This window comes from Pelecanus crispus, chromosome 1 (genome assembly GCF_030463565.1).
Source record: "Pelecanus crispus isolate bPelCri1 chromosome 1, bPelCri1.pri, whole genome shotgun sequence".
NCBI lineage: Eukaryota > Metazoa > Chordata > Aves > Pelecaniformes > Pelecanidae > Pelecanus > Pelecanus crispus.
The window spans coordinates 34,948,125-35,174,502 of record NC_134643.1 but is presented as its reverse complement, the minus strand read 5'-3'; the positions used below and the strand labels follow the sequence as shown (position 1 = coordinate 35,174,502).

The 226,378-nt window shown below is 40.9% G+C and overlaps 2 protein-coding genes across 2 annotated transcripts; both read left to right on the top strand.

The window, feature by feature from the left end:
- The first annotated feature begins 44,911 nt into the window (after window positions 1-44,911).
- On the top strand, window positions 44,912-199,091 carry NELL2 (neural EGFL like 2). The gene is made up of 20 exons (XM_075717588.1): window positions 44,912-44,966; window positions 45,116-45,244; window positions 67,763-67,913; window positions 80,623-80,796; window positions 80,905-81,001; window positions 86,322-86,394; window positions 86,572-86,654; window positions 87,719-87,847; window positions 89,129-89,231; window positions 109,994-110,085; window positions 112,850-112,952; window positions 116,050-116,178; window positions 131,479-131,604; window positions 157,475-157,597; window positions 160,177-160,272; window positions 182,551-182,691; window positions 192,723-192,916; window positions 193,870-194,046; window positions 196,162-196,386; window positions 199,041-199,091. Exons 1-20 carry the CDS (start codon window positions 44,912-44,914, stop codon window positions 199,089-199,091), a joined length of 2,451 nt encoding a protein of 816 aa, XP_075573703.1.
- Window positions 199,092-218,952: 19,861 nt separating this feature from the next.
- On the top strand, window positions 218,953-224,618 carry ARRDC5 (arrestin domain containing 5). Its single transcript, XM_075727889.1, has 3 exons — window positions 218,953-219,304; window positions 223,481-223,689; window positions 224,376-224,618. The coding sequence occupies exons 1-3, from the start codon at window positions 218,953-218,955 to the stop codon at window positions 224,616-224,618; spliced, it is 804 nt and encodes a 267-aa protein (XP_075584004.1).
- The last annotated feature ends 1,760 nt before the right edge of the window (window positions 224,619-226,378 follow it).

Here is a 226,378-nt window from a genome sequence, read left to right as displayed (position 1 = left end):
TCACTCACTGAAAAGTTGTTTTCATTCATCAAACAGATTTCTCTCCCTTTTATTCTCCTTTCAGTCATGTTCCTCTGTTTTGATCACCACTGAATCTGCTTTTGTTTATATCTATAATCACTTTTTATAATCAAAGCTCTCAATTGTCATCTCCTATAAAGCTTCCTGCACTCCTTGTCCTCTCTTGGCTTCTACAGCTATACCCTTTACTGTTTTTCCTACTGCTTCTGTAATTTCTTACCCAGAGAACCCTCCCCATCTCTTCTTCAGTTTTATGTGAAGGCTTTACAGGGTTCTTGCTCACCTTTTACAATCTCATCAGCAAAAGCAATTCAGCTACTGCTTCTTACTGCCACTTGGAGGCCTGCCTTCCTGCTCCATATTGGTCTCCTTATGTCCAAACAGAAATCTCAGCTTGCCTCTTCAACATGTGCTTTTGGGTGCTTGGCTTTTGGCTCAAACGTAAAAGAGCTAAAGGAAACCACAGCTCCTCTTTTTTTTTTTTTTTTCTTCTCTATAAAGCATTTTATTATGATTCTCTGTGCACCTCAGAGAGCCTGAACTGGAGATGTGCGTGTGTTTGGTATGTATGCTGAGCTGATGCTTCAGATCCAGGGCATTCCAGAAAAGGAGGTTGGTTGAAGACAGGCCTAGGCTGCTGGAGCCGCTTTATGCATTTGCCATGTTAATTTGAAGAAGATGGTTCAACGGAATTAAGTGTAGTGCTGTCAGATCACCTTCCGCAGTCCCACCTTGTTCTCTCTTGCCTTCTCTTGCTTATGCCCTTATTCTGACCCAAGGAATAACATCCATAAAAGCTCTGATCCTCTTTTCAGCACTCCGGAAAACTAGGTATTGAAATAAGGATTTTCCCTGGGGAGGGCCAGGCCTTTATGTTACAAACTTCTAGAGGGAAGGATCTTGTCATCCTTCATTTGCAAAATACTGGAGAGAAATGTGTGTTCAGAGCATGCAATGCAATTCTCTTCCAGTCATTCAGGATAGGATTCCTCTCCTTCAATTTAGGCATCTAGAGTTTAGAAACGGGCACTTTCTGAGGTTCATGCAGAGATAGGTGCCCATCACTGATCTCTGGTGGTGCCTGGTTTTGTCTGTTGATTGCCAGAAGAGGTTAGGGTGATATTAAAGATTTGGAGGGACTAATCCAATCACAGGGAAAGGTAGGTTCTATGAAAACTCTTATCTTCACTGAAACTTGAAAGGGTAATATGCCCTATGAGTTCTTGACTTTGAATTTGAATTTTGGATCCTATTCTACACTTTTTGGGGGGTGAAATTTAATTAATTCAATTTTAAGTTATATATTTTGCATTATATGTTGTAAATTTTAATTTTACAACACTTGAATGTGGCCTGGAGAAACAGACTACTGAATTTGAACACAAAAGGTAGAACCTATAACTAAAATATTTAACATTATTTAGACAATGAAATGTTAGGAGAAAATAAGCTCTGCACTCTAGGATGTACAATTCCATTGAAGAATGCACTTACTTATAAAAGAGAAATATTTCTAAAATATAAAATTACAAGAATATAAAAATAGATTTAAAAAAGAGAAAGGCATGATTGAATCCTACCCTTGAATATCTACAAATGGTCTTATTGCCTAAAAAAGACAGAGAGAGATGAGATGTCATATTTTACCAGCTATGGATTTTGCAAAATGTTTCAATGGTACTTCATTTTCCTGTAAACCGCTATAAAAGAAGCCAGTCTTCTCAAAACAAGCCACAGCCTAACTATAAAGGTGCATCACCATCCTTTCTACTCCTTACAGTGTCCATATAGGATAGTCTGTATAGTACCTCTGATGTGCTGTAACAATACTAAATATTTCAAGCTTAGCCATGTTTCTCCTGATATGACAAGTGTCACTGCTGTGTCAGTAGGATCAGTAGTAGCATAATAAAGAGGTGCACTAAGTTTTAAAGGAGATGGACTTGTATTTGGAGTAACCTTTTTTGAACATAAAGGTAAAATTATGCATTTAATGTTTGTAAGTGCATCAAGTAAAAATGCATTCTTTAGCTCATGATCAGAAATCATTTGGAGATAAATTTCAGGCAAGGCCATTACCCCAGATCTGAGATTTTTAAGGAAATAAAGATACCTCCATCATACACTGGAGGCAATCTCAAAGCAATACCCTAGTGCCCACTGAAATCTCTAGTGGGCTTTGGCAGACTGTAGTAAACGCTGGGTTAGACCATCGTGCTGGTATAGCTCAACTAACTTTGATGAATTTACTTTTGGTTCACACTGGTGTTACAGAGATGTGGTTCAGGTCCTGCGTCTGTATTATTGATAAGCATGCACAGTTGAAAATGAACTGTAACCCCCGGGTCAGTTCTGTAATACCCGTCTGGAGAAAATACGTGCTATGTCCTCTCTTTAGGAAATCAAATTATTTAAAGCATTTAGTTAAGTAGGAAAGAAGACACTAGCATTACCCTGTGCACATTTTGTTTTTTCAGGACTGCCCAGAGATTTGAAATGATGCTTTGAAATTTAAATTATGACTTCCCATCTGCCACCATATTGAAATCATCATTGTAGAAGAAAAGCATGTCAGAGGTACCAAAGGTCCAAGTTTTTTATGAGTGTAGTATGGACATAAGTTAACTGCAGTTCATTTAACATCTGGCTAATGTCAGGTGTTGCCAAGCTGTGTCTTCCCCACTGGCATAATAATATTTTACAGCACAGAGTAGTTGGCAAGTTCTCAAGCTTTTCTTTTTTATGGCAGGACTCATGGGCAAAATGACATAAATATGAGTCCTCCATTTTGTCAAATACTTTGTAATTTCTGCTACGTTTTTTTATATTCTCAAATATTATAAAGAAATTTATCATTATAAAATGCTCCTTATAGCAGTTAAAAATAGTAAGTGGGCTATGGAATCCTCCTTTGCACTCCTCATGCATACAAGTGTAATAGCCTTTAATGACATGAGTGAATGGTATTTTTTTCACAAAGTTTCTCCTTGGTTTAGTATACTGTATTCAGCTGAATACGCAACTATTCGGTTTTGTTTTTCTCTTGTTCACTGTGTGCTCCCATGCCTTATTTGCTGCACACCGTTCAAACCCATGCTGAATACATAATCATTTTCCTCCTGTATTCTCTCTATTGCTCTTGAATATCTGGCTGTTCACAAGCATTAATTTATTATCACAGCATATTCCTGAGGTGAGGGGATTCTATCATACCCATTTTACAGATAAGTGAAGAGGCACAGTGAAATGATGTACTTGTTTGGATAGTCAATTTGTGATGCGAAGGACGTGATTAGTACTTGAGAAATGGCCTCACATCAGATTATGAAAAACTTCATATAGAAGTACTACCTTTACCGAATTCAGATATAAAAATCTTTTGTTTAGGTCCTAGCTCTGCTGTTCTCAAGATACTTTCTTTTCCCACCTCCCACAGGGGAAAAAATATGTAGCTTCACCCAGCTCTGCTTTGAACCCTGAGGTCTGTTTTCAGACTTTTTTCTTTTAAGGTAAAAAATTGATAGCAGTGGTAAGTTGTCATCCATTTGTGGGGAAACGGTAAAGATATTTGCTGATGTTAAGAGCTTAGAGACACCTGGGAACATTTTGTTCCATCTAAAGTTGTAAAGGGGCTGTGTTATATTCAGGTACAACTGATCTCCATTTCAGTCTTGTCTCTTTGGTACTGAGACACAGACACAATATGACCAACTATGCCTAGTATCTGGATATTTTCCCCAGTTCTCCTCTGCCTTCTTGTTTTGAGATACCTCTTTGACCTGTTGCATCCTTTCTTCCTACCTCTTCTAGCAGTCATCTCCTCAAACTTAGCTTCTAGTTACCTTGTCTGCCCCATAGCTTGTCTTCATTAACCCCTAATCTTCACTCCCTTCCTTGCACCAGACTTTTTGCCCCATTCTATTTGCCTTCTCCCTAGTCAGGCCTGAAGCTTGATAAGACATACCTGAAGCTTGGTAGGACAAATTCAGGTCCTGCTTTCCTCCACCTGTGCTTCACAAATGGCTCTACACGAGACTGGTCCATATCCTCTCTGTGTTTGAATCAGGCAAATTCCTCTTCAGGGTTTCACAGCACAGCATGGAAGCAGAGGCAATGCAGATGAGATGTTGCATACTCTGAATTCAAGTGTCATGGCCAAGGTCTTTAATCCTGCAGTAGCTTAGGAGCTGCATCATCTCTGTGATGGAGAGTGCTGAGTGGAGGTGGGATTGCTTGGAAAGTTTGCAGACAACGCCACAAAGGTTATATCGCCTGTATAAAAAGTGTTTGCCTTTTCCAGAGGGTTACATTTTGGCCATGTGAGGATGGATTTGAACAAGAATAAAAAATACCTACCCCAGATATGACATCAACTCCTGATACCATGTGTCCAATCTCTGCTTTGAAAGAGGAGTGTGAAAGGAGGGTACTCGAATTTCATAAAGCAAATGTTGCCCAATTTCATTGGAACATAAACAAAATAACCCTTTTCCACCCCATCTCTTTAGTTGGAAACAGGCCCAATGATTCAGGCTAAAGTCTTTCAGAAAATCAATAAACCTTCACTAGATCCTGAATTTCGATCATTTCAATCTAAAAAAACAAGGCTTGGGAAATTATAAGGAATCAGGAACCAGGAAAGTATGTAGCCTTCTTTGTGATAGACACTGTTACCTGCCTAGATTACAATTAAAAAATTACAGAAAAAGGTGAGAAGTAATTTTTAATATGCAGTTCCCTGATCACCTTTGAAGGCTGTGTATCCAAGATTCTCTTCAGTCATGACACTTTCCCCGCCTTTCCTTTGTTTAAGGGGGGGTGGTTGAGCATTTTCTGAGCTGCTTCCATGAACAGTATTTTCTTATTTAGCCCCACTACGATGCCAGTGTGTGAGCCAGTGAGCATGGGTGGAGTGACAACAAGGTGCAGAAAAAATTTCCTCTTTTATGTTCTCCAGTTCTTTCATTCCAAGAAGGAATGCAATGGAGGTACCAGGCAGCTGGCCCCTTTATACCTGCAGAATGAAAACCAAGAAGAAAATTGGCTTTTTTTTTTTAATTATTATTTTCCCCAGCATAGGTAGACTAGCCAGGAGTTCATACCTGCATATGTGACAGGAACAGTTCTTTCCTATTTTCCTCCATAAATCTTTTTCCTCGATTTGCATTACTGCTGAGATTCCCTGTCCTGAAGCTTGCAGGACACTTGTGCAGGACAGCTTATAGCTTATAGCTGTCCTGTATGTGATTTCTCCTGAACAAATTCTGTTCCCTTAGCTCAAAGGCTTTTCTAGTCCCTGCTCACCACACCAGCAGTACTCAGGGGCTGGGGGAGACAGAGAACCAGATCTCTTTCTCATAGGAAGTACTAACAGTATCCACTATCGCACTTAGGGGTTAGGAGGTGTTTTTTGATTATTTACAGATGAAAGAAACAGAGTGGAAAAGTGGCTTATCCAAGGTGGTGCAAGTTTTCCTGGCTAGGAATAAAATCCCTGCCTTTCAGTTCCTGTGCTCTAACCTCAGGAATCCTTCCCTGAAGACACTGGGTGCTCCCTGCTAAGGCAGGACTGGTGCACATGCTTCTGACATTTATGTTCTGGGATCTGTAGGAAGTTCCAAATTATACTCTTGTAGCTTTTTAATACATACTGTGTAAAGTGACAAATTATTCAGAATCAGGAAAGAAAAATTGCTCCCTCTTGTTCGCTTAATGTTGTTTTTCTAGAGGTTTTTTTGTGTGTTTCCAAATCACTGACTTGTACTTCCATTTATATTCACATGTTTATGGGCTTTATTCTTCTGTCATTCCCTGACTGCAGCCACGTGACGGCATAACGATAGTGAGAAAGCCTGCAGGTTTTCTTACCAAACTGCTGCAAACCATTTAATAGATTGGAATAAGTGGCTAACCTTCCACTTTCTTATGTAAGATGATGAACATAGATTATTTATAGAGGCTGCTGTCTCTAAATTTGTTTACTGTCACATGGAATGTGTGTCTCTTTTTCACGTGTCTCTGTCAAAACTCCTTGGAAAAATTCAACCTACCACCAAATGTTAAGAACCCACTGGTCCTGTTGTGTGTTGCAGTTGACAAGGATGAAAAATGACATACTTATAATAAAACAAATTGGAATGAGCAATTGTGTGTATATATATAATTATCATGCTCATATGTTTACATCTAACTCATGCCAAAGGAAATCATTAAATACCAAATTACTGTAATGTAAGTTAAGGCTTCATTTCAGTGTTTCCTAATAATCCTTTGCATTGTCAGGACAGGAGATATTTAAAATGGGTGGTCAGAATATCCTTCCAAAAAGGAAAAGCAGTCATACAAGGTAGAATTTGCTTTCCCCTGTGTATCTGCTGTGACTGACCTTTGTGTTGAAGAAGTGCAGAGAAGTAAAAATCCTCCTACCCTGAACCAAGGGTAACCAGGCAGGAGTACAAGATTCCTCCAGTCTGCTCTCCTCATCTTCTTGTATTTCTGAGAGAAGGAGTAAGCATCTTTACTTACACTCCCTACTGGAACCATAGGATCTGTGAAACTGCAGGGTTCTTCTGGATGGCGCTGTGGGGACCAGTGTGCCACTTGTCAAGACCTCCACAGTTTTTGGGAGCAGCCCTTCTTGCTCAAGCCAAGCCCAGGAAGCAGGAGGCCAAGCACTGCTCTTTCTTGTGCACTGGTTGTCATCTGGTGCTCCTCATGTTCCATCAACACTATGGCCTTGTGCACATCGGTGTGCCTGGTCCTGTCAGGAGCCAGTGCTATTTGAATGACAGAGTTTAAATCACAAGTGATGGCAAGAGTTCTTATCCTGAAAATGTTTCTGAAAAAGCCTGCTGACGTCCCTGATTTATATACTGGACACCCTATCACCTCTTAGTCCATATCTGGCACCAGGGATGAGTTGTTCTAGCTGCAAGTAGGCAGGGTAGAGACTGTTAGAAGAAAGGGGAATTGCAGTTTCAAGCAGTCCACAGCCAAGTGCAACACCGGCATGGAGAAGACTTCCTCCTCCTGACTCCTCTCTTATCTCCCTGACCACAAGATGGAGTAGAAGGAAGAACGACGTGAGCAAAGTGACCAAGGAAAGACCTGCTATGGAATGTAATGGTTTATGTTGCTGATTAACTCCATGATGTTATAAGAGTCCAAGCCTAACCAGTCTTGTGGTGTTGTGTGGCATGTGGTCTACCACATCATTCAGCTGCATCCCTTTCTGAGGGGTTCATAAGTCTGTCTATGGTGTAGGTGACTGGCTGTTCAGTAGCCTTAAGGCATATCCGAGTAACACCCAACTCTTTTCTTATTGGGTGTCCAACAAGTATATGGTGTTGAAAAGAAGGAAAAAAAGTGGAAAAAAATGTCTGGAAAAAATTGGCTTGGGCTAGGAGAAAATCTGAGAAGGAAAATGTAAACAGTGTTAGAAAAAACATAAGCCCAGCTGGAAGGAACTAATGGACTTTCCTGCAAAAATGGCTCTAATTGCTTTTCCCTGCAATGACAAAGAAAAATGTGAAGCCTGGAAGGAATGGGAGAAATAGGAAGGGAAGGAATTCCGAGGGCTAGCTACCCTGGTGAAAGGAGGAAGATCCCGGGGCGGGGGGGGAGGGGGCGGGCAAAATATTCGGCATTTCAAGCTCACTGCACAGACTGATCTGTTAGCAAGTGAGGAGAGTGAGCAAAGTTTTCCTCAGCTCTGAGATAGGCCAGAGAAAGCTTTATGTTCCCATCCCTTCTGATTTATGTTTCCCATTTCCTTGACAAGTAAACTGTTAATAGTGTTGATTTTTTTTTTTTTAAATCTCAGCTGAAAAGAATTTTATAGGAAGAAAAAAGAGAAGACAAACCCAAGACTACGTTTTTCTCAGCATTGTCCAATGGATGTGTCATGGGACTTTTCTGTTGTTTTTAGGTATGCAGGTATTTTAGTTCATGTTTGTACAAAAATGAATGAACCATCCCATGATTACGTAGAAAACTGTATGTGGCATTAAGAAACAAGTTATAGTTGTGTGTCACCAGTTATCAATGGTCTTTAAGAACTGACAATTCCTATCAGTGAAAAACTGTCCTAGACTTTGTAGTGGAACATGTGAACCCTGAAGGAACCATTACAGGCAGACTCATTAGCAAATGCTCATTTCTTTAAACTACAGACAGAATATGTTGACAGTGAAACTTAATTGCCAAGAATGTATTTGGTTTAGAATTACTGAACCAAATACTAGGAGACTGTTCCAGGGAAGTACGTTGTCACTCCATCTTTCTTATTTAAATGGGGCCATTAATCATCATACTACAAATCCAAAGCTTAGCAAGAACAGTTCTGATTTTTTCAGATGCATATAGATTTTGAACTATAGCTATTTCATCATTCTTCTCTCCTAATGTGGCATTAATATTTTCCTCTCTGTCTGCCACTGTCATGTCTATCATGTAAGTGTATGTAAGTGTACAAGGCGCTAAGTGTGAGATTAAGTAGCCATACTGAGTTATAGTAACTATTTGCTTGAATAGCAGTATAGGTAAGCCTGAAATAGTGTCATTAAAATGGTGTGGTTGTCTGTTTCTTTGTCAGTGGCAGAGTATGTCTTTAGAAGGGAAAAACTGCGAAAGAAAATGAATATAGACATCAGGTCTGCAGAATATGAAAATATATGTGTGACTATGAATGTATGCTAGTTGGGCTGATCAGTCTGACAGTTGCAGGATTAGTCAAAGTTACACCTGAATACATTTTGGAATTGAAACCTGAAATCTTAAGGGGTAGATCCAGATAAGACCTGCAGCTGTGGAGAATCCAGGCCCAATACAGTGGTGTGAAGGACTGACAGCAACAAGGAAGCTCTGCAGAACCACCTCTGATATTTTAGGAAATGGCAGCTGAAATTACATACTCACAGATGAGATTTTCCTTTTCCTTGGGATTCTCATCCACATCCAGAGCTAATATAAAACTAACTCCACGTGAGATTTTAAAGGAGTTCTTCATTTGAAGTAATGACTATTTATAATATTGGTGATGTGACAAATAATATTAACTAGAATGGGGATTATTTAAGTGTACAGTGCTAGTGAATAGGTTGATTTGCTATTTTCTCTGTAGTGTGCATTGCACATCCTTTAATGGGAGAGATCTGTGTTTTGGAGTCACATTGTTGCCTAAGTAGCTGACATTTATAGGGTGATTTTTCAAAGGGACAGGAAAACAGAACTGCAAAGAGATGGGAAAGTCAATGGCAGCTGGAGTCAGGGTCTTTGAAAATGTTCTCTTTAAGTTTTTTTTAGGTAATGTGTGAATATTGTCCGCAAAGTTCAGTCTATTGTTTAACAAGTTAATATTTTGTCTTTGCCCATTAGCAAATATTTGACTCATACAATTCAAATAATTAAAAGCGTGCTTCAAGCATGAACACGTGTGGAACTAATTTTTGACTGGTGTCCTTATCATGTGGTAGATTTTCAATGATTAGGAGGCATCAAATGAGTCACTTCAGAATGCAAGGTTAAATAAGGATGACCTTTAGTAGGGTTTATTCTGTCTTGAAGGGAAGGAGGTCACAACACAGATTTTTCTCCATTGCTCTGTAAATTCACCTTAATTTTGACCTGCAGCACTAGCCTCTAGTTAGGCAATAGGCAATTTTAGTTTTATACTTAATTAATTTTTAGTCATCCTTTGACGTTGGATGCTGGCCTTGCTGCTTTTGTCGTAATTTGTGGTATTTGTCAGTTACATGACAAAGTGAAGTTGATTTGAATTAAAGGCTACCAAAGGCCACCAAACTCCAGTCAATTGCAAGCAATAAATCCAAAGGCGGTATAGTATTTGTGGTTTATCTTGTTATAACTAGATTTTTTTTTCCAAAAGCAAACATGCTTCATATCTATTGCACATGGTATGTGTTGCCTTTACTGTTAGTTCAGTTTTTTATCATAGTTATTTGACACAGCATCACTGACCTCTGTGGGGCTGTGTTTGCTTATGGCAGTGGATCTTCCAACTCGAACAGGAAAGTTTAATACTTTTGTCTTGCAGATTAGAGTTTCTTTTTCTTCTGCAGATAAATACTCCATAACACCTCTGAAAAGAGAAAATCAAAGAGGAGATCAGTGAACTGATCAGAGGTGGGTGGGCGTTGGACAGCAGAAGCAGTACTTCCACAGAGCTATGGCTAGGTATTAGATAGCAGCTAAATACCAGCCTCCTGTTATCCACACCCCAGTCAGCCCTTGCCTCTGGAGGCGTGTTCTGGTTTTGGCTGGGATAGAGTTAATTTTCTTCCTAGTAGCAGGCATAGTGCTGTCTTTTGGATTTAGTATGAGAATAATGCTGATGTTGCTAAGTACTGCTTATGCTAGTCAAGGACTTTTCAGCTTCCCATGCTCTGCCAGGTGCACAAGAAACTGGGAGGGGGCACAGCCAGAATAGTTGATCCAAACTGACCAAAGGGCTATTCCATACCATATGACATCATGCTCAGTATAGAAACTGGGGGGGGGTTGGCCGGGGAGCAGCGATCGCTGCTCAGGAACTGTCTGGGTATCAGTTGGCGGGTGGTGAGCAATTGCATTGTGCATCACTTGCTTTGTATATTATTACTACTATTATTATAATATTGTTATTATTACTACTATTATTGCACTTTATTTTGTTTCAATTATTAAACTGTTCTTATCTTAACCCAGGAGTGTTTCTCACTCTTACTCCTCCGATTCTCTCCCCCATCCCACTGGGGCAGGGGGAGTGAGCGAGCGGCTGCATGGTGCTTAGTTGCTGGCTGGGGCTAAACCACGACAGGGCAAAAAGTGGTGGCATAGCATTTTACACTCAATTTGAAGAGCTTAAGGAGGATCAAGGACCAGGATGGCAAGGATGAAGGTGATGACAAAGTGTCACTGATGAATCTGGCATTAGTACTGAGCAACTTAATGGATACAGTGACACTGAAGCTCATGAAAGGCAGCATCAGGAAAATCAATAACAAAGAGATGCAGAAAACTATGGTGGGAATGGGGAAGGGAGGATGACAAAGTGTCACCAGCCCTGGGGAACAGTGTGACTGACTGCCCTGTGGCACTGTTTAGCAATCAGGATGCCCTGACGTAGGACATGAGTACAGGCAGGTCTCCTCAGCATGGTAAGCGGATGGAGGGGACATAATTCAATGGAAACCCAAGGAGGGAAGATGGGGCCATTCAGTCAATTTGTGAGGATATTTGTGGACCAGGTTGAAGGGAAGAGCACTATTAAGAGAAAGCAAATGGAGAAGAAAAGTGCAGGGCTGGCTCACTTATGAGTAGAGTGGGTCACTGAGAGTGGCAGAATTACTAGAGATGGACAGATAATGTTTGTTTTGGCTTGCTGAAGTCAGTAGGCCATCTGCTTTGATGGAAGTTGCATGACATATTAATACAAGTGTAAAGCTAACTGAAATTACATGGAATTCAACAGCTGAAAGCAAAATGGTTTCTCAGTCCTTCTGGGAGGAATAAATCAAACCCAAATAAATGTGGCAGTTTCCTGATACAAAGGAAAGAAGAGGTCAGTATGATTTCTAAACATCCAAAGATTCACCTGGCAAAAGCCAAAAGCCGTACAAACGGTGGGCCCTCAATTGAATGTAAACATGCCAAGCCTCCATGATATTTGGAGATATTTTAGTTTAATGTGCATATATATTCCCTTTTTTTCCATAGAAATGTAAAAGGTACAGAGGTGAAGAATTACTTCAAAATAAACACTCTTACTGTTAGAAGAGTTTAACATTTTTTCGATTAGGAAAAATATTTAAAATTATGTTAACAGTCATAAGGCAGTTACTGAAGAAAATATTTTTCAGCTTCCTAAAAACTTCACAAAACTCCACGCTTTCTTCCCTTATCAATACTATAATCTGTCATTCACTGGAAAATGTCTAGGTTTCGGAGGGGCAGCTTTTCTAGCAGTGTGTGTAATAGGGCAAATGACCTGAAATAGTTTAAAATACTTTCTGACGGTATTATTACAAGCTGTAAATCATGTAAAATGTTTCTAGAGGAAAAAATTCTTAGATAGTTCAGTGCTCATGTTTCAGTTCAGCTGAATGGCAAAAGAAACAGTGTTTTGATACCTAACTCTGCATTGTGGTCACAGGTAACACTTGTGTTTGCAATCAAGGAGCTAAATGTCAGCAGTCTGCTTTTTATTCAGATATGAATGCAGAGGTCCTGGTGAGGGCTCTTTGGAGATGTGACCTACATGTCTAGCATGTTACTGATAATACATTTTTAAAGACAGAAAGGTAAAGGGGAAATTGAGATTCAAACCTAGCTATAGCAGTTAAAGCAAGAGGGCTGCTGGGAAAAGGGTCATGGCTTCAGGAGCTGCTTCACTGCAAATTTATGCCTCCTGCCCGTAAAGACATATATAGATAGTTAACAGAGGATTGGTAAAAGTAGAATATATCCCAGAGTAAAGGAAAAAAACCATCCTCCCGAACAAGCAAACCCTTCTTTCTTTAATGTTGAGGCTTTTTTCTTTGCTGAGGTGAACACTGAAGAGCATTGCATTTAATTCGTCTTTTCTCTCCTTCTTCCTCTAAAAAGAAATTGAGAAGAAAAGGAGACAGGTTATTTTTTGATTTGGAAAAAAACTCCAGAAAATTTAGAGCAGCACTTTTTCCCCCAAAAGCTGTATTTCCATTAAGACATTCAGGTTTATTTACTTTGGTCTGATAGTTGTCTCCTTGAATTATGCAAAGTGTTAGGGATATACAAAAATATTTGAAGGGCTGGAGTTTTACTCATTGTCTTTGATTTCTGTTGGACTAACTGGATATCAGAGCATGAGTCTTTAGACCACTGTTGGTTATGAGAAAATTTATACTGAAAGAAAGCTTCCCAGTAGAGCCTCTCAGCTTTGTTATTACCTTGTTTATCCACCTGTTGTTCCCCAGATTTCAGTTTTACTCTGTTTTTTTTCTAGACCTGTTTTGTCATTAACAAGCTTTCTGGATTGCTGATCTTTTAATTCTGACCTACTCAAGGCTTTCATTAATCCAAATGTACTTCTATTCCATGACCAGATGATATACCCTACATCTCCCAAATCAATGGTTATAACTGTTGTAAAGTATCAGCGATTTTATCCTCTTGCCCAATCTGTGTTGGTCTAGTCCTGCAATGTTGCACTTAATTTTCACATTTTGCACATTTCCTACCTCTGTTTTGTTTCTTTTCTTCTTCCTTTTTTCCTTTTCATTATCAGGTACTGCAAATATCTCTGTGTCTAGCACATGTTTAGCCAGCATCATCACATATGCTGTCCTTGTTCATTAAATACCTGTAAGAGGAACCAAGACTGATCTAAACAACTAACATATTGTATAATGCTTTTTATCTGGTTGTGAGCATGCTGGAATTAGATTTGACAGCAATTAAATGTTCTCAAGGTTATCACACATGTGAGTTGAACCTGATCTGCTGTGCATACTTTGTCTCTGCCTTTGAAAATTGATTGTTACTGACTGTAATGGGCTGGGCAGCTCTGGCTGGTTGGAACACTCAAAAAAAAGCACTATGTCTCCAGCTACCAGAATGACAGCCATTGAATATGTAAAGAAAAGTTAAGATCCTTTGAAACAAAGGTTTCAACAACTTGCTTTAATAATTTTTCCACTTTATGCATCAGAATAGTCTGTGCAAACAAGTGACTTGTTTTCTTTCTCTCTCGTTGGAACTGACTCTTACTGAGAATATTTGCAGAAAGATGATGACTTTGTTGAAGCACTGATATGACATACCAGTATATATGAGATTTTTCTAGCCCATTATGATCAGGTATAGGAACACAGGATAGGGAAGCTCAGCAGGGATTTCCAGAGCCTGAATGTATACCTGAGAGGGATGGGAGGGCCTCTAAACTAAAGGTTCACAGGGCAAGATTTCCAGATTTCTTCCTGGTGCCAAGGTAGGTTCAAGTGATACCTCTTGTAGTAGTATTTCTGAAACAGATAAATGCTTATTCAGCAAAACTAAACATTCTTACTAGCAGGAAATGCAACTACAATATAACAGTCAATTTTTCGTGGTTCTTTGCATAACGTTCTGTACAAGCAACTCTGAGATGTACATTATGGAAATATCATGGAACTTAAGCATATTATCAACATAAACTTCCTAAACCAATGCATATATCTGCATCTGTGTGAGGGAAAAAAGGTGTGGCAATGCTGAGGCTAAGGCATGAAGACAGGCTGGTGTCAGGATCATCACACAGAAAAAGATGTTGAGGAGTTTCTGAGCTGGTGTCAGGGACAGATATTAGGTGCTGGGCACATATGGGGTTGCTTACGGGGCTCTGAAAGCAGCCAGGTTTTCTGAGGGTGCTGTGAATGCCAAAAGCACCCTGAAGATGTGAAGTTGGGACTGTTGGTTTAGGGGTTGGTACCTTAAGCTACCTCTATTGTCAAGAAGTTTGTGTGTTTCCACTGCTTAAAGTACTGAAGATCTTTTATTGGTAGGTTTGACATCACAACTCAATGGAAGAAGCTCTTGCCAAGAAGAGACCACCTCTAAGCACTTGGAAAACCCTTAGTGGAAATGTGGTGAAGTGTGGAGAGAATTACTACCTTCTACCCCTTTTTAGAAAACCTCCAGCACAGCATAGTCATTCCTTAAATCAGCTCCTCTGTTTAATTTTTTAAGGCTTTTCATTTCATTTCCCTCTTAGCCACAAACGGTAGCCTATTGGCAATTTTAAATGGATTTTTCTGCCACACGATGGCACTGCAATCCTTTAGATAACGAGGGACGGTGGCAAACTATTTTCTCTTTCTAGGCACAAACTTTCAGAACATCCGCACAAAACAACGCTTTGAAGAGACTGTTTCCAACAGCTTTTAGAGTTTAAGGAAAACGGGCATGATAGTTGTTTTAACTGTTGTTATTATTCACAATTATGGCCAAAATAATTCCCCCTGTGCCTGAACGCACGCAACTGCTGCGTTGTAGAAGTCACTTCCTAGCTCAAACAAAAACCAATACGTAGCATTAGTAGCAAGGCTTGCTAAAGCCTTAGGCCACAACCTGTGTACTTTCACCTAGATATGCTGACCATATACGGAACTTTTACTTAGCTACATGAAGGAAGGCCCCCAAAACTGGTGCAAACCAGAAAGATAAGGTAGCCACAACTGTCAGCAGAAGTTGCATCCACTAAGATAAGGAATGTCCTGCCTGGAGACAGAGAAAAGATCCAGTGAGGAACAAGAAGACCCCAGACCCAAATATTGCTATTGGACCAAACCTTTGCATGAGGAGGGGAACTGAAATTGTAAGGGTATAATTTATGCCCAGGGTTTCTTTGTTCAGGGTCCCTCTCCGGAGGCACCCAGCTCGAGCTGTCATTTACTGCTGTAGCACTCAACAAATTCATCTGACATACATTGTGTCAGAGACTCTGCTTCTGGGAAACCTACGGTTGAGCCTGAGGGGAGAGAACACGCCTGAGGATGAGTGAGTGTGTGCAGGGAGTCGAAAAGGGGCACCTGTCAGCCCAGTGGAGCTGCCCGCTGTGAAGGGACTCCAGTCCTGGCAGTTAAAGTCTCGGGTGGAGTGTGTGCGACTCCCTGAATGGTGTGTGAATGTTCGGGCAGCAGCTGCTCCTTTAACGGCTGTTTAATTATTGGGCACATAAAACTAGTTCCATTAAATAGATTTGTACAGCAAATGGGGGATTTTGTGGTGATACACTTTATATGCATCCCAGATGGCTGCAATATATGGATTGCTTATTATAGTACATTTCTTTTGCGTGTACCTAAATGCAATCTCCTGCTGCCTGGAAGAAAGTTGGATCTCAGAGAGTGCCTAAGTGCTCTGCGGAAACAAGATCCTAGACCACTTTCTAGCTTGACGTCTGGCACTTCCTTAGCTTCCCCAACCTCCCTGCTGCAGTGTAAAATTAACTGCAAGAGCATTGTTGGGTTTTATTTTTCTTTTGTCAGTGGCCCAGAAGTTTCCATCTAGGTACCAGCTGGGATAAATTCTGTGAAAAAATGAAGAATCCCAGCTCAGAGAATGAATCAAAGATGGCAAAGTAAGAAAATAAGATGAGCCAAGGGCCACAGTTCACTCCTCCAACTGCTTCCTTCATAGAGCTGTGGCAAGCTGTATGATTTGAAAAGTTCTTTGAAGGAGTTTTCCATTCTTTTTACATACAGCCAAAGGCACTCAAAATAGTTTGAAAAGGTTAACTTAAAAACCTGCTTTGTTGTTAAGGCTTTAAAACACAATGCCTGCCATCAGTATATAATTAGCATATAATAAAGGCAATTAAGGAGAGACAAATTTTGCTAATTAAACATAATAAGATATGCCAAAATGTCTCATTTTTGTTGCTGCATTGACTTGCAAAAGCTGCTTGAGGTAGGACATGGTTAAAGTCTGGGCTTGGCATTCAAAAGCAGCTGAGTGCAATTCTGCTCACTGCCATGCTTCTGTGTGACCTTGGAGTCAAGGAGATGCAGAGGAGAACAGGGAGAGTAGTTTTTCTCTCGGTGTCTCAGGCCTCATGTCTGAAAGCAGAATTACAATTCATCCCTGCTTTCTCATCTGGATATCCCACTTATTTTGAACATAAGCGCTTTAAATGCTTCTGTTTCTCTACATTTGCAAAATTTACTTGACTAAATTGTATCCCCCAGCTACTACTGTGATACAGCTAACACTGTAATTAAATGCACTATCATTGTAAGAATTAAACTTGGGTATGACTTGGCAATCTTGTGTTAGATAAGACATTCTCTCATGGATTTATTATACCAGTTCTGTGTTATAGTGTCCTTACTAAGGTGCTTGCTAATATGGAGATCCCCCCCCCCGCCCCAGCATACTTCAACTCACCATTTTTCTCTGACAGCACCACATTTCTCTGGCAGTATAAAGTGTTACAAACAGGCTTTTTATTTAGCTGAATTACTACCAACAGTCAGGACAGGTGTAAGTGAGGTTAACAGGAGCTACAGTGACATGTGCATGGAGGATTGCAGTCTACTACATGCTCTATAATTGATAAAACAGTTCAGCTTTTGGGGAATTGCTTTCATAACTTGTATCTTTGTTCATAAAAATAATGCACTGTTGATGCATGAGAGCCACAATTTGTTTCTAGTTTAAACCTTTCCAGGCAAGCAGGACACAAAGGTGCCTTTAGTGGCTGGAAAGGGCCAGACATTGCAGTCCCTGCCCCGTGGTCTGCCTCCATCTCCTCGACATATGCTCTACAGCCGCCTGGTGCAACATTCACTGCTTCTGGATCCACTGTGGCTATGTGCAGGTAGACCCTACGTGCTGCCATGAGACTGACCCTGGCAAGGGAGGCAGACAGCAGCAACCTGTTAGTGGCAGAATTGGGTGCCTTCCCAGCTTTCCCCAGTCCATGGGTTTGGGCAGGTCAGAGGCTGTGGGCTGGACGAGTTGGTTCGGCTGTGCCTTCCTGGGGACCCCATGCCACAACAGGAGATGGATGGGACACGGGGCAGACAAGCCTCAGGAGCGGCAGTGACCCAGTGCCACCTCCAGAACAAGGTGTCCGCTCTGGGACAGCTACTGGGGAGCATCCAGGGAGAGCCTGGAAGGAGCAGGGATGTGGTTGCTGGACATGCTGGGTTGGTTGGTTGCAGGCTGACCATCTCTGCCTTGAGGAAATTGCCAAGTTGGGAATGGTGTATTTGTAAATAGAAACTAAAAATTGTCAGGCTTACAAGTAAGAAATGATGCCCCTTTTTTCTTGACGGTCACCTTGTCTCCCCCCTGTTTTGCACTGTGTGAGGAAGAGCATGAATGCATGAGACCTAGTTGGAAAGAGCTGAGTTAGTGTCAAGAACACCTACACTTGTTAATGAAGCATGAAATAAAACTGTGTGTTGTAGCAAAAGAAAATTAATATTGACCATGAAACTTTCCGTTTTATAAATTGGAATAAGTGTATCCAGTGCAGTATATCACTTTTAATAGATTACATTGCTTCAGTAATTTTAGAGAACTGACTCTTCAGGATATCCGGGGGCCTGTAGCACTACATACCACTAAACCTGCCTGATTATAAAGGACCATTTTAACCAATTTTTATGATCAAGCTAAAGTCTGTTTTGTTTGAAATTCTCCATAATGAGATTATAGCCTCTCAGCAAAATTATTTTAACAGTTTTGGCTAAAGCAGCCCAGCCATTCATTGAGAAAGAGATTGTTTTGCCCAGAAGCCTAGGGAAGGAGGCCAGAGACTGGGGAGGAAGCGGGAAGTCACTGGGCAATGACATGAGGAAAAGTCTGGATGACTCTAATGTGAAGACTGAGACTGCATATTACTTGACAGGAAAAGACAGACTGGAGAGAAATTGAAGGATCAGACTCTTCTGGAATGAGAATTAACACTGAGATAAGAAACTTGAGATGTGGAAATACAGATTTTCTATAAAAGAAAATATGATTGTACTGAATGGAGAGGAAAGAGACTGACAAAGAATCTTGAGAACAAATTAGAAAGAGCTACAGAAACAGCAAAATCATTTGCACTTGTTAGTGAAGAGCTGGAGGAGAAATAATCTGAAGACAAGGGTAGGAAAGCAGCTGTTCAGAAGCAAGCTTGGAGGAAATGGTCAATGAAGGTCACATATCCCTCTATGCTGGAAAGCGAACCTTAAGATTAACAGCAAACCTCTTTAGACTACATGTATATGTCACCTGAAACTTGTTACTAATTTTCTAATGTACAGATGTTTGTTGCACAATATTAATTTCCTTGTTTTTCTTTTTTAAAAAACAAGAACATAAATACAATAATCCAAAGGAGAGGTTTCTCAGGTTAGGGAAGGAATTCTTAATCAGGGAGGGAGAAATACATACAAACAGAGGAGGTCTAACACCTGATTTCCTGCACACTCTGAACCTTTCTTGAACAACAGTTATTCATTTCCATCTTGCCTTTTATTATCACATCAGAATGTCCCATACATGCAAAGCGATCTTCAGAGAAGTTCTGTGAGATGTGTGTGTGTGGAGCAATCAGGATCCTCTTCCTCAGGTGAAGACTTTAAGCATAAAAGCTTAAAGACAAAAATACCCAGAGGTTCTGAGATGCTTAGGACCTGGGTTTCAGAGCACAAGCTCTTTTCCATCTGGCACAGTTTCCACTCAAGAATCTGCCTTATGTTTTGGCTGGGGCATCAAGAAGTTGGGAACGTGGTCCTGATTTTTATCCAGCTTACTTCACAAAACACAGTCCTATACCTACCAGAACTGGAAACCTTTTTCTTTGGTGAGCCCACATGTCCTCACACCTGACAGAAAAGAGAAAGTTTGTATCCAAGCTCCAGGAGTCTGACCCAAATGTTGCTCATGGTGTTTCCTCCCCTCATCTTCATAGCTCTCTCTGTGGCTTCCTCACTCTACAGGTACTCTGACTTTTCTGTTCCTGAAGTATTAGTTGCTACAAAGCACTTTAAGATGGTGTTACCTGTGTTTTCTGAGAATTGTCCCCTTTTTCTGACATTTCCTTCTACAGGATTTGTAGGATTCGCAGAGCAGTGCGTGCTGCGTATGAACTGCACATGAATGCTTGGCAGCACCTCACGCACCCTCAACCAACCCGAAGTTCCTTGTCAGGCACTTGAAGCAACATCCAGGCATCCCAAATACACTTGTCCTCAGATTGTTCTGTGATTTTCTCAAAAATCCCCTGTGTATATACATTATATGCAGAGGATTGAGTCTAAGGAGGTGTAAGGAACTGTCATATTCAGAAACTTACTGAGCTTTGAAAATATCTGTTTACTCTGCATGAAAACACCCTCAGAGAAAAGCATTTTATTTAAATAATGTGCATTTGTTTTCACTAATGGCTTTCATTCCCTTAAGCTTCTACTAAATATTTACCAAGCAATAATGGTAAGTTCACCAGGGCCTAGACCACCACCATGCACGTGATATGATGGTCCTTACTAGTTACTGGGCTTTTGCCTTCTCCTCTTTTACTGGCCAGCCCGGGCTGTAAGCTGTGATGCCACCCATCAAACCTTGTCCTCTTTCAACACAGCTCTGTGTCACCGCAGCCACGCAGATTAAGAAGCACCTGAAAAGCTCTTGTTCCATTTTGTTTCTTGTCAACCTCTGCTTAAAAACCTATAGTTCCTATAGCCCTAAACCTACTTTAAACAAGGTTATTATGACTGGAGGCTTAAATTCACACTCAGTGACCTGAGTCAGGTTGTTATTGCTTCTCTCACCTGTGAGCGCCCTGTGAACTTTTTACCAGGAGCTTCTGGTACTATGATATAAACATGCAGAGACAGTGAGTAAATTTTTCTAAAATTACAAGAGTGTTTTATTGTGCATCCAGTCATAAAATGGCTTCAGCAATTAATGATCGTGTTTGCATCATTTGGACAGATTTTGCAGGAAATGGATAATTCTTGCTTTAATTTTTGTTTACATTGTTTCTGATTAGGTCCAGGAATGTCATTAATTCAGCTTAGGCAATTAAATTCCAAGGAATTGTATCTTTCCTCCCTGAACCAGAGTAATTACACTTCTGCAGCACTGGCTGTGGTCGCCCCTGCTAATAAAAGCCTGTAAAATGCAGTCACAAAATCCTTGTTGATTATACAATACTTGGGAATCCAGCAATTAATACATACAGCTTTTTTTGAATAGGAGGGAGTTGTAAAGAAGACCGTATTCACCAGCATAGTGGAAAAACACACTGACTTCTGCTTTGCTTTTGCTGAAGTTAGTTCAAAAAAAAAAGCAAAATCCAAATCTACAAGCCCTCCCCTTGTGTCAGGATAGCAGAACAAAACTTGACTCATGGTTAACCATCAGAATGATTTAAGGCAAAAGCCAAAAGCTGGAGAAAACACATCTGACCACTTCACTTTTCCTTTTCTGCACCACTTCACAGTTTCTTTCTTCAACTACACTCTTTCCCCGTCTCCATTTGGGATACATTGGGAAACGAATAAAAACCAAAATGACTGAAATGAGCACAAGTATAGAAAGAAAAGGCAGCTGCAAGAGTACAAATCAGTCAAAGTAAATACACCAGAAGGCAAAGAATTCAAAGAGCATATTAGAAATTATGACATGAATTCAGCTGACAATGTGATTTATCATTTGGGGCCTTTCACCATCGCAGCTGAGAGTCCTTCACTGAATGAATTATAAGTCTTTGGGTACAGTATCTGTTACCATTTCTATGGGAAAGGAGATCTTCTGAAAATGGGCCTAGTTAGTTCACAGCTGATATTTTCAGTGGAATAAAAATAGCCAGTGTGGGGGAAGGGATCATGAAGAGTGGCAAAAAGCAGGGACTCGTGGGTGTAAGCCTGAAGGGTTGGTGGAGAAGCTGCTCTCTCTGCTGCAGCAACCTCCTTCCAAGGTGAACATATGCTGTGCAGCCCCCAGAAACGCAAACAGTTTGTGGGAGGTGGTTTTTAAGTCAGAGTAAAAGAAGCTTTAGCAAACCTTCCCCATCAGCAGTATGGTGCACAACCTCCCCATTGGTCGATGACCCAAAAGGATCCTCAGTGAATCACCACCCAGGGCTAAGAGAAGCTGCAGGCTCTGGCTGAGGCTTTAGTAATTTGGGTTAGAAGAAGCTGAGGTCTCCAGACGACCTGTCTTTAAAGTGCAGTGTGTATGTGCTCAAGTTTACTCAGGATTTGAATTTCTCACCTTTGCTGAACCTTGCTTCTACCAGTTGCTCTGTGTAGCCAGGTTAATGTTGCCTTTCGTTCAACTAAATGTCCTGCCATTTCATCTCTGACACACTACGGACATACCCTTTGCAAGCTATGATTTCTTATTTATTTCTAAGAGGACTTCTTTGGGAAAGTAGAGCTTTTGGAGATTCATCAGTGTCTAGTGAGAGAAATCTAGTCTCACTTTACCTTCTCTAGGGCTTCAGGACTTTAATCCTTCAGTTTGCCTGGAAATCTTTGGAGATTTCATGTTAAGAAAGACAGAGAGAATGGTTTCACAAAGGTAACTGGGCTGCAGAAGTGACCGTCCAGATCATGGGGCAAAACTGAACAGAATAAGCTCTCATACAGAATCTTTTTGAACTATCACTTGTTACCCAAACTCCAGAGAGAGAACAGAAGTTGATGCTTGGAGATGAAACTTAGTACTATACTGCTCATTGACCTCCGTTTAAGGAAATACTGTTTCTTAAGACAATTCAGTGTGCTTGATAAAGATTCCATTTAAGCCCTTTAAAATTACTCTTTCAGAACAGACCCATACATCTCTGGCAAGTATAGATCTCTCACTGCATAAGGCAAAGCAGTTGGTAGAACCTGGATGAATTTTCTAACTTGCTTTATGCTGTGAAAAACTTGCTCTGCCTGATGATGAATTAGTACTCATCTAGGCCTGAGCTGGTCATCTAGATGTCCTTTATAGAGAGAAATGGGGTCTTTCACGATATTATTAATCTCACCCTGAAGCCAACATCTAAAATGGGTCAGATGAATCAACACCTAGAATTGTGTCCTTCAGATTAAGGGAATTTAGCGTGATAAGCTCAGAGGGAAGCATCTGTATTGCAAACATCTCAAGTGAGGTGAAATGAATCTACCTATCCACCTTTCTTTCCTGGACTGTGAAGCTTTCTCAAGAAGAATTCAATCCCTACCTTACTTCTAATTTCTTTAGTTCTGTTGGTCAATGTTTCCTGGACTATCTGTCCAGGTTGTCAAAGCAATAAGATCTTAATTCTCTAGAGTGTTCAAATCTCAGATATCTTAAATTATTTTATGCAAGAAGCATGATACAGTTTATCCTGAAAAATACCTTGCTGAATTGTTAATGGTGGTCCATATTAACAAAAATCTAGTCACATTATCAGCTCTTCTGTGACACGTGAAGAACTGAAGAAAATTAGATACTTTCCTCCAAAGCAAGATAAAGCCACAATCCAATCAAGTACAGGCAGGGAGGTTGTGTTATGTCACAACATCTTATGCCCTGGGATGAGGGACATATGTGCTCTAGTAGGTCATGCTCATAGCGAAGTGGGGTGGTTACAGCCCAGCTAAGTTTTCTCTTCTCTCCATCCAATAAATCCATACCTACCTTACTCTCATCAATGGGAAGTCAATTTGCATGAGAGCTGATATCAAAATACAGTGTGTTATTCATTGATTGCAATGGGGGAAATATTCCTGCCTTCCAGGAATGAATAACATCTGTCACCCACCTGTCTTTATACGTAACCTATTCACCCCATACTCATACCAATGAAGTGCCAGTCTACCTGTTTCAACTTCCAAGGAGTGCTGCTGTGGCACTCTGGTACCTATCACCCCATTGCATGCAGTGATTATAATCCAATATGAAACATTATAATCATACACAAGAATACTAACTTTCCCCCCAGGTTTTTAATCAGCTGTCTGTCATTTTCCAAGGCACATACTTATCCTCTTCTCTCACATGCAGCATTTGTATGACTCAGAAGTCTAAGCAACTAGAAAGCTGGCACAAACAATGGATAATTGTATAGACACTTAGCTGTCAGACAGAAGAGTTAAGATGCAAAACTCTGGACATTCAGGAGATACTGTGATGTGGTTTTCTTAATATTTTTAGAAACAAGTGTACAGCGTGTAGAATATATACTAGAAGATGAAAAAAAGCTCTGCCTTCCTGAAGAAAATACAAGTCATGTGGAATGTTAACTAAATTGTTCTTGCTTTCTTTTTTTCTCTTCTGCAAATGAAAAAAGAGCCTTTTTTCCCTGCTCTCCTAAAAATAAAAGATTGATGAAAATGATGCATGACATGCACATCAGGAAAATGCACCCTGACATTTTTGCACAGAATATGCGTTGCATGTTGACAGATTTTTGCTATAAAACTGACAGTTTTGGTGCAAGCTGTTCCTGCCATGACTATAGGGAATAGATAGCAAAAGGGAAAAGTATAATTTACACTATGCACACTTGAAATGAACCTGACAGGCTACAAGGTGGCTCAGTTGTTCCATGTAAAGGTACCATAAGGTATCTAAAACTAGTTCCTTTGCCCTTTATAGAACAACATTCCTAAACATTATACTTGTAATGTGGTGAACTGATTATAGGAAAATCACAGGTCTATTTACAGAGTTTCATACGTATTTTAGAAGTATTGGTGTGGTGTGGACCAATGAGCTGAAGTCTTTGTGAGATTCCATCTCTTCCCCCAAACATTTATAGTGCAAGACCAAATTTCCTTTAAAAATTTACATGAAACAAGACTGCTTATTTATGAAAAGATTAACAAAGGTGACCATACTGTGTCTGCATATTTCTAAAGACTTTTTACAAGAAATAAAATGGTAGCAGTCCTTGTAGCAAATTAAACATTTGGCAGCACAGAATGTATATCTATTAATTTTAAATGAGAGTACATCCAAAAAAAATCTTTCTTGTTGTATAAAGGTTATCATCAAAGCCATAATATATTCAAATTCAATACAAAATGTCATTTTACTAATAAAATCTTATGCTTTGAAATTTCAAAGTGGAAAGATCTTTAAAAAGCAATGATTAAATATGCAAATGCAATTCTTGCAGCCTTTTTTTCAGAGAAATGTACCTTTTAGAAATCTATCTGCAGAGAAATTTTACTTTTTTCTCATCTTACTTTTCTTCTCCACCTCTTCTATTTTTAATGATGGATTGTTGTACAGTAGGCTGAACACCACACAGCATCAGTCTTCCCTATTTAGATTAATCTAGGGAGAACATTAGATTTCTAATCTTGGGCAGTCTCACTTCCAATCTCCCATTGCTTGAGGGCTTACCTCCTGTCACCTCGAGCTAAATCCTTCTTGTTTATTCACATGAGCCATCAACTTTCATAAGACTGCCAAAATAAGTAAGACCAGCAGAATATGGCCCCATATTTATTTCAGTACCAGCTTTCTTCAGTATAACTGCTAAACAGAATAACACTAGGGCTCTGCTCTTCACACCCACTAGTTTCTAGGAGAACAACTTGATTTTTGTTTTCTTACAGCGTGAGCTATTTAGTAAAGTTGTAAGAAATGGGTATGTTAGGCATATCCTCCAAATCCAACTCAATTTCGAGGTATTTTTGTTTTCCTTGGCATTATGGTCTGCTGCTATTCTGCTCAGTACCTCTTGAGGCTCTCTTTTTTTGACTTTCATATGCCTGTTCTAGGTTTGCCTCCTTTCTAGAGCCATCTCTGTTTGGAAAGACACACGATAGAGCTAGTCTGATGAAATATTGGGGGATCAAGGCTGAAATTTTAAAGCTCACTCATGCAAATTAATATGATCCTTCATATGAAGAAGAAGAAGAAGAAGAAGAAGAAGAAGAAGAAGAAGAAGAAGAAGAAGAAGAAGAAGAAGAAGAATCCTTCATATTCAGAGAAGCTGCTGCACACCAGCTAGTGTCAGAGACCCATAGAACAGCTGGAGCTCAGCTGCATCCTTTGGTGTTCATCCTACCTGAGTGCAGGAAATGAATCCTGGAGTTACATAGGAGAAAGCTGAGCTCAGAGCCATAAAATAATTTAAATGCCCCTGTAACAGCATGTGATCCTCAAAACCTCACCTTTTGGGGTCTTTTTATTGGAAATTAACATTTCTCTGGACCCTAAACTGTATGTGTACTCTACTAATCCAGAGATCCTCCTGCACCTAGGTGGCCCAGAAGGCTACTGTGGTCAAGACATGCAATTGTGACCAGCAGCATTGAAAGAAGTGATGTGGCTGGCATTACAACTGGCCACCTTTCACTTTCCACCTTTAAAGACCCTAAGTCTAAATAGTAAAGGCAGCTACTGCGCAGGGCATGAAGGAAGGCTGAAATGGGGCAAAAAGGTATTCTGGGTCAAGCAATGGCAGAGAGCCCTGGCATCCCATCTGGTTGCTTTGTTTAATCCTAGAGCAGTGGTTCTCCAATTTTTTTAAACAGCCCATATGGGGTCTGCCTTCCCCTTGCTGAAAGAGACACAGGGTGTAGCTGGTCTCCCCATGCTCTCTCTCTCCTCCCTTTCACACTTTACTGGAGCTGCTGTGCTAAGTCTCCCAGCATCAGTGCTGCCTCTCTGTACCTCCCTTGCAATCAGCAGTGGAGCAACTGGAGCCAGGCTGCGAGGCAGTGACACAGCAGAGGAGGGAGGAGGTAGGGGAGATGGCGCAGCTGGTCCAGATCGTGTGAGGAGACACTTACAGTGAGCAAAATGCATCCCTGACTTTTGCCTTTTCCTTATGCGTCTGGTCACTGTGTAGTGCTGCATCTTGTTAAAAAGGCAGAAGTAGGGCTAGAAAAGCTGCTGCTGCTGCCTACCCCCATTCCTACATTCAGTGTCAGGGTGTCTCACTGCTAGGGGAGACCCTCTGCCAAGGAAGCTGCTGCTAGCTTTGTACAAGCAACAGCAGTGGGAATGCAGATTCTCTCCCAGTCTATCCCTCTCCCACAGGAGATGATATAATTTGGGGGCAGCTGAAACTTTAGATCTGCCATCTGCTTCCACAGAGCTGTAAGAAAGAGACTACTGCTGGTCAAAACCACAGAGGACAGATCAGTACAAGACAGAAATGTGCTGAGCAATCCAAAAGAAGACAGGTTTCTCTCCTAAAACCAGAATGTAATAATGATTCTGGAGAAAGCAAGGCTGTATAGTAAGCTGTTAAAAAATGATATACTGAATGATATTGAACTATGGGATAATTCTGAGTCAGAGAGCCCCACTTTTCTGAGTTCAGCCATTACAGTAGTTTCACCTTGGCTACCTTCTCCAAGAGGACTAGAGATCCTCTAGTTGGTTGCCTACTTCCCCCACAGCATGTCAGCCAGAGAGTAGAGTTATCGTGTCTCATAGGCTAGTATCCAAAAGCATCTTCAGTGTGCTACTGATTTGTTGCAGAGAAATCTATCATGAATGCAAGTCAGGAGGAGGTAGGAAGAGGTAGGAGTGGAGGGGAGAGGAAGGAGTGATGCTTATTGTCATGGAAACATTTCCCCACTGTATTGTTGGCCAGCACTTACAGATGTGACTTACCAAGCAGCAGGCAGACCTACAGAATCCATCAGCAATGGTACATGTGACCCGGTGTGTGGTGGACAGGGTATTTGCAGTTCTGCTACGACTGCATAGCTACTTGTACATCACAATCAATAAACTACTTGAGCCTGGTACTCCAAGACACTTGCAGTAACCTGGATACTACGCTGCTGATGAAGACAAATGTAAGATATCTGCATACAGCAAAACCTGCTGTGGGGCTCTTCTGCATTCTAATGGTTGATTCTAAGTAATGTATTTTCTGACCTTGAGCTCTGCATTTATTTTTGAAGAAGCTTGAGAATCAGTTTCAAATTATTGGAGGGATAGTTGTAATCTCCATTTTCTTGCAAGTGCATTGCTTTCAATTCCCATCTGTCTTTTCAGGCAACTCCTCTATTAAATGGTCACAGAAGATGAATAACACTGGTGTGAATTCTTCAAAATTGCATTACATGTTATTCTGCTCCTTATTAATGTTCTATGTTGTTTTATTTACGATAACCTTGTGAACAGTGTCATGGTTTAACCCCAGACTGCAACTAAGCACCACACAGCTGCTTGCTTACTCCCCCCCCATGGGATGGAGGAGAGAATCAGAAGGGTAAAAGTGAGAAAACTTGTGGGTTGAGATAAAGACAGTTTAATAGGAAAAGCTGCACACACAAGCAAAGCAAAACAAAGAATTGACTCACTACTTCCCATCAGCAGGCAGGTGTTCAGCCATCTCCAGGAAAGCAGGGCTCCATCAAGCGTAACAGTTACTTGGGAAGACAAAAATGCTGTCACTCCGAATGTCCTCCCTTGCTTCTTCTTCCCCGAGCTTTATATGCTGAGCATGACATCATATGGTGTGGAATATCCCTTTGGGGTCAGCTGTCCCAGCTGTGTCCCCTCCCAGCTTCTTGTGCACCCCCAGCCTACTCGCTGGTGCAGTGGTGTGAGAAGCATACCCCATACCACCAGCTACTATGAAGAAAATTAACTCTGTCTTAGCCAAAACCAGCACATTCTCCATGCCTTATTCCATACCATTTATGTCACGCTCAGGTCCCACACTATCCAATATATCCACATTAACCACCACCCCCTTCCCATCCTTTGATATAATACAAAGATATCATTCCTGTAGTCTGTGGACCACCTCTGTGAAATGTCTGTAAAATGTCCATAAATGTCCACAGATGTCCACTGAGTTAATTTAGTGCATGACTTTGGGCTCCATCTGTTATGGTGGTCACTCAGGACAGGAGGGGTGGTGTCTTGCATGGAGTTACTGGGCACCAAAGCCAGCTCAGGTTGGGTCACTTCTGCACTTGCGCTGCTTCTCATAAGGCTTGTCCTCCATTCATTCAGGTAGTTCCTGCTATAGTAACTCCTATAACATGCAACTCAAATCCCGGGTTACAACAATTTAAAGGTATTTCCATTACAATCTCCACCCCTGGTCTCTTTGGACCAGACCATAGGGTTTAACACTGCAATGAACTCCTCCCCTTGCCCCTGCTCCGGCTTGGACTTATCCACAGACTGCAGTCCCTTAGGGGTGTACCTGCTCCACGTGGAGCCTTATCTATGAGCCACAGTCTCTCCAGGGGTATACCTGCTGCAGCATAGACCTGTCCACAGCCACAGTCACTTTGAGGTGCACCTGTTCCATGTGGCCTTTTTCCATGGGCCACAATGCCTTCAGAGGTAGACCTGCTTCAGCGTGGCCTTACCCACCGCAACAGTCCCTTCAAAAGTAAACCAGCTTTACTCATGGCTGCAGTCCCTCCAGGGGTGTACCTGCTCTGTTGTGGGCTTATCCATGGCCACGTGCTTTGAGGTGCTCCAGAATGACCTCATGCACAACCACTGATGCTTCAAGGTGTACCTGCTGCAGCGTGGACTTATCCACAGCCACAGATGCTTTAAGGTGTACCTTCTCCAGTGTAGACTTATCCTTGGGCCACAATCCCTTCAGAGGGGTATACCTGCTGCGGTACAGACACAACAGTAAGATGAGATGGCATCCACATGGTCTCTACATCCAGCAGAAAAATGACACAAGTGTATTATTAATATCCAAGGATGGGAAAAACAATAAAGAGCAGGAACAAAGGAGAGAAAGTAAGTCTTCAAAATTAGGTCAGAAATTAAAGGAAGACTGTCACTGCTATGTGTTTGGATGAGCTCTTTCTTAGTTGCTAAGGTTTTAAAGATCTATTTGTGTAATTCATTTAATTGTCAGAAGTTCACATGCTTCTTTTGTAACACCTACTGTATGCTAATGAGTCTTTTTCTAACAGATCTTATTAGGGTTATCTAATACACGCAGAAATGAACACTGCAAATTTTGTATTGCCTTTACTGGCTCCAAATACAGTGTATCACAGGGAGCTTTGAGATCAAGGGAAGAAAGGTTTTCCTTCTACTATATATTTGCTTCATAGATTGAACTATTCCAGCATTTTCACTATTAGGATGACATGGTCCATGTTGCTTATTTGAAGTATCTTAACAGTATGGTAAATATTCCTAGATAAGGAGCATGTAGTAGTTGATTAAACCATTTTCTACATCACTACATCTGTAATAACATATTTTTAAGTCTATTACATGTGAAACTGTTCTGTACCACCTTCCTGGCTGCTTGAGAAGACTTTCGGGTTATAAAATCTGCTTCACCTCATGGCTCCTGATGGCATTGATAGAAGGATATGTGCAATTTTAATACAAGAGTTGTGAGTCTGCAGGTCCATTCTCTGTGCAGGTTCCCCTTTCTTTCCCACAGCGCATGCAGGCATCGAGCCGGCTCCAGTTCTCTCTCCCTCCATTTAGCATGGTATTGCTACCAAGCTCAACTTGCAAAAACCATGGCTTAGACTCCAAAATTCTTGACGCTGCTTACATTGGGATTTTTTAAAAATTCATTTCAGGCATCTTCTCATTTCCTTTGTAGTTTCAGAGTATTTAGGTGCATCTGAGTCATAATTTCAAGCTTTTATCTATGAACATGAGTGCTGAACACTTTTCTTTTTTCTTTTTTTTTCTTTAATGAAAGCCGATAGTCTCATGCAATTGCTTGCTGCTAGCTGTGGCCTTCAGAAAAACAGCAAACATCCCAAGAGTCAAAGTAAAATATGAGTGTTGCTGAGATAACCATGAAATCTTCTCTGCTTTTTAGGCTTTTTATGGGGAAACTGCATAATCATGAAGGGCAAGAAAAGGTGTTAGTAAGTCGTGCAGGGCTTTATGGTGGGAATAAGAGGTACAGGAACAGAAGCTATTTGATGAACAGAAGGCACAGAGTAGAAAATATGTTTCTGTCAGAGCCATCTGTTGTGGATCTCCCCAGGCTCAGCTGTGGTGGAGATCTCTGATAGATGATGGAAGAATTATCTGTTGGTAGGAGTTTTTAACGTGTATATATAGATTGGAAAGTTATGGTAGCAGTAATTGTAAAGTCCTGGTATTCTTGGATGAGGAGCTCTGCATGCTCTGCTATAGGTTCACTATATCAACCAGAGATTATCGTGCTTTAAACTCAGGTCCTTACAGAGTTACAAAGGTTCTGGCTGTCAAAAATCATCTTTGATCAGGAGATTATGAATCAGTTAAAACAGGTCTGTAACTAAGGTTTTGGATTCAGAAAGGCAATTTTTTTCTGTGTATGAAATAAAGCTCAGTGAAGTAAGGAGCTCAAGAATTTTAATGTGAAGGAGGCTTGGAGTTAATTTAAGTCAGAAGTGTGTATTATTTAAGAGTTTCCTTGTGTATTGCAAGCACAAGGGGAAAATGGTAGGAAAGGAAACTTGACCCACCTGGCAAAAAGCACCCACAGAAAATGTTTACGAATGAGAAGAAACCTGCCTGTAATGGAAAAGGAACTGACAGTTAAGAGAGCTAGGTCTCAATGGTCAGAAAATGCAGAGATAAACTGAAAATGTTCAAAAGCATCGCTGAGCTGCACCTCATTAAAAAAATTAAAACAAATAGCAGGAGATACTATATCTTCTGAAATAAAAAGAGAACAAGAAGGCAAGAAGTGTGGGAACTGCTGACTGACAGATAGTAATGAAAGGTTAATCCAGGTATGGCCAAACAGTGAATGAATCCCATTCCCAGGATCTGAGAAGGGGATAGTGCTGGGATGTGAATGAGGATGGCAGGGTGATGGAAGTCATCCTTTCCCGAGGCAAAAGCAAAATGGAGGGCACATTCGCACAGCATGTTGCAGTCAGGCGTGAAGCAGCTCCACCGCTGCTGTGACCTGGCCAGGTGGGAGCCAGCTCCGGAGCAGGCACTGCCGAGCTGCATCGGTGCAGTGCTGGCAGCGAGCTAACACAGCCCGCTGCCAAGGCGTATGACTGTGGAAAAGCAAACATAGCTCGTGTGCAGCCCTTCCACCCAGCACTGATTGGCAGCTCGAAAGGCCTCATCCAGTTTCGAGCTGTCTTCAGTAAAAACCTGAAGTAAGGCTGGCTTCATCACCCACTCAGAAATGTGGAAAACTCAGTTCCAAGTCTGGGCAACCAGCGAGTGACACTTCCCCGCTCCCAAACTGCTAGTTAGGCAGATGGCCTTAAGCAAACAGAAATTTTATTGTAGGGTTTAAACATATTGAGAAGGGAAACCTGAGCAATCTGCCACGAGCATGGCAAACACTTCAAATAATTTACTGACAGTAATCCTGACCACATCTTCTCCTCCACTGCCGAGTGTTGGGTTGGGTGAGAAGTGCTTGCTGGCTGCCAGGCTGGTACATAAAATGGAGTAGTGAGGGGCCTGGAGAGCTGATGCTTCCCTGCTCTGTAGAAGTGAAGGCAGCTGCATATATATTAAAAAACTCCACAAATCCTGAGCCCTGCACATGTATCTGAAAGGCAACCCAGGCAACTCCCTTGTCCGGCTGAGAAGCCGACAGATGTGGGAGCTGGTCCCTTTGAGCTGCTCCTGCTCATTTTTTGGTGGATGAGCATATCTGTTGTCATTGCTTAGCAGTCCTGCCCTCTCTGCTCTTAACTGCATCCTCAGGCTGCAGTTTTACCCCACTTCTGGCGTAGCCTGGCCTTCAGCCCTGCCTTTCCTGAGAACCCTCCCCTCCGTGCCCCAGCATTCACTTGTTTTGGAAAAGCTGCAAGGACAGGCAGGATCTATATGGAGTCCTTGCCACTACAGGGAGATTTTTCTGAACACTCTTGCCCTTCATTAAGGGTCTCGGAGGGTCTTTGAAAGAAATGCCCCCAATACTATTGAACACGCATGTTTGTTAAACCTATTAAAGATTTAGTGAAAAAAAAAAAAAAACCAAAACCAAAAGTAGGACTGGGTGATGTCCCAAATATTACTTCTGTCTATCCTGACACTTCACCTGCTCCCCAGGAGATGCTGGCAGAGTGCTTGTCTTCTGCTGGCACCTCTCCTTCTCCCACCTCCAGGGAGAAACATGCTGCTTCATGGCATGAGCAAAAGAAAAAAAAAAGGAGTGGAGGAGGGAGATATAGATAATCACAGCTCAGTTGGATTTTGTCCTATATGAACCCCAGAAAAGATTTTAGGGAATAAATAAGGATGAAAAAGCAAATAAAAAGTGGACTGAATCTATCTAGATTTAAGGAAAGTGCTGAGACAGGGTGTGCCTCACAGGAACTAATATTTGAGTAAGAGATGACAGAGGATTAATTCTGACATTGTAGAACAGAGGAGGTTGCTGGATTACAGGAGCAGAGAGCAATAGTTTCTTTCCTTGTGAGGGCAGCCTTGGGCCCAGTCTGGACTAATTTTTTCCTTCGTGACCTTGGTGAAAGAACTAGACATGTGCTTACAAAATCTGCAGATGACACAAAGCTGGTACGTACAGCTAATACAGACCAGAGGAAGACTTGATTATTATGCAGGAAAAATTAGATGACCTTGTGGAACAGCAGAATAGAAACAGCATGAAATTTAATAATCCAAAGTGCAAAATCATGCCCTTGAAGACTAATCACCAGAACTTTTGCTGTAGGAGAGAGGTTCATGAACCAGAGGAAGGAGAGATGAACAAACTAACTGACCACAGGATGGCCATGAGCTCCTCTGTGCTATATGGCTGTGAAAACAGCTAATGATGCTCCAAAATGTACCTGGCGAGAATTTGCAGCACACTTGGGAAGGAATTAGTAGCAGTGTAAAAGGTTTTGGGTTCAGAAGATCATACGCATTTCTGCTCACCTACGGTCAAAAGATACTTTAAACTGTAACAAATGCAGAGACAAGCAAGTATGTACAAGTAGGAAAAGTCAGACAGGGTAGCAGTGATTACCATTTCTGTGTCGTGTGCCCTTTATTCTCCTCCCTCCCCCCAAGCTTTCACGCAAGATTTGCTTCTCTGTGTTTATGTTGTCCTTACTGAGTTATTCCCATCCCCTAAGGGATATTCCAGTCACCTAAACAGGTGAAGTGCATTCCCCTTTCTGCCGGTGTGTAACTTCATTATGAGGGAAGGGGAAATGTTTGGCTTCCTTTCATCCATTAGAGGTTGGCTACGGTAGGTTATTAAGGCAAGCATGTAGAGTCTTCTCGTAGTTCTGGGAAATCAGCCCATGCCTGTTCCTCCTCCGCCTGCTCAGGGCTGAACGGACCCACAGGGCTGAGCAGGAGTGATGGAGATGCCAGCAGCGTCCGCATTGTGGGGCTGGGTACCGCCAACGACAGCTTGGTACCTACGTGCTCGCCCATCCCCATGCTGCTCTCTCTCACAGCCTTACTGCTGTGCTGAGCTACCCCACATTTACACGCAAGGAGAAAAAGAGGCTCGAGTTCAGCGTAAGGTTTTCAGTGCACCTCTGGCATTTTCCTCCTCTTCCTTCTGCCTTTCATGTTTTCTGGACCCATTTGGGGTGAGAAGGAGGAAAGGAAATGCTTCAGTGGATTGGCCAACAGGAGCTTTCAGCAAACCCCCTCCCATCAGCACTGAAATCTGTAAAAAATATCTTGCAATAAGGACAGGCTGTTCATTTTCTTCTGTGCACAGTCTGGCTCGCCCCGTGTAAGCAGAGGCTATCTTTAGCCTGTCGTCGGTCTTTTTTATGAAGAGATATAAAAGCTCCCACAGCAGGAGTCCTCTGGCTCTGAGACTGGGTGAAGGAATGAGGCTATGACAGACTGCTTAGCTGGCCCTACCGTTCAAAGCCATCCGCTTGCCAAGATTTCTCAGCTATGAAGAGAGAGGCAGACACTGCCCTGCTCAGCGGTGGTATGTCACCGTACGTATTGAGCACTACTCAGAGATTAGGAAGGGTTCAGATAAAATGAAACCCAAACAATTTAAATAGATGAACAGAAGATACTTTGTACTATCCGCTATTCTAAAATAATCCCTCTAGTTGCAAATAAGCAACAAAATATTCTCCTCTCCCCAGTGCAAATCAGCAAGGCTCTCCCATAATTCGTTCGGACCCCATTAATGAGTATAAGCAGTTTAAGCAGTTTGTTTTATGGCCAGATCTCTGCAGTTGCTTATGCTGAACATCATTTCCTTTCCTGTTGCTAGCTTTGCAACAAGTCCCAAGAGTTATTTACAGACACCTTAGTTTTATCTAATTTAACAGCTTTGTGTTGTCAGCAGTTTTGCCATCTCATTGTATTCCCTCTCTTCCTGGTCATTAATAAACAGATGGGTCTGGAGAAAGAGTGGAATTAATCCTAACAGTGATCCTCTAGTAAGGTCCCTGTGGCATCACACTCTTACCACCTTTTTATCCCAATCATCTGCCATTCATCCCCATCCTTTTCTCTCTCTTTAACCCGTAACAAAAACCTTATCTCCTACCCCAGGATTACTGACTTTCCTTAAAAGCCTCATGTGAATGATGTTATCAAATGTCTCTGTAAATGCATATCCCATGATTCTCTTTTAGTCAATATTTTGCTAACTCTTTATAACATTTGAACAGGATAGGAAAGCACAATTTATCCTCACTGATAAGCATATCAATTTATCTCTGCTGATCTGTGCTGACTTGCAATTTGTTCATCCTGATTTTTTCTCTCTCTCCTACACATCACCTGTAGGTGTTTTATAACTATTTTAAACGATTTTCTCAACTATTTTACCCGTTAATGAATTAAGATTCTCTAGATTTCAGTTCTGAGGGTCAGTCTTAAGAGCTATTTTAAAGATTGCTACAGCGTTGGCCATTTTCCAGTTATCCAGCAGAGTGGCTGTTTTAATGATGAATTACATATCTTTAATGATAAATTATGGTAGGCTGGAATTGTGCTTCATTCTTAGGATTTCCTCAGAATCTCCAATGAATTCCATTTGGTACCATGAATTACTGGAACATACATTTCTGGAGTTGTTACACCACTGATATTTTTAATATCTTTTATGCAACAGGGCTTTCACATCATTACATGTAACTTCAGAGTAAAGATTCACCCTCAGCCCTTCTTTTCTGACACCCAGATAAATAAGTTACCTTCATTGCAATCTTTTCTCACCCTGTGCTTTCTTCCTTGACATTTAGCAGTCTAGTAAGCCTACGTATAATAGTCAGCTTTCCGTATGTGATTTACTTGCGTCACTTACTGTTTGTCATCATGTGTTTGACTGTGTTTGTGTACTTTCTGAGGTTCATCTTCCTGTATGAATTGTATCTTGCCTGCCAAATCTTCTATTTTATTTGCACTCCTTTAACTGGGTATCCATTCCTGAAAGACACTTTGGAGATCAAAATTAATCCTTGAATTTTACCATTTAATTATCCTGTGCCTTCCCTTGTTTCTTTGTTCTGAACTGTGGAGATCTGGTAAAGCACAGGTTATAAATAGCTTCCATTCTACAGTTATGAATCACATTTTTTTAAATAATTATTTCTCTGGAAGGAAAAGTCCTGTTTTAAATACTGATATTTTATTTTAAAAGATCCTGATATTTTGCATATAGCTTCAATTATTTAGCCTGAATGTGATTCCATTCACCCATGCTTGTAATTCTATCAGCTTCAAGGGAAATATTCACATAAACAGGGATATCGTAATTATTCTCATCTTAACTATTGTACTTGGGACCATATTCTCTGAACCAAACCCTGTTGTTACTAACCTGCTAAACTCCAGTACACATAGTATTTCTTCATGCTTACTCATTGTGAACCATAGGTATGTGGTGTGTTTACAGCCCTGGATTTGTTTTTCTAGGATCTAGAATTTGTGTGGTAACAGTCAGTTTCTCCTACACAACCCGAGTCCCCCTCAATGGTTTAGGTGGCACACCTCTCTCCTCCTCTAAAAAAACAGTCATCACTGGACGTCTTTTTATATTCCCTTCTAATAAAAGTTACTTATGCACAGTTGCTTTGTTTCCTCCCAGCTCAGTACTGGTTTCTCAACCATCAGTAACCCTCCCCTCCTGTATCTCTGTTCTTTCTGTTAATTACACACCTATGATTTACCATGCCTGGCTCCGAATCCGCCTCCCCATCTGAGAAGAAACCATTGCTGTTATTTTAGATGTTTAATTTATTTCTCAAGGTTACACTGTTGTTAGAGTTCAAAACCAAGAATGTAAGGAATGCCCAGCTTCTAAAATTGTTTTTCCATCACTGGTTAGTTACTGAAGCTATTGACTGCCACCTGTCCCCATTAACAGTCTAACTCCCATAGCCAAGCAGGTACGTTAAATACAGGATCTCTAGCTTTACATGTGCTTGAACACATAAGGAGTAAAACTGCAAGTGATGTTCATAAGAAATATCTAGTGCGTAGACTTTTGAAAAACAGACCACTTAGACTAGTACTAATCAAGCATTTTATGGTGAAATAATTTTCTGCTAGAAAGAACTCAAGAGTTGGGTGCTCACTAGCAACAGAGATAAGCCAGGATGAAGCATATGTTGTAATCAGACAAAGCAGGTACTTGAACCTGGTCCTCCTAGCCTTACGTGCGTTTTTGCTGTCAGGGGGACAGGGAGTGGGATCTAAAATATGTGTTAGAATTTGTCTATAGATGCTAATTTTTAAGAAAATATGGGCCCAAATATTTTCCTTTTGTTTGTTCAGAAAAAGGAATAATGGAATTTATTTAGTATCATGTTCAGTAATGACTTAGCTATATTCATTAATGGAGGATTTTAATTTTGTGGCTTAAAAAGCAATGCTAAAATGATACAAATTTTAAAATGCATGATGTACATGTACACTCTGGAATTGCCGATCAAATTTATTACCAAACTGTTGGTTCTGGCTCCTTGGAATTGGAGTTTCTTTTATTACATTTGTAGGACTAACCCATTGAAGTGTGGTCCAAGGCGCAGCGTGCGTTTCTTCTTCCTGATGATACAAGTCTGGAGGTCTCCCTTCAGCTGCAGGAAGATTCGGTGAGACTGGCACTGGGCATGTTTAGTCTGTGCAGTGAAGCAGGGTTCAGAAATCACCGGACGTTGCCATGCCAGAGCACAGCGCTCTTTAAATTTGCCTCCTCGGGTCCAGAAGTCGCCCACCGTGTCCCAGCACCACAGCATCTAAGCTAACAAGTCTTTACAGATCTCCCAGCAGACGAGGCTGATATGGCTTAGGTGTCTTCACCAAAGTGTAGACAGGCCCCTCACCACCCAGATTGTTGCCTTTCTTCTACATTTTTCTCTCTAGGCAGTAGAAATCCAAGGCCCTTTAAGAACTGGAGTTTGATGATGTGTAATGCTACTACACAATGCTACACTACTTAAAGGCCTTAATTATCTGATAGACTGATAGAATCATTGAAGCTATTCTAGTTTGCCCAATAAATACACCTTTGGGTATGAAAACCGTACAGATCAAGCTTGAAAAGCCTATTATTTGTCAGGCAGTGGAAGAGATCCTGTGATACTTTCTGTCCAGATATTGAAGAATTAATTAGACTATACTAGGAACTGTTAAATTTGTACCTTTGAGGTCACAAGATTGTTTTAAACTTCTTTTTTCCCCTCTTTCTACAACAAGAGCCAAAATCTGGCTTTGCTCAACTGAAAACTAAATGGGTGTATGACAGGTATTAATATTCTGTTGCACTGTAGTCCCACTCATGACAAACTAGGCAGACTGGATTTCTTTGAAATTATCTGTGCTGGATTTGGGGAAATTGCTGATATGGCAGCTTGGGCACACGAGAAGGAAAGCAGAGCCCAGTACCACAAATGTCTGCCATGCTTTCCTGGTGAGCGGGGTCTGAAGATGTAGTCTGGATCTGATCCCTGATCCAAAGCTGCTTGGAATCTCTTCACTGAGTCCGACCACCACAGCAAACTGTAAATGTCATCCCCTAATGTCTGTGTCAAACCTGTAAGAACAGCATGTTCTCTAAAATGGCATCTGCTTTTAATGAAAATAAAGCCTGGAGAATTCATTGAGCCCCTTGCGGTCATTAACAAATTCTGCTGTCAAGTATGAATTTGTTCTGATCTGATTCTCAGCTACTGGATTTTGTTTTCCCTTTGTTTTCTACAGTAGAGAGTCTTCTACTGTCAGAAATCCTCTCTCCACTTTGGTACTTGCAGACAGAATTATCATATTACGTTAGGTGGTAGAAGAAGAAAAAAACTGCACCCACCCTCTTTCAGGGACTTGTACTTGAGCCAGTGTCTGGGTCCAGTGTGGGCTGCATAGATTTTTTTTTCTTTATTACAAGAGTAAAACATACCAGATTAAAGTCTTTCCATGCCAGCTTTGTTATCATAAATATTTGTGATGGATATGCTGATCCATTTTTTAATAGGGGATAATACTTCAGATGGCAAAATGATCAAAACACACAGCACACTTAGGTCAAGGTAATTTAACTCTAATCTTGCCTAATTGTTATTGCTGTCTGGACTGACAGAACTGAGATAATTAAATCCTGATCATGAACTATCCTCTTCTTACTTCATATGGTTCCACGCGCCAGATACAACGCCAGCACTCCTAGCTGACATTTTCTGTGAAAAGACATTTTTAGGTATCATAATGTGTGAAGGCTGCCAGCAGGGCAGTCTATCACTTCCACCTTACATCAAAGGGATGTGCACCCTTTTGGAGGAGAAAATAAAGCTAGTAGAAAAAACAAGACTCTAGCGAGGCAGGTTAACGTAGGCACGTTGCAACTTCGAAGATGCAAGGTTCACATTTGGGAAAGAGAGAGCACAGCCTGCACTTCCAGCCTTTCTTCCTTGCCCTTGAACCAAAGAGTCTTTGGGAAACCTTCTAAAAAATACCTTCATCTCTACCTCTCATTAATGTGATTGCCTCCATTTCTCTTTCTGCGCCCAGAAGAATGCAGCCGTAAAAACCACCTTGTAATTTCCACCACTCCTGGTGATGTTTCTCCACTGCTGACTGCACCAGCCCACTTGCCAAAGCTGCAACCTCAGGTGCAAGACGTGAAGTATCCTCAAGAGAAGATGGTATAAAAAACCAGGAAGACATGAAACTTTAAGAGATGTAAAGTGTGTTCCTTAAATAGCTATAGCCTTTGTTTCACAGCTCTATTTTCTGATGGTAAGTAATTTTTGCAATTACAAGTGGGGCAATATCAAATCTGTATGAAAAATTCATAACTGTAACTAAAATGGGTGATGTGTCTTCAACTGATGTGCGCTTGAGAGGAGCGCCTTTGATGCCAAGGCATTTTAACTGGGCTGGTGCTGTCATGGTCGGGTGTGTAGCATAGTCATTTTGACAGTCTCCGCTGGGTCTTAGCCAAGTACTGTATTTAAATCCTAAGTACTTAGAGGTTTTCCCGGTCGGAAAGGCAGGGTGCATTTCTGAGACGGGAAACCTGCAGCGTGCAGGACGCTAATACGGATACCAGCTCTCACCCTAGGGGAGGCTGCAAGACTGACAAATTGCAAAGAGACGATGAACAAAGGAGTGGGTGTGCATGCACGTTTGTGTGTGAGAAAGGCGGGGAGAGAGAGCACCTGAGTGAGGGAAAGCTGCTAAAGGGCAGAAAGCATTTGGGGAATCAGGAGGAGAAGCCTATGCAAGGGGGGGAGCTGTGAGGAGGCTAATGAAGCAGCAAAAGCAAATCGCCCACTTTATAGAAACAAATAGACGTGTGTACGTGTTGGAGGGAGAGGGTGCCACAGGAGAAGTTCCCAGATCTGGTGAGGAAGCTGGCAAGAAAAAACTATCTAATAAACACCTGAGGTTTATTCAAGAACAACATCTGAGCTTTGCTCCTAGCCGTAGAAGCCATCATTTAGAAAACAAGTGAAAATGAGTTTGGTGTTCTCACCTTAGTCCCACATGGCATTTTACATATCACACAACAACTGTACGGTCTTTACACACGCCTGTTTTCCTAGAAGGAAAATCTGGATCATAATGACATAATGGTGCAGACGGAAGTCCACACCGAAGGGTATTAACAGAAACTGCCGCAGCATAATTTGTCTGCATCTTCCCTGACTGTAACTAATAAAAGCCCTCATCCCCAGCAGTATCAAATTTACCCAAATTAAAAAGCTGCTTCTCTATGACAACAGACTATTCTCCTTGTTCCACTTCAAAAAGTATTAATTATGGAACATCATGTTTTACAAATACTTTTCTGTATAAATTCTGCATTAAAGCACTGTAATGTTGAGTAAACAACTATGTGTGTTTTGCAATATAAGGAAGACTGTTTTCTATACTCTCAGAAAAGAAGTTGCATCAGTGTTTTATAAGTAGGTCAGTGACAATTTCTTATGTATTTCTTAAATTCACGTGGACTCTCCAGGTTCCGGCATAGGAATACAGGGGTAAAACTACTGTGAATACAATATTCATGTTTTTCTTTAAAAATAAATAGACCCAGATAAGCTGCAGTAAGAGAGGTAATGCTTTCCCAGTGCAGGATTGTCATCTGCATGCTTTGAGAGCTTTACTTGGTTCAGTTTATTAGCATATAATTAATATGAGTGTAATTAATATGAGAGTTCCTTTGCAATGAACTCATTCATGAATTTGGGGCTTGTAACGCAGCCCTTAACTCTTCATTTGGTATGAAAATTGTTGCAAATATTAGTCATTATTCAGAAGACCGACTTATTATTATTTAGACTGGATATAAGGAAGAAATGTTTTACGATGAGGGTGGTGAAGCACTGGAACAGGTTGCCCAGAGATGCAGTGGAGGCCCCATCCCTGGAACCATTCAAGGTCAGGTTGGATGGGGCTCTGAGCAACCTGATCTGGTTAAAGCTGTCCCTGCTCACTGCAAGGGGTGTTGGGCTAGGTGACCTCTAAAGGTCCCTTCCAACCCAAAGCATTCTATGATTCTATGATTCTTCAGGATCTAGTAGGGGTTTTGGTGAGGGCATGTGTGTCAATATCATGATATCTATTTAATCCAAAATTCTCATTGAAATTGAAACACTGATGGCCAGAAGACTGCTTATAAGTCAGTTGTATTACAGCGCATCAAAGCTGTGTTACACAGCGTGCTCCTGCTAGCGTGACTAAAGCATGGTGGGCTCGCCTGCCTGTCAGGCAGGGACATCACCACCAGAGCCATTTCCCCTTCCAGGAGATTTGGTGGCTGAGTCCAAGGTCAGCTTCTCAGAAAGCCTTTTCACTTGGACAAACTGTACATGCGGTGCTGTTGACATAGAGCCATTGCTGTGGAATTACTTGATGTCATTTCATCCTAGAGGTTTCGTAAAGAGAAGGCTGTTTCACCGTAGATATAGTAATACCTATGGCCAGGTGGTATTCTGAAGAAAGTCATGGGAGAAGTCCCGCAGTCAGCGCAAAAGATGAGCCTTGTCTCCTACAGATGTTGCCTTGAGCAATCCTACCTCTAATGTTTGTGGAGATCAGAACTATCTTAGTAGGGATCAGAACTATCTTAGCTCACAAAAAAAAAAAAAAAAAAAGATACCCCTGAGACAACTAGGCTCTGGAAGGTCTTGAAACTTGCTGAGAGCCTTAAAGGTTAACATCTGGAATGGGCTCCTTTAAAGAGAGATCTTGCTTAACATAGAAAGCACTAGAATATTGTGCTTCACCAATACGCGGTTCTTACACGCTGTACCACTTTCTTAGGTCTGTCACCCTTTGCCGTGTGTGGAGCAGATTATGGTGAGCCTCAGTGTGATGTGTATGTAGATCTCCTGGCTAAAAGACATGGTTTCCATCAAAAGAAAGAGCATTCCAGCCAACTGAAGGCATAAAACCCATTTTCTTTTAGGTATTTGCATATGTCCAGATTTGAGTAAGGACATGCCCAGAAAGACTGCAAAACTGTATGTTTATAGAGTGAACAGAAAGCGATTCCATGGGTAGAAATAGATATTAGGTTTAGCCAACTATTTGAATGATCTAATCATCGGTATCGTATTCCTTGTATTGGTAGAAATTCTCATTTTGCTCTTCACTTACTTCTTGGTTAGCTGAAATATGTCACTATTGACATCTCACATAGCAGAAACACAGCTCTGTGTAATGTGTATAATGTCTGCCTTGGGCTCCACGTGGATAAGAGAGAATAGATAAAACAGGTTGGACGGCGTTTTGAGTGATTTTTCATGTATGTGACATGAAGATGGGTGCCCACTCCCCGGAGATCTATTGAGAGAGAAATGGATTATCAAAGGGGCGGACTCCACCTGATTTACACGTTTACCCCACTCTGGCAGCCCCAGCTAATGGTAATTGTCAGTGGCTGCTGGCAGATGCAAAGAATTCAAGGCAGATGTTTGCCTCTTTTGGTTTGTTCACCAGTGAGCCTGACTCAACTGGCAGTGGGGCTCATTATGCATGATTATTGCTCTAGATTTTGAACCCATTTCTTCTCAAATTAATTGCTTCTGGTTCAGTTATCTGTAACCAATGTGATTGAAATAGCGTGAAAACAACCACCGATGTGTGGCTGTTGTCCATTAACTCTCCCAAGGAAACACATCGTTCGTTAGACTGCTCTGGCAGCCAGCGGATTTCATGAGTTTGGAAGCACAGTTCCATGTCACTGACAGGCTTTGGTGCAGAAGAGGGGCTCGCCTGATTAGGATGGCAGTGAGATGTCACTGTCTCCTCTGCCTGTGCAAGATATAACACCAGGGACACTGTGGGACCAGTTACACAGCTGGTTTTTTGGTGTTCAGATGAGTTGCAGTGGGAAGCAGCTCTGAAAGCACCTCTCACGGGGCTGTACTTGCTCCACTATCTGGAGGAGAAGCCTGTAGCTCTTCCAAGGGTGACACGGATGGTGAGGCACACTGGAGCTGTGTTCTAACACCCATGTTGTGGATTTCGGTTGAGGGATGGATTGCATTTTCCCGCTTTCATCTTTAGACACTCCTCTCTCCCTTTTTTTCTTATAGGAAAGAAGGTGTTTGCTTTGTATGTTGCTTAGGATCTCAGTTGGTTAATCTGGCCTGGAAAGGACATTTAACATTGACTACCATGGTCGTCTTTAAAAAAAAAGGGAAAAAAGTCCCTCTTCCTTTTAGCCTTTGGAATTATTATTGGGAAAGATTTGCAAAGGTTACTTGTAAAGATTTTATTATTTGTAAAGATCATAGAGGATGAATTTGGGAGAGGTCAATAAACAATACTGGAATCACCAGCTGACATCAGGGTCTTACTGACATGCATGTGAAACTAGGAAAAAAAAAAAAAATTAAAAACCCAATCCTTTATTCTGTAGAATTTGACAAACTGGCAGCAAGACATTTCTGCCTTGCACATTGGGAGTCTATGAAAGGGAAGGGAAGAATAGGGCTATTCTTAGCCCCCTTTGTAGGCACACAAAGTAAGGCACAGAAATGTCACTTGCTGGGCGGGGAGGAGGGTTTGTTCAGGAACCGAGGATGGGACCGCTGCGTTACTGTAAAATCGTCCTTCAAGACAGGGCAAACGGGAACCTGCGGCTGTGTCCCCGCACACTCCTAACTCCTGGAAACGTCCTGGTTTCTTTTCACACCCCCCCCCCCCCCCCCAATTATTTTTATTCGTGCTCAGAGATGGGGCGGAGGTTTCGCCAGAGCCTGGACGGCATTACCTCGGCATGGGAGTTCGAGCGGTGCCTTCGACGCGGGCGGAGGACAGCAAAGCGCAGAGGCCGCTCGGCCGGCCCGCAGCGGAGCGCCCCGGGGATCGCCCCCCTCCCGCGGGCGGCCCGGCCCGGCCCTGCCCGCCGCCCCCGGCCCACCCCGCCGCCCCCGGCCCTACCCGCCGCCGCCCCCGGCCCTGCCCGCCGCCCCCCCCGCAGCTCCCCGGCGGCTCCCCTCAAACTTCCCAGCGCGGAGCCCCCCGACGGCGGCTCCCTCTCCCCTCCGCGCCCGGCGATTCCCCCGACGGACGGGGCGGTGCCTTCGCCCGGCCCGGCCCTGCCCGGCCCGGCGGAGGCGGTGGGCGGCTCCTGCGGCCGCGGCATAAACCGGCGGCCCCTCCCGCCAGCCCCGCTCGGACGGCGGGGAGGAGACCGGTGCTCCCGGGGGAGCCGGGCGGAGGCTGCGGCGGCGGCTTCTCCTCCTCCTCCGGCCGAGGGGCTGCGCCCGGTGGCAGCGGCGGGGCGGGGAGCTGCGGGGCAGGGGCGCGCCGCCTCCCGCGGCCTCGCTCGCTCGGTAGCGGCGGCGGCGGCGGCTCCGGCGGGCTGCCCCCATTGTCTGCCCGCCGGCGGGGGCTGCGCTGCCCGCCCGCCCCCCGCCCTCGCCTTTGTGTGCTCCGGCCGGCGGCGGGGCGGCGCGGCGGCCGCCGTGATGCGCGCCGCGGGGCGGCGAGGGGTGCGCTCCTCCCGGTGAGAGGCGGGGAGGGAGGGAGCCAGCCCCTGCCCCCGGAGGTTTTTCACCCGCAGCAGCCGGAGGAGGGGGGGCTATGGACTGAGCGCATCGGGGGTACCATGGAGTCGGGCAGCCGCTTGAGCACGCTCTGCCTTCTCCTCTGCCTGGGGCCAGGTAGGCGGATGCCGGGCGGGCACCGGGGAGCGGGGCCGGGGGGAGCTTGGCGGCGGCGATGCCCCGGTCGCGGGGGTGGGGCGGGCGGGGAGGGGATGCTCGGAAAGTTGCCGTGCCGGCGGGTGGGGTGACGGCACTTTCTGGGTCAGTTGCAGGCTTTGGCGTGGACCCCTCGCTGCAGATCGACGTGCTGTCCGAGCTCCGGCTGGGAGGCTCCGCGCAGGGCGTGCGCCAGGTGCCGGGGCTGCACAACGGGAGCAAAGCCTTCCTCTTCCCAGGTACGGCCGCCCCCAGCCCGCCCGGCCCCGCTCAACTTCGGCCGCCGCGGCCGGGCCCCTGCGCCGCGCACCGGGGGGCTCGCCCGACCCCGCAGCCAGGGCTTTGCCGGCTCCTGAAGCACCCGGGCACCTTTCCCATCCGCCCTGCTGCTTTGCTTCCACTCCCCCCCCCCCCCCCCCGGCTTTTTTTTTTTTTCCTCTCTCACCCCCTTTTTTTTTTTTTTCTTTGACTGGTAGACGCTTAATTAAAGTACAGCAGGAACGGGGATGGCAGGTGGCTTATTTTGCGAGTCGTGGGGTGCAGCGATGAATAATAGCACCACCCACTCTTCTGCTTTACCGGGGAAACGCTAAACCTACCCCAGTTCCCGCTAAGGAAATGCTCACTGAAAGTTTCATGTGAATCGAGCAAAATGCTGAAATGAAGTGCCCCGGAGGAGTGAGGCAGATGGCTGAAAATAAGACGACCCTTTTTTACCGAGGGAGAGTGGCCCTTGTGAGCATCTATGTCATACCCCTTGTGAGAAACAAAGAATGAGTTTTCGTCTCTTTTAGTCCTTGCGATTGATTTTTTTTTTGTTCATATTTGGAATAGAAATAAAATAGTTGGCTTGTTCCATCTTTCAAAAACACATTTAGGAGGTTTATTAAAAATTAATTAAACTTCCTTATATTGTAATTCATAAAGGACTGTAAAATAACTCTCAATGGGCAGTTGAATTTGTTGGCATAGGTTACATTGCCTACACTTGCTCGTTATCAGTGTATTTTTGAATTACACCTTAATATCGTACTGATACCTTAAATGAAGCTGGAGTCAAGAATGCTTTCAGGAAAAAAACTCTAGATAAATTAAAAACAAAAGCCCAAAAATGGCCTTTAAAAGCAAGTCACTTCTCTGAAAGATGATTAAATGCTCCTTAGAAACATGACTAAACAAGAGCGAGGAATATGGCTCAACATCTGGTGGAGGAAGAGCAAATCTCCGCATCAGCCTGTAGTTTTAAAACAGGGGGACTTGATTGCCAGCTTCTTGTGGCATGCCAGGAGTTTCAGCTTGGATCTGAAGGCGTTGCTAGTGCAACAGGCAAGAGGCTGTGTTTCCCATACAGAGGAGTTATAATTCAAGGGAGATAAGATCTGGAAAGGGAATTTCTTCTTCGTGTTTGCATTAATGAGATAATTTATCAGAAGCTAATAGTTGCCAAAGGCTTTTTTTTTTTTAAGGTGATCTCTCTAGCGGTGTTCTTCCCCGGTACAGCCAGTGTGTGTCACTATGGACATTAATGTGGAGACGCATGGGCATACGCGTTCGGAATCACCGACACATGCTAGTTTTAAACATCCGTGGTGGGCTTGTGGCTGCAGAACAGGGTCCTCCATGAAGGGGTGACTGCCTAGAACGGCAACACATTTGTGTGGCTGTGGGGTTTGTGTCCTAAAATAGCTGTAATTTTTAAGGTATGGTTCTGCATTGAGGCCCCATTGTGCTATAATGGGTTGGGGTGAGGGGGAAGGCAAAACTCCCTTTGACTTCAGTGGTAACAGGATTAGAGGTTTCTAAGAATACGTGTTTTTATTGTATATTTTCCCAGTGTTGGGACAAAAAAATTACTGGGTTACTAAAGAATTTTTTCAAGTTATTCCTTCCTTCTTTGTAATTATGAGTGTACATAGTTCCCTAATGGGTTACCAGTTTAGTCGTAACAAAAGGAGATAGGAGTTTAAATTTTCACACCGACCTCTTTATTTTGTTGAGAGGAATTGGGGGAGTAACAAGGATGAAAACACTTTGGTCTAAATGGTGGCTGAAGTTGCTCAGTATCCCTTGGGAAGTCTTCAGGACCCTGCAGGACTGGAGATGTTTCCTGCTACTGCTGATTTTATTATAGTAAATGGGGTCCTTACTGAGCAGACAGTTTTTCATTTTCAAACTTGTGTTTAGAATTAGAGGAATTTCCTTCCTTGATCAGACCACTGGGTCCAGTTAGTCATTTTTGTTCTGCTCTTAGAGCTCATACTGTAGGAACATTGCTGCAATGTATGCCTCTTAACGGATGTATTTGCAGTCTGTGGATTTCAAATACATCTACATGCTGACTTTAAGTTTGGTTTTTGCCTATGTGGTTTTTTCTTATTCCAGCTAAAGCCTTAGTTCTAGACACAAATGATTTTGTGAAAAGGACACAAATGACTAAATTATCTGTGAACTCACTCTGGAAGCTTTAACTCGTGATCCTTTGCCTCTTGGTTTCTTCAGATATTGAATATTTTCTTGTACCATATACATATTTATGACATTTTAGTATGTTGCCTTTTTTCATAGACCACATTCTGAACTGGTGTAAAGCCTTACTTTACATATGCTTAACACATACAGAAAGCCTAAATGCTGTTCTTTATTTTAGAAAGAAATTATGGAAGTGGCAGGTTGAACTGCCAACAGGTAACAGATAATTAAAGATATATGGTAGGAAAATTGTACATAGAGCTAAAGCAGAATACTCTTTCCTTCTGTTTCTAGGCAAAAAGTCAGTTTTGAAAGCTTAATTAGATGTAGCATCAATTTTCAATACAAGGGGTTTAGCATCTAATTGGCTGTTCTGACATTCTTCTTTGTGTAATTGATTTTCAAAGGTACTCATATTTCTAGGCCATAGAACATAGTAAGCAGTTACTCTCTGAACGTAGTTTTAGTCTGTTAGAGACTATTCAAGAGCATTTACATTGTTCCTTATGTAGTTCCTGATTTAGAAATAACTCTAGCCATTTGAAATTTGCGGTCAATTGGACTTTCTTTTTGTGTATCAATCTGTTCTGCCACTGTGCAAATCTTATAGGAAGTATTAGGCTTGGCAGGTGGAATTCTTCCCACTGACTTGGGCCAAGGCCAATTGTATGAGGTTCAACAAGGCCAAGTGCTGGCTCCTGCCCTCTGGTCACAACAACCCCATGCAATGCTACAGGCTCGGGAAGGAGTGACTGGAAAGCTGCCTGGCCAAAAAGGACCTGGGGGTGTTGGTTGACAGCCGGCTGAACACGAGCCAGCAGTGTGCCCAGGTGGCCAAGAAGGCCAACAGCATCCTGGCTTGTATCAGGAATAGTGTGGCCAGCAGGAGCAGGGAGGTGATTGTGCCCCTGTACTCGGCGCTGGTGAGGCCGCACCTGGAATACTGTGTCCAGTTTTGGGCCCCTCACTACAAGAAAGACATTGAGGTGCTGGAGCGTGTTCAGAGAAGGGCAACAAGGCTGGTGAAGGGTCTGGAGCGCAGGTCTTGTGAGGAGCGGCTGAGGGAACTGGGGTTGTTTAGCCTGGAGAAGAGGAGGCTGAGGGGAGACCTTATCGCTCTCTACAACTCCCTGAAAGGAGGTTGTAGTGAGGTGGGTGTTGGTCTCTTCTCCCATGTAGTTAGTGATAGGACAAGAGGAAATGGCCTCAAGCTGTGTCAGGGGAGGTTTATATTGGATATTAGGAAAAATTTCTTTACGGAAAGGGTGGTCAAGCATTGGAACAGGCTGCCCAGGCGAGTGGTTGGGTCCCCATCTGTGGAGGTATTTAAAAGACGCATAAATGTGGCACTTAGGGATACGGTTTAGTGGTGGACTTGGCAGTGCTAGGTTTGTGGTTGGACTTGATGATCTTAAAGGTCTTTTCCAACCTAAGCAATTCTATGACTTCAGCAGGATTAGATAGTGTGGTCTTGAATTTTAAAGCTTTTTAGGTGCCTGATGCTCCTCGGTTGTAGTGGATGGTAGCACCTGAATGCCACTGTAATCTGGCTCCAGTTAGCTGCAGGGACTTTTCTTTCTGGAAAAATGTGATTTGCAAAGTAATTGTAAAATGTTCCAGTGTAGCTTGTGGGAAGATACAATTATGAATAGAAAACAGGAGGAAGTCTTCCAAAATGTTAGTGTTGCTATATGTGAACATCTGCCAGCACTTCCTAGCCAACAGCAGATATTATTATGTCAAAATATGTTGAGAGGAAAATTACTCCTCTTCTGGTCAGAGCAGCAGAACAGAAGTCAGAATATCTACATCACAAACTTCTCTCTGTTGGTGACTGTTTGCTTAAGTCAGTGAAATTTTCAGTACCTTAGTTTTCCCTTTGCAGAACAGGGATGACACTAAAGGTAGAGCCCAAATCAGGTGGGTGGATTGAAGTATAATTAACATATTTGAAGAAGACTTTTGGAGAAATACCAGTTGTCATTCTTATAATTCTTTCTTTGTAAATATACTGCATTAATATAATTTGAGGAGATCAGTAGAGATGGAAGTCAATGTGGAGATTTTCCTATGCAAACGAACATTGTATTGCTGCAAGAGCACTTGTTTCATATGTAACTCTATGGAAGTTTGAAAAGGCAGATAAGACCACCAACAACAGAGGCTGCAGGGTGTTAAGGGTTTTGAATGGGTCAGACATACCTGATTTAAATCTATGCTCAGGAGACTTAACGTTAAGCATGTGCAAGGTCCCAATGAAGCCAGGTATTTCAACTTGCAATAGGAAATGGTGTTCTGAGGTGTGACAATCTAAATAAAGGCTGAATGTATATGAATATATATACACATATATAAATATGCCCATCAAAAGGTGTATATATGCCTCAAAGAGGAGGCTAAAGGATGGGCAGAAAAGTGCAGTCAGATGGTTACAAGCACAGGAATATGTATTTAAGGAAAAGATAAAAAGGGCATGGCAGTCGTGAAAACGTGGGAGCTTGTGTATCTGGATGCAGAACCTGGAACTCATTCAGAGGAGAAGCTTTTTCTCTGCCAGTTGGGATATGTAACTCTTAATATGGTTATAAACAATATTTGGATATTTCTGATAAGGAGGGACAGTGCTAGAGGCAAGATATGGTATATTGTAATGGGGAACAAGTGTGCTGTAAAACACCAAAGAAAGGATTTAGTCTGTCAGTGTGATGTGTGAAAGGACTCAGCAATACTGTTCTTTGAAGTGGGGCTTGCTGGCACAAACTGCTGGCAGAGCCCCCCCACCCCCCAAAATAGGCCTCTTGGTGTAAATGGTTTGTTACATATTGCTGCATGACTGGATCATTAGCCCACTATTTCAAAATGCTAGCAAGACAATATTACTATATATATAATATATATCTTGTATCCCTTTGGAAGGATCACTGGTTTTGGCCCGTGACATAATCTCTGGACATTACTAAATTAAGGAGCTAAAAATAAAGCTTTAAAACTGGGTGGGAGTAAACTTTCTTTCATTATAGGAATAGGATTTATGTTGCCTATGCACTTCACATACACTTTTTTCCTTGCCACCTGTCATTGAAACTATGGACAGATGCTTTCTCCAGGTTCCAGCTGGGCCTGCTGAAAATATTACTGTTCCCAGCTGCTTGTCACTGCCCGGGAGCTAGAGGTTACTGTCCCCACAACTTTTCCAAAGCAAGAGATCATATGAGCATCCCCCTGTCTGCTGATGGCAAAGTCGGCCAGCCTCGGGAGCAAACCTGGTTGACTGCAGTGATGTGGATTAGAGAGTCCTGTAAAATCCCCTTTCTCCAGCTGTACTCGAGACCCGAATCATCTCCCAGAGGAGCCGTAACAGCTGGGGGAGAGGATGCTAATGTTGCCAACTGGCATGCCTGACTGCAGAGTGAATACCTATCTGCAGCTTTTTTTGTCTTGGAAGCAAGCTGGTTTCTGTCTCAGAATCACTGAATCCTCAAAATGTGGGACTTCCAGCATAGAGCTCATCTGTAGATAATAAAAACTCCCAGATTTTTTTGGTGAGACAAAGAAATCCCCTCACATTTTAGTTTTGGGGCAGGCTGAAGTAATTGAGTTTAATTTCAGTAAGCACTGGAGTGTTTTTCAGTGTTAGAAATGCGTAGTATAAGCAATTACTCTCTGACGATGCGGTAGCCAGAGAGATACAGATTTTGGCGTACCTGGAACAAGAGCATATGGCTTTCCCGCCCTGCTGTCCCCTTCCACCTCTGGCATGTTGTAAAGTCACCTCTGCACCTGTGCAAACAGTAACCGTTGTGGTACGGCACTGCCAGGGTTGTCATTGCTGCTGCTGGGGAGCCAGGCTGGGTGTTGAAGGAGAGCCCTGAAGAGCTGGGCTGCTTCTGCTGGGGCCTGCAGAGCAGGGACTGCAGAGCAGGGACTGCTGCTGCGAGGCATCCTCTTGCTCCAGGCGAGCTGAGTATTCAGCATCCCCCTCCTCCTGTCGGCAGCATTAGCAAGAGGGGGTATTTGGGAAGCATCTGCTGCTTGAAGAGCCTGCCCCCCAAAACGTAAGAGGTAGTACGTAAGACTCCTGCATCCAGTTCCCATCCTGAACCATGCTGAGTTACCATGCATGGAGAACTAGGATGCACTTATCCACTGCATAACCATACACTGCTGAATAATCATGAATATACCTCTTATTGGAGATTGTGCTGCTTGCTAACTACTGCCGTGCTGGCTTACTGTAAAATAGAAGGGGAAAAAAAGTTATGGGAAGAAAAAACCCTCAGATATTATGGACTTGTGATTGATGCTTGTAATGGCACAGCAGAGGGTAGAATTAGGAAATGGAAAGTGAATGGGGACCTAATATACTGGAGATACCAGGGAAACAGGTTTCTAGAGAAGAAAAGCTCGTAGTCCCTGTATGTAGTCATTAGTGCATAGTGGATAAAAACTAATGTTAAGGAATGACAGAAAACTTGGCCTGTAGCATTTGGGGATTGTAACTGTCTTAATGCTGAAAGTTTCAAATAAATAATATTGCTGAGAGTGTGTATTAGGCATATAAAGCATCACAAAGGCATAAGTGTGGAGCAATAAAGTTGTTTTAATTATGTCTCTAAAACGATATCATTGTTCATTGCAAGAAAAGGTATTTTACATTAAATTTTCTTTTTTTGTCTTGTATCTTTTTTTGTTTTTCTACAATGGGCTTTTTGTGGGGAGGGAAAGGAAATAAGCAGAAATTAAATATTCCTTCTGTAGCCTTTGTGGGTTTTTTTTTGTACTCTCATGTCTTGCCGTGTGTCTCGATATGGGTTCTTGTCACCTTTCAGTCTATTAAATTCTTAAAAGCATGGATTCTGGAAGAAGCTACAGCATGGGGAGAGAAATGATGCCTGCTTGCCGGTGTAGGCACCGTACCTTACCTGCCCAGATCCCCTCGGGAGACGGTGCCAAGCAGCATGGCTTCTGTGCCTTTGCCTGGGCTTAGTAGGACAGCCAACACCACCAGCCTCTGCTACTTCAACCTTTGCAGTGAATTAGTACCTGCATTTATTAATCAGCGAGGGTTTGACTCCATTTAGAGGAATGTCATATTTTATTGTGTTCTCCTGGTCTTGACCTGATGCTTTTCACAGACAGGTTGCATCTACTATCTGCAATAAATTGAAGTCCCTGGGGATCTGTTTTCTATTGGAACAGTGCTGAGTGTCTAAGACTTTTTTTTTTTTTTTTAATGAGAGTTTGGTTGTTCAGATTAATTCAAATAACCATGCTTCATTTCTACAGTTGGTATTGTCCAAAACAATTCATACTGATCAATAACAGACAGAATTGCATTTGCTTGTTCCTACCTTTACAAACAGGCCTCCTCTAAAATATTGCAAGTACAAAACCCTTGTTGAGCCTAGTATCATCTCAGGGCTCAACCTGGCATATTTGTTGGAAAGCTGAAAATGAGTATGATGTGCAGCTCTGGGGCATGCATGGAAGGAAAATACATGAAGGTGGTGTCGGTATGGTGATGTGGGGCAGAGCCCTCGTTGGTGCCATGAGAAGGGTGAGGATGGTCAGAGGAGTGGAGGCCAAGGAGGCCTTTTCTCCATGTCGACATCCCCATCAGGAGCAGCCAAGCACAGGTGGCTGCTCACTAGACAGCCTCTCCTGGCAGCGTAACAGGGTGCAGTGGTCTCCGTTGAAGTAAAAAATGTGATGCTGACAGCAGGGCAGCGTCTGTCCTGCATGCTGGAGAGAACCCAGCACCTGCAGCACGTGTGCCCTGAGAAGGGGGGACAGTGACTCTGCTGGGGCTAGCTGTCATCCCATCTTTCCATATTGCTGGGGGAGGATTGCATTAGCAAGGGGTAGTGACGTGGGAAAACAAGGTCTTGCTACCCTTATGTAATTGCTTTTGCTGTGACATAGTTCTGTAGTCACGAAGCGTGGCTGACTAGTTAGGTTAATGGTTTTTTTATGGTTCTTCCCCTCACTGCAGCACGGTTCATTCTCCAGTGAGGTTTCAGAGAGGACAGCAGCGTTTCCTACACATCCCTTCATCTAGATTGGTCTTAATATCTGTTCCTGGCCCCCCCCGCCCCCCTCCTATTTTCACCCTACTGTTTGCTTATACAATCTGGGAAATAGGTTTCCTACTCTCACCCCCTTGCTTCCATTCTCCCAGTCTGTATCCTCCAGGGCATGTAGGTGCCGGCTTGGAAAAAATAACTCCAAGAATGGTTAACTTCACTGCTTCCACTGAGTCTTAAGGGAGGTACAGAACTGAGCTCGTAAGTTATTTAAAACCAGTGGATAAGAGCTGGAGATTATATACAGCTGTCACGGGAAACTGTGCTTCCATGTAGTTCCTCTTCAGTTCCCTGTATTTTGTCCCATTTTGTTGAGTGCCAAGGCGCAGATCCACCGAGCAGCTGTATTCTCCTATGTGCACTGCTAAGGCAGAGCTGAATAAGGGGTGAAAAATTATTTTTCACTGATTTTTTTTTCTGTCCCTCTGTTTTGGCTACATTCCTCTCATTTTGTCTCAATGTTTAAGGAATACTACTTTTTCCGTCTCAGTGTTGTCCCAAAGATTTCTTCTCAGGAAAATCTGAGAAGAAATACGATAAGAAAGGGTACTTCAGTTTTTCATTTTTTTGCCTGGTCATGTGTTCCATGATAAATACCCATTGTGAATGTTCACTCAGATATTTAGGTAGCTGTTAACTGAACTTTAAAAACTTAAACCAAACTTGTAGCAAATATGTTATTTGAGTTATGGTCCCATTTAGGGAGTAAATTCCCCCCCCGCCCTTTTCTTTAAACCATGTTTGGGTGGAAAAAAATGCTGTAGCCATTTTCAACATAGAAGAATTTTACAACAAATATGTCTCATTATTTGTTCTGTTAAACAACATTTTGTTTGCTTCCCTTTTTTTGGTGCATACTTTTTTGGGGGTGTGTGATCCTGATGACTTCAGAGAGAAATAAGAGCTTAGAAAACTGACTTGTGTTGAGCCCTCTTGGGAGATGTTACTCAACTCTGTGCTGTTGCAAGGTGCTAAAGCAATGGGCATGGTATAAAAGGACAAGCAGACTAAAAGAGGCTTCTGAAGACAGTGTTCAAAAGAGTTTTAGCAGATTAACATATTTGCAGCAGCAACAACATTGCTACGATAGACTGTAATGTTTCCAAAGGAGCCATTACAATCAATACTGCTAGCGATCCATAACTGAGAACTCTTTTAGTGGAATTTGAGTGGCAATTTTCCTCTCTAAAAACGTAGAGGGAGTATAGTAAGAAAAAGACCTGCAGTTGTAGAGTTGTTCTCACTCTTACAGCAATGTTTATAAGGTTTCCTCAGCATAAATGCTTATTTAAGTATAATTAGATGGTGGTAACATCCATACTGTTTTTCCTATCAAAAGAACATACGTGCCAGCCTTAACTCCATGGCTGGAAGTCTACCAGTCTCTAAATACAGCTGCATAATGCTCCAGAAGGGTTCCAAAGGAACTTTCGTGGTTTTGAGGTCAATAATCTGGGTTTTAATAACTCCCCAAACATGCATTTGCATATTGGGCCATGGCTGTTCCAAAGGCACTCTTAAGATTTCCTGTAACATTGGCTGATGTCCCTTGAACTTGGAACAGTCCCAGCTTTGCTCAGCACCCGTTCAAGGAGTGGGGTAGACCTGAGGAAAACCTTGTGTACCCTGGTCAGTGATGCTCTTTTGAAGAATCCCTGCATACACTGTTAGCATTTGAAACATAAGCAAAGTAGACTGTGGTAAGAGATCTGGGAGCTTGAATTTTTTTTGAACTGGGATTGTGTCTGGGTTATTGCATTCACTCTGGGTTTCTCCATTTCATAAAAATATCAATGAATTGCAGGGAGAGAAGAGAACAACAGGAAACCTGATTATACAGTAAAAAGGACTGGCTTACTAAGAAAGCTTTTAAAGAACTTGAGTACGTATAGCTTGTCCAAGCAATGACAAAAGTGTTGTATGGTAAGTGTCTAGTATTAGAAGATTGTTAGAAGTTTAAAATGAAGGAATTATTTAGCATTCAAAGAGCTAGAGGTAAGAGGAATGTAATGATATTATAAATGGAGAGGATTTAAGATAAAAGGAGACTTTCACAGTGAACTAGTTCAGATTGTGGAATAGCTACTGAAAGCAAGTGGTGGAAATCTCCAGGCTTTTGATACTGTAGAAGATAGCATGAAATAAAAATCTAGGAAACATTAGCTATGTTGTACTCATTGTGTGACATTCAGTTAATATGCTAAGGATGGGGTGGATGACCCTGTAAGTCTTTCTCTACTCTGCAAATCTGGAGTGTTGGTGGAATTGTTCTAGTATAGGGAGGGATTTTCAAAGCCACAAAGGGGCATTGAACACCTAATACTCAGTAAAATCTAACTGGTGCCTTTGCATTCTCCCTAAAACTGTTCTTTGGTGCATTTAAGTATATTTTAATGGTACTCGGTTAAAACAAGCCTGCAAGAGACAGGAAATAAGGGTTTGGAAGCATTTCTAATTTTAACTCATCCAAGCTTATAAATTGGGCATGTGTTTAAAACCTGTAACTGATTCACTGAGGCTAACAGACACATTCATAGAAGCATGGACTCCCTTAATACCTGATTTAAAAGAAATTTTCTTGCAGGAGAATCTGAACTCTGGTCCTCCTCAGCATCCTTGGCACCTCTGGCAACGGTAGCCTGAGTCCCCCATGTACTTTCTGTGTCTGCCCTGCTCATAGCTGAGCTGTGCATGTGGTATTCCTTGGTATCCCTTCTCTTTGATGTTCCTGATTCAAAATTCTTCTAGCCTTTTCTTTTCCTGGCATTAAAACAGGTATCAAGTGAGTAGAGATTGTTCTGGGAACATCAGTATGGCTGGTGACTTGGGTGCCCCTCCTGTCCCCTCAGGTGTGGTCCCTCTGGCACTCCCACCTCGCTTCTGCTGGTACCCGAATTCACTTTACAGTTCAGTCTCCTGCCTTCTCCTCCCATCTGCTGCTGTTTGCTCAGCCCACTGCCGGAGACCTGTGGCTAGCAACAGAGTTGTTGGATGTGTCTGGCATGCTTCAGATGTAATTTTTTTTCCAGTGGTGGCTTTCCTCCCCCTGCCTTGCTGTGCTGTTTTTGCTGTTGGGATGAAGGTTTGGGTTTCCTGGAGCTCTCTAAGCTGGCGACTGTTGACCATTCTTTTGTGTCAGAAGTTAATCTTTCATGCAGACCACGTCATTGTGGTCATCTGGGAAATTAAGACGGATCTCATATTAATGCTTTCTTAAGCTCACCATTGTGTTGTATGAAAATAAATCAGCCTTAACACTTAGAAGTTTGGTGAGCTGAAGGCAATTAACCCTAATGCGGGTACAAAAACAATTATACCCCAGAAATCCAGGGGTGAAGAAAAGCTAGGATGAGAGATGCAAACCATTGCAGAGAGGGAGAAACAGGTTCTTAATGGGGAAAAAAGCTAAACCCGCCAGGACATCCACAAATGATTGGGGTTGGGCTAGATGATCTCAAGAGGTCCCTTCCAGCCTAAATTATTCTGCAAAACAGAGGCTGCAGGTGGTAGGTCCTCAGGAGCAGCATATGGGTCACAGGGAAAGGAGCTTTTGAGAGAAAATGACCAAGAATAGGTCTTACTGACACTTGCGCAGTGAGAAACAAGTGAGGGAGAGATGTGGTCTGTTGCTCAGAGGATATAGGAGTACTTACACCCAGCATGATCCTAATCCAGAGGTGCCATGGTGGGTGCTGGTCTTCTACAGCCTGTCATCATATGACCCACTTCACCGCTGGAATATGATATGTTTGAGAAGCTTGAATTGTGTTACATCTTCTGAGAGAAGGGTAGTTCATGTGATCCAGCTTGATCTACACCTAGCATAATCTGCTTGCGTGGTTTATTATGGCTGTTAAGTTTGTACTTTATTGCTTTTAATTGATTGGACTTCGTTTACTTTTGGTAGCCTGCTTTTTCATTTGGAAAAGGCTGACAACACTGCTTCCTCCTCTTGTCCTCCTCCTTGGTGTGACTTGCATAACTTTTAAAATCCTGACTGTGCTATACAACTAGGGACTGGAAATAAATTCAGTCTTTTAGTAGTTCTCATGTGTGTCATGCCCTTATTACAGTACGTAGGGCTGGAAGGCGATGCATTATTTTTCTTGTGCTCTTCAGTCTGTGTTCCAGTGTTAACAGCATTTCTTGGTGCGATATTTTTCTTTGTTGTTAGGTCAGTTTGACACAAAGTGCTCATATGACAGTATGCAGCCAAGCATAACTCGGTGCATATGCTACAGATGGCAGCAGCGAGGAAAACAAGACAGGCTTGATTTTCTCACAAGTTTCAAGGTGTTCTCAAAGTAGCTTCTAGAAAATTGCTTTGTGCCTAAAAGGGGTGTGAGTGTGTGCATGTATATATACACATATATATTTATAAAGCTACAGTAGCTGCAATCTTTTGAACGTAGCTGGAACCTGTCCTGAAATGAAGCAGCAGCCAGAAATGCCACTCTACGCTACCTCTGTGTCCTTGTTCAAACATAATAGGTTTTATAGTGGTATTGGCCATGAAGAACCTAAACATCATTGTAAGTAGCAGCACTTGATACTACCTATGAGGGAGTGAATATAAAGAGTCTTCATAATTTAAAGAGGAATTCAGAATAGTGTTGGAATATAGACTAGGGAAAACTAGTAATCAAAAAAAGCTGTTGCATCCTATAATTGATAACCCGGAACATATCGATCACCAGAAAGCATGACAATAATAAATACCTGGGGCAGAGCATACCACACAGCACACATTTTAATTTCCTAGGAGTGGATTTGCTACATCACAAGAACAGAAATTGTCTTTTATCTTTGTCGTTTTGTTGCCATGTAACAGGTCCCCACTGAGTAGCACCCTCTCGCCTGGTGATATAGTATAGTATCTTGCATGACGACATAGTTACAGTGAAAAGGGTAGTATTTCTTGTGGGCAAGGAACAGCGGTTTTCTGTGTCATGTATGCATTTAAAAATTCCTGATTGTACTTTTGTGTGGCGCTTCCCCCTGCATTGATGCACACATTCCTTACGTTCCTTTCAGAAATGTTCAGGAGCGCACGTTCACATTTCTTTGGCAGTTTGGTGGGAGTTGGTTTAGTAACAATCTAGCATGGTAGGATCTGTATTGTTTATTAAGCAAATCAGCTGTTTCAGCCTCCTGTGCTAAGAATACAGATTTATAATCTGGAGTCCTACACATTTAAAGTTCAGGTTTTCCTACAATTAGGTTTCTTAGCCTTTCATTTGCAAAAGGTTTGAAAAATGGTCAGAAATATGCGATTGCAGATACAGTCACTAGAACCTTTACTGTATTTATTAACCTCTGTACTTACTTACTTCTTGCCTACTGAGTCCAAAAGTCATGAAACCCTCAGTCATGGACCTTATATATTTTTGTAAGAGCGCACCTGACTTGTTGCGGTGCAGCTGGGCTGCTTTACCTTACAGTAAATGGCTCCCACTTGTAATCCTCGTGTAAATTCCTTCTTTGCTGAAGGGACCACAGCCAAAGGGAGGATGAGAGATATCAGCATTGTGGTCTGGCAAATTAAGCTGAGATTGAGAGCGCTGTGATACCTAGTCCTGATGCTCAAATGGGTGTTTATAGTGGTGTAAATCCGCTGCTTGTTCTCTCTGCATCTATTTTCTCTGTGTTGTACGGATCTACTAACCAAGCAAAGGTGCTATCCGTGGCTGTTTATATTGTGCTGCTGACACACTGAGACACATCACCATTGAAAGGACATTTCCCTGATCTGTAATCCAGGTGGGGAATCATGCCGAGCAGCTGCACCATTCATTTGACAGCTTCACCAAAGCGGTTGGATTCTGGTTGTGTAGTAGGTGGCTGGGCTGGGCGGAAAGATCCACCTTTGCCATTCCACACAATGTAATCTAGTTAAGTTAGGTGTGTGCCACAAAGAATTGTTTCACAGCTGAAATCCCAAGATCATCTCAGGGGTTTAGCCATGTTTTGGAAGAGTGTGATTGTATTTCAGTGGCTAGCACCTGAACAATTGTTGTATAGAATCACAGGGATGCAAAGGAGGCTGTTTCAGCAGGTGAAGTCAGTAGTCAGACTGTGGGAAGGTAAACTTAGCATTATAGAAAGATTCAGCTTGACCAGCCGGGTTAGCTCAGTTGGTTAGAGCATGGTGCTAATAATGCCAAGTTCACAGGTTCAATCCCTGCTTACTGCAGGGGGGTTGGGCTCGATGATCTCTCAAGGTCCCTTCCAACCCAAAAAGCATTCTATGATTCTATGTGACTTTCCTTGGTTTCTAGAAGCAGCCAGTACATAAGCTCAGAGGCTTAACCCAGCCACTAGTATAACCACTCTCAAACTAGCATTGTATTATCTCTTTTGCAGAATGCTCCTAGACAGAAACAGATTTCTGGTGGTATAATTGTCAATTTACAATGAATGCACAACGCATTACAGCTGTAGTTTGCCCCAGAGAGTCTCGGAATTGCAAACTCTTTCCTAAAGTCATCCACATCAGTGCCAGGAGCTGGCAGAAATGGTTGAGGGCTTGCTGCCACTCAATTATCCCATTCTGCCATATTGGGTAGAGGGTTTTCCCCCTACTAAATATGTTCTATTTTAATTTCATTTGCATAGTTGACAATTTTTACTGTTCCTTTAGTTTAAAAAAAAAAAAAGTTAAAAAAGCAAACAAGCTTAACAAACCAAGCAAAAATTCCCTCGGGACTTTGACCATGGAGAATAAAACATTACAAACAAAGTACTTGGAAATGACGATTACTTATACAGATGCACAAACTACTCCCAATTACACAAGCAAGTTAGGTCCTTAATAATGGTTTGGTTATTTCAGATCAGAAACATTGCCGCTGTATTCAAGCATACGTGTCCAGGCTCTCAGTAGCTTTTCCCCCTGTTGTCCCACAGTGGATTTGTGTTCTCAGCTATGCCAAAATGACTTTAAACACACAAGTATGTAGCTTGTAGGTGAGCCAGAGTTTTGGACAGACGTGATATTATTAACATTTTTTTAGGATATAAGTATGAACAGTCAATATAATTGGGGGACGAATGTGTGTGTTCAGAGACAGGTCCTTCTTCTAGTTTCCTGTGTCAGTCTGTTGTGACTCCTGGGACTTTGCATAGGGTTTGAGCTGGAGGAAAGCCCTTGCTGGATGACAGACCAAAGCTGTAGCTGACATTCAGAATAGAGAAAGCTACAAAGTAAAGGCAATTGGAACCTCCCCAAATGCTGCAAGAACAAACTGTGACATTTTCCCCCTTGTTTTTATTTGATTTAATGATTTGGCTTCAAGTCAGTTTTTGCTTCGATTGTTTAGCTTCAGCTGAAGTGCATTTTGCCCTCCTCCTTTTCTCCTTCCCATCCATTGCAGTTCCTTCTGCATGCATCCTTGTTGAGCTGGTTCTTTAATGGAAATAAGAAGGGACCACACAGAGAATTGGTGGTCACTGTGGTGCTGTCTAAACTACAAGGGCAGTTTGTGGGGTATTCCCCCAAACTCTTTAGAGTCTGTAGGCTATCCCAAGATCCTGATCATTCAACTTGGGAGATTTACTAGAGTCCCTGCTCTCAGCATTCGTGAGTTTTTGTTCTGGTGAGACCAGGTTGTCCCCAGTTTATAAGGAGCACTTGGGTGCATAAAGGCCTAGAGGTAACCTGGTTGGATCCTGATGTATCATTAGATTTTAGTCCCAGTGTTAGATTGTAGTCCCCGGAACTGGGCAGTGCTCCTGGGTCCTGCAGGTCATGTGCACCCTTTGGGAATTGCTCCAGTGGGAGTCTTACAGGGTCAGTGTTTACCCTGTATATTGTAGTCTTTTAAACTTGAGGTGGAGCTGCAACACCTTCCCCCAGACTCCTGCAGAGCTCCTTCCTGCAGCCTTGGAGAAACCAAGTTAGGTTCACGTGTGTTTGGAAAACTGTAGCTGCTCCTGTTTTGCTATTCTCTCTGAAATGATTGGGCATCTATGAGAAGGGAATGAACAAATGTATAGGAAAAGTAGCTCAAAGTGTACTATCAACCACTGTCTTATGTATCAGTTCAAGTAGAGTAAAGTGTATTTAAAAAAAAAAAAAAGGCAAACCAATCAACCTTCCCACCTGAAGTATCTAAAGCATAACACGGCTAGCAGGGTTTTGGTCTAATAAAGGTTGTTTTACTTCTTTCTGTCTTCAGTTTTCATTACAGGAATGCAACTCCTCAATTTGAATGCACTGTGCTCCACTTAAAAACCCAGTGTACCCTTTCAACCTTGTAAAGATTCTGCTTTTGAATCGGCTTTGCATGCTGCCCCATTTCCTGGGAACAGCTTAGCCCATGTTGGTTACTTAAATAAAAGACCGATATAAAGCAAACAGTCTCAGATATTGTTGCCCTTTGTAGGCTGTGTGAAATCCTTAGTTAAGAGAAGGATTAGCCAAAAATTTTAATATGGGGAAGTGGCACGATGTGAATATATGCTTGTGACACTGATCCCAACTAGTGTAGGAAAATGAAACAAAATTGAGCTAGCCTTATTATGTTTTTCAGACTCTTTTTAGCCTTCAGTCCTTCTCCTTTTTCTCACAAACCACTAGAATTTAATTTGGGTAGTTCAGCAAACCTGCAGTCAGATGCAGAATTGATTTATAGATGCTGCTATTAAAAACTGATTATGTGCACACGAAACAAACTGTGTTAAGCTCAATTAATTAGAATGCCTCCTTCAAAGACTCTTCGGTAGGAGTTTGTTTTATAATTCAGTTCATACTGTATGTTTAGCTTTAGATGCACTTCAGAAAGTCAAGAGCACACCCTTTGCTAAGACAGTTATCCATTCCATTTAATAACTGTTTGTTTTTATTGTGGACTGGAAAACATCTGTAATGAATGGCTTGTCCTAAACCATATTTGCATGTAGTCTTTTCACTGTGCAATTTAGTATGCTGCTGGTGCTGTGTATGGAAGTTTTCCTGATTACAACCAGTAAGTTGTTCATGGCTGCTTCCAACACTATTTTTTTGCGGGGTGTGTGGCGGGGAAGCTTGGCTAGTAATAGCTGGATCAGTTGCCTGATACAGTTCCTTGTATATTTGCATGAATGCAGTTGTCACCATAGAGATGAGGAGAAGGAATTAAAGGCTGGTGGCAGAGCAAAGGGTAGAACGGCCTCTTTCTGCAGCACCAGTTTAGACTGGTGGAAGTGCCTTTGGACCTGTGGAGTGAGTACTGTTGAAAGTTAGACTTACTGTCTTGGTTATAGTGTTGTAATTATCTCATGAGCATGACTTAACACCTCCAGGAGACACTTGTGTGGCTTTGGTGTTTGCTGCAAAGCTCTGGCTGCAGCTTGTCTCTGAGAGGAAAAATGTGTCCCAGTTTTGACAGCTGTTGCAAGCACAGGGTAGAGGCAGCCACTAAGTTTGCCCTCTGAAGGGCTGAGTTCCTGCAGGCCTTATGGTCAGTGGTTTTCTTCACTGGGTTTTCAAATTGCTTTGCACTGTTAGATCTTAAAAGACTTGGTTTTCTGCACCTGTGGCCAGCTGATCACCTCGTAACAAGACGTTGCAGCTGAAGGTTGCCCACCACCTACTGTTTGTCTGTGTCCTTTTAAATTGTTATAATTGCTAACCACGGTATGAGTTAATTCTTCCTTCCCCCAGTCTGCTATGTTGTTTTCAGTACTTTTGCTAACTTGCATGTCTCAAGCCAGCTGCGTGTCTACCACGTGAGCATTATTATTCCTTCTAAAGGCATTTCCATGCTATAACCTTTGACTTGAACAAGGAGTGCAACGTGCTTTGAGTTTGAATTTTTGGTTTTTTTGTTGTCACTTTGCACTTCATTCTTCTATAAATTAAAGATGGAGTGTTGACACTATGGGTTTGTGAGTTGGCATGGTGTGGTCAAACCAAACGCAAGCAATATTCTAGGAAAGTAAACCCAATATATAGGTATCATGGCTAGAGACAAATTTCTCATTCAAACTAATAGTTCTCTCCTTATTTTTGCAGTCTAATAGCAAAAGATTTATGCCTTTGGTTTTGTGTATTAGAAATGTTTGTAGTATGAGGTTTTTATGTAACTGTTGGAAACCACAAATTATTAGCTGAGATATACCAGCTTGATTTTCCAAGCTATTATGGAAGAAGTCCAGTTCCAGTAAAGTATTTTCCTTGTGTCTTAAAATGATTACTAGAAGCCAAATGTCAAGAACAAGCCTGAGTCAGTATTTATTGAGCACAGCTGGTGATCTATCAAGTGCCTACCACTAGTCTTCAAAGCCAATTGGAAAGAGGGATTTGCACTGTTGTATTAGTGTAGAAAGACTGGATCTAATGGATCAAGGTCTTTAAGAAATCCACTTGGTGCCTGCCCTGAGCAAAAGGTGCTGTGCTTCATCAGGGTAGTAATAATTCAAAAGGCTGTGTACCTCTTTCATACAGCAAGTGTGAAATGACCTATTTGCAGTACCAAAAGTGAGTGGCCAAGTGTTTTGGCAATTTAATATGCTAGCAGTTAATGTGACGATAATCTTAATATATAGGCTTCCAGAATGATCTAATCAGGTCTTGATACTTTTGTCTGTATACGAGAAGGTAGTGTAAGGCCACGATGAATGATTATAGGGTACCGAGATAAGGTTTTATAGATAAAAGGATGGAAAACTCTCGTCCAAGCTAGTGATTGGGTAATGATTCACAGGGGTAACATGAGTAGATGTGAAAAAAGATTTCTCTCTTGCAGGTGTAGAGGCAGCTCTGTGTTTCCCCCGCCTCTCTCAGCGCAGCAATGAGGACTGGGAGGACTCTGGAGAGCTCCACTTGATGGCAAGGGTTTGTTTCCTTGCTAAAGCACAGGCCATCTGTAGCACAGCGTTTGCATCCCAATAGCTCCAATTAGAATAAAAGTGCATGTAGGAGGGGGAGATAATTATTTATGTGTGATTGGAACTGGCCTTGTATAATGGTAGGGGTGTTACGCATATACTTTCTTTCATCAGTTGCTAATGAGAATATCAGGAATTTCGTAGAAATTAATATTTCTTTCTAACTGAAAAGTTGTGGATTTTATTTTTGTTAAGTAAGCACAATCTCCGTGGACTATTTTCCACTTCCAGCATAAAGCATTTTTGATTTCCACTGGTAAGGTGTGATAGTAGTTAAAACTAGGAACGATGTAGAGGGATAAACCAGAGGGTAACTGGGACAGAGAGGCTCCCTAGCATCTTTCAGGGTGCAGAGCTGCACAGGGAAAATCTGGATTCTTGGAAAAAGGTAGTTCTGCATTTCTCATCTTCCTTCTTACTACCATTTCATTGTCTTGAGGGAAAGCTGAAAGAAATTCATTGGAGACAATGGGAACAGAACAAGTATAGCCAGGGAATTTTTGGCAATTCTGCTATTTCCCACAATTCTGACATGACTTTCTCTTTTTGTCTTGCTTGACTTTTTTTCCCTCCAGCCCTCTTCCTTTCTCCTGTCTTCCCACTGAATTCACATTTGATATACTGTATACTTCCTATCTTTTCCTGCTGCCACATTAAACCATAAATGCTGTGTGTCCAACTCCAATATACATCTATGGAAATTGATAGTATTTATTGAGTACCTTAATGCCTCTATAGACTCCTGTGTGCTCACTCTCTAAACCCGAGTGAGTCTGAAGTGACCAGACACAGAAGATGTTGGATGAAGGACCTATGCAGCTTCTTCAGTATCACGTTCACATGGATGCGTGCTTTATCAGCCCTGTATAAATGGCAGGGAGGTGAGAGTTGATGCAGTGGCAATCATCTTCATAGCCCTTTTTCTCCACCCTTCCCCATTTCTCCTAGTAACTCCTTCAATGTTTCAGGTGAGGGGGAATCAGCCTGAATTAACATGGCTGAAAAAGCGTGGGGTGTTTATGGTGTGTACTCTATAGGCTTGGTTTCTGTGATCTCATAGTCTACAGAAGTCAAAGTGAAATATCTCTACCAAGAAAGTTTAAAAGAAGTATAAAAGGTTGTTGGAGGGACAGGAGCGTTGTTACAAAGTAGTAACAATTACTAATATGTAAGCAAGATGACTTCCCACATTCCAGTGGTCTCAGCTTGCTCTGGGTTTTGTTCTCCCATCTTTATTTAGTTTAAGTTGCACTGCTCATCCTGAATGAGGCTTCTGAGGCTGCAAGCCCTTCAGGCAGGGGAGCTCTGCCCCTCAGGGCAGACACTCTTTTGACTACACACACAAGCGTGCAAAGAGACTTTGATTATACTTCGTCGGATCATCTGCCATTAATCAAAATGAGATTGTTCTTGTTTCAGTGTAAACATGTAATATGTTTGTGGCCCAAAAGCAGACTCTGTAGATGCTCTAATGATAATGAACCTGCAATAGAAGAGGGTGTTGGCTGGGCTTTCTAAGCTGAGAAACCCAGCTCTCCCCCATGGCAAACAGGGTTGGAGGATGTGCTTTGCCTCTAGGAATTGGACTCTATAGGCTTTTAAGTGAGTTCCACATCTGTATTTTCCCATGTTCTTCTGTATCTTGGTAGGAAAGCTGCTGCTGAGAGCTGCGGTGCGTGAGGTTCCTGTGGTCATGGTCAGAGAATATGTTCTTTGTGTGTCCTTCATCTGCTCTGTCTCTTGGGAGTAGATTGTTTATATTGCTAGAAATTGTTAATGCAGTTAAACTATCTTCCAGCATGCAAACCTATGTCATCCAACTCTGTTAGTGTCCCTTGGCTAAAAATGAACGCTTTGATGTAATTGTATTTGAGTTGCCTTATGATTTATTAACAATTCCATTAAAATACCATGGATGTCTGCTACAGTGAGGGAGTTACGCAATCCACAGTAGAAAAGCCGTGAAGTTTCACAAAAAGCTTTACATGATCTTTTCTTCCTGCCCCCTCCCCCCCCTTTTTTTTTTTTTTTGTCTTTTGGATTCCCCTTTGTAAAAAATGAATCAAATTCAGCCTGGTGTGACACTGTGCAGGAGCTTGGTTAGGACTTCATGGTTGTACAGGTTGTTGCATTTCTTAAACACATATTAAAAAATATTCCTGGTCCATAAACCACAATAAACTGTTTGCTGTTAATACAGAGTAGCATCTTCATAGGTACAGCTTAAAGAATAAACCTGTTTTGAAGAACAGCAGTGTAAGCTTACTTGAGAGTTCAGCTCCAGCACTGCCAAAAGAAATCACAGTTGCTATTGCAGATAGCTCGCTGCTGCTGTTGCTGTCCTTGAATTAGTGCTCCTGAGTTAGAGCAGGATGGTCAAATTGTGATGACAAGAAGCTTGTGAATTGATTTAGTTCTTACACAGTTGATTACACACACTAATGAATTGATTTTGTGCATTAAAAATATATATTAATTTTTTTTTCTAGTATAATGTGTTATGGAAAACCTTGGGAATTGTTTTTCTAGCATTTGACATCTTATTTTGTAAAATATCTTTCTAGAGGGCTTAAGATTGGGCCTTTTTATTTTCTGTGCATGTTCTATGCAAATTCAGCAGAAACATTGCTTCAGTCTTGGTTGTGTGTGGGTTTTTAAAAGCAAAATCTTTAGTGTGTGTGTGCAATTACTCTAACAAATGTTCATGACATCCTGTGCAAGAAGCAGCAGCAACATACTGCACAACTGGAGTATATAGTGATTAATTAGTGAAAACATCTTGAAAAATGGTGAGTTTTTAAGTTAATTTATAACTATTACTTAAAGCTAAGTAAATCGTCCCTAAAGAGATTCTGCTGTCTCTTTTTTTTTTTTTTCCCTAAAATTAATTAATTAATTGTGCATAGCTATTAAGCATAACATTTTTGTAGAAGTCATTAAAAAGTTGCTCAGGTCACGCTTCACAGCTTAGGCTCATATCCAGTGTTGTCACTCTGTGCTTCACTGCTAGTGAGTCCATATTTTGGACGAGTTATTAAAGGTACCACCTGGCCATCCATGGAGAAAGTAAAAGAGTTATGACACTGTCTTACAAACAAAACACCCCCCCCCCCCCCCCCCCCATTAAAATGGGTGTCCTAGAAAATGTGTTCTCTTTCATTGAAATGGCTCCCATTGCATGTAAAAGCTGGTGTTTAAAATACTTTGGCCCCTGCTTTTGCCTGTCTGTTGAATTGTGCTCCTCAGAAGTAGCTTGTGATTTTCTAAACTCACTGCATTGAGGATGTAAAGTAAAATAAGATTTTATACTGAGTGTTTTTCTTTTTTTTTTTTTAGATACTTCAAGAAGTGTAAAGGCATCTCCAGAAACAGCTGAAATCTTTTTTCAGAAATTAAGAAATAAATCTGAATTCACAATCCTGGTGACCTTAAAACAAGCCCATTTGAATTCGGGGGTTATTCTCTCTATTCATCATTTAGATCACAGGTAAGTACTGCTACCTGTATGCTAGTTAATGAAAGTAGATGTATTTATGCAGTTGAAATTTGAACATAAATTAGGGCAAAATTGTTGTGTCGCAGGTAATTTGCAAATATTTATAGTGTTTGGATAGGCATATTGTGCAGATTCAGGAAAAAAATCACAAGTCCAAATCGGCCAAGGGGAAGTGTAACAGCTGTTACTCTTTAAATATCTCTTGCCACAAAGGGCATGAAAAGCCAGTTCTCTCTTGTTCACAACCATAAGGACCAGATGCTCAGTTGGTGTAAAACTGTCATGTCAGTATAGCCACACTGATTCACAAAGCCTGGCCGTTATGTCTACCTCTTCATTAGCTGGTTTTTAACACTGCAAGCAGTTTAGAAAAAGAAAAAAAATCATCCAGTTACGGGCTTACACCTCCCATGAATGGCACAGCACTTTACTCAAAATGTTGTCAGCCTTAAAAAGCTAAAGTGAATGACGCGGAACATTTAAGGATTATTCCTTTGATAAGATAACGAATGCTAGAGAAGTAAGATATTCTTATATCTGTCTGAGTAATGGCTATTAAAGATAACTGCCCTATGATTCTGTGACAGAATAAAAAGTTTGAAAATGTGCACTTCCTAAGCAGTCATTAGCACGAGCAACAGATGATCTCTGCTTTAGGTTCGTAGTCCTTTTTATTTTCCTGTGTACAATCCCATAATTCTTTCTTGATAGTCTTACTACAAAATAGGAAAAAAAAAAAGTAAAGGTAGAGAGATGTTCAGGCAAAGCAAAATATCTGTTTTTTTTCATGAGTGTACAAGTTTTCACTAGCAGGCATGGCGTCAATTATTTTGTGCTGGAAGATGGTCCAATTCTACTTTTATTCTATTTCCCAGAGACCGCCGTCTTCTGCAATTCACCTATTTAAAAAAAAAAAAACAAACAACCAAACAAACCAAAACAACCCCAAGAAGAAGAAGGAAAAAAGGGAAACCATTCCCAAGGATCGTTATACCAAGCTTATAAAAGCACCTTTAAATATTGCAAGGGGGTTTTTTAATGCCTCCTGGATGATATTTACTGATGCTATATCATAGAAGAGCCACGGGGCTTCTATCTTAACTGTTACCTACTTCTCATCTGCAGGAGTGAGCACTGTGCAAGGGGCAGAACTGGGCAGCTGTGATTATTGAGTTTTGAACTCGGACTGTACCACCATATGTGCAAATCATCCCAGATGGAAAAGTTTATTCTGTCTCAAGTGAGAGAGTAGGTCTGCAGGGCCAGCTGTGCCCTGACAAAGCTTGTCTCTACATTTGTAAGAAGAACATGGATTGGTTGGACTACACTGATAGGGCTAACGCAACTATATTTGAAATTTCAAAATGAGAGATGAAACCTTCATGTGCCAAAATAGTTGCAGAGGTGGGCAAAGAGGTCACCAGTGTGAAACTCTCAGACTCTGGGAAAGAGAATAACATAGCCTTTCTGAACAGAGGCGATGTTTGCTAGAAAGCCTTTCCTGGCCTCAGGAATGGCATGAAGAAAGAGACACGCCATAGAAGATCGAAAAAATGCGTAGTGTATAACTGAGCAGAAGTCGACAAACATTAACTTGGAGAGCAGTCAACTGGGAGAAAGCACTGCCGCTTAGTGAACATAAAAAGCAATAAAAGTACAAAAAATAATGTGTAATGAACATTCATTGAAGGGTTGCAGAAGAATTTGAGGTATTGTTTGGGAAAATAATTAATTCTTGAAGTGAGTAAGGCTGGGCAAGTAGACCCACCATTGGTCTTATGGGAACAAGAATTGATTCCGTCCAGCCATAGCAAAGAAAAGGAAACGTTAGAGCAGTGCTGGTGTCCAGGTTGCACGGCCGTACAAAAATAATGCTGCTTATCTCATTTGAATCTCATTCATCCATGTCATCTGCCTATGCCCATATAAAATATGGTTGTCAAAGCGTGACAAACAGGACTCTGAAAATCCTATTATTTTTATATTGGTATATTTTTAGGGATGGGTGATTAGATTTTTAACGATATATTGATAACATTTATAATTTTTCAAGAAATTTGTCAGGGAAAGTCTTCATTACCTTCAGCAGGTATAAAATCAGTCTCAACAAAAGTATAGGCGGAAAGAGCTTGTGGCTCTTAAATTAGATGTGCCTGTAAGTTTTTAGTATACACATTCTGGTCTATTCTCTGCTAGGATGTACAGAAAGATGTCTGTGTGCCATAGTAGTGTTTGTTCAATTTAATTGTGCTAAAATGAGGGCTGACTTAGGTGTGGATAATACTAGAATTAGGCTAGCATCTCTGAGTCTCCTATAGTATCTCTTACGGTTTTAACTTTCTTTTATGATGAATGACAATAAAGACAAGAGAATGTAGAAGTTAAAACGAAGCATTTGGATGGGTTACATTAAATAACTGCTTCTTCAGTGCTGGATTTCCATGTCTCTGACCTTGCCTGCTTCTGACCAGGGACTTGTCTGTAACAGTCCTTTAGTTCTTAACTTCTTGTGAGCTCTCTGTCACAGCAGTCATCACAGTTGGTAGGAGAAGTAGCAACGCCAGACCTGATTCCGCTCCTTTGCGCCAGCTTTAGCCTTGTGTAGCTCCACTGATGTCAAAAAAAGTTGTGCTAGTATTGAACTCCTGCCTTGTGGGATAGAATCACACCTGGCTATATCTTAATTTACAGAAGTCAGCACTAGCTCTTACTTTTCTGCAGTGAGGAGTGGCATGGTGGTGAGGAAGGCTGGAGGTGGCAGTAACTGAAGGATATAATCAGTCATCACACAAGTAACTTTTCATATGTTTTATTTTACATAGGTTTCATAACAACTAATGGTTCTAAGGCAAAAGAATTTCTAGGGTACAAGAAAATAAAAATGTTTAAAAAGTGGAAAAAGGTATGCTCATTTGTTCAGTGGCTTGGGAAATATTTTATGTGTTTTTGAAAATAAATAAGAGTAAAACCTCATCCTCTCTTTGCATAGGTCTAGGAACTTCAGTGCAAATATGCTGATTTACAACAATTGAGGACATTTCCTAAACTGCAGTTACTTTTTAAATTTTATAATTTTCTTTAAAACTATATACTTAAAATAGTTTACATGATTCAGAGTTTGCAGATTCAGTTTGTGTTGTCTAGTTCTCTGGGTTTTTTGGTTTTTTTTGTTCTTTTTTGCTGGTTCCCTTTTGAGGACCATCAAAAATTAATCCTTCCACTGAGATATGGTCATGCAACTACTTAAGGCTTTGAGTCTTAAGAAGTTGACAGGACTGCTCTGCCAAAGTTTCTCTTCTAATGTAATGTGTTGAATGCTGTCCCTGGGCTATCAGATAGGTGCAGAAGTTCTCCATGTAAACCTGAGGCTTGGGCATTTGCTGAGGCTGGGTGGTTGCTGTCACCACAAAAAGTAGCTCTTGAAAGGATTTTCTGCAGATATACTCATCTTTTTCTACTCTATTAAATGCTTTTATTTTTCTTTTCCTAGTTGAGTATCAAAGCTGTCTTCCCCTTTTATAATGATTATGCTTTTCTCTAGAATTTCCTATATTCAAATCTTTTAAAACTGATTCTTAAAGTGAAAGAATCTGAAATGATACTTGTAACTATTCCATTCTAATTTGCTCGTATTCTTCCACAGAGATTGTTTTTTTCCCCACTGACTAGAGCAGCCGAGCAGTTCAGGCAGTGGTAGTTTTGGGTACAGCTTGGAAGTGATACTTTCAAGAAAACTCTTTTGGTGTCAGGGAATCCAAATTGCACATCAGTAATCGTTCGCATGAGTTTCAGGCAGCTAAATACAGATTTGTGTATGGCATATATCTGAAAGGTAGAAGTTACAAATGGTTTCTTAACTTAAGAGGATCACCTTGACGACATAGTGCCCTGCATAAAAAGCATTGTACTTTCCAATAACAAGGTAACTATTCTGAATGATGTTAATGAAGTGATGCCTTAAGTCTGAGAGGAAGCACTGTTAAACACTGATTGCTGTGTGCTTGCTCTCAGCCTTCAGTTTAAGCTGTATTATCCTCCTCATTTCACTTCTGAATTTATCTCAGCTTGTACTTGATGGAAGAATCAGCAGAGAGATGATTTTAATCTGTGACGGGGTTGTAATATATGTTAGGTTTCACTATTTCATCATGTATTTTCATTTAATTGGCAACAGCGGAGTGATGTAATAAAGCTTTTTCCTCCCTTCATGGTTAGATGGCTTTATGCAACTAATGGTATATTCATATCTCTTGAGATACTGTGTATTAGGGCCCTTAAGGAATGAAATCACTGGATTGTAGTTTAACCATTCTTTCCTTCTGTTAATGCTTTTTATATCCTGAAACGGAGCACTGAAATCAATAGAATATTGTGGACAGGCATTCCCTACACTTAATTGTATATCTCTACTAATTTATTCAATTTCTGCTTTACTTAGTATTTCTTTTCACAGCTGTTGGTGTCTTGTGATTATCTGCTGTCAAATGGGCTGTACTGTACAGCAGTTTGAGATCTCTTTCGGTGTCCAGGAGGAAATTATCTGCGACAATTTCTCTCTTACAGATTTAGCTGTGCAAGGAGATAAGTTGCCAGAGGTGAACTCCTGATGCATGAATTTTGTCCTATCATTTGACCATTGTATTAAAATAGAGGTGGAACTGTACGTTCCCTGCTTTTGATGTATGAGTATCTGTGTTTCTGGACTACAGTATGAAGTCTCCTCTCCAACACCACAAAATCTGCTGCAAACACATTACATTGAGAAAAACTTTCAATATTTACCACTTAAGCTAATACTGTAGACTTATGTTGGTTTTGTTTGAGGGGTGCTCTCGCCCTCCCCATAAATAACTTGCAGAGTAGATGTTAGGCAAGAATAACATGGGATTCATTTTCAAGCATTAAAGCTGTATGTGGCTGTTTCTTGTGCCAAAAGAAGTAGTAGCTTATTTCTGTGTTTCAAACCACTTTGTGCTCTTCTTTGCTGGAAGAGTGGAGGGTTGTAAAGTTCTGTATTTTATTTTTTTTTTGGTAGTAAATCTTAGTTGCTGTTTCTTACTATTCTGAGAATAATTATGAACCCTCTTAAATTTGTTCATAACAATAAATTGCTTTTGAATTGACTTCCTCTAGCGATTTAAATCTCCTCTGGTGTCAGGCACCCTTTCTTTTGATGCAGTTTACACATTTCATTAAAGGTGTCAAAAAAAAAAGTATTTTCTTACATTCATTCACTGCTTTTCTAGTGCATGAGAAGATTCTGTGGGACAAAGGACTCTCTATATACCCACTGACCTTTTGGCTGGGCTCTTGCATCTACCCCAAAAGAGAAGGGTTCCTTGTTTCTGTTGGTTTGGGAGATTAACTTCTATCCCCAAGTGTGTGGTTGGAGGGAAAGATTTGTAAAGCAGCAATTTTGTGTTATACTCAGTTTAATGTCTTCATAACATTGGGACTGACTTGTTTCTTTAAGTATTGATTATAAGGTATGTTGTTAAATTGATTGATGTCTTGTCACTATTGCCTGGATTTTTTTGCTTTGGTTTAGTTTACACTTTGTGACCCAAAAAAAAAAAAAAATTGCCAATAGGATGTAAATTCTTCTAATGCACCCACCTTAAAAACACCTTCCTGTAACTTCTGTTAAATCAAGTCAGGTTAGCCTGTCTGTTGATGTAAATCATCGCAGTACCAACTAATCCATGGTGATTTGGTTGAGAACTTGTTACAAAATGCTCATATGAGCCCGGAGTTTGAGTTGCAGCTAGTGACAGACCTACTTGAATAAGAGACAAAAGATTTGTCCCTGCCTGTGTCACTGAAAACCACCGCTGAAATAGTTGAAATGTGAGCTTTGATAGATATCGTTATTCTTCTGTTACTGTTTGAAAGGGTTTCTATGATCAAATAAATAACAAAGAAATCTGTATTCTGTCAGGGTGGGAAACGGCAAGAGTTAGGTGGAAACTGGCTTTTGCTTTTGATAATAAATACATCGGAAAGTTGTTTATTGTATTTGCAATCATCTTGCTCTCCATGGAGAAAGCTTGTCAAGAAAGGGAGTGAGAGGGATGGTTTATGCCATTTGCTTTTACAGTGTTTGATCTGGGAAAGTTTCTTCCCTCCTTGATTTTTAGCAGAATAGGAAGCTTCAGATAGACAAGATTGATATTAGTGGGACTGTGTGATAGTGAGAACAAAATAGGAGTAAATATATTGATAAATGGGGTTAGTGAGAGAGATGGGAGGCATGAGAGCAATTGCTCAGAGGCAGGAATTGCGTTTCAGAAAGTGTTTCCTGGTTTGGGAGTTTGATTTCACACTCACAGCTTTTACAGGGACGGCATGGACAATGTGCCGTAACACCAGGTCTGAATTTTTGCAAGGCCAAGCCAGCACCTTTGGGGAGAATAGCTCTTCTTGGAGTGCTTCAGGGAGCTTGGTGGGAGCTCAGCTCTTGCTTCTAGCTCCTGCTGAGCTGTGGGAAGGCTGCGTGGGAGCCTCACCTTGTCATCAGCAGTAACATTAGAGGGTCTGGGGTATCTTGCTCCTGTGATGACCAGGGACTCTTGGATCATAGTGCTAAAAGCTCAGCAGAAGTTTTGCTACCCTGATTTAGGGGGATTAGCTGAGCTCGAAGTCTGGAAGGTGAGCAGAGAGATCTCTTAGGTGAGAGGCCAGTTCTTGCCTTCAAAGCCAGTAAAGTCTTCCAGATCACAGCAGCCCCACTGAAGTTAGATGAGGGGCTGCAAGATGTTGATAGAAACAAGATCTTATTGACATATATTTTTCTCCCACATGCCTTATTAGTTTGAGTCGGGTACAGACATGGTGTCTCTCTGCCCTTCCAGTCATGTGTTGCCTGGCTGTTCTCTCCCATGAACATCCCGATGCGGAGGGTCTTCCTCGCTGCATGTCCCAGCATGGGGCTCCATCTGCCGCGCACGTCAGGAATGCACCTTCCTCCTCTCCAGATGTCCTCCATAGCTATCCAGTGCGATGAGCAGCCATCATGCTGGAACAAAGCTGAAATGGTTGACCTTTTTTGTGGTAGAAGAAAATACAGCAGAAGAGATGTAAATGCCAGAATGATCAGTAGCTTGCTGGCTGGGGTACTTGAGGCATTTTCCTCGCACCGTTAATCTCTGCTCGGCCCAATTTGGAGCAGGGACTTGAACTTGGTTCTTTTCCATCTGAGACAAGTGTCCTGAGGAGTGTCATTCTCTCTTTTTTTTTTTTTTTTTTTTTTTTTTTTTACCCATTTGATGCAGTAAAAATCTTTGTTGGCAGTGCCTGGCTAGGTCTATGCTAGTAAACCAAAGAACACCCAGGCCCAGACCAGAACATTGGCCTGCTGTTGTCCATTCTGCATAACTGTTAGCATCTTCCTTGGCATGCTTCTGTATCCTGGAATTAGCAGCCTTGCAGATGATGTCAGGGCAGGGTTTGTGGAGTAGCATTGGCCAGAGACTGTTCCAAACAGGCAGTATGGAAAAAACCACCCAATTCAGGAAAAAAGTGGGAGAGAGCACCCATACAGGTGTGAGTTGTAGTGGAGCACCACTGTTAATATTTGTCTTCAGGGCCAGGGAATGGGCCTTCCTGGCTTTATTTATTAGTATAGGTGTAGGACTTGAGATCAACTTATTGAATTTAGGTTGCTCTTGTACCTGACTTACTCTTTTGGATTGACAAATTCTACGTAATGGAAGAGCCTCATCAGGTTGACTTGAGAGACTGGTTTTACTGTCCTGTTGTTTGTGCACTCTGTTTTGATATGGGAAATAGCTGCTTCTGATTTCAACTTCTCTTCACTTGGGATCTCTGCTTTCAAATAGCTAATAACTGTGGCATTAAAGAGTATTTGAGAAAGTCTTTCAGAGAGTCTTAGATTTGCTCTCTCTGTCTCATTTTAACAAGCATTTCATCCTGGACCCCACAAGCCTTGCTGCAAGAATGTTTGTTTCTATCAAAAGATTTGGTTTGAATGAAAGGATCAGCATTTTTGAACAAGAATTATTCTATGTCAGAAAATTCTTGTCTGGCTCTAAAACTGTATTCAGCAAAAGAAAGGGACAGAAACTGAATCAGTGGCTTTCTTGCCCACTGTGCACTTGCACTAAGTGCTACCAACTTATCCAGAAAAGACCATTTTTTCATTTATCACTCCCTGGCAAAAACCACCAGTCATCTCTTGCCTAGACAGAGCTCTAGGCAGGGAAAAAGGCAAAGCCAGTAAGGCCAAGCAGTAGTGTAAGTGAGAGGCGGGGACTAGGTTTTTACAAGTATAGTGCAGTTGCCACTTGGCATTTAGAATCCATCTGGGGATATTTTAATGCCATATTGTTCTAGGGGATGCACCAAGCAGTAAAAAATCCTAGTTAATGTTTCGGAACACTTTAAGTGTTACTTCCAAGCAGAAAAATAAGGCTCATACTCCTGGCTGCCCAGTCATTATACCATGGAAAATAGCAAATAACGCATTGCTGAATGTAGTGGCTGTGCGGCATGAATTGCTTTTACATCTTCATAATCTACACCCAGCAGAATTGCTTACTGCTATTGTAGCCATAGTGTGCAATGAATAGGGTCTACTGAGTAGAATCTCTTTTTTTATGTTTTATGTAATTATACCTAACAAAAAAGCCAGGACTTTTGTATCAAAAACCTTCAGATAAAGATTTTTATAAGTAATGGAGATAAGGATTCTAATTTTTTTTCTTAAGTACATACTCCTCTTTAATTTTATTGGGTTTTCTTTTCTTAGTGTAGATCAAAGACCCACAAAGAACTCTTTCAACACTATGACTATAAACATGAGCAGTAAAAGTTAAAAAAAAAAAAACAAAACACCAAACCCACCCTGTAATAAATTCATAAACAGCAGACATGATATCTTGCCTTTAGCTTCTAAAATATTTGTCTACATACTGTAAATTGAAGTTGATTTTTATTAGTTGCCTGGAGTAAGAGTGGGCAGCTACAGTGTGTGTTTGCTGTCTGAGCAGGGATGCCAAATGTGCAAGTGAGCCATCAAAGACTTGACGTCACCAACGCTGGCCATTAGTTGGAAGGGCCATACCTCCTTCTTCTGAAAGACTGCTACTGCGTACACCAAGACTAGCTGGTGTTTCACCTCCTAAATCTCCAGCTTTTTGCTGTATATCCTGAATTATACTTCCACAGTCTCCCCCGTGCTGGTCTTTTGCAGCCTGAAGAGCAGGTCCTGGTGCAGGCTTGTGCAGACCACGTGCCCTTCGCCAGGATGGGCAGTAGCAGCTCCACAGCTGAGCAGATCTTCTGACTCTCAACTCTTATCCAGCAGTTATGATGGATCAGTGCTGGGCAGCAGAGAAAACATTGCTGTTTTCCGTCTCAAATTCCTCTGGGGCATTTGACACAAATTTCTTCCTCTTAAGAAATAGGCTCAGCCTTAGTCAGTACATAAGGGATCGCTGTCTGGCTGGTTTCCAAGCAGAGTGACTGATCTTTCGGTGGCCTTGGCTGTTGCCTTTGCAGTGATTGTGTATGCACAGAGTGATCTGCGGAGATGTAACAACCTTTTTTCAGGTTGGTATTTTCTTCTCCATATGGCAAACATAGTAAACCTAAGCACGTATCATCTCCCTACTAAGTTAAATCCATTTGACCCAAAGCCTGTAGGCTGGTATTGATTAAACAACCACAGAAACCATGGACATTAGCAAAGAGGGAAGCAGGTTCTCCTGTTGTACTGTGTTTCTCATTGTGGTTTATTTTTTACTTAGAGCTGTTTGCCTTTCACAGCATAGACGAGCACCTTGGAGCTGTTGGGAGAAGCAGCAGTGACATGTGTAATGGGAATTCTTTGGCTGACGCTCTCCCTGCAGTGGGTGGGCTGGGCTGCGATGGTGTGGACAAGAAACCAGTGATTCAGCTGATGAGGTTCCCCTGAAACTGTCCAATAATGAGTTTCTTGGTTAGGAGAAGACTGCAGTACAATGCAGTTATTCTTTCCTTTGAGAGTAAGTCCTTTAAGAAACAAGATCACCCTCTTTTGTCTCTCAAAAGACTAGTAATCCTGAGCGTACAGAGAAGTTTACAGTATTTTTGTCACTAGAAATGAGTTTTTAAAATCCAGGTGTATTTGTTAATGTTTAGCTTGCTTTCTCAAAGACTCTTCCAAACCTTTGGAAAGTGCATACCCAAGTGTGTGCTTTGTTACAGCCTCAGAGACAGCATGAGAAGCCTCACTGTGGAGAGACTCTGCATTTCCACCCATACCTGTTTGTCAGTGCTGAGACTTATCCCATCTTCTGAAGCTTGCGAGACTGAGCCAGAGCTGTCTAAGTCCAAGCGGTTAAGCAAATATAAAAAAGTGGAATAGCAAGCACAGTATTTTGTAAAAAATGAAGTGAAAGAGATTAACTTTCACTTCCCTGTGTTTCAGTGTCATGGTGTTAGTTCAAGCTGAAGGGAATATTGCTCCGACTGTCATTCTACTTGCTTTTCTAATTGTGTTTTCCTGCTGCCTTTAGTAGTAAACCATAAATTATTCTCATAATAATTCTCCTAATGGCTATTATTTTCTTTTTTGTTTTGATGCACGTTTTCTCTTAACAATCATCAAGCCTTTAGAAGGTAGATGTATTTGTTAGTTTACCAAATGGAAGAACAAAAGAGATTGCCTGTGGATGTCAAAACAGTTAATCACAGTTAAAACCCCAAGTGTCCAGAGTTTTTGCACAGCTTTGTGTAGGAAGATCTCCTTGCTTATTGCAGTGTCATCGCATGTCAGCATCCTCTCTCAGCAGCTGTTAATTCCTGAAATTTTTACAGTGATGTCTTCTTTTTATTGGGAAATCCATGTTTCATTCTCAGAGATTTCATTATCTCACCTGCGTAAGAGGCAACATGAGTGTTCATTTTATACCTTCTGTACTCACTGGATGTCTGCTGTTGTAGTTTGTTCCCTGCCTGCCTGCATCTCTGTGTGCTGGCATCAGTTCTGCCATTGACTTTGAAGAGAGTAGGAGCTAGCTGTTGGTTCTACCAGGACGTAATGTTTCAAGATATCCATCCCTTTGTCCTTCCAGATTGTATCTGCAAGTGGGTGGAGACACTTGAAAGTTGCTGGAGGGGTCCAGTTCTGCAATGTTCCCCTTCGCTGTTAGGTTGAGGGTGACCTTGTTTTTATCCTTGAAGCTTGAGTTATGAAAGAGGTTATTAAGTTGACTGATGTCCTGCCACTATTGCCCAATTTTTTTTCCAGCCAGGCCTTCAATTAGTTTACACTTCTTGCCAATGCAAAAATTTATTTTTGGGCCATGAGGAGGTAAATTATCTCGGATTATAAAATTTACTGCTGACTCTAGTTAAGTGCTTTGTTAATACTGAGGGGGCAAGAGAAGAAATTGCCCTTTGTCAGTTTTGCAAAAGGATAATTGTTTTTGTGCTGTTGCTAGGCATGTTCCACCGTGAAACACCCTAAGGGAAGGAGAGATGTGCAGTGAGCCCAACCTCTTCCTAGGCATAATGACTGTACAAGATGGTTTTGATTTGGTCTCATCTTCACTCTTGAAAACTGCTAGCATTGTCTTGTCTGTTCTTTAATATAGTATAGCCTGTTAAAATAGATGACATCACCCTAAAACACATGGGCACTCAGATTGCAGATGTAGCAGCGAAAATAGATGAAAATGAATTGTCCATTCTCCCAGCTGTTGTGCATCTCACCACATAGCATGTTATTTTCCTTGCTTTTTAGCTGCAGATTGTATATGATTATTAAAGAATCTCCATATCTGTTTTTCTTTCCTTTTTAAAAAGCATTTTAGGGGGGGACTTTAAAATGAGAAACTTAGGAGACAAATGGTTTGTCAAGCTTGTTCCCAGAAGAGGTCTGATATGCAAGAAATAGGCCTGTCTGACTATGTACCAAGTTCAGTTAAGGGGTGATTTTTAAATTGATCTGCTGGAATTTCACCAGCAAAGCTTGTGTTTCCAATCTACAAATCTGGTGTATGGTGCACTTATCTTGGTACAGCTGCAATGCTGGTTTTTTACTGTACATATATATATATGTGCATACATATACATACATGTGCATACATATACACACACCACAAATACATATAATCATTTAACAATGCAAATATGTACACATATATAAATTGTTCTGAAGAGTTAGGCCTTCTTGATTTTGTATTTCTTTGGAGACATTTCATTATGAAAAATGAAAGGAGATGTTAACAGTACATTTGAAAGCAAAGAAAGCAGTGTCCAGTCTCAGTTCTTTCTTCCCTGGTTGATAATGGCTAATGATGTCCCTATCACAAAATTTGGTGTTGTCTTTTGTGCATTCATGCCTTCAGAGTATCCTTAGTGTGCTTTCAGGATATGAGGCAATTATTCATAATAGGGTAATCATATTTCCAATCAGATCATGTTATGGAAAATAGTGTTGCTAGAGTTAAAAAATATTTGGCTTGGGATCTTGTGTATGAAAAGTTGGAACATGAAAGTTGGAACCTTCTATTGTGTGTTATTGAGAAGGATGCAGTGCAAATCTGGAAAGTCTCTACTTTAATCTTTGTATCTCCTTGATTGTCTTTCCCCCTCTTTTAAATAGTTCCTGCATGATAATGAGAAGTTGTGTTATGTAAAATGTTGCTGTGCTGATAAGAACGGTTCATGACATGATGGTGCATTTATGGTACAGGTACCTGGAGCTCGAAAGCAGTGGTCATCGAAATGAAATCAGGTTGCATTATCGTTCAGGCAGTCATCGCTCCCACACAGAAGTATTCCCATACATTTTGGCAGATGATAAATGGCACAGGCTTTCCTTAGCAATCAGTGCCTATCACTTGATTTTACATGTGGACTGCAATAAGTAAGTAAAGAGTGTTGTTTTATAAGAAGTTGTCATATTTGGAACATTCCATCTTTGAGCAAATGAAATGATAACAACTTGGGACTTTATTTTTCCCTTCCTTTTCAGAATTTATGAAAGAGTGGTGGAGAAGCCCTTCATGGACTTACCTTTGGGTACAACCTTTTGGCTGGGACAGAGGAATAATGCACATGGGTATTTTAAGGTATGCATTCCCTGAAAGGAAAAGAGTGAACTTAAAAATGATTAAGGGATTGGAGCATCTTTCACATGAGGAGAGGCTGAGAGAGCTGGGACTGTTCAGCCTAGAGGAGAGAAGGGGGGATCTCGTCAATGTGTATAAATACCTGAATGGGGGGGGGGGAGTGAAGATGGGCGATCCAGACTTTTCTCAGTAGTGCCCACTGACAGGCCAAGAAGCAGTGGGCAAAAACTGCATCACCTGAAATTCCATCTGAACGTAAGAAAACAGTTCTACTGTGAGGTAGGTCAGAGTAAGACTACTATGGAGATTTTTGAAAGCTGTTTGGACACAGTCCTGGGCAACCTGTTGTGGCTGACCCTGCTTCAGCAGGGGAGTTGGAGTAGATGATCTCAGGAGGTGCCTCCCAACCAGTCTGTGCTTCTGTAATCCAAAACACAGTTCTTAGGGCTGTGGTGTGTTGTGTATCAGCATATCCGATGCAGTGAGCTGTGTTTCCATCAAACTGGACTTCACTAAATAAAGTTGCAGAGTCAGATGAACAGGGCACAGTGTCACCAAATGACACAGCCACCAGCAGCCTAAGACAGGGAAAGGTAAATGGCCAAGTACAACAGAATTCCAGGAAATAAATGGTCAGATTATTGCCTGTTTCATAGCTAGATGCATTTTTTTGTGTGTCACAGAACACTACAGTTGAGGGAACTCCAATTTCATTGCCTCTGTAGGATTTAGATTTCATCACAATATCTCCTCGGCTCAAAAATGAATGAGGTGACTAGCATCAATGAAGAGAATGCTTTTTCCCCTAGAGGAAGAATATTTGTACATGCTTTTTGCTTACTGCTTATGCTTTAACATGTATATATAGCAAGCACCTGGTGTATAGCAAGGTTGAAAAACTGAATGCTATGTTGAACTGGAGTGTAAATTTTCATTCCTCTGAGTCCGTTAGGTAGCACTCATTGGTCACAGCTGCTGTCCGTGGTTTGGCCTCAGTCTTCTCTGGAGCTGCTTTAACAAATGATGGCATCTCTGTGGATGCCTTCCACATTGCAGTCCCATTTTCCTCCCAGTAGGCATCTTTTTACTTGAGCTGCAAAACAGAATTGATGGTGTTGATCACAGAGCCAATCACTTTTTTTAAAATATGGCCTGCTAAATCTTTTTTTCAGCATAAAACACCTTGACTATGGTTTTCACAGCAAGTTCTGTGCTTTTGTGCTAAAATCAGGTTTTGGGTGTTGAAATACTGTTTGCTGTACTTAAATGCCAATTTATATCCTTGTTATGTGAAGTATAGAGGTCCAGTGAGGTAGTCAGATTCGAAAACTGAAGCATGACTTTGTTTTTATTTTTCAATTCGATATGTGTTTCCTTTTCCTCCAGAAGACTAAGAGGATGTCTGCTAAACAAGCTACAAAATTATATTTCTGTTTAAATAAACAGTTGACTCCAAGAATAAAATCAGAAAATATTAACACATTGCTTAAACTGATCTCAGATATGCTTCATCTATTCTACGTACTTATGATTAATACCTTTTTAATATTCTTTTTATTTTTTTATGCCTTCTCAGTTTTTGACTTGATTATAGTCTTCTTTTTGCCAAATCGTAGTCACTGTGAAGAAGCTCATTAGGTGTAGAAAAATAAGTACTCCAGTAGTGGACTGGTTTTTTGTTTGTTTGTTTGTTTCTTTTCAAGAAAGATAAAATTAAACAAAATACATGGAACATTTTGCCTCAGTTACAAACATAGAATCATAGAATCATAGAATTGTCTAGGTTGGAAAAGACCTTTAAGATCATCCAGTCCAACCAGTAACCTACACTACCAAGTCCACACTAAACCAATCAAGGGTAGACTAGACTAAACCATGTCCCCAAGTGCCACATCTACCAGTTTTTTGAACACTTCCAGGGATGGTGACTCCACCACCTCTCTGGGAAGCCTGTTCCAATGCTTGACCACCCTTTCCGTAAAGAAATTTTTCCTAATTTCCAGTCTAAACCTCCCCTGGTGCAGCTTGAGCCCTTTTCCTCTCGTCCTATCGCTAGCTACTTGGGAGAAGAGACCAACACCCACCTCACTACAACCTCCTTTCAGGTAGCTGTAGAGAGCGATAAGGTCTCCCCTCAGCCTCCTCTTCTCCAGACTAAACAACCCCAGTTCCCTCAGCCGCTCCTCATAAGACTTGTTCTCCAGACCCTTCACCAGCCTTGTTGCCCTTTTCTGAACACGCTCCAGCACCTCAATGTCTTTCTTCTATTGAGGGGCCCAAAACTGGACACAGTATTCCAGGTGCGGCCTCACCAGCGCCGAATACAGGGGGACAATCACCTCCCTTGTTCTGCTGGCCACACTATTCCTGATACAAGCCAGGATGCTGTTGGCCTTCTTGGCCACCTGGGCACACTGCTGGCTCATGTTCAGCCGGCTATCTACTAACACCCCCAGGTCCTTTTCAGCCAGGCAGCTTTCCAGCCACTCCTCCCCAAGCCTGTAGCGTTGCATGGGGTTGTTGTGACCGAAGTGCAGGACCCGGCACTTGGCCTTGTTGAACCTCACACAGTTGGCCATGGCCCATCGATCCAGCCTGTCCAGGCCCCTCTGCAGGGCCATCCTACCCTCGAGCAGATCAACACTCCCACCCAATTTGGTGTCATCTGCAAACTTACTGAGGGCACACTCGATCCCCTCATCCAGATCATTGATAAAGATATTGAACAAGACTGGCCCCAAAACAGAGCCCTGAGGAACACCGCTCGTGACCGGCCGCCAACTGGACTTAACACCATTTACCACTACTCTCTGGGCTCGGCCACCCAACCAGTTCTTAACCCAGCAAAGAGTATGCCTGTCCAAGCCGTGAGCTGCCAGCTTCCCGAGGAGGATATTATGCGAGACGGTGTCAAAAGCTTTGCTAAAGTCCAGGTAGATGACATCCACAGCCTTTCCATCATCTACCAGGCGGGTCACCAGGTCATAGAAGGAGATCAGGTTGGTCAAGCAGGACCTGCCTTTCGTGAACCCATGCTGGCTGGGTCTGATCCCCTGGTTGACCTGTACTTGCCTGTGGAGTTTGCTCAATATGAACCTCTCTATAATCTTCCCCGGCACCGAGGTCAGGCTGACAGGCCTGTAGTTCCCCGGGTCCTCCTTCCGGCCCTTCTTGTAGATGGGCGTCACATTGGCAAGCCTCCAGTCATCAGGGACCTCCCCTGTTAACCAGGACTGCTGATAGATGACGGAAAGTGGCTTGGCGAGCTCCTCCGCCAGCTCCCTCAGTACTCTCGGGTGGATCCCATCCGGCCCCATAGACTTGTGAGCGTCCAGGTGGCGTAGCAGGTCATTAACTGCTTCCTCCTGGACTATGAGGGCTCCATTCTGGTCCCCATCCCTATCCTCTAGCTCAGGGGCCTGAGTACCCTGGGGATGACCGGTCTGGCTGTTGAACACAGAGGCAAAGAAGGCGTTAAGTACCTCAGCCTTTTCCTTGTCCTCGGTGACAATGTTCCCCCCAACATCCAGCAAAGAATGGAGATCCTCCTTGGCTCTCCTTTTATTGCTGATGTACTTATAAAAGCATTTTTTATTGTCTTTTACAGCAGTGGCCAGATTGAGTTCTAGCTGGGCTTTTGCTTTCCTAATTTCCTCCCTGCAGGACCTAACAAGATCCCTGTACTCCTCCTGAGCTGCCCGCCCCTTCTGCCAAAGGCGGTAGACTCTCCTTTTTTCCCTGAGTCCCCGCAAAAGCTCCCTATTCAGCCAGGCCGGTCGATTTCCCCGCCGGTTGGTCTGACGACACACGGGGACAGCCCGCTCCTGCGCCCTTAAGACTTCCTTCTTGAAGAGGGCCCAGCCTTCTTGGACCCCTTTGCCCTAAACCAGTTTGACAGAAATACAGAAATGGATAGCTGCTAAAAGAGCATTGGTATAGCCAAAATATACTGTGCTAAGTGATTTCTCCAGCATAATATAGTACCAATGGTCAAACTGCATCTGAAAATGAAAATGGCACTGTTGTACGGGAGATTCATTAGTTTAGATGATGAGGACTTTCGACACTTCTTACTGTTTTGGAGAGCCTATATTTTTAGACACTCGCTATGGGACAGCTCCTACTGATCTGATTTTGAGAGGTCCAGGTGGGCAGCTATTTCTGGAAATCAGGCTGCTTTGAGTGGATTAAATGGATTGTCCAGAGGGGTCAAGGTACTCAGAATCATTAGTCACTCTGAAAAAGATTTTATTTGGCTGTATTTGATTTTGAACCTAATATTGCTGCACTAAAAACAATGTGCCAGTAGGCATATTCACACTGGGATATATTTGTACCTGTTTCACTTCAAGGTCTGAAGTCTGAGAGCACAATTCTGGCTTCCTGATTTCTGGTACCGTGTAACTTCTCTCGGTACCTAGCATCTGACAGTGTGTTAATTTGAACCACTAGGTTCTTTTAGGAGCCTGCGCAAAGCCTCTCATACACTGTCAGGAGGTCCTGATTTGGGAGCCCAGGTGGACTAGATGTCACAGCTCCCTGTTGTTACTTTGGGAGAATGAGAAGGAACCTGAATCCTTGGCGAGTGGCAGAGGTGATGTATGATGAATAAAGCTCTTCAAATAGTTGGAGGAGCTTTACTGTTGGTTAATAGCTAAATGGGTGAAACTGGTCTTTTCCAGATGGCATAGTTGAATTTCATGCTAAACTTCCCCTTCCCCTTAAGTTCTTGCAACGTGCGACTGTGTAACAGACATGTAGTTTCTCGACATTCTGCATGCTTTATGAAAAGGTCCCCATTGAAATCATAAAGGGTTTGCATGAATGTGTTTTTCCTGACTCAAGTTTCTTTAATCTTTACTTCTATTTGACAGTTATAGCTTAGTGAAAAATTTGCATTTTATTTAAAAGAGTGTTTCAAAGTAACTTAAACTGCAACTGTTTTTCAAATTACTTTTAAAGGTCATTTTCAAGCTTTTCTGCAATGGCTAACTAAAAATAACAATGAATTCAAAACAACCAAACTCTTGCCACATAATTACATCTTGACATTTAATCTTATGTCTTTAAAAATGATTTGGTTCTTATGTCTTTAAAAATGATACAGTATGTCTGTATTTGTACATCTATCTATTTTACTTTCTTTTTATTCTTCTATCACTACATTGGGTCCAGGCAAGAAGCTGTGTATTCATAAGTATTATTTTTATCAGGCAGTTTTTCTGTGTGGGCTTTAGTGTTTTATGTGGTGAATAGAAAACATAATTTTGACAGGTAAAAATAATGTATCCTTTTTCTTTTTCTCTCCACTTACACATAGGGCATAATGCAAGATGTACAATTACTTGTCATGCCTCAAGGATTTATTTCTCAATGCCCAGATCTTAATCGCAGTAAGTCCATTAATTCTTATACCATAAAATGAAAGGTGTGCTTTGTAGCTACTTTCTGTCCTACAAGCTTTCTTAAAACCTTGAGTTTCAGTGTATTGGTTGTCAACTTTTACATGATTGAACCTATTGTGAATACATGGGGTTTTTTTAATTAATATACATATTTTGTTGTTCTAGCATGCCCAACTTGTAATGACTTCCATGGACTTGTGCAGAAAATTATGGAACTGCAAGACATTTTAGCCAAAACGTCAGCTAAGGTAATGTTTGCTAGGAGTTATGGCATGGGAGAAACGAGGAGTCTAAGGCTTTAATTGCTGTCTTTTTAGATTATTTGTGCATATGTGGGGATGTGCGCATGGGTGTGTGTGGAACATCCCTGCATGATATGTTTATATGTTTGTATGTATATATCTGTGCCTAGTGTCTATATATACAAATTCCTAGTTCAGAGAGTTTTCTTGTTTTTTAATATTTTTACAGAATCATATCTTTTAACAGTAAATGGAATCCAAATCCCTGAGCAAGGAAAGGGCTCATAGATATTCAAGGTCTATCTATTAGGCTAACGAGTCAATAAACCTAGAATGAAATAGGTTACTGTGCTTATAGTGCTTATTGCAGCAAGACTGGTAAGTCCGAGACTTTTCTATACCTGAGCTGCCAAGGGCGTGTTCAGACAAAATATATGCAAGACAAGGAATTAAGAATCCAAAGCAGCTTTTTCCTTTCTTTTTCCCTAGAATATCACACCAAAAGCATTCATGTCTGCTGGTGAACATAGATTAGTCTTCTGGTTTTAAATGTCAGTTCTTTAGATGTCTGCCAGAGTGCTGTTACCTGGCTGATTTGATACAAAAATGTTAAAAATGCCTTTGTTGAAGTGCAGAAACAATTGCTAACATGTTGGTTTTGAGCTTTACCACCAATTTTGCCCCTCCACTCAGATTCAGATCTTTTGTGCATAACCTAATATCTGCAAGTAGTTTATGTAGAGCAAGATTCTTGGTCAGTTCCCACATACAAAAATGAGAAATCAGGGGCCATACCCATCTTGACCTACTCACTTTGTTTCATGACGTCCCTGATGTTAGAGAAAGCTGAAATGCATTGTGTCTTGCTTCTTAATTTCCATGTCCAAATGACTGACTGATGGTTTAATCATATTATATTTGGCAATAATTGTTTTATTATTTTGACTACATTTTCCTACATGTATTCTCTCATCTGCATGCTTGATGATCGGGGGACAGTTTCAATCATGTCTATACTAATGTGGAAACCACTTACAAATTCAAAACTCTTTTGTGAACTGTAAATACAGTTGTCCCAAGCTGAGCAGAGGATGAACAAGTTGGATCAGTGCTACTGTGAAAGGACCTGCACAATGAAAGGCATGACTTACAGAGAGTTTGAATCCTGGACAGATGGCTGTAAGAACTGCACCTGCATGGTATGGCTACAGTTTGAGTGGAGACTCAGAACTCTAGTGCTTCCTCTGATTACAGTTTTATTGAGGCAAATAAGGAGAAAACTTCCAGGTGTATGCTAGGTAGTAACAAAAAAGTGCTAGAAAACCTGCTATAAATCTAAGGAACAGTATTAATAAACACATTTTCCTATTGTTTCAGCAGTGCCAGAATGTGTAGCGCTCCTATATTTCATGTCACCAAAGGCAGATGCTACGCAATATACTTAGCTGTCACGTTATTCCCGTGCACTGAGTTGCAAATGGTTTCTCTGGATAATTAATTCCCTGCTTTTTATCACTATAAACACAGCCTTTTTCTTAGCAAATGATTTAATAGATCCCTTGTGCCTGATTCCCTTTAGTTGCCTTTGGTTACATCTCAATAAGTAATAAAGAGTAAAATGTCAGGGTCATATGCATGCTCTGTTATATCACAAATGAAAAAGATTTGTTAGGTGGATGGAAGATTCCCAAAGGTATCATAACTCCAGAAGCAATTGCAAGTATCCTTTCAGGTACCAACCCATGCCATCTTTGTTATTGTCCGTTCATTTAAAACTCATTAATTCCATTTGAACTCATTAAATGCCTAATCCAAATGCCATTAGAAATTGGTGAAAAGGCTGTTGTTATCTGTACTGCACCTTAGATTGATTTGCTGCTATCTATAATTTGCTAAATGGTTCTCCTTAAGCTTGGTATGATTTTGATCTTTATATTTCTGGAGGGATGTCAGTTTTGCTTTTAGTGTTTTGTGGTTGACAAGAAGACGACTTAGTCCATGGTATTAAATTGGGCTGATAGTGATTTAAAATGCTTTGAATTTAGTGTTAAATGCATTACGTATTTTTGTCTCAGGTTTTTCTTGCAGCTATGATATTATTACCTTTTAGAAATGTATTGTCTCTTATGTAAAAATCAGAAGGTAGAGTATTATTCTGTGAGGTTGTTATTTCACACTAATCTGTCAGTTTGCTGCTGATTGGCAGAATGTTTTACCTCCAAATAGATTTGCCTCGAAAAAAACCTTAGATCATTATCATCTCAAAGAACGCATCATACATGTCTGAGAGGTTGCATGGATGATATTCTAAAGGTATAGTTTCTGTTCTTGTAGTTATTAAAAGAACCATGTTAAAATGTCTTTTTGGGTATTGTTAGAGAGTTCATTGCATTTAAAAATAGATTTTAAGTTCCTGTGTTTGAGAACATCTCTGCTCTTGCTAAATATAACTACCAGTTAAGCACCTTTTATTCTTCTAGAACGGTACTGTGCAGTGCGAGGCTTTGATTTGCCCCTTCCCTGACTGCCCGCTTAACTCTGCCCTGGCGTATGTGGATGGCAAGTGCTGCAAAGAATGTCAATGTAAGTTTTACTGCAGTGCTTCTTTCTAACGAATATTTTGAAATCTGTAAAGAAAATGAACATTTCTGTAAACATGTCAGTGAAAGAACTGGTCAGGGAATGAAATGTTTGGGTTAAGGAATGAGGGAATTTAGACTTCCCTGAAATATTTTGGGAAATAGATAACCAGAAAGTTTTCATTTTTCAGTTGCAGGTATTGTTTTTTTTTTTTTATTTTAGTTGTGGTGGTGTTTTGTTTTTTTTTTTTAAACATAGATATTTCTTATCAATGTTTAAAAAGAAAAAGTTATTTTAAAAACTTTCTGCAGACTTCCATAGTCTATCTTTTAGACCAAACTGCTAGAAATTCAAGAATGATTGCCTGATGTTTGTTTTGACCAGTGTTTCTAACACCTCTATCGCAAGAAGAATGTACTTTCAACCTTATGTTGTAGTGCTAGAAATGGAGGTTCAGATTTATGATTCTTCTTCTGTAATTAAGGGAAGAGAAAACTCATACTAGACCCAAGAGACCAGCAAAAATCAGACACCTAGAAATGTTCTTTCACAAAAGGTCAGGCAGAATTATACAGGAAACTGGATAGAGGTAATTTAATATTGTCATTTAAGATAGGTGATTACCTTTTGGTTTTATAGCATTTTGGGTTTGTTGCAAATAGGGCCAGAGAAGGGGAATTTTATGTTAATCACTATCTAGATAGACTATATATAATATTTCAGGTTGATTATGGACATGTATCACATATGTGATGGTTATTTATTTTAGGCTACGGAGGAATCCATTCTTGAAATTGAGCATGAGATGCACACATTTCTTTATTCTGTAAATGTTGAGATTTTTCTGTGTGGTTTCATCACTATTCTACTGCTGTATAAAACTTCTTAACAGAGTATAGAGAAATATATAACTGGTTAAAATGACATGTTGTAAGATAAAATTCAGGAAGACATTTTGTACTCCATTGATCTTGCTCCCACAGGAGTTTATTAATATTTAATTGTGTTAGAAGTTACACAAACCGTCTCATTTTATGAAACCTTATTAACTTACTCAAGTAAATTAATTCTAAATGAGAGGAAATGAGAATTCAAATAATTTTTTTTTTTAAGCAGCTACACAGAATTTCCATGCATATTAGGTGGCTCAGGGAATTGGTAAGCCAGGGATGTGAGATGTGTGGAGTTCAAGCCTCTATTTGAATCTTTGACCATGTTGGCAGAGTTTGAAAACGTGATCCTCTGACATAAGTTTTTGTAATGTGCTGCCTGTGAATTGAGTTGGGAATTCTCCATCCAGATGTTAATGGGGAAGCGCTCGCATCATAAGACTTCTTATGAAGTTGTTTTTCTTGGGAATCTTGACAAAGGTCAAGAAATGTGAATGAGCATATGGACACTGACCTTGTCATACAGCATTACTGGTTCTCCTTCCAATTAAGATACAGTTCTGGTACAGTATAATGTGAAGTTTACTCTGATATTGCTTTTTTGATATTCCTAATATTATCAAAAGCCTTAGCTTCCAGTGTTGTTAATTTGATGCCAGTACATAATTCAGCTTGTAACTAACATGCACACATATAACTCTCTTGAAAAACTACCAGAAAAATTATTAGATCAAAAAATAAAAATAAAAATTTCTTTTGAAAAATTATTCCTAATTTCATCTAGGTTATTTAAAGTGCCATTTAAAAAAAATCAAACAACTTCTGAAGCGGCCAACTCCCTGGAACCAGAGGACGGAGAGTGTAAATTGGAGTCCCATTGACAAGGTAGTTAAATTCTAGTGAAAGAGTGTAAAATGTGGAAGTTAGAGGCAATGGAGACTGCAGGACTTTCACTTATTCTCCAGGGCAGTTTGGTGGAAATGCTGAGTTGTCACTGAGTTCATATATATGTACCAGCTGTACCCTGTCTTCTTGGTGTCTTCGGCTCAAGGTCTGAGCTGATTGAGGTCAGTGTGCTCATTGACCACAGTTCTTGCTCAAGGGGGAAAAGCTGAGTTCCTCCATTTGGATAGGTTCTGAGAATAACTTTTTTGTTCTCAGTTCTTAGAACAGTATCAGGGGATGTGGCATCTGACTAGATTATGTAGAGCAAACACAGATGGTTTATAAATGGGAAAACAGCTAATAAGGGTGTGTTGCTCAAGGAGCCACTATCCTTAGTATTGAACAGTCAGTCATAAATGCTGAGAAAAAGTGATGCCTAATACACTGTTCTTTAGCTGAGTTCGCTACTTGTTTCAAGACAGAACGTAGAATCATAGAAGCATAGAATGGTTTGGATTGGAAGGGACCTTTAAAGGTCATCTAGTCCAACCCCCCTGCAATGAGCAGGGACATCTTCAACTAGATCGGGTTGCAGAGCCCCATCCAACCTGACCCTGAATGTTTCCAGAGATGGGGCATCTACAGCCTCCCTGGACAACTTGTTCCAGTGTTTCACCACCCTCATCATAAAAAATATCTTCCTTATATCTAGGAAATGAACTTCAGCCCAGCCCAGCATTCAAGTATTGGATTATGCAGCTTTGTTGTATCTTGCCTACGGGCATTTTCAACACTTGAGAAATTTCAGCACAACTGACTTCTCATGTTTTTTCTTAAATATTTAGTTCAGGGAAGAACACTTAGTAAGGAATGTTCAGAATGTTCAGAGAAGAACACTTAGCAAGGAATGATGTGGTGTGGGGTTTTTTTTTTTTTTTTTTTTTACCAATATTGCTTTGACTTTGGTTCTTCCTGTGAGCCAAAAGAAAACCATAGTAACAAACCCTGACCTCCTCCCCTAACTCCGTACCTTTGTTTGAGGACATTCAGACAACTTGTTCTGTTTTGTCTTGTGTGAAGGTCAATGCTGCTAGCATAAGGAATGACAATGCATGCAAATTATCACTGTGTTTTCTATTAGCTGTAATGGGCTAAAAGAAGCAATGATCTTCCAAAGCACATAAATTGGCCAATGTGTTGGATATATGTGTCAGCTACAGACAAGCTATTCAACACAAAATTCATTCAAGCTACCAGAGCATACATCTTAGATCAATGGGAGCTTCCTGTGTAGAATTGTTTGGAGCTGGAAAGCAGAGACCACTTTCTTTTCTATTCCCAATGCAATTTTAAACCAATCTGAGAAGGTATGTGCAAGAGATCATTAAATTCCTTTCTCCTCTGCAGAGACAAATGCATTGTGTGGTGATAGGCACTGATATGAATCGGGGAGAGATTAAGCTCCCCTACTGACCCTATAAAGTATTGCTTTAGACCATGGACTTGGCTTAAGAAGTACAAGGATGAGTTCATTTATTTTTAGTGAATTGTGGAAGTGCTGCCAATGTCTTAGTAGCTGAGACAATTGCTACTTGGTCAGCAAATCTTTTTATGGTAACTTTTTTATTAGTCAGTGTATTAACACTAAGGCATTATTTCCTATAGCTACATGATATATGTGCTTTTTTAAATGGAGCCAGTGTATTTTTAACAGACTAGCTGATTTTCATTTTTTTAAGGCCCAAAGTGGTATTTGTACCAGTATCTGGCACAGTAATAATTCCCATCATCAAAGACTGATCTCCAGGAAGAAATTGCTCTCTTCTCATCACTGTCCTGCTCCCAGTGACATTGCAGATACTTACAGACCTAATCCCAAACTATTTAAATCTATCCCAACAGATTTCAGTGGAGGTTAAAGCCTGGGTAGCTATGTTTAAATCTGCAGGCTGTGATTTTTTCCATGCACTTGTTTTTTTCTGAAACAGGACATTTGTTGGTCTTCTGGTGTATTGTAGCCGAATCCACACTCTAACACAAGTATTTTAAGCAACTGTGAGAAGCATAGGGCTGTATTGTATCAGCTCACACTTCTGTTGCTAGCAGGCGTGGAGAGAGAGCATGTAGAGGTGTATTATAACTCAGGAAGGATTTTTGAACAAAATAAAACACAAATATGGACATGGTAGCTCTTATAACATGCATGGGTTTCTGATACAGTGATCTGTCTTGCTAGTTTACAGAAACTTGTAATTTTATAATTAAAATTAAGAAGATTCTCCCTTTTGCTCTTCATGATGTGTTGATTTTTCCCCGAAGCTACACTATTCTGCAAGCCCCAGCACTTGTAGCCCTACTGATAGAGAGAGAAGGAGCTGTGAAAGCCCATCTGCTTCTCATTTGCCCAGCAGTTGACCATCAGCAAGAGTGCAAAATTTTTATCTAGAAACATAAGGAATATTGATTAATCTTCTTCTGAAATTCATCATTTATCCAGGTGCATTGAAGCATTATGGACTTAAGCCTGTGCTGCTCACGAAGTTTCATCTTTTCACAAAATTGCCACCTTTATTCTGGGCTGAAGGAGTGGCACCATCTTGCCTTAGGTGGTGTGCCTTAGGGTGGCACGCCAGCCCCCCCCCGTTCACTCAAGTGCCAGGGGAGCTTCTCCTGCATTCAGTGTATCACGGAGAAGAGGCTGCAGCTCAGAGGAATGATTGACGACAGGATTAGTGAGTGCTGACTGAACAGGCCGTCTTACCCTTGCAGTAAATCAGAAGAATGGGCAGTCTGGAAACTGAAGAGCAGCTCCAGCAGGCTGGCTGGGACACAGCATGGCTCCGAGGGCTGCGGGCCAGCCAACAGGCTTAGGGTGGCAGAGCAGGCATCGGTACTGGGGGGGAGAAGAGGCAGTTTTAGCAGTGAAGCAATGATTAGTCATTTCTCATAGCTTCTTTAAAAAATGCACGCTTTAGAATACAAAGGAGAAGCAACATTCTGGCTAGCACAAAAGATGAGGTGCTTTTTGATTATAAATATTTTTATGTGGCTTTTTAAAGATACAAGTGCAAATAGAGCATAAATTCTGGTATTTTGAGATTTTTTTTTTTAATATGAAAAATCAGATAAATTAGCCTACTTTAGAATAGTACTAAAAGATATCTGGAATATAGCCGGCACTGGGTTATTTCCTAGAGCCGTGTTATTTAGTATAACCTCCTGTAGTCAGCATGCAGAACTTCTGAATTTTATTTAACATTTAGCAGAATAGTGTCTGTTCAGCCTCTGCTGTCTGGATTTTCTATGCTGAAATGATTCACATCAACCTTATTTCTGAGGCTTTTGAATCGCATACAATGATAGTAGCACATTATAATGATAGAGAAAAAGCATTATATACACACTTGTACTACAGAGATGAATTACACTGTACTTTACTGCCTGTTTACACCTTTTTATTACTTTGGCAACTCTGTGTCTTCAAAAGAAAGGTAGTATTTTTATTTGTTTAGAAATACAACACAAATAATTTTTCTAAAGAACTATTTTTGAAGGGAAAAAAACGTATCCTTGAACTCACGTAGGTCAATAAAATCAGTGGAGCTATTTTAGATTTACAAGGCTATAGTGGAAAAGCATAATTGATGCCTGTATCATTTGTGAATCCAGCATAGCTCCTACAATCTCAGAGTCTCACAGAATGGTGAGGTTGGAAGGGACCTCTGGAGGTCATCTGGTCTGCCCCCCAGCTTAAGCAGAGCCACCTAGAGCAGGTTGCCCAGGACCGTGTCCAGACGGCTTTTGAGTATCTACACAGATGGAGACTCCACAACCTCTCTGGGCAACCTGTGCCAGTGCTCGGTCACCCTCACAGTAAACAAGTGCTTTCTTGTGTCCAAATGGAATTTCATGTGTTTTAATTCATGCCCATTGCCTCTTGTCCTGTCACTGGGCAGCACCACTGAGGGCAGTCTTCTGGCTCCCTCATCTTCACTCCCTTCCATCAGGCATTTGCATACATTGGGAAGATCTCCTCAGAGCTTTCTCTTCTCCGGAAGCGTAACATCTCAGGAAGCTGAGCACTGGGACACTCTCAGAATGTTTTGGGACCTTTCCTGTGCTGAACTCAAAGGCAGCTGAAGACAGTGGAAAGACTCCCCTTAGCTTCGGTAGGCAGGGCCAATCTCACCCTTGACCAGATTCCGCTATATTTTCCATGGTAAAGCTATAAAAATTTTCAAACTACTCTTATACCATAGCAACGTATTTGGTTTATATCTGTTAGATATCCAATGGCAGAATTATCAGAGGCTTTTCAGTGCAGAGCTTGTAGTCTCTAGTGACCTTTGTTCTTTGCTAGCTGGGCAGTACATCTCCATCAGAAGGGAAACACTGAGTCTTTTCACTTGCAGTTCCTTCTGAGCAGGAAACTCACTCCTCATATGTCTGTTGTTCTGCGTAAATTAAAATACAGCTTACAGTGAATTGAAATATAGCTTACAGTAATTGGACTTCTGTGTTTCCCTTTCCTTCTTCCCCACATCCTTTGAATTTCATTGTTCTGGGTTAGCAGAGGACTGGGGGAGTCGGTGCACTGTGCCTCAGTCAGACTTTTCATGCATTAAAGTATGGCTTCCTGCTTGGTGAGTGGCTTTTTGGCTATTCTGGACCCCATGCATTACGGAACTCCACTGGAAGACTCTAGATCTGGAGGCAATGTATCAGTAGATGAGGAGAATTCCAGTTAATGGTAAAGTCATCTACTTTTAGTCTTACTGTGTGCCTGAGAATGAATTATAAAATAAAGTATGCTTAAGAAAATCCTTATTCATTAAAATACATTATACTGAATGTATAGCAGTCTGCACTAAAGAAGAAATTGGAAACATAATATTGGTAATCTTATTGGTAGAGAATTAAAAATATTTTTTTACATGGGAAATTTTGCTGTAGGCATGCTCTGCTCTCCCCCTGCTCTTCTTATAACCTATTTTGTCGAGGCTGACTGGGAAAAGAACTTACTCTTTTCCATTCCTTTTTTCATTATGTTCTTACTAGGGAGTTCGCAAAATATAAAATACCTGCAGCGTATTATTATTTTAGTTTATTTCCAGTGCAAATAAAAGCATTAACATATGTTTAGATGTAAGTATTTTGGCTTTCAGACAGCTGGGAGTGGACAGACTGGCAATGTTCCAGTCTCTAATAAGTTACTACCCTGACTTTAGTAACGCTGATTTCAGCAGAATTTGCTTAGTCAGGTCGCTATGAAATAATAATTAAAAAAAATTCTGGTTGCATTTATATTTACAAAAATCACCTAGGATATATGGGTGTTCACATGGCTATGTGTTGATTTCAATATGTTTGTTCTCACCAGTGATGTGTTAATGTCACTCTGCACCTGCAACATTGGAGTGTGGGGTTTTTTTTTGGTTGGTAGGTTGGGTTTTTTGTTTTGGGGTGGGGTTTTTGGTTTTTTTTTTGGTCCCATAACCAGGAGTACATTGCCAAATCAGTAGCTTGTAGCTGATGTTCTTGTTTCTGCCTGGAGCTTTTCCTCTGTAGATCTTGCAAATATCTGTAGTACCAGTAACAATGATCTTTAATGGGCATGTTTTCTGAAAAGGGTGGAACTTGGCTTTTAGCTGAAAACCCCAAAACTGCAGTTTTTGGACAAGGTCACAGAATAGTAACAAGTTGGAGACAGAGAGCACTAAATGGAGCTGGATAGAGCAAAATACCAAAAACCAACCAACCAAATGAGATTCGTGGCTTGTTGAGACCTGTGCAGTTTTCAAAGACCAGTTTGCACCCAACATACTCTTATTCATAACAGGATTGCCGCATTGACAAGGGTCATCTGGGTGGAAGGTTGGCCTAGGGCAGACAGTGGTGGGAACCATGGGAGTGTAAAAGAAGGCACTTGTACAATTTTCTGACAGTGCTTATGTCAAGTGAAAAAATTGGAAGGTTGTGAAGACTGGAACTCAATAAATAAAATATTGAAAAAAACCCACCACGAAACCATCAATAATGTGGTCTTATTTCCCTGGCAGTCTAAGGAAGGGATGGTAAAATATGAGTGAAGTTGATTCGGTGAGATTAATATAAAATGATGTATCCTGCTATCCTTTATTTGTCTTTTTGTAAAGATAATGATTTAAACCAGTGGCTTTCAGTCTTTTGGACTGCAGAAGTTTGAATTGTTTTCAGTGGAAACATGTAGTGAATAAAGCCTTATACCGCTTGGTTAATTCTCTTACCCATCACTTGCAGATATCTGAAGTGTGATGTATAGACCTCCAGGCTGTTATTGATCACTGTTTCTACATCTGTCAGCTTATGAAATATACTTGGCTTCAACTAATGGCCACTTTGTCCCATGTGAGACACAACTTTGAACTTGAAATCTCAGCAGATTTGGTGTAACAGTCCTTTCTCATACTTTCCTCATCTGTTCCTTTCAAAACAATCATTGCAGTCCTCTTTATTTGAAAGGCTTCTGCTACTTGCTTTCTTCCCTGCACTGGGCACAGTGCTGCATCTACAGTGATTCTCATGGTTTTGTATCACTGTTCTGAATCTTTGCCAATATAGAGAGCGTTTTTACTAATTTTTTACTTTTTTTTTTTGGGTAGGGGGAGTGGGGAGGGGTTATTTGGTACCAGTTTGCACTAAGAAGAAAGTTCTGTCCATTTGGTTGGGAGGGTAGCTGACCATCCTAAGCCTTCCTATACGGAGTAGCTGCCTAGCATTTTTTCCTACTACTTGTTGAAATTATTTCTGTAACTTTCTGCTTGGAAATGAAAATTCTGATACTCCCCTGGTTGCTCTTGGAAAAGTTTTATGTAAACTTTTTTCAAGTATAATTTTGACTGGTTTCCCAGATTTCATTTTATTTATAATTGATGACATTTTAAAAATCCCTTAAAATTATTTAACATCTAGATTTTTTTTCCCAAACAGGTGAATAAAATTTGAAGATATTGTTACGTTTGTTGTCTGGCATTGTCATAAACTATTATGGTGAAGAAGAGCTTTTTTATCTTGCTTATTTTTGATGGCCAGTATATACTTATTTATAGTAGTGTTACAATGGTATTACAGTGACATCATTGTTTGATGTAATAAATTGGGGCAGAAAATGCCTGGTTTCAATTATCAGTTTTTTGTGGGGTTTTTTTGTGGTTTTTTTTTGCTATCCTGAAAGCAAAGCAAGAGAATATGCTTAACTCATCTGGAAAATAGGCACATACCTGTTATTTCCAGTGAGGGAGTACTTCAAATACTTGGAAGGTAGGAAGATGAACTGGCATGATTCTCCCTTTATCATTATTACTTTGACAAAGAGATGTAAATTCAGGGATTATTTTCTTAAGATGTTTCTTCAGGTTATATTCATATTCACTAAAGTGCAGCATCCTCTCTAGGCACATTTTACAGGCTTGTGAAGTGAGAGTTTGTTTTGTAGATATTTGCATCATGTCATATCCAGAAGCTTTTTGTTAGATCCTCAAAGCACCTAAATGAGAAATCAAATTGGAGTATAGCATAGAAGAGATAACAATCTTGCATATGGTTGTTGTGAAGTTCTCAGACAGGCTTCTTAATAGTAGTAGAATATGACTTCAGAATGCTTAAATCTTGTCCATGGTCTTCTGTGGCTCTGTATGTATAGAGTTGGTAGTACGGTTTAAGCACCTGACTACAAACTTTTCATTTTACTAATTTTGCAGTATTTTATTACAGAGTTGCAATGAAGAATGTAGCAATAAGTGAATGCATTTAAAAAAATAGAAAATTAGAATAGACATAAATAAATAAAGGAATCACATCCTCATTTTCATGCATCAGTTCAACCATCTTGATTCACACATTTGCACCTTTGCTCCTGTTTCCAGTGTGACATCTTGACTCCCATGAAAACTCAGTGGAAGTAACAGATCGATTCTTACAGTGTGGTCAAACAGATTAAAAATCCTCACCTTTACTTCTGCTGTACTCTGAAACTGCTCTGTGTGTATCTTGCATCTTTCATCATCTCAGAAGCTGTTTACCAGTACTGTTTAAAGCAATTGATCATGGACAGCAAGAGCCCTGTCCTTCTTTCTTTCCAAAAAAATTCCATGTTTTGAAGTCTAACCTCTTCTAAACATATGTAGACATATGTAGACATGAAGTCTGTTAAATAAAATCCTAAGGTGGTTGCTGAAATAAAATATTTTGTGGAACGAAAGAAACTCCCTCCCTTGGAGAATGACAGCCCTTTGCATTTCCCCTCTCCAAAAGCTTGAAGGTCATATTGCAAAACAAACTGGATGCTGCCGTTCAGAGTGCAGTTCTTAGCAGACCATGGTTGACTTGGAAGTAGGTAGATGCAGTGAGCAAATGTATTTAAGTAGCTCTACTTGCTGTCACTATTAATTATTTGTAGTAAGGTACCTTTAAAACCCTGCTGTTATGAAAAGCCTTCTGTCTAGTTGCTATACACACAAAAGACAGTCCTCTGTTCCATAGGATCTGACAATTTAAGTATAAGAGATAAGACACCGGATATAGAGCCAGAGATGTGGGGAGAGTAAGGGAAAACTAAAATAAATGAGCCATTGTCCTGTCAGGCTTCTCTCTCAGGTGTCTCTGCACTTCTGGCTAGAAGTTCATGAGCTCCGACCTGGAGCTGCTGGCACTGTGGGCTATGCCTTGTTTTCATAGTCAGGATTGTGTCCTGCAGGAAAAGTACATGCTGATAGTTACTAACATTTATTCAAGATTTGAGGGCAAAATTTTTCTTTTTTCTTTCTCTCAAGATATTTGCTCCCATTGGTTTAGCTCTTAGAACAACAGAATTTAGAGGGAGGGGGAAGGAGAAACTAATTTGACTTTTCAATATAATTCAGTGTTACAATAACGTTACCTTATGTCTTCAAAGCACATTTCTAGCATTATGAGTATTTGCTCCTCACATTTCTCTTGGAAATACTGAAGTATTCCCCATGTATTGAGGTGATCACAGACAATGTGACCACAGGTGGATTCATTTTCTCAATCCCAATAAAGTTCCCTCTAACAAAACTAGGTTGTTCCACAGGAAAGACAGCACTTGTTCTTGCCAGGGCAACACCCCAAATTTCTTATCTGTCAAGTTTGGTCATCATAAGTCCACTGTTCCTTTATAATTCTACTACATACCCATACTAGATCTCTGCAGCTAACAAAACCAAGGTTTTTGCTAATAATATATTGAAAATAAATTCAAGAACATGACTATGCAAACTGATATTTTTCTCTCAGACTTTCAAGAGCTTGAAAAAAATGAAAAACACTGAGAATAGGTTTCATAAAATTCATTAAGCATTTTGTCTTAATGTTATTTAACCCATTCCAGTAATTTCTGAGATTCTTGGTAATGGAATTAATTACATTTGAAGATGTACCTATTTCTTTTCTGTGCCATTGAAATTGCAGAATGTACTTTGCCTTATGCAGGTTTGATGCTAATGGGCGATAATTAAAAATGAAATTTTTTTTTTAACTGTACTTTCTGATTCTTGGTTTCCATACAAAGGTAGTAGTAGGCAAAGGCAAAGGCAAAAAAGTAAGTTGGCTGATATATCAGTAAGATGAAAGTATTGTAGCTCTCCTAGAGACTGGCATACACTACAGCCCCATATAGACAAACACACCTGGTTGCACAAGCATGCAAAATCTGAGTCTAATGTCTGGAAAGGTCCCCCTGACAACAATAGGAGTGTTAACATAGATATAATATATAATTTTATTTTGTCTTATCAGTGACTTTAAGGCTTTGCCTCACTGATGTAGTTCCCAAACAGAAAAGGAATAGTCCCATTAACAGTTGCTATGAACTCTGGCTTACTGTTTTTCTGTGACTGGGTTGGAGCATCAACATCTGCACTCTGCAGAAATTAGCTATGACAGAGCAGAACCTGTGAACATCTGCTCCAGCTACTTTTACATTTTTAATTATTTCAAATTCTGAAGTGACTTTAGACATGAAGTAGTGTATTGTTTGGGGATGCACAATGGGTAACAGTAACTTCTGGCAGCCCTGAGAAACAGGGGCATGCTGTTAGGTGTACATAGGTTTCTATTTAAAGTTGTCTTTCGAAAATTTCCAACTCTATTGGTAGCACCTGTTTTTTTTTTTTTTAGATTAGTTTTTGATTAAATGCTATTTGGTAATGAATGTTGAGAGCGAGTATATAACAAATTTGGAAAGTTGATTTGCATAACTGACTTTAATCAAGATTTCAAAAAATGTGTTTACCTTGCTGTCTGTGCTAAAAACCTTTTGCTGAACTAATGCTAAGGTCTTAGCCTAAGAACATTTAAGTAGAGTTCTCTGGAGTGTTTGTGATTATGCCAACTAATCCTGTCATTCTGGCTGAAGTGAGGGAGGAAGATGATGGGTCTCAGAAGAGGGATGGGATGATGGGCAGATTCCTTATGTGGGAACGAAAATGGGTGGAGGAAGAGTTGGGAGCGTGAAAGCCGGTTCAGTTCCTGTATGGACCTAGGTGCAGGTGCTTTGAAAGAACCGAGATCTAACAACAGCTATAGATGTGGTGCTCCATCTGTGTGCTAATCCATTCCTGGAAACGTCTAAACACATTAGACTGGCCTGTGCCATTATGCAAATAAGGCATACGTGATTATTACCGTAATAGCTGAGGTAACAAGGGGCTGCCATGTGTAGGGGAAGTGAAGGCACTTGGATTTGGGAGGAAGGTAAATGCAGTGAATATGGAGCTACATGATGCCAGGTCACACTTCGCCAGGGAGGCACGAGCAGCAAAGTCACGGTGCAGAATTTCTAGCTAAAGTGTCTGTGGAAATTGTTCTGAGACAAGGAGAGACTGGTTGAGAATGGAGCATCAGCAGGGTCCCTGATAGTCACTCAGGTATGGGCGTATTCTGTGGGAGCTTAAATAATGTGGCAAATTTTTGGAGCAGAAGCTGTTTGGGACCTCTATGGCTTGGGAGCACGGAAATGTCACTTTCAAGTTATTTTCACCCAAATAAATACCAGATTTACTGTTTTGTGGTGAACTGAGTCGTTTTGCTGTTTGCATAGGGTGTTTTTTAATGCTGTCAAATGAAACACTGTCAAAATCTCTGAGGGGGCTGCCATTCAGAGGTACTTGCCTTTTACTGAATGTGCTCACATGATCTGTGTCCACAAGGCTGCAGAAAGCAACCATTTCACGAGTCATGTGCAAAAATGTGTCTTTGAAAGTTATGTGTAATTGGTGCATGCTATTTTTTCATGGCAAATCTGGGCAAAAATGGGGGTACTATCCTAAAATGCTTTTTTTTTCTCCCCCCCAGCTCTGTTTGAAGGCTCTATGGAGCCGAGTAACAGTTATCCTATGTAAGGGCTGTTGCAGGAGTAGGTATCCTCCCTTGTCACATCCATGGGTGATCTTAACTTACAACATGGCAATGGAGAATACAACCTGCTTTTTATATAGTAAATTAATGCTGATGGGTGATAACTGTTTACCTCTCATAGATTTAAAATAGTGACTCAGAAGTGTGCACGTCTTAAGCAGTTCTTCCTTACTTCCAGAAATTCCCAACACTCAGTCCTAATCAATTAATTGGATTTAATCTTGCATACAGATTCCTGTGACTTGAGGCTTTCTGATGGGTGTATGTGAAAGTTTAAGCATGTCATGAAGTATAAGGTGTTTTAGGGAGTTGTCTATTTATTTTTCTACACTGCACCATTTTTCTCTTAACAAAGTTTTCAGAAAAGCATCTTTTACAGTTAGCCCAGCAGTCCAGCTGAGAGAACGTGGAACTGAAGCAGAAACTTCCCTGTCATTAGTAGCTGTCAGCATTTGATAAAATACCTATTTGCACCTTTACTAAGATACAACTATGTCACTACTGTTGCAAATAGCTTACACAAGGAGTCCATCAGATAATGTCTAATCCCACTTCTGTGAGGATTAAGTGGGTATGTAATGTTTGCATTGGAGTTCTTGCAGACTGTTGTGCTATTTATAAACCTTTAATATAATTGTAATGCAGTGGCCATATAATTAATATTAACTGAATTGCCTTTTTTTCTCTTGACACTATGTAACGCTTTTGTCTTGGCATTTGATTTTATTGTTTGACATTTTGCTGTGGAAGTTGTTTTGAGTATTGGATGGCCAACATAGTTAATTCGGCATAAAATGGATGGGCATTTTGATTGCATTAGTCAAGCCTAAGTTTTCAAAATCCTATGTTTAGAGTACAAAATATTCCAGTTCTGTTTGACGAGTAGAATATGGTCCGTTGCTCTAAAGTCAAAGTTGTGCATGTCTGTCAATAGAAATATTTTGGCTGCCATATTTAACCAAGATAAAGTAGCAGTGTGGGCAGCAATAATGCCATTTTTTTAGAGAAGCTGACATCAAACACATTGTTCAGATTGGATCTTTGCTTAACTGGAGACAGCCACATGCTCACTTTGTACATTGTGACGTCCATTGTCTTTGATCAGTTGCAAACTCTTTCCCAGACTCCCTGTCCTGCAGCCTACTTTAAAAGTTTTACTTCATCTGTCAGGTCTATTTGCCTCAGCTAAACTGCTGTCAACAGAGTTTTTAGTCACATTTTGATGATGTGCTTTTTCAGTGTTCAGATTGCTTTTTTAGTCTTTAAGGATGCCTCAAATAGCCTTCATTCTAGGGCTCGGATGAATTCTGCAGAATACTTCCCAGAAAGAACACATGGGGTAGATGAATTATGTCATTTCCCCATAGTAGCTGATGGAAATACAGGAAACATTAGAAGTAGGTGAAAGAATTTATAATTTTAGATTGACTCCTTGCCAACGTGACTAAACAGCCCGTTAGCGTTGTTGGAGGTGGCTCACACCACAGATGCTCTTAAATGATTGTAAAAGTACTGTAGAACAACGACTTTGTGTTTTCAGTGTAATAGAGACATTTAGCTTTTCCAACTAACAAGAGGTAAGACACAAATAGTAATTGATTCCTTATCATTAGGACATTTCAAATCACATTTTCTTTTTTCAGCTGAGGAAGCTGAAGCATACATGCAGCTTTTCAACAGTGATTGAATGGAAAAAATAGAAATATATTTTCCAGCTTGAAATCTGGAATCATTTGAATTTTTGAGGGAGACAGCATGAAATGAAGCAAGTCTCCAGTCTCACTGACTACAGTGACAGGGGAACTTGTGCTCTCCACAAAATGAGCAAAGAAGAAATAACACCCGATTCCCTGCAAAGATAAATGAGAAAGGGGTGAGAGCAGTGCCTAATGGTGTGGCAGTCGAGGGAGAGAAATTCATGAAATGTGACTGTTATCTCTGTATGTATTTCTAAGGATAAAGCCACCCAGAGGTTTTGCACTATGTAAGCTTCCAAAGTAGGATTAATGGGACTTACACAATGCCTAAGCCTTGATCTCTGAACAGTGGAAAATGTAATCAAGGAGATTCCAAGGAGGAGGTTGGAAAATTAAATGAACAAGATGGGGGGTATTTTTGTACGCTAATTTTGGGTGTTTTCCCCACCCCACAAACCAGCATATGTGAACAAAGAATGCAGCAACATAGAATTAATTACCAGATTTAAATTTACATTCATAATTACTGACAAATTTCACAAAACTTCGAGTCACATCTGCCACTCATTGGGCAATTATGAATTGTCCTGGTTTCGGCTGGGATAGAGTCAATTTTCTTCTTAGTAGCAGGCATAGTGCTGTGTTTTGGATTTAGTAGGAGAAGAATGTTGATAACACGCTGATGTTTTTAGTTGTTGCTGAGTACTGCTTATGCTAGTCAAGGACTTTTCAGCTTCCCATGCTCTGCCAGGTGCACAAGAAACTGGGAGGGGGTACAGCCAGAATAGTTGATCCAAACTGACCAAAGGGCTATTCCATACCATATGACATCATGCTCAGTATATAAACTGGGGGGGGGGGGGGTTGGCCGAGGAGCAGCGATCGCTGCTTGGGAACTGTCTGGGTATCGGTCATCGGGTGGTGAGCAATTGCATTGTGCATCACTTGCTTTGTATATTATTATTGTTATTATCATTATTATATTATTATCATTAGTATTTTACTTCAATTATTAAACTGTTCTTATCTCAACCCAGGAGTGTTTCTCACTCTTACTCCTCCGATTCTCTCCCCCATCCCATCGGGGTAGGGGGAGTGAGCGAGCAGCTGTGTGGTGCTTAGTTGCTGGCTGGGGCTAAACCACGACATGAATACAAGAAAATAAAGTGGTTTGAGGAGTTCACCAATGTCCTAAACTTTCTGAAGTTCACTTTGTGATAAGTCTGAATCAAAATCAGCTTAGATCCCATGGGGACGTGTACATGCATTCCTCAGAGGAAGGCATACGCAATCTGGATAGCAAAGGTGATAAAGAAAGAAGTGAGAAAATGTACTAAATGACGTCCTGTGAATTCAGTGAACAGAAGGCAGGAGTTAGCTGGGTCATGGATTTTGCATGGACATTTTAAGAAATGCAGCAGGAAATCATCATGGGTTTTGCATGGACATTTTAAGAAATGCAGCAGGAAAGTGTCATTTGGAGGCAAGTGGGAAGAAAAAAAAGAGTTGTGAAAGAGAAGCGATGGTTTGACAAACTTATCACAGAATCATAGAATCGTTTAGGTTGGAAAAGACATTTAAGATCGTCCAGTCCAACCATTAACCTACCATTACCAAGTCCATCACTAAACCAATTAAGGGTATAGTAGCAATTTCATGTTTCCTGGTTTGGTTTTTTTTTTAATTTATTTATAATCCAGCCACTTAATAATTGACCAATCGAACACAACAGCCAGCAGGCTTCTGAAAGATTCCTTTTGCTGGATGAATACTGAGAAGATGCCATGTTATCACAGTGTGCTAAATGGTACTACAGGGAATAGTTGTATTATCACTATACCTGTGTAAATTAGTGGTGGGGATATAAGCAGACCTTGCTAATAATTTTTTAGACCCTGTACTGATGCCTATCAATGTAATACTTGATCACCTTCTGTATGCAAATATATCGGGAGTAGTCAAACTTCCTAGTAGGTTTTGTAGACTTCCTGTTTCATCTTCTCAGAAAACCATGCTTTGAATAATATACGTTGGTTTAGGTACCGGAGAGCATATGAAAGTTTGATGGCAAGAGGAAATGGTTGATGTAATTCAGCTGTAGATTAAATCCTACACGGGCAATAACTATCAAGTTCTGAAACAACTAATCATCAGGTAATTTCTTAACTGTGACTCAGTCTGTTGAATGAAAGGACTTAGGGAGATGAAAGATGATATGTTTCCCCAGAGAGATACCAATCACAAACTAATCACAGTATCCTGGGAAGCATCTAGCCAAGCAGAAATTAAATCTTTGCTGGACTTTCCAATTACACAGTTCTAGTCCAGATGTTAACGTTGTTGAAATATCTTTATTTCTGAAGGAAAATAAAGACATGAAACATCGCCATCATGGGATGTGTACTGGCTGTGACAGTTGCTGGCAGGAGAAGTGTTCTGTTCCACACTGCCTCGGACGTGGGTCCCGCTGTCTTAGGAGGAAAGTGGGGCAGAAGAAAGACAGCTTTGTCTTACTAGAAATCTTTCCAAGTGTGCTCAATGCTCACCTAACCAGGCAACCTTAGAGTAAAGTTTTTAGAAGCCTTCAGTTAGCTTGATGAAAATCTACCCTTTGCTGTCTGGCAGGATGCCTCCTCTGTGGGTAGCGGAAGAAGAGCGGGCTGATGAGAACAGGAAGAGGCAGAAGCATTTATGGGAGGATTGGAGAAGAAAAGACAGTGTGCACTGGAAAACTCAGACCATCACTAAACCCATTGGTATCTGTCTTGTTAAACAAACATGGAGCCAGTTGTACAGGTGTAGATGAAGTGCCCATGTATTTTTTGTGAGCTAATTTGGCTAGTTTAGCATAGGTGAGAAGAGAAAAACTAAGTGATAGTGCTCTGAATTGGAGCTTCAGAGTGTACCTTAGTTCTTGCTGCTTTATAATGGAAGGAACTGTCCAGTTATGGTGCAGTCCTTCAGGTTTTAGAGATCACTAGTAGGATAGAAATAATCCAGGTGAAGTTGATTTTGATGATTTCAAGAAGAAATGTCCCTTTTGAACGTGGTCAGTGAGAGCAGCAGTCCATAAGAAGACATGCTTGGGCTTGTGTTCAGATTATTCAGGTTAGCGGGTTTTCAATTTAGTTTCAATTTAGTTTTTCAGTTGGAATTTACTGTTTGTTGTTTTTCCCCTTTTCTTAAACAGAGTTTGGTCACTCTGTATAGGCAGGTCCCTGATACCTGGGGGCTTTATAACCTTGCTGACAAAGCCACAGCAAAATCCAATAGTTGGAAATGTTTATTTAGGGGAATTCAATGAATGAGATGTAATTTTCTTAGCTGCGTGATAGCCCTGTGTTCTTTGACATATGAAGGTGTGGAGGTGGGGAAGTCAGCACTGGTTGAAATTTCTGGGACCCACACAAGCGTCTTGAAACATGCTCTCTGCTGCCACTTCCTAGCCTTTGAGAAACAATCTTCAAGTGTATGAAGGGGCAAGGGCTGTCTGGGCAGAGTGATCTCTCACAGCCCCAGAATTTTTAAGTTTTCTTTTTTTCGAGGCTTTATGGAGAAGAGTTGATTTTCTTGTGGAAAGCATTTGTGAGAGTGCATTACAATAATTTCATATGCCAAGACTTCAGAGGGCTGTTGGTAGAATCATGAAAAAACATCCTGATTTCACACTAGGCTGGATGAGTTCTTTTGATGCTTTTGTTATCTACATTATTTTCTAAGTTTTTTTGAAGAATGAGGGGTTTGTTATCATTGATAAGGAGACTGGATTCAGTGGGCTATGATCCATGATAGTATTCATACTATGAAAGTATCGATACTTTTTTTTAGATGCTTGGGTGGTCTTATTCATATGTTAAGAGTCTTGTGGCTTCAGGAGAGTGTTTTCTTTCAAGAGAGAATGACAACTATCTTGATGTCTTTTGCCTTTCCTGTGAACAGGCATAGCCTGCGTGTTGGAAACATGAGGAAGTGTTAAGCTATCAGTCCATTGCCATTGTGTGGTCCTCAGGCATTGCTGTACTTCATCTTTTCCTGTCACATGTAGTTCTTTGAAGCTTGAAATGTGTGGGGCAAGGGAAAGAAAGGGATTAATATATGAGTATTTCAGTTTAATGTCATGGTCTGTAATATATAGGAGGTGATATATATGACTGGACGATTGCCTTGTCCTGTCTGGATTCAAGATCTGCTAGTCCCCAGTAAAGATTAATATAGGGTTTTTTTTTTCACATACTTCCTTCTAGAAGAGCTTGTTTTCTGGGAGACAAGAGAGGCATGTATTGAGCTTTTTTGACTTTTTGTGACCTTTCATTGCAGATGTTGTACAAACTTTCTCCTTCTGCTAGCCCCAGGACTCTCCCCTGGACACTCTCCTGTGGCTCTTTTCTGTACTTTTATTAAGTCTGACTGCAAACTCAGCCATTCATGGGATTTGGGGTGTTGCAACGTGCTGTGATATTACTTCTTGAAAGTGCTGTGCAGGCTTATATCACACAAGATACTTTATATTTTATAAGATATTATAACTCGTATTTTGGAATTTGAAAAAAGCCTTTTTTGTCACTATGCCCATCACTTCTTTTTCAACATCAGTTCCAAGAGTTGACTTTTTAATGCTGACAAAGTAATAAGAAGTTTGTAAAATCAAGGAGCTGCAAGTAAAACAAAATGTAAAGGAGAATTGAAAATAACAGCAGCAATGGTAATTAATATAGGTTACACAATAAAAATGCTTGTACTTTTACGTATTTTTAAATTGTTTACAAACTGTAGTCTACAGAATACATAAATCTCTCTGTGACTGAATTGTAGTATAATTGATTTACAGCTCCAAATAATGGTTAGCAAATTAGGCCTCTAACATGTAATCTGGAATTTGAAAGTGGTAACCTACTCCTGTTATTTCATGATTATGCTTACTCGATGAGCCTTGACTGTGTCCTAAGCAAGAGAGACAGACATCCGATTTTCTATACCTAGCATTTACGTTATGTAGCCTTTATACTTTGCATAATGTAATTGCAATAATGGACACATTTAAAAAAAAAAAAGACAGTTTGCTGTGAAGGTATTTTATGTAACCCTTAAATACCGTATAAGAACTTCAGTGAGCAATCCAGTATGAGCTGTGTCAGCAGAGTGCTATAAAACCAGGTACTGCCAGGGTGCAGGAGTGGCACTGGGCCAGGTCGTGGTATAGCAAACACCGAGCCTGGGGGGGATCATTCTGTCATTTGATCGTCAGAGACTTGATCCTACTTCTGTTGGGGGGAAAAAAACCCAGACAGTCACTGAAGGTCAGTTTCTGTACAAAAAAATTCATATACTCTTAATATACTTCAGCAGTAATGGTAAATAACTGGATAATCAAAATAATACAAGACCTGTGTGGGGTGATGAAACATCAAAGGGCTCTGATAACGAATAAATATGTGGCTTCAGTAATCACCCTCCGTCATACAACATTCCTCTTCAAGAAACTGGTTATCTATTAATGCCACTGGCACTGCTCTCACAGCTCCATTTTTGCCCCTGAGCTGTGTTGCAGGCAGTCACAGCTTCCTTGGCGTGACCCGAGACACATCCCTTCTGCCCTCTCAGTAGCCATCAGTACTCCATATTGCTTCAACATCCTTCACCTTCTACTTATGTGTGCTTTTCTGGTTCTTTTGTGGGTTTTTTTCTCCTCTGATTATTTTTGTTTTGTGATATCCAGACTCGTACAGGTGGGTTTAGAATATTCTTGCAGTTGATTCAATCTTTTAATTTTGAAATGCACTTACCTTTAAGAAAATGTATCGGTTCTATAAGCAGAGTACTAATACTTTTTTACAAAATCATTGTTTGGTTTTTTTTTTTTTTTTATTTTCTCCTGAAGTGGTGTGCGTATTTGAAGGCAGAACCTACTTTGAAGGACAAAGAGAAACTGTGTATTCAAGCTCAGGGGACTGTGTTCTCTTTGAATGCAAGGTAAGAATACCGGTGACGGGGGGAAAATAAATTCTTGCATGTTAGAAATATCAAAGTCCCACTGAAAGAAACTGTTGAAATATGGACAGGTCTGCCTTAGGAAGTGGCAATAGAAAAGGCATCTAAGGGGTCCTGTGTTTATATTGTCTTACTGAGTTCCACATCAAATTTTGCAAATGAATTTACTTTACATAGCTGCAAGCTTTGATTACGCAGCTTGACAATCAAGCTGCATTCTTTCCTCCTTAGGTATCGTCTCCATCATCAGTAATAAAAAACCAGCAGACTACTTCATGTTTCCATTGACACATGTGCAGTGTTATTGTTCAAAATTATGTGCTCAGGTACAAAAGGTCCACAAATGTGATGGAGGCATAATTTGGAATTTAGGGTAATTCTTAGAGGAAAAGATAGATGAAAATGAAGGAAAAGAGCTGGCACACCAGGTGTGTCTGGTATTTCTAGTGATGGAAATGGGGTAGGGGTATTGTTTTATTTGTAAACAGAACATGGCTGATGCTGAGTCAGTCTTGTCCTGCTGCATGAAGAGAGTTGCTCTTCAGGGCACAAATGCATTTTAAGGGCAAAATATACCCCAGGGACAGCTGTGGGTTGAGAATTGCGCAAACTGCTGCAGTGGGTCCCGCGTTGCCTCTCCAGGGGAGGGATGGGAGGGATTGCCTCTGGTTAGAGAGCTGCATGCTCTTGCATGGGGTTGAAAACCTGGGCGCACATTTCTAGGGTGGAGAAAGAGAGGGGAGCAACTCCTCTGGCCACACTGCAGCTATCTATTGGACCAGTTTCTGGAAATCTGAAAACATTTTCATACAGTTGTGAAAAAGTGTGTTTTACAAAGTAGAACTGGGGACCATTGTCTTACTGCTGTTGATTTTAATCTTTGTGAGCTTATTACTGGAGTAGGTGCTTTGAAACCCTTTTGAGAAAGGAAAGGAGAAGCTGACCAGAAATAATTTTGGATTCAGTTGTACGCTTTTCCGGACTGTTAGCTTGTATTTTCAACATGACCCCTGGGACGTGAATTCTGTGATTAGTCAATGCATATAATTAACAACCATCAAAAGTTATGTGATGTTGCCTCATATTTCTTGCAGCTGGCAAGTGCGATACTGCATGAACAAAATGCCTCTGTTGGCTGTGCTAGTCTATATTTTGTTGATTATACTTGTTTGCTGGTGGGCTGCCTGACTGTCCTGGTAGAAATCTTAAGCAGCAACTTTGGCTGATTCAAATGCTGCTTTTTCAAGGACCAAAGTACATACAGTTTCTGCTGAACAGCCTTGTGAATGATTATTCAGAGCAGAAAATCCACAACTGTGTTGGTCAGTTAGGAAGTCATAGGTGGTCACTATTTTATTACTACCAGAGTTCTCATAAAAGGATATAATTGATGACTCCAGCTCAAGAGAGACTTAACAGGAATGGCACAAGTACTGATTTCATGCTTGAAGGCTCATAATGATGTTACGAAGGCAATGTAGGGAATTTCTTCTTTTTGTCTGCATGTAATTCTAAACACCATTTTTTTTGTTTGGCTGCTAAGAGTTGTGCCTGCCATAGGCATGGACTTTTCTGTTTGAATATTATAAAACAAGCAAATGAAAAACTCTCATCCACATTTGAATTTGTAAAAAAACTAAATGCAATCCAGACTACTCTGATATTATTTCTGTCAAAAGTGTTTTTTTCTTTATTTTGTGGGATTGTTGCATTTTGCTTGTCCTCGCGTATAACACATCTGTGGCTGGTTTGCTTTACTGTATTATCAGGTTAGGGTTGTTTTCTCTGTCAAGATTGTTTAAGGTAAAGTTTGAGCAGTAATTTTGATATTGACCATTGTGTTCAGGTTTCATCTTTATATTTAATGCTTAAAGAGGATTTAAAATTAAATGCTAGACCCATAATAATAATACATGCAAGGGCATATGCGTAATTTTAGGTACTTTTCTTCTATGCAGAAATACAGGGTCCTGAGTTCAGTGAGTTCATATTTTAACCAGATTGCTGATTTTAAGGCAGATGCCTCTGAAGAACATGTTGTTGTTTGCCTTGTTTTCTGTTTTTGCCATATCATGACTAGAGCACTGCAAGACGCATTAATGAGGGCCAGAGGGAGCCTAAAGGTGGTTACATCTGCGGTAGCCGGATTGATAAGGCAGGCGTTTCATGTGGTCATACTGCAGTGACTGTGTGTGATCTGCACTAAGTGCCTGAAGATATTCAGATACCACCTTGGGCACTGGACATTTCCAGATGCCTGATCCAAATTTAGCTGAGAAACCCTCTCTTTCCTAATAGGGAATCGGTGCCAGTTTCCTTCAGTGTTACTTCCACAGTGTTGAGATCAGAGATGTTCAAGTCTGATTTTACTTGCTGTATAAATAACAAGCTGCTTTAGAGTATTCCTTATGAGGACCCATGATTCTGGAATCCGCTGCCTCAGTTTCTGAGAAGTAGTTGTTACTCTTTCAGGCATAATTTCAAGAGCAACTTCTGAGGCAAGTTGCTTGACAGCTAAGACAAGAAGAATGAGAGCTGTTGCCACACTTGCTTGCTTGAAAATGTTTGAGTATAGGGGAGTTACTGATGCCTTTATTGTGCTATGTTGTCCTTTCAAATGGTGTTTGAAGGTACCTGGAGTTTGGCATAGACAGTTTTTTGTTTGTATATTATAACGCTAAAACTCCACTAAAGTTGTAATTTATTTCTTCTCTCACAAAATTAATCAATTACCTCAATTTAACAGGACCACAAAATGCAACGTATTCCAAAAGACAGTTGTACAGCTTTGAACTGCCCAGAATCTCAACAGATCCCCTTATCTCACAGTTGCTGCAAAATCTGTAAAGGTAAGGTGGATATATATAAGCTCGGTGTAATTTTCCATTCTTATAGATTATATAGACTTTTTTCTTATAATTTTGAATAAGGCACTTCTACACGTGATAATCACTATACATCTTGGGAAGCTAAATATTTAACATCTGCATCATCACATCTGAAAATTGTTTGTAAAATGTCTGATACTGTAAATTCTGTGAAGAGTTTACTGGCACTTGTGTTTTTCATTCTAGCCAAAAAGTGGATGAAAAGTCAAAGGAATCATATACATAATTAGTGATTTTCTACCTTTCACCCAGTCATGTGTCCAAACAAAATGAAATTGGAGAAATGTCCGTGTTCCCCAGCATCTTTCTGAGATGCTTTGAGATGTCTCTTCTGGGGAACTGTTCATGTTATGCAGTTGTTCAAAGACTGGAGTAACTTGTTTACCTGTTTGGGGTTGTAGTGGCATCTAGAAGCAGGAGCTTTGGGCAATATTTTTGTGTGCTAAGCACCTTTGCGTGTTACACCCAGACTGATCCTTACATAAGGGGAGAGGTGCATGAAGTGCTCTGTGTCTTGAGCCCACTCTTTTGATCTGGACTAATACCGGTATCTTCAAAGCTATGAGCAATTGCATCTTCAAGTGGCTACATCTGTTTCTTCTATAGCTAAATGATGATAAATTGATACTGGGCATGAAAGAAGGTGTTAGACTCTTGGGCTGATTTTAGGTATACTTCAGTGAAAAGAAGAGTGCAGCTATTCTTGTTTCTGTGCTACTTGGTGCAAACATGAAGGATATGATTAATGACATCAAGCAGAGAGATAAGAAAGTAGAAGAAAAAAACTTAAGAAAAGTTGATAGGTCTTGAAGTCTATCACAGTCAAAAAGGATTTTTTTAATGATAATTTTCTATAAAATCTTCAGTGGCTTAGAGAAAAGAATTCTGTGTTTCTTATGCCTGGTATAGCTAGAAAATTTTAATATATGTCAGATGAGTGCTTTCTGAACGTATTCAATCCTACCTGAACCATCCTAGCTTGGCCTCTCATGAGCTATGGAGCTTATTCTTTAAACAAGCAACTGCTGTATGCTATTATTCAGCAGCATGTATTTTGTTTATTAATACAGCTGTTAGGTAAGCGTTAAGAATCTTCAGAAAAACAAAAAATCAGTATAAAAGCCGTTACCCATTCTGGATAACATGTACATTCTTAGTTATTTAATGCCAATCCAGGCCAGGAAATCTAAAAGTAAGACTATTGCTTTGCCATTAACTCAGGCTTCAATGAAGAAGACAACAAAAAGACAAAGAGTTGATATTGCCATGGCCAGAGGTTGCTCTTGACACACACACACTTCCGCTGTCATCAATGAGTACTGAAGACCTTCTAATGCTAGTAAAAGTGTAGAGCTTTTTGCTTCTTAATGTCCTGTGTTAGATAACCATAGAATGATAAAATCGTTTAGGTTGGAAAAGACCTTTAAGATCATCCAGTCCAACCATTAACCTAATAGCACTGTGGTAGCTACGGTGAGTGATAATGTTTAAGTAACATTACCTAAATGTATCTCTAGGTTACAGAGAGACAATCCACAGCAGGAAAGAAAGAGAGAAAGACAACATCTAGCTGTCATATCATAGTAGGACTGTGATGTTTGCATCATGACCATGTCACTGGGTCTCAGTACTAAAACATTCTGCCTTTACAGGCTCTTCTGTTTCTCTTGTCTTGTTTTACTTGGTTTGTGTTGCTCACTGTTCATGAGCTGCCCAGGTGCAAAACACCTCTCTGACCTAACCTCCAAGCAGACTCTGCCATTGTCCTGCTTGAAGTGCTCATTTAACTTAGCTTCTGTGAAGTTAGGGGTAGAAGCTCTTCCATAGCAAAAGATGAAGCAGAAGCCAGGTGGAGTGATAAAAATAATATTCTTTACTGCCAACAAATACTTGTTTGTTATTTTGTAAGAGGCCTATGTTGCAGCCTGATTCCAGCTTGCATTCTGGAGCTGTTGCTGTTACACCAGTCCTGGTCCCCTGAGCCTGACCCACACTCCCCAGTTCTCTTGTGCGAGATTTTGAAACAAGAAAGTAGTTATTGGAAAACAACAGTGGAGTACTGCTGCTTGATCAATTCTAATGCTTCAGTTAAAGAAGAAAACTTTAAACAAGAGAAATTATTGAGAAAGCAATGAAGGACACAAGCTCCACACCTTTATAAACAGATGTGAAAATTGTGGGAGCTTCAAGTCAGTTACTAGAACCAGCTTGAATTCAGCATAATAAAGGGTGATTTAATGGCGTTCAGCAACATAACAGCACTAGATTTCATTAGAGCAAACAGAAGGAATTTAAAAAAAACCACTGAGTTGAAAGGTTCAATCTAAATTTTCCAGCCTGGAAAATAACTTCAGAACCTTAAAAATTTGTAACTAAGGTGCAATGGAAAACAGTCACACTCAGGAAAAATGGAAGGGAAACTGTAGGAAAATAGGTAATAGGGATGGCTAAAAGGTGAGATTTTAAAAATAAATTTCTCTGAAATGGAAAGGATGATGCAATCAGGGAAGAGTATTCAGTCAATGGAGCTTGAAAGGAAACAATAAGGGGAAGAGAAAAGCAAAACAAGTCAATGTTAATCAAAGACTTTCGGTTAAATGTTGAAGGATTTTATAAATACACCTGGGAACAAAAAGTGCTAGGAAAGAAAGTAGTACCACTAGCAAATGAGCTACTGAATGTCTAAGCTATTGAGCTCTTTTATAAATGTCCAAAAAAAAAAAAAAAAGAAAAAAAATATAATTAAGAAGTGTCCTGTAAAAGTATGTATCAATGACAAGGAGACAGTAAGGGGATTTAAGCAAGCCTCATATCCAGCTGCCTTAGATCAATGCCATAACCTGAAATTGAATCGAAGACCTAGAGACCGTCTGTTCTTGTGGCCTTTACTACTCCTTTCATCCGTTTCATTCTTGGTACAATTCATTTCTCTGTATCTCATGGACAATAGAAAGGTATTCTTTGACCTAACTGAAAAAAAGATAGGACTGTCTTTGACAGGGATGTTTTATAATCCCTGGATTCTTTTTAACCCTCAATCATATTTGTTTCTGTACAGGCCATGACTTTTGCACTGAAGGGCATAACTGTATGGAGCATTCTGTCTGCCGAAACCTAGATGACAGAGCTGTCTGTAGCTGCCGAGATGGCTTCCGAGCCCTTCGGGAGGACAATGCCTACTGTGAAGGTAATACCTTGTAAAGATGTGTAGCTATGCTGTATAAATTACTGTGGTAAGAATGTATTGATTCATGAGTCGTCAAAGGGATAGGCCTATTAAATGCAATGAATTAGATATGCAGCGTATTAATCAACTAAAATAATTCTCTCTTCAATTAAGTTATTTAAAAAAAAAAAAAGAATTCTGATCAGTGTCAACGTTGCAAGTTAGTATGGCTGAAGTCTTGAATTACAAGCATGATTCCATAGGAAAGTTTTCTTTTTTTTTCATGGTATTCAGATATTCAGGCAACCTAAAAGTCAGCCATTTGAGTAGTGTATTAGTATAACATTTAGTTTCCCTTTTCACTGCTGCCTGTTCTCATTCTCTCTCCCTAGGAAGTAACTAAATGCTATAGACTAGATACTAGTATTAATCATACTGAGTAATGATTTATTATTTGAGCTGCTCTTTTAGTATCAGGGAGCAAGAAACTACTTAATCAGAAGAGAAGCCACTATAATTTGTGTCTTTACAGCCTAGTGTAATCCTGTGAAGAAAACGATCCCCACTCCAGCAGTGAGAGCCAAAGTCCTCTGCACAATCTCTTAGTTTTTGGGCTAACTGTTGCTCTTCCTCATGAAAACCCTGATTCTGCAAACACATAATACTAGCGTACTAGCAGGCCATTCTTACCATAAAGCTTAAGTGTTGGCAGCAGGATGGCCTTTGACTAATAAGCAGTTCAGTTAAAATTTAGCCTGCTAAACTGGAAGTTAAGCACCTGGGAGTAGAGTCTGAGGTACTCTGCAGTCCCACCTAATAACTGGATGGTTCTCTGGTGATGCACAATTAAATGGGATGAATCAAGGCCTTTTAAGACTGTTCCTTTGGCTGAACTCTGCAAAAGTTAATGTCTGCAGCTTACCTGAGTTAGTAGCTGCATTAATGTCAGCAGGAGTGCTCATCTGTAGATTTAGATTTGAGAATTTCATGATTCTTTTCAGGAAAGGAGCATATAATTAATTCAGCTTTGCATACCTCTCCGCTTAATGTTTACGGTAAGCTTTCTGATGGAAGCCTGTTTTGAAAAGTAGAAAGAAAAATCATGCAGAAACAAATCCCTTGCCCCTCATCATGTCCCACCAGGCATCTGACATCAGGACCTGCTGTAGAGCTTGTTCTGCGTTGCAGCATCAGCCACTTTTTACCCCATAGTCCCTGGAGACTATGCTGAGGCTTAGGCTGCGGATCTGCATTTCTGGGAACTCATCAGCCGTTTCCTTTTCAAGGGGGTCACAGCAGCAATGGAGTTATCATGAAATCAGGTGCTTTAAGAAGGTTTTTTCTGCGGCTCTATTGTTACTCTGCTGAATGAAAGCAGAAAAACAAGTTATGCTCTCTTAGTGATCTCCACATCACTCTAATTAGAGTCTGTTGCTATGTGTGGGACTTGCCAGGCATGTCATAAGCAAAAAACAAAAGAAGCTTTTTGATCAGCATTAGTGGTGAAATGTTTAGGTGAGGACACAGTAGATTATCACATGGGAGACTGATGCATTCTTATTATAAGTGGATTTACCAGTTTGTGCAGTACCTGAATTCAGTATGATGATTTTTTGAGAAGATTTCTTGTCCTGATTGCTTCTGTATGGGCAAATGACATTGTTTCTGGGTGGTAATTATCAATCTACTTAAGTGCTTTCAAAAATCTTGCATAAGTGAATAAAAGGTTGGGACACATTATTTATATAAAAATAATAATTACGTTACTATGTTTGGATGCATTAAATTCTCTCTTAAAAATGGGTATGATTCAAGGCCTGATCCAGGAGCTCTTGCTCACGTTGAAGATAGCAGGAGTAAGTCCCATTAGGAAGATGTGCCCACGCGAGCGAAGCTCATGAGGTTGCACCTCTGCCAGATGAGGTTCTCCCAGCCAAGGGTGAAGATAACTCAGCAGGCAAAACAGCCTAGCTTTGCTGCTTGTTATGTACCGTAGCGGCAGTGTAGGCACCCACGCTTGAACTCTGCACATTTGGTACACAAGTCCAGAACTAGCCTTGGCTGGCCATCCCTGACTGAGTGTGCCGGTCATATGCTGGAAGGAGGGGAAATAAGGTTCCAGGTTGAAACTTTAGGATTGTTTTTTGTGGAAGAGGAGGGGCAGGAGCCTGAAATACCCATGTTTCTTCAGAGTTGTGCTTTAAGTATTGTATCCCTTTTTCCAGCCCAAATGTCTCTTTGAGCACCAAGTTTTTTTATTTCTGGAAGGAAACTCTTACCTTAATATTAAACAATTTAATAGCGAAGGCCACAATAGCAATAGTGTAACACCAAGTCTTTTCAGAGTCCTGTCCCTCATCTTGAAAGGCTGAAATGGTCCCAACCTCCCTTTCCCAGCACATACCCTTTCTTCACTGTGCGATTATTGTGACTTTAATTATGAGCAATGCCAAGTGTAGAAATGTCGAGTCAACACAAAGCCTTTCAGAGAAGGCTTTTTGTAATGGCTGGAGCCCATGGGTATGATAGCTGTTTTTATGTTTGCACTTGACAAATTTCAGATATACTGCAAAATTGGATGTCATTGATTCTGTGTTAAAGCCAAACGTCACTAAATAAAATTCTGATTTGTGCCTCAGCACTGTGAAAATTTGAAGAATAAATGGAAATAATGATGCTTCCATTGGCAGAACTTCTTCTTAAGGTAGAAGAACAAAAATAATATTCAAAGCAGTTTTCAGTTGTGGGTCTGGAAAAGCTGCATAAATTTCATCTGAATGATGGAAGAGTTTGGCTTCTGTCCTAGAAAGAACTGGTGCTTTTCCAAAGCTGTGTGATGTCTCTAGATACTGTTATGGTGGATACCTTTCTGGTTTATAATAATAATAATATTTGTTAATATTTATGCCACATTTAGCTTTCCCTTGGAGGACTGTTTAAAGCAATACTTAAAGAGTTGGGATTTCTTAATTTACGTTCTGTAAGCCTTATTCCAAGTACTCTGAAATTTATTTTCTGCCTCAAGTTATGCAGTTTGAGATACCTTGTGGGCAGGTTGGGTATGGATTATGCTGTGCTGCCTAGGTGTAGATGCTTTGGAATATAGCATCCTTGGTGTATAGCCTACCTAACATCAACATTTTACAAAAAGAGATATTCTGATGAAGTGTAATTAGTTTTTCCCAAAGCAGCACCTGCAGTGCTCTCAAACTGACGATCACCCTCAGGGGTATATTTCAAATAGTGTTCAATGCCCGGTACATTTGTGGTGTTGGAGTTATGCTGAAAAAGTTTTTAAGGATAAAGTTTGTGATTCTTGGCTATCAAGATATTCTGATGCATCTAGAAGAGTAAAATGTACCCATATTTCAAATAAGATGGTTTTGCAAATAGTCTGCTGGTGGCAGCTTTAGGTGTTCTTCTCAGATCCTTGAACCTAATCAGTTTTCATGTACCGTCATGCACTTTTGGCACTCCTCAAAAGATGTGTTTGGGGAGGAAGTGTTACTTGTACCCTTTGGAGACTGCACATGGAAGGATTGCTTGAAGTCTGATTTTCTGATTTAATAACACCACTCAGCTATCTCTGTGCAAAATCTGATTTCACTTCAGAAGTGTTGCCAAGGATTGCTGATTAAATAGAGAGGAGAGCAGACTCAAGAAAGAAGACAGGAGAATGCAGTAATCTTTTGTAAGCACCAAGACTGAACATGATCTGAGAAAAACAGGTTATTTGCTTCTTTATCAAGAGGATTTTGCCTGGTGCAGAGCCTGTTTTACATCATGTACTGATTTTGGCCGGGATTAAGTTAATTTTCTTCATAGCAGCCTGTGTGGTGCTGTGTTTTAGATTTGTGACTAGAATAGTGTTGATAACACAGGGATGTTTCAGCTATTACTGAGCAGTGCTTGCACAGTGTCAAGGCCATCTCTGTTTCTCACTTCCCCCACAGCTGGTAGGCTGGGGGTGGGCGAGAGACTGGGAGGGGACACAGCCAGGACAGCTGAGCCCAACTGTGACCAAAGGGATATCCCAGACCATGTGATGTTGTGCTCAGCAGTAAAATGGGGTTACTCTTTCTAAGGTGGCTGTTGCTCGAAGACTGGCTGGGCATCGGTCTGCTGGTGGGAGCTGGAGAGTGATTGACTTTGAATCACCTTTTTTCCCTGTTTTCCCCTTCACTTATTAAATGGTCTTTATCTCAACCCATGAGTTTTTTCTCACTTTTGCTCTTTTGATTCTCTCCCCCATCCTACTGGAGGAGAGGAATGAGAGAGCAGCTGGTGGATGCTGAATTGCTGCCCAGGGTCAACCGTCCACACATCACAAATTTACCTTATGGATGTGTGGACCATAATGTTTATTTTCTGATATTTGGGAATTTAGTTGTACTAGTTGCACAGTGAACAACCTAGCTAACTTATCTTAACAGTTGGGGATCATTTAATATTATTAAACAAATTTTAGTGAAACCACTCTCCTAGTTTCTCTGCTGTTGCCATGTTTATCCCAGTTTCAAGTGCAGCAGCTGAAATGAGACCAAAACCTGAGTGACTTTGTCCACATTTGAGAATTGCATCAGCTTCACTGATGATTGTCCCTTGAGGGGAGAAGGTCTTCAGTTTAGAAATCTGCTTTTGAATAAGCTAGCTGGATTTGAGTCGTCCTCAGTGGAGGGAAGTAAGCAGTCTTAGAGGATGAATTGTTTCTTTCCAGAGTAGATGTCTGAAACATGTTGGAAGCACCATTTGGTTGGACCTGATCAGGTCTCCCTTAGCTCACAGTTGTATGTTCTCATTCTGCTTGGAAAGATTTACTAATTTATCCCTGTGTTTGGGTAAAAATATTAATACATTATTCAACTCTCTTCCCCCAACAACAAAAACATCACACTTCTTCACTCATCTAATTAGTACAATCTGTTAATCTTACTGCTAATCTTGTTGATTTTTAACTACTGGATTACAAAAATAAAGTATATTTTCAGAATAAGCCTGATTTCTACAGATTGCAGTGAAGAGAAGAAATCTTAAAAAAGATAAAAATAATCAAATTGCAGTATGATACGTGTTGCTTTATATTGGCCAACTGCAGTAATCAACAACACATTTTTTTCTTTTGGAAAGTGTAATATTGAGAAGAGTGTAAGTGAGATAGAGCCTTCTGTAATGGAGATAAACCCCAGCATATTAAAATATATTCTGTTTAGTCCTCTGGGTCTTTCATAACCAATATTGGGCTATTTGCTAGCTTTGCTGTCTTCATGGTATGCACCGTATTCTTTGGGTGAGAGTCATACTTAGGAGCTCTGCAGTACTGTCAGTTTTGTGGAACTGGGAAGGTTACCCAAACTTCTCTCTTCATACATAATTCTTTTTTTTTGTAACTGAGATGTGGCAGTAGTATCACATAGAGCTAAGAAATAAAGATTTCCATCTCCATCAACTGGCAGTGTTTGAGTCATTACCTTGTCATTTTGGGTTGGGTTGGAAAACTAATCAAGCAGAAAGAAAAACTTTCACTCTAGGAGGGCAGAATGTTGTTTCCAAATCTCTATTAAAAAGTAATTAAACATTATTAATATTAAAATTAAACATTAATATTAAACTATTAATATATTATGAATTATTAATACTTTTTCTCAGCAAGAGCACTAAGTGTCATCTTATTTCCATCATTATGTTACTGAGAAATCTAAATATGAAGAATTATCAGGCCAGTTCTAATGTGTCACTGTGTCAGAGTAGGCCAAATCCTTCTTGTCTGCCATGGCTCTTACTCAGGAAGATAATAGAGCAAATTCCTCGCTTAAAGTGTACTACTAGTATCCCTGACACAAGTTCATAAAGTGTGGTGCATGCTGGGGTACATACAGTCCCTCTGCCTGTGGCAGTGGAATGGTTTGTACATGTACAAATTGCAGGATGTGATTCAGTATTACTTGATTTTAATTACTTCTACAGGAAGGATGTTCAGACTGAGTCTATCATCCACCCATAGCCAGGACTGACAGTGACGCTATTATGATTAAAAAAAAGCTGAAACTAATCATATAAAGGGAGACTCTTGGAAACTCTTTTAAAGTCTTCTGTGTTACCAGTGCCTGGTAAGGTGATGCTTTATTGTACTGAGAGCAGCCCTTTTCCACCAGCAATAAAAGCATATGTTGCATTTTGTTTTTAAATGAGAAATTAAGGTGTAAGTTTAAATTGCTTAAATCTGCAACCTCAAAGCAAAAAAGAGAAGAAACTAAAGCCTTCATTTTGTTCTTGCTTTTCTTTCTCTCCAGTTTTCGCTAGTAGCTGGGAGGTGACTACTGAAAATACTAGATGCTGTCACTGTGCTGAAAAGTATCCACAGCCAGCTGGTTGGTTTTCTTACATAACTTTTAAAACCTCAGTGTGACACATCTTAATGATACGTAGAGGCTGAATCCCCAAGTGCTGTAACAAAGACACAGAAATGCCTGGCATTGAATCAAACTGAATTTAAAATAAGTATTCTTTTATGAGGAGTGCAGAGCACCAGCAGCCACAGTGATTGTATCCATTATGGTGCTCTAACTAGTGTGGCATTGTTTGAGAGACAGCTGAGTTGTGGTATCGCCACTTGTTTCTGTAGAACAGGCAGTTATCTACTGGATAGCTTGCAGGAATGTGCTGCATGCTTTAGACCCTACCCAAACCCCAAATGGAATCATAGAGTCATAGAATAGTTTGGGTTGAAAGGGACCTTTAGAGGTCATCTAGTCCAGCTCCCCTGCAGTGAGCAGGGACATCTTCAACCAGATCAGGTTGCTCAGAGCCCCGTCCAACTTGACCTTGAATGTTTCCAGGGATGGGGCGTCTACAGCCTATCTGGGCAACCTGTTCCAGTGTTTCACCACCCTCATTGTGAAAAATTTCTTCCTTATATCTAGTCTGAATCTACCCTCCTGTAGTTTAAAACCGTTAGCTCTTGTCCTGTCACAACAGGCCCTGCTAAATAGTTTGTCTCCATCTTTCTTATAAGCCCCCTTTAAGTACTGAAAGGCCACAGTAAGGTCTTCCTGCAGCCTTCTCTTCTCCAGGCTGAACAGCCCCAGATCTCTCAGCCTGTCCTCATAGGAGAAGTGTTCCATCCCTCTGATCATTTTTGTGGCCCTCCTCTGGACCCGCGCAAACAGGTCCATGTCTTTCCTGTACTGAGGGCTCCAGAGCTGGACGCAGCGCTCCAGGTGGGGCCTCATGAGGGTAGAGTAGAGGGGCAGAATTGCCTCCCTCAGCCTGCTGGCCACGCTTCTTTTGATGCAGCCCAGGATATGGGTGGCTTTCTGCGCTGCGAGTGCACATTGCTGGCTCATATCCAGCTGTCATGGTTTAACCCCAGCCAGCAGCTAAGCACCACACAGCTGCTTGCTCACTCCTCCTGCCCCAGTGGGATGGGGGAGAGAATTGGAGGAGTAAGAGTGAGAAACACTCCTGGGTTGAGATAAGAACAGTTTAATAATTGAAATAAAGTAAAACAGTAGTAGTAATAATAACAATATAATATTAACAGTAATAATAATATACAAAGCAAGTGATGCACAATGCAATTGCTCAACACCTGCCGACCGATACCCAGACAATTCCCGAGCAGCGATCACTGCTCCCCGGCCAACCCCCCCAGTTTCTATACTGAGCATGATGTCATATGGTATGGAATAGCCCTTTGGGCAGTTTGGGTCAACTCTTCTGGCTGTGCCCCCTCCCAGTTTCTTGTGCACCTGGCAGAGCATGGGAGCTGAAAAGTCCTTGCCTAGCATAAGCAAGTACTTAGCAACAACTAAAAACATCAGCGTGTTATCAACATTCTTCTCCTACTAAATCCAAAACAGAGCACTATGCCTGCTACTAAGAAGAAAATTAACTCTATCCCAGCCGAAACCAGGACACCATAACCCATCTTTTCTTCCTTGTGGAGGTGGTCATGATACAGGGGGTAGGCCTTTCTGACCTTGTCAACACCTCTGGTGTAGATGGGCCATCATTCACATCATCCATTGACTGGCCTTCCACCTCCAGAGCCTCATACCTGTTGTACAGAGGCACCTGGGAAGGCGAGGTGGGCAAGGAGGGGGTTTGCCTGCCACCCCAAGCATGGACTTGCTTCTGTTCACTCCTTTCCTTTAAGCTACTGCCTTCAGCCTGGTGGGAGGAGAATACAGGTTCCCCTTGATCTTGTTTTTTTTCTGGTGGCTGTTCCTGTTTCTGTCTCAGGGAGGTCAGAGCATGGTTCCACCAGTCTATCTCTTCCTCAGACTCCCAAATACAGTCTAACCCACCCACAGGGACCTTACCACAGCTTACAGGTACTCTCCTATTATGTGTGCATCTGCCTTCTGATGAATTTTAAAATACACATGTGCAGTACAATTTGTGCTGCGTCTTCCTGAGAAGAATCTGATATATATTTGTAGTTTCTGTATAAAAATATTAACACTCCTTATTCCTCTTTTAAAATAGGGAAAACCAAAAACACTGACAGTGGCAAGTATTTCTAAATTCTTGACATTCATAGTTCAAAATGATGAGAAGCTGTCATACTTCAAAAAAAAAAAGAAAAAGATTATTTTGCAATTCAAATTTAAAGACCTATTTCTAACCGAGTGCAGTGATAAAGGGGGATGGATCATGAACTGGAGTCTCAGTAAGTTGTTCTGATACTTGAAATTCACTAATTAATCATATACAACATCCTTTTTATTCTCAGTATGTAGCTACTTCAGACCAGTTATTTGGTGCCTAAGAAAAGGCCCCCTGGGGTGCTTTCATGTCTGACTATATGTAATTACTTGTTTTATCGTGTATACACTACCATATGAATTAATTATAAGATATTAAATAGTAAGAAGATGCAGTTTGCCAAGTAAAACATTACATGATGGCAGACAATATTTGTTTTCAAAAATTGCCTGTGTGATATATATTTTTTAGACTATATAATACATGTGGAGTCCAGTGATGTTTTCATGAGACTGAGATGAAGATTTCATTTTCTTCCAAGAGTCTCACTTGCATGGGTAGCTGTTGAACAGTATCTCCTACTGCATGTTTAACAAGGACAGTTTTATCTCATCAGTCTGTCTTCCTTTACAAAAACTGGGGCAAGCTGAAATAAAAACAACTCTTTGTACTGTTAAAAATGATATTTCTGAAACGCTATAGTGTTGTATTGTGTCCTTTCAAAGCTGTATAGAGCTCCTGTCAAGGGACGTAGACCTTGAGTGACTTTGCCTTTATTTTAAGAGTATTTTCTGTCCTAATAGTCCCCTCTCAGGCTGCAGGAGATGGACAGAGAAATCATGAACTTAAGCAAAGATCAGAAATTTAAAATAACATGAAGGGAAAAGCACCAAGACGTGTACAATGTGTGTATGCATTATCTGTGTAGTTTAATTATGGGAGAGGAAAGAACACACCTTGTGTGAGGATGCAATAATTAGTTTATTTTTAGTCTAACTGATGCTTTAGCAGGCTAGTCAAGATATAACAACCTCTTATTAGTTCAATTACAACAGTGCTAGCACTTATAATGCAACTCATCCAGTTTCTCTTCAGGTCCATTAATAATTCAATAAAAATCAGTAGACACAAGTAGCTGCCCATTTCCTCTTACCCGCCCTATGCATTGGTACAGTGAGTTGTCAGTGGCCCAGGTTCTTTGCTGGGGGCAGCATGCTGAGAATGGTGGAAGGTTATTTTTTTTTTATCCTTGGTCTTTGTGTATGCTTGAGGTTATTTTTTATGTTTTAACTCAGTAGATGGGGTATGTTCTTGTAGTCAGTTCACGAGGTTGGTTATATTGTGATTCCTTAGGTTTTAGTGCTTTTCTGTTTTGGGGAAGGAGAGACGCACAACTGCAGAAAGGTAGGCAAAATAAAAATAATAAAAAAACCCAGCAACAAAAAAAACCCAGTTTCAGAGGTAGATCATATATATGTAACCACTTGGTCATTTTGCTGTTGGAGCTAGGCTTTTTACTGCCTGTTGGTAACACCAAAGGCACAGGGCTATATGTATGTAAGGAGAAGAAAAAGTCAAAGATTATCTATAGAGGGTAAGAGTGTTGACAACTATGGTGGTGCAGTCAGCTGGGATAAATAACGTGGGACATTGTGAGAAAATAGACAGTTTTGACTGAAGTTGATGTTAACATCCTTTGTGGATTATGTCAGTTGGAAAAACTGCTGTGCTGGTTTTGGTAGAGCAAAGCAAAACAAAAGTGCAGTGATTGGTTTGTGACTGACTGGAGTAACAGTAGTAGTTAAACCATTGGCCTGCCTGGTGATGAAGAGCCTAGAAAGAGTAGTGGGAGGAGAGGGAGCAAGGGCTGTGCCAGAGCCCTGAGATATTTGTCCTTTTAACAGGTGAGAAAGGGTACATGCAAGAAGAGACACATAGGAGTATAATGTGAAAACCAAAGCATGCGAGATACTGAAACCAGGTTGTAGCTGAAAGCGAAGAGAGCCTGGAGAGAATAGGAGCTTGGAAATATGGTCGGGGGAAGTGGGAGATACCCTACTAAGAGCATTTTTATTGGAGCAACGGACTGGGAAGTTTTAATGTACTAAACACGCAAGCAAGTTAGAAGGAAGAGTTTGAGGATGAGTTAGTGTGTTTGGTGGTGAAAGGAAAAAACCCCAATACTTTCACAGATGGGTAAGCTGGTGGGAGCTTACTTCAAAGTTAAGGAAGTTATGGTCTATCCTTCTTCTTTTAAGGAGGAGGAGCTGGTGAGGGGATGGGTTGAAGACAGGAGATGAGACAAGGTGAGCAAGATCTGGAGACAGGACCAAACTTACTCAGGTAGAAAGTAGGTGAGGGAGGAAAACAGCGGAGAAGCTTGATGTCAGAGGAGGAAGGTGAGAAAAGAAGGGCTGTTGTCGGTGGAGGGAAGACAAAGAGAAAGCAAAACGACAGAACTTTTTTTCCTTTGTGACCCTGTCCAGAATGCAGGACGGGTTGTGTTGGTTTTAAATCCACGTTTACCTTTCTCAATGGTATTGGTTGCTGTGATCGGTCACTCTTCATTCTCCTCTTTTGTAGTCCCTTAACTGGTGACTAACATCTGCTGATCTTGTGATGCCCTTTTTCTAGGTCAGGGACCAGATGAGACAGTCTCAACCTTTCCCAGCTTGTGTATTTCTGTATGAGTCAGGTCAGTAGTGATAAAAATAGGGGCCTGAAGGCCCTTTATGGTGACCATCGTTACTGGCTTCCATCCTTGGGATTCTTAGCAGAGAGGCCCATGATTTGCAGGAATGGTGGGTAAATAATGCCCTTCCTCTTAGCTGTGGAGCCTTCAGGTCAGGATTAAGGTTTGCTGATGAAGTTGTGTGAGAGAGGTGAAAAAGCATTACCCTCTTCGGCAGGCAAATGTGAGGGCTGTGAAGACAGAACCTTTCATTAACAAAAAAAATGTGGGGTTTTTTGTTTGTTTTGTTTTTAAATTGTAGGTCTAATCTACTCTGCTCTTGTGTTCAGGGTAATTTTTGATGCACTTATAAATTTTTATAAATAAAGCTTTTTATGCTCCTGTTTGCTCTCTTCCTGGGTACTCAATATTATTTGCAGCAAAAATCCTGCAAGAGCATCTCCCTGCCCACCATATGCCTCTGCAAGTGTGACCAGGGAGATCACTGATGCTAGATGCCATTGAGTTTTAAAGGAAATGGCTGGAGGCAGGACACTATCCATAAAGGATCCTCAGTTCTGGAAATAGCCTCCTCTCTTTACAGCCCAGATTTACTGACTTAGTACCAGATTCATTTGTTCTGGCAGGCTTTTGTGGTGGATAAAGGCAATGATGGATAGTGAGGCCTAAAGAGAGGCTTTGTTTGTTAGCATGAGGCTTTGGTCAACAATGATTTATAGATTGCAGGTCAAGTTCTCTTCTTATTGATGGGTTTGTAAAACATAACTGGGAATTTCACTCTGGGGAAGCAAACTCACTAGGGTGCAGGAGGAAGGGATACAGGGAAGCTTTTCCTGGTTTATATATTTTGCATAAATTTTGTTTGAGCGCTGAGGGGGGGGATAAAGAAAGGCTTCTTTTTCGTTTTGTTTTGATGTTTTTGCAAGTGTAAATAAATCATTGAAGTGCAGATTCCAAACACTTTTGCACTAACCAATTTTCCCAGAGATGCCTCTTTAATCTGTTCCACTGGGAACAGAGCAGGTTGGTGATCTCCTTGACTACATTGTTGTCAGTACATCACAGCTGGTGGCTCAATATCACATCACCGACTTCAAGCACACAAGTCTTTATTGTTGAGTGTGTAGAGCCATTGGAGTGGTGCATTCACCCTATTGAACTGACTGACTTCAGCATCTTACTGGCTAAACAGTAAGACATTAATGTGCATTAATATGCTAACTAGGCTTCTTGGCAGGGGAAAATTAAGATAAATGTAGGCTTTCTTAGATATTGAAATGCATCAGGTTTTCTGTTGTACTTAGTGCATTTGTGTCTAAAGGTGAATAAAAAGCTACACCAGTGTTTCAACCAGTAAGCAGGATGAAAAGGCTTTTATTTTGGTAGCTTTGAAAGAGAACAGATGTTGGGCTCTTTCCCTGCCCCGGTTTGGTCTTCCTTGATCTGTAATACCTTAACTTATGTATACAAAGCTTGCATATGCAGTGCTAAATGAGGAATGGAATAGCATGTTTTTAGTGTGGTCTGTCTGTGTGACTGGTGGTCATTCGACTGTTACTTTATCCTATTTGTATTAATTATCTTTTCTGTCCAGTGGTGATGTAATTTAGTGCTAAAGTTGCAAACTGTTTGTAAAAGCAGCTTCTTATCAACTGTGTGTCCGTGGTGTAGAGCAATGGAGTTTTGACACTTGATTAGGGTCTTCAGGTGCCAATGTAATATAATAATGTGATAGCAGCAATAATAATGACTTTATTTCCTTTGCATTTTGTATAGGCTCTCTAGTGAGCTGGGTAGGAAAGAGTTTTGTTTTCCAGTGAGCGTTTGAAAAATGTGGACAGTATCTTTGCAAATCAGTTTGAAAAAAAAATCAGATTTGTTCTAATGAAACACTTCAAAGTTAACTTGATCAATTGTGGTTTGGGTTTGGTTTTTTTTTTTTCAACAACTGAACAAGCAAGGTTTTGAAATAAAGGCAATTATAAATAAAACACTTTGCAAAACCTCAGTATGTGGTATGTTGGCAAAATGAAAGCTTTTTTTAGAACACTTCTAAATTAGGAGGTTTGAATCAAAGTAGCTCTGGCTTTAAGTTTTTCACTGCAAAATGAAAACCATTAGTGTTTTGGGTCTCCTGTGGCTATTTACCTGCCAAAGCAATCATTAATATAGTTTTCAGAAAGTTCTATTTAATATTTTTGAGGCTTTGGATCTTTAAGTAGCGTTTTCTGAGGGTGCCAAAACCAGCTCCTAGGCAGTCTGTTGATGCCAAGAGCATAAGGCCTCTAATTACTTGAAGACTGATGTTGTTACTTAAATACAAATCAACACCATTAATTTAATAAGGAGTTGTGGACTGGAACTATGAAAGACACAAGTTGCATCGTTTGTGATAGTAGCTGAGGCATATGTTGTAACTGCTGGCTGGTTTTGTGAACTGCAGATTTATGTTTCTGCAGAACATCTGTGTGTCAGGAGATCTGTGCCATTTTCCACTTTCTGTGCAAAACCAGCTGCTTCTGGGGTAGTCTTGCGAGAGCTTCCCTTTTTTTTTTTTGGTTTCTTAGGTGTCTTTCACAAACTGTGTTTTGAGCCTTAGTATGCTCACTGTGCTCACTATAAATACACATTTATTTGTGTATGCATGTATGTCCATGAAAATTACAAGATTAGCTTTTCCAAACCAACACCCTAATAGAGGTATGATTCTTCAATGCCTGCAGATCTTACAGGGAAAGGAAGGGAAGGAAACCAGGTGAAGTATATTGGCCATGAAACTATTAGGAACTGAATTTGTGCAAAGCCGGCTGGGCTCTCCACCCTGAGCACTGGCAGTCAACACCTTCATGGTTTGTAGCCAACTGCCCCCAGCTTCTCCAACAGAGTCCAGCAAAACAGTTGCACTGGGTGGAGAAACTGGGGAAAATAGAAGTTTTTTTCAAACTGAATGAAACTAGGAAATGACTACAGAATTGCTAATATTCAGTATGTTGCACTGTTTTGTACTGAAGGCAAATTTATTTCTCAGAACATAAAGGGGAAAAAAAAGCATACAATGAGTGCAGTTGGTAAGTAGCTATTGATTTAAAGATGCTGGGAAGAGGAGGAAGAATTGGGAGATAAGCATACAACCTAAACAGGAGTAAAGTGCAGGAGTTAACACTGTTGACATTTAGCATCACAGCATTAAGAAGTCAATCCTGATTTGAGTTTATATATCCAGTCTACTGTTTTGAACTATCATCAGACTCTGGAACACAACACTGTTTTCCAGCCAGAGATTTTATTTTCATCTCTGAAAGCTGTAAACATCATTGAAAACAGGGAAGAAATCAAAACTGATGAGCAGGAAAAAAACAACCCAACAATCCAGCCCTTTGATTTTTAACATACTTTCGTAGCAAGGTTCAGTGGCACATTGCATGTGTAACTAGATGTACAGAGCGTCTCAGTAATGCTGTCTTTATCGTTAGTATTACAGGAACAGCATGCTACTAATCACTTCCAAATTAATGTAGCTTTTCTTCTTTGCAGCATAATAATAGTGTGCAGAAGTTTTTTTTTTGTTATTTGTGATGCTTTCTCTGTCTCACCATTGTAGTATAACCTGCTACAAGAAATACATCTAATTTTGCAGCCCAAGGGAGTACCAAAACCCATCAGGTTTTGAAGTCCATGCCTACAGTGATTTGTGTCTGGAATTTGCTCTAGGACTTAATACTGCAGCAGGTATTCCACCCCAACAAGTATTTTATCAAGTTGCAATTTTTTCTATCAGAGAAGGTCTTTATGTAAATCAGATTTTTTCAGGTCTGCTGTATGGGACCCCAGTTATTTTTTTTGCTATTACTTAAATCATAGGAATAACATCATAGGCACTTCAAAAGGAAAGATGTAAGCCAATGTAATCTTCTTGGTAACTCCACTAACAGCTGTTCACAGAAAGCTCATGCTGCTTCTTTTGTTTGAACACTTCAAGAAGTTGTTTTAAAGGAGAAAGCCAAAAATCTTTCCAAAATGCATTGCTGCTGAAGTAACTTTTTAGTCTCACCCACTACTGATGGGGGTGAATAGCGGTGTATCCAGAGATTGTAAAGAATGGCGCTGAATTTCACTCGTGTTCCTCTTTGCCTTATTCACAGATATTGATGAGTGTGCTGAAGGACGGCACTACTGTCGTGAGAATACCATGTGCGTAAATACACCAGGATCCTTTATGTGCATCTGCAAAACAGGATATATACGCATTGATGATTATTCATGTACAGGTAAGAGCTGTATATTCATGAAAGGAAATAACAGGATGATGGTATTTAGGAGCACTGATATGATTCTTCTAACGTTAATCTTTGTTAGAGTCACAAAATGTCTACATGAAATGTTGAACAGAATAAACACCAAAATAATTACAAGTATACAGTGCAGAAAAGCTAATGCATTTTACATCTTATGTGTATGTTGTATTGTTTGCCTGAAATTATAAGGCAGTCTGTATTGTCTTACAGGTCTATATGGCTTTGGGTGCTGATAGAAAAGGCAAAGGGAGGAGGCTGAAGGGAAAAATCAGAGAGCGAAAAAATAGTGCTATAGGTTACTCAGTGTCCATGTGGCATACCAGTACAACTTCACTTGGAGTATAATGACTCTTCTGCAAACTTTTGATGGAGTTAAATTTGCTGCATATTAGAAGTGGCTGTTTCCTCATTTTGAATTCTCCTGCATCAGGCAGGTTCCCCAGCTGAATCCTGAGTTCAGAGGGCAGGAGCTTTGCCTGCCATGAGCCACTGGACAACATGGTCAATCTTACCTCTGTATCTTCCCTCTTTGCTCTACTGCCAGTGGATGCTCTAGAGGAGGTGTTGGGTTCATACTGACTTTCTGTCTTCTAGTCGTCTTTTATTGCAAGGTATTTTAGGGTTGTGGAATGAACACTGAACATTTAAAACAGCCTTCCGTATCAGAACCAGGCTGACTGTAAGTGTTCCTGGGAGGAATGTATTTTCCTCTACTAGACAGATAAAGAAAACATGATTCAAAGATGTGGCACATTCACGCAGTGAAGAAAAATGTGTGTGAACAAAATAGTTCTACTACTTTTTTGTGGGCACAGGGGAAGACATTAGCTCTTTCTAGAAGAGAATATATTTGTTCAGTAAAGCTTTCTTGGGGTTCATATTATCTAACAGTAAAGCTGGCTATAAATGGATGAGAGTATTCAGAATGTGGAGATGATAGCACTGTGAAGTTCATTTCTAAAATTATTTAATTCTGTCCATTACATCTTGGAATTTTTGAGCATCAATGATATGTCTTGGTACAGAAACAGCTTCTTCATAACTGGCATAATGTGCTTGCCCAAACACGCACAGCACTCAGGAACATAGATTTGAAACCACATACATGTGATTTTTGTGTGTACTGTCTTACCTGTACTTGACATTCCTCTCGCATACACTGGCAAGCACTATTTTACGGCTGTAAGCACAGTTCTTGAAGGACCAAGTTATAGGCTGCTTGCAGCAGGTCCTTTCTAAAGCAACCAGTATGTTTCTGATCACTCTCTCATGTCTCCACACTCTCAGCTGAGTAAAGCAATTGTTTCACTACCTACCAAGTGTGAATGTTGGGATTATTTTAGGGCTCGCTTTATCTAAATCACTGTGATACTTTTTCGCTTTGCTTCCCTTGCTGTTCTGATTGAACTCTGCAAATAGTAAACTGTTGCAAACAACTTCACAGGGGCATTCGCTGCCTATAAATATAATAAAGGTATTTCTCAGTACTCTGCACATTGCATTCCTCATATTTGCTGAAACACACCGTTGTGAAATTCAGTGTAGTTCAAGAGCTCTGGACAGTCAAACTGGTGTAAAACTCACTGGAAATCCATTACAGATCTCACATTCCAAATTGAGTTTGGCTCCACATTTGTAAATAATAATTTCCTGTGAAATCATCCTGATGGGTGGCAAAATGAATGCTTTCTTTTCCACCTTTCCCTTGATCAGGCTGGGAAAAGTTAATGCAGAAGGAAGCAAAGTAGATGAAATAGTTTTGTAAGATTTCAAATCTGAAGACTCGCTAGGCCAGATGAACTGTAAGTCACACAGTGACTTTCTGTATGTCTGAGCAATGCCACTCACTGTCATTTGGGACCTGGAATTTTTCTGGAATTAAATGATAGCGAATTTTGGATACTGAGAGACAACCACAAGGATGCAGTGCTTGTTGGGTGGTAGAATTTGCATGAATGGCAACCTAACTTCATTAAGTGTATGTGTCGCAAAATAACTGCATTTTTTTTGGGTTCTGCAGCTAGTGTAAGCACCTCCAGTGGAAGCACTGGTCAGTTACTGAAGTATGTAGACTTACGAGGCTCTTGCATGACATTTCCACCAAAAAACTAGTGAGTGAAAGGTTAATTATGTTTTAGAAATTGAAGGAAACACAGGATACATTTCAAGTCATGTGCTTTGATCAGTAAATGGCATTTTGTGCTTGTTTTAGTCTATATGAGTGACACTGAGAGCATTTACGTTATAGCACTGTATTAAAGCAGGTGGCAAGTGTATATATTTGTACATGAGACTACTATAGGTTTTTCACCCCTCAGCATATTCTTTGCTCTTTGCTGGTTTTGCCATCATTAAAGCTCCTGATTTCGGAGACGTTCATGTGCACCCATTTGCCCAGATATAAATCTAAGAGGTAAAGTGAACGCAAGTAGGGAGGGTATGTTGCTGTGGCTTTAACATGGAATCTGTAGGAGTTTTAAACAACTAGATTGCTTAGCATTGTCTCTCGTGTAGAAACTTGCTGTGTTCTGAGAACCAACAAAAGCTCGGTGTAGTAGAAACACTGACCATGTTTACTGGACATTGCTGAAAGGTGTATAAGTTAATAAATCAGTGCAAAATAATGGTGGGAAGGAGTTTATGATGCCAATGACAGTACTTCGCTGTCCTGCAGACAGACCAACAGTTTTAGTGTAGGCTGTTACACTTGGGTATAGCTGACTTTTCATACTCATGATTTTCTCTTACTGCAGTATTTTAAAGCAATTAGTTTACAAGAAAAACTCATTATACTTCCCTTTGTTGTCTTTTTTTGATTTGTTTGTTTGTTTTTAATTTAAGTGGAGCCTAATGACATTATGACATTCAGATAAACAAATGACATCTAGGACTTGAGAAGGAAAAGTATTTTCCAAATATGTTTTGTTAGAGAGTCAAGGCAGTAAAGTGTGTTAGGGATCTCAACCTGTCTCAGCCACCCTTGCATTTGCTCTATTTAAGGCCATCAATTTAATCTGCCTTTCATGATTGTAGAAAGCAGCAAGTGGAAATCTTTGCACTTCGAGAATCCAGATACCAACTTGTCTGTGCCCAGCACACCTCACTGTGCATCATGAGCTCACGGCCCATTCACTGCAGCTGGGAAGTATTTTGGTTAAGCTCAAATTTATTGTCATGACAGTGGTAGTTCTTGAAGTTAAGGGCATAAACCAAGCCTTTTCATTTGGCAGAAAAGCAGGACAGGAAGGAGAAAAGCAATCATGATAGACCAAAGAGACAGAGCGCTGCAAATTAAGGAGATATTTTTGAAAGGTTTTGTGAAGAGTACCCTGTTTAATTTGGCGTATCTGTGAAAGTAAGGCTGTGCACCATCCTTAAGGGATTTTTCTGGGTTTTCTGTATTTCTTTTTTGTTCTATTAATCAGATTTATTGTAGAAGCTGCACAGAATAGTTCATGTATTCCGTAGTCTGTACAAAAACCTGGTGTTTGCATCTGGCGAAAATGAAAAGTGGGAAAGAGGTCTGTAAAACAAATGGTATTTTAAAACCAATTCAAACACTGGTATGCAAAATAGCTTTACATTCATACCATTAGATAGACTCTGTTTTGTGTAATTCATGCAAAAAGTGGGCATATTACAACATAATTTCTGCATTGCTCCTTTCTTTTTTCCTTGAGGTAGCTGGAAGCATCAACTTTGATAGCACCAGTTCTCAGCTACTGCAGAAGGGTATATAAAGATGCCTGTTGCCAACTACTCATGAGAGTAGAAGGCAGAAGCCTCACACAGACATCTCTTGTGCACAAGAGCAATCCTGAGTATCTTAGGGGCACCTTGCTACTGCAAGCGTACTACAAAAACTACCAAAGGCCCAGGATCCAGGACTTAGGTTGGTGTGGTATGCAATTCTGCTCAAATCTCTCAGTACTTGTGTACAGAGAGTCCATCACACTTTGGTTTTTGCCAATGTTTGCAACTAAATTTATTCATTCAACCCTGTTTTGTCTTCTGCAGAATTTAAAGGTTTTGGCAAGTCTTTATTTGCCTCATTGGGTTTAACTTGCCAGCTGAAATATCAATGAAAGTGAAGAGAAGGCAGATTTTTAATCCAGTTCAGGAATAACAAGAACAGGGCAAACAAGTGACAACTGACCCTGTGTGTTACTAAATGTTAAATTTTTAAGATATATTTCAGGTCACACTGTTCCTTGTAATGCTGTGTAATCAAATCCAGTTGTGGAACTGTAGCTGTGCCTAAAATAGCCGACTTAATGTAAGCTGGACCAGAAGCTCTTGTAGCATATCCTTGGGAATGTTACTAAGCAGAAAGAAAATGTTCTGTAGCTTGGCATTAGTATGTCATTGTTTGCACAGGATAGCTGAAGCACAGGAAGGAGATGTTGAACAATTATACCTGAACCTTGATTAGGCAGGTTATGATGTGAGGATGTCCACGCAGCTTGCTGGCAGGCTAACGTAAAATGCCTTATTGTTCCATTTTATGCACACATATATAATTTAGCAATCATTGATCAAAATAGAAGAGAGACATAAAATCAGTGACATTGAAGGGTTTTTCTCCTGTATGAGACATTTGAAAAGAAATCTGTGCTATTTATCTCTGTCAGAGTCCTGGGCACAAAAGACTGATCTAGACAGCATATAGCTGCTTCCAAAACAGCTCCAGTTTCTTTCTTCCTGGCATGTTTATTGCAAGTTTTACAATAGATCTGAATTACATTTTGATTTTCACAACAAAGGATGTAATGAAGACGTCAATTTCAGATTTTGTTTTTTGTATTCATCTTGGAAGCAAGATTTGCAGGGTTAGATTGAGTTAGTCACAACCATATTTACACAGAAATCTGTTGTTCATGACTGATTTTATGTTCAGAAATCAGTCATAGCTATGAGAAGGGGAGATGAGTGCTAAGATGCACCCATATGCCAAATGGGTGCATGAACTGCAAATTAAAGGCATAAAAAATATGCCCTAGGCTGCCATGCTTTCCCTACTTTGGTATCATCTCATTCCCTTTCCACTTTGCTTCACAGAACGTGAAATGTAATGGTGGTGTGCTGGGGGAAGGAAGGCAGAAAATGGCATGAGTCTGCTGGGTTGATTTCATATGTGTAGCGGTATGGTCCACCCTCGCTGTTAGATATGATTAAATCTGAACACTTTAGTATTTTTCTGAACACATGCTTGCTCTGCCTGGGATTAGAAAAATGCACGGGCTGTTTTCTTGACTGCAAAAAAGAAAGTTTTCCTTCTAGAAACAAGGATGCAGGCAGTGTCACCTCTAGTCTTTCAGGCTGCTGTGTCATCCGCAGCTGGTGGCAGTGCTCTGAACAGCACAATACATATCCTTTCCTGCACCGTTGGTTTTTTTTTTAATGGAAAAGGGAGAAGTTAGGAAATGAGAGATGAGAGCTTTCTCTGTTTCACACTTGGTTCTAACAGTGAGGAGTTCTGACTAGCCACAGTAGATGGTTAATCACGTTTAGCCCAAACAGATGTCTTTAGTTTCCTGCCTTGGGACCACTCACCTATCTAAGTAACCCGTCAAAAATGGAACAGAAGAAAGAAGACCCTGTGAGATTTAGCACATCCTCCCTAGATCGTATTAAGGCAGAGGAAAATGCATGCTGTGGCCTGGAGAAGCCATGGATTTTCTGAGCACCAGATGATGTTTAAGGCTCTGTTTCTGTGCAATCTCATGGGCCACCTTCTCTTTTTTTGCTTTCCAGTCAGCATAAAAGGGGGAAGTGACTCTGATGGAAGTACAGCCTCTCCTGTGGGTGTGAGTCCCTGAGGCGATGTGGGGAGGGTAGCACAGCTGATGTTACCCTCCCAGAGAATTCCTCCCTGGGTTCACACTTAGTGGTACTGGAGGGGGATGTGTTGGGGCTCTCCATGGGTGCCCTAGGACGGTATCTTTAGTTGACTCTCCCTGTATGTGTGGTCGGGGCAAGATGATAAATGACCAAATGTAAGGCGGACATACGAAGTATGTACTGTGTTCAAACTAGACTCTTTGAATTAATGTTTGTACATGCTGTCATCTACGGGGTTTAGTAAATTATCTATTACATGTTTGTTTGGTGCGGTTTTTTTTGAGAGAGAGAAGGGAGTGAGTGATCTACAACTTTGTACCCTGACACCACTGAGGTTTTACAATTGCGCTGTACTTTGGCATGAAACACATGTGAATTCTTGACTGATTAATTATTAAAAACATATCAGGCATGTTGCAAATCGTGGCCTACTTCTTCCAAGCATGGTCCGGCCATGTGAGCAGCCATGTCCATTCCTGCAGCAGTGCTGAGCTGTGTGGGACCGCTGGCACATGCGGAGCTAGGTGCTCACATCCATGTTTTAAATGCATGCAGACCTTGTAAATTTTTTTCACAACCATTTTGCTAAATCCATTCCAGACAATTTTGTCTTTCCTTTTCATTTTCTCTTAAGCCAAGTCATGCTCATTTTTTGCTACTGCTTGCTTTCAGGAAGAAATAGTTTACAAGCCAAAAGAGATGGCAAAGTAAGTGGAGATTCTAAGCCTGTGAGGCTGTTATTGTGCATTACAGCCTGGTACCATCATGTTTGTCTTCCTGGCTGGTTTTCTGACTTCTAAAGAAAATTATGAAGGATTTTTATATAACATACCGTGACTGTGGTGGGAACATTTGCAGGGTTTATTGTTCTTCAGTGGGGAATGGTTGCAGGATCTAAATAGGTGGAAGGAATGAAGTACTTCTTCAGAAGTAAAAGGAATGGATGGGATAGATGGATGGCTTTCGTCTTTGGACATTTTGACTTGGCCATACGGAAGGCCTACTCAAAGCAATGACAGATGTGTTGGACTCACTGGGCTTTAACTGGGTCTGTCCAGCTGGACCTTGCTAGGCCTCCTCCCCTCCACCACAGCATTTCTAAGCCTTTATGAGTCTCAGAGATTTTTCTAACAACATTTTTCCCAAAATGCTGTCAATGCATTCAGCAGCATTTAATTTTTTTTTTTTCAATAGCCTCTCACATATGAAGTCTAATAATTGTTTCTGCATAAATTGCCAAGAAGCATGGCAGAAGCAAGTTGAGTGACACCTGAATGTTAATTTTTTAGAATACTGGAAGCTCTGCATATTTTTCAAATCAAATTAAATTACAAAGCTGTTGCAAATTGGAAAGGAATTCCAAGACCAGCATTAAAATAATTAAGGGTCTGGGGAGATTGACTTGACATATGGGAAAGATTTAAGGAGAAAACTACACATTTAGCTGCATAATGATGCTGAATGTGCACAAAGTAGGAATTATGATAACAATAATACTAATTAATAATTACTTGAGGTGTGTCAATAATAAAGGGGAAAATGCAGGGTAAAGGCCAGCACCACTGCAGATCAGAGGCCAGTAGTTTTTGACATTAATTTTTTATGTCTGAACCATATACTCTGCTCTTTAATGGTATTGTGGGGTGACTTTGAAACAAACACACCTCATGATAATGTAGAGAAAACAGATCACCCATTTAGCCTGTTCAGTGCTCATGCATCTGATAGTATTTCAGCTATCTTTGTGGTGTTTTTTTCCCATGCAGCCATTAAAGTTTTCTCATTTTGGTTTTCCGACAGGCCACACCATTATGATTTATTTTACATTTGCTTTGCCCAAAGCAATCAAAGTTGTGTTCTTCCTAAGCCCTCCTGTTTGGTTCTGTTCTTGTAGATACCTGTGGCTTATAAACAACCTACACATCTGCTTGGTTTTCAGCTAATGCCACTGGCGATGTCCCCATTTAAGAAAGATACCTGTTGGTTTGGTATTTTGCTAAGCATTCATACATGGTGGGGTTTCTGAGTGCGTGCTTTTGTGTGTGTGTGTATGAAAAAGGGTTTTAAAGAAACATCTCTGGAATACTTCTGTCTCCATGCTGGCACTAGGTCAGGAGGTGACGGGCTAGTGACATTCTCTAGAGAGTGGGAGACTGTTTTCTTTTAGAACTGGCAAATTTCCTCCACTGCTTTTGAACATCAGATATTAAAAGTATAGTTATAGTCCTCAGTAGAAACTGAAGTTACCTTTAGAGGCGTCTCTTCTCTCCCCATCTTTGGAAGTCTCACTATTAGTTTTGTACATCCGATAAAAAAATCTACTTTATCTGTGCCAGTGCCCAGTTTTCACTATCCTGTCAGCCAGGAAATAAACACATCTGGGTTTTTTTTGGTATAGTGTGTAGCCAAAGGTTAGGTCTTGCCTCCTTTCCCTTCATTAATGCTTTGTTTACAATGTAACTCTTCTGAGGATGCTTATGAGGAAACAGAGGCAGCATCTTTGCAATGCTAATGGAGCCCATCCTTATCGTCTGAGTGCAGATGCCCCCACTATGGGAACCATCAGTCTGGTCTCTGGATGAACTTGAAATGTCAGTAACAGGGACCTATGATTTTGTTGAAATAACAGAGCTCAAATACTGTTTATGATACAGATCCTCAGATTATCAGGGGTTTTGCGGGCTGCCCACTTGTTACCGTCTGCTTCTTGCAAGATACAGCTATTTTAGAGGGGGGAATAGACTCCCTGCTACATGTATTTTTTATCACCGTAGTACTCTGACACACTTTGGATGAATGATTCGTCTTGGCATCTAGAAGCTCAGGTTCATAAAAGTGCACCTGCCTGTGGGCTTCCGTGCAGATTTCACTGGTTTATTTTTGACTTGTAAATCCATCAATTGTTTGGGACATCAACAGTCTAAGAATCTCCTCTTTTTCCTATATTGTGCAGCAGAAGTGATGTTCAATGGCAGGGATACTTAAGAAAAAGTTTTGTTGAATTGCTTGTGAGGATGCTGAAGGTAAAATCCATCTTTAATTCCGAGGGCACAGGGCAGGTAAAATTCCAGACTTGCAATATATTCCTTCCACATACTCAGGAAAAGTTCATTGATGGGTTCAGACATGGGGCTGGGAATGGGTTTGCACCAGTATACATTGGTAGGAGGTAGACTCCAGCTAGCTGTGAAGTGTGGCCATTTTACAGTATCATGTATTACTAGTTATTTTTGTTCCAACTGTACGTTTCAGTTCCCACAAATTAGTTCTGAGAACTGGAAGGGAATGCCTCTCCTTATTTAAATGAAGAATAAAATCTAGCTTACATGTGAGGAATGTGGGCTATGTTTTAGCACCTGCACCAGCCTCTTCTAAGAGCAGTATAGTTGCCTGAGTTTCCATGGAGGAAAGCTACTTTAAGACTGATGTAATCCAGAGTTGAATAAAGTCATCCAGCTTCTGTGTTTAAAGCTGCACACTTGTCCTCAGTTAATTAACAGTATAAAATTGGTCTGCTTTTTCAGACACACAAGAGCATCCACAAGTCATCCTGAAGATAATAAGAGCTGATAGTGCTTAGTACATTGGTAAATGAAGCCACATTTTAAGAAGTGACTAAATATGGCCCCAAAATGCAGCTTTATTCAGCACTGCTGTATACCCTTTACCCTTCACTGCTGCAAAGAATTTAAAACAAAGTCTGTGACCTCAGATTAGTCATATGCGTATAGTATACCGGCTTTGTTACTTGAAAATACGGTAGTGTGAAACATGGTGACAATAAAAGCTAATTTCTTCCTGTTTATTTCCCTTGACTGATTTTGATGAATTCAGCAACATTTCAAGTTTTCCTCAAGTTCTGCAGCTTGTACAGCTGAGCTTGTTGACTGTGCTTAAATAAAGGCAGAATAATTGCGCAGTATGGTGCAAGGGACAGAGCAATAAACAGGAATCCTGACAGGGGCTTGTTGTAACATCACTGGAGTGACATATTGTGGCTTGAGTAAGGAAATGTCGTAGTCAGCAAAGCACCAGAGAAAACATGCAGTTCTGGATTTATAACGATGTGGGCAAGATGAACCATCTGTTTTTTCCATCTCTGATTTTGGTGACACTCCCCTCCTCCCCCAATTATATTAGAAGTAACGTACATGCACATGCATTATCACACAGTGTAATCCAAACTCCACTGAGGCGATGGTGTCCAGCTATACTGTCAGGGTTGCTGTTATTAATAAACACTCTAGAAGCCAGCTTGTATGCACAGAGCATTTTTAACTCAAAACCTATTTGATTCTGATTTCCATTACTTGGCCCAGTTTCCATTCTGCTTTATCTGTCAGCCAACATGAAGCTCTCAATCCGCTTTCAGGGTAAATTTTCTCCAATATCCACTTTCTAGCTGTAAGATAATTGACAAAGCTAATAAAGGAATGATCATTCAGACTGAGCTTGTTGCTATGCGACCGCATTACTAAGATAACAACACAAGTCATTTTTATATATCTGCTATATCTTATACAATGGAACTCGTTTATGCTTTATTTGGATTGAATCAGGTTATCGTTGACAACTTAGTTTGGAGGCTGTTTTAACTTAGAATGAGACCTTTTTTCTCCTTTCTGGAGGATACTTTTTAGGTCCCATTTCCTCCTTGGTTACTGACCCAGTTCATAACAACTGTTCATCTGGCTATGCAATGCAGGACTGACTTCTCAGCTGATCAAAATCCAACACATTTTTAAAGAGTCTTTGGTAGAATATGATTTGAGTTGATAAATAGAAAATGTATTCCCTTGACAAAGATACGAGTGTATGCTCTTCAGTATTGGATACTTAATTCTTTTACAGAAATCATTCTTTTACCAAATATATATATATTTGGTATTTTTGGGGTGTATGTATATCTATATATAGATATATACACACACCAATGTGTTAGCTGGAATCCATATTGGTCTTAGGAACAGAGGATGGTAAAGGTATTATATCAAAAGCAATTCTTTAACTATTTTGCATTTCTGCAGTTTCTGTATAGTGTTTAAAATCTGTCTGCAGAAGCAGACATCAGAATTGATTATTTTGTTTTACAAGGAATATATTTTGCATTCTTACATTGCAAAATGTAAAATGTAAATGTAATGCAAAATGTAAAAATTCTAAATTGTCATGAGGAAGTTTTTAATATATAAAAGGAGGTACATGTGTCGACTTGAGAATATACTCAGTCTGAAACAGCAACTCAGAAAAGAGTGAGATCTTTCATTCATGCAAAAATTCTGAAATTACAATATTTTCAAACATTAACATCGCTTGATATTTATCTCACAGCGTTATGACAAACATCCAGTGTACATCCCATTTCTCAGTGTTCTGAACCCCTCTGCAGCTTCCGAGCACCCAGCATCCCTTGATAGCTTCTACAATGCAGTTATGTGCTGTGTCAGTACAGTATGATTGGAAATTAGAAATGTAGGGGTATAGCAAAATTAACAGAGTCTATTGTAAAAATAGACAATCTAACAAACGATACAGCACTGAATGAATTATTCATTTCCATAGATAATTACATTGACTCTTCATGTTAGAATTTTACTGAAGTTGACACGAGGTGGAATTCAGTTTGCAGTTAAGACACCCCAACGTAGATGTCTTAATCTAAGTTCACGTTGTAATCAACAGAGGTCAAGGATTCAGCTGGACCCAACTCAGTTGTTTACTTACAGGTTCCTGCTGCTATTTGAGATGATCTAGGCAGTTGTCATCATCGGGTTAAGCCATGTAGGTCTTGCACTCTTCTGAGTAACAGCTGGATGCAAGCAGAGTAAGTTGCCCCTCTCCATGTGTTCGAGCCCCTTATGTGTGGGCAACTCAATCCCATGTTAGGGATTATACTTGTGTTCTCTAGGTTGCACTGACTGAAGTGGGAACTTAGATGTTTATAGCAAGATCTGGTTGTCCAGTCATAGGTCTAGTGCCTTTTTAGGTGCTGTAGTGTGTCCTACTTGGTCTCCAACTTCTGTTACAGTCTTCCTGCAGAGCTTTGCGTTACACCTGACAACCTTTGCTGATGTCTTGGATACCCAGGAGGTGCCAGGCTAGATGTCACTTTTTAGCTAGGTGTGTGTTTACGCAGTGGAATCTTGCCCAGTCATACACATGTAGCACCTGAATTTAGATACCTTAATCTGGAGCTGAATTGCACCCAGAATTACCAGCAACCAAATAGCTGCAGTGGAGTTTTCTTTAGAAGAGTTTAAATACAAGAGACTGAAGAGTACATGGGGTATTGTCTGGTCAAAACTTCTTCACCTCTTCATCCCAGTACTGGATGGTAGCTGTGGACTGTGAGAGTTAGGACGATGGTAGCGAGAGGATGGCTGGTATTAATTAATAACAACATGACATCCTCTCACAGTTGGACCTCCCCTGGCCCATCCTTCTGTGGATGATCACAGACTGTGAAAGACAGAATGCAAAGATCAGGAAACACAGTAGGTAGCCTTGAGGACAGTTTCTTTGAAGTTGCAAAGATCTTTCTGGCTCAGGAGATGGGATTCTGCGGCTGCCTCACTGAACGAGCCAGAAGTGAAGGAAGTTGGATAGCTCACATCTATGATGTCTGAGCCAGCTGGTGATTGCTTCCTGCCGGGAGAGCGTAGACTGTTCTCAGAGGGACTCCAGCCAAGGTCAGTAAGAGACTGGAGCTACTGTATGAAGCAGGACAGTTTTTAAAAAAGGAACAGTGGAGTTATTTAAGGTTATGTGGTCATGCTATATTGAAGTCAGCAGTTTTCTATACATTCACAGTAAAATCAAGGTGACTATAGCCAAGATATAAATTATCCAGGTTTTGAGGGTAGTAGATACAGCTCACAGTATATGGTTATAATGTCTGTCAGTCTGTTGGCATTCTACTGTTGAAAAACATTACCAATCTTAAGATAACACAGTTGTCAGAAAAAGCAGAGGGTAAGAAAGATAACTGTCTGTCAAGACTTGTAAGACGAGACATAAGATTTTTTAATTTTGTCCAGGGCTTCAGAAGCCTTTTCTTTTATTATTAGAGCTGTAAGTTTTTTCTTTGAATGAATATGGAAGTTTCCTGTTTGGACAGATATGTATCCTTGAGTTATTTCTGTTCAGACAATCTGTGAGCATGGAAACTTTTCATTCTTTAAAATTTGATTCCCACTGTATGCTATATGGCATGTCCAGTAATGAGTGACTCCTGAAACAACTTATAAGTGTCCTTTGCTTTTCATGTAGTGTTTATAATAGATTAACCTGCTTTATGCTACATGGCAGACTGTTTCCTTAACTTATGTTTTCTGCTGTCAGTCATTATAATTTAGTATTTGTCATCTTCTTTGACAAATCCTTCCTAGGTTTGTCTGTGTGATAAATCTTTATCAATATTGCTCCCTTTTGTCAGTCTTTTGGGCTGACGATTCTTGACTTACAAAATCAGATGTAATTTGCTGCATCAAACTGCTTCTTCAAATTAGAAATTCATTTCTGCAGCCGGAATAATTCAGAAATAGCCTTTTGGGTTACAACCCTCTCTTCCAGCTGTGTGCTTGAGTAGTGGTCTTACTTGTGGTACAAACCCCTCAACCACAGCACGAGTTGTGTACTTGCTAGTCCTTCATTGCACGTAGAATTATGCTGAAATCTACCCTGAAATGTGTTGGTGCACAAAGTAAACATACTGGGTTTATCCACTTCACTGACTCATCTGGTGTCTGTGTTCCTATGTGTAATCCCAAAGAAAGGCTTATATTTTTAGTTCTGCATGTAACTTCTGATTCACACTGAAGCGTGCTGCTGATTCTGTGGGCTGGCTGTGGCTGGTCCTGCATAGTGTAGAAGCTAAACTGGCACTTTTTCTGCCCTTCTAATTCTGTCTAAAACTAGTTGCGGTTCCAGAATTCGCTCAGTCTGTGTTTTCCAGTTCACCTAAATGAACAAAGACGTGATTGGCAGGACCTTTCTGTAGCAGTCAGAAAGACCAGGCCAAACAGAAGGAGCAAATGCCACCTACTGAGAAAATATATTGGAACTCATCCTTAGGGTTTTGTTCTGCTGATGCCCCAAGGAAGACTGGCCAAATCATCATCATTAATTTGAAAAGTCACGTTGATACAAAGAGGAGCATTGCTGTCTGCGCTGTGCTCCTGTACAACATAATCCTAAGGTTCTTGGGTGGAATTTCACTTTTGCTAGTGAAGATACATATTGTGAGGCAGTGTTTCTGAAAGTACTGTGTCTATAAAAGATACTTGATATTTTTCCTGAGGACATTGTCAATATACAGAACTGTTCTGTCTTGTCTTTTTTTTTTTTTTAAGAAAACACGAGTGGTTTTGAAGCCTCTTCAAGACTGAACTAAAAAACTGAAACCAGAAATTATTTCAGAAATGGTAGTCAATTTACTTTCTTGAAATCAGTCCCCTTTGCAATGTATGTAGTCAGATGTGCAAAAATTGAGGCAATTCCCATCAACTAACAAAAACCTTTGAAAATTTTGATGTTTCTCTTGAGAACCAAGAGCTCTGTCAACAAGCTTAGCAATAAAATAGGAGGCTGCTCTACCTAAATGGTTTGTAGGAGTTTTTGTAGGAGTATTTCTTCATTCTGACAAGCTTCCAAATCATCTTAAAAAGACTGTATCTGTTTCCTACTGTCATTATATGCTGCAATCTTTTCACATCATCTTAAGTATATTCTTAGGAGAAATAGTGCAAGGAATAATATCTATTTTATATTTTAGAAGTGAAAGTTATTCCAGGGAAACACTCGCAGTCACCTAGCTTGATTAGCCTCTAACTCACATTGCTCTAAGTCAGAAGTCACTGTTGTCTTCTGTAGGTATTCTTTAAAATTGTCACAAGAAGGCAATGAGAATTAAGTATCTTAATGTTTTACCACATAATTTTTTTACATCATGTTTTGCTTTGGGAATGAGCATTTTGTTAAAATATCAATGTACTTATTTATTTGCATTTTATTGCTTCATTTTATTTACCTGTTTCAGTGTGTTTTCCTTCCAATATATTAATAAAAGAAATGAGCATTTTGATTTAAATGGGGAACAGGATTTCATTGTAAATACTTATTTTCTAATGCAAAATAATATTGGAGTGGTAGAGTGTTTAATCATGCAATACAAGATGAATTTATGCTATCCCAAATATCTGTCTTGGCAGATATTGGAACTAATTTGTAAATACTTCCTAAGTTAATGTCCAAGTCACATGGAAATGGAGATTTGGACTGGACTGACAAAGATAAGCAGCTCTGAGTCACACAGACCAATCACCAGGGAAAATATATTGTCAGCAACAGTAATTACAGCAGGTAATTGTGTCATTTACCCTGTTACAGACCACTAAATGTGATGAGTTTGGAACATACCAGCTGTCACACAGCGTTAACTTTGATGTTCAGGGTTTGGAAACCTGTAGTAGAACCTTCTAATGACAGTGCATTTAAAAAAAAGAAGATAAAGGTTTCACACTGTTCAAAGTGAGCATAAATGACCAATTCTTTTCAAGATAAGAAGATTGATTTCTGGAAAGGTGGGGGTCCATCAAGAGTAATCTATTTTAATTATTTTTCTGTGTTTTTAATAAATTTGGAGTTTTCACATGCTTGGTAAGAAGAATTTATTACCTTGTTCCTAGCTCTTCACAAGGTGGAAATGGATGTAGAATTCAACTTAACTTCTGTCTACATCATTTTAATGTTTCGGAGGTAAATAGAGATTGTGGTTGGTGGTAGTCTGAGCGGATATTCCAAGCTGCTTCGAATACCCTGTGTTTATTCACTTAGTACACCTTCCATGGAGTGGGCTTCATCTTAGTTTGAAGTCCTCTGAAGTTGTTCACAGCATCTCAGCTTAAATCCTAACTTTTCCAAAGAGGAGACAGGTAAAGGAAGTAGGATTACAAAGGTAAAGTCATCCTGGGATTACAGTAGTATTAGGAAAATGGAATATCTGGTTGAAGTTTGTTTTTTTCTTAATGCTGTGGTTTGATTCTAAATTCATATTTTGAGTATTTGAGACCTGAACAATACTGAAGACTTAATGTCATCCATGTGTCTGCTTATTAGAGCAATTCATGGTGTTCTTAAATAGGACAGCAGATTTAATGGCAGAATTTTTCAAATATGTAAAGCTTGCTAAGATGTGCTTATGCAAATATTTATTTATCAATATAAAATGCATATAAGTATTGATATATGTAAGTACAGAAATAGTTATTTGTAAGCTTGATTGGCACTAGCAGTTGAACTGTGGCAACAAAAGCATAGTGTGGACTAGAAGATCTACCATGAAACAAGTAAGTTAGCCAGTGTCAAGTTTCATACTGTTGCGGGGGGGGAAAGGAAGATGAAAGCTAGTTTCATTGTGTCTCCATTACTATCCTGTGTTGGTTTTTGTTAGAAGCAGTGCAGACAGCTCTGCAGGGTATCTCCTGGCCTCAAGGGCTGTGTCTGAACTGCCCAGGCTGGGTACGTGTGTTACTCTTCCCTGACCCTGTGCTATGGTGAGAACTGGCTGTACCATTCTCCCAAGAGCTTTTGTTTCCAGGGAAGGCAGCTTAGGTGCAGTGTTCGTGAAGGATACATTTGCTGTGCTGTTTTGGTGGGCCTTCGTAAACTATCAGGAAAGATGTGCCCTAGGGAAAATTGGGAGCATCACTAGGGACAGTATCAAGGCTGACCTAAGGGCAAAGCATCAATATTGTACTTTACCATCACTGAAGCATATCTTTGTCCCTGTTTTCAAGTAGAGAACCCTCTTCAAAATCAGGTGAGCAACACTGAAGGAAGGCCTGCTCTCCCCATAGAGCTCAAGCACTACAGCTGTTTTATCAAAAATAGTACTGTCCTACTTGATACCCAGTGAGTCATCTGAGTGCCTGTGTCACAGTACCGCCAGGGAAATACGAGGAGCCATCTCATGCATTAAGAAATCTCCCTGCTGCACAAGAGGACAGAAAAACCATTTGTTCCCTAATATTTATAGTTAAGCAAGTTGCTCCAGATTCCTGCTGACAAGAGCAGGATCAAAGCAATAGCAGCATTTCATCCACCACTGTGGTGCCTCTCATTTTCTTCACCTGGCAAGCACTGTCCTTGATAATGGTGCTGTATGTTGTAGCTGTAATTTCCCCAGGAGCCCCTAGAACAATGAGTTGGCAAACTGTGGTCACGATGCTATCTGAAAAAGAATAGAAGAGGGGCACCAGCTATCTCCAGAGAGCCTTGAGTACATCTATAATTTATTAAACCAACTTTGGCCAGGACCTGATTGGTGAGACATCTTTCTCCTGTCCCGTTGTATATCCATCCTTCTCTGTCTCCATGCTGAGAAAGCGTTGCTCAGAGGTGTTTTTGTGGAGTGCTCTGGTTATGTAGATGGTCTGTAAGTTGTTACTAGTTAAATACGAGAACAGGCAGCAAGTTAGGAGCCTCAGCAGCAGTCAGAGAGCCTCTTTTCTGCTGCCTTTGTGTAACAGAAATATGTGTAGGATGGGGGCCAAGTATCCAATACATGTATCTGTTGCTGGTAGCAGACTTGTGTAACATGGAGCCTTTTAGTAAAGAAACAGTAAATTAAAAGGGTTGGCGTCAGGAGAAGAAGTAAAATAAACATTTTTCAGTTGGCTGAGGAAATTGGAGTAGAATATTTACAGCTCTAGTCAGGCTATTCTACTAGCAGTAAAGTAGGGAGCACTACTTATAGATGCAGAATTTGCTATCATCGTCACTTTTGACAACATAATAGAAGATTTTGAAAGCATCAGTTTATCATAAGTGCCTGGGAGGTTTCGTGGCCAGTACAAGTTGGAATTTAAAAAGATTTACCTAGGAACAAATAATGCATCTGGCCAGATTAAAAAAAAAAAAATAAAATGAATTTATGGAAAAAGTCTAAATGATGAAATACCTTTTAAAAGATAGAAACTGTATTTTAAAATGTCAATTGTAAAAGAGACAAGATATTAAGAGATCAGTTTGAATTAAGGCAAGAAAGAAGTGGGTGACAAGGTCACAGACCTTATGTCTAGACTGAAATCTCTTAAGGTGGGATTTTCAAAATCATTTTGCATTTGCATTACAGTCCTGCCATTGAAATCAATGGGAGTTACAGATTTTCCTTTAGGGGAAACAGGCCTATGCTGAGTGCTTTAGAAAATTCTTCCCTTAAACTTTTCTGTTCAAGAAGGAATATACAAAATGGCAGACATGAAGGAAAGTGGAGAAAAATTAAAGCTTATCTAACTTTAGCTGTCATACTAAATATTCTTCAATATATTTCCTCTGCCTAACTGGTTGAAAAGTGTAAAAATTCACAGGATGTTACATGAAGTAACACTGATTAATATTATAATAGAAGCTTCCATGAGAGGAATGTATTTTACAAAAATATGTCTTGTTCTGATTCTGAAGTCAGAAATCACAATTCTAACACACATTTTGAAGATGATGAAACTTACATGGGTTTAAGAAGGTTTAAATGATTTGCTCAAGAGCTGTGGAGGAAGATGAAGGGAGTAATGGTAGGCCTGCCTTGAAATATGTATTTTACCCATCAACTTGACTGTTGTGGCTGAGACCAAGAATATCTTTGTCTTCCCTGAGTTCCAGGAGGCCTTGGCATGGACTTCTTGGTGTGCAGATACCACAGGAAGGGTGGGCTGGTTGACATTCAACTCATGTGTTAGGCTTTTCAAGCTGAGTCCTGGGGGAGAGTATAACCTGTGTAGAGCCATAAAATCCATTATTAGAGCTACAGAATTTGGGATTTCTAGTGGACAATTCAAAGGGACTTAACAGCTATGAGTTATGTATGCCTTCAATCTAGGAGGAAAACTCAGAACAGGAACAACCAAAAAATAAAGAAAAAGAGATTTTGTGCAAAGAAAAAAGTCTTAAAGTCAATGTAAGAGGGTAGGGAAAAAAGTATATGCCTCTTGCAGGCTTTGGTGTGTGAAAGTTTTCTTTAGGTGAAAGTCTGTTATGAAATAAAACATAAAATTGAAAATCTTCTTAGAATATGTTTTCAAAGAAACTACTGTTTTCTATAATTAGAATGTCCCATATTTTTGGAAATTATATTTGCCTATAAATATGCTGTATTTCTCTACGGATTTTTGGTCCAAGGATCTTTGTTGTGTTCTCCACGTTGGTAAAGAACAGGGTGCACCTTAAAAGTTTTGGTCCTCCTAGAGAGAAAAGAACTTCATGATTGGAAGTGGGAGGTATTTTAGGGATGGATTTCATCATCACATTCAGTGTCAGGATTTCTCTTTTTGTGAAATAAATTATACCGGTTCCAAAAGTCCGTCTCAGTCCATGTCTGTCTTGAGTCTCATCAGAGCCATAGCCACCTTGGAGCTTTCTCCTAGCTTCACAGGCAGATGCAAGGCAAACGGGTGTGTGTTTTTAGTAATGTCATCTCTTGATCAAGTGTTTTTCAGCTGCTTTTAATCCTCCATCAATAATTGCCACTAATATAGGTTCCCCATTCTATCTTCCTAGTCATGTAACTATGATACAGTCCTGGAGCTTTCTCATAATGGATATGAAAAGGAACACTGGATTTTGGCCATATCCCCCAGTGGATTTTCTTCCTAAGGTTTCATTATAGTTTTCTTGGTTTTCCTTTTTTATCATATTAAAACCAAATATAGAATAAGTAAATAAGCTAATAGATAAAAGAGAGAAGTAGACATCTGGATGAGACGATGGCAGCTGTTCTCCCTGAAGAACAGCAATGGACTAAGTAATTACAGACAGAAAAAGCATTTCGGAAAGCAGGATGGTCTCTGAACAGACCTTGAAAATAGAACATACACATGCCAGAGCTATTTTTATTGTCAACATAATTAAGAGAAAAAAGTAGGAAATTTCTGAGCATAGATCTACAGAAATTGTTGTTTATGGCTGCACTGAAGAAAGAACTAGAAAATGAGGACCAAGAGCAGCGTGGATATATGGGAGTGGATGAAGGTGAAAATCAATCAAGTAACAGGATTAGCAGTGAATAGAGTATTGCAGGGACACCTGGCTTTTCATATCCCCAGCTTTGAACTGAGGACAGCTGCCGGTGGTCATTAATTAATGATTAATGACTTCAGCGTTAAGGGTAAACTGCGTGATGGTAACTCTATGCGTAATTAAAGCATGGGTTCAATTTTGCATTTGAATTAGGGAATACCTATAGAAAAACGAATTGGGGCATACTTGAACCAGGGAATGCCAATACAAAAAATTAACATAACTATATGGCAAATATAGCATAATCATCAATAAATTTACAGCATTTGCTCTTTGAAAATAGTGTGCATATACTGAGACTTTAAGTAACCCTGACAATTAGAGTTTAAACTAGTTAATATGAAGTCTTAAAGAAACTGCCCATCTGTCATTTCTCAAATGATCTTAATGGAATAAGTCTTCCAGACTACCCATATAATCAGTACTCATTTTTGTCCTGTACATGAACTATATGAGGGGAAGAAAGCTTGTAATTAAGATAAACTGTAAGTGGGCATTTAAGTGTGTTGGCTATTGATAATTCAAGTAACTCTTATCTGTTGTCACTGCTGTGAGTGTTGTCACTGTCATCTCAGATTGCCAGCTGGTCTCCAAGGCTGTATAGATCTATACCAAACCAATGGGAAGGAGACAGGAGGCCGAAAGTAATTTGAGTTCAAGAATTCAGAAGCATTGGAAGGAGAAAATACCTAATATATTCTCTTTATTTAAATTATTTTAATTTAATCCTGGTCCACAAGTTCCTCACTCAGAAATGAATATCTGTTTTGGTGTTACAAGATTACAGTTGGAGGGGTGTATTTTATTTATATATTTGGGAACTTTTTTGCATTTCTGTGCCTTAACTGTGATCTCAGCTCTTATTCTCCAATGTTGGTAACGGATGGTTCAGGAAAACTGCCAGCATAATATTCTTTACCCATAAGTAAGTGATGCAACTCAGTTATCACCCCTTTTTGCTGCTGTATTTGTATGTGCGTATATAATCTATTTGCTGCACACCCAAATGCGCATAGGTGAATTAATTGCATTGTCACATAATTTTTTGCATCTCTAAGTCATCTGTGTCATAAAGATTATTTAATGGAACATTCATACGCACTTACTGTTGCTATTGTTATTACTGAGGAGCAATAGCAAAGTTTAGAGCTGAAATTTTTTTTTCAATCTAGAAAGACCTCATTCCAGAGATACTTTAGTCAATATAAATACTGTATTTAAAACTTTGGTTGATTCTCGCTCAGAACAGAGATTTTATGAATTTTAACACTGTTGAACATAGAGTCCTGAACGGTGCAAAATGGAATTTAGATATATTAGATACTAAAGCTTTAGAAGTAATCACTGAAACCAGTGCATTTGGTCTTTATAGAATATGTTTATGCAAATTCATAATAATAATCATTAAAATCTCTTTGCAAAAGTAGTTTTTATTTCCTTGCCTCTGTAATACTGTTGTACCTGGCCTGTCCCCATCATCATTATGGTGTGCAGTGAAATAAGTTCAGGACTTTTGTTAAATGTGGCACATGAAATTTGAAGATGCTTGAAATAAATGGCCTCAGTGTTGCTTCTTGCAACATCAGACATATATTTGGGCAGTACTGACATTTCTAAATAATGCAAATAATGTTTCTGTACTGGTTTTTGAACTTAAGAACTATATTAATAGTTCTCTTAAAATGATTCTTTTATAAATTGCTTTTTTGGTTCTTTGTAATGCACAATCCTGTCTGCTTCTACAATTCCTGGTTTGATATTTAAGATTGGTGAACTCAGTCTCTGCAATGTCCTCCTTATTTAAGGTGACTTTCCAAGTGTTTGATTGAAAAAAGAAACCAAAGCAATAAGCATGAATTAATGAAGAATTGTCAACAGAGCACCACCCTTTTTATTACAAATAAGTATTTCTATTTTTAATAAAGCTGGACAGTCTGCTTTGTTATTAATAGAGAATTGTAGAAGAAGCTGTTTCTGATGGTTTCTTTCAATTGGTGTAGATAGTGTGCCATGTACTGGAAGAGTGAATATAGTAAGATGCTTTATGTACGGTCCCTTCCAACCCAAAGCATTCTGTGATTGATTCTATGATTAGCTCAGTTGGTACAGGATTTTTTCAGGTGTAGTTTAGCCATTTGTAGTCAGATCATAAAAGAGCCAGTCCTGAAATGTAGGCTGACTGCTCTGTTAGGTGCTGCTGTAAGAAGGAATATGAAGTAGTACTATGTTTACATGGTTTTAAGTGTGTTATTGAAGCTAAGATCAGATGATACAGAGCAACAAATCTAGATGGATGATAAAACATCCTGATTCTTTTTTTGCTGATTTTTTTCCATTCCTATTGTTTTAAAATCTCAACTTCTTTAATTGAATCACAAAATTTCCTCTTACTCTGAGACATTTTCCTCCTAAAAAATGACATGTAAACTTCAATCCAAGAATCACTTATCAGACCCATGAATTTTTCATGAGTTGCTAGTATTTGATTTAAATAAAAACAGACGTGAAGTTTGAACAGGTAACCACAGAAGTGGAAGTGATGGCTGTTTTGATACAGTTCTGGTTATGTGCTGGGCCCTCCTCCTGAAATGTTAGCAAGCATCCTCCTTTCTTACAGGAGGATATGAAATACTGAAGTTTCTTATGGCAAGAGTAGGAAGCCAGGCATATTATCTTTGAATCCAGGCTCCCTTACTTAGCTGGCAGAAAGTTAGTTTTATTGATACTGTACGTGTCATGGTTTAGCCCCAGCCAGCAGCTAAGCACCACGCAGCTGCTCGCTCACTCCCCCTGCCCCGGTGGGATGGGGGAGAGAATCGGAGGAGTAAGAGTGAGAAACACTCCTGGGTTGAGGTAAGAACAGTTTAATCATTGAAATAAAGTAAAACAATAATAATAACAATATAATAATGATAATAACAATAATAATATGCAAAGCAAGTGATGCACAATGCAATTGCTCACCACCTGCCGACCAATACCCAGACAGTTCCCGAGCAGCGATCGCTGCTCCCCGGCCAACCCCCCCCAGTTTCTATACTGAGCATGATGTCATATGGTATGGAATAGCCCTTTGGGCAGTTTGGATCAACTCTTCTGGCTGTGCCCCCTCCCAGTTTCTTGTGCACCTGGCAGAGCATGGGAAGCTGAAAAGTCCTTGCCTAGCATAAGCAGTACTTAGCAACAACTAAAACATCAGTGTGTTATCAACATTCTTCTCCTACTAAATCCAAAAGACAGCACTATGCCTGCTACTAGGAAGAAAATTGACTCTATCCCAGCCGAAACCAGGACAGTATGCTTTAAGAAAAATACATCTTAAAAGACTCAGTAGTTTTTCTTAGCCCAGAGAATAAATGTTAGGAAGGCACACTCAAGTGTGACAGTCATCTTTTTATATGAAGTACGTACATCTGTACAAATGGTCTTCAAGACCCTGGTACGGCAAGATGGTGTTATAAATATGGTTAAGACCTTGTTGTACTGGAATACCAGCAGCAAGTTTGCTTGGCATAGAGGCCGCAGCGCCTGCCCTGCCTGTGGGTGCCTCGACGGGCTTTCAGAGCTGCTCCAGCCACGCGCGTAGAGCCATTCCTCTTAGTGTGACAGTCTGATCACCTGCTTTCCTCTAATATACTCTTACCCATAGTAAAGAGCTGCCATACGTGCCAGGGAGGCTTTTGCATTCCTAAGGCATGGGGGGGTGGCTGCACTTCCTCATTGAGGATGATACTTAATTTGTCAATTTCAGTGATTTGAGCTGAGTTTACCAGTGTGATGTATTGCTGTATACACCCTACCTCCTGAGATACCAAGATAATGGCTTTGCAAGATATTTTGGCCTGCTGAGTGCATAATGTTTTGCACATTTCCATAGTTATTTTCCTGTTGTATGTTATGCAGAACCTTTTAAAATGAGAAAATGATATATATTTAATATTTAAATAGCATGCCATACTTAAATAATATCATAATATTAACACAAACTAAGAAAGCCAGAATATTATTACAGTACAGATAACACTTTTTACCTAATTTGCATGGTCATTACTTTATTTTTCTTTTATTTTATGGACTGATTTAGCACAAATAGCGTTTCAGCCAGCACAAGAAATTTCACTATGTTAGGAGGTTGGAGTCAAATATTTTAACTGGATGTTAGAGAGGCTGGATCATCTGGTGAACAATAACAATTTTAGTTATTCATGCTGAGAGCAAAGTAATTAAATCTCATGCTTCAGGGCAGAGGCCTGCAGCCCGTGCTCTGCTGCATCCAGCGAGGGACTCAGCTCAGTAAGTGCTGGTGCCTCGGTGCTGAGGGCTGAGGAGAGCATTGTCGGTGACATGAGAGACACATTAGTCCTTGTTTAGAAGAGGGATATTAGGTTAGTGTTATTAAAAACCAAACAAATAAGCACTGAACAACAACAACAAGCCCATCCCAAAAAATAAATCTAAACCTGTGTAGTGTTTAAAATTGATTAGTTACATTGTGGTGAATTTTTTCTCCCTTTTAAACAATAGGTACTTGCCATGACTAGAAGACAATTTACATCTACTGATGGATTAGAGATGTGCCATTCTGCTGGTTTTATACTCCTACAGTTTATGGCCAGTATTGAAATAGCAAGTTGAACATTTCCATAGTGATTTGCAAATGTTAAGAAATTAATTTTCCTGACAACTCTGTGGGTTATGTGCAGACTTCAAAGTTTTATTTATAAAGGTGAAGATTCAGAGCAGTGTGACATACCCGAAACTGGGAAAGAAAGAGTGTCTGATTCCAGATTTAAGACTTGTGTCAGGTAGCCAGAACTGGCATAAGGTGCACTAATAAAATTTGCTAAAACCTGGGCAGAATGATGGCTATGAAAACCTCACATGCAGGTTAGTCCATGTGTGCTGATTGAAATCAGGTGCCTTTATGTTCTCCAAACAGTCGGTTTTCCTGAAATAAAAATTTCAGGGGTCTGAAATTATGCATAGATGAATACTGTTGATTTAAATAAAATACAAGGAATATTTCCAGAAGACAGAAACATTTCATTTTGATCCCTGCAGACTAAGATAATGCATTTTGAAAATAGTAGTGTTTCATGCAGCATTTTGAAATGACACTTTACAGCATCTTATTTTGAAATTGCATTTTCCATTTCTTGAAAATCACAAACTAAACCATTAAAATGTTCAGTAGCGTGACCACTTATACAATACTTTCTTGTTTCAGATTAAACAGTGCATTGCCAGTTAACACAAAATCGTATTGTCCAGACTTTTCATTTATTCCCAAAAGGTGTATTTCCCAGTATGTCTAAGTCTAGTCACCAGACTGGGGAATCTCTTCCTTCGCACTCTGGTGCTAGGACACACAATGCTGAAAGTCCCCTGAACAGCAGGCAGACCTTTGTTTTCAGGTTACTTACTTCATGTAAATAAAGTGCTACTTATGCGCTGAAGGGAAGGAAAACACAGGCTGCATTTTGAAGTCCTGCCTTCTGCTAACCGTATCTTTTGCAGTTTGGAGCATGTGTCTCGCACCGTGAGTCAGCTTTCTGAAGGAAACCCTATGAATCCCGCATAAGATAAACCTGCATGAATAAATTACAGTAGAACTAGCATATGGATTTTCAGTATGTTAGCCGGCTCTTTGGAAAATGTTTACGAGAACACTGTAGCCCACATGGAAAGTATAATGATGGTGGCTCCCTGTTAATGAAACTGGAGTTGTGCTGCAGCACAGTTATCACATACTAGCATGTGCTAAAAATGCATACCCTGGCTATCCCATAGTTACATGTTCACATAGCCCTATTGCCCTATTGTAACTACTACTGTGTTTATCTCTTTTTAATGTGGAAACTTATACAAAGCTTTTATTTTGTTGTGTTTTAAAAATTTAGGACCATCCCATTCTTGTTTCCCTTTTCAGAGCATGACGAATGTATAACAAACCAGCACAACTGTGATGAAAACGCGCTCTGTTTCAACACCGTGGGTGGGCACAACTGTGTCTGCAAGCCAGGTTACACGGGAAATGGTACCATCTGCAAAGGTAAGCTGCTGAAAACCCGGGGGTATGGCAGTCTTTGAACTGGATGAGATGCTTTGTCATAGTTGATGCAAATCTGTTCACGTACCTTGAAGAAGACAGACAAAATGCTAGGCTAGGAATTTAGGTCCTGCACCTATAAGAAGATCTTCATAGGCAGATATACATTTGCATTTGTCAGAGTTCACAGTAATTTGAGGATGATGCATACATAAGTTAGTATGCTCTAAAATTTGAAGTAATTATGTTTCATTTCTGTCTCAAGTTAACAGTTTCTATACATGCTACACCATTCAAGAAATGGTAACCACAGTTACCAACAAAGTTACAGCTGTGAAAACATTGTCAGATCTACATTGTCCATGGTCAATCACTTGCTATTTGCTTGAATGAACTGAAAGTTGTTTGGTACGCTGTGTCTTTTTATTGTAAGTGAGAAAAGCAATAGACATGCATGCACAAAACCTTTGTTACACGTGAGGTGGTGCCTTGTTTTCTAACATTCTAGTTCACTGGTAAACATTAGAAGTTATATTACTAGTCTTAGAAAGATGCTTTCCCAGAGATCCAATGATGTTTTTATTTCCGTTGCATTTCACATCAGGGGAGATGATGCTTGGTACTTGGGCCCAAATCCTTGGAAGTCCTGAGGCTCTGAGCATAGGATTTAGAGGATGCTTGAAAATAAAAGTTGGTGTAGCTGTAGAGGAACGGGCTCAGATGCGAGCTCAGTCTAGCTGCAGCAATAGCATACCCAATGTTCCTTGAAATTGTGCCTCAGTCCTCTTGATCTGTTAGGTGTCAGAATCCAAGGGGCCAGAGTTAACATTGGTAAAATCCCATAGACACATTCTGCTGCTGTGTATTATCAAGGCTAAGCAACCCAGAATTTCTTTAATTGCTAAGCCTGATTAAGATCTTAGCAGTAGCTCTTCCTTCATCTGAGTCACAGTATGATTTTTCTAAATATTCCTAACATAAACGAGCTCTTTGTAAAAGATGGCAGCCTAGTCTGCTTCCAGTCAAACACATGGAATAAGGGAGAGATGTCAGCAAATAGGCCCTTTTATGCTGGGCTCCCTCCTCTGGGGAATGGGAAAACAGTCTTAGCCTGAGGAGGTTCAAACCCAGAGCTGCTCCTCTCACAAGAGAGCTCTGTCTGCACAGCTCACTCCTGTGCTGTGCTTGGGAGTATTCCCCAATCCTTCTGCTGGAGGTGTGTCAGCTTCCAAAATGGTAACTGAGATTTCGTTGGGTCAAAGAGGTGTGTAACCCTAGAACACCACGTTCAGCTCTTCTGTTCTCCAAATAAGAGCTCTGACTGCAGGTCTGAAGTTTCAGAGGACACCTGGCCCCACTGTGAAAGAAAAGTGCATCCCTCCCTCCCTCCTTCCCTTTTCAGTACTGAAAAGACAGTATGCAGGAGAAGGCTCTGAGCCTGTGTATCCGTCTGAGAAATGTATTTCTCTGCAGCCCTGGCTTGGCTGCCAGCGTCCTTCAGAGAGACCTGGATGCACCTCTTGTCCCTGTGGCTTTGGCAGCTTTTCACGCTCTGTGCTGCCAGCTGTGCTCCTGTGCACCGTGTCGTCCTGCACCGGGAAGCTTAGATGTCTCACTCGGTGCCAGGGTCTCACACCACAAGGCTGGTGCTTGGCAACCGAGAGCTGGAAAGCTCAAATCGGTAACACTCATGTTCTCTCTCAGATGAGCCTTAAGACCTCATCAGTGGTGCTTACACAGGGCAGCTGCAAACCGAGGTCTGGCATCTCGGGTGGCTGGTTACGAGCGCAGGGCTAGACCAGTGCCACCATCTTTATGTTGGTGATAACCTCCGTCTGCCTGGTTTCACCTACAGTTTCTTGTGACCAGAGCATTTCTGATTCCACATTGCACATATAATCAGGGCAGTTAACAGCTGCCATGTTTTCTGTCAGAGCTGGTGGCATTTCTGTGTCTGCAGAAGGGACTCTTTAATACATACGCATATTCACAACTGTATCTGGAGAATGATGCACCTAAATGCGTGAGCACGGCTTCTCAGATTGCAGCGTGCCAAAGAACAAATCCAGGGATTGACTTCAGACTGTAAATGGTAAAAGTTTTTAAGTCCTTCAGAATCCCTTGAGAAAAAAATTACTATTTCATTGTTTCAATCTAATCGCTTAATCAAGGAATAAGGTGGCCAGACAATTTAGCGTTCAGTTGTGCCTGTTATGCCCAGGCCTTTATTTGGGCAGCAGGGGAGACCAGCATTGCCCTAGGAAGAGTCTGTTCCTGGGGAAGATGCTGCTTTTCACTGCTTCCCAGTGCATGCGAAGGAGCACATATGTGAGCTGTTGTCTTCAGATGATTTACTCTAATCTCCTTCTGTAGCTTGTCAGCCCGTCTGGCCAGTGAGGCAGGGGGGCCATAAACCATCTCTTCGTGACCTCTATCTTTCGGAGAAGGCAGCCTCTGCGCTCCATGCCGCAGGGACCGCATTTTGTGCCAGCCTGCCAGCGGCCTGTGGCCACCTGCATGGTTGCTGAGTGTAGTTACGTTAATTCTTCCTTAACCTTATATTGTGATTTTGCATTTTGCAGCCTTTTGCAAAGACAGGTGTAGGAATGGAGGAGCCTGTATTGCTTCCAATGTATGTGCCTGCCCACAAGGCTTCACTGGGCCCAGCTGTGAGACTGGTAAGATTATAATTGAATTTATGATGAAGGTAATCCAAGGAGGATGTTTGAGGTAATCCAAGAATAAAGGATTATTTAAGTGTGTGCCCTGAAAGAGGAAGCTGCTAAGAAAAAGTTACTCACTTTTCTTATATGCCTCCCAAGTGAATATATTACAGCAGTTCTAATTAGAAGCACATGGACTGCAAAAATGAGAACATGAATTAAGACATCTTGGCTTTTGATGTTTCATAATTAATAAGAATATTATAGACTTGCTTTTCACCTCAAATGGCCTTTGGTATCTCCTATAAATGGCAGATAATCTGACATCTAGAAATAAATTTCAATAATTGATTGTTTCTGTGCTGTAAATGTGTACCTGGTTCAGTAGCCCACCTTCTCTTGCAACCTTATTTGAAGGCTTCTGATTAATTCAGTGTTCTGACTCAGTGTTAAGGCAGGTTTCGGTGTTCCTACTGCTTTTACCTCCTTTCGCAGGAATTCTTTCCTCTTTCTGCAACCCCTGAGGATGGCAGTACCACAAAGCCTTGTTTTACAACTTTATTTTTTACGTCTTGGATCTAGTCAAATTACAGTGCCCAGCAGAGTATGTAGAATGTTAATACTTAGCATCTCAAGTGCCTGTAAATAATTTCTTAAAGTTCAAATGAATAGTTTCAGCACCTTTATTTATTGCTGCAGAATTTTTAAATGCATTCTAACCATACATGCCTCCAGGAGGTAAAGGGAGAAAGCTCGCTTAGATTGATTGGCTTCAGTATGCCTAATAAAAGGGCAGTCTGCCACCTATGATTGACTATTGTTGCTGTTCTATATTGCCTTCAATAAATCTTCCAAACAGAGGAAAGGAGGTCATTTGAGCAAGTATTGCTTTCATCTAACTTGTAAACATGTCCGGTTTAATGAAAAACACAGACTGATCTGAATTCGGTATTATCTGGTCCATTTGAGAGGTGAGAAATGTGATTGTTTTCATTCTTCTGTATTTGGGTGGATATTACCACAGTGCACAAAAGGGATTCTGTGTGAAAAGCAGTATCCTGACTGTTCATCTATTTCTAGAAAAATGTCAAAAGAGCAAGTTTTCAAGTATTCCTCCCTGTTTCACAGACTGCAGATAATATGGTACAGGATATCAAGGCCTCTTTGGTGTAACAGTGTTGTGTTTTTGTTTGGAAGAGTTTGCGTGCTAAGATAATGCTCAAGTATTAAAACAGTTACTTCGTTTTAGTAATATTTGTCTTACATTCTCCTTACAGCATTCTGCTGTATATCAACTAAATATAACGTGTATAGTTTCAAGGCCCACATTCATCTTTTCCAGCTTTATACTTCTATCTGAAGTGTGTAGACTAGAAGCATATTTGCTTTAGTGTCCTTGTATAGTCAATATTAATAGCCACAATCAAAGAGAGATCTTACTGGCTTTTCTGAATTGCCCCTGAAAGTTCTGTCTCTGCTCCCTTCTTTAGAGGAGAACCCAGGGACACTCTGTTCCCAATTCAGAAAGTTCAGGCACCTTAATCTAACTTAACTTATGTTAGCTGAAGTGCATTCAGCCCCAAATGTCCTTCGCAAGCAGCCGGACTGCTGGCCTAACTGTCCGTGCTTCCTGCCCTTCAGGAAACATATAGGAGATCAGGCAGAGACTTCAATCAGATCTGAATGCCTTTCTGCATATCTGATCTCAATATTTAACATAAGTTTGGTATGGTAGTTTTCACCTGATATCTCAAAGCTACTGATACTGTTATGATTCAGAGCCAGTTTGCCAGCTCCAAACCAGTTTCATAGATCAGCTTTGCAAGGAGAAGCCACTCCATCCTGGTGGACCTCCACTGGACATCATATTTTTTCTTACTGTTGAACTAAGTAATGCTAGAGCTCAGCCACAGGGATACAGGTCTGGTCACCTCATTTGGATATTAGTGTGCAAGAGTAGGATTGTGATCTACTTGCACATGGCTTTGAAACGTACAGTCTGAAATACTGTCAGAGTGGCAAATGGAAGAGCTATCCTGTCGATAACAAGCAAAAGCTGGTTCATTCTGAGACTGCATTGTCAGAAAAATGGTGCTGTATACAGCCATAAAAGAAAACCTGATCTTCAGACAGTACATATACACTCCCAGTGAATGCAACAGTTTCCTGAAGGTACTTCTCGTTAGGCTTGAAGTGATTCAAGACATTCATACTACAAATAATTTATGCTGGAAGCTTCCCTTTCTGAACAGTCACTTCATCTACCAAGGTGATGTAATCTTTTCTAGGCAGACATCTTTAGTTGCGATCACACACAAGGAAGGAGGAGGATTGATGTAAAGATGCCAAATCTATTTTTAAATCGCATGTTACTTATTTCTGTTTATGCTACATATATTTAAAAACTGCTTATTGAAGAATCTTGGCATTTTTAACTTAAAATAAAACATATATAACATATAGTTATATAGAAATTGTCAGCAGCTGTTGAAGCTATGAATTAATTAACAGGAGAATGAATCCACACCCCAGCAATAACCTAGAAAAATACAATCACCAGTTCTTACTGTTTTCTTCTGTACAAGGTAGTTTAATAGCTCTGTTTAAATAATTTCTCAGAATCATAGAAAGGATGAGGTTGGAAGGAACCTCTGGAGATCATCTTGTCTAATCCCCCTGCTCGGAGCAGGGTCAAATAGAGCTGGTTTCTCAGGACTGCGTCCAGTTGGATTTGGAGTGTTTTCAGGGTTGGAGACTCCACAAGGTCTCTGGGCAATCAATTCCAGTGTTCAATCACCCTCATGATAAAAAAAATTTCTTTTTGTTACCTTCAAATGCAATTTCCCGTCCCCCTGGTCCTTTTCCTGGGCACGTCTGAGAAGCGTCTGTCTTCCCCCAACACCGTCAGGTATTTATACACATCGATAAGAACGCACTCAGCCTTTTCATTTCCAGGCTGAACATCTCAGCTCTGTCAGCCTCTCCTCCTGTGAGAGGTGCTCTGGTCCCTTAATCATCTTCACAGTACTGTGCTGGATTTGCTCTATGTCTGTCTTGTACTGGGGAGCCCAGCACTGGACCCAGCACCCCAGATGTGATCTCAACAGCATGAAACAGAGGGGAAGGATCACCTCCCTTGAGCTGCTGGCAGTGCTCTTCCTAGCGCAGCCCAGGAGGCTGTTGGCCGCCTTTGCTGCAAGGGTACGCTGCTGGCTCATGTTCAACTTGATGTCCACCAGGACCTCCACATCCTTTTCTGCAAAGCTGCTTTCCCACTGGCTGGTCCCCAACCTGTGCTGGTGCCTGAGGTTGTTCCTTAACAGCTGTAGGACTTGGCATTTCCCTCTGAACTTGATGACATTCGTGTTGGCCCATTTCTCCAGCCTGGTGAGTTCCCTCTGAATGGCAGCACAACTACCTCGTGTAGTAACCCTTCCTCCAAATTTTGTATCGTCTGCAAACATGCTGAGGGTGCACTGTGCCTTATTGTCCAGATGTTAAACGGTACTGGCCCAGGACCCAGTATTTACCCAGGCATGCACCACTAAGTGACTAGCCTCCAACAGGACATTGTGTGACTGATCACGGCACTTTGAGCCCAGCCATTCAGCACGTTTTCAATCCACCTCACTGTCCATTTATTTAGCCTGCACTTTTTAGCTTGTCTGAGGATGTTATGAGAGCATCAAAAGCCATACCAAAGTCAAGATAAACAACATCCACTGCTGTCCTCCCATTCAACAACCTAGTCATCTTATTTTAGAAGGCTGTTAGGTTGGTTCAGGCATAATTTCCTCTTCATAAATCAATGCTGACCACCACCTTTTTGTGGTGGTCCAACCAAATCACCTTCTTGTCCTTAATTTGTTTGGAAATGGTATCCAGGAGGATACCATCAGCTTCCCAGGGATGGAGGTGAGGCTGACTGATCTGTAGTTCCCTGGATCATTGCTCTTCTCAAAGATAGGAGGGATGTTTGCTTTCTTCCAGTTCTCAGGAGCTTCTCTCAGTCACCATGACCTTTCAAAGACAATTGAGATTGGCTTTGCAATGACATCAGCCAGCTCCCTCAGCATTTCTGGGCACATCCCATCAGATTTGATTGACCTGTCTTTTTTCCAATTTATTTAGATATTGATCCTTCTCCACCAAGGGTAAATTTTTCTTGCTCCAGGCTTTCCCACTGGTCTTCGTGACCTGGGACTCCTGAAGGCAAATCTTACCAGTAAAGACCAAGGTGAAGAAGGCATTGAGTACCTTACTGTTTTCCATGTCCTTTCCAAACCCCATCTCTGCACACTTAATCAGTGTCTCTATATTCCTTCCAAAGCCCGAGAGCCTATGGAGCCAGGCTCATGTTGTAGAACAGGCCCTTGTCCAAGAACAAGAATAAACCAGAGCTGAAATAGCTGGGATTGTTGGTGTCCAGAGCAACCCCCTAAACTTTTGATGAGGCTGTGTCGTGGTTTAGCCCCAGCCAGCAACTAAGCACCATGCAGCTGCTTCTTCACTCCCCCTACCCCAATGGGATGGGGGAGAGAATCACAGGAGTAAGAGTGAGAAACACTCCTGGGTTGAGATAAGAACAGTTTAATAATTGAAATAAAGTAAAATATTAATGATAATAATAACAATATAATAATGATAATAACAATAATAATATGCAAAGCAAGTGATGCACAATGCAATTGCTCACCACCCGCCGACCGATACTCAGACAGTTCCCGAGCAGTGATCGCTGCTCCCCGGCCAACCCCCCCCCCCCCCCCCCCAGTTTCTATACTGAGCATGACGTCATATGGTATGGAATAGCCCTTTGGTCAGTTTGGATCAACTCTTCTGGCTGTGCCCCCTCCCAGTTCCTTGTGTACCTGGCAGAGCATGGGAAGCTGAAAAGTCCTTGCCTAGCATAAGCAGTACTTAGCAACAACTAAAAACATCAGTGTGTTATCAACATTCTTCTCCTACTAAACCCAAAACAGAGCACTGTGCCTGCTACTAGGAAGAAAATTAACTCTATCCCAGCTGAAACCAGGACAGGCTGTCTACTGTGTGGCAAAGACCTGGCCTGTTTCCTTGGTGCCCATATTGGTTGGGGAGATGTACTGTTCCATGTGATGGGACTAACAGCTCCTCCAAGCCTTCCAAGAGAGCGGAGAGGAGCAGAGGCAGTGACTGATAGGGCACTGCTGAGTAGGAAGCAGACAGCCTGCTTCTGATGGGAGAGGTCAGAAGTCTTCTGATAAAATTATCCTGAGATTGAAACACAGTTTCAGGGTAAAGCCATTCACCCAGAACTCAAAGCAGCTTTCCCAGTTCTGGTGGATTAGCACCAGAAGCTTGTTTGTGTTTACAGGCACAGCTGTAACTCTTCTCACCTGTCAGCTGCCGTGGAAAGGCTATGTCAGATTCCTAAGCTCAGTGCAGCTTTTGCAAAGAGAAGTGAAGCCCTGTGTAATTAAGTGCTGTAATGGGTTTCATAAAATTTTTTGCTTCCAAATGGGTGCTTCCAGGGTGTCAATAGGAGCCATAACTCTCAGAAACGTAAGAAGGAGAATCAACTAATACTGCTAGTCAGGTATTCCCATGAGAAGAGGTACTCACTGTATAGTGCCTTGCAGTTAACAGAGCTATTGCAACACTTTAGAATGATCTGTTGGGTTAGATTAATCATGGCCTGTGCCCTGTGGAAATGGATCAGTGGAATGAGGAAACAGATGTAAGAATCATGTGCAGATATATCAACCTCCAGCACTTCTTTTTAATTGGTAATAGAACATAAGAGATGTGGGAGAATTCCCGTTTCTCTTCCCAAAGGATGTGGGTTGAGGCATTGTTAGGGTTGGGGTTGCATTTGTTGGCTTAGGGAGGTGGGGCATATGTGTTGAAAGATTTTCAAGCCTTACAAGGCACAGTGGTAGTTAACCCAGTAAAGCAGCCTTCTGCCGGGTAGAGAGCTGAGACTACCAAGGGAATCTAAAAATATTTGTGCCTGTTACACTTTTTCAAAATACCTGATTTAATAGTGTCTTGTTTGATTGCAAAATTGTGAATTCTTCAATGGGCATTTTTAAATGCTATCTTAAATTGTATTTGAAAAGTATTTTATTTTAGAACCCAGCACTGGATGACTTTGTTAGTTCTGCTTGATGTTACCATAACTCCCCTTTAACTTGATGACAGCACTTTAAGAGTGGATTTGTTCTCCTACTATATATGCATATCTGCTAGTACATATATACAAGATTACTGCATTTTTGCTGCTTGTCAGCTTCTTTTTTGAGTTCCCACACTCATTTTGTGCTTTGAGTATTCCCCTGGACCGCTTTTAATTATGCATGCAATCAAATAGCAGAGTTTCGCTACTAGTAGTGTTTTGATGTAGTTTTTGATAACAGGTTGGCTGGAAGTATAGGGCTTTTTTATGGATGATTGGCTGTAACTTGCATTTCCTGATAATGAACTTTCCTTGGATATCATGGGAATCATGTCCACCTGTTATTAAACAATCAGTGACAATACTGAAAATAAACTGGCACACAAAGCTGTTATCTTTGAAGGGAAGTGTTGAGAAAAGATTCAACTTACAGATTCTACATTCATTCAGCCATACATTACTACTAACAGTTGGCTTAATTAAATGTGTAACTGAATTTATGAAAAAAATGGTGTACATCAGGTGTGTGAGATCACCCTCTCTTACCTGATCTTTTATCAGAAATAGCCAAATCCAAGGAAAATATACTATTTGGCTCTTCTCTGTATTTTTTTCCCCTTTTTTTCCACATATGGGAAGCTCAGACAGAAATGGCGTAAGCGTTGCGAGTATTTCATGGAGAAGGAAAAAAATTTTGGTGTCACTAAAACAAATTTTTGCAACTTTGTGCTTAATGTTTGTAGTTCAAAATACTGAAATACAATTCAGACAAGTGATTTGCGTAGATAATTGTTATAGACGAGATCTCTTTAGAGTTTTGTGCCACTTTCTATATAAGCTAAATTATTAACATGCGTGACTGTTGCTCTTTTCAGCAAATCCAAATTAATTTGTTCTTGTGCGGTGACCATAATAATAGCAGGCTTCAGATTATTGAAGACTATTATTATTCGTGTTCCAAAAGAAGCTTGTGAAAATCTTTTAGTTCTGATACCCCAGTTATTAGGAAAATAATTTTACTGGTATTGGAAAAGGAGGCTTTGTCAAAGTAACCAGAAAGCTTGTTAACTTTGCTGATTGTGCAAAAATGAAGTATTTTAGTACTTTTAGCATCACAAGAGAACTGCTTCCATTTAAGCCCTTGATCCCTGGTGTTCAACTAAAACAACCACAATCAGCTTGTGGCCAGGTATGCTCTGAAGCTAAAACTGTGACACAAATGGTATTTGAAGCCCATAGAGCATTGAACCAAATCTGTAAGAACTGGAATTACTTTTGGCAGAACTCTTAAAAATTCTTGGCCTGAGTCTAATGAAAACTCTCTGTAAGCTACGAAAGTATCACAGTTAAAACTTTCCCAACAACTCAGGAATCTGCCATTTGCTCAGTTTTATTTTTACAATGACGATTTAAATTACTGATAGTTGGATTGGGATTTACAACAATAATACTAAAAGGCTCAAATTTCTGGTACAAGTATGCAAGGTCCTGCACAAACCTAGAGTAATAGGAGTGCCCTTCAATAGTTCATAGTCTAACCAAGGGAAGCCGGTTGCATGCTGGGATAAATGAGTATAACACACAAACTCCTTGAGCAGAAAGCATATTAGGGTTAATCATTTTATTCTCTGAAATCCTTTAAGGGCTTGGTGGCCTTTTTAATGAAGGAGGAAACAAAAGAAGGAAGCAAGAGAAAAGTGGTGGAATGAACATGAAGGCAGCACAGGCATGGACTGTCCAGAGCAATAGCTGTAGGAAGAAAGGATGCCTCCCATAGTTCATTAGTTTTCATAGCCCACCTGGCTTGCTTGGATCCTGGTGTCCTGAGAATTCAGGCTCCTGTTTTTGGGGAGGCTCCCAAGTTTGAGACTTAGAGGATACTTTCGGCAGGGAATGTTTTAATTACATTAAAGGGCTGATTTCAGTTCACAGAAATAAGGAAATGTTGAGTTCATCTATAGCGTCTGGATAAAATTTTTAAAAACAAATAGTACTTGAGCATGGTTTGCAGTGTAAAACATTTGAATAGATCCCAGCGTGCAGTAGGAATTCATCATATTCTGAAAGTCAGGCCTTTTGGAGTCACTCAAGTCTGGCATTTCAGCTTAAGTAATTTTCAGAGTTTGTAGGCTATTTTCCCTTGGTGCAAGCAAAAAAAAAAAAAAAAAAATCACCCAGGACATAACCCAAAAAAGCTAAATTGTGGCTTGCAAGCAACTGAGGTCAGGCTTGCACGCTGCTCTAGCCCTGCAGCTGTGCTGAGGCTGTGGTGTCAGGTCCTTGTGTAACCCCGAGCCCCGGCTGTGGGAGGCGGTGAGCAAGGAGAGATGCTGGAGCTGACGTGCCCAGCTCCTCTCTGGACTTAGCTGCATGCACGCCCTAGCCCTAGGCTGTCACTGCCATTTCTCTTCTTTGAGTCATTCCAAGCGCTCCCCATTTCCTTGGCAAGTCTCCTGACTTCCTGCACTGTGCAAATTTCGGTATGTAGCATGTTGCGCTGGGAAGTTTGGCCTGTCCAGCCATAGCTCAAATGTAGATGGAGAGATGGAGTTTTCAGTATCCTGTTTAAACGGGTTTAACTTAAACTTGTAACAGTAAATATCTAACTGTACTTTCTATTTGCAGGAGCTGAATCTCTGGAATGAAACCACTTCTGAATTACTGCATGCACCTGCATTTAATTAATGTTTTCTCTAGTTTTCATTTCAGCAGAAAGACACAGAACCCAGCTGCTAAAAATAATATAATGATTTTGCTGAGGATGCTGAAACATCTTGCTTTATAACTTGCATCTTTGCTGTTGTCCTGGTTTTGGCTGGGATAGAGTTAATTTTCCTCCTAGTAGCTGGTATAGTGCTGTGTTTTGGATTTAGCATGAGAATAATGTGACAACACACTGATGGTTTAGTTGTGGCTAAGAAGTATTTACACTAACTCAAGGACTTTTCAGCTTCCCATTCTCTGCACAAGAAGGTGGGGGGGAGCATAGCCAGGACAGCTGATCCAAACTGGCCAAAGGGATTTTTTTCTTTTGGCTTGCCTTGATTTCAAATAAATAGTTTTGAGAATCCAAATTCTAGGAATTTGGATCTCTGCACTGCTTACATGCTTCTGCATTGGTTTTGGTTAATATAGTTTTCTGATGTACTGCTTAGGGCACAGTTTATTGTATCTACTTCTGACTGGTGATTAATAGGGATAAATATCCTCAGTAATAGAGGGTGACTGTTCCAGGCAGACAGGCCTAATTTATACTGTCAAATCTGAAATTTCCTAGAAAGTCTCTGAAAAACCTTGTTTGGCTGCTCTAGAGCAGAGAGTGCAAAGTAACTTTTGAATCCTATATTTTTATTCTTGGACTCCTGTGATTTGCTTTACATAAAATTATGAGGTTAGGAGCCATCATCTTCGCAGCTTCTGTTCTTCAGGAGCTTTGTTCATATGGTATGTCTGGTGAAACAGAGGAGGAAAAGAAAGCAAGCAAATTATGGCCTTGACTGGGGGGGGGGGGATTTTTTCTGTATCTCACAGCTTGAAGCTGTATGGGTATTACTGAAAAGCTGGTACTGAAAGTCCTATGGAGTTCTGCTGATGAAATGTTTTCTTTTTCTTAGTTATGGTCTTCTGTAGTCAGCCAAAGGTATTGTATTAAAATAGAGTATTACATTTTCGAACCATCTTCCAGTAATTCAAAATTAGTGACTATTTTGTGTTTATTTTTTGCTATACTCCTCATCTGATTAATTTCTAGACAAACCTGATAAAAATGTTTTCCTAACTGATCTCCTTCTTAGGCTTTCATCTCACCAAAACTGGGCCTTGTATTCAACTGATATAAATTGATACTGTTCTCTTGGCCTACAGGGCTATGTGCTTTTAATGAGCTGCCTTTCCATATGATCCAGGTTCTCTTGTTTATTTCTATTAAGGAACAGTTGTAATAAGTTTAATAAGTTGTAATGGGTCATTCAAATGGGTCATTTGCGCGGATGCAGAAATGACTCTTCGCCATTGATGGTCAAGACCATTTTGGTATCTCTGACCAACCCTAAGGAAAACAAGGACCATGAAGCATGCTGTTGTAATTCTGACTCTTTAGTATATTTCTGAAGTCGGGCCTTGGGTGAGCAGGAATCCTATTAAGTTAGAGTCTAGCCGAAGGAACTATAACATGCAATGCATTCATAGCTTTATTCATAAATCATCTGCCTCCCCCCCAACTAATTAGTATTCTAGGTGAATAACTGCCCAGTCCAACATGTGTAAAAATAAAACAAGTTTCTAGTAATGCTTGTATCTTTAGAAGTAACAGGTGTACTGTGGTTTGAAAAAAGTCAAGATAGGGTTGATTTCAAAAGAGGCTTTACCCCCATAAGGATCTCAAGTGTGATGCATTTTTCTAAGCTATTTAAATGAGTTCATGAAAAATATGTTGACTTTGCCTAAGTCTAAAGTCACTGCAAAGTGTTTGATATATTACATCTTAAGGAATGCTGAGCACTAGAGAGGCAAATACTGCAATCTCCACTTTTTTAATTGGGCTTCAGTTGCTCTTATGAACATAGGCAGACAGACAAGAGCAAACACTGGCAGAAACTAAGTAGAAGCCAAGATTTAACTCTGTCCTGACTGTACCTCTCTTTTAATTGGCATCTTCTTTAATGCCAATGTCGCATGGAGGCAGGGAGAGAGCAGTGTGTGGAGTGCATGATGCAATAGCAGCTTTGCTCCCAGGGACTGTAGGTAGCAAAGGGCATGTCCCTCACTCCCTCTAAAACATGTATGCTCAAACGAAGAGGTGAAGGTTGAAGGAAGGGGAAGAATTCATCCAGATGCAACACAAAAGTTCACGAATGATTACTTTCTGTGGAAGGAATAACCCAGATTTGATGGGGATCTTAATCAGTTGGGAAAGCAGTAAACTACAAACCCTACATGAAGTCTGAGCAATAATCTGGTAGGAATTAGTTTACAAATGCAGGTTGTCCAGGCTGCCATCACATCTCTGTCCCCTTTGACTTGTCTGAGATTTCTCCATTCATTTGTATAAAGGGTGTAAAGTGGCTAAAGTTTCTTTTTCCTCCCCCAGCCCAAAAGAATTTGGAAGATCCTTTCAGAGAGAACAGGAAACTCTAGCACTCTCCTAAGAGTCTCTGCATGAGGTTTTTTTCCCTCAGGGAAAAAATCAACAGATTTGAAGGATTTTAGTCATAAATAAGCTTATGAATCTTGGGCATGTGTGGTTTACAGTCTAAGTGTAACTTCAGACTCAGAAAGGACTGTTGCTGAGAATACTGCATATTCTACAATTCTGATAAAAATCTAGCAAAGAATTAATGAGTGTTGAGTTGTTATTATAATTAATAATTCCATCAAATTTCAGCTACCTATGTGCCAGTAAAAGCCAAGTCTTTGTATTTATTTACTATTACAAGGAAGTTCGAATCAGAAAAAGAGAACATGATTGGCAGTCTCAGAAACTGTAGTTAGAGAGGTGTTCAGCTGGAGAACGAGCCTTTCCTGCAAGGAATGCTCCATTTTAACAGTGCCGCAAGCGCTCATTCAGGCTACAGAAAAATATACATATGCAGCCAGCAGCCAGCTTGCAAATATGGCATATATGATATAGATAAGCTGCTTGTAAGTGAGGTTCTGAAATTCAACATGCTGGTATACAAAATAGCTTACTGCTCCTCCCTTTCACCAAATATTTCCCCTGATCACATATAATAATATGAAGTTAATTACTTGTGCTGGTGCTATATTCAACCACTCTTTCAAATATCATAAAAATTAAAGATCCTTAGAGTGCAGCAGAACTGTACAGTAGACTTGTATTTTTACAAAAAACAACCCTTATGGTCTACATTGTGAGATCTGTTTGAAACAAATAATGCAAGACTTAAATTACTATCAGTGAGTGTCCTTGTGACTTCTATGATCTGTCTGTGCTACCAAGTAAAGCGGGCAGGGGAGTAAGGGCAGGGGTGCAGCTTTCATCTCTACAGCTGAATGCTCTTCCTCTCACCTCTCCCCAAAACATGTTGGCCTCTTCTGTAGTTCCTGTTCCTTGGTGTGTTACTGTTCCCCAAACCATGCTTTGGCATTGTCACCTGTGGTACTTACCGAATTGGCTCTGTTACTTAAAATTCTTCACCCAGAGTTCTTTATGTGCAAAAAAAAAAAAAAAAAGCTAGTAGAAGCACTTTCTCCCCATTTTACAGATGTGGAAATCAAGACACATGGGGAAAGTTGAGTAGGCGACGAGGTTTGCGTAAGAAGGCAGTGGCAAAAGTCCAGATAAGATACAGGTCATCTCATTTCTGCTCCTCTGTTCAAATACATCAACATCTGAGAGAAGACATGATGGGGTTTATATCATATTTTTTCTGAGTGGGAAGCGGAGCCAGTTCATAAAAACTAAGAAAATACTTTTCCTTTGACTTTCAAAAAGGACATATTCTAAAATTGCTAGCTCATTAAATTTCAGAAAAAGGTTTGAAAGTTGTCTATGAGAGTAAACAAATAAGATCTGCAGGAAGCCAAGAGGAAAGCTGGGGTTCTGCAGATGAGATGCTTTTTGCTTGGCTGCAATGTCTGGAAGGGAGGTCACCCTAATCCCTGTTATCACCTGATTTTTTCTTAGATATGAAAAATGAGCAGTGAGACAAGGACTTCAGAAGCTTGGGAGTTTTCACTTTGCTTTACATTTTTACTTACATTTATTCACAAAGTAAATCTTTGAAAGAAATTAAGCAAAAAATGCCTATACTGAGTTTGGTGAGCATTCTGGATTTAGGCATGAACCCTACTTACCTCATCCTTTCTGTTTTGTAGCTTAAGATGTTTGCTGGTTCATCCTTCTGTGTCTTTTTCTCCCTTCATTCTCCTTGCCTGACACAGTTTCTTGGGTGCATATTATTTCTTTCCTCCCTCAGAGTCCTTGTCAGTTTTAAATAACAAAAGATTTTTTCTCTGCTGAAGAGCCAAATACTAGTACTTATCTTTTTCTCTTTATATTTTCTTTACCTTGTTGCAATGCTACAATCCTATATGTAGCAGCTTAAAAAAAAAAGAAAAGAGAAACCAGGGAAGGAGAGTGCTACAAAAGAGCTTTGAGGAGACAGGATTTTGTGTTATTTGTTAAAACCATCAAAATGCGTCTACTACTTAGGTATTATCTGCTATGGGAAAGAACCTCCTTTACTAAACATGAAAACTAAAATTTCAATTAGGTTCTTAAAATACAGTGGGCTATAAATAGAATGTGAATAGTGCAGCTGGGCAGCATTATAATAGAATTTTCTACTGTTATATGAGGGAGATAGGGCTGACCTTCATCACTCACTGTAAGCTCTCTCTTTTATGAATTATGAGCCGTTCAACTATTAGTGGAATTAAAATCTATAACACTGCCAATCATTGCCCCGTATCCCTGTGGAGCCCTTCCTCTTGCTGTCAACATGAGGGAGTCTGCAGTTTCTGCAGATACATGTGAATGATATGTTTCTAACCCAAACAAAGGAGTAATGTGGTTTGTTCCTTTTCTGTGCTTCAACAATTTTGTAGAATCTCTACATGATTTTTACACTTGAGGAGCAGCAATGTGAATTAATGGTCACTCGTATATGGATTGAGTCATGGTAACAAGACACTGGTAAGACAAATATAGGCAAGAATGTTTTAAACTTAAGCTCATGTATGATACGTGTGGTACCCTGACCAAAGTGTAGAAGACCATAGCAGGAGGCCAAGTTCAAATCAGGGTGTCAAATCAATTCCTAGCCAAAACTTCGAGTTGCTTTGTGGGTTCTTTTGTTTTCCTTAAATAGCGTCTGAACTGAAAATTAATTGGAAATTTACTGTAATTCATACCAGAGCTGATCCGAAACACCTTTTTGCAAAGCTGAACCCAAACTAAGCTGAGAATGTGCTGGTTGCATCGTTGGTTCAAATACATAAAAGTCATAACTCATGACTGACTTGACTCCTCACTGGAGGAAACTCAAGATTTTCAGTCAGTACACTGTGCAAGTAAAGCCATCCTTCCCCCCCATCAGAAAGGAGATAACAGATGGCCAGACTAGCTCTTCTCTTTTCAGACAAATCAATTCTCTTTTGCTTAGGACCTGGCTACTGTTGCCCAACAACAGACACACTTAGTGATAGCACCAGTGTGTTTGTCCTATTTCTAATGTGCAAATGGAGCTACATAACTTTCAAACACCAAACACCAGTAGGTATCTAAAATGAATTTGTCAGTGTATTTCAAGGTAAAAGTGCTTTTGCTATCTTGAAGAAAATAATTACTTTTCTTTTTCAAGAGAGGGCTAACAAGGAAGCAGAAGCATGTGTTACAATTAAGATGAGGTGCTGTGCTGAGAATGATGGATAAAGTGCAAGCAAAACCACATCTTTGTCAACGACTAGAAATAGAGGCCCAATACCTCTCAATTAGTCTTTCTGATGGGGATTGGCACAATCGGTTTCACAGAATCTTGTTAAAAAAAATTTTTTTTTTTTTACACTATTCATGGATGTGCCTCGTTCATCATGGCTAATTAGGTGTTCTGAATTATTGTCTTCAATTGTTACAAATATCACATCCTTTGATGATATTGAGTGTGTAACGAGAGACTGTCGTAGTTTCAGTTATCAGTGGGGTCTATGATTGATCAATTTTTGACAACAAAGAATTGTTAACAGGGTTGCATGGTGAAGCAGTCAGTGGAAAATTCCCTTTCATAATATTTCTATCTAATTTTGGAGCACCGCCACTGCCACACATGAAATAACAACACGATTGAATTTCTTTTTGCTGGCATTTAGCAGGACCTATGGGGGTGTGCAGAAATCAAAGGGGGATCAGGAGTCTGGAAAATTACATACTTGAAGAATTAATGAACTATAATTCTGTATTACATCCTCAATCACATTTTGCTTCCTTTTCATTAATGGAACTAAATTAGTTTTCCATGGACAGGGTACTTTAAAAAACGCAATCATGCTCTTGCTAGGATTTAAAAAAAGAAAAAAAAAAAAGACCTGTTTTAACAATAGTTATTTTTTCATGCAACATGACAGTTGGAAATTTTTCATGACTAACATATCTGCAGCACTGACTCAACCTGTTGAAGCAATTTTTAACATGACATTTATAGCCCCAGCTCTAGTTTCCTGCTTTTTCAGCCAGATTATGGTTTTAAGGTGACTCAGCCAAAATTTCTACTAGATCTGGGAGCTGTAGAGATAGAAACAGCAACTCCAAAGGCATTAAAAATGCATTTTTTTCCAACACGGGCCTAATTCATTACCCAGGGGAGCAGGGAAAGGAAAGGCCATCTGAAGGCTGTATCTGAGATAACTGATGTTTCTAATGCTGTGTAGAGAAAGTCCTTTTGCTCTATAACAGAACTGTGTTATGCTAGGATAAAATTGTAGGTGACTCTTCCACAGGCCAGCTGTAATCTGGCCCTTTGTGACTTAAACTTGTAACTGAATGAAATGTTGGTATGCAAATGCAGTTAAAATCAAGAATATTCTATGGTTTAATGGGGACTTTGATGTGAGAACCCATACAGTGAAAAGCATGTCCTAGTACTCATGATATGATATTGTATCTTTCAAGAGTTACTGGAAGCTGAACAAATCAGAGTGAGATTGTAAACCAAATCAGGTTCTAGGACTTTTTTTGACCAAGGAAGAAAGTTCCTTTGGGAATCAGCAGCAGTGTTAGAAAAAAAGGAGCTGGTCAGACTTTACAAAACAGATTGAAAAGGCATTCCAAACAACTTTGGTTTTCTGGCATAACTGATATGTTCCTGGTTTATTTCAGCAGTCTCAGCTTCTGTATTCTTGTATTTTTAATTCCTCTGTATGATATTTATATGCATGTGGTATATGGGAATGTAGTGGGATGGAAATCCCAAAAGCTGATATTTTGTTTTAACAACAGGATAGATACAGTACATTGAACTACTTTCAGGCTCTTATATTTCTCCACTGGGACCTGGGTTTTGCATAAGATCTCAAATCAAAGGTCTGATTGAACAGCAGGGTCTTCTCAAGTATCATCATATTAGAAATCTGCTGTCACATGAAAACGAACACAAACACTTTTCTCTTCTTAAATGGGAGAGATGGGACTCTAGAATTGGCAATAGAGATAATGAACCCTTTTCAAAGCTACTCTAGAAAACTGAGTTTTGACAGCAGATACATTATGCAGTACAGTGAACTTTCATTTTGTCCTACTGAATAAGGCCTTTTCCCCCTTGCATACGCATTTACTAAAATCAGATAACCCAGACATCATCTGAATCCTACTGGGCATTCTGTTATCTGAGCATAAGTCTGAATAGCTGGGACATGGTCTTTTATATCCAAGCCAGACATAACAAACTTGAAAATGTATTGACATATGCAAAGACATATCAGAGTCTGACTGTTCCAAATGTACCCATGAAAAAAACCATTGAAGATTTATCTTTTTAAACAGCTTCATAGTCCCCTAAACCGCTTCTTCAGTGATCTGTTTCTGAAATTATTTTTCTTCCAGTGTTTGCACTTTATTTATACTGCACATGGGGCTGGGATGTGGGTGGCTCTGGAGGTTAGCATTAGGCTGGAAAGGCTGTTGCCTTTGAAATGAGATCGCAAATTCAGCCTAAGTCAGTAGTGACTGAACATTATGGAAGTTGCTGGCTGCTCATTAATCTTTATAAATATACCCAGTGATAATAACCCAATTAGCACTGGGACAGGCTATTGCAATTGGGAGTCTCTATTAATTGGCAGTCTTAGTTAAGTGCCACGTATTATACTTCCCAGAAAAACTTCCAGGATGTATATAACCAAATTCTAGGTATTCACAGCTGTCAATCTGTGGTGGTGTCTTCTTGATGAGAGGGCTACTGGGCCTTTGGTTTGTGTTGAGCTGGATAAAGCAGTATGGAAGAAAGGCTTTTCGGACTGAGTTGTGCTCTCTGTCTCTGTAACTTTGTGCTTGATGGTGGCATACAGGCTTTTCTGAGAGGAGGATTTGATGATTAATATTTTAGTCTTGAATTGAGTAACATATAATGGTATAACCTCCGCCCCCCTTCCCCCACGCCATGGTTCTTTGTTGAGTGCAGCTTGACCACATTAGAAAGCTGGATGAAAGAGCACTGCTATCTTTCAAATTGGCAATTTTATACCACTTTCAATCTTCAAAAGCTCTTATTATACAGGAATTCTCTAATAATATTCATCAGAGAACTAGGTTTCCTTTTTCCTTAGTGTAGCAGTGGATAATTTGCTAATGATCTTATTTTACTCTTCAGGGAGCAGAATTTTCTCCGTCTCCCCAAGAGCAAGGGGTGTAATAACTGAAACTGTTGCCACAGTTCAGGAAATGAGTGATTCTGAGGTATAAAGGTGGTGATTTGGGAAAGCAAGTTTTTTCCATGTCAAGGGGAGCTCGGTGTGTAAAGTTTCAAAATGCTTGTGACTGTGTGTCTATTTTATTGGAGTGAGGTTTCAGTTAGCAAAAAAAAAAAAATATTGAAGGTTTTTCCAGTTGAAAAATGGGTAACAAAATATGGAAATAACCAGGCTGACTGATTTCAGTTTAGGAAAAATGCACAGGAGAAAACCCAAATATTTGAAAAACAAATCACATGCAACACAAGTGTGTAATACTCAGTTACCCTGTTTTGTGGCAATAGGGTATGTACAGTATTGCCATGAGTGTGTCCATGAATTACATAGGGTAGAGAGATTCCCCATGTTCCTGGTGTGTTGTGGGTTCATCAGTCTCACAGGTGAGTGTTCTTCAGCCACAGCATTTGAAGAGCCAAAATCACAAATTTTCTGCCATGCAAATGCCATAGGCTGGAAGCGCAGCTAGAGCAGGCGGTGCTGATGTGCTACAGTACAGCTGTGTAGCTGCTGTCCAGCTTGGGGTGAAGGTTACTTCCAGTGACTGTCTCGGTATTACTTTCTGTTCCAAACCTGGCCACTTGTTTCAGTGGGGTGGCAGATTTGGTATGTGCAAGTGTGCTGTTTATTTGAAAAAGAAAGAGAAAAATCCAGAAAATGCCACCTCCGTGTTAGTTAATGGGAGTTCTGCCATAAATCGGAGCAGGGCCAGGATTAAGCCATTTGCTCTGGACCGTCACACATATGAGACTCTATTTTGCTTCCTGGATGGGATGCTTTCCTTTTTTTGTCTTTTTTTTTTTTCCTCCCCTTCTTCTTCCCCCACTTTTCAAGTTCCACTCTTTAACCAGCTGTGGCATACTCAAAATAAGATGTCTGTTTTGTGTATTTGCTTAAAAATGTCATCACCTATTATTGAAAAAAATACATCCCTCCATTCCTTGTACTTAAACATTTTGTTTAATTTTTTTCATAACTGAAAATATAAAGCCTTTCAGTAACTCCCTTCTGTAGAGTAACATTTCATTTCTTGTGCCTTTCTAGTACAGCATCAAACAGGACATCATTAGTGCTGTTAATGTTCCATATAGCCCACTGATATACCATAGCCACTGGCCAAGCAAAAACTTCAATCAGTTTTTCTTCTCTTGTCAGCTCACACCTCTGACTGAGCAGCTGCAAGATGATTCATCGGAGAATGTTTCACCATAGGACAGAGAAAAATTATTTCTGGCTGCTTTTCCCATACTAATAAGATAATTTCAGTTGTAGATACTTTTGCAGCACTTCCTGAGCCGTGCTATGCCCATTTGAAAATAGAAATCCTTTTATTCAAATGTCAAGAAATTTTCCATGAAATCAGTGCTTTGGCTCAGCAAAACACATTTCTGCTGCATTTTCTTGTTTAACGAAGTTGCAACAGTTATATTTTGTCCCATTACAGAGCAAGTTTCTACTAGAATTAATGATCAGCATTAGCTGGGAGATTTAGAGCAAAATTCTGTGCGTAAGGAACATCTATATTCTGAAACCCACTGGCACGTGCTGTAAAATGTTGTTTGCCTAAAAACTTAGTGGTGAGAAGAATTGTTTTGGATTTCTTTTCGTTTGCTGCAAAATCATGTAAGGACTAATGGATTATTCAGCATCAGTGCAGCAATGGTGTTCCAATGCAATGGTTTCAGGCAATCTGTCAAGAATAGGACATTTCTTTAAGACCAACAGTGTCTTCTGTCCATGCTTTTTATGATAGGCCTTCTCACATAACTCCACTCAACTTTGCATGCAGCCATCACAAAGCCAGAAGAATATATTTCTTTGTTTATTGGCATCTTTTAAAGCATTTCATCCCGAGTAATATTTCTTGTGATATAGGTTTGTCAGCTAGTTTGCAAGTAAATACAGAAAAGCTGCTTTCGTTGTCAGTTTACCAATACTGACGTGACATTCAAGGCTTGTTTTTCCTGAATGGTCAGTAAATGAGTTCATCAGAATGCACTAAGCCTGTGCCTGCAATGCTGTGCTTATAATTATAAGGCTTACAGATTCACAAATGAATTGTTCTGAAGAGAGGAACACAGGCTTTCTTTAATTCATATCTGTTTCTTTGACCTAAATCTCTTTTCTCCATCTCATCACCAAGAAATACATTCCACTTTCCCAAAGAAGAAACATAAGCCATCTGGTGTCTTAATGCGTGTTATTAAGTAAGAAGTATGAAGGTTCATATCAGGTCTGAAGAACAGCTCTTCTCTTTCAGCCTCTGAGTTTACATCATGCTTCATTGATTCTCTAGGGCCTGGAGCTTTGGCCAGGCCCAACAAGTTATCTTGTACTGACCAGGTGATCCCAAGCGTTTAGCACGGTCACTTAGATTCTTTTCTGCCAGGCAAGCTGTCTCCCAGGCAGCATATTCCCCAGTGGCAAGGGAACTTCTAGATTGTAGTCCTTTCTTCTTTTCCTTTCCATTTTCTTAAGTAATCTGCGGGTATGTGAGTGAATAGCAGTAGATAAGGCACAGACTGCAAACCAGCCTTTTCTCACTACAGTAACATAATTTTCATTGATCTTCTTCTGATCTCTCAAACACCTCTGAGGTCTCACTGGCTCCTGGCTGCTCACAAGAAAAAGGCCAGAGTTTGTACTGGCCCCTTTAGAGAGAGACACTGAGCAGCGCAAGGTTGTAAAGGTTTGGCATTTCTCAGTCCTGCAGCAGGACTACTTAGATGATTATCCTGGAATTCATAGTGGAGTTGAAAATTCTGTGGTTTAAACCAATAGAGACTTATGACTTAATTTGTGGTACACGAAGCGGCAAAATATATGCTTAGTGCAATATTCCAGCAGGAGTACTGGTAATTTTCATCACCATAGATACTGGTAATATATACCAGGCGCACCCAGTCAGAGAGACTGTTGACAGAAAATCAGACTGAGACGTAGTAATGAACATTTCTAATGAATTTTTGTCAAGAATCTGTAAAGCTTTTAAAAACCAATACACTTGTGATATGGTTGCATGGTTATTCCAGAGAGATTCCAAGGAGATGTTATTTGGCGTGTTAATAAAATACCCAGATGACATCCCACCTACCCCCTGGCACGTGTAAGAAAAATGCAACTCAAAACCAAATGTGGGTGACTGAGTGGTACCTTATAGTTTATGCAGGTGTCCCCCATGTGCTTAATAATTTTCTTACCTTCAAATGTGGAACAAAGTGTTTTCAATGGATAAGGAAGCACTGGGGTTTTTTAAAGTATGTGTTTGAATAGATTTCATAGGAGACTAGAGTGCGTATATCTTTATCTACGCACACATTAGTATTCTCAGAAAAGAGATTTGTTACCTTATTGCAGCTCACAATTGATTTTCTTAGCCAGTTTACACTTTCTCCTGTGAAAATAACACATGACATAAATGGGAGCTAACAGGGATTGTGAGCAGAATTTTGACATATTTTACTTATATCTCAGTGGTCACATCACTTCCTCATATCCACATCCCGGAGGATACTGGATCAAGTGCTGAGGTACTTTTAAGAGTTTGAGTCTTAATTTGTTATTTTAGTTTGGCCAGAATGACCAGTACATTGAGGGTTTACTTGTTATTCAAACTCACGGCAGGGGGCGGGGAGGCCAGAGCTTTTTGCTTCTGAAGGCAGTTTGCACCTCTTGTGTCTCCCTCAGTGCCAGTTCCATAGGCACCTCCTGATCAACGTGCTGCTCAAATAGATATGCTACCACTGGTATAAAACACAGAGATCATGTGATGAATCTCATAAGGAAGGACACGTTTTTATCCCTGTTTGACTCCATACTCCTGATATTCCCTAACTGTTAACAATGCTCATACTCTGGGACCTGTTCCTTAATACAGCTTACTGCGTAACTGAAGGCACTGGAAATGAACGTGTCACAAAGTTCTCTGCAGCTCTGCTGAGTCCATGCGTTCAGGTGTCTGCAGAACGTGCTTTGGTGGATTTTGGATTTAGTGAGTGCATCCAGAAATCCATTCTATGATGCGTTGTTACTGTAAAGTTTAGTCAGTGGAAGTTGTTCTTTTAAGAAACACGTATCACAAAGGAATTAGGAGGAGGAGGAGAATATGTTGCATTTCATCTTTAGGGACTAAGCATTTGTTTGGAATCCAGCTGCTCTTTTTGATGGTGAGAGAGGAGACTGCAGTTAATTATGCTGAGAGTCAGAGGTGCTGGTGTAAGTCAACAGGAACTCCATGAGACAGAGAAGCCCTCCTAACCTAAAATCGGTGTCACCAAGAGCATAAACAAGGACCAGAGTGAATATTTAATATTTTGATATGCCACTAGAAACAATCTTTGTTTATTAGGCAGCCTGCACTACTCAAACATCTCATTATTTGAACTGGGATCCAATTCTTTTCTTCATACTGTGGCAACTTACACAGATGTCAGATTACCTATCATATATTGTGACAAAATGAGTTACTAATATGTAAACAGTAAATTGGAATTAGCAGAACCTCCACTATTAGCAGGGCCAACACCGTTAGCAAAAGTCCTTTTGTGGAAATGATTCAAAACGTTTTCTCTGGATAAATCTGGAAATTCAAGTGTTGGTAATCAAAAACTTCTGTGAACCCCAGAAACACCAGAGACCTTGTTCTTCCATCAGATGAATAAGCAATTTTCTCTGTGTGAACGTTCTCCTTATTTTTTGTTGTTCTTACTTAACAGACATTGATGAATGCTCAGATGGCTTTGTTCAGTGCGACAGCCGTGCTAACTGCATTAACCTGCCTGGTTGGTACCACTGCGAATGCAGAGACGGCTACCATGACAATGGGATGTTTTCACCACGTGGAGAATCCTGTGAAGGTAAGTATCTAAAAAAGGTGGGATAGCGTAACGACTTGCATTACATTAATGTCTAGTATCTCTGACTGTACTGGTCAAGTATTGTCTTGGACACTGTATCAATGAAAGTTAAACCTTGTCCCATAGCAATCGTAGTCTAAATAAGCATCATAAACGAAAGGTAAAAGAAAATAAAGTATGAATATTCCTAACATATAGGTGGAGCATTAATGGCCATTTCTGTGATTTGCTAAGATAATATGTGAAGTCAGGCATGGTGCTTGAAATGCAGTTTCTCTGGCCTTGCATCTGCTTCTGTGCATGGTCCTTGCATAAGTGATTTCCCGTGGGCTGATAGCACGCGCTGTAATCTGTCACTCCACGGTAATCTGTTTATACGTTAGATTCTTTATATGTAGAAATGGGCCTCAATCCAGGCCTCAGTTCCTCCACTTCATTCCTTGTACACTAAAATAGTCTGTGATGAAAATATTTCCCGTTGCAAAGAATGATTATGCAGCCCTGACACCCTTACCCACATCTGGCGTAATACTGCGGTGCTTCTCCTGTGCATAGGCTAACGGCTTGTAGAAAGTTGCAATGTGAAGAACAAGCTTACAAACTGGGAAGCTCTGTGGACTTCGGGCTGGGGCAAGGTGCAGGGGACAAGAGAGTGACGGGGGGAAAGGAGATGGGGAGGTTTTATTTGTTTATGAATGAGGTTAGAGAGAGCAGGTTAGTAAGAACACAGTTATTTTCAGATGCAGATCTCTTAGTATGGAGTGTTATTCAGCTCTTAAGATATTGCATGCTGCCACTCTTCAATAAGAGAAGAAACCAGTCTGTTTTGCCATAGACTACTTAGGGCAAAATTAGGAGAACGGGAACCCTTCTGTCTCTGAGTGCTGAAATACTCAGTGCTCGCATGGTGTAAGCTTTCCTACCTTGCTGTTTAAACTCACATTGGTGGGCTGCATCGGTCCCAAAGGGAAGCAATTGAATTAATTTCACTAAGGCAGACACACAGACAGTTCTCCAGGAGCAAGAATGACCTTTTCAGTATCCCCATCATCAATACTTTATTTCAACACATTTTCACCACAGCTGAAAGCCTGTATTCCCAGGAGGAATCAGCGATTTGAGTCTGCCACTGCTTTCATAAGTCGAGCTTTCTTTGTCAAGAACTAACTAAATGTCAGTGTTAGCTGGCCAGGTGTTAGGACAAGAAGGTGCAAAGAAGTTGTGATCCCTCTGTTTATAACATTGCCCTTCTGTCACTCGCGGCACAGGTAATATTCTAGCCAGGCATTTATGAAAATATGCTCAGTACCCTAAGTTTTATCTTCAATGTCAATATAACGTTTGTCTCATGGGTTGAAGATAGTGGTTTGGCACATGCTGTCTCAGGAGATACAAGTGTTACAAAGTGACTCTGTTAAGATGTGTGCAAACAAGCAACAATTAAGCAGCAATTTCTAAGCAAATGAAAAGCCAAGGAAAAAGAAATATGGGGATTGCTACATGTATGCAGAAGTGGCAATTATTAGAACGTTTTGACCTTTTCTACAAAGCGCCAGCAGCTCTTTATTAAACATACACAGAGGATAACAAGTAATTAGAATTAAATCACAGATGCCAGGAAACTATCTTCATTGCTGATAACCCTAGTCGCTAACAGTGGAACACTTTCAGTTTGATTGATTGCAGCTCCAAATTTTGTAATACATAGCAACTTGAGATGGGGAGGAAGGTTAGGTATTTTATTAGTCTTACTACATCATTTTTTGTTGGATTAAAGCCTGTGACATTGTGTCTCAGACAGAAGATAAAACCTGAAAAAGGTATGAAGAGACAGCCTAAAATCCATTGCAGTATGGAAGGTTGAACTTCCAGTAGCAGAGCGCAGTAGCTCAAGAGCAATTGGTTTCTCTGTCAGATCTTTCCACTGTGAGAGATGCCCCTACTGGGTTTAAAGACACAAGAAAATGGGTTTCTTTTGTCACTTCTTCAGTATCCCCTAGTTACAGGTGATTAGATTGAGCTGTTGGTGGAAGGTCTTTTAGACACTCACTCTAATGGGGGAGCAGCTTCCAGGCTATACTAATCTCAGATTTCAAATCTCCATTCTCCACTTCCCACTTGCAGCTGTATGAGCTTCTTGCTGCTTCTGGGGACCAGTGTCCTCTGAACCTTTCTGGTTTGTGCAAATGCAACAGCTTGCAGCACTGTAGAAGGAACAGTGCTGATCTACACCGAAGAGAAACTGGACCTGCCTTGATTTCTTTCTTGGGTGAACAAAGAATTTAAACCTCATGGGGACTAGGAAATGTTCTTCAAGGGTTTTTCCATTTTGCTTTCTAAGAGGACTACTTCAAAGTAGTGTTTATATGGAGTGCATAATAGGCTTGTCTTCAGCTCATCTTTTGTAAGTTTTAGTTGCTTGGAAAAAAGTTCCCTCTTTCAGTAGAGAAAACCTTTAAAAGCAAAGGAAGTGTGTGTTCAAACTTTTTCTTTCTTGATTGTTCTACATGGTCTGCCTCAAATCTGGGTCTGTCCGTGTCCCCTGGACATGTGCTGATAGTACTACAGAAAGCATTTCTGTGATCAGTTTTAGTCAGAAACTTGTTTCCTTCAGCAAAGGCTCCAGTTTTAAAAATGCAGGTGGAAACACCTCTGTTAAGATCACAGAAGTGCAGGAGCATTTCCTTAAAAACCTTATTTTAACAGAATACCAAAACTGCGCCTACCCCTTTTGCAGGAAATGGTCCCACTAGGACATCATACTAAAAATTCCTAGCTAGAGGTGGACTCCTTGGTAGCATTAGGCTTTGTCAGTGCTTGATAATGAAATAATAGTTGCTGAATTGCCTGTTTTACACATATATTGACCTTGGCTACTGCTGCTTCTTTGGCACAACTGAGAATATCGAATATTTTGACTAATGTACTTGAACGCAGAAATTCATAATCCCATTTTATTGTACCTACAGGCAATGGAAGACCTAGAGATTCCTTTGCTATTAGTTTTGCTTCACATTATACTCCTGGGTAGACCTGTGGCGTCTATAACAATTACCGAGAGAAATGATGGGAAATGCAGCTGTAGGGCTTCAAACTCTTAGCAGCACTTTCTGCTTTTCCCTTGGAAACAGAATTATGTTATGTATCATATTATTTCCAGAAGAGTGGTGAAAGATCAGCCACTTAGTCTTTGAGAACTGCATGGGTTTGGGAAGTCTTAAATTTTATATATACGTAAATATACCATTCAGCATGGTATATTACCTGGTACCTTCCTCTTTGCCCGCCCCCCTACAGCTTTTCTTTATAGTTTCTTTACACAGTCTTATTGGTGCTCTGAAGGTTGTCTCTTATGTGCCATTTCATAAAAGAGAGCTGGGCTAAAACAGTAGATATTGCAGCCTCAAGCTTCATTGCATTAAAAAACTGGAACCACCAAGGGCAAAATCCTAAAATAAGAATGTTCAGGCCCAGTTAATATTTGCTTTGTAGTTCTGTGTAAGATCCTGATTCCTTTGAATTTGTCCCCTGCAACACCTAAAAGCTTCCAAAATCAGTTGAAGAGCGTAGCTGAATTGGTTTCTGCCAGAATACTGTGGGTTATACCTCATCAGGCATTGGACATTTTGCATACTTCCACGTCCAAAGAATAGCTCACCTAATTAATGCAGCCTCTTAGGACTTACCAAGAGTATCTGGCAGGTACCAGCTGTTGTTGATACAAAATGTAAGATCAACATACCTTCACTCTCAGCAGGTACCACATTCTTTAAATGAGACAGGTGCAAATGAAAGGATTGGAAAGCATCAATCCGTAACGCCCAATTCATAAAGGATCTTTTGGGTTGCAAGGGTTTATTTGTATGTGTATGTTCTAAAATGTTATTATGTTCTTCTGCCATCCTGCTTGCAGAAGTAGAATCACTTCCTTTTCTGTGTGATAGAGCAGGCTGCCTGACAACACAGAGTGCTGGGGCTCTACTTTAACAATATTTTCCACAATCCAGGATAATGAGGGATGGAGGCATATTACAAGCCTCAGGATGCTCCCCAGCCTTAATGAATGAACAAAGTCCAAAATGGTCACTTCAGCATCCGTGTCTCTGGATCAGGAAGGCAGAGGAATTGCTGACTGTCAGTTTATCTGAATTTATCTCACAGTACATCCAGTATTTTAACTAGTACATGAGATTTCTTGTAGTTGAAAAACTGCTGTCAGTTCGGAGTCCTACACTTAGATCTTTCTACCGCGCTGGTAATCTTTAACAGAAGCTTTGTTATTGATAGCACTTAAGGAGACAGGAAATAAAGAATCACTATTCTTCAGCAGGAAATCTTACTAGTACTCACAAAGCTCCATGGAAATCCTTTCACCTTTATTCATGATCATAAAAAGTCAACAAATAAAACCATAAAGTGACTTTTTTTCCATCCATCCCAAACAGGGCTATAGGCATCAAGGCTTCATTATTGAGTTTGGGAATGCAACTTAGAAGGCAGATATGGAGACACATTAGTATTTAAATATTCTGGAGTGTGGGCAGATTACAAAATTGGCACAGTTTCTCATCTTTTATAAAAGGACTAATAAAACAGAAACTTGACCACTACATTTTATAAGACAGTAATATGAACACATTTACTGTATCAGGAAACAACATTTCTGTGAAGTTGGTGTTACTGGCATCTGAAGTCTCAGCTCTTCATCTTCCACGTCTGCTAAGCACTCTGACAGCTGGCTTGCATGAAGTCACAGATAAATTATTCACAATTCACTTGCTCTTTGAAGAATGATTACATCAAACAATAGATTTGCTTAGGACAGAGAAGAACAGAAACCAAACTGCGCTCAGAAGAGCTTGGGCTCCCTATCAAATGCACTCCTTCCTGTTTTGCTTTAAGCAAAAAAGTATTCGGGTATCCTCATGTTGTCACCTTGCTGAGCTAATGCTACTCCTCAGAGCTAAGGTAAATGAGAAACTTCAGTTGCTTCAGAGCAAAGGAACTGTCCACCCTCCCAACCCATCTCTTCCAACAGCATATTTCTCAGTGGTACAAATGTTTATCTGTTATTTACATAGATGACACTCTAACTGATATCAGAATGATTCTGGAAGGAAATCATGTCTGAGGGAGACCTTTTGGGGCATTACATCCTGCACATAAGTCTGGACAGCTCATCAGAGGAGGGAAAGGTGCAACTTTCCACCAGCTATATCAGAATGCATCTCTGAGCCCTTTGTCACTACCTAGCAAGGTGTACACAGGTTATTTTCTAATTACACCTTGTTCACGTTCCTTGTGAGTTTATTGTGAGTTTTCTCATCTGTCATTATCAATATTGTATCTGTGGTTTTTTGCCCAAAATATTATTGAGTTGTCATTATTTAGAGCTACCCACAGTAGCTCCAAGATCTTTTCCAGAATAGATCTAAAAAACTGATTTGATTTTTGAATGGGTATTTCCCCATGCACCTTACAATTGAATCTCATCTGACATATTATTGTTTACTCAGTCAATATCATGAAATACTTCTATATTTCACTGTCAGTTTTTTGGTTTTAGTACTTATAAACAGCCTTTTTCATCTCGCTGTTGATCCATTCCTCCAGATGACTAAGTATATTCGGCAGCACACGTTCTTGGGCACAGATTCTTGGGGAATTTCCCTGGGACAACTCTCCATTGTGAAAGCCTGACCATTTCTTCCTGCCTCTTATTACTTACTAATTAACCTGCTATTAATCTGTGAGGCAATGACCTCTTTTATTCCATGGCACATAGTTCCTTTAAGAGCGTGTATTGTACAAAGGAGCTCATGAAGTTTTCAAATAAAAACAGTACATTATATGAAATGTATCCCCCCTTTAAAGTCTTTTTCATTAATATAGTATATGTTTACTCTGAATCTATAATGTAGTATCTTTAAACAGTCTTCTTTCTATCTGAAAACATTTTGTCCTTTTGGCCGCTAGTTTTAATTCATCTTTAAAACTTCATCATTTTAACATAATTCCCCCTTTTAAAATAAAAGCACTACCACAGAGATTTTTTGCTGCCTTTTAAAATTCGTTTAAGGGTGTTGAAATTGCGTACATTGTGGTCGCTGTTGGTAACCAATACAGGGTAGTTGTTCAGTAGAGATATTTTGAATCAGAGCCTGCACACTGCTCTGGGCCAAGTCAGATGGTGCTTTGTCCCTTTGGGATTCTTTGACTATCTGTTCCAAGAAATGTTCAGTAAATCTCTTAAATACAGCCTTGGGTCACAACCTGGTGGGGCAATTGAAATTCCCATATTTCTGGAGTTTTCTGCCCTTGCAGTCTGTTAAATATTACAAATGAAGTTTAGTCACTTAATCATACTGTCACCATTTTGTATAGCTTTAGCCCAGTATTTTTCCCATGTAGGCATGAAATTACTTGTGATACAATTAACTCCTAGTTTTCTTTAACATGTATCACTACTTCTTTATCCATGGTGATCTTTTGTCATTGCAACATGTAAGTTGTACCCAGGGATGATGGTAAGAAAAGGAAAATCCTTAAAAGTATGCCAGATCAAAGCTGCTGCAATTTTTAGTGTAGATTAGATAAATAAGAACTGGTCCTCAGATTAGCACTGGATAACTAGTTACACTTTGTTTCTGTTTTCTTTTCTGAGGCAAACCTCCAAGTCTTTTGAGACTTAATGTTCTAATATAACATTCAAGCTGCTTGATTCCTAAGTGGTGTGTTGTAAATAGCCTGAAGTGAATTATTTGTTGTTTGTTGTTTTGTAGTGTTTTTTTTTAAAAAAAACACAAAACACCACACAATATGGGAAAGATAATAACATACTTCTGTGGCTGGATATACTGGAAATATGCAACCTGTAATCCTCCCCTCTCCCTTTTTCAGACACAAAAAACGGAGGGGCCAGTGTACCCTGTCCATATGGTTATGGAACTTGGAGAGCTGATTATGGCTGTAAACAAAGTATCAGTAATGTAATTCACCATCCATTATAAATCCAAAGTGAAATAGCTGAACAAAGTTTTGCTTGGTATGGATGATTTGTGTGCAAGTTCTTTGTAGATAATGCCTGAAGTTTGATGTGGATGAATAATGCAGATGAGAATTTCATGCATGCAAAGTTTGTGTTTCTCTTGCTGCATTATAAACATACTGCTGTTTCTGATCAGGTTAGAATGAAAACCTAAATAGCTCCTGCTTTGACCAGGGATATTTAAATTGCCCTATCCAGAATATTTATTTTCATGAACAAAATAACTGAAAAAAACCAAGGTTTGGATTTTTCATAAGTTCTCAATGTTGATAAGCTTGACTCACTACCAGAGTCGATGATGAAACCTCAATCAATTATTTTCAGTATCAGTGCACTATCCGTTACCATGTTGAAAAACAAACAACAGAAGCCTTTTCCTCATGGGAAAATTGTGAAATGCACTTGTACGTAAGTGTCAAATGCAGACTTAGTGTTTATAGGGTCACCATTTGTTTTTTAAAGGAAACTGTTCTTATTTACATGATAGCTGAACTTTGTCCAAGTGTCTCATTAAATATGGCTACTTTCAGTTAAGTAGCCTGGTTGTTGAGAAGCGATATTATTCATTTATGACACTAGCTATGTGAAAGCTTTGTACAAAAGAGTGTTTTAAACAAATGAACACAAGCATTGGAAAGTCATTTATTAAAAAATAGTTCAATGATAAAGAGAATCCTGCAGTTAATCTGAATCATTATATTTAAATAGGATTTGTATTTGTTCTCTTTATTGCATAACTTAAAACCAGTTAGACTGAGTATATGGAGATCTTAATTTTAAATTGCCAGATTGTATTACTTTCAGTACAGATGTAAGAGAAAATAGAGGGAGAGAGCAGCTCTTCCATCCCTTTGCTCTGCCCATACCACCACCACTCAAACCACTCCTGTTAGCTATTTGTCTAAAAAACTTCAAGTCTGGAGATTGCACAGCCTCTGCAGGGCTGTCTGTTCCACAAATTCTGTATCCTTACTGTTAGGATGTCTGTCTGATGTGCCTGTGACCTTTCAGCTGCTCAGGGCCATGCGAACAGCCACACTGAATTAGGTTCATGATCCCAGTTGTCTTCTGCCCTATTGCAACGGTGGCTGACTCCAGATGCTTCAGAAGATAGCGAGGTAGAAGATGTGGAGATCTGACATGATTTGCCTGTTCTGGATTATCTGATACATAAATAAGGGCGCCATAGACCCTAATGCATGAAACGTAATCTCTCTTCCAAAATCTGTTAGCATTGCAAATTGAATTTGAGCATCCTGATCTAGTGGAAGATACCCCTGCCTGTGGCAGGGGCGTGGAACTAGGTGATTTTTAAGGTCCCTTCCAACCCAAAGCATTCTATGATTCTATGAATATTCTTGCTAGTTTTACACACTTTTGGCTATGCTGGTTTTTTCTCCCTTACCACTCTGTGACAGTGAGTGTCATGGTTTGTTTATGCATTATATGAAAAATTGTTTCCTTTTTTCAGACTTAAATTTCTTGTCTTTCAGTTTCATTCACTGTCCCCTGTCTTGTGTGTTAGTCAACATGGAGAACAAAAGCTCTCAACGTGTCTTCTCTGGAGTATTCATTATTTTTTTTGTTTTATCCCTTCTTGCTGATGTTCTTTTAGAGATGAACAATCCATTTCTTTTCAGTTCTTCTCAAATGACATTTTCCTCATCCTTCCCAGAAGCCCTAGTAATTTTGCAATACTTTTTCTTGAGATGGTGCCGCTGTTATTGCACACAGTATTTGAAGGAAACTCACAATGCTGCTTATTTATACAATGGAATTCTAATAATTTCCCTGCTGTTTTTCATCCCAATTCATATTCATGTTAGCAACTTGTTTACTTTTTTTTTGACTGCAGCCACACTTGGAATTGAAATGATAATTGAGTTATTTTGCTTTAAACTGAATGTGCTTGAGGTGAACTGGAGGTTTCATTTCCATTGTTGAACCCAAAGCTGACTGCTTTATTAAGTTTTTATGCTGATGGCGAAAGATACATTCGTGAGCATATTGCTTAGTTTGTCTTGTACCGATCTGTTGGACAGTTAAATATCACAATGCTACTTTTTAATGAACTCTAATTAAGAGCTTGGGCCAGACTGTTGGGAAATTGTATGCAGAATTAAACTCTTCCAGTGTTTTCCACTTTTTATCGCTTATAGCTGTTTACTTCATGCCCTTTCAAAGTTTTTTTCCCAGATAACTTTTCTCCATATGGACAGCTAAAAAAGCTAAATAAGGACCAGTCAAGTAGGAGGCAGTGTGTGCTGCTAGTTTGCCCTTGCAAAGTAATTGTGTGTACCTTGATGAAGTAGGCCCTTAAAGCTCCTCTTGAATTCTTTGAGATATGATTGTTTTGAAGTAAATTTACCTGTATTCACTGGATACATTAATCTTTTTTCTTTATTTTCTACACTAGACACAAAGGCTATAGATGTCACTGCAACTTGAATAATTAAAATATTCTAGTTTGCACACCCTAATAAATGATGCAACTTAAAGCATGGTGTGCTTGCTTAAATGAGCTTACAGGTCAGATGTCACCTTTCACATTAACTTCTCAGCAAGTGAACTCAAATGTGCTAGACAGAGCCAACAAAAGGTTTTGAAAACAAGATTCTGCAGCTTTGCTTGTTTAACTGCACATCTCATGAACGCTTCCCACAAACTAATGCTCTTTAGGGAGCTGAAAATTATTTTTGTTTGTTTGTATGTTTTCTGTGATTTCTTAATTCTAACTACCTTACTCAATAGCATTCCCTTAGAAAGATGTATAGGAAAACTCAAAATATCATGTTTTAAAAGTTGATGTGACTTGAAAAAAATTTTTTGTGAACTTGTAAGTTATTTCTCCCTGTTCTGGTGAAGTGCAAATTAATTTTCAGCTGAAGGCTTTAATGGCCAAGAATCATTTATATTGACTGCCGCAAGAACATTTTTGTTAATTGAATGTGGTCTAAAAGCATTACATGGCATGTTTTTGCAGACATTGATGAATGTGGAACTGGAAGGCATAGCTGTGCCAATGACACTGTTTGCTTTAATTTGGATGGTGGGTACGACTGTCGATGTCCCCATGGCAAGAACTGCACAGGAGACTGTATCCATGAAGACAAAATCAAGCACAATGGTCAGATTTGGGTGCTGGAGAATGACAGATGCTCTGTCTGCTCGTGCCAGGTGAGTAGAAATAGAACTAGCTGCTTCTGCAAGATGGTGGTAGGGCTGAAGGGAAGAGTGTCGTGATTCAAGTGAAATTTCTGGTTTAGCTGTCTTCTCAGGTGTGCGTGTGGTACTACAGAAAAATGGAATTATGTGTCGTACATGGTTTTGGGGAGAGCTTCTCTCGCCGATCTGCATGAGCAGAACTTCCACAGGAGGTTTAATATATGGTACTGGGAGAAGGACGATAGTACTATTTTCTTAGCAGAGATGCCACCTGTGTTTCCGGGGTGGGAGTAACGGCATTTTCATGCAAAGAAACTGTCTGTCTAGACACATATTGGCTTTGGTGACTGATGCCAGTATCTCTAGCAGATGGCTATAAATAGAAGTAGCTTCTGTATCTGCAGAGTAATTCAGCTTAGCTTTCTCAAATGTTTGCTGTGGGAACCTTGATCGCAAGCTAAATGCTGATGGAGAATGAAGGCCCAATACGCTGCTGACAAAGTCCTGAGCATTTCAGCAGCTCAAGTTTCATGGGCATTAATTTAATTTCAGACTACCTATCATCTTCCTTATGTGAATAATTACAGAGGAGAGGGGCTGATCTGGAAGTTTAAAGCGAGACTCAACTAGCATTCATATGAGAATGACATAAACAGTGCAATCCATTAAAATTTGACCCTTGGGAAAGACACCCTTGTGTTCCATCAACTTAGGTGAGAGCTGTCTGAAGGTTGGCTGTGTGAAGGATGTATATAAGACAATAGGGGAACATTTTGGTAGTTACTGAGTCTGTATTGTGGTTTCTGCCTCTGTTTGAACTGTATTTTGACAAAGATATCGTACAGTGGAAAAACTCATAAGCTGCTAGTGGCTTAGAATCATGCCAAAAAATAAAATTTTGGTACAAATACTGCTGGAGTCGGTCACATTTCTGCCATCGCTCTATGCCTGTCTTTCAACAACAGAGTGGATATGTGATGTGCCGGCGAATGGTCTGTGACTGTGAAAATCCCACCGTTGACCTATTTTGCTGTCCTGAATGTGACCCAAGGCTCAGCAGTCAGTGTTTACATCAGAGCGGGGAGCTTTCCTACAACAGCGGTGACTCCTGGATACAGAACTGTCAGCAGTGTCGCTGTTTGGTAAGGCTCCTGATTACAGCAGCAGAGACAGGAGGGAAAAAGGATATGAGATATTCCGATCTGTGAATAATTTTCAGACATTAGTGTCCATTTAATTTCCTCTGGAGTATGCATATAATTGAAATCTGGTTTTCATGAATATTGTCAGTATTGTCAAGTTCCAGTCAAAAATGCATTTTGCCACAATAAACCTAACAGAAATTATTTACTCATGAAGATTGTTTATAGCAAACAGTGGAGGTCATTTGGATATGGCACGTACACACTAACACTCATGTGTTCACTCATTCAAAGACCAACGTAGCTGTATAAGGAAATTCTAAATATGTATTTATTATCACATTTGATTATTTCAAAGATGCCAATAGACTAAAATTTGTTTATTCATTCAGACATTCTAAGTAACAGGAAAAATAATAAGACTTGATGCATTTTTCAAAATAGTGAAATGAGTTTTGAAAAAAAATCTTCTAAAGCTTGTGATCTTTTTCCTAGGCATGTGTTTCAGAGTCTGAGCAAAAACTATTCTGCATAATGCCACTCAGGAAGTTTCTGTGACAGAAAAAAATCCCATGATAAAAACAACTAGCTTTTATCACAGGTTATCTCCGAATGTAAAGCCTAGTCCAACTAGCAGCTTTCCCTTGTCAGGGTATCATGAATAACAGCCAGAAACCAATTTCTGTAGGCATTGTGCTTTCAGTGTTACTGCTGCTAAAATCCAATGAAATAGATTCCCAGGTGCTTCATTAAATGTCTTAAAGACAAAACAAAACAACCTGCAGTTTGGGATCTCAATAGATGTTTCTTTTTTTTCAAGATGCTACTTCTGTAACTAAAGCCTGCTTTCTTTCAGTTGTCAGGGATTTTTTTTTAACTGACAGCCTATTGTCTACTCCTTGTACTGTCCATCACCACAAAAAATAAATTGAAATATCAAGATCAGTGTCTGGTTTTAAGATTGCTTTCATTCTTACCATCATGTGATTCAAAAAGAGGAAAATTGACCCAGATGAAAATGTTGTAAAAGAGTAACTTCAGAATAATTTCTGCAACAAGAGGAGTAAATTTGGAGCTATGGCAAATACCTAGGAATTTTTTTCAGCTTTTGCTCTGGAGATACTGAACTCATCATTCTCAAAGCCTGAGATACAGTTTTTGTGAATAAACTTCCCTAGGGCCAAATACTATTCTTCTTGCCCCCCTTAAATCGAGGCTACTCAATCTGTCTTTCAAATAAGCTGAGTAAGCTGGAGATCAGAGATAGACCTGCTCCAAAAGAAGCATGCATTAATGACTTCTGTGAAGTCTTTTCTTTGACCAATAGATCTGAAACTTTGGCCCTTGTCCAGAGTTGAAGGGAAGCTGACTCCAACTTCTAGTAACTGAAGTCAATAATTAGACAGTTTTAGATTTGTGTACAGGCATACAGTAACTTCCCCTGAGAATGTTCTGGCCCAACACAAGTCTCTCTTCTGACCTTTCCGTACTGTACTGAACCCATTGTGCAGAAAGCATGATCAGGCATTCTGATTATAACATCCCAAATGGATGGTAAGTTGGTGGAGGTCCTCTCACTGAAAATGTGCTGGTGTTCCCTGCTGCATTGGGCTGCTGGTAGCTTGACACCTGTAGTTCAGCCAATGCATTTGTAAGTGTGGCAAAGATAAACCCTAGCCCAGAGCTGAATTTGAGGGCTTTAAATGGTGAACCAACAGTCCAAATAGAAGTAAGAACTAGGTGAAACAGGAGATTTTTGAAGCACTTCTGTAGTACAGCCCTGTTATGGCTTATGTCACTTGCAGAAGTAGGACTTCACAAGGACAGATCCATGTTGCATGATGTTTATGGAGAATTTTCAGCTGCAACTTGATGCAGAGTGTGTTGAAATAAGTTAAAAATAATACACTTCCTGAATAGCATGCAGAAAAAAGCACCCAACTTGCTGCATCTCCCACAGGCAGTGAATATCAGTGTTCTCTGCACTGACTTCTGAATAGGACCAGATGGATGAAATTAGCCAGTTAAGAAACACAGTGCTGAGTCGGAGAAACGCGTGATGAAACAAAGTAAGAGCTAATAATCTTCTCTTGTTCTTGTAATATTTGTAAACAGCAAGGCGAAGTTGACTGCTGGCCCTTGCCGTGCCCGGAGGTGGATTGTGAATTCAGCGTCCTCCCCGAGAATGAGTGCTGCCCGCGCTGTGTCACTGACCCCTGCCAAGCGGACACCATTCGCAATGATATCACTAAAACCTGCCTGGATGAAACCAACGTCATTCGCTTCACTGGATCTTCTTGGATTAAGCACGGCACAGAGTGCACCCTCTGCCAGTGCAAGGTGAAGAGCATAAAAACTAAGCTGAGATGCCTCTTTCCCAGCTTGTTCTGTGGCATATAAATATTAATGCACTGAGTCTGGTCAGTGGGTAGGTGGTGCCTACACTTGCTTTAAAGTAGTGGAGATTACACAAAAGTGTTCAGCTTTGTTAACTTCCCTCTTGCATGTGCTAGAAGGATGGTTTAATGTGCTGGCAAGTCAGAAACAGGACAACAGCCTGTGCTGCAGTGTGCTGTGGACAAGTTAGTGAGCTTGGCTTTTCCACCAGGATAGCTCAATTCAAGTGCAATTGCAGTTCTTACCATATAGCTCCATGCTATCTTGGAAACATATACAGTAATGAATAGGTATGTAAGACTAGACTTCACACAAGAAGTTTTTTCTGTGTGATACTATAGCGTTATCAGAACTGATTGAATTGCTTTTTGAGAATAGTAATTGTTTTGAGAATAAAAGGACTAGCTATATGATTACATAGCTTTCTTGCTTTAAAATTAATAGTGGAATCAACATAATGTTTAGAACATTTCATAGGTTTTGTAGTCAAAGGAATTCATTGTCTGAGAATAAAAATTAATGGCTATGGGCTTATGTGAATTCTGGCATCTCTTTTTAAAGATGCAAAAGAAAAGGAGGTTAAAATAAGTTTTTCCATTCAAAATAAGCCTGTAAGGTGAATTGTATTTTCCACAATCCAATATTGAAAATGACAAAGAATGTTTCCACAGTGGCCAAGGAGAGACAGCAGGATTCATCCATAGGTCTTTAATTATTACTGAAATTCACAGCTGATTTTGGTCTTTATTCTATGTCCTTCCCAAGCAAGATACTTCCCAAACTCTAGTACATGGTACAATTAACTACTTTGAAAAGGTGCTCATAAAAAATAATCTAACCTCCTTCTGGGAGAGATGAGATGCTACTGATCATGTAGCAGCAGCTGTCAAGCACCATCTTCTTCCTCCACTTTGCCTGACGCAAGACTATGTGCAACAGCAGTTGCTGCTGTCAAGGCATAGTCCTTTTATGAGGGAAGTGGTATGTGGTGAGTAAGCGTAGGCATTTGTCTTGATGTCAGAACAGGCTGGTGGTTAGAAGAAAATTATGTGATCTGAAAGAGTGGCTAATGGTTAGAAAGCTGGATGCTGCCCAAAGGGTGTTGAAACAGGCTTACATGCAGAAACCTGTACACCAGCTCTAATGCTAGAAGTTACTTTTTGCTTGGGCAAGTTGCTGAGGTTTATGTGCCTTGGTTTCCCCATCTGTAAAACAAATAGTTATGTGTGATTCTTCTCTAAAGCGCTTCTGAGATTTGGTGGTGGGAAATGAGTTCTCATTGTTGTACTGCTCATCGATGGCAATGCAGAAGCCATGTATCAGTTCTGCTGATGGCCACCTATGTGCTGCTCCCGTCTGCCCTTTTCTCTTAAGCAAAGACTGAACCTTAAGCATTGACTAATTTGTATTCAGTGTAGACCCATACGTAGACTAATAAAGTCCATTGCTGCATTGTGGACATCTATAAGACTAAAACAGGTACTCTGCCAAACCCCATAGATTTAATACGGTTCAGGTGTGAATCTGTATGACAGTGAAGATGTACCACTTTGTCCCTCAGGAAGCCATATCTTACTCAATTCTCTTTACAGAGCAGTTCTCTTTTTGAAAGACATTATCTGACCATATTGTCAACATTTTAATGTTGTAATTCGGCATGCAAGCAGCTGACTCCCTCCAGATCAGGTTAATGTTGTGCCCAATTTGTATAGCTCTCCATCTCATTTGTCCTGTGTCACCCCACTCTTTTCTTGCGGAGCATCACATGGAAGGTCAAAGCTCCACTCTAAGCCTCTCTAAGCAAGCTATAGCAAAATAGGTTTACATAAATCCTTTAAGAATTCAGAAACCTGGGCATCAGCCAAAGCTGGCTTAGCCACAAAACCATTTCAAATCACAAGCAAAGAAGGTGGACAGTAGGATTGTCTAACCTCCTGTAACAGAAGGAGTGAAAGAAAATGTTTGAATGATTCAGACCTTGGTCTTTAATCAGTCCTGGCAGTTTAGTTAACTGAATGTAATTTAAACATAATACGCACTTTTTATTTGCATTGTAAGAATCAGACTTCAGAAAAGAAGTAGTAGAGATGCAGAAAACAATTTCTCCAGTACTTTAATGATGTCCATAGGCAATCTGTTCCCTTAATTGCTAATATTCTCAGAAGAATGTGTGGACTATCAGGAAAAACTTTATGGATTAATGTTTGCTGGTGTTAGAATCAGGATGCATTAACTTGAAGCATTCAGGACTAAATAAAACCCAGCTTTGTGTGCTTGAGCAGATGCCTGATACCTTTATGATGGGGGCATTTCTTCCACTGATCCCAGCTTCTTTCAGTTTGACTGTTGTAGCTCTGGGATACGGACCACAGCAAACCAAGCAATTAGAGGAATCATAATAGACCATTCCCTTCCACAAGGGAAGGACATGACGACAATGTCAGGAATCCAATCAAAACCTGTAGATGTCTTGTATTTGACAAATCTGTACATTCAAATCTGATGGGTGTTTGCAAATGGCTGAGCTTGTTAAATTGACTTGGTTTGTACAAAATGCTAATTGTTTCAATTCTTCTTTCTGTTTTTCCTTCCTTTAGAATGGCCACATCTGTTGCTCAGTGGACCCACAGTGCCTTCAGGAACTGTGACACCAACAACCGTCTCTCACAAGCAGTTTCTGGTTAAAGAATTTTCCTTCACAAAAAAGACCTTTAGACCAAAAATTGTATAAAATTAAAACTAAAATTAGATTGGTTTTATCCATCTAAAGTGCAGGTATGTGATGAACTCAGCTACCTGAATCAGAGTGAAATTTATGGGACTCAAGACAAGCTCAGATATGTAAACCTTTGTATGAGGCTAGGCTCAAATCTTCTGGCTATTTGTCTGACATCATTATGCAGAATATTTAGGTTAGTGTAAAGTGACACATTGTAATGCTGTACATAACGATGTCAAGATCCAAAATCAACTAGGAGCTCTTACAGGGTCTTCCGAAGCTTTGAGAGTCCAACACTTGACCAGATGCAGAGATTTTTACCTAATTATATTTGGATCTGCACAAATGTGTTTGATTGCTCACTGCAGAATTTAGCAGATGTTTAAGTAAAAGGATGAAGCCTTCAGGAATAAAGAACCTAGCAGCTAAGATGTGATATGTACAGTATGTGCTCTGAAAAAAAAAAAAGATAGAAGTTATTGTAAAAACGAAAAAAAAGAAAAAACCCAAAAAACCCCAAAAAAGAAAAACCGTGATGCACAGGCATGGCTTCTTAATGTTTTCTGATGGGAAAAGTCATCAATATTTCCTTGTTTTACTGCACTTACTATTATTTCTTGATTGAATTTGTTCAGTATAAGCTCGTTATTGTGCAAATTTAAATAAATATTTCTCTTACCTTAAGTTTCTGTTTGTGCCATCTTTCCTTTTCAGGGATGTCATTTTCATGTGTGTTGTTACTGTTCCTTCTTTGCCAGCACGCCTAGGCAGCTAGGCAATACAGGTCCAGTATCGCTGGTGTAGCTCCTATACATATGGGAGTTTCTGCCCAGCGCAACCTTATGCCTATCATTTCTTATCTTTTGTTATTTTTCTGGAAATACCTAAATAACTTCCTACATCTGAGCCACTACAGTGTATTGAACAGAACGATTCACGTGCCTAAAGATCAGACTGTCCGTGCCAGGGGGATGCTGTCACTCAGAGTGGGTACAGACCATTTGTGTGTGACTTGCATCTGTTCAGATTTACAGGGGATCTTCTCCAGATTCCTCCTCTCTCCAGCTGCCCCGGGTTGGTTTGTCTTTCTATAAGCTCCACAGCTGTTCTAGTTGTTTGTGTAAAGTATCTTAATGCATGAGGATCACTTCAATATGCAAACCTTATTTTCACTACTGTACTGTTGGGACAATAAATAAAAGAGGCTACGTGACCAAAGCTATGTTATTCTGGGAGAGAAATAAAGAATAAAGCAGTGCTTACAAATTACAGGCTGAAAATGCTGAATTTGTAAGGAATGCATCATGAACAGTGGAAGCACAACAGGAGAGGAAGAACTGCCCAAGATGACAGCATCCTTTAAATACTGCTCCAGTAGTCATGTTCTTTTCAAAGTGCCTTGCTTCTTGTCAGCATCTCTCTTACCAGTTCAGTAGATTGTCATGCAACCAGGACAGGCAAAACTTCCATTACTACCCCTGTGTATTATTAATTTACAAGGGATTTCCATGTATACATTTTTTACAAAACAGAATTATTTTCCCGCAAACAGATGCTACTTCACAGTGTTTCATGTACAGCCGGAGATCAAAGGAATGCCATGCAACTGCATGTATCTGGTAGGTATTCCCTTGAGCCCTAGTGTCTGCTGAGTACTGGATGTTTTTGGAGCAGGGAATACATAAGATGCTAGGCCACTGAATGCAAATAATACAAACAAAACTAAAAAACTAAAAATCTGAAAAAAAATGCAAAACCACCCAAATTGATAGTCTACATTGGACCATTAAAGCTATGAAGATTTTCAGACCAAATAAACCTTTTTCCTCACCTAGTCCATAAGTAACAGGTACTCAAGGGTTTTACTGTGCTGTCCAGTTCCCAGCAGGCTGCAATCAAAATTTTTAAAGAGTGTTAATTCCTTGAAAAAGAAGCTGCTTTCTGTACAGTGTTTTCTTGCCTGCTAGTAATTGTCAGGAGGTCATGTTTTCCCCTCTGATGCACATCTCCAGTGGATTCCACTGGCAGCTGCATGCCTGTTTCTGAGAGAAGGTTTAGCAGAAGGTGTTACTGTTTAAGAATTGCACTTCAATTTCGTTCAAGAATAGGTATAAGATAGACATAGGAAATGCATGAAGACCAGACTTCTTTTTTTGAAAAGAGCTAACATTTTTCCAGGGCAGAATCCTCGGGCTCTGTCAGAGGCGGTACAAAGCTCTGAAGGAAAGCAGCAGAGCTGGTAGATAGAAGGGCAGGTATCCACAGAACAGTTTTAAGCATCCCTATTTTGGGTCCATGGATAGATAAATTATGGGCAAGGCAAGTGTCCCTGCCCTTCATCTGGTTCAGTGCATCCACTGACATCAGATTTAGATATGAGAACTGGAAGGAAAATTATCTCCAATTTTTTTTTCTCAATCCTTACTTGAAGGCAGTGTAATACTGGTGTTTAATCCCAGTTCTTAATCAAAACTAAAATGGTGTATAGGTGGAAAACAAGCACCTCTTTCCTTTTGTTGCCTACCCTGACCTGAGTGTTGTAGGATCTTTCTGCTGTTGTAGGTTCATGAAGAACAGTGCACTACATTACGAAACAGACTAAAAAGCCAAGAACTGAGACATAACCTAATAGCTAAACCTTGAATCAGATCCTTGGAGAGGCAGTTGGTGTTACATATATGCAAAGAGAGGAAGTCATACTGCTGAACAAAGCTGGAATTCTCTGCTAAATAAAAAATGAGAATGGGTTGAGTGAATATTATCCAATTTATCAATGTTCAAGCTTACTAATCAGTTGGGAGTTCTTCTAAAGGTCGGCAAACTCCAGTGAGACATCTTGGTGACCCTCATTTTCTTCCCTTTCACCCCCTCTTCCCCATCTCCCTCCTGTTCAGTCAAGCCAGTAATTAGTAGCTCATGTTTTTAATTTTCCTTGAAAAGTAAATTTGAATAGTATTAAAAATTGATGTCTAATTTCCAGGCCTAAATTATCTGTCAGACGATATAGTCCATAAAAAAAAAATTGTATTTCTGAACGATGCAGGTACGTTGTGCTCTCTTACTGGCCTTTCATTATTGATGCACTGTTTGCAGTGTTTGCAGTACCAGAATTCAATAACTTCCATGAAGGAATTGTCACCTCTCTGCAGAGTAATTGCCCTAAGTTAATAGACCTACAGATATAAAGGCAGAGATGTCTTCAGTTACAATTCTGTAGTCAATGCTATGGTGAAACAAGTTAACAAAAAGCAGCAGTGTTGTAAACTGTGGAAAAGGGAGCTAACTGTGCAGATGCAAAGTTCTGGTACTCACAAATTTACCATGGGCAAGAACAGGGGGCTGGCTGCCTCCATCCTCCTTATGGCTAAGCACATTTTTGTCTTCTGTGAGAGCTCCACCTTTAACAGTGCAACTGGTGAAATATGGTCACTAAGTCATAGCTAGCCAAAGCTTTTTTTCTGGGATGCCTAGAAGTGGGTATTTATGCAAGGAGTGCTGTAAACATGCCCTCCTTCAGTGCCGGCATAGGGTCTTGCCATTAACTGCGTTGGGCTACAGCAGCTTCACCCTGGGGCACCCAGATCTCAGGTACTGCTGACTTCAAATGAAGGATGTGTGTGGGGTGGCATCTCCTCCATGGACACAGTGAGTCTCACCTCGAATGGGTTGCCTGTGTCCCTGCTGTGGGGCAGGATGCATGGGCCAGGCAGCACTTGTGGGTCTCCTCCAAAGTGTGCAGCTCCCGCTGCAGCACAGTGATGGTGCTCAGCTCACGTGGCCTCTCAACAGGTGGGGACACCCTTGATTTCTCAGATAAAAATAGCAGCAGCTTTAAAGTAGGGCTCAGCTAGTTGTTTTTTAATGGTGAGACTTACAGGCAAATGCAGTTTAACTCATCCCCAAACCAGTTAATAATTAAAGTTAAAAATCATCAGGTAGCTTTTGCCAACTACATAAAGAAAATCCAAGTAGGAAGACTAGAGCAGGTCTGGCATCTCCTGAGTGGGTGACCCATGGAGAAGCATCTCTTCTGAAGTGCAAAGGTAAAGCCTGCTGCAGTTGTGCCTGCTGCCCAAGTCACAGCCATATTTGCCAAGTCACAGTCCTGGCCAGCTCTTCTGTTGCTATTTTAATTTCTAATTAAAATTTTAAAACATCTTGTTGCTTTAGCATGGTGGCCAAATCTCTGTCCTGGGAGAAAAGATGAAGTATACCACTGGATTTTTTGAGTAAGAAGCAGCATTTTAGAGAGGGCCTGATAAAAAAAAGACCGTGTTGCAAATCCTGTTTCTCAGATCTCTGCCCTGGCTGTTCATCAGCCATGTGAATGGCAACTAGCGTGTCAGTGTATTATTTCACATATTTTTTTTTGTCAGTATGGTGCTAATGCAAAATGATAAAAATAAAAAAAAAAATCAATTGTTAAAATCAATTACTCATCTAGGTCTGCACTAATCAGTATTTTCTTATTGCCAGAGTTTACACAGTCTGTAAAATGCCAAATAGGCATTGTTTACTGTAACAGGAGATTTGCAACCCTATATTCTACTAATCTGTTCATAGATTATTTCTATGACATGAAACTTTAACTACTACAAACCATAATAATCTATTGATCACATAATATTTCATCCATAAGCGAGCCAAAGTCAATTACTATGCTTCACCTTAAAATCTGTTTTTATCAGTAATCTCATTTTACCATTTTACACTTCAAATGTAACTCCCAGGATGTCATTTATGTAGCAGCAGTATTGCTTGGAACTGTAAAATAAAATTGTTTAAGGGCTTATTTTAGGACTGATTGATATTTGAAAACCAAAATAACTAGAACCGCATCACCACAGCTAGAGCATCCGTGTAAGCAGAACAGCAGAAACACAGTACTGACTCAAGCGCAGTTTCGTGGCGGGGAGGGAGGGTAATTTCAGTGAGAGAGGGGAACAAACCAGAAAAACAGCCACCAACCCCACCAATGCTAACTCGGTCCTGTCCGTCTTTTAATGACTGATGATCTGAACAAGAAGAGGGATGCAGTATTTGCGTGGCTACCTTTGTTCTTATAAGAAGCACCTCAGCTGATGCTGCTTTTGAATATTTCATCTGAGCGGGCCGCAGCCCTTTCCTGTTTATTTTCTTAGTGCCTTGGTAAAAATGTAAAAAATGCTTAGAACCATCACAATGCAAACTGTTTTTTCCCAAGGTGGGGACTGGCCCACTGCGAAGCCAGGCACTACACCGCAGCTGGAGCATCCTGCCCCCAGGCAAGCTGTGGGCACCAGTCCGGCGGGAGGCGGGGGCAACACCCTAACTAAAGGTGTCTTTGTGCAGTTCTGCTATTTTATTAGCTGTGTGTAGTTGGGTCCTCCATAAGCTGTGACCAAAATGACCCAGCTCAAACTGGTTCCTCTTGCAACCTTGCAAGGCAAAACCTCCCCTTTTGGCTGCCATATATGGATTTTGCAAGTCAAGTGGTTTGTCAGTGCAGAGGGATGCAGGGGTAGGACTTGGGACTGTCCCCAGAGCTCCCATATCACCCCAACATGGAATCATAGAATCATAGAATCGTTTAGGTTGGAAAAGACCTCCAAGATCATCCAGTCCAACCAATAACCTACACTACCAAGTCCACACTAAACCAATCAAGGGTAGACTAGACTAAACCATGTCCCCAAGTGCCACATCTACCCATTTTTTGAACACCTCCAGGGATGGGGACTCCACCACTTCCGTGGGCAGCCTGTTCCAATGCTTGACTACCCTTTCCGTGAAAAATTTTTTCCTAACATCCAACCTAAACCTCCCCTGGGGCAGCTTGAGCCCATTTCCTCTCACCCTATTGCTAACTACCTGGGAGAAGAGACCAACACCCACCTCGCTACAACCTCCTTTCAGGTAGTTGTAGAGAGCGATAAGGTCTCCCCTCAGCCTCCTCTTCTCTAGGCTAAACAACCCCAGTTCCCTCAGCCGCTCCTCATAAGGCCTGTGCTCCAGACCCTTCACCAGCTTCGTTGCCCTTCTCTGAACACGCTCCATCACCTCAATGTCTTTCTTGTATTGAGGGGCCCAAAACTGGACACAGTATTCCAGGTGCGGCCTCACCAGCGCCGAGTACAGGGGGTCAATCACCTCCCTGCTCCTGCTGGCCACACTATTCCTGATACAAGCCAGGATGCTGTTGGTCCTCTTGGCCACCTGGGCACACTGCTGGCTCATGTTCAGCTGGCTATCTACCAACACCCCCAGGTCCTTTTTGGCCAGGCAGCTTTCCAGCCACTCTTCCCCAAGCCTGTAGCATTGCATGTGCAGCCCACAGCCCAGGAAAGCTAAGGTCTGCCTTCAAGTCAGGAACAAAAAGTTCTTATTGTCTGAAAAATATTTTTCCCTGGGAAGAGGCAAGAAGCCAGGCCTTTTATTTGCTTTCCAAGGCAAAAAAAAATCCTTTGTTCGTCTCGTCTGCACTGGCTGTGGACAAAATGTGGGTGCTCAGAAACACCCCTCAAAGTGCAGTCCTCTCACTGCTTTGGTGTTTTGTGGTCATATGGCTCTGTAGAATTTACCCCAGGCAACTGCAGAGAGAGCTCCCTTCTGCAGCCAGTTTTCCTTCTGCAGGACATTTTTAGGGAGATGCCTGTGGATGCTGCTTTGCAGCTGGTGCCTGCATGGCGTAGGCCACGCAGCCCCTCTTCCCCTGCCCAGCTGGGTTGAGCTGGTGACAAGTTATGTCAAAGCCCAGCTAATGCAGATGATGTGAAAATTTGGCCTTGCAGACATTGCTGGTGGCAAGGTGAGGGGGTAATATTGATAGTTTAAATGATCTTTTTTTAATTAGTCTGGTTTGCATTTTTAAGTTTCTATTGGGTAATAATTACGTTTGATGGGCCCTGATGCTCTTGTGAAGAACACAGCAGGCAAGGAAGAAATAACTCACCTCCCTCACTTGGTAAACTTGAGAGGCTGCTCAGCTGCTGCTGCCTTCAAAGGAAGCAGACATGCCACCCACAGAGCAACCCACAAAGCCTGTGATCCCACCAAAACCAGCACAACTCAGCAGAAACACACATCGCACCTAGACCCTGTCCCTGGTCCCTGCCCCTCCAGGCAGAGTGTGCCCTCCAGCCTCAGCAGCAAGAGCTCTTGCTTTTAACATCCCTGTCACAACAAATTAACTCCTTCACCACAAAGTTATGGGGTGAGCTTTCTCTGACTGGAAATCAAGTGAGGAAAGGGTAACATACTGGGGTTTGCAACTACATTACCACCTGCTTGGTATTTTATTCAGAAAATGATGTGCTGCTCCCACCTATGTCTCCTCTACGGGCACCAATATCAGTACCTGGCAGATCACTTTCAGTGCTGGCCTTTCTCAGCATGACACTGACAGTTCCCATAACAGAGCATTTTATTCTGCCATGTCTTCAAACTTTCTTACATGGAGCTTATCACTCCTTGGGCTAGAGATCACTCATGTTGCTTTAGAGGTTTCAGCCAGTGCTAACCACCCCTTTACAAAAACTAAAATATATGCATTCCCACTGTGCATTTTATATGTTCCTAAGAAGCTGTATAATTAATGTCACTGAATTTGGATAAATTTGGAGTAAAATTGGACTTCAGTCTCAATTTTCACAGTCCAGACTCATCTGTATTTCCTATTGCTTTGGGACTTGAACCAGACTGAGAAAGTAGTTGCTGAAATCCTAATTATCTTTGGTTTTCTTCTGAAAGAGGATTAAAGCAAACCAAGGATCCTTTTTTTTCCTTTTTTTTTTTTTTTTTTTTAACAGAAACAGCTTCCAAAATCTGCAGCCCAGAAAGTCAATTTGCACCCTCACACTCACAGGTCTAAATTCTTGACTCACTCAACTTACACCAAAATTTAAAATGCTTCATCAATTCCCAGCAAAGCTATATATATTCAGACACTTATATAGCCCATTTAAGTGATCTTTTTTATTTCTTATGTAGCAGGTTTTCGTCATTTGTGTAGCTTTCAAATGATTTTTGCATGCTTCATGCATTTGAATGGCTTCTTGTGGGTAATATCTATTTGCACATAAAGCTTCTCAGCTGTTGCGTTTGGCTTTCTCGAGCTATTAGAATTTAAGGTTCATATATGAAGTACATCCTTGTGTACACCTGGTCAGCAGAGGAAAATCCTACAGACAGCTGAATTTGGTGTATAATAGTGAAACCAAACTTGTGTTTGATTTAGTATTTGAAATAGTTTCTATGTTTTGTTGTGTTCTTCAGCTATGTTCCAGCAGTTTTGCATTAATCAAGTTTATAAGTATAAACCTGGATTTCTGAACAATCGATCAGTACAAGGTGAACTGCAGCCATTGCCTGCATGGTGTGCATCAAAACTTAAGACACATGGACATTTGTAATACTATAGAGACACATAGATTTCACTGTAACCACAATGCTTTTCATGAGCAAAAATAAATATACAGAATGGTTTCAAGTGAATTAGGTAATAAATTTTTCCCAGGTTTAGTGAGACCAAGATGAAAGAAAAGCTTAGATGTGAATTTATAGTGTATCTACTGAGTGCTGTACTGCTCTACACCAGAAAATCCTGAAACGGCACCAGCTGAATACTGTAGATATTGGTCAGCTGTTAGAAAACTTCCTCAGGATGAAAAAGTGTCCTGGACTGAAAAACTTCTGGTGCTGAGCTTTAGACATGTTGCACAACTGATTAAAGGCACCAGAACACATGGTCAGATGATGTTGGAGGAGCAGTTTAGGGATGTTGTCACCTCCTCTCTGCTATGGTACAACTAAGTCCTCTGTAGCTCCCCTTACAGTGGGTTAGGGGCATGCACACAACAGCTGCTGTCCTGTGGCTGAAGGTCTTTAGGAGGCGGTCAACCTGTATTACTGTCACTGCTTGTGGCTGTCTAGCCATACCCTTAGTACAGTTTCAAGTTAAATGCACCTAGTTTTGAAAGAAACCTCCTGTCATAGTAGGAGAGCTGGAAAAGCGACTGCCAACCATTAGCTCGCTGTCTTGAGGAGACATGACCTCTGGCCAAGGAGACACCAAACACATCAGGGAGTGGATCCAAGGCCCAGGAATTCAGCAGAGATTTTTCCTCATCTTAGGACCAGGGCTCTAAAATATTTATGCACATGCTAAGTGAAAGAGAGCTATTAACCCATGGTTTTTGGTAGGGTTGGAGCACTTACACATCCTATCTGTCATGGTGCAGACATGCTCTTCCATCACTTTCTCTGCAGTGATGAAGTTCAAAGAGGCTATCAATATATATAAACCTGAAAATTACATTGACTAGAAATAAAATTAGCCTATTTTGTTTGTTTGAGGCAAAAAGAAAAAAGTCAAATCTGTTTCAAAGCTAGTCTGGTTTCCAAGAGGGAGCTGGGGTTGGTGACACCAGGAAGGCCCTGGCTGTGTCCCTTGAAGTGTTGCAAAGGAAAGGACCCATTCGATACAGGGCAGCTTTTCAAAGGGTGCACAATTAGGGGCAGTGATGCAAAAAATTACAGACACAAAGAAGCAGAAAGACTTGCAGACATGTGACTGAAACACCATGGCTGTGAAAAGAGGGGTCCGGTCTGTGCAATTGTGCGCCTTGGTGCCCCCAATTACAGATGCAACCTGTTGGTGTATCTTGGATGGCTTAGCAAGAAGATTACTTTCAGAGTAGTTCCCTGATAAATGTCTGCTTGCTCATTAACATAGCTGACATTTCCTAACTCTGCTCAGATTTGCAGCCTGAGCTAATCCGCATCCTATTTAGTTGATAGGCTAAAGTTCAAATGGAACAAATTTTTGATCCTATTTGTACAACTGCATATAATTTCCCTCCCTCCTTTATGGTCAGAATAATAGCTTCAAACCCAGGGAAAAAAAAAAAAAACCACCACCCTGAAGCAGCAGAAAGCTCATTTATATTTATTCTGGGACAAAACTACTTTTTAACTCTGAACACAATTTCTTCTTCTTAATCTCTTTCACCTTCAGTTCTGCACAGTAGCAGTTCCTCAGATCTGTATTTCTTTCATACTTGGCCTATGCTATAGTTTTACATATGTACCTCATTAAAGCAACATTTTTTTTTTCAACTTATTTAGTGAAAATAGATATAGAAACTCATCAGATAATGTGTATTGTTAGAACTGGCAACATTTTTGATGTGGGACAATGATGTAATATGTCAAACCAAAGCCCGTCTTTAAAGAATGTCATTTATCATGGCCCGAATTTGGAAGGTATATATCAGAAAATGTTTAGCCTGAAGAAAAGAACAGAACTTGAGAAATTGTTTTCTGAAATATTTGCTTCAACACTGTAGATTTTCAGAGAGCAATAATGAATCAGGTGAATGCTTGATTTCACGTGCTCCTTGGGACAAGCTAGAATTACTCGCCTAAATAAAAGCTGTACTCAAGTCAAGCTGCGTCACGGCGGCACGTCTCTGTGCTGTTCTAGGATGGAGGAGCCTGGAGCGTAAGTCAGTCCCTTCTCTGCTTCCTTCTTCACTTGTGCAGGAACCAAGTGCCCTGCCATTACCCCCGGCACCCTCTGGTCCAATCCCCACCTTTTCCTTATGCTTCTTTTTAAATCCGATTTAAAAAGCCATCAATTGTCCTAGCTGAGTGCAGTAGCCTTGAGCCGAAGCCATGCTGCCTTTAGCTTGCTCTCTTTTTGCCCAGGACACTTTCATTCTTGGATATCCAATTACTGCAAGGCATGGGGTGGGTGAGAGGAAGGACCCACCATCAACGTGCCCCCCAAGCCCTGCGGTTTGGGCCTTCAAATGTCTGTTAGTGAGTGCCTCTTAAGAGACAGAAAGCTGAATGCTATGGACCAAGGGCTTGGTGATAACAGGTTGTCAGCACTCACAACCCACACAGATTTAGAGCTAATCAAATAACAGAATGACAGCTGATCATGAACATGCCCATTTCATTTATGGACTGCTAAATCTTTTTGGAAATATTGTCTTACAGGAAAATAGCAGGCATTTAATGAATGATTTTTAATAAAAAAAATTATCCACATGGGATATAATCTCAGTGTCATTTTTAACTTATTAAGTAGCTTTTATTCACTGGACCGCACAGTCTTTTGTTAACATCCATGAAAATTCAAAAATGTCATATTAGTCACTGGAGAGCTCCCATTTTATTCCCCATCTACACCAGAAGCAAATACAGAATTACAAGGGAAGCATTAATAAAAAATTGACACTAAGGGCTGCAAGGACTGATGCAAAGTGCATTTCCTCATATGCATCAAGAGCTAACAATATAAAAAAATTTCATACAATTCACGCTTAATATACTGTGGTTTGATTTTTCAAAAGAACAACATATTTTACACTAGACCTAAAATTCTATCCATAAATAATAAACCATTTGAAAGCATTAGATCAGTGCAGATGAGCAGAAACAGTGGCATCCTAGTGGATTGTATTATGGTACAGTAGAGTCCCTCCCATGTTTGGGTGATAACAGGTAAGGAACGTGGTCCTCCCTCTCTGATCACAAGTGGTTTACACTGCCGTGGAAGAATTAAAGCCAGTGAACTCCACAGAGGGCATGAACTCACATAGGCAGCACAAGTGACCAAGAAGGGAGCTGATTCTGCACCACATTTAAACCAAAGGAACTTATTCCCTTCACTTCTGTGCGAAGAACTTCTCAGCTTTCTTTGAGGGCCATTAGTGGGACAGAAAAACAAACCAAAGGCTCAGCTTGGGCATTTTTCCTCCTCCCTTTTCCTTTTCCTGCTCTTGCTTTTCTGTGTTCCTGGGGTTTGTCTGCTGAGGTTCCCAGCACTGTATGCACAATGATGTCACTCATTAGGCTTGCATTGCTTTCATATTCTCTGACCACTAAACCCAGACCTAACCAAACAAGACACTGAGGAATATCCAGCATGTCTGGAAAAGCCAATAGGGGTATTAAAAGGTGAATATATAGACTACGCATTGCATGAATGAGAGGCAATTTAGAAGAACAACCTCATGCCTTCATAAGCAAAGGTGGCTCGTTTCCCATGTAGTGGCATGCTTTTGAGCCTCTTTCTTGTCTCCCAATTATATGCTCGTCAAAGATAGAGCCAGAAGGTCACAACCACTTTACTCTCCTCACTATATAAATCAGCCAACCAAAACTACCACTTCTTAGTGCATTTCAATTATTTATGACCCCAAACCTAGTTGAACAAATACACTTCTAGGCCTGAATCTGAAAGCTAGAAGAGAAAAAACTGGCATCACAAAGCAATGGAAGTGGGCAACACCAGACTGGGGAATACAGGCTCCCTAAAGAGTGAGAAATCTTCCTGTCATGCCTTCATTGGACCACAAGGCATGGGAGGTGTAAGGCATTTGGCTTTCTTTACATTGTTTGAAGTGTTCATTTGAAACTGCGCCGTCCTGATATATTTTTTAATATGCTGTTTGGATGTACAGCTGAGACACAGGCAAACATGCGCGTACATCCCAAACAAAGCGACTGGGTTTAACTTGTGTCAGACTAGATGTGCTAGACAGCTCAGCACCTAGCTCCTGCTGAAGCCTTGAGGGGAGCCAAAACAAGCATCTCATCAGTTGTGTCTGACCTGATCTATGTGCTCGGAAAATGTCTTTGCTCAGCTCTCAAAAGCAAGGACTGGAGTCAGTCCTCCCTGGTAGAGGTTTGCTGAACCCAGCAGCCTGAGAGGGGGGAGCCTGCCACAGCTCCCTGCCCCTGGACCATGCCTCATCAGGAAATCACAAGACATGGAGTTTAGTGAGAAGTCAGGACTGACTGCATCCTGGCCAGTGCCTCTTTGCACAGGACCAGCTCCTTTTCTCCCCTTCTCCCTCTGTTTTCCCACACTTGTTCCTTCTCAAACCACTGTGATCTCTCCCTTTGCTTACCTCCCCTAAACATCCCACAATGAGTCCTGTGCAGTCCCAAAATGCTCTTCCTTGCACCCCAGAGCACCCCTGTACCCTTGGGCAGTGCCCTCAGTCTGTGGGGTGACCGGGAGAGTCTCCCTGCTGACTTGTGGTGCTGGGTGTCCCCTGGCCCATGGGGCTGGGAAAGCCCTGGTATGAGCAAGGTGTCCTGCCCCTGCCTGGGGCATTGGGGTCCCCTCTGCCACCATGCCTTCAGGGCTGCGGGGTTGAGCCTTTCATGGGCTGGAGACTCCTGCAAGGCCCCAGGAGCAGCTGGGCAGGGGGGTACTGGTGTTCCTGCAGCTGCGGTGTTCTTTGGAGGGGGTGCGTGTGCAGCTGTTGTCATGTAACCCAACACTCCCTACCATCCCCTATCCAAGAGCACACTGGGGTGACTGTTGGCTCAGAGGGACATCCAGTTGGATCTCACACGATTATCGCGGCTACATTCCGTAGGGCATTCTGAAGCAAAGAGCTCTTGCTGGAAGTCAGTTGTTATAAACTCAGTATTGACAAGGAATGGCGCTGAAAATTGGCCAGGGAAGTCATTCTTATGTGTGTCTTATTGATGTAATGAGTATTTAAAGTGGAATGGAAAAGCTTCAGTAGAATGAAGATGGTGTCAGGTCCTATGAAGCTTTCCAGGACACAACAGATTGTAGCTAAACAGTTATAGTCTCCTGGACAGCAAAACAGAGTGGAAGGGCTATTCATCGATGCAGCGAGTGTTTTGGACACAGTATTTCATGTAAAAAACAGAGCAGCTCTATCCCCCTTTTCCTGGGAAAGCCTTCACTCTTCCTTGGCTTTGGCAGGAGGACCTCCCTCTAAAAAAGACAACCCAACTGTGCAATCCAGCTAAAAGAGGCACCTCACGAACCGCTGCGGAGATGGGCGGATATTCCTAGGGTGGTACGGCCATGGGCAGTCCCCACCTGACTTCATGGGGCACAGACCAAACCTGGACCTGCGGGGTGCAGCATGAAAAGGCACAGGGTATGAAGGGATGGTGGACTTTCTGACGACATTGTAGGGGAGGGAAGCGCTTTGCACGATGTGCCCAGGAGGTACCCACAGACCCTGGTTAGGCAGCACAGGCCCCAGCACAGGGTACACAGCCCTGACCGAAAACCTGAGGGGCACAGAAAAGAGGGTTGTACACACTACACAGGCTCAGTTTAGTGCCAGTCAAGGGTTAGAGTGTCTTTTATGTTTTCCTCACATTAGATACCTGTACAGATGATCAGGCTTGTTTCTTGTGCTTTCGTTATGAGGGTTGTTTATGTTCATTGCTGGGCTTGGGTTTTGCTTGGTTTATCTCCTCTCATTATGATTGCAGAGTCAGGTTCACTCTGTGTTTCTGTTCACTTTTTGGGGGAATATTGAGGAACGTTCCCACTTCTGGACTGGCTGGCTTTGAAAAAAAACCCCAAAAGCCACTCATGAGGAACAGCACCATGTTCTCCTCCGTGCTCCTAACAAAGCCACTTAGAGCCTGCAGCACATGAGATGGACAAGGTGTGTGGGCCTGGGGCATGCAGCTCCTCCTGGGCTTGTGCCTCTCTGTGGCCATCCCGCTGGTGTTTTTTCCATATCACTGGTAACACTTTTGGAAAATCGGAATAGACCTATTTATCCACTTGCTTATTTAAATGCAGACTGGCAGAGTGGCTATTTAACGTAATGGAGTCAGCAGAAGAGATGCTTAGGACATGAGTGCAGGTCTATCATTGAAAGACCTCCTATGGGATACTGCAGCCCTCTGGAACTTTTTGGCTTATTAAGAAAGTTTTGAAGTACTTGTGTCTCTAGCATGGATAAAATAATGCAAACTTGCTACTGATGCCAAATATTGTAGCCAGCAGCAAGTCTTTCTCATTCCCACTGATGTGTCTGGATCTTCAGACTTCTCTATTTTGGCTCTTGTAGGTAAGTGACTTTGAGCAGAAGAATGAAATATCTTGTTGTATATTGAAATCTTCATTTCTTCCAAATACCTACAGGTACTCTTGACTTTACTTTGTAATTTCTTAATTATAATATATGAAATCTTCCACTTTGCTTTTCTCTGGTATACTATTTTCTAGATAAGGGATCATTCTAGGGGTTAGGTCGATAATTTCAAGAATACAGAATGGATTTGGATGCACACATTTCCTTGAAATGAGCAGCAACTGTGTTTCTAATTTAATGGGGTGATTCTGAAAAATCACAGACTTATTATTTCCTTTTAGTGAACAGATCATCTGTAACATGGAAAGCTGCAGCGTGTAAGCAAGTTCCTGGCTACATCAATTTTCACCAAAAGCAAATCTAGCAGTGTGTGTTCTATATTTCTTTGGTTAATAATGCAAATTAAGTTGCATTTGGTAAATAGAAAGATGTGTGTTGCAAAAGTTTTCCAATGTCTCACTTAGAGTGTAATAAACTGTGTGTTGTTCACTAGCTTTGTGGCTCCTCTAAGTTTCTGATCGTATGGTATAAGAAAAATCGATATCTCATTTCTCACATCAGCCAGATGGATAGGCCAGGCAAGGGCTTCAGCCAAGGCTTTGTGCCATTCTGACAGGGAAAAAACATGTTTTCCCTATTTCAAGCTCTACTGTTTACAAGCAGCTATTGACAGCTTTGCAGTACTTTCTCCAGGTAAGATCTATCATGGTAGAGCTTTAAAGTCTTGCTGGCTCTGCTGTATTTCTTACCACCCCTCAAGTGCCAAGTACAGTCATAAATTCTTAAAGTGGTTTTTACTTTTGCATGTGCTCGCTAAATGTTGAGATTAGCCAAGGAATAAAGGAGATGTTATGACTTTGTGATCAGCCTGACTTATGCTGATCCTCACAAAAAAAGGTATCATGAGATTTTGGCTTACAAAAAACTGGCAACTACACTTCTGTGCCCTCTGATGAAATTAGTTTCCCTGTATGGCTGTATGGCAGAGCTCTTTATATCTGTTGCAGAACAAGTTGGTGGAGAAGCAACTGGCAGTAGAAACAGGGTGTTTTTCTGCTACGTGGATGTCATGGAACACATTAAAATAACAGGTAATTTTTAATACCAGGTTTAGGGAGAATACCAATATTGGTATAAAAAAAAATGTTCAAAGTTAGAAGAGAGCTGAAAGAAGTTATATTTTGCAATGCATTCACTAATAAAATTAAAAACATTATTAGTGAAAGCATTGATTTTCTACTTTTATGCACAATATATCATAATCACATCCAAAAAAGACTATTAAAAGATAATTGGACCTTGTGATTGCCAAGTGAATCACTCATTTTACAGGAATGCCAAATAAGAATTATTCATTTAGCTCTCGTTAGCCGTCCCACTCACAGTGCTTATTACACATTATTTTTTTCCATAGAGAGACACTGCTTGGCAAAAGAAACTGCATTCATTTGCCTGATTCATGCTCTCTTGTAAAACCTCTGTATTAACAGGGGCTGAGTGTACGAAGAGTCCTCCACAACAGTTTCTTCATAGCTATGTCACTGCCTATGTGATGATTGTGAAGTTGGCTTCAAGAAAGCTAGTGCTAGCATTTAGGGCATCTAAAGCACTACCAGTATGGCCTAATTCCCCTGTAATACAAGAAATTTAAAATTCAAATGCAGGTACTCTATTTTCCAAATGTCACCATCAGGAGAGCTACAGAGGCAGCTCAACTCACAGAGGGAATTTGTGTGCAAATGCAGGTCCTTCATATACTGGTGGAAAGCAGCAGAATACAGACGAGATCTGTGCAACACTTTTATATTAAATCCTCTTAAAGTGCAAACCAGTCCAAGTTCTATGATGAACCCAAAATCCCAGCCTGGGTCTTCCCTCTGCTTTGCCACATCCAGTTCCTTCAGACCTTGAGGTGTCTGGGAAGCCAGTCCTTGTGCAGACCCAGAGTCACAATGGCCACCCCTGGGCTGAGTTTGGTTACTCTGGGGCCTCATCGACACAACCTTACACCGATGTGTTTTATCATAGCGCAACACTGCAAGCTCACTGTGAGCCCTTCATTTCCCCTTGAGTTTTCAGGTTTAAAATTTTAAACTGAAACCAGGACGCTCAAACCTAAGGCAAGGTTCATGAGAGTCTCAGAGAATGAAACTAGGAGCAATGACACAGTCCTTCCTGATGTCTGAATAAAACTATGAAACATAGTGGGACTGCATAAAGCTTCTTAAATGAATGAGATGAAGCTTTGGAAGCCAGGTTTTGGGTTGCAAAATTAAATATTGTGAGGTATGGATCCACTTTCCTTTCATTTGTGACTTCTGAAGTGCAACTGATTCAGACAAAAGGTTCTGTTCTGGCTGATATCAACAGAAAGCTCAAAATCAATGACATCATATATCAACACAGGCAAAGACAGAATATAATGCTCCCTACTGTACCTTTTGAAGCTTACTTTTGTTAAAAGTGTACTGTACTGTTCTTCTGGAAATGGAATTTAAAGATAATTTTGTCAGAGACGTCAGAAAGTGCAAAGAAACAACATTTGCACAACTCACTTTTAGCGCGTCTAACTTCAAGACAGAAATTGGAGTTAAGGGAAGAGCACAAACAACAACATAAAAGCAATGCTTCCTCCTTTTCTGACCGATTGCATGCTCAGATTGCACTTAAAATTCTCAGGGGATGTACAGATTGAGATGAAATATTGGTTTGGTGCAATGGCAGCATGGAGATCATAGCTATAAGCTATTTTTGTAAAGCATAAATCAGTGCCTGAGCACCAAACCATAGGAATCTAGCATTAAATTCATATACTATCACTAATTATAATTGTTTACTTGATGATATATCATCACTCATGCAAGTAGCTATAAGCTATTTTTTCCACCCATAACCACGACTTGTGTACAAGGCAATGACTGCTGAAAACTGCCAAGCGTAAATAAGAAAAAGGATATTTTTGTTATTGGTAATTCTGTGCCCACTTGAGAAACTGTTTCTTCTCACTACAACCCAGGGCACTGAACAGTTCCTTTCCCAAAGAGTTTATTTTTCAACAAGGTAAGGCAAGCAGAGGCTCAGAGAACGAGATGCAGCAGCCAAGATTCAAGACTGAGTGACAGTCTGCAGTCAGCATGTTAATTCAATGCTTTTTTCCCTTAAAAAAGAAACACCTGAAAACACTGTAAGCAAGGATAGGGTATAGGGGCTGTGAGGGAGAATCCTGACAGCTTTGGAACAAGTGACTAATTAGTATGGAGAAGGAAAGGCTTAAAGTTCAACGTGCTGCTGTGACTTGTTTCCTAAACTGTTGGGTGTCTTGATCAGTTAATTTTCAGCATTTCTCAGCATGTGCCCTCATCCTCAACCTGCAGCTGAGAACATTGCCTCTGGAACTGGGTTCTGCCCAGCAGGTGCCAACGCTTTCACTCTGGGCTCGCAACTCATCAGTGGCTCACAGATGTCTGCTGGCATCAGCCGCAGACGTGATCCTTGCTGCAGCCTTTGCTGTAGCTGTCTTTATCCCTGCTCCCCTGGTTGAAGATGTCTTTCTGATCTCCCATGCTGCATCCTTTTTCTTCCTTTCCCACATCCATGTGGGTCAGAGCATGGCACACCCATTCAGTCCAACTGTCCAACAACATCTGAGGTCTATCTCAGATCAGCCTTACAGTGTTTTGGGGTGGGTTTTGGAAGGAATATATCTTTTCCCTTAAGATTATAATTTTGTTGCAGCAGCTCCAGCTAGCTGGAATTGTTCTGATATGACAAAGAGGAGTTCAGGAGACAAAGTGGGCTGAGCTTCATCTCAGTCCCTTGCCTTTAGCCATGTCCACCAAAGCTTCCTACATTACAATAAAATCTTACCAATCATTCTGCATTGGTGACTGAGAGCCCACTGGCTTCAGCCAGACCTGCAGGACCTTGCTGCCCAGAGGGGTGGTGTGGTGGCCACTCCCCTGCCCTGCTGTCCTCAGATCTCACTGACATTTGCTGTAGTCTTCTGGCCACTGCTTACGCTGGCAATATCAGCCACATCTACTACTCGCTGCTAGTAGTTTGCTATGGGGGTGTTTATACAGTTCGTGCTTGGTAGCATGCCCAGATAACAATGGCTAAAGTGTTAGTGAGGTGAGTGTGCACAGCAGGTGTGAACACAATACACAAAACTGCTCATTCTGGAAAGATGGTTGCCCAAAACTGGTAGCACCATGAGGAAAGTAGGAATGGTGACATTTACTTGAGATAACCATCAGCTGAATTAAACAGTAGACAGGGGATTACCAAGAGATTTATGAGAGTAGAAAGAGTCAGCCTGGAAAGAAAGTTCAAGGATGCACGAGAAGTTGTGACCGGGGACAAAACCCAGGAGTGGGATGAAGGAAAAGACAGCCACCAAAGCCAGGGTTGGTGCTGCCAGCAGCAGCTGGCCACTGCTGGATGGTGTGAGGAGCCTGCACACAGCTAGCACACTGACGCTGATGGGTGTAGAGCCACAGGGTGTGGAGGGGTTTGTGGGGTGTCTTCTCACCAGTGGATGGATTAGTGGGTAGGGTGCATGCAGAGCACCCACATCTCCTCAAGGAGAAGTGCATGAGTTGGGGAACCAGCACCCCAGAGGAGGGGGGTGTGCCTAACCATGCATGTATGTGTGTGTGCAGGCTTAAAAGTTTTGGGGAGTACTCATGGAGAGTGTGCTTAGAAATTCTTGGATGTTTAGCAACATTTGCTAAGTTTCTTGAATTGTGGTTTATCTGCTGTGTTGCCAATACCGTTCCTAAATGTGTAGTTGAATGCTTGTCAGTTAGTTAGGTGCTGCTAATAATCAGATAAATAGCTCCATTCCCGTCTGGCATAGCTTGGAGACCTGAGCTCTGTCCCTGTGGGGCACCCTCCTTGCCCGTCTCCCGTGCCATGACATTACAAACCACGGTGTCATGGAGTGGGGTTGGAGAAGACGACCCCACAATCCAACCGTCACACCCCAGCAACACCCAGCTCCCACTCTTCCCTCCTGTCGACAGTGAGAGAATTAACCTGGTGCTGCCTGAGATTGAGGTGCATTTGGCCGGCTCCACCATAGATGAACAACTGGTTCTGAACCTCAAGAGTACCCTGGTGGACCCTGTCATGAAGGTGAAGCTCATAGGAAGAGGCTTCCTGAGGTGGCTTGTGGAGGATAATCCTGAACTGGACAACAACAAGAGTATGGCTTGCACCAACCAGGCTGTCTATGTCTCCAAAGCTAAGAATTTCCACACAGAGGGTAAAACACTGGAAAGAGGCACTGGTTAGCTGAACAGCGTCTTAGCATTGGGCTAGGGAAGCTGGGGTCAGACCTTGTTTTCCAGTGGGGAGGAAGTCTTCCTTTTGCCAATGTCCATGTGCTCTGTTTCTATCCCATGGCATACTCCTTTTCACTACATCATATGGCAACCAGGGCTTCATGATGAACAGCAGCATTCTGGTATGATCAGCAGTATTTGAGAGTGGGAGCAGTCTCCAAAAGTTGGTGGCTGTATCTGTGAAGTGAACATTTGTTGCACAGAAATCTATCACAACCTCTCTAGCGGTAGGTAGGAAACCTTTAGTCAGAAGCACATCACTGAAGCATTCTTTGATCACCTAAAATGCTTACCTTCAGCGTTCTTGTTGACTTACATGCCAGCAAGTACCCACTGAATATACAGGCTTTGTTATATTTGTAACTATAGTAAAGGCATTATTAGGGATACTGCTGTATCTTTACTGAGGGACAAGAAAAATGTGTGACATATACTGAAAACACCTGAAAAAGTGTGATTATTTCACTGAATCAGAGAATGGTTGAGGTTGGAAGGGACCTCCGGAGGTCATCTGGTCTAACCCCCCTACTCAAGCAGGAACACCTAAAGCCAGTTGCCCAGGACCGTGTCCAGATGGCTTTTCAATTTCTCAAAGGAAGGAGGCTCCACAACCTCTCAGGGCAACCTGCTTCACAGTGAAAAATTGTTTTGTGGTGTTCAGAGGGAACCTCCTCTGTTTCAGTTTGTGCCTGTTGCCTCTTGTCCTGTCACTGAAAAGACCCTGGCTCCAACTTCTTTGCACGTCCCCTTCAGAAATTATACACCCCAACATGCACACACATAAATGCAGAGCTACCTATTAAAATGTACAGATTTATTAAAAAGAGTAAAAGTCGGTGGGATGTAGTGATCACCTAAACCAGTGAATTATTCCAGGGGAAGCTTAAAGCAAATGGAAGCCACCTAGGAGGTGCACTTCCCTTTCTCAGCTCCTCTTTCTTAGGATCTGATGGGAATCCTGAAAATTTAGCCTACAGATCATAGGTGGTCACTGCTCTAGATTAGTTTAGTATTGAAGTTAGACTGTGCCAAAGCAGGGAAAACTGTACTTTAGAGCTATGACCGGCAGTGGTCAGGCTTCATTTCTTTCCAGACTTGAAGGCTCTACCTCACCCAAAGGTCATTTTCCCCTTACACATGCATTAGAGTCTTAGCCTTGATGTATTCTGTAGGCTACCAGATGTTACAGCCCTGACGGAAAAGAGGGAGAAAGGCTGAGTGTTGGAAAAATTATTTTTGCCATTATAAGAACAAGTACCTGTAAAGCACCTCAGTTCTAGACCTTTTCGGCTAAAGTTCAAATTGGTGTTGCTTAAAGAGACACTTGAATCCGCATTCTGCCACTTACACATATATTCCTGTTTTCAAGAGTTGAGCACCCACATCCATCAAGACTTGCCAATGCAGTACAGCTTAATTTACAACTGTAACTCAGTCTCTTTCCTCCTTTCCAGCATTGATTACATCTCTGTAGAAGTGCTCTAACAAGTCTGAGAAAGCCATTTTAAAACATGAAAGAAGATACGGACCTGACCCTCTTACCCCGAATACTCTGTGCCCCGCACTGATGTTGGCATGCAAGGAATGTATGTTTGAACAGATTGCTGCCTGTGTCAGCTTTTGACACTCAGCTGCTAATATGCTCTTGATAGCATGTTACTATCTGGCTTTTGATCTTACCGCATGCCCTATTTGGGTCACGTCTGATGTCTCTGTAAGAAGTGTATATATGCGGATCTAGGTGCCTGCTGACATATTTCTCTTTAACCCTGGTAAGCCCTGCCGCCACACAAGAAACTCAGTATTGTCTCCTGTGAGATAAAGACTGCTGGAGGAACTGACTCCTGGCAGTCACTGAATATGACTGATAAGAGCTCTAGGATAATTAGATACAGAAAAGAAAAAGATGAGTTTCAGCGCTACTAGGGATAACCATCCTCATGACCAGCAGAAACCCTGCAATCGGAGCAAGCCAGAGGCAGGAGCTCGCAACCCTATAGGCAGTTTGAAACTCTTCAAGCGCTGCGGTGCACCGTCAGTCCCACCCCAGGAAATCCCGTGTGTCCTTCATAGAAAGGTCACCCCTCAACTCACTCCTACCAGCAGCCTCTACACTTTTGTCACAGCTAAAGCCATCATCTCCCTTGCTGGGAAATACAAGCTGGAGCACTTTTGAATTAACACAATAAATTATCTGGAACTGACTTAAATTTTCCGGTGTGACTGAAGTTCCCAGGTTCTGCTGAACACCAAGACGTGTGGTATCCCCGGGTGCCTCTGGGGAGCTAGCTCTTGGGAGCACTCTTCCACCCCTGCAGATGCTGGGAAACTTTCTACTGTGTAATTCATTCCGTCGCACGGTTTCAGGGGAACAAGGTTCCTGGAGCCCATGTAGAGGGCAGGTGCTTCTGTGAGACGGGGCTCACATCCAGCAGCCATGGGGAGCCAGGGAAAGCAAGTGCACCTTCCCTTCCAAGGTGAATTCAGCGACACCGTTTAAGGCCACCTTCCTTTTGAGTCTGAGGGCCTGTGCAGAAAGTTAAGCGCAGCTTTAGCAAGCAGGCACAATTCAAAGAAATCTCTTTAGAAGTGATGCAAGACAAGCCAGCAAAAGTGGGATTAAAGCTGTACGTAGAATGAAATAAGTATCTGCAAGCCTTTTTGCACCACAGGGCCTACTTCAGCCCTGCACACAGGGCCAGGCTCTCAGGCCATACCTGCAGCAGGACTGAGAAATTTGGACTCTTTCAGTAAATCTCTACTCTGTGCTGGGGCTGCAAAACAGACCGCTCACACCAGGGCCCAACTGCAGATCGTTCCAGGAGGGGAACACTGATTTCTTTCAAGGTTAAATTGCAGATCTGCTCACAGTTCAAAGTCTTTCCTTCTACAAAAACAAGAACATTGCCAAAATAACTTAAAGACAACATCATGTGAGATAAGGCCCTGGGACTATCAGGTTTCTGCAAACTGTCAGAATAGAGAACATGACTTTCTTATATTGCAGTTATCTAAGAGGCTGATGAATTTTAGTTTCCTCCCTTTCAGACTGTTTTAGGCATTTTTTTTTCTTCAGAGTTACAGCTCTGATTGATTGAAAATGTTGTTATGCCATCTGGTAAATCTCCCATGCTGTGAGGAAACAATATCTAGGCTCTTCTGCCAACAAGAATATCCAGTTTAGATTATTAAAACTCGAGGCATCATTGAATTCATCTGCAAAAGGATGCAGTCAGCAGGACATAATTCTAGCAGTCCCACATCCCCTAATATTGTTGTTCAAAGTGAAGTTTTGGCACAAGCTACTGGAAGGAAGGAAAGCTTACGTGTGGAAGATAAACTGCCAGCAGATACATATGTTTAAAAGAAATAGGTCTTGGATGAAGAAAAGAGTCAAGAGTCAGTCTTATCTGGCCAGAAGAGGCCAAACTTATCCCTGCATAGGCGGGATAGTCTTTCATTACAGGCAGTGGGACCTCACCCACAAAAAAAATGAATTTGATTAAGAGGAAGCGGCACAGAAGCAAAGAAATTTGAAGGAATGGATCATAATTTTCCTGTCTCACGGTTGTGGAGAGAAGAAGATATTATAAGATATTATATTATAAAGATATTATAAAGAAAATATTATTCTTTTTTGTGAGAGGGGGTCTTTTGCACAGGCGAAACAGAAGTTTCAGATCATATGCGCAGTGTTGTAGACAATGATAAAAGAGGACTGAAGAGTTATTATACTGCTTTACTCCCACAATGCCTATTAGTGCTTATTTGGAAAGTTAAAAGCCTGTGGCACTCCATTTTGATAAGTCAAAATCCTAAACAGTTTGTGAGGAGCTGCAGGTTTGCTCACGTTGTGTTAAAATGAGGCAGATTAGCAGTTCCCAAGTCTGCCGACTGGTAGGGGCCCATACATCCAGCAGCTGACCTGCAGAGGCGATGCACAGTCCACCCTATACCATGCATTTATGGCACTTTGGGTGCAACACCAGATGGTAAGGACACCTTGAATTCTGGGAGAAACATCAAGGTTTCCATAAGGTACAAACATCCTAAATGTTTAAAAGTCTTCTGACAGCAGGGTGTTGTTTGGCTTTCAGATGGCTGGCTGGATTCTGGGGTCTGCATCTTTGACTTCCACTTCAGCTTTCCTCCAAGTATTCCCTCCACATTCACCAGCAAAATTGTCTGTATCTCCTACTTTGTTCAAGGGACTTGCTGCAGCCACCAAATTGCCTTAGCTAAAGAGGAGAGATGTTTACTGTTGCAAGGAACTGCTGGTGACCACAGAAGACACATGAAAGACACGGTAAGGGGAACAAACTACCTGAGTTGGAGACACACAGACCTACCCTGTTCTGATCCAGAGCTGTAACTGCTTTCTACTGAGTGTCCATGAACTTTTACCTCTGAGCTTCCTCATTTTAGCATTCAAATGACACTTCAGTATCTTCTTCCATCTTTGTCCTAGGGCTTGCACCAAGATGTTTCTTTTCCAGCATATTAGGTGCATTGTAAGACTTCAAGAGTGACATGTAGGGAGCACTTTGAGATCCAGGATGAGGGAAAAGGGAGGTTATTCTCCTGCTTTGGAGTCTAAGCCTTGGGCAAGCACCACCAAATAGGAGGTGCCTTTTTTACCGAACTCTACCTAGACTGGGACAGTCACTCAAAGGTCAAGCTAGAACATGATGATTCTAATAATTTTGTGGCCTCCCTCTAAATTTGGGTATGGATAGCTAAAGGTGACAGTGTTTACACATGCACACATGAATTCTTTGCACAGATGCTCAGGAGGACTGTGATAATTCAGCCATGTCACTTTTGGTGCAGAAAGGAAGACTGTCCTCTGGGTTAATGGTGGGGCTTGTGGGGAGAGCTGAGCAGCCTCAGCTGTTGCATTAGAAGTTTATGCATGTGGTGTTTGGGAATCACCCCATATCCAGCAACAAGAACTCACCATGCTTTGCCTTTCCACTCACCCTCTCCATGCAGGACCCACTGGTGGTGGAAGCTAGGAAGGATGTAATTTATTTCTGCTGCTTCAGTCATGGCTCTGTGATCCTTCAGATTTTCCTGAAGAAAAACATATTTTGCCCTGGTGACACCATTGTCTTCATGACACATACTGCCAAAAGGACATGCAAGTATGTTAGAAAAGTAATTTTTGCTGTACACTGCATCGACCTGGATAGTGGCTTCAGAGGCAGGGGAGAACAATGCTCCTTGAAAGACTGAAGCGAAGTGACAAGGTTGGAGTGCTAGACAGATATGGCTCCCTTTGAGACCATGAGAGTTACCAGTGTGCTGGTTCTGCCAAAACCCTTGCCTGTCACCAGCACTCTCATGGAAAATAGGATGGCATTCACGTACGAGCTGGTAGGCACCTCTGGTCCTCCTTGTACCACATCCACCATCGTGGCAGGGTGCCCATCATGATAGCAGCCACACCAGAACATTTCTCTGCAGAGCAGAACACCATGACTCTGCATGAAAATGAAGGTGACATCTCAAAGGGGGTAAGCCTTCACAGAGACATTTCTGAGACTGACCCAGGAGCAATTGCCAGCAGATCGACAAAATAAAAGATTTTTCTGCAAAATCCATGCACACTAGCTGCATGCTTTCACAGGAGGAGCCTGGTCTTGCAGAGATGTGCCACCAATTCCCAAAACAAGAGGAGTAAAGCTAGCCAAAGCCCAAGGTCAGGAAGGCACATAAGGGGAGCCTGTAATTCTGTTAAACTGACTCCTGACAACTGGATAAGGAAAAGCCGGAGACTCAGCAGTGGCCTAGGCAGAGAGGGGACACTTTGCAGGCCCACAGGATGGCCGTGCTCTTGTCCATGGGAAAACAGCCCACCCCGGCCTTATCTCAAGGTACGAGGCAAACATGCAGACCCTGCTGGGGGTGCAGAACAAGGTGTTTGAAAGCCAGCTGCGAGGTGAGCCAGATGCCTGGCAGAAGGCAGACTGCTTGCTGCAAGGGGACCTGCAGGAGCTGCTCTCAGCGTGGCAGGGTGGGTGACTGCAGGGCCTGGGAGACCCCTGGGGCAAGGATGGCAGCCAGGCAGCTAAGGGACATGCAAGACCTGCGGCTGCTGAGGCAGAGGGAGGGCAGCAGTCTGAGAAAGCACCCGGTACCCTTCATTGCCCCTGCGATGAGAAGCAAAGAGCAGCCACCGGCTCTGCTCCACCGTCACCCGTTTTCACACGTGGAAACCATGGGTCAGCTCCATGCAGAGCACACCCTCCGCGAGCTGGCGGGTTGTGTGGTGCTGGGGGGAGGCTGAGACAGCAGGCGGTCATCCTGCCAAGCTGAGGGACCGGAGCAGGCCAGAGAAGCAGCTAGTCCCGGGGACATGATGTGTGTGTCCATGACATGACATGCCGCAACCACATGCGCTTGTATGTATGTGTATGTAGGTTTTGAGGTTAGAAGGGTGTTTAGGATTTTATTGGTGTTTATTAACATTTGCTAAGTGTCTAGTAACGCAGTTTATCTGCTGTATTGCTGATATTGAACCTGAATGTGAAGTCCGTTGATTGCTGGTTAGTTAGGTGCTGTTGAATAAATCACTCTGATCCTGATGTGGTTTAAGCCATGCAAGCTGAGCAGCTTTGCCCGGTGGCAGGCTGTTGCTGTGGTTTGCCCCAGTGGGTGCCAGCCAGGGAGGGCTGCCCTGCCCGTGCCCCCTGAGGGCTCCGGCCGTGTCCCCAGGCTCTGCGGGAGTGCACGGGCAGGGCAGCTGGCCTCCGTCACCCCTTGGCACAACCTCAGTCCCTCAGCAGGGCTCTTGCAGCAGCCGTCTGGTGGGACTCACCAACCAGCAAAGCTGTGGCCTCAACACGCACGCAAGCAGCACCTCCCATTCCGCACTGCTGTGTCGCCCCATTTTGTTCCACGGGAAGGGCGATGAGGAGTGGAGAAGCTAAGCTGAAGACCAGTGGGTGTCCCTGGATCCCCTTCCCAACATCTGTTTCTGTACCCAGTGTCCT

Coding starts and splice junctions, on each gene's coding strand:
- NELL2 (XM_075717588.1), top strand. CDS start 44,912: ATGGAGTCGGGCAGCCGCTTGAGCACGCTCTGCCTTCTCCTCTGCCTG. Junction 86,655..87,718: donor TAGCCAAAACGTCAGCTAAG/GTAATGTTTGCT, acceptor CTGTAAATACAG/TTGTCCCAAGCTGAGCAGAG. Junction 89,232..109,993: donor GTGCTGCAAAGAATGTCAAT/GTAAGTTTTACT, acceptor TTTCTCCTGAAG/TGGTGTGCGTATTTGAAGGC.
- ARRDC5 (XM_075727889.1), top strand. CDS start 218,953: ATGACATTACAAACCACGGTGTCATGGAGTGGGGTTGGAGAAGACGAC. Junction 219,305..223,480: donor TAAGAATTTCCACACAGAGG/GTAAAACACTGG, acceptor TTTGGCTTTCAG/ATGGCTGGCTGGATTCTGGG. Junction 223,690..224,375: donor GAAGACACATGAAAGACACG/GTAAGGGGAACA, acceptor CTCTCCATGCAG/GACCCACTGGTGGTGGAAGC.